This window comes from Tursiops truncatus, chromosome 20 (assembly GCF_011762595.2).
Source record: "Tursiops truncatus isolate mTurTru1 chromosome 20, mTurTru1.mat.Y, whole genome shotgun sequence".
NCBI lineage: Eukaryota > Metazoa > Chordata > Mammalia > Artiodactyla > Delphinidae > Tursiops > Tursiops truncatus.
The window spans coordinates 16,336,571-16,570,120 of NC_047053.1; the positions used below are offsets into that span (position 1 = coordinate 16,336,571).

General features: G+C 52.2%; 3 protein-coding genes and 1 long non-coding RNA gene across 19 annotated transcripts; 2 read left to right on the plus strand and 2 right to left on the minus strand.

Moving 5' to 3' along the window:
* Nucleotides 1-251: 251 nt before the first annotated feature.
* On the plus strand, nucleotides 252-54,486 carry NOS2 (nitric oxide synthase 2). Of its 6 annotated transcripts, none has more exons than XM_073798000.1 (27): nucleotides 252-508; nucleotides 1,634-1,806; nucleotides 9,295-9,379; nucleotides 10,163-10,282; nucleotides 11,315-11,463; nucleotides 14,872-15,034; nucleotides 15,776-15,867; nucleotides 16,806-16,947; nucleotides 17,039-17,178; nucleotides 18,502-18,676; nucleotides 18,770-18,871; nucleotides 21,966-22,160; nucleotides 23,232-23,314; nucleotides 23,833-23,977; nucleotides 24,846-24,950; nucleotides 25,900-25,949; nucleotides 26,275-26,449; nucleotides 27,193-27,325; nucleotides 28,205-28,283; nucleotides 29,072-29,253; nucleotides 31,401-31,564; nucleotides 32,534-32,741; nucleotides 34,350-34,437; nucleotides 35,120-35,241; nucleotides 35,558-35,706; nucleotides 36,672-36,866; nucleotides 37,467-38,039. In XM_073798000.1, exons 2-27 carry the CDS (start codon nucleotides 1,697-1,699, stop codon nucleotides 37,584-37,586), a joined length of 3,471 nt encoding a protein of 1,156 aa, XP_073654101.1. In that variant the 5' UTR covers nucleotides 252-508; nucleotides 1,634-1,696; the 3' UTR covers nucleotides 37,587-38,039. The 6 variants fall into 6 exon arrangements, 5 of the variants coding, with proteins under 5 accessions (XP_073654101.1, XP_073654100.1, XP_073654098.1 ...); XR_012328711.1 differs by lacking the exons at nucleotides 252-508; nucleotides 1,634-1,806; nucleotides 37,467-38,039 and adding exons at nucleotides 5,891-6,501; nucleotides 43,810-43,965; nucleotides 46,112-54,486 and having other exon boundaries at nucleotides 10,160-10,282; XM_073797999.1 differs by lacking the exons at nucleotides 252-508; nucleotides 1,634-1,806; nucleotides 37,467-38,039 and adding exons at nucleotides 5,891-6,501; nucleotides 43,810-54,486 and having other exon boundaries at nucleotides 10,160-10,282.
* LGALS9 (galectin 9) lies at nucleotides 39,378-57,308 on the minus strand. 8 transcript variants are annotated; one of them, XM_073798004.1, is made up of 11 exons: nucleotides 57,167-57,308; nucleotides 50,800-50,891; nucleotides 47,927-48,128; nucleotides 47,013-47,123; nucleotides 45,500-45,595; nucleotides 43,856-43,891; nucleotides 43,256-43,306; nucleotides 42,568-42,609; nucleotides 42,012-42,100; nucleotides 41,752-41,850; nucleotides 39,378-39,846 (listed from the first exon to the last, which is right to left on the minus strand). In XM_073798004.1, the coding sequence occupies exons 1-11, from the start codon at nucleotides 57,203-57,205 to the stop codon at nucleotides 39,768-39,770; spliced, it is 936 nt and encodes a 311-aa protein (XP_073654105.1). In that variant the 5' UTR covers nucleotides 57,206-57,308; the 3' UTR covers nucleotides 39,378-39,767. The 8 variants fall into 8 exon arrangements, with proteins under 8 accessions (XP_073654105.1, XP_073654104.1, XP_033703163.1 ...); XM_073798003.1 differs by having other exon boundaries at nucleotides 42,568-42,612; XM_033847272.2 differs by having other exon boundaries at nucleotides 41,752-41,914; nucleotides 57,167-57,307.
* Nucleotides 57,309-79,488: 22,180 nt separating this feature from the next.
* On the minus strand, nucleotides 79,489-230,652 carry KSR1 (kinase suppressor of ras 1). 2 transcript variants are annotated; one of them, XM_073798360.1, is made up of 20 exons: nucleotides 230,230-230,652; nucleotides 145,850-145,990; nucleotides 120,890-121,037; nucleotides 116,119-116,578; nucleotides 113,624-113,628; nucleotides 111,042-111,102; nucleotides 107,535-107,618; nucleotides 105,874-105,935; nucleotides 105,673-105,779; nucleotides 103,772-103,940; nucleotides 98,873-98,924; nucleotides 98,000-98,048; nucleotides 96,816-97,195; nucleotides 94,433-94,529; nucleotides 91,153-91,286; nucleotides 90,272-90,403; nucleotides 88,869-89,004; nucleotides 87,341-87,474; nucleotides 84,477-84,557; nucleotides 79,489-82,550 (listed from the first exon to the last, which is right to left on the minus strand). In XM_073798360.1, exons 1-20 carry the CDS (start codon nucleotides 230,458-230,460, stop codon nucleotides 82,472-82,474), a joined length of 2,742 nt encoding a protein of 913 aa, XP_073654461.1. In that variant the 5' UTR covers nucleotides 230,461-230,652; the 3' UTR covers nucleotides 79,489-82,471. The 2 variants fall into 2 exon arrangements, with proteins under 2 accessions (XP_073654461.1, XP_073654460.1); XM_073798359.1 differs by lacking the exons at nucleotides 84,477-84,557; nucleotides 113,624-113,628; nucleotides 116,119-116,578; ... (1 more) ...; nucleotides 145,850-145,990; nucleotides 230,230-230,652 and adding an exon at nucleotides 111,652-111,864.
* LOC117309358 (uncharacterized) lies at nucleotides 91,426-103,736 on the plus strand. Of its 3 annotated transcripts, none has more exons than XR_012328789.1 (4): nucleotides 91,426-93,195; nucleotides 95,796-96,403; nucleotides 101,109-102,721; nucleotides 102,936-103,736. It is a non-coding gene; the product is annotated as an uncharacterized lncRNA (long non-coding RNA). The 3 variants fall into 3 exon arrangements; XR_004523640.2 differs by having other exon boundaries at nucleotides 91,431-93,195; nucleotides 101,109-101,296; nucleotides 102,157-103,730; XR_012328788.1 differs by having other exon boundaries at nucleotides 91,433-93,195; nucleotides 101,109-103,736.
* Nucleotides 230,653-233,550: the final 2,898 nt, after the last annotated feature.

The following is a 233,550-nucleotide window of genomic DNA, read 5'->3' on the forward strand; positions in this document are numbered from 1 at the left end:
AAAGTGAGACAACATGGTTTAGCTAAATAAAACCTGGCTCCACGATGACTCCTTTATTGGACCCACCACCCTGCTGGTGAGCCGCTGCCTTGGACCCTGGACCAGGAAGAGGTGCATTTACTGAGGATGCACCACACGGAGTGATGTAACAGCAGCATGAAGTCACTCATAGGCCAGGATTCCCAGTCATAAATTAGCTAACTGTACACCCAGCTGGGGACACTCCCTTTGGAAACAAAAAAAAAAGAGACTTCTATGCAAAAACGGCTCCCTGGATGCCATGGGTTGGGTATAAATACTTCTTAGCTGCAGTATAATCATAACTTTGCAGCGAGTTGAAGACTGAGGCTCTCTGGCCCCAGGGAATTCAGCATTGCTGGTTTAAAACCTCTCAGCCACCCTTGGTAAGGGAACTGGGCAGTTACAGACGGTTCCGAAGTTCTCAAGGTGAAGGTCCCCCCAAGTTTGCTTGTCAGTACCCTGCAGAGGCAGCACAGCCAGCTGCAAGGTGAGTTGTCTTCATTTCTGGGGAAGCTGCTGTTTTGAGAGGGTTTTGCTTTTTCCTATTTGGGAAGGCTCAGAAAACTGGGGGACTTTTCTGCCTACAGAGATAAATTGGTAGAAAATCTAAGAAACGCCAACATGAGGTTTGGCCATTTGAACAGGGCATCTTGTCCAGATTTTTTTTTTCTGCAAAATTTGCTGTAGTTGCTACGTTTCAAGGCAAAACTTTTTGGAGAGTGGGGAGTAATCTACTGAGAATTCTTTTTTATATCGATGATACTGTCCAGTCCTTATAACATGCACCTTTTCCCTCCCAAATAAATTTTGTTAAGATAACTGTTATTAAGCCCCTTTTATGGAAGAAGAAATGCATCTTTTAAATAACTTGACCCAGGTCATGTAACTAGTAAAGCTAGGATTTGAACCCAGATTTGGGAGGCCCTAAGATTCTTACATGGGCCACATCATCACCACACTGCCCCCCAACACAAAGCCTTTTTCCATGGAGGAGGCATGCTGGGGACAAGCCCAGACCAGTCCTGGGCCTGCACTTATGTCTTCTTTTTTGGTCTTTTTTTTTTTTTTTTAAAGGAGATGATCTCAAATATTGAGAATTAAGTGCATTTTTCCCCATAAATAATTATGCCTCCCCCATAATAAAAAAGGAGCAGATGACAGCATTGACAACAACTGCAAAATCTGAAAAGATTTAAGGCAGCTATGACTTGAATGCTTTCCCCAGTGACAGGTGCTAGTTAGATCCTGCAGGGACAGGCAGAGGTGCCCATATTTCAATGACCAGCAGGCTCCTTCCCACCTTGCCTCGGGTCAGCAATGAAGTTTGCCCAGTCAGGTCCCATTCAGAAGGTTCACAGGGTTTGTACTTTGTCCTCATGAAGCTACGTGTTTTTCCTTTAGGGAGTTATGTGGCTCTGTAGAATTAAAGTCCATAGGATCCCCACATGCCACACCGAAATAGGAGCAGAGGTTTCAAAGCCCTGAGGAAGTGGCTGTTCAAGACTTACATTAGCCTCTGTACTGATTCTTCAGCAAACTAACCACACTGAGAAGGCCCAGTTCTGTAAACTCTTCCTCAACCTCCCACCTCGGTCTCCTTCTCCTTCCTCAGCCCACGGAGAAGAGCCTCTGAGTTTAAATCCAGAGAGGTGACGTGCTTTGCAAAACCGCAGAGATGGCCTGTCCCTGGCAGTTTCTGTTCAAGGCCAAATCCTATAAGTTTGATTTGACTGAGGAAATGGATATCAACAACAATGTAGACAAAGCCCGTCAGCCTCCCTCCAGGTAAGCTTTTCCCTGCCGCCACTTCCTGCTGGTCTCCTCTGGGTTTCCATTCCCCGCTCTGCCAACTCAGAATTCCTCTCTGCTCCTGGCTTCTCACCAGAGGTCTGTTCTCGCCGGATGCTTCTTGGACGTTCCTATTGGAATTGGATGCGGCCACCGTTTATTGGGCACCTCACTGCACCTGACACTATGTGAAGAAGGAAGGGCCATGGCACAGTCCTGTGGGGAGAATATAGGAAGGGGATATGGAATACCTGACTTGAGAATGGAAGGCAGTAGAGCCCAGTGGTTAGGACCAAGGTGGCATCCTGGCCAACGTCCCTTTTTTTTTTTTTAAATATATATGTTTTTGATGTGGACCAGTTTTTAAAAAAAGTCTTTATTGAATTTGCTTATTGCTTCTGTTTTACGTTTTGGTTTTTTGGCCGTGAGGCATGTGGGATCTTAACTCCCCGACCAGGGATCAAACCTACACATTGGATCATTAGAGAAGTCCCTCAGCGTCCCTTCTGATTCACCAGTGCACATGCCTCACTGGTGGTTAGATATTCTGAACATCAACCTGGTGAAGGGTGCCAGGAATTTAGATAAACTGTACCCAAACCCTGTGCTGGGCCTCGCTCATTGGCTCTGGGCTATCTCTCGCTGGCTCTGTGACCTAGGGCAGGGGAACCTCTCTGAGCCTCAGATGTTCTCATCTGCAGTCTGGGGAACCAATGTAACCCATCTTGTAGCATTTTGAGGATGAAATGAGAGTGGGCACATAGAGCAATTAGCAGTGTGCCCACACAGAGCAGGTGCTCAATAAACGCAAGGTTTATTGTAACCAAACACTCACTTTGGGCCAGGGCCATCTAGGGCACGTCACAGGTTTTGCTGCTCAACTGACCTTCACTGGGGCTCTGTGAAGTACAAGTTATTGTCTCATTTTACAGTTAAGGAAACAGAAGCTTTAAGTGAGAGTGGTGTGACTTCCCCCAAAGTTACCTGACTGGTAATTACAGAGTTAGAATTTCTTCCACCCCCTTGCACTTTGTAGGAGAAGCAAGCCTGCAGTAGAACCGAGAGAATTACTTGGCCAGCCTGCCAATCAGTGGACAGGCTTCCAGAGCTAGGAGAGTTCATGGCCTTGGTCTCGAGGTTGAGGCTTACTCCAGTGGAAAGACAAGTCCACCTGTGATAACACCACAAGAAGAATCAAACCAAAGCCCCAGGCCACACAGGGCCACCACACAGCCTCCCAGCCCCACGGCCCCAGAGGAGCCTTTCCCCTGGACTACAGTGGGCAGGCGCCCCTTGCAGGCGGGCAGCTGGGCAACCCAGAAGAGCAGCGCACGTAAGCGCATGGGCTCGGGGATAAGCAGGAGGCTTTACTACTTAATAGCCCTGGGAGTCGGCGCCCGATAAACGGTACTTGTTGCAGTCATCAGTGTTGTTATTGTTATTGGCAGTAGGACGAGGTTGAGCAATGCCAACATCAAACAGAGCGGCCTCTAGGAGCTTCACAGGAGTGAGCGGCTCCGTGTGGACTTGGAAGGGTGGGTAGAATGTGGGGAGGTGAAGAGAAGTAGCGAAGACGTTCCAGGAAGGGGGCAGGGTGGGCAAAGTCTCAGAGACAGAAGCAAGCATGACTGTGCTGGGGCCTGGGGTGGGGCTTGGGGGCTGGGATAGGAGAGGCCAGGCTGGAGCCCGGGGGGTTGAACGCAGAGCAGGGGATTTGGATTTTCTCTGCTTGGCCACGGGGAGCCATTGTAGATTCTTTAGCACGATTGTCGAGGTATAGCGTGTGGGTTGAACTAGAGGAGAGAACGTTTGAAACCAGGCGGTCTGGGCTGTGGTGGCCAAGGTGGCCAAGAGACCAACAGATGAGAACGCAGGGTTGGATGGCCTCTAGATGCCCTCCCGGCACTGCAGACTCAAATGCTGCAGACTGACAGCAGTTTCGTCGCTCCTCCTGGGGTCTCTGGAGGGCCTGAACCCCAGGAATCTGCTTTGACTCTTCTTGGTCATCCCTTCCTTCTCTTCACCTCATGACTGCAGCCCCGGCCGACTGGCCTCCCCCAACTGCAGCCCCCACACTGGTTCTGACCTCTCTCACCCCAACTTGACTTCTAGCAGGTCATGCTCCTGCTCTAGAGTCTGCAGTGGCTCTCCATTGCCCATCACTACACTGAGGCTTGACTGCAGGGTTCTGTACGATCACCCTTCCCAGACAGAAGGTCCATCCCACCTGCCCAGCCCAGCCTTCCTCTGTTTCCCAGTGCCTGTACACGGCCCATTCCTCCTTTGATTCATCCAGACCCAATCCATCCCCTATCTTTCAAGACCATCCTGAATCCCCCTCCTCCCCTAACCCTTACAGGGTGGCCTACAGCCTTCAGCTTTGAATTCCAGACCCTTTACTAGCACTGTCTTGTGCTTTGGGACCATTCAGGACACCTGAGCTGTAGGTTGACCTGAGGCAAACCAGCTGACTTACCCCAAATTTTTAAGCTGGGCTGGGCTGGCAGAAGTGCTCAAATCAGATATGAGAGGTGACTGAGAGAAAATATCACACGTCAATTTATTTAACAGTCCTCCCAGCAATCAGTGAGGAAGGAACTTTTGTTATCCTCCTACTGTAGCAATGAGGACCCTGAAGGCTAGAAAGTTTAAGTAATTTTTGAGATCTCAGTTAGCAAATGACAGAGCCAGGAGTCAAACCCGGGCAGCCTGACTGATGACCACTACACTGGCTGCCCTGCTTTTAGTCCTAGGCATGTTCCAGCCCATTAACAATGATTTGCTGAGTGTCACTCCTCTGGCACTGTGCTGGGGGTCATGGGGCTGTCGGTGAAGCCCTTCTATTATCAATTAAGTAAATAATAAATCGATCCACTTATTCATTGCATAAACAGCAGCTATAAAGAACAGATAATGTTTATAAAGTTCTTACTACTGTGTCAGTAATGAGGCAGGAACTGTTATTAGCTTTATTTTATAAGGTTGAGTGACTTACTCGAGGTCAACATCTGGAAAGTGGTAGAGCTGAGGTTTGAACCAAGTCTAAACTCATAACCTCTACACACTATGGACTCTCTCTGAGGGCCTGCTGTGTGCTGGGCTGAGAAAGGTACAGAGAAAAGAGATCCAGGTCCCCCTGTCAGGGAGGGAAATGATACCTTCCTCACTGGTTTGGGGAGGAATACACAAAAATTGGGAGTGAGGTTGGGGTGGTACAGAGAGGTAGACAGGAGTTTACAGGAGAATTTGGAGGCACTGGGATCTATTCTGGGGATGCTGCAGGGGGCCTGGCCTGGCTGTAGTGTGTGTAGGGGGGGAGCAGGGGTGGGGAGAGGGCTTTAGAGAGGAGGTAGGCCCAGCTGGACTGCACCCACAGTGGGATGGGGTTGGGGGGGGAGGATATTACTGGAAGAGGAAGCAGCAGCACAAAGGGGATTTTATCCTGAAAGCAGTGGGAGCCAATTAATATGTTTTGATCTTGAAAAGTAATTTAAAAATCCATTCAGGTGTAATAAGACCAAGAACTTTATATGGGAGTAATTGTTCCATATTTTGTGTAAACAAATGATTAGGGAGTGAACATGGGGCATGTGTCTGTGTTTTACAGACAAAGGGAAATGTTGGGAACAGCTAGGTGAAGGTAAATGGAATTTGGGACAAAGTCAAGCTGGGTTGCAGTTGGCTCAGAATAAATATGTACCCTCTTTCATTCCACGTTAATTTGGGTTTAGGATTAAATATGCTGGAGTATGTGCAGGAGGGCTCCTTGTACTCTGGGGTCAGGGCTGCTGCCCTGTGCCCGTCTGGACCCTAGGAGTTACCCTGCTCCCAGTGTAAGAAGCAACGTACAGATGGAGCAAGGTCAGTGGCCCTATGCCTTCCAAGTAATACGGACCAGGAGCCTGAAGGGACCTGAGGAGGCTCCTGGTCCAACTGCCCAGCCACCCGGTCTCCCACTGAAAGTCACCCCCCAGCTGCGACCTTTCTTGGGGCTTCTTTCCTGGAATTGCACTGAACATGCAGGAAAGAAATATCACTTCCTAGGGCATCCCTGTCAGGTGAGAGAGCTTGGGCTGTGGCCCTGGGGCTGCTGTGTGGTCTCAAGCAAGATCCTTGACTTCTCTGGACCTCTGTCTGGGTCCTTCTCGGTCAAGTGGGGATAACAATATCGAAGTGCCTTCTCGACTGGAGTTAGTAAGGGGTAGATGAAATGACAGGAGAGCTTGCTTCATAAACCATAAAGCACTGTACAGTAGGAGTTATTATTATGAACATTACTGTTTTTTCATGGGGAATAACAAACCCAAGGCCGGCCATACCTGCCCCGGGGTCTCAGCCCAGAGAAAGTCCAGTGGCATCCAGAAGACAGACTTCGCTGCGGACGCCAGCTGGAGCGGAGGCGCGGGACGCGGCGGCCGCCTGCGGAGCGGACACTCTGGCCGGGGTCCAGCCTCGGGGTGAAGCCGAGTTGGGCCGCTTCTCCGGCTCGCTCCGCCCCGGGGAGTGGGCTGCTTGGTCCGGCGGCGATAAAGGGGCCGCGCGGCAGGGCGCAGGGCGCTCTCCGAGCTGCGCCCACGCCGGGGCCATGCGCGAGGGGCTGGGCGCGGCGTGCGAGGCTGCCCGGCCCCGACTCTGCCGGCTCCTTCGCAGGATCCTCCGGCCGCAGCCAGCCTGCGGCCCCCGCCGAGCCAGGTACTGCGCCGGGCCGGGATCCGCCCTGGGAGGGAGGCGGGCGGCACCGCGCGGGGCCCCGGCTCGAACCCCGGCGCGCACTGCCCCTCTCTGAGCCTCGGGTTTCCGGGGGAAATATGAGGATTGGAATGTTCTCTCTGTAGGATTCCGATGAGGATTTACTTAAAGGGTTTTCCTGGTTTAGAACGCTTAAGGGGTTGCAACTCAGTAGCCACAAAGACCCAGAGAAGCCCCACATGCACCCCTCAGAGGCGTCTGTACGGGCTGGAGTAGGAACTGTGGATGTTTCAGCACTTGGGAGCTTTCTGGATTTTTCAGCCCTGGGGCTGCAACACCCTTTAGGATAGATAGGTTTAAGAGAGCAAAGAGGTTCTTGATTTACAGATAAGATCCATTTTCCAGAGCGCCTCCTTGCCCCCGAACCGCGGCGTATGGAGAGGTGGGAGCATGTGGCGGAGTGCGAACAGCAGGGGAATCAGTCCCCAAACGAGCCACGGACTGCAGCTCTGACCTCAGCGTCCTCTCCCTCAAGCGCTTGTGGACAGTGCTGGGTCTCAGCAAGAGCCACGCTCCAGCTCTCCTTTTGATGGCAGGTCCTTAAGGGTCCCTGTTGCCGTGAAGGACCAAGCAGGACCAAGCACAACTGTGGGTTTAGCCAAATTGCACGTGTCTGGATGGATGATGTCATAATTTGGCAATGCAATCATTTGGCCAGAACCTTAATATGCTCACTGGGCTTCTGGGCACCCTATCTTCCAGCAGCTAACCCAAAGAAATCAGTAGGGGAGAGAGGACTGTGTGCATAGCTTTGCGTTCATTTTTTCGAATTGAAAAAAATTTCCCAATTATGAAAGGAATTCATGGTCACTGAAAAAAAGTTGGAAAATGCAGACAAAGATAAAGAAAATTCAAATCATCTGTGATCTTATCAATTAATGCTAGTCACTGTTAATATCTGCTAGCATTTCCCCCAGGTGTTTTCCTATGCTTTTGAACACACACACACACACACACACACACACGCACGCACGCACGCACGGAGCCGGCATCAGACCATGTATACGGTTTGAGGCATTATTTATAATAGTGGAGAAACTGGACACAATCTAAATATCCAGCCCTAAGCGGTGGGGTCAGGCTCACTATGGCCCATCTGTAGAGTGGATTTTTAGGTAGCTTTTTAATATCTGGGAGCAATAGTTACGCTAAGTGAACAAAGACATTGTTTCTCAATCTAAAAGTTACTGTGGACTGGTAAGCTTCTCAGATTCTCCAGTTCTATGGCCAGAAGCAAATGAGAGGAAACATGAATAAGAATGGTGGGGCTTGGGGGTGAAGGGTGATGGTAAAAGATTGAGAAGGGCAGTAAAGCATTGCCTCCCTGAGGACCCCAGCCTCAAAGCATCTTCCCCCTTAGGCAGCCCCATGATGACTGCTCAGCCATGGCTTACCTGCTCTGAAGGTCCAGATGACCCTATGTTGGCTTTTCTCTGGTGGGGCACACCAGACCAGACCAGAGGGGTGACGACGGCCAGTCACATGGAGGGGGCTTCACAGGGCCGCTGAATCACTTGATTCAGATAGAAGCTGCTTTCTGATACATAGTTACTTTCTCTTAAAGAGACACTATCTCTTTATAGTTATATAATGCAACTATATAACGTATGTAGTTAATTATATAATACGAATATAAATGGTCATTACTTTTTCCAATAACAAAAGCAACACACGCTTATTTGTTATTTTCCGACATCACAGGTGTGTGTGAGGTGGAAAATGAGCGACCTTTGTAGGACTCTCTAACTGCCTTTCCCTTTGGATGTGTACATACCCCAGAAAACACTGCAAAGAACATGGGACCCAAGAAGCTTTCTTACTGAGATGCCCCAGGAGGAGGCATGTGTGGGGTGTGACTCTTGGATGGATGTTCACGTGTCTTCTGTTCTCTGTAGCATTTACTGGGAGAGCGAACCTGAAATCCCAAACCAGAACCAATGGTTTCTGAATGACTTCAGACTATTAGGGCTTCTTCTTCTTCAAAGGATAGGCTGGATTCTTTTAATCTGTTGTTGTCAAACAAATAGACCAATATGTTTTTAAAAAGCGTTCTTCTCTTCCAGAAATACTGAGATATTTAGACATGATGTGAGGTCTCAGACTTGCTTTAAAATGAGAGTGGGGGCTGGGAGAGTAACGTTGAAATAAAAGTGACCGTGGGTTGATAATTGTTCGATTGGGTTGAATCTGGGTGAAAGGCTCATGGGGGTTTATTACACCCTTGTCTCTAATTGTGTATGTTTAACATTTTCCATAATAAAAATTTAGAATAAATAGACAAACCAAGATAAATCAAGTGCTTTAAATAAAAAAGTGTTAAGTCCCAAAGAGGGAGTGGCTGGTGGACAGTACTGCTGGCCTGGGAGGACAGGGTTGAAGGAGCCATTCTCTGCCAGCTTAGCCCTATACCATGTTTGTGCTCGGCTTTGGAAGGGGGCATCTTCGCAGAGCTTCTGTGGGTCACCCTTTGGGCCGTTCACTTTGGTTCAGCTCCCCTCCTGACTCTTTGGCTTTGTAGGGGGCAGGCAAGGGAAGAAAAGGAGGAGGGAGGGTGGTGATGGTGCAGAGACTGGATGGGCCAGCTGCCTCCCTCACCACATTGACTGGAAACGCTGACGTTCACTCCCACCCTCTAGACCTCACCCCCCCGCCCCAATGAGGGGCTGGCAGAGGGAACTCTAAGATCCGTCTCTGCCTTCAGATACTCCATCTCATGATAGCTGTTTCCTTTTGCAGTCCAGTGACACAGGATGACCCCAAATGTCACAACCTTGGCAAGCACCGGAATGAGTCTCCCCAGCCCCTCACGGGGACAGCAAAGGTCAGTGAGTCACTCGGGTGTGGGAAGCCCCTTCCCCGCTCGCCCAGGCACAGCAGCCTGGTGGAAGCTGAGGTCTGGGGCAGTGAGTAGAGACCCGGGGACACAGGTGGGGACGAGGAAGAGCTTTGGGAGAGCGGGATGAACCATGGTGACCGGGAGTGGTGGCCCCCCAGGTGTGCAGGCACCTGGGTGACTTGCCTGTGTGGGTTGGCAGGCCTGGGAGAGGGCAGACCACTCATGGGGCCAGAGTGAGATGCTCAGAAATAATCCTGAACTCAGCAGCTGAGCCTCCAGCCCCAGCCCCAGCCCCCGCCCCTAGCCCACTGGTTCCACCTTCCCTAAGTGCTTTGGCCCTCAGTGTTCCAGAGAGGTGGGCAGAGAACTGGCTTTCATATTCCTAAATGCCTTCAGGGAAGGCAGTGATACATTCTCCCTGTCCTGATTTCTGTTCTCAGGAGCAGCGGCTGTGACAGTAAACTCTGTCACGTCTAACCTTAGTCCCTCCTGTTGCAGTGCCCCCGAGGGAGCATTTGGCAGGCTCTTGGATGAGGAGAGAAGCCTGGCCAGTGGCCCAGGCACCTGGAGCTCTTAGCAGTCGCTGGCCCAGGTGGCCAGGCTGCCGGAAAGGGAGGAGGGACGTGGACCGACACTGGGACCAGTGTACCCACCCACAGCTCCGCAGCCACCCAGAGCCCAAGCAGGGCCTAGGGCCTGGGAAAGACCCATGGAGTCCTGGGGTTGGAGGCATTTGGAAATCCCTGTTGTTTTGCTCCCTCTTAGCAGTCTCCAGAATCCCTGGTCAAGCCGGCTGCACCCCCATCGGCCCACCCACGGCACCTGAGGATCAAAAACTGGTGCAGCGGGATGACTTTCCAAGACACACTTCACCACAAGGCCAAAGGGGTGAGAAGTCTGGGGCTTCTGGGAGAACCACTTTTGTCCCAAGTCAACGAAGCCATCAAGGCCCTTAATGGATCAAACAGATGTCCCCTTGGGCAAACCAGACACGCATCAGCTTGGGCAAAGGGTACCGGGAACAGAGATGCTTGTTTCTCACAAATTACAGTGGGAAATATATGATGTTAACTCCCTGTTAACTCCCCGATGGGTGATGGATAATCCAGAAGGTGAGATAAGCAATTACAGGAAGAAATGATTTCTTTCTCAGAGAGACAGATTTCAGCATTGTATTAGGGAGAATTTTCTACCAGAACTGTCCAAAGCTGGACTGAACTATCCAGCCCAGTCCCGTAGTGTGCTCCCTATCGCTAGAAGGATTCAAGTGCTATTTGATAAGGAGGTGGGAAAGGGGTTCAAGCCTCCAGTGAGTAGTTGGACTATTTATTATCTCCTAAGTTTCTTATTCTAACTTTAGAATGTATTCTGTGATTGTAAAGTGGGAAAGAATTGAAAATTTCAAAGCCATGAAAGCAGGGTCATTTCCCACACCTTCCAGAAATGACCGCTGTTAACCTTTGGGTATATTTTCTTTCAGTAATTTTTCTGTGCCATCCCCTGGCTTTGGGATTTGCACCTTCTCAATTCATTTTGGGTGAACAGCAATAGTTTGTCCCCAGGAGTCATATCAGCCTCTTTAAATGAGAAGGTAGTCGAGATCTTCCCAGGGATCGAGCTGTTGACTTTGGGTCTGGGGCTGGCTTGGGGGCAGGGCCAGAGACTGAGCCCAGGGTGGTGGCAGCAGCCCAGCCCATAGCCACTGGGGTTCAGCCAGTAGAGGAGAGGAGATATGAGTCAGGGGAAAGCCTGGTAGACCCCAAGGAGGAGGTGCCACAGAGGTGGAGAGGGGTGGCAGGGAACTGGAGCAGCCAGAGTGGAAGGAGGTGGCCGGAACAGCTGGCCCTGGAGGAGGATGGCCATCAACGCCTGTGCTGAGGGGCCAGGCAGCCAGCCTCACCGTCACCTCTCTCTTTCCAGGATCTCGCTTGCAAGTCCAGGTCTTGCCTGGGAGCCATCATGAACCCCAAAAGTTTGACCATAGGACCCAGGGACAAGCCTACCCTCCCAGACGAGCTTCTACCTCAAGCTATTGAATTTGTCAACCAGTATTACGGCTCCTTCAAAGAGTAAGTCTCGCTTCCTGCAGCATCGCTGCCTCCCCCTCCCCTGAGCTCTCCTGTCTCCTGCCCTTTCCCTCGGACCCCAGACCCCTTTCCTTCCCAGGTTTGCAATGGACCGAGGGCTAAAACATAGTTTTTCAGGGGAAAGACCCTGGACACGTTCTCAAAACCATAAGACAAAGAGGCATGGCAGTAATGGTTGAAAGTGTGGGTTGGGTATCTAAACGGTTGAGTTTGAATCCTTCTCCACCAGTAACTGGTCCTGTATCCTTGGGAAATCTATTTACCCTCCATGTGCCTCAACTTCCTCACAGGTCAAAGCAGGGTCGTGATAAAACCTGTCTCATAAGATTGTTGCGAGGATTAAATAAGTTTGGAACAGCGTCCTGGCACAAAGTAATGAGTTGATATACAAAACCTTTTACTATGAAATGTTTGAGATAGAAAGGACCTCAGAGACCATCTAGCCAAGCCCTCCACCTGCAAGTGTGAGCCGGGAAGCCCAGCGACAGCTAGAGTTCAGTCCCAGCTAGAATTTAGGCCACCTGACTTGGAGAGAGCTCTTTGCACTGCACTCTGTGGGGATCTATATTGCTGAGTTTCATAAAATATATGGCTATTAATTTAGGTCCTTTTATATCTTTAAAATAAAAATGCACAAAGGGATTGTAAGGCAGAATGGCCAAGGGAATGGATTTGCTGTTTTATGGGCTGCGAGGGGAGTGTGGCTTTCATGGTGCAGCCCCACGTGGCACTTTACTGCACGAAGTGAGCCGCAGAAGTAACCTGGGACACCCCCTCCCCATGGCAGAAAGAGTGGCTCCTGGTGATGCCACGTCCCCTCTGCTCTGACCTGCAGTGTCTGAGCTGGAAGGGGCCTTGAGTCTATGAAAGAGACCCTTAACTTCTGGGGCTGTGATCCACTACCCTGGCTGCACAGTGGTCGCCGTTAAGGACTTTGCAAAATACTGGTGCCAGGGTCCCCTGGGCTGGGGGCATCAGCTTCTCGGGAAGTGTGGAGGGAGCGGATACCCATGTTCTTTAAAAGCTGCCAAGGCAATTCTAATGTACAGCAGGACCGAGAACCCCGTCAGGGGTTTGCTGCTCTGTGTGCTGTATAAATAGAACCTCTGCAGAAGTGCTTTGTCACTAGGAGGTCCAAGGTCCTTAAGCTTTCAACTCGGTTGTTGACTTATGAGCTTTTCAGGGTCAAGGAATTTTCTTAATGGGCTTCACTGGACCACTGTATTGAAGCTGACATTTACTGAGCGCTAGGTATGTTCTGGGCTCTGCCTTATGTAAGGCTCACCATGACTCTATGGGACTGGTACCATTATTATCCTCCCCACACTGTACAGATAAGGAAACCAAAGCCTGTGGAGGAGATGTAACTTGCTCAAAGTCACACGTTCTGAAGTTCCAGAGCTGGGATTTGAGCCCAAGCAGTTTGGGCCAGAGCCCCTGCTTTAAACCTCAATGTTCTAGCATCCAGCTCTTTGACTTTGAAGGTTCTGACTCCATGCTGGACCTGGGGGTTCCTGCTGCTGTATGGAAGGGAGTTGGGTGGGTGTTATAGCCCCAGGAAGCTACAGGGCTGCTCTTGCTGGCTGTTGAAAACCCATTTACTTTCCACAGAGGGAAAAAGTTCCACTTTTCACAATCACAAATCCATGGCTTGGACCCCCCAAGAGGTCCTGGGGGTGTGAGTGACAGGTGGCAGCCCATCCCTACAATTACACTAGCAGCCAAAGGCATGGACAGCTGGGCCGGTTCCGTCTTTCGTGAGTGAAGGATTGTATAGTTAGAAATTGTAACTTGCCGAATGTTCTGTCCAAAGTCAGTGCACTGATGCCAAAAGCCACTCCCTCTTTTCCGAACTAACAGGCATCATAGCATTTTAGTGCCTCCGAAATGTGACCATTGGAAAACAGTGGTAAAATGTAAAACGTTAAAGGAATTGGGTGAGAACATAAAATGATCTTTTCTTACATAGTCCCACGTTAACACTACCAAGTATGTTGGAAGCATCTGCGTTCTGGTGGTCGCTACTGTTTTCATGCTCAGATGCAGAGCAGGGAATGTTGCTAGAAGCTTTGTTTGGGGAAGGAGGGCTGCCGGTGGGGCAGCCTCAACCTCACCCAGCAGGTCTTTATGCCAGGAGCGTCCTTGAAGATAAATAGCACCGAGTGTTTTGTCTTTGAGCTTTTTTCTTTAATCAGGGAAGAGCTGTCAAGACACTCTTCATCCACAGAAAGGCCATTTTGTCTTGAGTTGTCCAATCTCCTTAATCAGGAGTTCATTCCTTAAATAGTTTTGTTTGTTGCAACTTGAAATGTCTTTGGTGCCCATTGGAAATCTCAAGGTTGCTCTCTCTGTGTGTGTGTGTGTGTGTGTGTGTGTGTGTGTGTGTGTGTGTGTGTTTCAAAACCTTCCTGGCTGCGGGATATTTTTGAAGCTGGGAGGGGAGGGGAGAAGCCAGTTTGGAAATCTCACAAGGGACAGCTGGCCGAGCGGCGCGGGGGTTGAGAAAGCTCGCTGTAGACAGCCTGTGACGCTGGACCACACTGTGGAGGGCTCCTCCTTGAGCGGCCCTGGGGCCCTGCAGGCTGAGTCCTGAGGGCAGGTCCCGGTCTGGGCCTGACCAGGGAAGCGTGGGCAGTCCCTGCACATCTCTGGGCTTGCAATCCCTCCCACCCAGTGTGGAAGGTAGAAGGTTAAGAGCCTGGACTTGGCATCAGGGCAACCTGAGTCTGAGTCCTGAGTTTCCACTTTACCACACTTCTGTTCCTGGGCCAGTACTTAAGCTTCCAGATACACCGACTATAAAAAGGACACAAAAATGCCTCCCTCACAGTCTCAGTGGGACCCTGACTGTGGGTGGCTTCGCCCAGTGCCTGGCTCACAATGAGTGCTCAGTACACAGGATCTGCTGTGGGAGGGACTGATTCATCTCTTAACCAGGGGAAGGTGGACGGGTGCTCCCCTGGCTGAGAGGCAAGATGGGGCTGCGGCTTGCTGGCTGCCGCTCCGGCTCTCGCAAGTGTCTTGAGAAGCGCTGCACTCCGTGCTGAGATGAATATGATTCGAGAAAACGCTCCTAGAAACAACAAGGGTGCTGGTGGGATCAGGACCAGCTGTGTAACGTGCAGGACCCAGTGTGGAAATAAAAACGTGGCTTCCTGTTCACAGATGATTAAGAATTCAAGACAGCAGAGCATTATACCCAGCATGGAGCCCTTCTGAGCTCAAGGCCCTGGTCACGTGCGCATGAAGCTGGCTCTGGAGGGGACGGTCTCCCTGAGAGACATCTTGCCCTCCTGGTGTCCTAGTTCAGTTCCTGCTTCTGTGGATTGAATCGGTCTCCATTTAAGGTCATCTCATTGTTGATCTTCCTGATGCCTTCCTGTCCCCCAGGGCAAAAATAGAGGAACATCTGGCCAGGGTGGAAGCGGTAACAAAGGAGATAGAAACAACAGGAACCTACCAGCTGACGGGAGATGAGCTCATCTTCGCCACCAAGCAGGCCTGGCGCAACGCCCCCCGCTGCATTGGGAGGATCCAGTGGTCTAACCTGCAGGTGGACTCCCTTAGCAGGAGAGGAAGCTGGGAGCCCGGCGGGCCCTGAGCAGGGGCTCCCAGCAGCCCGCCGAGCTGTCCCTGGGGCTCCCTGCGTTCTCTCTCCCCGGCCCTGGGGCTCACAGCCACCCACCCCCACCGCCCCAGAGTCTAGAATCCGATCTCAGCACCAGGATTTCTAGCCGATCTTTCTCTCTTGCGTTAAATTTCAGAGACTAAACGCCAACGTGAAACCAAACGACCTTGCTATTATAACTGCTGAGGCCCTGGTTGTTTACCTTGACTGAATTCTTGGCTTTTAGAAAACATTTCCTTTATCCTAGCCTCCTAAGCTGTCTTTACGTTTTATTGCTGGATAATAGTGAAAGTACTTGGACAGATAAAGAGATAAGAAATGCCAATGCAACCAGCTCTGGCTGTAATAAAATGTTCTGGAGGCCATGTGTAACATGTATAAAGCAACTAGGCTGTGGGAATCCTGACTCATGGTGCTTGAGAATCAGGTTTTCTTGGGGGTTGGGTTTTGATACGGTCTTCCAAGTGAGGGCTCCTGGGCTCCCCTAGGAGAGCAGAGGAAGGATGAAGGGGCAGAGAGGAGGATGCACTCCTCAGCGAGGCGTTCGGGTCGTGAGGTTTGGGGCCACTCCCTCAGTCCCCGTGGCTTAGCTTTTAAGATCAGCTCCAAGGCCTCTGTCCTCACGGTCCTTGACGGGCATGGTCTGGGTGGGCTGTGTGCACGCAGGTCTTCGACGCGCGGAGCTGTTCCACGGCCCAGGAGATGTTCGAGCACATCTGCAGACACCTGCGTTATGCCACCAACAACGGCAACATCAGGTGGGTGTGCTTTTCCCGAGGCTACGAGGCTATGCTGGGGCCCGCCCTGTCCCCAAGTCTTAGCCAAGAGATGCAGATGAGTTTAGGGGAGGCATCTGGGCTCCAGGAGAGACTAGGGAGAAAGAAAGGAGAAAGACTCGGCTTCTTCAGGGAGCCCTCGCAGTGAGCGGGCCTCCGTGAGCTTAGTGCCTCATCAGTGGCCCATTTCCTTGGTTTCTTTCTGACTTGTAGCCGTTTGGAGGTGATGGGGGGGATCCTTAAGAAGCAACTTCTCCACTCTTCGAGGTTAAGGCTCCCCACTTTAGAGGAGATGAGAAGTTGTTTTTGCGGCCAGTGTGGTGATTTTCTTAGAGGTGGCGGAGTGGCTGCCCATCAGAACCACTCCTGCCTTACCTTCCCCTTCCCCTAGCCAAGGAGGTCAAGGTCAACTCATTTGGTCCTTCATTCATTTTTCCTTTCAGCAAACACTCAGTGCCCACCTGATGAGGACCCAACACAGGGCTAGGCATGGGGGTGGGAAGTGACTAGGACCCTAAGACGAGGGTCCAGCTCACTATGAACCTATGCCTTGCACTAGACAAGCGTCCAACTAACTCAATTGCAAAGAGAACTATGGTGCAGCTAGGGAAAGGGTTGGGCAGCTAACCGTGCCCGAGGGGTGGGGAGGGTTCCCTGGAGGACGTGGTCCCCGGGCTGGTCTGGGAGGTAGGAGCTGCAGGAAGAAGAAGGAAGGAGAGGGTATGTCAGGAAGTGGACGGGTTACACAGAGGCCAGCGAGAGCTTGGCATGTCTCAGAGCTGCAGGGGTTTGGTTCAGTTAGCTCGGGTGCAGAGGGCTGGGGAGTGGGAAGATAGGAGGGGACAGGGGACCTGTTGGGGATGGCTGGAAGCGCACACTGAAGCTGGGTGGTAAACAGCACTGTCTTCACCTTGGGGAAGGTCGGCCATCACCGTGTTCCCCCAGCGGAGCGACGGGAAACATGACTTCCGGGTCTGGAACGCCCAGCTCATCCGGTATGCCGGCTACCAGATGCCTGATGGTACCATCAGAGGGGACCCTGCCAGCGTGGAGCTCACCCAGGTACTAGATCCGGCTCCGGTGGGTGACAGTGGAGCCCAGAGGGGTCAAGGGACTTGGATCTCCAGACTCACTTGGCCTGTCTTGTTTTCAGCTGTGCATCGACCTGGGCTGGAAGCCCAAGTACGGCCGCTTCGATGTGGTGCCTCTGGTCCTGCAGGCTGATGGCCGTGACCCTGAGCTCTTCGAAATCCCTCCCGACCTTGTGTTTGAGGTGCCCATGGAACATCCCAAGTAAGCAGGCTGTGGGTGCCGGGGGTGTGTGTTCACATGCATGCCCCCTCCTTTCCTAAGTGAAACCTCAGACCTCAGGATCCTCCCTGCACCTCCCCCAAAGCCCGGCCAGCAGCAGGTGATACCCAGAAGGGCCAACTTTCAAGGCCTGCCTTGTCGCCCTTGTACAGCAACTCTGCACTTGCATGTCGGGCCTCAGACTTATAATGAGATGCTGATGGTGACAGGAAAGCAATGGCTTAGACAGACCAGGCTCTAGCAGCTTGGGAAGAAGTGACCTCAGGAAAGGAATCCTTGAAAGGCTCTGAGATTCTCACACTGTGCAGCCCAGGCCTCTTTGACCTTCCTGCCAACTCTCTTAGCCATCCCTCTCCTGACTGATGACAGTACTTCAAGAGCTCATCTGGTTCAGCCCCTCCTCCAGGCAGCTCTAATAATTACAAAAATACCTGCATACATTGACACTCACTATGTAGCAGGCATTAGGCTGGGCTCTTCTTTTTGTCCCTTGAATATACTGAACTTACTCCTACCTCAGGGCCTTTGCACTTGCCCTTCCCTCTGCCTGACATGCCCTCTCTCCAGAATTTTGCAGACTTCATTTCTTCTTGTCAATGAGGTATTTCCCGAATGTTACCCATTCTGAGAAGCCTCTTCTGAACACCCAGTCTAGAGTAGGCACCCTCACCCTCCATCTGACACATCACCTTGTCTTTATTTTCCTATTTATTTATTTGTTTACCTACTTATAGTCTGTAAGGTCCTTGAGAATTAGGGATCTTGTCTTTCTTGTTCGGCAATATATCCCCAACACGTAGCAGGGCGCCTGGCTCATAGTAAGTGCTCAATTATAAATATTTCTGGAATGAATGAATATACAAATAAAGGATACTGTTATTTTCACAATAATCCCATGAGTTTGATGCTCTTATCTCTATTTTGTTGGTGGGGATGCTAGGGCTCAGAGAGGCTAAATAATATCCCAAGATTACACAGCTAGTAACCAGTAAGGCAGAACTTGAACCCAGGCTTTCTGCACTGGAATCCTTACGTGCTGTGTTATGTTGGGTTCTCAGCATTTAGCACAGGGCCTGTCATATACTTGATGCTTAATATGTTTGCGTGAATGAACTCGTGATTGAATGTATAATTAGCAAATGACACGTGGTGCGTCAATTCACCTCTCCAGGTGGGATGAACTTAGAGATCAGCACTTGGAAAGGAGTTTTCTTGGTGCACTCTTTCTCTGAAGCTTTTTTTGGGGGGGGATGAGTGTGGGCCAAAGTGAAGGCCCCATTGCCACCAGCTCTGCCTCCCTACCAGGTATGAGTGGTTCCGGGAGCTGGAGCTGAAGTGGTATGCCCTGCCGGCCGTAGCCAACATGCTGCTTGAGGTGGGTGGCCTTGAGTTCCCAGGGTGCCCCTTCAACGGCTGGTATATGGGCACAGAGATCGGAGTCCGGGACTTCTGTGACGTCCAGCGCTACAACATCCTGGAGGTAACGAAGACCGTCCAGCTGGGCCGGCTGGAGGTGCGGGCCTGCAGCTGGGATCCAAGAGACTGACTCACCCCCATTTCTCTGCCTTTGCAGGAAGTGGGCAGGAGAATGGGCCTGGAAACACACAAGGTGGCCTCACTCTGGAAGGACCGGGCTGTCATTGAGATCAATGTCGCTGTGCTCCACAGTTTCCAGGCATGTCTGGTGTTTGCGGGTCTGAAGGCTTTCTGGTTAGAAGGTCGTCTGGTCCAGCCGCCCATGTCATGCTTGATTTTCCCCTTACGGCACTGCTCATTTATTCACGCATCCAACAATGTTGAACACCCTGTTTGTGCCAGGCACAGTGCTAGGTGCTGGGGATAGAGAGACAAGCCCTCTCAAGTCTGCTAGTGTAAACTTGAATGCTTCTAGCAACAGGCAACTCCTTACCTCCCAAGGCTGGTCAATCCCTGCTCTTGAGCACTGAATCCTGTCCTCTCTCAATTTTCAAGGACTTTACTCCTGAAAATCCTCCCCACCCTCTGCCCCGTAACATTGATACCTTCTTATCCACTGGATCATTCCCATCAATGATCAGTAAGCTGTAATGATTCCCATCTCAAAGAGATAAATGGCTAGCTAACCAAATACTCCCCCTACCCAGCTACTACCTTGTTTCTCTGCCTCCCTTTTACGGCAAAACCATTGAAAGACCTCGTTACACGTCCTCATCCCCCAGCCGCTCCAGTCAGGCTTTTATCCTCCACACCTCTGCCAGTGGAATTCTGGCTGTTGTTCAAACTCACCAAGATGCTTCCCCACTAAGGGCCTTTGCACTTGCTTTTTCCTCTGCCTAGAACACTCTTACCATGAATCATCCCGTGACCGGCTCCTTCCCTTCATCCAGGTCTCAACTGTCCCCTCTTCAGAGTAGCCCTCCCTGACGACACCATAAACAAAGGCATCCTCACCCACTTCCATCCTATCTTTCTTATTCCTTTAACCTTTTCTTCCTTTTCCTTCATAATCCTGATTAGCTCCTGACATTATGGAGTCCATCTGCTTCTTTCTTTGTTTCCCCCATTAGAATGTAAGCTCCATGGGGCAGGGACCTTGTCTCTCTTGTTCACTGCTCTACCCCTGGAGCCTAGAAGAGTGTCTGGCACGTGGCAGATGCTAAAAAAATATATGTATTGGATGAATGAATGAGAGGCCACGTCCACCTGAGCAGTTGTTGCTCTTGCTTCCCTCTCTGAGCAATGACAGCCACCAAACACAGCAGGTTGGCTCCTGTGTGGGACTGAGCCCTCCAGTCCATCTGCTGCTCTCCTATAAACACTCCCCTTCCTTTGGGGAAGGAGCCACGGACGTGTGAAACTATTACTTTAGAAGCTGGGACCATGTCCACAAAGTTGGCAGATGCCCTGGAGGCCAGACCGCAGGGCAGAGGGTCATTCATTCATTCAGCAAAGTTTTATTGTGCATTTTCCATGTGTCAGGCCCTAGGCCAGGCCAAGAGTGTGAGCGGTGAACAAAATAGACAGAAACCCTGGCCTTGTGGGATGTAGTGGGAGCTGACATTAAACACCCAGTAAATACATATTATCACACACTGTTCCCCAGAGCTTGTCACGCTGTAGGCATGTCAAGCTTGTGCCTGATTTTGGGGAGTGGGGGGGGGAACGGGGCAGCTCCGAGACAGGACAGGAAGAGCCTCCTGGGGCTGACCCAGCTCGGGAAGGCCCCACTGGCTGTGGATCACACATCCTGACTCCTGCAGGCTCCCAGCATCAGCTCTGATATTGGCAGGATGCGGATATGTCCCAGGAAACTGCTGACCCTCAACTGTCTCCTGACCATTGCTGACCACGTCCCTCCACTGCTTGAGAGTCTCCAGGACTTCCTCATGACCCTCCTTCAGGGTCAGCTTCAAAAGACTTGGCCTCATTTCCTCATCTGTAAAATGGAGATAATAATGGTACCTCCCTCACTAGGTTACTGTAAGGATTAAATGAAAATGAATGCAAAATATTTAGCTGCATTGCCTGACCCATAGTGATCACTCAAAAAACATTAGTTTTGTTGTCATTATTATTTATTACTGTTACAACTATTCTCACAGCTCTCATCATTCATCAACTCCTGCGCCTAAAACCGGTCTGGCACCCAGTAGTTGCGGTGTGTGTATGTATAGAATTTTAGAAGGCATAGCTGATCCTACTGGAGCCCACTGGCTCCTCTCCTGCCTCCCGGCCTTGACTCATGCAGTGTCCTCCTCCGGGACTGCCCGTCTGCTGCCTAACTGGTACCCATCTCTCAAAACTCACTTCCTCTTAGAAACTGTCTCTAAAATCCCCGATCTCTCCTCTGAGCCCCTGTGTGAGCTAAGCCCTCCCTCGGCCCTCTGTCAGCACCTGCACTCACCTCCATCATAGCTTCTATCAGACCATGTGAAATGGCTGACGTCCTTCTGCCTCCCACAGTTAGAGTATGATCCAATGCAGAGAAGAGGCCACGTCTTTCACCTCTGTATGCAACACCTGGTAGATAGAAATAACAATAGCGGCTAACATTCATTGAGCACGTTTTATGCTTTACTTGTATTATTTGATTGCATTCTTTCAACAACGTCATGATGTAGGAACTATTACCATCCCCATTTTACAGATGAGGAAACTGAGGTTAAGGAACTAATAGCTCAAAGTAACATGGCTAATAAGAGGCCAAGGTTTGAACCACTCCATGAAACCAATGTCTCTTGACTACATGAGTTGCTCCAGACGATGTGGCTGCCCTTGTTGGATCATTCCAGGAAGGCTCAGACCCCTTGGCTTCTAATTTTAGGATGTGGGACATTGTGGTGATTTGCCTTCCAGGCACTGTGGTTCCCCCCAGTGCTTCAGTCCTCTTCCTCCTTGGCTGAGACAGCCACATCTTTGGGAAGGTGACTCCTGGAACTCTTTACCAACAAGTGAAAACAAGCCACTGTGCTTTGACTCATCAGCATCCAGAGAGCAATCTGTGGGAGTCCAGGGAGACCTGTGGGCCTGGGAAGCTGGACACTGCCCGCAGAGGGCCAAGCGGGAGCAGCGTGTGGCCTGTGGGCTGACCATGGCTATGGTGACTGCTTGGGCTCAGAGGCTCTGAAAATACTTTGCATTTGGGTATTTATTTTCAGCAGTGAGAAGGGGGCCAGAGGGGATTGTGGTCCCATTTTACAGATTGCCAGGCCCTTCCATAGTCCATCTGGGAGCCCTGCAGCCAACCGACCGCTCTCCTCAACTCGCCTTCTTGCCTCCTTCTGATTTAGAAGCATAATGTGACCATCATGGACCACCACTCAGCTGCAGAGTCCTTCATGAAGTACATGCAGAATGAGTACCGGTCCCGAGGGGGCTGCCCAGCTGACTGGATTTGGTTGGTCCCCCCAATTTCTGGAAGCATCACCCCCATGTTCCACCAGGAGATGTTAAATTATGTCCTGTCCCCTTTCTACTACTACCAGGTAAGAGAGGGGCCTTCCTCTCCTTTCTGTCTTGGGAGCTCAGGGGTGGAGAGAGTGTGTGTGTCTGCACGTGTGTGCATGTGTGTACACATGTGTGCGTGCGTGTGTGTTTGCATGTGCCTGTGCACACGTGTGCTCACTAATGCAGGATATACAAGGAAGGATCGGGGACACAGAGGCATATTTTTAATGCTTTTCAGGCTTCACTCAAGGATGCTTTTGTCCATTTCTACAGAAGTGAGACTGAAGGGAATACCTTTTATGGTACCTTTCGTAGCCTGTTGCTCTGATGGAGTTTAAGCTCCTGAGGGCGACCACCATTGTGCCCGCCTGCACGGGAGGGCTATAGACAGTCACATGACATAATGGTGAAGAGCTTGGCTCCCAGGTCAGATACATCTGGGGGTGATTCTCCCACTTCCTAGCTGTATGATCTTGGGTGGGTCATTTCACCCATCTAAGCCCTGGTTTTCTCATCTCTAAAAGGATGGTCATCAACTCCACGGTGGAGGAGGTTGTGTGGATCACATGAGCTGGTGTACGTAACAGCTCAGCCCAGTGTCCAACCCAGAGTGCACTCAGGAACCGTTACCCAGTGAAACGATCTCAGTTTTTGTCAAAAAGCTCTTTGGTTAGATTTGGGGAAGAGCTTCCTTACTCTAAAAGCGATAAGTAGTGTGACTGACTGCCTGGGATAGTTTGTGCCTGTGGTCATAGCACCTTCGTCTACTCTCAGAGGTATCCCAGGGCAGACTATGCAATATATACAATCTGTATAGCCTTCCTAGTGATCAGATACCAAAAGGAAAGAGATGTGCAGCCTCTCCCTTCCAGGGACACACTGATGAGTGACAGTCAACTGTTCGTGTGCAGGTTCTGTGCCGGACATGAGCTACAACTTGGAGGGAGACAGACAGATGCAGCCCTTCCCCGTGGGGCTTTCAGTGAAAGGGTGGGGACAGGGCCTGCTCAGCCCCGCAACTCACGAAGGGCATGAAGGGCCTTCTGTCTCTCCAAGCTCAAGCCAAGCCAGGGCCCACCTTGCCCACATATCTGCCCTCTTTTCTGAAGGTGGAGGCCTGGAAAACCCACGTCTGGCAGGATGAGAGGCGGAGACCCCGGAGAAGAGAGATTCGATTCAAAGTCTTGGTCAAGTAAGTGGGAGCAGCCAGTGTTGACATCTGAACCTCAGCCCTTCCTTCTAGACCTTGAAGGGCAGGGAACAATGAGAAAGGGTTTGGAGGGACTTCCCTGGTAGTCCAGTGGTTAGGACTCTGCGCTTCCACTGCAGGGGGCATGGGTTCGATCCCCCGTTGGGGAACTAAGATCCCGCATGCTGCACAGTGCGGCCAAATAAATAAATAAATTAATTAATTAAAAGGTATATTAAAACTATAAAAAAGAGAGAGAGAAAGGGTTTGGCTCCCAGAAATCCAGACACCAATTCCCAGGGTCACCTGCCACCTCTGTCCCAGCCTTCTCTCTCCTCCATTTTCCCAAAGGGGCTGAGTGGTGGGTTGAGTGGGGGAGAGGAGGAGAAGGGCGGTGAGCCAGGGTTGATAGCTGGTGAGAAACCTGGGTTCTTTTCCCTCGATCTGCTGCACTTTAAATGCTGGGGCCCCGTCTTCCTCTGGAGGCTGACTCAGCACACAGAGCATGTCTGTCCCCACAGAGCCGTGCTCTTTGCGTCAGTGCTGATGCGTGAGAAAATGGCTTCCCGGGTCAGAGCCACGATCCTCTTCGCAACAGAGACAGGAAGATCAGAAACACTGGCCCGGGACCTAGGGGCCTTGTTCAGCTGTGCCTTCAACCCTAAGGTAGCCAACTCAGCCTGTGCACGGAGAAGTCTGGGGCAAGTTACAATGATGGCTCTGCTCCTGCATGTCCCCAAGCGTTGGGCATGCTGATGTTTATTGAAAATCTGTGATAGAAGGAGAGAGGTGTGTCCAGGGATTCCCAAACTTACCTAGTAAATAAGCTTTTCATAGTGTTCCAGGGAACACAGTTTGAGAAACACCTTCTTAAGGTTGCTAAGTCTCGATATACATGAGGTGTTCTAGATGGATTTTATCCACATTTACAGAACACCTCCTATACAGGGTGCAGTGCTAAATGTGAAGGGAGCGGAGGACGAATAAGATGCAGAGAAATAAAACAAAACTCCCAAGGGTGACTCATTCCTTCCACCAGTGTTGGATTTGATCCTCCATCACTGAAGGCCTCCTGGGTCAGGTAGGCCTGGGTAGAACCACGAGGCCGTGACACATGTCACCTGAGATTAGCTTCAGGCAAAGCATTTGGGTCCCCGAGGTGCCAGAGGAGCTGTCAATTTTGTTACCTGCTCATCCCGTTTTTGTGGAAAATATGTCCACGCACTCAGAATTCAAGATAGCAATGGAAGCGGTGAGACGTGCTCTGATTTGGGACATGCAGTATTTTGGAGGCAAACCCTCCAGGGCTTGCTGATGTGTTCGCGTGGGAGAATCAAAGAATCGAGGATGCTGTGTTCACATAGGTTCAGTAGACAGGGATTTGTTAAGTCCTCACCTCCTCTGTGCCGGGCACCAGGGGACCGAGATGACAAAGGGGACTCCTGGCCTGAGTAGGATGAGGGGAGCGCTGGGTGTCTGGGGAGGGCGCCAGCCTGGGAAGCAAGGGCTGATGTCCACCCTGGGTGCCGTGCAGGTTCTCTGCATGGACGAATACAGGCTGAGCCATCTGGAGGAGGAACAGCTACTGCTGGTGGTGACCAGCACGTTTGGGAACGGAGACTCCCCTGGCAACGGAGAGGTGGGTGGCCTGAGTCCCAGGGGTCTGGGGTCTGGTAGAGCCCAAGAGGACCAAGGAAAGGATCTGGGGACTCAGCATGTTCTAAGGAGGGCACTCGGGAGTGAGAGCTCTTATCACTCTGGGTCGCCCGAAGGTCAGCCATTGGCTGCCTCCTTCGTAATTTCCTCTGTGTGCGTGAGCTGCCTTTCCTGTGACGTGCTTAATATATTTCAGTAAATTGACCTGCCTTTTTAAATTCAAAAATTCATGTTTAAAGGAAACTTTCTATCACTCTCACAAATGGAAAGCCAGCAGAAATTGGTCCCAGGTAAATCCAATGAAAGCCAAGCAGTTACTGAATTCTAGCTGGATACTGTTGCCTAACCATGGCTTGCTTTGGTTTTTAAAAAGAGTAATAAGCAAGTATGAGAGAAGTGTTAAGTCTCCATTAGCAGCAGTCTGAGATTTTCTCCCTAGTGTTCAGGACAAAAGAATGAAATAATTGAAAGAGGAATAACTAGAAAAAATTAAAGAAGAAAAGAATACTTTCTTACCATGTGATTTGACACTAGTTTCCACCTAAAGTTATCTTGAGTTCCTGGGAAATCAGGGTTATTTCAGAGAATACGGGACCAGTTGTCACTCTGACAAGAAGAGAGGCTCATGTCCTGTCAGGAGTCCCTCTGGAGATGCCCTGCTATAAGGCAGGCCCCCCTCTGCCAGGGCTGGATGGGCTGGGGGTTGGGCTGTCCTCGCCCCCCACCAAAGGTCAGGCCCACATGAGTTGCTAAGGCTGAACTTGTCCCTGAGTCCCAGCCAGGCGGCCCCACCTAAACCAACTTCCCTGCGAGCACCTTGAACTTTCTCCTGCCAGATATGTCCAGTTTTTAAATGAGCCACCAGAAGAAAGGGAAAAGTGGTGCTTTTATTAATCCTGTCCTGGGAACTCTGTGGTTCTCTCTCTTTCTAGAAACTGAAGAAGTCCCTCTTCATGCTGAAAGAACTCACCAACAAGTTCAGGTAAATCTCTTCCCCACTCCCAGAGTCTGGGTTCCAGGGACGGAGCTGGGTGTGTATAAGTGGGAACTTCCTGGGATGTCCAGGCCCAGAGACAGCCTGTTCTCAGAGGTGTTGTGGGTCAAAGCAGGGACACCAAGTCCCGTTCACAGTTCTGCAGGCCAGGCATGGGGTTGGTCGTGGGAGTTGGAGACGAGGCTCGGGAACCAGGGAGGACAGGAAGGGGGTGTGCACGGGCGGTCCTTGCCCAGCTGGGGCGCGAGGGCCGGAGGCTGGCCTGTGGACGGGGTCAGCTCACCCAGGCTCCGTGCGTGTCCTCCTCGGGCAGGTATGCCGTGTTTGGCCTCGGCTCCAGCATGTACCCTCAGTTCTGCGCCTTTGCTCATGACATCGACCAGAAGTTGTCCCAGCTGGGGGCTTCTCAGATCGCCCCAACAGGGGAAGGGGACGAGCTCAGCGGGCAGGAGGAGGCCTTCCGTGGCTGGGCCGTGCAAACCTTCAAGGTCAGTTCACAGCCGGAGCTGCCGCACAGCACCGGGAGGGAGGCTGCGGTGCACTCGTGCCCAGGACACCTGTGCTGGGCATCCTGCGTGGCATGACCCCTGCTGGGTCCTATAGGCGTGGTCCCGGGTGTGGGCCGGGATCGCAGGCCTGAGAGCTCAAGTCGCTGCTGCTTTCCCACAGCCCCCAGAAGAGCTCCACTTGACGCCTCCCTGCCCTCGGGAAGCTGTGGTTGAAGATCTTTCCCCCTCTGATTATCCAGGTCACCTCCTGACATCCTTGTCTTGTTCCAGTGTCCCAGCCACAGAGAACCTGGGGACAGGGATATCTCAGTAGGTCTTTATCACCTGTGGCTTGACCCCACTGACTGAGAGAACTCCCTGAAGCAAAGCGTTTCACCCAGCAGTGGGTCTTACGAGCACCACCTTGAGTGGGTCCGACATGGTTCCCAAGCCCACGTCTCCTCCACACGATTCCATGTCAGGAAAATGGGAGTAATCACACCTGTGTCATAGTGTGGGCATGCGGATACAACGAGATGCTGTCATTATTAATATTCATAATAATAGCCATAGCTACTATGTGCTAGGACCAGCCATGTTTTGGGTTCTCATAACAGCCCAACCAGATAAGTGTGTTAGTAATTACACAAAGCTCTTAGCTCAGTTGCAAGGACTTAAAAAATAGTAGCTGCTGCTGATGACAGGGGTGTTGATTAACACCAGTCGGCTCCACCTTTGTCCAGGCAGCCTGTGAGACGTTCGATGTCCGAGGCAAACACCACATCCAGATCCCCAAGCTCTACACTGCCAATGTGACCTGGGACCTGCACCACTACCGGCTCGTGCAAGACTCGCAGCCTTTGGACCTCAACAAAGGTACCTGCTTCCCTGCACCACACGGAGCTTGCTTGCCCTTCCTGCTGGGGTGGGTGTCTCTGAGTCCTGAGCCTAGGGTCAAGGAGGCCACTAAGACCCTCTGAACAGAGGCAGCTAGTCTGGGGCTACCAGGCATCTCTCTCTTGTTGGGTCCAAGAGCCTGCTGGGATGCAAGACTTGCAGGCGTGCTTCGTCTCTGAGAGAGGCGGTTTAGGAGGAGACCCTGGGAGGGCAGTGGAGAGAGAAGGACGCTCCTATGTGCCAGGCACTGTGCTGGACTCTTTGTGCACCTGCTCTAAGTGATCCCTGACACTCATCCTGTGAGAAAGGCACAGACAGAGAAACTGAAGTTCAGGGAGGTGCAGCAAGTTGCTAGCAGACGGCCCAGGTGGGATCTGGGCCCCAGCCTTCCCGCTCTAATGGCAGCCAGGTATTATGAAGAACATTTTTCAGAGGCAATTCCAGGCTACAGTCTGGGAACTCTGAACGGCCCGTCTGGATGCTGTGCTTCTGTGCTTCCTCTTTTCCTATACCAGGACTACAGAGGTCCTACACATTTCCTCACGCTTAGGATATCCCCAGCTTCAACTACGCTCTCCTGCGGATCCCAAGCCATGGGATGTCCTAGAAATTCCCATATCGGGGCATTTGCATTGCATTTCCCAATACCTAGCAGCAGCACAAGCATCCTCTTCAAACCAAGGGTCTTTATTTGTGATTCAGAAACACAGTGGGGAAAAAAAGAAGGGAAGGAAAACCCCAGCACCACCACAGTAAGACACCCCAGGGCAACGTCTGGGTGTAATTGACTCAGCACGTGGAGGCTGCCCCGCCAACTTAAGAGCCACGTTGCCACTTCACTGTCTCTCTGTCCCACAGCCCTCGGCAGTATGCACGCCAAGCACGTGTTCACCATGAGGCTGAAATCGCAGCGGAATCTGCAGAGTCCAAAATCCAGGTAGGGCAAAGGAGAGGGCTTCTTGGGTGACATTCCACAGATTTTATTTTCATCCGGGAAAGACCAGAGCAAGTCAGTCTTAGAAAGGAGAGGAGGGAAGTGTCCACCGGCATTCGCTAAGATGCCGCTGGGAGGGTCAGCTTGATTGCTAACCCCTGTGGCCACCAGCACCTTTACATTGGGTCTGCATTAACCATGGGCCAGTTTTCCAGCTTGGGAACGAGGCACCTGCTCCACTTCCTGTCCTTTGTGACTTAACTATTTCACCAAAAGGGGAGGGCAAGAAACACTCAAACTATTTGGCTTTCTTAAGAACTTTCAGGAAAAGTTTTGGCAGGGAAGGACCTTTCCCCGCCAGGTCAGCCAGCAGTGTGGATTCTCTGTAGGTTTTGTTTTTCTGTGCTGTCCTTACATTCATTAGCAAAAGTGGGCTGTGTTCTGATAAGAACCAGATTTGTGCTAGACACTAGGAAAGGTTTGTCTCGATGCCCACATACCTCCTAGTGCGATGCTTTCTTTAGGCGGAGTCTGTGGTCAAGCTCTTGAGGGCTTGGGAGGGCTGCATGGGAGGATTCCTGTTCACCCTCTCCCCACGGAGAAGCCGCAGGCCGGGTCAGCCCCGGGCCCCTCTTGAGCACCCCAGCCTCGGAATGCCGGCAACCCGTGTTCATGGAACCGGGCAGGAAAATGAAAATAGGGCACGTTTCCTGGGGAAACTGGCCCACCCATCAGGGAGTGCTGGAGGAAATCCTGGTGGCGTAACCAGAGGCTTCTTTTTCCTTCTGCAGCCGTACCACCCTCCTGGTGGAACTCTCCTGTGAGGGCAGCCAAGGTCCAAGCTACCTGCCGGGAGAGCACCTCGGAGTTTTCCCAGGCAACCAGCCAGCCCTGGTCCAAGGCATCCTGGAGCGAGTGGTGGATGGCCCTGCCCCCCACCAACCCATGCGCCTGGAGACCCTCTGCGAGAACGGTGAGCCCGCTGCACAAAAGCCTCAGCTGAGGCCGCCCCCAGCATCCTCCCACCAAGCCCCAGCCCCACTGACGGGCTGGGCCCGGACCTGCGCTGCAAACGGGCAGCTAACCCTGTCCTTCCTGCTGAGTGGTGGGCCTCTGAAGCCCGCGCCAGAGCAGCCTTGTACGTAGTCATCGACCGGCTGCCTGGCCAACAGGAAGGGCTGCTTCTTTGGGACTATCTGCCCAGCACCAGAGGCTGGGCTATCTTTCCCCTTCATTCTTTGCTTACCCGGCCACTTTTGTTGGTTGACCGATTCATTTTTCCATCAAAATTTTAACTACTCACATCTATATACCAGGCAGGCCCTGGGCTACAAAAATGAATGAGACTCCGTGTCTGCCCCCAGAAAGCTCACTACCTAGTACAGGATGCAGATATGCAAAAATAATAATTATTATTATTTTTGTCATAATTATTATAATAATAATAACAGTAGCAGCCACTTTTGGGGGGTAGTTCCTTGATGCCAGCATTTTACCAATACATGCATGGTCTCTTTAGTCCCACAACAGACACACATGTGCAACTTGCTTGGTGACACGATAGAGAAATGTGGAAACTATGAAAATGGTGAGCTTTGAAGATTCAGGTCCCTGATCCATCGCTTACTAGCAATGTGACCTTGGGCATAGGCGTTAACCTCCCGAGGCTTTGTTTCTTTGTCTCTAAAATAGAGATGATAGAGCCTTCCTCGCAGGGCTGTGGTGAAGAACAGATGAGTAGATACGTGTGTGTACAACCTTCACCACAATTCCTGGCACCAAACAAATGCAGGAATGGAGGAATCCATTTCCCAGGGGCTAATCGACATTTGTCCGGAAGGTCAGAGGAAGGTAGTTTAATACACCCTTTGGATCCCAAATTTTATGCTTTGGAATTTATATTGCATTTTCATGGCATTCTAATTTCATACTGCTTCCCCATCGAGGGTCTCATTTATGCCCACCTTCTGTGGGCAATGGGCAGGGCCAGACCATGGGTGACCAGGAGAGCTTGGCTCCTCCTGGCCATCCTAACTGGAGAGATGAGGCTGTCCGGGGGAGGGGTCAGAGTCCCCGTTGTGTGCTAAGGCGAGGCTCTCAGCCTATGTGGTGAGCACGGCACTGGGTGACAGGCACTAGGAGAGGAAAACGAATGAAATCAGCAATCACAGGCCTTCCAGCCCTTTGGACTAGCTCCCTGGCCTTAGCGTCCTCTGCAATCATGATACCTCCAAAAAATGTGTCCCCCTAAAGAGAGTGGCCAAAATAGGACAGCAGGAGCCTGAGAAGCAAAGTCTGGCATTGTTCCCCACTGTCCAGGAGTGTGTGAGAGAGCCTGCAACTCGGGGGTAAGAGGACAGAGACATCCTTGTGACTGTAGGGGGACAGATGTGACTCCTCAGGCCTGGGGTCTAGAGGAAACAATGTAATACTAATATTTTTACCTAATACGTGTACTGTTTCATTCAGTCCTCATGCAAACTCAGCAGGACAGGTTTTATTATCACGTCCATTTCACAGAGACAGAACCCAAGTTCAGAGGGTTCAGTCAGCCTACTAGTAAGTGGGGAGCCAGAGTTTGAACCCATGTGTACTGGCTCCAGTGTCCATGCTGTGACCGCCCTGCATACGGCCTTTTGGCACTCCTTGAGACTTGCCACCTCACTTTGGGCTGAGGGCTGCTCACCCAGTCACCCCTGGAGACTGCAGTTATGGGCTTTTCTCTAAATGAAGAACTGGCCTCTGGGGTGTACATCAGTCTTTGGTGAATTTAGTCGTGGTGAGTCTGTAGTTCAGCTGTGTGTGTCCTGCTGAAGTTCAGGTCTGGGCCAGAGAGCGACTGGACTCTGGTACATAGTTAGTTTTGCAGGATTGTGTCAACTTGGGTGCCCTTTGGAGGGCTGTTGACCAGCCTTTCCTGGCAGCCCTACTGCTGGGCACCATCTTCCTGCACTTGAGTTGGGCACATGAACCCTTTTGCTGTTCCTGGAACCAGAACTCCAGTGTCTTCTCTCTCCTGCAGCTGGAGGGTAGAGGGTGTCTATCCCAGATGCCTCATCACTCTTTGGGAAACCTAAATGGGGCCTTTTTCCCATCCTGACTCCTTTCTTCCCTATCCAGGCAGCTACTGGGTCAGGGACAAGCGACTGCCCACCTGCTCACTCAGCCAGGCTCTCACCTATTTCCTGGACATCACCACCCCGCCAACCCAGCTGCTGCTCCGAAAGCTTGCCCAGCTGGCCACGGACGAGGCTGAGAGGCAGAGGCTGGAGACCCTGTGCCAGGTGAAGGTCGGGGCTGGTGGGTGAGGCAGGAGCAGGGCCCCAGAGTCGGGGACATTCTGAGCCTAGAGCTGGTCTTTAACCTCCAAGGGGAATCCACCCCAGCTTCCCAAAGTGCGATTTGTCAAAGGCTGGGAGGAAGCCAGGCATCCTCTCCTGTCCCATCTCTAGGACGTAGTTGTGTCAAGTGAACTGAATTGTTTTGAATGTCTGCAGGATGCAACCAAAGTGCACTTCCTCAGAAATGAGCTAGAAAAGGAGAGCCGCTCTGTCTTTTATTCCCCACACCTGGAACAAGCCTGGAATTTAGGAAGTGATGGAGGATGGGTGGTGTGGATGAATGGATAATGGACATAGTAACAGATGGGTGGTTGAATTAATAAATGAATGAGAGAATGCATTAACTCACCTGCAACTTTCTAGACCCAAGTCTTTGCAAAAGGCACTGAATATCATTATTACCGTCACCATTATCGCTAATTATCTTCCTTCCAGCCACCTCCACTGCCCTTATCCTGTGGCTGCACTGCACTAACCTGGCACACATTTTCTCACTTAATTCTCACAACATCCCCATGAGGTAGGTGATGCTATCCTCATTCCACAAAGGTTAAGTAATGAGGACGAGATCCCACAGATAGTAAGGGCGTTCGGTCAAGATTTGAACCCAGGTCTGTATGATTCTGAAGCCCTTCCCCAAATTAGATTAGAATAAAGATTTGACTCCTGCCTGCAAGTTGCTGACAGTTCAGTTCTAAGCACACAAGTTAGAGAAATGCTACTCATTGGCCTGAGCTCCTCCAGGACAGGAACGTTTTCCTCTCTAGCTCGGCGTTCTCAGCACCGTGGACAGCACCTGGTTCTTTGAAGTGTGTGCGGTGGGAGTGGATGAATGAATACTGGATTGTGACAGCCTCTTCCCTCTGTGTGGGGCAGGCGCCCTGAGACACTCATATTGCCCTTGGCTTTCAGCCGTCTGATTACAACAAGTGGAAGTTCACCAACAGCCCCACCTTCCTGGAGGTGCTGGAGGAGTTCCCGTCCCTGCGGGTGTCCGCCAGCTTCCTGCTCTCCCAGCTGCCTGTCCTGAAGCCCCGGTATTACTCCATCAGCTCCTCCAGGGACCACGCACCCACGGAGATCCACCTCACCGTGGCCGTGCTCACGTACCGCACCCGAGGTAAGGCTGGGGCAGAGGCTGTGGAGCGGCCCACGTCTGCTCCTTACTGGGCAGCTGTTCCACATCTCTGAGCGTTGGTCTCATCATCATTAAACACCCACCTTCCAGAGCTGTTAACAGCGATAGGAGGAGTATGGGAGAGACTACCATGAACCAGGCACTGAGCTAACGTCTTTGTGTGTGTGTGATCGGTAACCACGTGAGACGAGAGCTGTGTGCATTTCACGGGTGAGGAAACTGAGGCACAGAGAGGTTAAGCCACAGGTTCAAAGTCACCCTGGTAGCAGGTGGAGAACGGAGATGCAAACCCAGGTAGTCTGACTGCTGAGTCCAAGTTCTTAACCACCATACTCCTCTCTACTGTCCAACTCCTGTTGGGACAATTTAATGAGATCAGATGTGGAAAGTACCCAGTACTTAGTGGGTGCCCAGCGATTCTTAGTCTTCCTGATAGTCCAGCCTAAATACAGGGGTGATTCTGCCTTGATGGTTCATTCATTCACTCACTCATTCAGCGATGAGTTATTTCATACCTCTTTATGCCTGGCACCACGGTGGGTGTGGAAATACAGCACACATAGACCCTGCCCTCATGGAGCTTCCCATCTAGAGGGAACCATGAAGAGAGACTCATAGAAACAGACAGCTGTCATTGTGTAGGTGCTAAGAAGGAAGGTGCAGGGTGCTGTGAGGGCAGAGGACGGGGGATGGGCTGACATACACTGGGAGGTCCCACACCTTGTCCCGCTGGATGAACCACGCCCCTGCCCTCTCCCCGTAACTGAGCATTGCCTGGGTTGGCAAAGCTGGGGAGCTTTGCCCTTTGTGCTCTGAGAAGCACAGTCACACAGTTCCTGAAAACTGGGCAGAGACTCTCTTTGCTCTGCTAGAGAATGTCTGCAGAGGCCAAGTCTCAACCCTCAGACCAGGAGAGGAGAGGCAGGCACATCCTGTGAGAGCAAGGTTCCACCCAGAGGAGAACCAGCGGGACTTCTCGAGTTGGTTGAAGGTCCCCTTAAATGCTGGGCCATTGGGAAGGGAACCTGGGGTTTCCACAAGCCCAGGAGGGGCCGCCGGGGGAGACAGAGATGGAAGAGCAGACCGGAAGGCGCAGCAGCTTGTCCATCACCCACCCAGGGTTCCTACCAGCAAGGGCTGTACTCCTGAAGACACTGCGAGGAAGTGACTGTGGTCACCCTGAGGGGCCACTTTGTGCTACTGTCATCGGAGCTGAGTGATGGGCTGGGAGGGTCCCTGAAGAAACTCTTGGAAGGAGCATCGGAGTAGGAGTTAGGGAAGCTGAGCTGTGACCTGACTCTACTGCTACCCGAGTGACCTTGTACAAGTCACCTTCCCTCTCTGAGACTCAGTTTCTGCAGTGGCACAAGGAGAGCCTTGCACACTCTCTGAGTCCCTTTCAGCTTTTGCCAGCTCTGGGCGAATAGAGGGTGGAACTCAGAACCAGGAGAAAAACATTCCTTTGATTAAAGCCTGCAGAGTGCCTGAGCGGGCAATTCAGGGAGGTGCGTCAGTGTGGGAGGAGCCACTGAGAAGGTTCACGCAGGGGTGGGAGGGACGATGCTCGTCAGGTGTGTGCTGTCCTTACAGACGGCCAGGGTCCCCTACACCACGGCGTCTGCAGCACATGGCTCAGCAACCTGAAGCCCCAAGACCCGGTGCCCTGCTTTGTGCGAAGGTAAGCACCCCCTCCACTGTGTCCATCACGGGACCACTGGCCCCGGGGAGTACTGGGTTGAAAGGGAGGAATCTGGGGTTTATTTCTTTTTTCTTTTTTTGCTGTACGTGGGCCTCTCACTGTTGTGGCCTCTCCCATTGTGGAGCACAGGCTCGGGACGCGCAGGCTCAGAGGCCATGGCTCATGGGCCCAGCCGCTCTGCGGCATGTGGGATCTTCCCGGACCAGGGCACGAACCCGTGTCCCCGGCATCGGCAGGTGGACTCTCAACCACTGCGCCACCAGGGAAGCCCAATCTGGGGTTTAGATGCCACTCTGGGCCCCTTGGCCCGTAAAGAAGGCACGAGGGTCCCACTGGGCCTCTCCATTCTAACCCCCAGTGGTAGAGCATGGCCAAGTCTCTAGCAGGGACAGACGTGGCAGCGATGTTGGGGCCCAGGGTACAATGAGGCTCAGCCTTTCTCAGAGGGACCCCAGGGCAAGGTGATGGTGCGCCTGGACAGGGGACGTGAAGCAGCCCGCAGGACTTGAGAAATCAACTTTTAGCTCGTTGTCTTTTCTATCCCGCAACACTACCACCCCCGGCCACCCCCCCCCCCCGCCAGCTCCCCAGCCCCTGTCCTGCGTGTGCATCCGACCCAGGGTGTCTGAGGACGGGGCCTCTTTCCTCCTGTCCCCTTCAGTGCCAGCGGCTTCCAGCTCCCCGAGGACCCCTCCCACCCTTGCATCCTCATCGGGCCTGGCACGGGCATCGCCCCCTTCCGCAGCTTCTGGCAGCAGCGGCTTCATGATGCCGAGCACAAAGGTACAGCTGGAGGGTTTTTGGGGGTGCGGAGGGGGTACCAGGTGGTGCCCAGCACCTGCCTGGGAGTAGAAATGAAGCTGTAGCCACCCCACAGATGTTTCCTGGCCCCTCTCCCAAGTTTGCCTCAGCCTGTATGGACAAAGGATGTGAATGCCCTGGGCCTCAGTTTCCTCATCTGTAAAGTGGGGACAGTGCTAGATAGAACGTGGGGATGAAATGGAATTCTAGTTGGGTGCGCAGCTCGGCAGGCCTTGAAGCATGGCCCACCCGCCCTCTGGTGGCCATCCTGGTAACTGCAGCCTACTGGGTCTTGCAGGTCTCCAGAGTGGCCGCATGACCCTGGTGTTTGGGTGCCGCCGCCCAGATGAGGACCACCTCTACCGGGAAGAGATGTTGGAGATGACCCGGAAGGGGGTGCTGCACGAGGTGCACACAGCCTATTCTCGCCTGCCTGACCAGCCCAAGGTAAATGCTGCAGCTGCCCGCGCAGGGGTGGAGCATTAAAAGCACAGACTATGGTGGGTGCCTGGCTCCCCGCAAGCCCCTCAATTCCCTGAGCCTTCACCTCCTCAGCTCTAAAATGGAGGCGATTATACAGTCACCGGAGTGGCGCTGTGAAGCGATTGTGTTCACTCTTCCAGGAGAAGAGACGGGCCCTGAGACGTTCAGGGCTAAGTCAGAGTCACATGTGAGCCAATCCCCAGTGCCCAGCCTGCTGAAGGTCCTCGGCCGGCATGTACAGCTGTCGGGGGCGGGGCGAGGTGGTCCAGGTCGGCTTCGCGCTCCAGCACAGCATGGCTGGGGGGCAGCCGCTGCTCCCAGCACGGCCCGCGGACCGGCTCTGCTGTGCCGGGTAGTACTTTGCCCCATGAGCCTGGGGGGTCGGAAAAGACTGTTGGCTCAGCCTTTGTGAACTGATCCCATTGGGCTTCTCCCAGACCTGGCACTCTGTGCCCAGTGCCAGGGTCACTGGGGATCTTGTGTAGAGAAAGAGGAGAGAGTCCCCCGTTGACTCCAGGACTTCTGTGTAACTGGGGAGAATTACACGGGGCATCTTGAGGACAGAGATTCCCTTTTGTGGGGTGCAGGCAGGTGGGCCTCAGAGCTCTGGACAGGGTAAGTGGCTTGATGATGCCTCTTTGAAGCTCGGTGAATTCAGAGCAGATCAGGGAGCCCCACTAGAGTCAGCTCCTCAAGGGCATGGCTGTGGCCAGTATTCACCTCTCCAGCCCCAGCCCAGGCCTGGGCCGGGCAGGGCACCCGTGCACCTCCTCATCTCGAGCCTGGTCCCCGTGCAAGGCCCTGGCCAGGAGGGTGCTCACCCCGCCACCCCTCCCACCTCCTATTCATCTCCCCGTGGCCGGCAGGCCTGACCGCAGCCTTCGCCCCCAGCACTGGGGGCCTGGACCCACCATCTCCTCTGGCTTCAGGTCTACGTTCAAGACATCCTGCGGCAACAGCTGGCGGACGAGGTGCTGCACGTGCTCCACGAGGACCAGGGCCACCTCTACGTCTGCGGGGACGTGCGCGCAGCCCGGGATGTGGCCCGCACCCTGAAGCAGCTGGTGGCCACCGCGCTGAGCCTAACTGAGGAGCAGGTGGAGGACTATTTCTTCCAGCTTAAGGTAGGGCCGCTGGCGTGTGGGCTCGGGATGCAGGCCAAGAACATGGGCCAGGGAGCCAGGGCCAGGGGGGTCAGGCTCACAACAATCTGGGCTCAAAGGAATCCTAGAGGTGGCGGGAGGTCAGAGCTGGTTGGGCTGTTAGAAGGCCTAACTGTACATCCTGGTCTGGCTGCTCACTTAAACAAAGGCAAACATGTTGATTTTTCTACAAGACTCTCAGAGCCCCTGACAGGCTGCTGTGTGTCGTGGCGCTTCAAGACTGGGAGAAAGTACACGGCATTTCCCAACCATATTTACCTCAGAGCCCACATTTCCTGGAGCCCCTTGTGAGACAAGCACTGGACGGGCTTTAGCGTCCATCAGAAAGCTTGGAGAGATGCTCTGGTGGTCCACGCCAGAGCAGGTGTTCATGAGGGTTACATCGTCTAAGTGAGATTCGAGTATAATCTAAGCATGACAGTTGGGAAGGCAAATGGCTCATGAGTGTAGGTGTGATGGGGAAGCAGGGGGACCCTTGGGGCTTGGCCCAGCTCGGACCTGATGAGTGAGAGATCGCTGCACCAGCAGAGCTGACACCTTGGTCTCTGTTTTCCCTTAAAGAGCCAGAAGCGCTATCATGAAGATATCTTTGGTGCTGTATTTCCCTATGAGGTGAAAAAGGATGGGGCAGCGGGGCTGCCCAGCAATACCAGAGCTCCAAGCGCCCACAGGAGAAGTTAAAGCTGCCACTGTAGAATTTAAGGATGGTGCCAACTCTCGATTTTCTGAGGTCACAGGACTGGGGATATTGGAGGGAGATTATATCCCCAAGCCTCACATCTTGTTTCCCCATATCCTTCCCTCTCAAATGCTTTACTTGACCTGCTACCCAGTAGCAGCCTGGACTGAGTGAGCCCCTTGCCGGGGTGATGGAGAGATGGGCCTCCCCGGTCCCTTGGAGACTAGATCTGCAGTGCCAGGCCTGGCCAGTGGGTGAGAAGGATGGAACTTCCTTGATCGCACCACTTGAGTGACCACCAGGAGGCGCTGTCACGTCACTCTGTATTTAGCGGCCTGTGTACAGTTATTTATGCCTCTGTATGTAAAAAAAACAAACCCCAGTCTGCCTCTTGAGCCTTCCTTGTATGACTCCTTGATGGAGATATTTATACGAAATGCATTTTATTTTAACCACATTGTATGTGCGTGTGGGTGTTTTGGAGGGAAAGCAGCCTTAAGCTGTATAGAGTTGAGACTGAGGGGTGCCACAGCCTGGACAAAACTCCCCCACAAAGGGACATATCAGCGTGGCCCCATTGCTCCTCTGAAATGCCCACCGGGTACGGGGACAGCACACGGAGTTCTGTGCACATCTGAAGACACGTGATGGGGGTAAGGAAGCGCAGCCCGGCCTGCGGGCATGAGCTGCACCTCAGGAGGCGTCTCACACGGGGTGTGGCAGGGGCGCGAGGCTGCCAGGTCTTTAGCGAAGGCCTAGACCACAGCCCGGTCTTACGCGGTCACCGCCTTTTGCTCTGGGGCTGCCTGTTTCGTGAAAGTTTGGCCAGTAACGATTTGGGCCCTGGGTGACAGCACAGGCGAGGCTGGGCTGCGTGTCAAGGACTTGGCAGTGAGGGAAGGACACACGTCTTTCACGGGGAAGGCTTCTCAAGGGACTGAGCCCGGTGAGAGCAAGGAAGGAACTCAGCCAGGGGCTAAGCGAGGGTTTGGCAAAATCTGGCTCCCGGCTTGGGCTGGGACTCTGTCTCACTGGCTCCCCGGCCCGCTTCTCCCCTCCACCACTCCTGCTCGGGTCCGGTAGCGGGGGAGAAAGGGGCATGCGACCTCAGCGTCCCAGCGACGCATCTGCACGACAGTCCCCTAGGCCAGTGCCTCTCCCACTCCAGCGTGCAGCAGACCACCTGGGATCTTGTCACGTCGCAGGCGTTGAGGAGGTCCGAGGCAGGGCCGGGGATTCACGGCCCCAGGTGCTGCTGGTACTGCTGGTCTGAGGATGCTCTGAGCCCCACCCTGGTTCCCGAGGACAGGATTCTTGGAGCTAGCAGGATGCGTTGGCATCGTGGGGACACAGAGCCATCCCCATGCCCTGGCTCAGTGACTGGCAGAACCCCGCACGCTGACTCTCTTTCTCCCACGCACACCCTGACCCCTGACACCGGGGGACCCACAGCAGAAGCACACAAACAGGCCTCTCTTCCGAGTCGGCTTCTTGGGAGCCCAGCCCAGCCCTTGGCCCATCTCAGAAGCATGGGGCCATTTCCTGGGTTCACCTCCATCACCAAGCTTCCTGCGTCAGCGATGCCTGTCCAAGAGGCCTGAGCTTTCGCCCACACCCTTGTGGGGTTTGTGGAGGACCCGCTGGGAGCAGGCCTGGAGGTCAGGAACCACCCGCTGATCCAAGTGAGCCCGTGCTCTCTTCCCCCTCTTCCCTCAGCCTGGACCTCCCCGATTCCAGAGACTCCAGAAGGTCTCCAAACTCAGTTACCAAACCATGGCCATCCCAGGCACACGTGCCGACAAGCATTGTTCTTTCTTTATTCGAAGGACACTGGGAAAGGGGAGAGCCCCCTGCTGAGAAGGCTCCTGTCCGTTGGTGGGGACCAGTGGGGTGTCATCAGGGTAGCTTTCCGGGAGGAGGAGAGGTTAAAGATTGGAGGAAGGGGAGGCGCCGAGGATACAGCCTCCTGCGTGAGTGACAGCTAGTGGCGTCGGACGAGGTGGACCTGGCCAGAAGCAGAGCCAGCCAAGGACGTGGTCTCTCCAGCAGAGCTCAGGATCCGGGGCGGGTGGGGGTGATGAGCAGAGCCAGACGGCAGCCCAGGGCAGGGCTGGCCTATGTCTGCACGTGGGTCAGCTGGATGTCGCCCCCCACCTCCAGGCTGTTGATGGTGGGCAGGTTCTTCAGGCGGTGGTAGTATTCACACAGGTGCTGGCCGTCCACGGCCAACTTGAGGCAGGCACCTTCACACATGATCCACACCTGGACGAGAGGCCCCGGCATCTGTACCCCGCCTGGACTGTCCTCAAAGCCAAAGGCAGCCTCACGTCTGCCTCCCTCCTTCCCACCTTCCCCAGACGTTAGTTAAGCAAGACCCACACCTCCATTCGAGCCACGCCGAAGGATTCGCTCTTCCCCGAACACGCCTCGTGCTCTCCTTCCCTGTGCTTCTACATATCCTCTTCCTCCCCCCAGAACACCCGTCCCCTGGGCTCCCCGCTCTGCACACCTCGTCCACGTGGATCACTGCTACTCCCCCTCCAGGACTCGCCCTCCTGCAGCCAGCCTTCCCGGCCTTTCCCCAACTCCTGAGCCCCTCCTAGCTGAGTCAGGCGCCGCCCTCAGGCTGTGTCCCGCACCCCTATCCTTACCCTCTGGCTGGACCCTGAGCCTCTAGGGACACAAATGCTGGCCTGTGTCATCCATGCCCCTAGGACCCGGCACACAGGGGTGCTGGGCGTCTGCACTCCTGCTGCGGCAGCCTCCTAACTTGTCTCTTCCACCCCGACATTCTCCCAGAGGCGGTGGCAGCACAGCTGTTAGAATACCATCGTCCCCATCACATAGCTAACAGCAGCGGCAGAGTCACTGCGCACCGGGCACTGTCCTAAGCGTGTCACAGACTCGATTTCATTTCCTTCTTCCATCTCTGTGAGATCAATGTTACTAGCAGTCCCATATTTTAGATAAGGGAACGGAGGCACAGAGCTGTTACGACACTTGCTCAAGGTCACACAGCTATCAAAGTATATTGCTCTCTGGCTTGAAACACATCAACACCCTGGGCTAAAATTCAGAATCCATGACCCACAAGGCCCTACATCGGTCATTGTCAACCCTGGGTGAGGAGCATTAGGGCATATTTTCAACCCTGGGTGAGGAGCATTAGGGCATATTTAAAAATACGGGTGTCCAGGCTCACCCTCTCGTGGGCCTGGGGTGGGACCAGGCATTGCTTTTTCTTTTTCAAGCTCTCAGGTGATTTGAGTACGTAGTCAGGGCCGAGAACCCAGTTCTGTGTCGTCCGGGCCGCCAGCAGTGCCACCCGCCACCTCCCCATCCTCGCTCTCCCAGAAGCCCCGGGGCCTCCTGCTTCCTAGACAGGCCACGACCATGACCCTCTGCCTCGGCGCTAATATCAGCTCCCTCTGCTGCCCCTTAGATTTTTTGCAAGATGGGCTCCTCCTACCACTGAGGTCCCGCCTGCGCTGGGGCCTCCTCCAAGGTCTGCCCCCACCTGAGGAAGCATGGCCCCTGCCCAGAGCTCACTTATTTCTTATTCTACTTTGCCCTCCACGTAGTACCCGTTGCTATTCTGCAGCGATCTGTCCGTACATTTGTTTCCTTGTTCCTCCCCGACCTTGATTGTAAACTCCATGGGGGCAGGACCTGGACTGTTTCCTCATTGCCCCCCAGTACCTGGGGTACTTGCTGCTCAAAGTGGGCCTGGATGAAATAGCTGATAAATGACTGTTGAATGAATGAATGAGTGAGTGAGTGAGTGAATGGATGACACCTCATTCATGAATGAGTGAGTGAGTGAATGGATGACACCTCATTCATGAATGAGTGAGTGAGTGAATGGATGACACCTCATTCTTGAGTTCGATTTGGCACTGATTGGCTGTGTGACCTTAGCAAGTAACCTGCACGTGTCAGTTAGTCTCATCTGTAACAGCAGGTGGTACCTGCCACCTGCCTTATGTGGGACAGTGACAGTAAAATGATAGTAGCAGTAATTTGGGGAACACTTTCCCCTCTTCTGGGCCCCATCCTCACCCCAGAGGCATCAGCTCCTGTCTCGATCAAGGTGCCCCCAGATGGCCTCCACCCGCTACTCCACTGCCCCTCGAGAGCCCCTCCCAGCTCGGGGCTGCAGCATCTCACCGAGAAGCTCTGGCCTCGGAAGAAGGGCATCTGTCGGGGCAGGCTTCGCTCCTCAGACCCCCAGCAGCTGTTGATTTGCGTGTTGCGGACCACGGCATTCTCGTCGAAGCGGGGGTTCAGGTGGAAGGCGATGTCTCTCCCGGAACACAGGTTGATGTAGAACCTGGGGATGGGCCGCTCCCATGGACTCTCTGCCCCGAGCCGGGGGAATGGCCCGAAAGACCTTGGGGTGTCTCTTCTCCCCAGGAACCCTGGCTTACCTCTGAGCACTGGGCAGGACGGTACCCGACACCATGATGCTCTTGGAGGGGTACAGCCCACCGGGGATAGAGGTGAAGAAAGGTATCGGCTGTGGGGAGGAGGGGGCAGGTCAGATGGCAGCGGCCAGAGCAGCCGCCGCTGCAAGAGAAACTTCATGACAACTTCTGTGCGTTTGGACTGTCAGTCGACAACTTAACTGTGCCTGTATCTTCAAGAAAGAACTCCATGGTATCTTTACTTGGCTCAGTAAATGACAAAGGAAAACTTTCCAGCATTCCTCAAATTAACGGGCATTTACTATCATGAAAAGAGCTTTGGTTGGACACAAAGGATGCTTGGGCTGAGAAGGGAAGACCGTGTAATATGCTCATGGTGAAGGGACGATTTTCAAGGTGAAAGCCCCTTTCCTAAGTCTTCTAAGTTACCTGGACGTTTCCAGAACTTCAGTTTACTAAGGGACTGCTTTTCATTTTGTAAGCTGCCCTCCCCTCTTCCCCTACCCCAACCCTGCACAACACAAACCAGAACTCCACCCCTCCCAGAGAAACCACTTACATAGGTTGGGTTGGGATATGCCATGGGTGGGATCATGGGATTCTGCTGAAAAGAGAGCGGGAAATTCAGTACGGGAGTGTGCGCACACGCGCACGCGCACGCACACACACACACGCCCTGGCACGTTCTAGAGGCGATGCTCCAATGGGAGACTGAGGTCGTGAGGCTTCAGGCGTTGGATTCTCCCAGTCACCTTCCTCCCCATGTCAGCCTTGGCGGGACTCCTGCTGTGTTCCTGGATCCCATCATGGTCACCTGCCCCTCAACCCCTCCAAGGGCAGCCCCCTGACTCCAGGCCCCCGTGTGCTCTGCACTGGCACAGGAGGAGGAGAAGCAGCCTAAACCTGTGATCAGCAGTGACATCCTGGGGGCTTGTCCTCAGGATGGAGGGTCTCGTATCCAGATACGGGGACCACTGCACTCCCCTCTCAGGGGCAGAAGGACCCGTTTTCCTGTTGGTCCCTAGGGTCCTATTTCTTGGGTCGTTGGGTAAATCCAGCCTGATCCAGAATCTCTACTGTCCCAAGGAGAGTTTTACGTGCGTTTCTCCTAAGCAGAGGGCCCAGCCCCAATTGTCCCCATCTTCCTTGCTAAACTGCTTTCTTCCTGATTCTGGGCCTAGAGAATTCACTCCTTGGGAAAGGGGCACGCGGTGGGGCTGTGAGCTGACCAGAGCGTTCAGACTTACAGGGAACATCTGTCCAGGGGTGCTCTGCACGGTGTGGATGACGGTCTGAGTCTGGAAGAAAGAAGCCCCATTATAACCGGCTCTCACCGGTGTGAAGACTGCCACCTGCCACCAGAGGGCACCACCTAACACACTCCTCTTAGGTGAGGTCATCTTGAGCTTGTAACCAGCCCCATCAGCCTGACCAGACGCCCCAAAATTGGCAGGTAGAGGTGTTTCTTCTCTGGAGAAGAAACATGGCCTGCATTTGTGGCCTGTGGCCTGCATTTTTCTCAGGGCAATCTCTCTAGCACAGCCTCGCTTTGCAGAAGGAAGAAGTGAACGTGGGGCCTTGGTGTCCTGTGGCTGCCCACAGAGTGGCAGGGCCTTGAGCAAACCAGCGGCCACTGGGGCTCCTTCCCGATTCATCAGGGCCAGCCACCCCTCCCCGCACCCGAACTCCCTCCCACCATCACCCCAGCCGGGCAGATGGCCCAAGGGTCTGGCCTTGGCGGCCCTTCCCTCCAATGGGAGAGGCTCCACGCTTGACTCCGCCTCCTCCTTTTAACCCACAGGAAAAGCCGAAGTGAAGAGATTCCGTAGACAGAGCAAGACACTTACAATGGGAGCCGAGCCGGCCGTCCAGATCCTTGGAGGCTGAAGGGGATGAGAAACCACAGTGGTGGTTAACGCTGGTGCCACACGAGAGTAACACGGCGGCAGAAGCTGTGGTAAGAAATGCCTCCCCACACGCGGCCTCCCTCCTGAGCCTTCTGGGCGCCCAGATTCTCACCCAGCGTCCCGGGTACACTGTGGTTATGCAGGGTGGGTGGGGAGGGGGAACATTCCCATTGGCTCCTTCAGAAGGAGAGGAGGGTGTGTCTGATGCAGACCATTTAGCTCCCGGAGGCCAAGCCGTTACTCCCGCTGCCACGTTTCACCCATAAGGTGAAAACTTACATTGGCTGAAGGCCTGCCGTGTGCCAGGCTCTGGCTTCAAGACTTTACAACGAGGGAGGCATCCTTGCCTCCTATTTCGCCGGTGAGGCAACTAGTCTCAGAAAGCTTAGGCAACTTGCCCGAGCGCACCCAGGTAACAAGAGAGAAAATCCAGATGGTACCCAGTTCTGCTGATTGTATCCACCACACCCTGTCTTCCCCAGGCCAGGGCCAAAGTCGGGCTGCCCTGCGAAGGCTGCCTGCGGCCCCACCAGTCCTGCGTCCGCATGGCAGAAGGCAGGTGCCCCAGCTGCGCCGTGCTGGGCCCAGGGAGGCTGGGTAGAGAGACGGCCTTCCTCCCAGTCCCCGCTGCTCAAGTGGCCAAAGAAAGGGCCAGGCCTGCTCCCCTTCCTGTCCGGGCCCCAGCCTTCACCCGGCAGACTGTTCCTCTCGCAAACCTATTCCACGTTCACTAACCGAGTCCCTACTGCATGCCGGGCACTGTGCAAAATGCTAGGGATACACAAGTGAACCAGCTACAATCCCAGCCCACAAAGGGCCTGGTGGGTGTAGGGAAGGAGGGAGGAGAGTGGTGAGGAGACACACATAGACACAATGAGAGCAGGACGTGGCGACTGGAATAGCACAGAGATATCCAAAGTCTGTGGTGACTCAGGAGGGCATCCAGAGATCTGCTCCGGGGACGGTGCTCCAGAGGAGTGACACTTAAGGAGAGCTGTGAAGGGCCATTTGGGAGAGGCTGGATGTGGGTGGCAAAGGGTGCTTTCAGCACTGGGACAGCATGTGCAGAAAGCACGGTGGCCTGAGAGAGCCCCAAGTGAGCAGTGGAGGCTGCGTGAGCTTCCTGGGTGAGGGATGAAGCCGGGAGGGAGGCTGGGGCAAGATTGGGGAGGATTCTGCAGGTCCTGCTATCTGGACTTTATCTAGAGGGACTTGGGGCCTTTAGGACTTTAAAGCAAGGGGAGGACGTGATCAGATTTGTGCATAGGAAGGTCACTGTGGTGGGTGAGTGGGGCGTGGGGAACCAGGCCGTGGTCAGAGTGTTGAGGGGGCAGATGGCCTGGACCAAGGCAGTGGCTTTGGGAAGAGAGGTACTGGTGCCCTGGAGAGATAAGGAGAGACAGGAAGAGCCAAGGACAGCTCCCAGGTCCCCAGCTCTGGGCCCGGGGCTGTGGATGGAGGCAGGGAACCTTTGGGCATGACAGGCCCTGGAGACCCTGGCTGGCGTGCTGGCTGGACCAGCGTCTCGAGCGCTCTGTCCTTCCTGCTGACAGCTCAGCCTCCCCAGGCCTCCACTGAACTCACTTTCGGTTTGCGCCCCTTGGGCTTGTGTGGGAAACAGGCAGCCTGGGAGAACTGCACCGTGGAGAAGGCGGGCGGGATGAGAGCTGCGCCGGTGTTCTGTTAAAACATAAAGGTGCCATGGGCTGAAGAGAAGCCCTAACGGAAGAGGGGAAAAGCAGGGGCCACAGGCAAGAGGGAGACAGACAGGCAAGCAGGCGGAGTGGGGGTGTCCAGGACGGGCAGAGGGAAGGTTACGCTCCAGGGAGTGACGGCAGGCTGGCTGTCTCTCTCTCCACCTCCGTCTCTCTCTCCTCTCTCCCCAACCCCACAGGGGGAGTTAGGGCGGGAAGGAATATGAGAGATGAGGACCAAAGAGAAAGGGCCTCAGATCTGTCAGGGGCCTGCTGTGTGCCTTCCCATCGCAGGGAACACACTCAAATACCAAAGCGGTGCTGACAGCTCCCAACCAGCGGCCTGGGGCCCTGCAGAATGTGGGCCCAGCATTCCCCAATCGTTCCAGTTTTCACAAAAAACCAGAAATCCAGATGACCATGTGCTATCGCCTGACCTTTTTTTTTTTTTCTAAACTGCGGTGAAATGCACATCAAATTGACCATCTGAACTATTTTTCAGTGACATTAAGTCGACTCCTATAGCTGGGCAACCATCACCGCCATCCAGCTCCAGAACTTTTTCACCTTGCAAAACTTCTGCTGAGAGACCTCGCTGGTGGTGCAGTGGTTGAGAATCCGCCTGCCAATGCAGGGGACAGGGGTTCGAGCCCTGGTCCGGGAAGATCCCACATGCCGCGGAGCAACCAAGCCCATGCGCCACAACTACTGAAGCCCACGTTCCACAACTACTGAAGCCCGCGCGCCTAGAGCCCCGCTCAATGCAATTAGAGAAGGCCCACGTGCAGCAACAAAGACCCAACGCAGCCATAAATAAGTAAATAAATTAATTAATTAAAACAAAACAAAACAAAACGCTTCTGCTGACCTTTTAGATGCTGGTAACACATTCAAAAATTTTAAAGGACAGAGAGGGTCAAATAGACCCAAGTGTGGCCCACGCAGGCTGTTCTGTGACCTCTGATGTGTATCGCCTCATTGAACTCACACAAGGACCTATGGGGTGGCAGAGACCCTGCTCCTTCCACAGGTGAGGAAACTGAGGCTGGGAGAGGTGAAGTCACTTGTCTAAGATCCCCCAGCCCATGAGAATGGCAGAGCTGGAGATCTGAGCTGGATTCAGTTTGATTCCCAAGCCTCGGGTCTTTCTAGAACCACACAGCCTCCTAACCAGGGTGGGAATGACAGAGATGAGTGGCCTAGGAGCCCGGGAGACTGAAGCAGGTGTCCCAGACAGAAACAGCGACACAAGAGGGACAGGACGGGGGAGCCACAGGTGTGTCCCAGAGCCACCTGGAAAGGAGACTGGCTGGCACTTTGGGGCCCACGCAGCAGGGCCTGGGCACAGTGGACCGGGCCCTGCACCCAGCCCCTGGGGGCGGATGCCGGGTGGACAGTCTGACCTGAAAGCTGATGTAGGACAGCTGCACGGCGCCCGTGACGCAGATGGTGTTGACGCGGTGGAAGGGCACGCGGTGTGCGTACTGCATGAAGAGGTTCTTGTTCACCATCACCTGCCGAGATGAGTGCATGTTCCAGGAGGGGGTCCCTGGCCAGGTGGGAACTCACCCAAGCTTCTGGGACCCCTGCTTCTAGAAGTTTAGACCTGTGTCTAGTTTTCACATCCATCCCCTGTAGGTCGGGGGCATCAGCCTTCAGAGCTGTGCCAGTTACAGGAACATGCTTGTGACCCAAACACAATCCCTACGTGGCTCTGGTTGTTGGCTTTTTAGTTCTTATGGTTGTTTGTTTATTGCAGTAGGTTTGTCTTTCTAATCTTAGGTCACCTGGGGTGTTACTGAAATATGCATACAAATGTTCCTGGGGAGCAGAGGTGACGTCAGGTTGCATGTTGAGGGGTTGGGAACATTCATGTTCACACAGAGAGGCATAGACACAGATGTACTCACCCCTTCTCCCGTCTCCCCAAGCCCAGAGACACTGCGCTGCTTGCAAAAGCAGTTTGCAATGCCCTGCAAAACTAAGCCATTAATAACACCTGGATAAAGGCTGCAACAATGTAACAAAAACAAATGTTACCAGGGACCTGGAGTGGAAGAAGGGCAGAGGAACGGAAATAATTTGGACTTTAAAGACCCAGGAGGCCAAAAAGCACCGTGGTGACTTATCTAGTGCTTATTTCCATAGTAAAAGAAGCAACAGGTGCATATGTAGCTGCAGGTGAAGGTGCCTAAGGAGACTGCATCCTTACAAGCAACAAAGGTGTTTCTCACGTGACTATTTAAACGCTATTCACTGCGCATGATAAGGCTGGGGGACAGGCAGCTGAAGGGAAGAGAGGAGAGTTCCTGCTCACCTTGAACTCCGAGCTCTGTACGAGGAAGCAGAGCTCAAAGGGACACCCCCTCTGGAAGGGCATTTGCATCTTCCTTTCCTCAGCCCCCCAGCTTCCTTTCTGCTTCGTGTTGCAGACCACATATCCGCCTTCTTCAAACCGAGGGTTGAAGTGCAAGGCAATGTCATTGTCATTGTGGCCGGTCTGAAAGTTCACAGCAAACCTAGGCCAAGGGAAATTAGACAGTGCTCTTGGTATCCTGGTTTACTGCCAAGGGTGGGAACAGGAGGGTCTCACGCCTTTGACTGACATCTATCTGGGATCCTGCCTACGACCTGCGTGGCTGGTTTGTACCCATCCTTAGTCGTTGCCATCTTTTTTGCTCACCTGATTTGCACTTAGTATGTTTTTGTGCAGTTACCACATTTTGCCCTTACAGTGTGATTTTCTAAAAATAAGTAGAAAATGGGTAAAGAAATTTATCCAAGTTGGAAGTCGAGAAATGTGCCTAGGAGTGAGAACCTTTTGCACCAAGCGGTCGCTCATTGGAGGCCAGCCCACGTTTGCTCAGTTGAGAGAGAAGAGGACAGATGGGAAGAGCACGTGCCATTGATGGGACGCCTACAGAGACGGTGCCTAAAGGGGAGGCATAGAATAAACACTAGCTCTCCGGGCGTGGGGACCTCAGTGTGCGCGTCTGTCCCCCTGTAGATGTTAGCGTGTGTCCACCTGACCTGAGTGAGGTCAGCAGGCCCGGACCCAGACCCCAGCTCTTCACTGTTTGTCATTTGCAATGAACCTGTACCTCGCTACCCTCAAGCTGCCGCACCCTGGAAAGGGGGTGACTGCCTTCTTTCGAGGATGATTAACAAGGCGGCCAGGGGAAATCCCCAAGCAAGCAACTCTTTGTTCCCATCTCTCCTCGGAGGAAGCCCCTCACCATGCCAGCTTCCTTTGGGTACAGCCTTGACTCTAAGGTGAGGACTGAAACAAAAGAATCTTCCGAGGGACCTGGCTCACAAAGTGGGCGCGATAAATGTTTGTTCTGCCTCTTCCCAGACGGAGCTCACTCGTGTCCCCAAACCAAGCTCCAGTCTGAGGTTCTGAGGGTCTCCAGCGAGGAGCCTGTCTCTAACCACCTTCCCTGAACTCAGCCCCAGTGTGGTTCGCAGCCTGCCTCTCGGGGTCACTTTGGTCTCCCCAACAGACACACAGCAGTCAGAGAGCACGCCTCGCTGCCATGTCATGCCCCACAGAGCCAGGCGCTGCCCTGCACCCAAGGGTGGCCCTCGATGGACAGAGCCCCTACCTGCATAGCCCCTCCACTTTTTTTTTTTGGCCGCACAGCTTGCAGCATCTTAGTTCCCCAACCAGGGATCAAGCCTGTGCCCCCTGCAGTGGAAGCATGGAGTTCTGACCACTGGACCGCCAGGGAAGTCCCCAGAGCCCGTTCTCTTTCTCGGTTACGGGGGTTGTGTCCTGGATGCCGTCCTCAACACCGGAGCACTCTGTGAGCCCTCAGCCAGCGGGGCCTGCGGGAAACTGGCCTGGCCCTGAGCCCAACCGCCCTCCCTCTGGGGAATACCAAAGGGAAGGGAAACTCCAAGTGACTCTGGAATGAGAAAATCTAAGTCCCTATTCCTCTTAAAGTGGAGAATAGTGTTTCTGAAATATCTCTGGGTGTAGTTTTCTCTTTGTGGTCCTCCAGCTTCATTCCTGTGTTCCTTTGAAAATTCCTGCCCCAGGGAAGGGAGAGAGCAAAAGCTCCCATCAGAAGGGGGACCCTCGGAGGTAGGGAGAGATTCTATTAGACAGGGTGGGAGTAGAAAGCCCTCCTGCGTTGGGAGAAAGGGTAGGCAGAGGAAGGGGGAGAGAGAAAGCAATGGAAGTTCAGAGTCGAGGTCTGGGACTCCCATGCTGGCAGAGTTTTGGGGGATCTGGGTGCCTCACTTCCCTCCGAGTCCCCTGGGGGCACTCAGGGCTCTCAAAGTCCCATGGTCAGTGTGACCATGTCCACCTGGAGGGGAAACAATGACAGAGGAAGTCATCTAGAATCTAGATGCAGGGGTAGGGCTGGGCCTGGGAGGGGCCCGAAAGGATCCAGGAGGTCCCCAGTCCCCACACAAAGTGATGAGAGGAAAAGTAGGGGCAGAAGCCAGCTGGGATTGGGACAGAGAGGCTTCTGAGAGAGGGCCACGTGTCCAGAGGGGCCTCCGTGGGCACTGTGGACCTCAGGGTGCAGCCCACGTGGACCCCACCGAAACTGGGCACGGGTGCCAGGCCCCCGAGCCACCCGGACCTCAGCAGAGGTCAGCCAGGGCTGCGTGAGCATCCGAGGACCCTCCTGCCTCTGAGAATACGTGCAAGCTCTTCGCTTGGGAAGCCCCCTTGGGAGCTAGGAGGAGCGCTGGAAACAGTGCTAAGATATTTATTTTTTGAATTGACTTAGCATTTTCCAGAAAAGAGCTTGAAACTGAAAGAGACCAAATTACAACTTTGATGGCAAGTTTAACTATTTCCACGTCAGACCAAGTGAGGGTTCCGAAGTAGATGAGGGCAGCTATAGGAAATGAAGGAAGGTGATGTTTTTGCAACTCTGAGTCATAGCATACAATGCTTAGTCCTAGAACTTCTGCCTCTGGGCTGGGCTGCTTCCCTCCTTAGACTGGGAGCTCTCATTGGCCCCTCCCCCATCTTTGGGGAGTCTGGTTAATGGTGCCCTGGGCGCTACTGGCAGATGGCAGGAGTGCCGTGCATTGTTGGCAGGGGCTGGGCCCCGCTCATCCCCTGAGCCAGGTGCGGGCAGCTCGGAGGATGCTGGGTGGACCAACCTGAGCTGAGAGCGCCCTGGTTCACTCAGGGGCAAGGCTGCAAGAAACAACAATTCCAGGTACCTGTTTCCGTTGGAATATATAACGGTCCCATTGATGGTGATCTGAAGTCCGTCCTGGAGACCCCCTTGGATTACCCCAGTGAAGGGGACGACCTGCGGGAGGAGACGGTGGTCAGCGGGCCGGCCTGCTTCTCTCCATCCCCTTCAGCACTTGCTGGGGGCTGGCCTGGGTGTCGGGCCCTGGGCTAGGGGCCAGGTGCAGCTGTGAGCAGGACAGATTGAGGCTCTGGTCCACGGACCTTCCAGGCTTGCAGCGAGGAAGTTACACAGACGTTCTGAGGTTGTGAGAAGGAGATCCCTCCGGCTCTGGGAGGATGTGACAGGGACAGCGTGACAGCTGCTAAGAGGAAGAAGTGGCACGTGCACAGCCCTGAGATGGGAGGGAACCAGGGGAGTGAGGAGGGGGCTGCTGGACCCCAGGCCAGGTTCCTAGCAAAGTCCCCTGACTGGGGACTCAGGGGGCCCAAGGGACCAAAGAGACCCACCAACCTGTTCTCGAGGATAGACCTTCTGCTCACCTGAACAGGCCAAGAAGAAGGCATCCTCCCCTCTCCTGCCCATCCCACCCTGAGAACAGTGGTGACCGTGACCTTTGCCCTCCACCGCCTCAGAAAGTGCCTCTTCCCGGGTGCTCTCTGCAACCACGGGGCAGCCCCCTCTTCTATTCCTGCTCCTGGGCTCCCATTCCTTCCCGCAGGCCCTTGGCATCCTCCAAAATCCTAATGTGACATCTCCACCCCTCCTGGGCCCCATGACTTTGTTACGTTCTCTTTCCTGAGCCTCTATAAAGGATCCACGGTTACTGTGAGGGCTGCCTCATTTTAGAACCAGGCATACTCCAGATTTAAACCCTAATTTAGCTCCTTGTTAACTTAGCGGCCTTGGGAAGTTTATTTAACTTCTCTTTGCCTCAATTTCCTCATCTGTGAAATAGAGGTAAATCCCACCTTCTGAGTGAGATTGATGATTGAGTGACAAAAAGTCTGTGGAAGAGACTGGTACATAGTAGGTTATCTCTCTACTGCCCCTCTGCTTCCTTCCACCTTGGTCTCTCTAATCAAAATTCCTAAATTGCTTATGTCTCAACTTTCAAAGCTTCCTTCCTGAATGCCTTTATCTAATGTGGTTCTACAAACTGCCTTAAACACAGTTCTATCTCCTAGTCAATTTTCACATTTTTCAAGTTGTTCAAGTCTTTTCTACCTTCTCCTTCAAGTGAATTCCTTACAAAAATTAAATGTGTGGGAAGAGATATGGGGTCATATGTATAACTGATTCACTTTGTTATAAAGCAGAAACTAACACACCATTGTAAGGTAATTATACTCCAATAAAGATGTTAAAAAAAATTAAATGTGTACAGGAGCCAGGCAGGTGATGTGTATAGGTGAGCTGGCCAGGTAGGGTACAATAGGGAGTGGTAGGGACTGAGGCAAAGTAGACATCATCTTCCTTATCTAAAGAGGCAGTGTCCACTCAGCTGTAACCAGTGATTACCATCCAGGTCCAGTGTTGGCAGAGCTTCCAAGTCTTTAGGAGAAGACCCAAATCTGGAATTTTTTTCTGTAAAACTTTCTAATTTCTGGGGGGAAAATCCTTTAAAAAGGATTGTAGAAGAGTTCCTTTGTTATAGAGACATAGAATGACATATTTGCAATGAAATGATATATCTAGATTTGCTTCAAAATAATCCAGAAGTGGAAAGGGAAGTAGGGTTGGGTAGAGATGAAGCAAGATAGGTCATGAGTTGAAACTGAATGACGGGTATGTGTTGTTTATGATACTATTCTCTCTAAATTTGCTTTAGCAACGAGTTAAACTAAACACTGTGCAGGCAAACAAAAAACACCCACCAGCCCAGTTCAGTCCTAGCCTATGTCCTTGAGTTGTACAACCACTCAGGATCCAGAGAAACCCCTCCTAACTCATGTGCACAGCTCGCCCTGGGAGATAACCTGTAACACCAGGATCCCATTCAGACAGACTCTGCTCTCCATGGACCTTTGGGAAAGGTGTCTCTTGTGGCACCTCAGGTTAGATCTGAACTCTGCCATTAAATACTTTGGTGACCTTAAGCAAATCATGGCTTCTCTACATCTCTGAGTTCTTTCTGTTGTCTCTGTCCATGCCAGTGATTTTGAAGAAGTAGAATCAGCCTGACACAGTTACAGACCAGCATGCTGTACTTCCTGGAAAAAGCATCCCCTCATTTGTTTGTTGAAGCCTGAAGTTCTCTTAAGAGCCTTTCACACCATCGTGACAGACAGGGCTTAAAATGCATACTCCTAGCAAGTATGGGCCCTTCCCTTAAGCATATTCACACTAAGGTATAAAGAACTGAAAGCAGAGTGTGTTGGGATGGGGTCATCAGAGCACAGAAGGAAGCAGAAGGGAGGAAGCCATGTGTGGATAATGGGGGCGGGCAGTACAGGTTAATCTTAAGGAAGGATTTCCCCCAAGAAAAGCTTTGTGAGATTTTATTGTCTTAAATGGTGACCTCAAATTCTGAAACACAAGATTGCTTCAAACCGAGTATAATCCTAAAGGCAAGATTATTCACTGCCACGTTATAATTGCACAACATCGGAGAGTCCAAAAGTCCACCAAGAAGAAAATGGTGAAATTAATTACGGTATTTCCATACAGTGGCTTCTGTGGAGGCCGAACACGAAGAAAAGAGGAAGAAGGGGACTCTTTGAGAACTGATACAGAACGATGCCACGTGTACTATTTAAAAAATGGGTTGGGGAGGCTATATACATATATTTACTTACCATGAATAAAACATTTCTGGAAGGATTCAAAGAAACTGCTAACATTGGTTGACTCCAAGGAGGGTATGGTAGACTAAATGATTACTGCCCTCCCCTCTGTCCCACCAAAAATGTCTACATTCTAATCCCTGGAAGTTGTGAATATGTTGCTCTACACGGCAAAAGGGATTTTGCATATGTAATTAGGTTGAGGATCTTGAGATGTAAAGGTTATCCTGGATTATCCAGGTGGGCCCAGTGTAGTCACAGGGTCCTCAAAGAGGGAGGCAGAAGAGGAGAATTGGTAGTAGGAGATGTGACAACAGAAGCAAGAAGCTGCTGGCTTTAAAGGAGGAGGAAGGGGCCACAAGCCAACGCAAGCAGGCAGCCTCTGGAAGCTGGAAAAGGCAAGGAAACATTCTCGGACTTCCGTGGTGGCACAGTGGCTAAGAATCCGCCTGCCAATGCAGGGGACACGGGTTCGAGCCCTGGTCCGGGAAGATCCCACATGCTGCGGAGCAACTAAGCCCGTGCGCCGCAACTACTGAGCCCACATGCCACAACTACTAAAGCCTGCGTGCTCTAGGGCCTGTGCTCCACAACAAGAGAAACCACCGCAGAGAGAAGCCCGTGCGCCGAGAAGCCTACGCACCGCAACGAAAAGTAGCCCCTGGCTCACAGCAACTAGAGAAAGCCCACGCGCAGCAACAAAGACCCAATGCAGCCAAAAAAATTAAAAATTAAAAATAAAATGGAACAACCACTTAAAAAGAAAAAAAAGAGATGAAAACATTTGAGATTCAACAGTTGCAGAAAAAAAAATAAAAAGGAAACATTCTCCCCTGAAGCCTCCAAAAGGAAATAGCCTTGCTGACACTTGGATTTTAGAGTTCTGACCTCCAGAACCGTAAGAGAATAAATTTGTATTGTTTTAAGCCTGGCTGGCCAAGGACTCCTCCGTGCGTGTATGTGTGTGTGTGTGCGTGTATGTGTGTGTGTATGCGTGTGTGCGCGTGTATGTGTGCGTGCGTGTATGTGCGTGTATGCGTGTGTGTGTGTGCGTGTGACCTCAGCAGGAAACAGCAGCACATGCTTTTGCTTTGTATGACTTAGGAGGATGGATTTTTATGCTGGATTTATGGTCCCACAGCTTGGGCTCACCTTCCAGCTCCCTGTGCTGGCAGCTCTGATGTTGAACAAATCACTTGACCTGCCTGCACCCCAATTCCCTCTCCGGAACAGTGAGACAATAGCATTGCCAGCCTGGCAGTGTGCTTCAGAGGATTAGGTGAAAGGCTGAGTGGAAAGCCCTTGGCTGGAAGGCCTTGACGATAGCAGCTGTCTGCATGAGGATGACTTAATCTTTCTGCTGGGTCAGAACTTGCTCTCAGCTCTGGGCTGTGCCTGGAGGCTGAGGATTTTTTCCTCCTCTTCCTATCCGGTCCGGAAAGCAGAGTCAGGCCCTACAGGCCAGAGGGTGGGCAGCCCCCTTCTGGAGGCCCAGTGTCACAGAGGCCACCCAACCACAGCTGGCACAGGGGGCTCACCCAGAGGGGGCAGCTTTTAACCAAAGGGACTGCCGCCCTTCTGGTGGCCAGCCTTCCCCGTCTGTGTTATCTTGTTATCCTCACAGCCCCGGTCATTATTAGTGCCACGTTTACAGACGAGGAGACAGGCACAGGAAGGTTGCATAACTCGCCCAAAGCCACACATGCTTTTAACCCACGCTTCTAACCACCACACGGTCTGCTTCTCACGATGAAGCCCAGAACATCCTCGCTCCTGGCTCACCGAGTGTTCCCCTGGACCAAACAGCTGAGTCCTGTCCTGACTGTGACACCAGCTGCCCTCCTGGCCCTCTGGGGGCTGGGCCAGATGAGGCCGGCAGGGCGTGGGCGAGGAATGGGGGGGCTCCAGAGGCAGGTCCTGGAGGCGTGCCCTCCTCAGCAGACAGGCAAGGCAGAGGACCTTCCCACTGCATTTTGGAGGAAGTGAGGTCCCAGGTACTCAGGTCAATGGCTGGCCTGGGAGAGGGTGGCTACGTGGGCTGGACGGTGCTCCGGGTGCCTGTGAGGCCTGCGCCCAGCCACTTTCTGGCCTGGACTTCCAAGGCCTTGTTTTGACTCTGCTGCCATAGAAGGAGTTTCCTTCTGATTTGAAATCTTTGGCTTTTGAATCCAAGGGTTAGAAAGTAAAAACACGTCACCTGAATAATAAAACGCCAGGGCCTGGAAGGGACTGCGGGTCGCCCGTCTGATGGAGCAAGAGGCCCAGGTGACACGTTCTGACCCCGAGGCCATGGTGGAAGCACCCACCGGGTGGCCCAGCTTCCTCCAGCCCCACCCTGGGAGCCCTCACGAGATGGACGGAGTGGCACTTGGACACTGCCCAGAGCAAACAGGCCACGCCGGGGCCCCTGCAGAGGCGGGCTTGGCCTGTTTGCCCCCCAGCAGCTCCCCAGCACCTATTTCCGCCCACCCCCGCTCCCCACGAAGGGCTCCGTCAGCCCACCTGCCGGCCTCTTGGGAAGCAGAGGCCGGGAGAGGCTCCTACTGCAGGGTCCGGCCCAGGACACAGTGACCACAGAATCCTCCTGGGCCTGGGCTGCCTCCTGCGGGCCCACGTCCTCCCGCAGTGCTCCCTCTGGGGCACCTCCTTCCTCTGGGGCGGGGGGCGGGGGGGAATCAAGACACCTCCCTCCTCGGCCACTTACCATCTGGGGACATTTGACAAATGGCCGCCACCTCTCTGAGCCTCAGTTTTCCATGGATGACATGGGGATGATGAGGGTTTACAAAGGCCGCCTGCTACAGGGGCTCCCCAGAGAAAGCAAAAAGGCAGAGAAGGCAGCCCTTTGCACCCCACAGTGCTGGGGCAGCCCCGCTCCCCCCGCTAACTCCAGAGATGGTTCTTCTCAGACACCCTTGACCTGCCCTGCCTTGTTCACTCACCCCTCAGGGAGCAGACACCTCCTTGGGAGGGCTTCCCTGCTGCCCCCAGACTCGTAACAATTCTAAACACTTCCAGAGCACCCACAGTGGGCCAGACACCGTTCAAGCTCTCTCGACGTGCTGCCTCACTTAATCCTTACCTCAGCCCTGGGCAGTGACTTAAGGATTATCCCCATTATACAGATGCAGAAACGGAGGCTCAGAGAGGTAAAGTAACTTGCTTGAGGTCACCCAGCTAGTAAATGGCTGACCCCAGAGAGGCCATCTTCAAAGTAAATGCCCTTCACTGCCGTGCTGGGTTGTTAATCTCCCCAGAAGCCCTGTTTACTTCTCCCTTCATGCAAAAAAAGCCATCACTTTTCCAGTTGTTACTTAGGCCCTTCTTTCCCCCACTGAGCACCTAGAAGAGGAGAGGCACCCGGAGAGAGCTCAGTAAGCGTTTGTCAGACGCACAAATCCCAGTGATGCTCACCCCCTCCAGCCCTGAACGGCACCAGGGAGACGGGTGCAGAGCAGAAGTTGTGTCAGGGTTGCCCCAGCTGGCATTTCCGCCCTTGTGATGTTCTCTTTGGGATGCCACCCACTTCCACCTGCATGAGCTGCTTCCTCAGAGCCCCACAGCTGTTTCCCCCTGGCTGAGGCTACCCACAGCCCCGGAACTCACTGGGCTCAGGTAGGGAGGCTGGGCGCCGCCGAAGGCCATCTCTCCACCGTCTCCGTGGCCGCTGCCACTTTACGCACTGACAGGGCAGTCCTCTGCACTGGGAAGGACTTAACAAAGAAATAGAAACTAAAGCAATTTGGCGGTTATTCAATGGGGAGGAGCCAGGAGCAAGAGGAAGTGAGTTTAGAGAAAGGGAGAAAGGTAGGTTGCCAAGGGAGGAGAGTGGAGGATGATACTTGGGAGAGGGAAGTGGGTGATCCTCATCCCGTGCCCTTTCCCTCCACTCTCCTCCTGCGCTCCACCCGTGACCGAATAGTTCACAGGGGTTCGTGTAGGCTCAGAGATCCTGACCACATTCACACTGCAGCGAGCTACCAGACGACACTATCCGTGAGCGTGTGGCTGTGTCATGTGTCCAGACGACAACGGTGCTGCCTGTGCACGGGTTGGTGGTGGAGCTGGGAAAGCCTGGTTATACCCATTTTCCAGACAGAGAAACTGAGGCTCAGAGAGTCTTAAGGGTCATGCCCAAGGTCACACAGCTCACTAGTGGTATCCTGAGCCATATGAGGCTACTTAGGTTCTCAAAAAGGTATTCTTCCCCTTTAAGATACTATTCCTCATATAAAAACATAATCACGTAGGGACTTCCCTGGTGGTCCAGTGGTTAGGACTCTGCTCTTCCACTGCAGGGGGCATGGGTTCGATCCCTGGTCAGGGAACTAGATCCTGCATGCATGCCACAACTAAGAGTTTGCATGCTGCAACTAAAAGATCCTGTGTACCGCAACTAAGAAACAGTGCAGCAAATAAATAAATCTTTAAAAAATAATCATAATCATGTAGAAAGAAATGTTTTGCAAATAGAAAACCTCGTAACGGGGTTACCTTATCCTTGTGTATAATGATGCCCTTGGGAGCTTCTGATCCCTCCTCTCTATGAAGTTCTCCCTTCTCTTCTCTCCCTTGATTCTGAGCTTTAGAATGGGGAGTGGAGAAGTCTTGGACATAACAGAACATTCCAAGTGACATGGAGGTGGGGGCAATATATTGAATAAACTGTCTTTAATTGGCTCCAGCACCTTATTAAAGGAAATGATTGACTGAAACAGAGATTCAGGAACAGCTGGGTCGGGGGGCGGGGCAAGGAGGAAAGACATAGTGACAATATACTTAGCTGAAGTCAAGCAGGTTCTCACCATGTGCTGGAGACAGGGCCCCGCAGTCAAGCCTGGATGATCAGCTAAGGGTCCTACAGGCACCGTGTGGGTAGCAGGTGCCCCGGGGCCGTGCACGTGTCTGCACCTCTCTCCCTTCTTGTGCTTGCCTGAGTGCCCCAGAATTTGCAAAGACTGACTTCTTTGAGATGTTCCCATAGACTGAGGCCACATGCCTCCTCCGTCTACCCTCCATCCCCACTAGATGCCTGAAATTTGACCGGATTTAAGGGACAGATGGCACAGTTAGAGCAGAAAGGAGGAAAAGAAGGGGAAATTCTTTGCAATCCTCTTTGACACCAGGGACATGGGGACCGTTTCCTCATTAACTGGGATAGGGAGCAACTGGAACTCTCATTCATTGCAGGTGGGAGTGTAAACTACTACAGCGTTGGAAACAGTGGATCGTACATAGTAAAGTCAAACGTCTATCCCTCCCGTGTCCCAGCTTTTCTGCTCCTAGATATTTACCCAAGAGATGTGAGAATATGTGCACGTGTGCACAGCAGCTTTACCCATCATAACCCCGCACTGGAAAAAACACAAATGTTCACCAGCAGGAGAAAGGCAAAACGAATGGTGATATGCCTACAATGGACCAGACCTCGGCGATACAAAGGGACCACAGATACAGGCAAGGTCATCAGTGAACCTCACATCTGAGCAGAGCCAGACACAAGTGAGCACAGGCTGGGAGCATTCTGATTACATAAAATCCAATGACAGGGGCTTCCCTGGTGGCGCAGTGGTTGGGAGTCCGTCTGCCGATGCAGTGGACACGGATTCGTGCCCCGGTCCGGGAAGATCCCACATGCCGCAGAGCGGCTGGGCCCGCGAGCCATGGCCGCTGAGCCTGCGCGTCCGGAGCCCGTGCTCCGCGACAGGAGAGGCCACAGCAGTGAGAGGCCCGCGTACCGCAAAAAAAAAAAAAAAAAAAAAAAAAAGAAGCAGAAGGGCGTGTGCAGCCACAGCATTGGCTCCAGCTGGGGAAAGGCCTGTGGGGCTCCCATGAAAGGTAAAGGCCCACATGGGTGCCCACAGGTGTTCCCAAACAGCATCGCTACGCCGGCTGAGACGACACCGCAAAACAGCATGGAGGTTCCTTCAAAAACTAAACATAGAATTACCGTATGATCCAGCAATTCCACTTCTGGGTATATATCCTAAAGAACTGAAAGCAGGGACTTGAAGAGATATTTGTACACCCGTGGTCATGGTATTATTTACAATAGCCAAGAGATAGAAGCAACCCAAGTGTCCATCGACACATGACTAGTGGTCATAGACAGTATGTGGTTTCTACACACAATGCAATATTATTGAGCCTTAAGGAGGAAAGGAATTCTGACACAGGTTACAACATGGATGTTGAGGAAGGAAGAAATTTTCCTCTACCCTTCTAGGTTCTTCTGGCTGGTCTAAGAATTCAATTGCCATGAGACAGACTAACAGGAGAAAAATCTAACAAGAGTTTAACAACACGTGTACATGGGAGAGACCCAGGAGAGCTAACTCACCATAATGGTCAAAGCCCTCACCTTAAATACCACCTTCAGCTAAAGACAGAAGAGGGTGTTGAGGGTAATTGTTTGGCAAATGAATGCTTGCTGGACATAGAGTGGACTCTGATCTCTAGGCCCTGCCGGGTGTCCCTCACCACACCTAGTCCATGTTCTCCTGCAAATATCACCAGTCACGGCTCTTTTCCTGGAACAGGCCCTTTTTCTACAAACTTTGCGGCAGCTGAGGGGTGGTAACAAAAACTTCGCATCTTATGTTTCTTAAAAAGAATCAGCCTAAATGAATCCTCATGCCAAAGTGAAACATTTGGGGCGGCAAATGTTGTTCCTCAGCGCTCTCTAAGCTTCAGTGTTTCCTCACCTGTGAGAGGCGGCTGATAAGAGAACTTATTTTACGTGGTTGTTGTGAGCATTGAATGAGCTAAGCCTTGTAAGCCACTTAGCCCATGCCTGGCACACAATGAGCGCTCCACAGACTCCATCTGTGTCCTCGCGTATCTGGCCTGTATGTGGTGAGGCCCTGAGAGAAGTCAGAGAGGAGGTGGCCCTTGTGCGGGGGTGTGAAGGGTCGGTGGTATCCCTTCCATGGGTGGCAGGGGTAAGGAATAGAAGAACTTGCAGCCCCATGGAAGGCAGCGCACTCAACGTCACCGTTTGGTCACACTCCGTCCTTGGGGAAGCCACGTGAGCAAACATTTAGCACCAGACGTGCAAAGGATCAGTGTCGTATCAGCGGATTAACCAAACACACAGCTGCTTTTGCCTTCAGTGTTTGTGTGACTAGCCTGGGACCGGCCTTACTTCCCGATTTCCTTTAAACAAATTATATGCATTTATTTAAAAAGCAAACTTTAACTTATGATCATAAATGAAAACCATTACCACTTCCATAAATAAAAACTACTGGTGGCCGAAATGGGTGACGGTGGTCATGTGAATTTGGTGGGGGACACCATATTCAAAACGTAGCAGTTGACAAATACCCCAAACATCACCAAATCCAGGAAAATAATATTTTTATTAATTAATATCCTGGCACCATAATACTTTCTGACTTTTGGGCCGCATACTCTCATACTCTTTGCTTCTTCATGCGATGAAGATTTGACATGTTTTCTACAGCAAATGTAGAAAGATCATTCTGTCTTTCCAATGACCTGCTCTCCTCCACTTTGGGTCCCAGGCAACGCGGGACAAATTCCTTTGTGACAGACCTCAGGCCCTGCCTCTTTGTACTGGACCCAGGTGAGTGGGCACAATGGGAAAGAGTGTTCCAGAAGCCACTTCTAAGCTGGGACAGCTGGGAAAAACTGGATTATTCATGGAATAATTTTATTTGCACTTTTGTAGACATTAGATTCTAGTGCTGTTAACTGTCTTTGAGGTTTTGTCATATACCTGTAAACTGGACTGGGTCCTGAATTCTTCTAATTTCTTCAAACATCTGGCTATGACTCAACAAATTAACATTCCCAGTGGTCTTCCACCATCTGATTTGGAATCACTAAGAGCAAAGACTGCCCTTAAATCTCCTAGGAAGGGACTGTACCAGGTCCTCCCAACTATGCTGATAGCAGTCAAGCCCCAGGGACTCGAACCTTGGATACGCCTCTCACAACAGAAGAAGACCCACCTAACACCTGGTCCTGTACAAGGGCTGGAGACCTCCAAATCAAACTGATGAGGAAGAGAAGTCTCTGACATTCAGGAAGACAGCTTCTGCCCGAGATGATCGATCAAGACTTCATACTTAACTAAACATGAAACCCTTTCTCCTTCTTTTCCTCTCCTTTCCTCTGGCATTGACCTGGAAAGATAATGCCCTCATCTGTATCCCCCAAGCCACTGCTAAGGAAGGTAATCTTGCAACTGAATTTATCACCAAAGTTTCCAATCCATCTATAACTATCTAGATCGGATTTGCCTTCACTAAGAGCTTGTCTACGTGCAGTAAAGCCCATCTACTGACACCGGGTTGTGGTGAAAGAAAGTGTTTGCTGCAGGCCACCAAGCAAGGAGACCAGGCAGCTGGTGCTTAGAAAACCCGAACTCCCCAGTGGCTTTCAGGGAAAGGATTTTAAAGACAGGATAAGGGAGAGGGTTGCAGGGCGTGTGATCAGCTCACGGACATCTTCTGATTGGCTGGTGGCGAGGTAATCGGGAGTCAACACCATCAACCTTCTGATTCCAACCAGTCTGGCGTCTACGTGCTTGTGGGCAGCATGCAGTGAACTTCTTCCACCTCGTGCAGGTTTCAATATCTGCAAAACAGCTCAAAGGATGTGGCTCAGAATATTATCTATAGCCCTTGAGGAGGAATTAAAGGTCCTTGACTGTGTTTAATGGCTAAACTATTATTATTTTGTCTTGCTTGACTGTTTTCCTTTGTTTCTGCCTTTTCTCATTTCTCTGATTAAATTTATTCCTTGGAACTTGGGGAAGGCCTAGGAGGCTAAAGTTTTGCTACAGACATGGGGTGGTTGCAGCTGTCCCCAGAAGCCCCCATAGGGTCCTCTTCAGTTACGAATGTCGTGAGAATTAAGCAAAAATGTCACGACCTCTGGATACCACACCAACGGTCAACAAAGCTGTGGGGACTATAGATCGGAAGCCGAGAGTGACGATAATGTCTTAAATTCTGATTTCATCTCTTGGTTAGGCTGAGTTTGCTCAAAAGTGGTGAATAGTTAAAGAGAAAACTACAGGCTCAAAATGGCATCACTTTTGCCAAAGCCCATGATACCAAACCTAGATGTAATACCTGACCTACCTGTAATTTTGACCTTCCCCAGGAACGTAGTCTTAATCAGCCAGTCTGGAATCTTCTGGTCAGTACCCAGGAGGTAATCTGTCTCCTGGGGCCTCTCCATCCCGGGAGGAGGAAGCAGTCCGCATGAGTGACCCTTGCCCTGCTCCCAAAAGAAGGTGACTGGGCGTGAAACAGTCTTTTCTTAGCTTTTGTTACTAGCTCCCTTGCCCTACACTCCTTCTGCCTATAAAAACCTTCCTTTTATTTATTTATTTATTTTAACAACCCATCGGTTTCTTTCTATTTACAACAGAGGAGGCTGCCTGATTCATGAATCATTGAATAAAGCCAATTAGATCTTCAATTGTACTCAGTGGAATTTCGGTTTTCTGACAGCTGTCATTTTCAACTTGGCAGCTCACAGTTCCTTGTCTCCCTTCTTCTCCATAAACCAGCCTGTAGCACCTGCCAGCACTTGCTAGGATACCCCAGGGAAGTCCTCTCTCTGGTGTCCAACTCTGGAACCATCTACTCCTGCAGAGGCCATGCACCTGCTTGAATGGAGTAGCATTTAAAGACGCGGTATCAGGGCACAGAGATAAATAGGAGATTTCAGATATGAAACAGTGGGCTGAAGACACAGCCATTGTTTGCCAAATGCTCCTTCCCCCTCCTGCTTTCGAGTCAGCGTGGAAGCTTCGATGAGCGATGAGCAGGAGGACAGAGGGACTCCCACCAGGATCTCAGGTTGCCCTGGTTAATCTTCCACTCCCCCCGCCCCTTCACTCAGGCCCTGAGTAAACAGATTTCCATTGCCTCTGGTTAGCACTTCCTCAAAAGATAAAAATGGCCTATCAAGAAAGGAAAAAAGTCCTGCAGCCAGATGTCATATCAAAAATCATTAGGGAGGGCTTCCCTGGTGGCACAGTGGTTGAGAGTCCACCCGCCGATGCAGGGGACACGGGTTCGTGCCCTGGTCCGGGAAGATCCCACATGCTGCGGAGCGGCTGGGCCCGTGAGCCATGGCCGCTGAACCTGCACGTCTGGAGCCTGTGCTCCACAATGAGAGAGGCCACAACAGTGAGAGGCCTGCGTACCACCAAAAAAAAAAAAAAAAAAAATCATTAGGGAAAATATCCTGAATGTCACAGTTATAAACAAGCCTCCCCACCCCATGTCCCCATAACTGGGGAACCTGGAGGTCACAAAACCACGGACACAGAAGCAGAAAGCACAGACTACAGTGAAAAGGTAATGATTCACCTTAGTTCATCCTACTGCAGCTTAAGGGAAAACGTACAAATCTTGGCAAACGCTACGTCTGTCCACAGTAACCCCTAGACATTTTAAGTCCCACAAAATGGTTAGATTCAGCAATACTTTCTTCTCATCTGAGTTCAATTTGCCAAATCCAGCCTTCATGCGCGTGGAGGAATGTGTCCTGTGAGAATGGAATCAAAGCGCGATTTGCATGTCCAGTGTTGATGATTACATTTCCTAGTTCCCACCCCTGTTCATTCATTTCTAGAGCAAACACACCGTGAAGGTGTGCAGCCAGGCAATGCTTACCAACTCACTAGCCTCTGCCACGCAGATGATCCTGGCACGGGGGCACAGACCGCCACTGACCCTCACAGCTGAACAATACAGCTCCGTCTGGGGTGGGGACATGCCCCTCTTCCTCATGTTTGCGCCCTCTGGCCAGTTTCTTCTCCACCTGCCTGGGTGGTGATGACCGCTTCCCTGGCCTGAGTTTCACCTCCTACCTGGAAGTGAGAAATGCAGCAGACACGCCCAGATAAGCCACTCCTTCCCTGTGAGATATTCTAAATCTTGCAGGTGGAAACCTTTAACAAATTTGAAAGGTAAATTGATGACAAGCCTTTTGCATCGTTGACCGGTGGAAACTCTGGAAACCTGCCATTCCGGCTCTACCTGGGGGCAGTGTCACCTGAGCTGGCTACACCTCCCGCTGAAACTGTTCAGGACTCTGTGGGGCCCTCCTGGGTACAAAAGCCCCTCTGTGACTCCTGTTTCTTTCTTTCTTTTTTTTTTTTTAAATTTTTTTATTTTCTAAACAACCACTTGATTTTATTTACATCATAAAAACTGATCCCATTTCTTGTTGATAAAAAAAGACTTTAGTCTCCTAGGCTTTCCCTTGGTTCCAAAGAGCAGACTCAACAGTTACTAAGTAGGGAAGTGAAGGAATGCAGAAACAAAGGAAAAGCAATCAAAAAACAATAGTTCATGGAATTCCCTGGCAACCCAAGGTTAGGACTCTGCACTTCCACTGCAGGGGCAGGGGTTTGATCCCTAGTCTGGGAACTAAGAGCCTGCAAGCTGCGTGGCACAGACAAAAGAAACAAGAGTTCTGTGAGGGGAGCCACTGACTGAAACCACCCACCCTGGTGAGGCACCACAGTAACCATCTGCATGAGTTATCTTGAGACAGGAAGTCCTGATAAAGAATGCAGAACTAACAAGCCACCACCAACGGGAAGAATTCGGGCAATGGCGAAAGGAGAGACCAGACGCCAGTCCATATACCCTACCGACCTCCCAGAATCCTCCTCGCTGGAATCCATCTTGGCTGAGCAATGCACTCGCCACCAGGAAGGACCCTGAGTCAGAAGGATTGGCCAGAGACAACCCGGAACCGAATCCCGTCACCGTAAAACCCGGAACTGCGAACCACGTGGCAGAGCAATCCTCCTGGCTTCCCTGACCCTGCTGCTCTCTGCCAGGGCTCCCCTTTCCAGTAAAGTCTCTTGCTTTGTCAGCACACGTGTCTCCTCGGAAAATTCATTTCCAAGTGTTAGACAAGAGCCCACTCTTAGGCCCTGGAAGGGGTCCCCCTTCCTGCAACAGTTCAGCAATAATACAGCATTCTAGCTCCTCCTCGAGGGATATACATAACAATCTGATACCATCTTTGAGTTGTTCTGCAGGAATTAAGACCCCTACCCGGGAGGGGGATGGTAACATGCTCAGACCCCAGACTGCTTGGAACCAGAAGGTTGATGAATGAGATTCCTGGAACACTACCATTACCTCACCACCAACCAATCAGGAGAAAGGCATGCCCCCTGCAGCCCTCACCCCCAATGTTGCCTTTAAAAACTCTTCCTTAAAAGCCACCCGGGAGGTTGGGGGTTTTGAGCACAAGCCCCCTGTTCTCCTTGCTTGGTCCTGCAATAAACATTTTTCTGTTCCAAACGCTGATGTTTCTGTTTGTTCAGCCTCACGGAGCATCGTTGGGCACATGGAGGCTGACCACGGCATCCTCTCTCTGCTTAAGGTGGGCAGTCCTCACCGGGCTGGGGGTGGGGGTGGGGAAGCAGGGGACCAGGACTTAGACCCTGTCCTTTGTCTTTGCCCTTTACCCCGTAGCATCTGTCTCCCCACCCAACCCAGCCTCACTCACCCTCTCTCCTCTGTCCTTCCTCCCAGTCCCTCTGCCTCTCACAAGTCTCTCCCTGTTCCCCCACACAGCCCTCCACTACTGCCAGGAGAGCAAGTGTGTCTCTCCCCTCCCACACTGGCTGTGCTCTTGGTAATCATGGTAACCATGGTAACCACTGGATTACCTTCCCCTTCCCCCTTTGTGCTCATGGCTCTGCATAAGAGAGTCAGGGTCTCAACACCTCCCAGCTCTACCCCAAAACAGGCCTTAAGTAGCATTTTGGATAAAATAACTCAGAAATTTACTTGAAAAGAAGACGGTATCCAGGAATTCCCTGGCAGCCCAGTGTTTGGGACTCCACGCTTTCACTACCGAGGGCCCGGGTTCAATCCCTGGTTGGGGAAGTGGGATCCCACAAGCAGCATGGCGTGGCCGAAAAAAAAAAAAAAAGAAAAAAAGAAGAAGACAGTATCCAAGGACCCAGGCTGAGCATGACCCAGCAGGTTCAAGGCTGTCATGGGGGCCATGGCATCTGGCTGGCCCTCCTGCCCCAGTCCTGGCCTGACCTGGCTTATTTGTGTCCAACTCTGCGTTCCCCCCCCACCAAGCTGCTAGAGGTACTGACGGGGTTCGGGGCAGGCAGCCACTTTGGCATATGGATTATTTTGAGCTGAAGATAATCAAGACCTAAAAAGACTCAGGAAGAGCTTTTCACCTCCTGCTTAACTGCCTAAAAGAATTTAGACAGAGAGCCTGGTCCACGAAGAGAGCCCTCAACAGAGAGAACTGCAGAGGATGGGCTGGGTGTGGGAAGCTGGGGAACTGGGTGGGATCCCACTGTCTCTGTGCGGCATGGTAAACGTTCTTCCCATCTTCCAGTGAATTAATTCCCTTTGACGCCCCAGACCCCTACCCACTTCTCCCACCTCAGGATGCACATAAGCCCCAACTGACCTACTGTCTTGGAGCCTCTTGTGTCTAAGTGAGGCTCCCATACGTACGAGATTCAACTTTTCTCCTGTTAATTTGTCTTACGTTGATTTAATTATTAGACCAGCCAAAAGAACCTAGAAGGGTAAAGATATTCCTCCCCTACACCAAAGTCTGTCCCCTGCCCTGCTGCCATTTTAGCATCTGTGTCCCTGGGAGTATAAAAGAACAAAGAGAAGGTGGAGGTGTCTCTCCAGCCTGACTTAACAGAAGTTTATATTAAAATGAACAAAGCAAAACAAAATCAACCAAAACCCCTCTCTTGCACTCAGACCAGGATCAGGGTCACAAACGCTTAAAATGCATCGCTGAGGGGGCTTCCCTGGTGGCGCAGTGGTTGAGAGTCCGCCTGCCGATGCAGGGAACACGGGTTCGTGCCCCGGTCCGGGAAGATCCCACATGCCGCGGAGCGGCTGGGCCCGTGAGCCATGGCCGCTGAGCCTGAGCGTCCGGAGCCTGTGCTCCGCAACGGGAGAGGCCACAACAGTGAGAGGCCCGCGTACCGCAAAAAAAAACCAAACAAACCAAAAACACCCGCATCGCTGGGCTCCACCCCCGAAATAGCTGGTTGAGTGCAGAGAATTTCTCTTTCAAACAAGTTCCCAAGGGATGCTATGCTGCTGGTCCTGAGACCCCACCTGGAGGACCACTGGCCTTCAGAAAAGGGCTGATATTCTGCCAGTTCGCACCTGGGGACTTCCTGGTCCTTTTCGACCAGCGTCGCCTCTGACTGGTGGGTGTCTACATTTTTTTTTTGCGGTACGCGGGCCTCTCACTGCTGTGGCCTCTCCCGTTGCGGAGCACAGGCTCCGGACGCGCAGGCTCAGCGGCCATGGCTCACGGGGCCCAGCCGCTCCGCGGCATGTGGGATCTTCCCGGACCGGGGCACGAACCCATTTCCCCTGCATCGGCAGGCGGACTCTCAACCACTGCGCCACCAGGGAAGCCCCGAGTCTACATATTTTGAATATCTCATTTGCCTACAGGGACCAGGGAAGTAATGGGTATACCTGGGCTGGATGAAATGCCTGGGCCCCTCAGTCTAGCATGTCACCTTCTCACTTTTGATGGGTATAGGAAACATGTCCCTGTCCTCTTTGCTCTAGGCAATGAAACACAGGCCCCAGCAATCGGCAGGGGCAGGGACTCAGCAGGACAGAGGCTGTCCAGCCCCGTGGGGGCAGCTGTGCTCAGCCGCAGCTGATGCTGCCTCTGGGAAGACCAGCCCAGTATTGCCCAAAGAAGCCAGAACTTCAGATTTTTCTGTGAATGTTTCCTGTTTTTAAATGCTAGCAACTGAGGACTTCCGGGAAGATGGCAGAAGAGTAAGACGCGGAGATCACCTTCCTCTCCACAGATACACCAGAAATACATCTACGCGTGGAACAACTCCTACAAAACACCTACTGAACGCTGGCAGAAGACCTCAGACCTCCCAAAAGGCAAGGAACCCCCCACGTACCTGGTTAGGGCAAAAGAAAAAACTAAACAGAGACAAAAGGATAGGGACGGGTCCTGCACCAGCGGGAGAGAGCTGTGAAGGAGGAAAAGTGTCCACACACTAGGAAGCCCCTTCGCGGGTGGAGACTTCGGGAGGCGGAGTGGGGGAGCTTGGGAGCCGCGGAGGAGAGCACAGCAACAGGGGTGCGGAGGGCAAAGCGGACAGATTCCAGCGCAGAGGATCGGGCCGACCGGCACTCACCAGCCGAGAGGCTTGTCTGCTCGCCCGCCGGGGCGGGCGGGACTGGGAGCTGAGGCTCCGGCTTTTGTCGGAGCGCCGGGAGAGGACTGAGGTTGGCGGCGTGAACACAGCCTGCAGGGCGTTGGTGCGCCGCGGCTGGCCGGGAGAGAGTCCGGGGAGGGGTCTGGACCTGCCGAAGAGGCAAGAGACTTTTACGTCCCTCTTTGTTTCCTGGTGCACGAGGAGAGGGGATTAAGAACGCTGCTTGAGAGAGCTCCAGGGACGGGCGCGAGCCGCGGCTAAGAGTGCGGAGCCCAGAGACGGACATGGGACGCTAGGGCCGCTGTTGCCGCCGCCAGGAGGCCTGTGTGCGAACACAGGTCACTAGCCACACGCCCTTCCGGGGAGCCTGTGCAGCCCGCCACTGCCAGGGTCCCGGGATCCAGGGACGGCTCCCCGGGAGAGTGCACGGCGCGCCTCAGGCTGCAGCGTCACGCCGGCCTCTGTCGCTGCAGGCCCCGCCCCGCACTCCGTGACCCTCCCTACCCCCCGGCCTGGGTGAGCCAGAGCCTCCCAGCGGCTCCTTTAACCTCGTCCTGTCTGAGCAAATAACAGACGCCCTCCGGCGACCTACACGCACAGGCGGGGCCAAATCCAAAGCTGAGCCCCTGGGAACTGTCAGAACAAAGAAGAGAAAGGGAAATCTCTCCCAGCAGCCTCAGAAGCAGCGGATTAAAGCTCCACAATCAACTTGATATACCCTGCATCTGTGGAATACCTGAATAGACAACGAATCATCCCAAATTAAGGAGCCCTGTGGATGAAAGGCTCTTGGTGCTGCAGCCAGGACTCAGTGCTGTGCCTCTGAGGTGGGAGAGCCAACTTCAGGACACTGGTCCACAAGAGGCCTCCCAGCTGCACATAATATCAAACAGCAAAAATCTCCGAGAGATCTCCATCTCAACGCCAGCACCCAGCTTCACTCAACGACCAGCAAGCTACAGTGCTGGACATCCTATGCCAAACAACTAGCAAGACAGGAACACAACCCCACCCATTAGCAGAGAGGCTGCCCAAAATCACAGTAAGTCTACAGACACCCCAAAACACACCACCAGACGTGGACCTGCCCACCAGAAAGACAAGATCCAGCCTCATACACCAGAACACAGGCACTAGTACCCTCCACCAGGAAGCCTACACAACCCACTGAACCAACCTTAGCCACTGGGGACAGACACAAAAAACAACAGGAACCACGAACCTTCAGCCTGCAAAAAAGGAGACCCCAAACACAGTAAGATAAGCAAAATGAAAAGACAGAAAAACACACAGCAGATGAAGGAGCAAGATAAAAACCCACCAGACCTAACAAATGAAGAGGAAATAGGCAGTCTACCTGAAAAAGAATTCAGAATAATGATAGTAAGGTTGATCCGAAATCTTGGAGATAGAATGGACAATAGAATGGACAAATTGCAAGAATCAGTTAACAAGGACCTAGAAGAACTAAAGATGAAGCAAGCAACGATGAACAACACAATAAATGAAATTAAAAGTACTCTAGATGGGATCAATAGCAGAATAACTGAGGCAGAAGAACGGATAAGTGACCTGGAAGATAAAATAGTGGAAATAACTACTGCAGAGCAGAATAAAGAAAAAAGAATGAAAAGAACTGAGGACAGTCTCAGAGACCTCTGGGACAACATTAAACGCACCAACATTCGAATTATAGGGGTTCCAGAAGAAGAAGAGAAAAAGAAAGGGACTGAGAAAATATTTGAAGAGATTATAGTTGAAAACTTCCCTAATATGGGAAAAGAAATCGTTAATCAAGTCCAGGAAGCACAGAGAGTCCCATACAGGATAAATCCAAGGAGAAATACGCCAAGACACATATTAATCAAACTGTCAAAAATTAAATACAAAGAAAACATATTAAAAGCAGCAAGGGAAAAACAACAAATAACACACAAGGGAATCCCCATAAGGTTAACAGCTGATCTTTCAGCAGAAACTCTGCAAGCCAGAAGGGAGTGGCAAGACATATTGAAAGTGTTGAAGGAGAAAAACCTGCAACCAAGATTACTCTACCCAGCAAGGATCTCATTCAGATTTGATGGAGAAATTAAAACCTTTACAGACAAGCAAAAGCTGAGAGAGTTCAGCACCACCAAACCAGCTCTACAACAACTGCTAAAGGAACTTCTCTAGGCAAGAAACACAAAAGAAGGAAAGGACCTACAATAACGAACCCAAAACAATTAAGAAAATGGGAATAGGAACATACATATCGATAATTACCTTAAATGTAAATGGACTAAATGCTCCCACCAAAAGACACAGATTGGCTGAATGGATACAAAAACAAGACCCATATATTTGCTGTCTACAAGAGACCCACTTCAGACCTAGAGACACATACAGACTGAAAGTAAGGGGATGGAAAAAGGTATTTCATGCAAATGGAAACCAAAAGAAAGCTGGAGTAGCAATTCTCATATCAGACAAAATAGACTTTAAAACAAAGACTATTAGAAGAGACAAAGAAGGACACTACATAATGATCAAGGGATCGATCCAAGAGGAAGATATAACAATTGTAAATATTTATGCACCCAACATAGGTGCACCTCAATACATAAGGCAAATACTGACAACCATAAAAAGGGAAATCGACAGTAACACATTCATAGTAGGGGACTTTAACACCCCACTTTCACCAATGGACAGATCATCCAAAATGAAAATAAATAAGGAAACACAAGCTTTAAATGATACATTAAACGAGATGGAGTTAATTGATATTTATAGGACATTCCATCCAAAAACAACAGAATACACATTTTTCTCAAGTGCTCATGGAACATTCTCCAGGATAGATCATATCTTGGGTCACAAATCAAGCCTTGGTAAATTTAAGAAAATTGAAATTGTATCAAGTATCTTTTCAGACCACAACGCCATGAGACTAGATATCAATTACAGGAAAAGATCTGTAAAAAATACAAACACATGGAGGCTAAACAATACACTACTTAATAATGAAGTGATCACTGAAGAAATCAAAGAGGAAATCAAAAAATACCTAGAAACAAATGACAATGGAGACACAACGACCCAAAACCTGTGGGATGCAGCAAAAGCAGTTCTAAGGGGGAAGTTTATAGCAATACAAGCCCACCTTAAGAAGCAGGAAACATCTCGAATAAACAACCTAACCTTGCACCTCAAGCAATTAGAGAAAGAAGAACAAAAAAACCCCAAAGCTAGCAGAAGGAAAGAAATCATAAAGATCAGATCAGAAATAAATGAAAAAGAAATGAAGGAAACAATAGCAAAGATCAATAAAACTAAAAGCTGGTTCTTTGAGAAGATAAACAAAATAGATAAACCACTAGCCAGACTCATTAAGAAAAAAAGGGAGAAGACTCAAATCAATAGAATTAGAAATGAAAAAGGAGAGGTAACAACTGACACTGCAGAAATAAAAGAGATCATGAGAGATTACTACAAGCAACTCTATGCCAATAAAATGGACAATCTGGAAGAAATGGACAAATTCTTAGAAATGCACAACCTGCCAAGACTGAATCAGGAAGAAATAGAAAATATGAACAGACCAGTCACAAGCACTGAAATTGAAACTGTGATTAAAAATCTTCCAACAAAGAAAAGCCCAGGACCAGATGGCTTCACAGGCGAATTCTATCAAACATTTAGAGAAGAGCTAACACCTATCCTTCTCAAACTCTTCCAAAATATAGCAGAGGGAGGAACACTCCCAAACTCCTTCTACGAGGCCACCATCACCTTGATACCAAAACCAGACAAGGATGTCACAAAGAAAGAAAACTACAGGCCAATATCACTGATGAACATAGATGCAAAAATCCTCAACAAAATACTAGCAAATAGAATCCAACAGCACATTAAAAGGATCATACACCATGATCAAGTGGGGTTTATTCCAGGAATGCAAGGATTCTTCAATATACGCAAATCTATCAATGTGATAAACCATATTAACAAACTGAAGGAGAAAAACCATATGATCATCTCAATAGATGCAGAGAAAGCTTTTGACAAAATTCAACACCCATTTATGATAAAAACCCTGCAGAAAGTAGGCATAGAGGGAACTTTCCTCAACATAATAAAGGCCATATATGACAAGCCCACAGCAAACATCATCCTCAATGGTGAAAAACTGAAAGCATTTCCACTAAGATCAGGAACAAGACAAGGTTGCCCACTCTCACCACTCTTATTCAACATAGTTTTGGAAGTTTTAGCCACAGCAATCAGAGAAGAAAAGGAAATAAAAGGAATCCAAATCGGAAAAGAAGAAGTAAAGCTGTCACTGTTTGCAGATGACATGATCCTATACATAGAGAACCCTAAAGATGCTACCAGAAAACTACTAGAGCTAATCAATGAATTTGGTAAAGTGGCAGGATACAAAATTAATGCACAGAAATCTCTGGCATTCCTATATACTAATGATGAAAAATCTGAAAGTGAAATCAAGAAAACACTCCCATTTACCATTGCAACAAAAAGAATAAAATATCTAGGAATAAACCTACCTAAGGAGACAAAAGATCTGTATGCAGAAAATTATAAGACACTGATGAAAGAAATTAAAGATGATACAAATAGATGGAGAGATATACCATGTTCTTGGATTGGAAGAATCAACATTGTGAAAATGACTCTACTACCGAAAGCAATCTATAGATTCAATGCAATCCCTATCAAACTACCACTGGCATTTTTCACAGAACTAGAACAAAAAATTTTGCAATTTGTATGGAAACACAAAAGACCCCGAATAGCCAAAGCAATCTTGAGAACGAAAGAAGGAACTGGAGGAATCAGGCTCCCAGACTTCAGACTATACTACAAAGCTACAGTTATCAAAACGGTATGGTACTGGCACAAAAACAGAAAGATAGATCAATGGAACAGGATAGAAAGCCCAGAGATAAACCCACGCACATATGGTCACCTTGTCTTTGACAAAGGAGGCAGAAATGTACCGTGGAGAAAGGACAGCCTATTCAATAAGTGGTGCTGGGAAAACTGGACAGCTACATGTAAAAGTATGAAGTTAGATCACTCCCTAACACCATACACAAAAATAAGCTCAAAATGGATTAAAGACCTAAATGTAAGGCCAGAAACTATCAAACTCTTAGAGGAAAACATAGGCAGAACACTCTATGACATAAATCACAGCAAGATTCTTTCTGACCCACCTCCTAGAGTAATGGAAATAAAAACAAGAGTAAACAAATGGGACCTAATGAAACTTAAAAGCTTTTGCGCAGCAAAGGAAACCATAAAGAAGACCAAAAGACAACCCTCAGAATGGGAGAAAATATTTGCAAATGAAGCAACTGACAAAGGATTGATCTCCAAAATTTATAAGCAGCTCATGCAGCTTAATAACAAAAAAACAAACAACCCAATCCAAAAATGGGCAGAAGACCTAAATAGACATTTCTCCAAAGAAGATATACAGAGTGCCAACAAACACATGAAAGAATGCTCAACATCACTAATCATGAGAGAAATGCAAATCAAAACTACAATGAGATATCATCTCACACCAGTCAGAATGGCCATCATCAAAAAATCTAGAAACAATAAATGCTGGAGAGGGTGTGGAGAAAAGGGAACCCTCTTACACTGTTGGTGGGAATGTAAATTGATACAGCCACTGTGGAGAACAGTATGGAGGTTCCTTAAAAAGCTACAAATAGAACTACCATATGACCCAGCAATCCCACTACTGGGCATATACCCTGAGAAAACCATAATTCAAAAAGAGTCATGTACCAAAATGTTCATTGCAGCTCTATTTACAATAGCCCAGAGATGGAAACAACCTAAGTGTCCATCATCGGATGAATGGATAAAGAAGATGTGGCACATATACACAATGGAATATTACTCAGCCATAAAAAGAGACGAAATTGAGCTATTTGTAATGAGGTGGATAGATCTAGAGTCTGTCATACAGAGTGAAGTAAGTCAGAAAGAGAGAGACAAATACCGTATGCTAACACATATATATGGAATTTAAAAAAAAAAAAAATGTCATGAAAAACCTAGGGGTGAAACAGGAATAAAGACTCAGACTTACTAGAGAATGGACTTGAGGCTATGGGGAGGGGGAAGTGTAAACGGTGACAAAGCGATAAAGAGGCATGGACATATATACACTACCAAACGTAAGGTAGATAGCTAGTGGGAAGCAGCCGCATAGCACAGGGAGATCAGCTCGGTGCTTTGTGACCGCCTGGAGGGGTGGGATAGGGAGGGTGGGAGGGAGGGAAACGCAAGCGGGAAGAGATATGGGAATATATGTATATATATAACTGATTCATTTTGTTGTGAAGCTGAAACTAACATACCATTGTAAAGCAATTATACTCCAATAAAGATGTTAAAAAAAAAAAAAAAAAAAAAAAAAAAAAAAAAAAAAAAAATGCTAGCAACTGATTTAGAACCATATTTCTTAAGCTCTGCAGGTCAAACAAAATACACCTTCAGGTGGAGTCCTCTGAGTTGTGAGAAGTGAAGGCTGAAATGTCCTAACACCTTCCAAGTTCAGTCCTCTCATCTGGAAACAGAGAGGACAATTCTCAAGCCATGGGGCTCTTGAATGGATAGGATGAGATAGTGTGCATCAAAGTGCCACGTAAATTGAAAAGAGCCGTGTAAATGCTGGTTGACACTGTCCCCGTTGCCATGTTTCCCAGAGACTTCGGGCAGGTTGCAGAGCAGGGGAGGGAGAGGGTGTGGGTGGAGGGAGCTTTACTAGGTAGGGGGGAAGGGAAGGCCTCCGGGAGCACTGCCACCCCCCATATCCTCTGTGCCTCAGGGCTTCTGCCCCCCATGGGTCTCCTGTCCCTCACCCCTCCTACCTCCTGAGATGACTCCTTGGAACCCAGGCAAGGTTTGGGTCTCTTGAGAATGTCCATGAAATAGTTAAAATTTGTGAAGCCACTGTACCTAGAGTATGCTCGGGCTCCAGAAACTTTATGACGAAACCTCATGAAGCCAGAGGGCAGCGTCTAACGAGGTGGGGCAGCCAGCATGGAACCTCCAACTGCCCGCCCTCAGCCTTCCTGGGCCTGGGTATATTGGCGATATGTGTACCAAAGAGAGAGAAGGTGGGCTGGAGGCACGGGGAGGACACCAGGTTAATGGGAACCGCAGTTAAGTAGATGATCTCAATGAAAAGTGGTTCTCAGAGGGGACTAGTTACATAAACCATGGACTGTGTGTACTGTGGGCTATCATGCAGCTATTAAAAGACTAAGTTAGATCCACATGCGTGAACTGGGAGGGCGGCCCCTGATCTATTCACAAATAAGTTTCAGGGAAAAATATATTTATGTGACAGTGTATATCACATGAGACTTATGTATTGGGTTGGCCAAAGAGTTCGTTCAGTTTCTTCCATAAGATGGCTCTAGTAGCGCTGAGTTGTCCTTAACTTCATTCAAAACAATTTTGTTAGATTGTATGTGACAGCTGGTGAATTTTTGTGCAGCCATTTTAACATTGAAGATGGAAGAAAAAAAGCAACATTTTTGGCATATACGCTTTATTTCAAGAAAGGTAAAAACGCAACTGAAACACACAAAAAAGATTTGTGCAGTGTATGGAGAAGGTGCTGTGACCGATCGAACGTGTCAAAAGTGGTTTGCGAAGTTTCGTGCTGGAGATTTCTCGCTGGACGGTGCTCCACAGTTGGGTAGACCAGTTGAAGTTGATAGCGATCAAACTGAGACATTAATTGAGAACAATCAACGTGATACCATTTGGGAGACAGCCGACATACTCAGAATATCCAAATCGAGGGTTGAAAATCATTTGCACCAGCTTGGTTATGTTCATCGCTTTGATGTTTGGGTTCCAAGTAAGTTAAGCGAAAAAAAAACCTTCTTGACCGTATTTCCGCATGCGATTCTCTACTTAAACGTAATGAAAACGTTCTGTTTTTAAAACAAATTGTGATGGGCGATGAAAAGTGGATACTGTACAATAATGTGGAATGGAAGAGATCGTGGGGCGAGTGAAATGAAATACCACCAACCACACCAAAGCCTGGGCTTTATCCAAAGAAGGTGATGTTGTGTATATGGTGGGATTGGAAGGGAGTCCTGTATTATGAGCTCCTTCTGGAAAACCAAACGATTAATTCCAACAAGTACTGCTCCCAGTTAGACCAGCTGAAAGCGGCACTCGTCGAAAAGTGTCCGGAATTAGTCAACAGAAAACACAAAATCTTCCATCAAGATAACGCGAGACCACATGTTTCTTTGATGACCAGGCAAAAACTGTTACAGCTTGGTTGGGAAGTTCTGATTCATCCGTCGTATTCACCAGACACGGCACCTTCGGATTTCCATTTATTTAGGTCTTTACAAAATTCCCTTAATAGAAAAAAATCTCAATTCTCTGGAAGACTGTAAAAGGCACCTGGAATAGTTCTTTGCTCAAAAAGATAAAAAGTTTTGGGAAGATGGAATTATGAGGTGGCCTGAAAAACGGCAGAAGGTAGTAGAACAAAAGGGTGAATATGTTGTTCAATAAAGTTCTTGGTGAAAATGAAAAATGTGTCGTTTATTTTTACTTAAAAACCAAAGGAACTTTTTGGCCAACCCAATATATCTATGTCATATATATCATGTATGTGATGTCATTGTTCAATAAAACCACCACAAACCCCAAACCATGTTTATATGCAGCAGAGAGGAAGAAAAGTCTCCAAGTTTAACACTGCTCATCTCAGGACAGGGATTAGAACGCGGTGTTGGGGGGTGGCGGGAGGTGGTAGGGAATGAAGGTTTAACATTTTTCCTGTCATTTCAGTAATGTTTGACATTGCAATGGGTCTGAGTGACTTTTCTAATATAAAGACATCTAACAAATACACTTTTTTTTTTTTAAGATTCCAGGTATTAATCAGGTAAGTCTGGGTTTGAATCCTGCCTCTGCCACTTACTAACTTGGGCATGCGATATAACCTCTATGGGCCTGTCTCTTCAACTGTAAAATGGGTTAATAAGAGTACCTACCTCCTAGAATTATTACGAGGATTAAATCAGATACACGTCATATGATAAGCACAATGTCCAGAATTGTCTCAGTACTTGCTTGCAATTACTTTTACCAAAGAATATAATTTTCGTGTAACCCACCTACAACAGACCCCAAAATGTACTGTGGCTCAACCCCAGTCGTCTTCTTCTTGTTCACATTCCAGTCCCGGGCAGGTATGGCAGGTGGCAGGTGGCCTCTTCCATAGTCATGCGAACACCCAGACTGCTGGGATGCTGCCATCCACTAACACGTGGCTTCCCAAGTTGCCCTGGGAGGTCTCCGCTCTCCTTTGCTCAAAGTAAAATGGTCCCCTCCTGCTTGTATGCACCAGGCATGTTACCCTTCAAGTCAGCTCCAAGGTCACCTCCTCCATGAAGCCTGCCAGGCAGACTGAGGGACTCCTTCCTTGAGCCACTCACTGGCTGAAGGCAAGGTCTCTCCTTTTTATCTGTCCCCCAGCACTTTGCACCATCTTTTGAACACAGTAGGTGCTCAATAAATGTCTGGCCAATAAGTTCCCCAACTTCTTATGAGAAGGAAGTTCTGGAGTCAAGCCATGACCCAAGTCCTGGACTAGCATCCCACCAGTTGTGTCAACTTGGGTAAATATCTTAACTTTTCTGTGCCTCACCCTCCTCAGCTGAAACATCACAACAGTCCCTACCCCATGGTGCTGCTGTGAGGACAGGATTAAGGTCAGATGATGTGTAGAAAGCACCTCTCTGGCTCAGAGGATGTTGGTCCCCCTTTATCTCCATCTGTTGCTTACCCTGACCTCCTGCTTACCTGTCTCTCTTTATAACTGGCAAGGAGAGGCTCCTAAAAATAAGATGTAGATAAATGACCACTCCCCACCCCCCAAGGCTTGCACAGTGCAAAGGCCCTTCGAGTAGAGGAGACAGTGACTGGTCTGAGTGTGCTCGTGGGCTGTCACTGTTGGGGGCTGGATGACCTTCCTCCGTGCGACATAGGCTTTGATGCTCTTCTGTCTCCATTCCTCCATCTGTTTACAAGTATCTGCCTTTGAGGTGCAGGCAAAACTTCTCTCCTTGGAAGAAGCTCCCAGAGGGGGTCAAACACCCTGCGCCCTCCCCTCCTGCTTTCCCATGCCATCCACCCGAGCGGTTCCCCCCACACACACCCCGCCCCACACAGTCATCTGGAACCGACCCAAGCAGACACAAGCCCCAGATACCTTGGTACCAGTATTATTTTTTAATTAATTAATTTATTTATTTTTGGCCGTGTTGGGTCTTTGTCGTTGCGCGCGGGCTTTTCTCTGGTTGCGGCGAGCAGGGGCTACTCTTCGTTGCGGTGCGCGGGCTTTTCATCACGGTGTCTTCTCTTGTTGCGGAGCACGGGCTCTAGGTGCGTGGGCTTCAGTAGTTGTGGCTCGTGGGCTCTAGGCGTGCAGGCTCAGTAGTTGTGGCGCACGGGCTTAGTTGCTCCGCAGCATGTAGGATCTTCCTGGACCAGGGCTCGAACCCGTATCTCCTAGATGGGCAGGCGGATCCTTAACCACTGCGCCACGAGGGAAGCCCCACCTTGGTACAGTTTTATTTGCAGACTCCAGACACCCAGGCTGGGCCTGGCACAGCGTTCTTGCCAGTGGCAAAAAAACTGATAGCGCACGTCTGTTAATACTAACCGTTTTAATTTAAATTAATAGCATTTCTGGAAGACAAATGCAGTTGATAGAAAATATAAAAACTTTTACTGTACAAATTTTACATCACATTCAAAAAAGCAAGTATGTGCCTCGTGGCCACAGAAGATGCTGGGTTTGCACACATGGATGAAATCCTGGCTGACCAGGCAGCGTCGCACAAGCTCTCAAACCAGCTTCACATTTATGTCTCCACCTGGCACCCAGATCAACAAAGGCCACCACCACCAGGGGCTTACAGGGCATGCCACGCCCCTCGGCGATCACAGAAAGCAATGCCATGAGAGGGCAGAGGGATTCCAGGCCCTGCACACATCTTCAATTTGGTGACATGGAGCGGTCAGCTGCACGCCACTCACAACTGGTGGGGAACTCGGGGTTCAGGACCTCGAGTTGCATGGAGACGCAGGGGTCGTGGCTCTCGTGTTTAAAGGCAGCAGGGACAGATCCCAGGGTTTTGGAGGTGAGGTTGGGAAGTGGCGGGTGGGGGAGCTGAAGGGTTGAAGCTTGGGCTCCACTCTCAGTCCCCGTGGGGACCTCCACAGCCCCCGAGCTCTTGCCCAGGAGGCCTCCCGGCTTTCTCCATCCCTTTCACAGTTGGCTGTGAGGGCTGAATTCACAGTATCTGCTGTCCTTCATGTGTTTCCAAGGCAGACGGGCATGGGGGGCAGCACACGGAAGGGCGGCATGTCTTCCTAACCTCAATTCACAGTCAATTAAGTAGAGACAGGGAGAGGGGGGCCACCCGGGGGGTTCCTCAGGTGCTTCTCTTAACTGACAGGCAGTGCAGAGGCTCAGGCCGAGCGTGGGAAGGCATCCCGGGGCCCTGGGGAGGAAGGGGGCGGCCCCAGTCCTACCCTCAGGGTTCCTGGCAGATCTTGAGTCCCCTGAGGGCAGGCACTGTGACTGCTCCCATCCCTGGCCCCCTGCACTTGCACACAGTGGGTGCTCCAGGAAAGCGTTCTAAACTGACCCAAGAGTGTGAGAGCCCCGAGGAAGAAAAACAAAACCCAGACTGCCTTTCTGTGGGCCGTGAGGGGAGCCTGACTTGCTTAGCTGCTGTCCCACCCCCTCGGCCCAACTGCACCGTCCAAGGGTTCAGAGGGGAAAGGTGAGAGGCATGAACTGTGACCTCCGGGAAGGCGCCAATGTCGGGGTGTGGGGAGGGGCCTGACAACCAGAGGCGGAGTCACATCTCACGTGGCTTTGGGTGGGGAGATCATAGGAGCGGCTGACCCAGAGGCCAGAGGAATGATGGGGAGACGCGAAGAGTCCCACAGAGGAGAAAAGACCCACAGAGCTGAGACCAGTCGGTTTACAGCCCCTTCGTCTTCCTTCCCACACCCCGAGCGGGAAGGGTTGAGGTGCTGATGGCTGTGGAGGCCTGGGTACCCTGTACGGCTGCCTGGCCCAGAGCCAAGAAGGCAGCCCCGCAGCCTCCAGGCAAAGCGGCCCATCTTGTATGATGTTTCACCAGACTCCAGGGTGGGAGCCTGGCTCGATGGGTCTGCGTAAACGGGGTAGGAGGGCCATGTGCCTCCCCGTCTCGGCGGCTCTAGGCGTGGACGCGGGTTCTGGGCCTGAAGACAACCTCCTCTCCACTTTCGTCGCCCTTGATCATTTCTGCCTTTGGAGCTTGATACGATGACGTAACCTTCACTGAAGGGCTTCTTTGCCATTTGGAACTTAGCTCTTTAGGTGTCAGCTTCTAACGAGGACAGGCAGGAAACTGTCATATCCTGGACTTTCCCAACCCGGCCCCTCCTCTCGTCCAAAGGGACACAAGTACGAGGCCTGACGTGGTGCTTGGGAAGACTCTGAAGGTCGGGAGCTTGCTAGCTGGGTCCAAGTGCAAGCGGGGAGGGGCACGCGGCTCCCACCGCGGCTAAGAGCTCTGAACACGGGCAGTGGAGGAGTCCGCCGTGGGCTAAGGGGTTTCGACAGGACTGAGGGCTGGAAGAGGTGGGCAGTTCCGGAACCTTGGCAAGACTGGTGATGGGCCAGGGCACCCTGTGGCTAGGAGGGTGGGCTCAGGGACCCTCTGCTTGCCACTTCTCCCTCCCCCTACTTGCCCTGTTCTCACGGGTCAAGCCTTCATGGTGTACGCAGCTGCTGGGCTAGGCCTGAGCTCTGGGTCAAATGTCAGTCAGGGACTGGGATGTATCTGAACAGCCAAAGCCCTCAGTCCCATCTTCTTGGTGCCTCCCCTGCGGGCTTCACGGAAGAAACATCTTCCAGGCACTGGAAACCCTGGCTGGGAACCACTGGATCAGTCCAGATGTTATCTGGATTTTATGTCTCTGTTTTTTCCAGCAGGTATGGACTGGATTACAAGGGTCAAAGGTGAAGCCAAGCTCTCTGTGAACTCCCGACCCTCATAACCAGCTCGGCTCCTGGTCAGGGTGTCCTCTGCAAGAGGAAGGGACAGCAGCCCTTTGGCAGGACGAGGGGAGACGGGATTTAGGGCCAACGCAGAGGCTGGGTCAAACCTTGTGGTGCCCCCAGCATCCTGCTTGGGGAACAGCCACGAACACGATGCTTTTCTTCCTCTGCACCAGCGTGGGTGCCTCACTCCCACAGGGTCCTCCAGAGGGGACGGCCACTTCTGCCCTCGGTGCCAGTGACCTCTGCACAGACGGTTTTTATTATCACCTATTGTACAACGGGTCCAACTCTGCAGAAACATACATGTAAACATCTGCCGTCTGTCGGGACAGGTCTGCTTGTTGGTGATGTCATTTTAAAAAACAGCAGGCACGGCTCCATCTCCGGGACCCCAGTGTCTTTACGGACGCACAGTCTAAACCGAGGCCTCGTGCTCCTGACCCGCAGCCCTTAGGAGGATGGTTGGCGTTTTGAAGAGCGTTGTTCTTTCATTGTGGCGGTTGTTGGGATGTTTTAGAAACCCATTTAACAGAGAAATACAATGTCAGAAAAACGGCAGAGCTGCCTACATCTTCGGATTACTGGACTCCAGGACGCCCAAGCCAAACCTTTCAAACCGGGGTACAACTTTGCTGCTGTTAATACTGCAAAGAGGAACAAAAACAAGGGTTATAGCCCCGCCGGTCTTGATCAGAATTGGGGCAGCACTAGCTAATGAGTGGGCCAGTTCCAGAAGCTCAGCAGAGGACCCAGCCCCACCAAGAAGTGGGAATGATCATACAGGCCAACGGCCTTGGCAGAGCTGTTCCTGGTTCCACCCGGCCGGGGGCTGAGCCTCGGCTGCACTCCCTCCTGGAGGGCAGGGGCCTGTTCGTCTTGGAGGCCCCAGCACCCCGCACGCCCAGTAACCGCCATGGGCTCGTTCTCACTGGCAGCCGGGAAAGCTCTCGCTCCGAGTGGAACTGGGACGGAAGAGAAACCCAGCCGCCAGTGCTAAGAGTGGCATCGCGTGCTCCTTCCTAGAAACAGTCCCCAAATGCTGGGGTGCGTCAGGGCCGTCTGGGAAGCAGGCTGAGATGCGGGTTCTCAGCACCTGCCTCCAGACACCCGGATTCGGGTCTCGGGGAGGCCCAGGAATCTGCGTTTGGTAAGCAGTGGAGGACCTGTGGGTGACCTGTCAGCCACACTCTTGCTGAGCGCTGGCTCGGGGTCTGGTACCTTCCGTCTGCACTGGGCAGACGGAAGGGGAGTGATGCTGCAGGGGGGAGAGGGCAGAAACGTTTTCACTAGTGAAACCATTTGGAGACAGGTCCCACCCCCTTGCTTCAGGACAGTTTTCCCCAGTGTGTGGCCGAGGACACAGCTCTTCCGAGCTGGTGTCTTTCATGGCAACAGAACCCGTGGTGTCACAACCCTAGCCCTCCAGAGGGGACCACCCGGCAGCTCTGAAATCATTCCACTCCGTGTTGGACAAGATCCCTGCGGGTTAAAAGCCAAGCAAAACCCCGACCCCTGTCCTGCGGACACACCCCACGGGGGGCCGGTGTGCTGGGGGACCAGGGAGACGGGGGATCTCTCTCACTGAGCTGTTAGTAGGGAGACAGGGCCACCCCACAGAAGCAGCGCTAGAGAGAGATGAAGTTGTGTCCAGGAAGGCAGTTCTGGGGGTGCTGTTAGGGGGACCCTCCATGGAGAGCAGTTACTCAGGCACACGCAGGCCGCGGAGCGGGGCGAGGGCCAGTTTTAACAAACAAAGCAAGAGAAGAAGTCTCAGCAGAGAAGGCCGGAGTGGCGGCGATCGCATCCCCTGGGTTAGTGCCCGCATCGCTGTTTGAGCTCGAGTAGAAGTCACGGTGCCGAGCGTGGATTAGGAGGAAGAAAGCCCCGGTACATGCAAGGCAGCCAGGCCTACAACCTACAGAAGGAAAGAGAAGAGGGGAGAGCAGCGTCAGAACCCAAGCCCTCGGGGAGCGGGCAGGGGAGCGGCCGAGGCCCGGCCAGGGCACGGGGCAGGGACCCCTCTTTCCCTGCAGACAAAGAAAGGGACATCCCCACTCCATTCCAGGCTTTGGCAGCAGAGCAAGCTTGGAAGGGAGCCTGGCACAAAGAGCCTCCCCCAAGCTCACCCCTGGGACATGGCCACAGAATTCTGTACAGAGGTCGACCAGCAGGCCCACTGTCCCTCAGCCTCTGACCATCAAAATCGACGTCTTGGAGTTTTTACTATTTCTGCTCCCTGCATTCTCTTCTTTAGAGTCTGGCCAGAGGGGATCCTGGGGACTCAGACCAGTGATCTGAGTTCTCTCCCCACCACGGATAAGCCATCGTCTGCCAGTGTGTGGACAGAGGCCCTGCCACATGCCATGGGTCTGCTCTCAGCCCAGCGAGAGAAACACGAGCTTGCAGGGCCCTTGCCGGTGGCCATGTGAGCTGCCAGAGTGTCACTTTCGTTTATGGGAATACAACATGCCAAGAAGGGGAAGCTGGAAGCAGAGACAGAACAGGAGGCAGGATGTGCAAAGGGTTAACTGCAAACAGGCAGAGAATCAAGGAAATAGCAGAAGACACACTATTCCTCCAGGACTGGACAGTTGTTCTTAAAGTCAGGGTGACCGTAACGTCCTTTCCCGTAGTAGCGGCTCCGCCAGCGCCTGGGAGCACCCGCAACCATTTTGCCAGGCGTGGGAGGAGCGTGGTCCAGCAGGTGATGGAGATGGGCACCCAGTGTGGACGGGTGGAGGAAGGGCCACAGGAATCAGGGTGGCGGGAGAGCGGGAGATGACAGGCCAGGCCAGCGGATCCGCCACCGCCCCCCCGAAAATAAAAAAAGAAAAGCAACAAGACCGATGGAAAAGAAAAGAGAAAATGAGAATTAGAGGCTTGAGTGTGTAGAAGTAAAAGTCACGAACAGGAAGCTTTGATACAGACTCACTGAGGTATGCTGGCGTTCCTTCCTAGAAGGGGCTAAAACTGATCACTTTGGGCAGGAAACAACCCCCATTTGTGACTCAGTGTCCCACATGTGGAATGGGAAGGTGGGGCTCTGTGGCCTTTCGGGAATCCGCAATCACCTTCTCCTGAATACCGCACCACTCCTCAGCCCCTACGCCACGCCCCGTCCCCGGCGCAGCCTTCGCTTTTGTGCAGGAGAAAACCAGGGCCCGGTGAGCTAAACGAGTTGCCCAAGGTCTGACAAACCAGATCCTTGTACTTCTCGAGAGTCCAGGAGACGCCCAGGCTCCCACCCAAAACCCAGCTCCCGTGACCCCTCTCTTCTGGACACCCTTCCTCAAGCTCCCCGGTGGGCAGTGTGCCCACAGAAGCTGAGTTTCTGCCCGGCACTCAGCACATTGTCGTCATACCCGTCACCCGTCAAATATTCATTGAGCAACTACTACATCCTGGGAGGGTGCTTAGAGCTGAGAATACAGAGGTGATAAGGCAGCGTCCTGCTCCGAGGGCTTACGGTGTAGTCTGCTTGTCTTTATCCTAATTAAACCGTCAGCTCCGTGCGGGTGGAGGCCCGGCCCTGGCCTGTCGCCTCAGTGTGGCACAGCTGTCAGCAACGGTTGGGTAAAACCCACACCTCTGATGGCAACACCTGTTACCCCCTATTTGTATTAGACTCTGACCCATCTTAAGTGCAAAATACTGAATCTAATTTCACATTCTAAGGTACAGCATTCCCTCACCCCAAATCGTCATTCCTCAGACTCTCCCTCCAACTGGCCTAAGTTGCCAACTTTGCTGTATTTCTTCAAGTTCTCCTCCCTGCACCCTCTGCTGGGCTGACCCAGCCTGGGCCTCCCCTCACCTGCAGCTCAAAGCCTGGTTTGGTTTACTTTCAAAACGAGCTGGCAAACTAGGTGTAGGTCAAATCTGGCTACAAAAAAGTTGTGACCATTTTAGAGCTGTCAAAAAAAATAAAAAACCAAAACAAAGAACGTGTGACAGAGACCATATGACTTGCAAGCCTAAAATACTTACTATCTGGCTCTTTCTAGAACAAGAGGAGTGCCACTGCCACCACACACTCGGGCAGGTGTGAGATCCGGGGATAGCTTCTCCGGGGGCTACGCTGGGTGTAGGGGTTAGACAGGCTCTCGCCCCCTGCCACCGCCCGACTCCCACCAAGAGAAGCCCCACTTTATCTGTTCTATGTCCTGGGCCTGTGGGAGATGACACTTCTAGAAAGTGCCTTACCCCTTAAAGGTCAAAGCCATGCATCTTGTCCAGGAGGCCAGCCACGTGTGACCTGCCTCTCGTTTCTGTACAATCCACAAACTAGGAATGTTTTTTACCTTTCTAAATGATCGGGGGGTGGGGGGTGGGAATCAAAAGAAGACTATTTCATGACCTGTGAAAATTACATGAAATGCAAGTTTCAGCATCCGTAAGTAATGTTTTACTAGAACCAGCCAGCCCGCAAGTTTGTGGGTCTGTGGCCGTCCCTGAACCAAATAGCAGAGCTGGGTCATTGTGACAGAGACTGTACGTGGTGGTGTCGTCGCTTTGCACGCCGCTGGGCACCCTGCAAATCCCAGTGGCAAGGAGCCGTCACTCGAGGTTCCCTCTCGGCCTGCCAAGCTAAACTATTTCCCACGTGGCCCTTGACAATTTTGCCTACCCTCCCGCTCCTACAAAGCTGTGGAAGCTGGGGCTGGGAACAAGGAAGGACTTGCCCAGATTCCCGCAGAGGCAGGGCAGAGGTCTGTTTTTGAATGTTCTGGAAGACAGAGCCAGAGGGACAAAGAAAAAAGGGAATGAGGCAGAAGACAGGAGTGGAGACCACCCCAGCACGGAGGGCTGCAAAGGATTACGTGATTACACAGAAAGGAGACGGGCTCCCAGTGTCCAAGCGGCACATAGACCCGGGTGGTGCGGTCCCTGTGACAGGTGGCTAATCTGGGGGCTAGAAAGCTCTGTGCCATCTTAAGCAACAGGTGCTCGGCTGGTTTCGGTAAAGCTCTGTCTGGCCCCCTCCCAGGCAGAACCTTCTTTTTTTTAACCTTTTAACCCAGAAATTTTATTTCTTTTTTTTTTAAATTAATTTTTATTGGAGTATAGTTGCTTTACAATGTTGTGTTCGTTTCTACTGTACAGCAACATGAATCAGCTGTTGTGAACCCAGGCTAACGCTGGGCTGGAGAGCAGGTAGAACCTTCCTGTCAGGGCCCAGCCTGGGCCCAGCGTCAGCACTGGGCTGGTAACAGGGATGTGGAGGTTTCCACAGAGGAGAGCGGGAGACGCTGGCCTATGAAAGGGTCTCCTAAATAAATGCGATGAGCGGAATCCCGACATCCCTTGGGCGAGGGGACTAGTCACCTCTGGCTAACCAGCTCTGGGGGTTCCCTAGATCCAAGTCTCGGGCAGACAGAGCAGACAGCGCCCTCCAAGACGCCTGGCTGCAGGTCTGGCTCCGAGGGGTACTTACTCGGCAGACTTCCAGAAGTGCCCGGGGTGCGAGAGCCTCCGGTTCAGCTTGGGCAGCTTCTCCAGCATGTCCATCAGCAGCGGGAAGCTGGGCCTCTCCTGCAGGTCGAAGGCCCAGCAGGCGGACAGGATCTCCTGCAAAGCGAGCCAGCATTGGAGGACGTGAGAGCTGGCCGGGAGCGAGGGGGGCGCGGCCGGGGCACTCTGCCGAGGGTCCCTTCCGTGTTCCCGAGCGCCCCCCGGCTGGTGGTCGCCTCACTCTCCTGCCAACACCGAGGTGACTGGCCATGGCTGAAGTAGGGCCGCGAAATAACTGAATTTGAGAAGAGCTCTCACACTTCCAGTGAAAATGAAGGGCATGGGCCTCCCTCCCCTCCTTCCTTCCTTGACCTCCCTGGAATAACAGTTACAAAGACGAATGAAAGGTCACAGGAAAGAGATCAGAAATGGGGTCACGGACGTTCGGAATGGAAAGCGGAAGGCAGCGTGTTGACAGGTGAAACGCAAGACGCTCGGAAGGTGTGCAGGGCTGGCCAGGCTGCAATGGCGGAGGAGCCTGGGGGCGTTGCAGGAATGGAGGCTGGCAGGGACCAGAGGACTGAGTACAGGGCGGCAGTGAGCGTCGACAGAACAGCTGTCCTGACAGTCCCGAGTCGGGGCAAAGCCCTTCTCGCTTTGGCCTTCTGCCGCCTACTCTCCGGATCCACGTGTGCACACAGCACAGCCCTCGGCCTTTCGATTCAGAAGAAGTCCCTGGGAGAAGACAGGCCGGCACGCACAGCCAGGCAGAAGGTGCTCGTGCAACAGGGCAGATGGTGACCCTGCCGGGAAACTCACAGCCTACTTATGGGTGCCGGGTGGTCCCCCCAGACGTTTCCAATGCTATGCTGCCCAGGTACCTACTGGGGCTACTTATCAACATCCTGGCTGGCATCTGTCTGCTCCGGGCCTATCTGACTCATGAGCGTGTGGTAAACACTGACGGCGCTGAGAACACCGCCCCGCCGGGCTCGCTCACGTGTCACTGTGCCAGGCGGGGGAGCTTACAAACTGCAATGCAGAGACGCCATTAATGATACTCAGTCACGCGAGGGCAGCGACCGTATTGTGATTTGGCATCTTGAAAACAGATTTGCTGTGGAAACCTTGATTTGTTCTCGAACGGTCGGGACCAACATTGAGAAAAGATCTGACATGACAACAACCCCACTGCTTGTGCTTTATGCAGTGAAATTTGTTATTATCTTCTTTCTAGTAAGTAACATACAGGCTTTATTATCTCATCTCATAGTTCAGTCAAAACCATTATCTTTATTTCCTTCCTGTCCTTTTTCTTTAAGGATAATTTTTCTTTTTAAAGGTTAGCAGTGGGGTGGTGAAGGACACAGACCTCCTAGCCGGCAGCAAAGAGGCCTGCCCGCCACCCGTCCGCCTCTGGGTCCCACGTCTCAGCTGAGTGAAGGGCAGCCAGCCACCTGCCCTCTACCCCACCTTCCTCTCCCAGTGCAGGGGCTTGGGGGGCTACTTACGGTGACTTCCTTCCCCAGGCTGACGGAGGCCAGGACTCTCTTCATTCCCTCTCCGCTTCCAACCTGCCAGATCAGGGCCTCCACAGCTTGGTTCTTCAAGGGCCAGTCTCTGGCTTGCAGCTCATACCAAACGGTCCTGTGGAGACCAGCCACCCACGTGGCCTGAGCTCCCTGGCGGCACGGGCTCGGCTCAGCTCAGCTCACACCCCGGAGGTGCCTGCTGCCCTGATGCCAGGAGCCTGGCTGGAGTGACCCAGCATCCCCCTCCTACCTTCCTCACCCGCCAGGCTTCCGGGAACACCTTGATTCCCTCCCGGGGGGCCCTGTGCTCCCACTCTGGCAGGAAGACTCAGACAGCACGGGCTCTGGCCAGAGATCCCGGTACAACCGTTCAACCTCCGTGGGGTGGCTGCCCATGGCCAAGGTTGTCTGAGGCGTGACAAGAATGCCCAGCCCTGGGCCTGGCACACGCAGGTGCTCAGGAAATGATAGTTAAAGGTCAGGCCAGGAAGAGACCACCCGCGACGGACGGATCCCCCGAGAGGTTACGGGATGAGGCCGTCACTCAGACCCTCCAAGTCCCCTTGCCCTTCTCAACTTATCTGGATGGGACCTTCTCCATTAGACCCACCCTGTCCAACCTGGGGGCCACGTGGGGCTACTGAGTAACTGAAATGTGGGGAGGGGAACTGAGGTGTAAAACACACACCAGCTTTTGAAAACGTTGCGTGGTAGAATTTTAATTTCTTATTTTGATTACACGCTGAAATGATAATATTTTGGCTATATTGAGTTAAATATCTATTGAAACGGATTTCACCGGTTTCTTTTTTTTTTTGGCCGTGCCACACTGCATGCAGAATCTTAGTTCCCCGACCAGGGATCTAACCACGCCCCCTGCAGTGGAAGCGCGGAGTCCTAACCACTGGACTGCCAGAGAATTCCCTCTTTTTCTTTTTTAATGTGGCGAAGAGAAAACTCTACACATCTGGCTCATATTATGTTTCTATATTTCTATGTTGCTATCGGTCAGCACCCCAGCTCTTTGTGGGGCACAGCTGGCAGGACTCCCTGTTATTCCAGAGGGACAGTCCTTGATGAGCTCTGGTGAGCGTCCTCATGGGGCAACAGGTGGGAATGACACCCAGAGTTAAGCATTCTATACGATCAGCTAATTTAGTCCTCATTTAACAGCTCTACCGGGGAGGTACTTTATTCTTCCCATTTTACAGGTGGGGAAACAGAAGGTCAAGGACGTGGTCACTGGCCCAAACAAGTGGCTGATTCAGACTCAAAGCACACCTCCTCCTGCCCCCCCCCACCCCCGTGGCCAGTAGGACCCTCTCTCTGAGCCACACTTGGCCTCAGAGCCTCAGGCGGAGGGGTGCCAGGGGCCTCCTCACCCAAATGCATAGACGTCAGCCGCTTTGGAGAAGGGCAGCTGGTCCTCGTCCTTCCCGGGGGTCATCTCCCTCACGATCTCGGGGGCCAGGTAGCACAGCCAGTCATGTGACAGCTTCAGCTGGTTCTCACGCCTGGAGGCCAAGAGGCCAGGGCAAGGACATGGCCTTCAGTCAGCAGCAAAGAGGCCCGCAGGGCAAACACCTGCCCCGGGGCTGGCGCACCGCCCACCATGGCCCAGAAAAGCAGCACACCCATCATGCACTCGCCAGGGCACCTGCGCTCTGGGGGAACGTTACCGAGGAGTGATAACCAGGCTTTTCTAGAAAGCAGGCCGAGAACAGGCATCGGCAGGAAGTGGCACTTGAGGGTGCCGATTCTCTATCCTGGGAGTGTGAAGGGCATCTCCAAGCAGGAGATCAGATCTGCCTGTGGGCCTTACAACCCGGCCTGGGTCTGGCTCTCCAGCCCGGCTGCCGCCCTCCCTCCTGGGGTCCAGATGCTTGGGAAGGAGCCTTTCTCCCCATCCCCACGCCCCCTTCAAGATTTGCGGAACTAGAACCCGACGTTCTTCCTCATAATGGGGACGTGAACCCCGGTCCCCTGCCCAAGTCGGTGAGCATACAGGGAACATGTGAGTGAGGGGACCCAACCACCACGGGGGCCAGCCTGAGAATGACGCACTACGAGTGACCTAAGTGTCACCCGAACCTGATTCTGGACCAGAAACACAAGAGCAGGACCAGAGCAGACCTGGCCTTTCCTACAGGGAGGGCTGCCCCTCAGTGACAGACGGCGAGTGCCCAGACCTCGGCTGGACCTCAGGCCCACCAGCACCGCCCAGGTCCTCCCTAGTCTGTCCAGACGCCCAAGGCCAACTGACCGTCCCTCTCGGACCACGCCTGAGATCCCGAACAGCCCGAAGTCTGTGATGACCACTTTGCCGTTGTCGTAGAAGACGTTCTTGGACTTGAGATCTTTGTGCACGATGCCCTTGGCGTGGAGATAGCCCATTCCCTGGAAGACAGCGAGCCTCACGTCAGGAGCGGAGGGAAGGTGAATGACGAATGACTCAGCTCCTACCCTGGGCCGGGCCCTGAGCGGGACGGGACGCCCTACCCCACCCCCTCATTTAATCTTCACCACCCTGTGCAGTGTAACTGTCTCCTTTTTACAGAGGAGGAAAGCCAGCCTCAGAGATGGGAAGTCACCTGCCCCAGGCCACACTGCAGTTCAGCGGCATTGCTGAGATCTGGCGCCAGGCCAGTCTGCGCTCCTGCTGCGTCAGCGCGCTGCCCAACACCCACCTTCTACTCAGATGAGGCGTGGAAAGGGGGAGGGGTGAGGGGCTGGGGGTCAGGAAGTATATAGAGGTTCCCTGTGATGCTACTCTCTGTGTCAAGTTATAAAAGACCCGAGTGATGTGGGGTCTCTCTCAGGCTTTGCTGGCCTCTCCCCTCAGGCTGGGCAAGGGCTAGGGTTGGGGAACAGAGAGGAATTCCCATAGAGGGAGCCCCTGAGCTCAGGTGGTCCCACTGCCTGTGCTGTGGTGGAAGTCCTGGACTAAAGCTGAAATCCAGCCCAGATTCTAACTCACTGTGGGGCCTTGGACTTGACTTCTAAGCCTCAGTTTCCTCAACCTGCCAAGTGACAGGTCAGGGTTGGGTGATTTCTAACCAACGCTCTATTTGGACTGAACACTGCCAGGTGCATGGGATGTGGGAGACCTGACGCAGGCATGATCTCATCCAAGGCCAAAGCCAGGATTCCCAGGTCCCCTGCTGCTCTGATGCTCTTGGGAACGGGGAGCGGGGAGGGAGAAGGGGGGTACAGTACGAGACGCATGACTGAAATGGGCATCCCTGCCGGCTCAGAAAGAGGCACATGTAAGCCCGTCTCCCAATCTCCCACATCGAGGGTGCTTCACGCGTGAGAACTCCGCCTGGCTTTAAAGGTACCTTGGGGTGAGACGGGGAGGGGTAAAACCAGCGAAAGCCACATTTAGGAAGCAGAAGAATGAGCTGTGAGGCGGAAGCAGACAGAACTCAGCCGAGCGCAGAGCTCAGACCGAGCGGGGCGGGAGCGCGTCAGAGAAGAATGTACACGAGGCAGATGCTCTTCTGCAAGAGATGGGAGGGCTCGGGGTGCACCGTGGCCACTTCCCTCAGGCCTGCTGAGAGCTGTCATCCTGCCACGGAAGCCGGGAGTTCCAGGAAAGAGTAACTTGCTCTTTCCCAAAACACCATCCTGAACGTAAAACGATCCTTCTTAAAATTTCTGCCCATTTCCCAAACCAAACCAAGGCACAAGCCTTCTCCAGTGACCAAAGAGAGCCAAGACCCCCATCTTGGGTTGAACAGGGACCAGCTGTGTGACTGAGGATAAGTGCCTGTACCTCTCTGAGCCTTGTTTATAAAATAGGTGTCACAGCCTCAAACGGCCAGAGAGTAGACAGGAAGTGCCCAGGTCTGGAACACAAACCCTCCTTCCTTCCCATACTTTCACAATGCCTCTAGAGTGGCCCCCAAGCCCTCGAACCAAAGGTCAAGCCCCCGTCATTATATTTTGAGCCACAAAATATCAGCGATGAGTACAAAAGGAAGTGGCTTAGAAGTTCTCAGAAGAAGGGGGATGGGGAAAATAAATAAGCCAGCAGAGACGAAGCTTCCGGCTCTGCAGCTCTAAAACCTTTGCACAACTTTTCTCTTCTGCCCTGGAATCTTCCAGATGGCTCACTGAACCTAACTCAGCAACCAGACTCCCACAGTGTCCTGACGATAAGGAGAGAGAACAGTTTGGGGGAGGAGGGCCGAGTTGGGCAGAGTGTGGAGCAGGGCCCAGCAGGTTTGGGGCCATCACAGAGTAGGTGTGACGCTCTGCAGCTCCCTCCAACTTCTCTGCAATGAGACAGACTACAAAGGAAGGCGTAAGTGTGATATTTGGGTTTTGGGGGCTGCAAAAGTTTAATGCCTTAGTGTAGCCACGTGGAAATGTCACGTGGAAATCTTGGTGTTCCTAAATGTCACTGAGATTTTTATCTTTTCCTTTCCAACGACGCACACACACACACACACACAATGGATGCAAGGAGGGAGGGAGAAAAAAGAACAGAAGGCAAGACTAACTAACGACAGGAAAGGGACAAAAACTTGGTGGGAGCTGGTAAGACAAAGCTTTCCCACAAAAACGAGAACCTGGAAAGAGGAAGTCCTATCCAGCACTAATCTAGTTTTTCTCTGGGCTTGTCTGTCGCTAAATAAAGCAACAAATAAGCTTTTCTTTCATTTTTGTTTAATTACTTTTAAAAGATGAAAGGAGGGGCTTCCCTGGTGGCACAGTGGTTGAGAGTCCACCTGCCAGTGCAGGGGACACAGGTTCAAGCCCTGGTCTGGGAAGATCCCACATGCCGCGGAGCAACTAAGCCTGTGCACCACAACTACTGAGCCTGCACTCTAGAGCCCGTGAGCCACAACTACTGAGCCTGCATGCCACAACTACTGAAGCCCACAGTCCTAGAGCCCGTGCTCCGCAACAAGAGAAGCCACCGCACTGAGAAGCCCGTGCACTGCAACAAAGAGTAGCCCCCGCTCGCCGCAACTAGAGAAAGCCCGTGCGCAGCAATGAAGCCCCAACGTAGCCCAAAATTAATTACTTAATTATTTTTAAAAAAAGGCTGCCTGAGTTGAGCCTGAAGCCCTGTCCTCATGAAACTTGGATGTGGAAACTTTAAGGCAGAACCTCTGTCCCAAACCTTAATCGATTCTAACAGACTCTCACCAAGCGCTGGCCCTGGACCCAACGCTCTCTCCATGGATTATCCCAGTTTACCTTTGCACCAATCCAATGAGGGAGGCGACACTGGCATCTCCATTTCACAGGGGAGGAAGCCAAGGCTCAGAGAGGCTAATCGACCTGCCCAAAGTCACACAGCTGGTGTGACCAAGATTCAAACTCAAGCTATCTGTCTTTAAAACCCACTGAGTTTCTCCAGGGTGTCCAGCTCCCAGCAGACAAGACAGGGACAGAGGGAAGGAGATGGGGGTCCCACCCCTGAGGTGCCCCACCTAAAGGGAACAACAGAGCAGCCACCACCACTACCCTGACACGGTCAGACAGACCGGGGGACAGCCAGGAACTCTGGAACCAGCTGGATGCCCCTTCACCTTAATGATCTCCTGGGCGATCTGCCTGGTCTTGTTGATGTCCACAGATGTCTTGGGGTCCCTCACAAACGAGTGCAACGTCCGTCCCTTGCAGAAGCTGTGAGGAGTGGTGGGTCAGGCAGAGATCTGGGGCCTGTGCAGCCCAACCCAAGCCCCTCTGGAGCCGGGGAGAAGCAGGGGCAGAGCTGTGCCCACCGGCCTCGGGAGGGCTCTCTCTGTCCCCTAGACCCTGGGTGCCTGAATCCTCGTTCTTGACCAGCCTGACGCCCATTCTTGTTGGCGCCTGGCCTGAGTGGGCAAGAACACCGGTTCCCCGAGGCCTAGGGCCTGCCCACCATAGAACAGGAAACTCAGTTCACCGAGCCTCCTGGCAATTCAGAGCAGCCCACCTTTGCGGAAGCTCGAGGCAGGAACACGCCCAGGCAAACTCAGCAGCCAGGGAAGAACCTTTGGCCTTCTCGAGCTATAACCAGGCAGCATCAGGGCTCTGGGCTCACCATAACGATGTTCATGATCGTGTTATTTTCTGATCACAGGGATTTTATTACAATGTGGAGTGTGCAGGAGGGGAGGGGTGGCTGTCAGGCATGTCAGAGTGATTATTAGATAAGGGGCTTGCATGCTGTGGTCCCCACCTGTACCGACTCCTAAAACCCGGAGCGAGGAAGGACCCAGCTAGAATGTGTAGCTTCAGTCCCCTGCTCCAGGGAGAAGCTGACTTAAGCCATCTGGGGAAGGGGCTAGTTTTTAGGAATCATCTCCAAGGAGATAAGATTCTTGGACCCTCAAGGTCTGGAATATCGGCTGACGGTTGCTTTTCTGTGTTCCAGTCCCCTCAGCAGATTCTAAAACACGTTAAATTTTTTGTTAATATTCTTTTATTCTTTTGCTGTATGTATTCCCTTTTTTGGAGACTCAGATCTCTCATGGGACTGGGTGGATGAGAGAGAGATGGGAGGATGAATGATGGACGGCACTGAGGCTGGGATCCGGGGGAGCTGAGCTGGTGTAACCACATGCTCCCTGAAGCATCATGGTGTCATGCTTGGGCTGGAATTTTGTCCCCACCCCACCAGGTCCACGTGGTGGCCTGATGATCTCACACTCCTTGGGAGTTCTAGTGGGTAGTTATCTTGGATATGCAAGCAAGATGGAAATCATTTTTTACTTAGTAAACAAATACAGTTTGTTTGAGGAGAAGGTGTTTTTTCAAAGCACAGGGTCCAACTATAGAGAATGTCATCAGACTATTAATGAGTATTCTTTTGGCTGATGGGATTAAAGTGGTTTTTAGTTTTTTTCTTGACACCACGTGTATTCCAAAGCTTCGTCACTAACCTCATATTGTTTTTCCTGATTTTAGAAGTAAAGACCCAATAACAACTTTTTCAACGCCATGGGCAAAAATGTTTCAGTTTCACACCCCTCTGGTGCTCAGGGGGGGTAATGGTCACTCATCCACTGATGGTGAGAGGGGAAACTGGTGGACACTTTCTGGAGTAGAAACGGACAACGTCCATCAAAACGTGACATACGTGCACTCTGACCCAGCCCCGCACACGTACTGCCAGAAGTTCACCGAGATACGGAAACAGAGATGCTCATGACGACATAGTGTCCAGCAAAAGAGGGCTGGTTAAATAAATTAGGGGAGGACCAGCGATCGGGTTCCAGAGAGAACCCAGAGCCCAGCTGTGGGACTCGACCCAATTCCACTCCACTTTCAGTGACACCATATTGGTAACTTGAAATCGACTGCAGTGAGAGTGTTTACACCACAGGAATTGACAGATGCCACGTATCAATACTAGAGCTTCTCTCACCACCACCCAAGAGCTGGTTGTTAAACATTTACCAGCACACCGCTGGAGGTTCTGCCACGTGACGTGACGGGAACGCTATGCAGGTATTCAGATTAGACCTCAGACCTGCCCTCCAGCCAACAAGGCAAAGTAACCAGCAGGCTCTTTGGTATGTACTTTTACAAACACATAAATAGTTACAAACCAAATAGATAAATAGTTTAAAAACATGAGCGTATACAAATTTTTTTTTATTTTAATGTAAGGCGTGATAAGGAACTGTTTACAGTATCCACCTTTGGGGAGAAGCACCCGGTTCGGGTGGGAAGAGACTGGTTTTCACTTTATACTTTTCTGGAACATTTGAATTTTCTCTATCCTTAGGTATTGTTTTACTGATTTATTTATTTAATGTCAATGGGGTTATATGATGGAGAAATTACACCTCATTTTTGGTTTTCTTCTCTGTACCTCTCTAAATGGAAACTTCCATGCCCTCTGGGGTGTCCACACAAATAACAGGGCCCCCAGGGAAAGGGGAAGAGGAGGCGGCCACCCCAGGGAGAGCGGGACCGGGTTACCTGGTGATGATGGCCAGGTGCGGCGGGTTCATGCAGGCCCCCATGAAGAGCACCACGTTCTCGTGCCGCGTCTGCCGGTAGTTCATCACCTCCTTTTTGAACAGCTTCAGGTGGTCCTGGTTGTGGCCGTCCATCTCCAGCAGGCGGATGGCCACCTCGCCGTGCCAGCGGCCGCGGTGCACCCGGCCCCAGCGGCCCTGCCCGATGGGCTCGCCCAGCTCCACCTGCTCGAAGGGGATGTCCCACTCCTGCAGGTACACGCTGGTCTGGCTGGCCTTGCGAGAAATGGGGCCTCGCCAGGGCCGGCGGGAGCTCGGCAGGTCATCCAACTCGTCCTCGTCGTCTTCGACCTCTGACCTGCCGGCCTCGGGCTCCTCAGCCTGGAAGGAGAGGAGGAGGGGATAGAGGGGGCAGGGGACCTGGGGGCAGGCGGGGAGCAGAGGGGCCTGGGTTCAGGAAGCCTGGGCTCTAGTCGCAGCTCTGCGGGGCTTGCTGTGGACAGTAGGCAGGTCACTTCGCACCACACAGCCTCAATGTCCCAATCCACAGGCTACGGCACTTGGCCCTTTTTTCCGCTAATGTTCCAAGACCCACCTATGAGTGACGTCTAATCGCTGGGGAAGAGCATTAACATCCCCTGGCATGAAGAACTGGACCACATTCACCCTTTCTGGCTATGCTTTTGTTTAAACACACAGTTTCTGACTCTCCACTGTGTAAGGATAAATCAGTCTGCTATCTGCTCAAGATCTTTAAGCCACTGCACTGCTCGGTTGACACTGGTTCAGGGGTCAAGGTAGCAATTCTTGGCCCCAGCTACAGTCAGAATCACCTGGGGATCTTTGGTAAGTCCACACACCCGGCCCCACCCCGGACAGACCCAAGGAGAGTCTTCCGGGCTGGGGCCCAGGCCTTCTGGCTGGGGGTGAAAACCATGGGAATGAAGAGTTTACTTCAGCCTCAAAAAAACAGCAAAGCAGAAGGAAGCTTGCTTCGTGGCACCCCTCGTTGCTCTCCCTGCCATGTGCACCGCTCGAGTCTGCTGCGGCGGGTGGCAGGTGGGCACCTGAGACGGCCCTCAACAGGGCCCGGTGCCCACATGCTCCCCAGACCCCTGCACGTGCTGAGCCGGGGACAGAGGAGAGAGATGCCCCGTCGACGGCTGGCGTGTCGCCATCACTCACCTCCACTTCGCGATCCTCGGACACATCTGCTTTGGGCGGGTTCTCAAGCCTAAGAGTAAAACAGCATTTGTCCAAGAGACCCCGAGGCCGGGCCATTCTGCTCCCAGCTGGGCAGGGGACCCCCCACGTGAGGTCTGAGAAAGGGGCACCAGGCCTGGATCCCTACTTTGACCCACTTGGCCGTGGGAAAGGCAGTCAGGATGCTGTGGAAACACACAGGAGGCCGAGGACCAGACCCCGTTTCCCTTCTCTGGCCTTGGCCTTCTCCAGACTTAATCTGAGGGTGGTAGGGGCCGACGGGTGGGCAGTGACCATCAAGGCCCTTTCGAATCTGACAACCGGTACGGGGCTCTGAGCACACGCACAGGACTTGGAATTCTGCTTGAGAACTGGCTCTGTTGCTCCCTAAGCTGTGTGACTGGATGCAATTTCTTAACCTCTCTGAGCTGGCTTCCTCATCTGTATGTTGAGGATGACACCTACTTTACACCTGGCTGAGAAATATACAAAAAAATGGGAGACAAGTACTCAGCATGGCCTGACACAGAAAGGGCTCCATAAACAGGGGCCACATAATTAGGCTTCTCTAACGCTGAGTGCCCTTTGCCGGGCCTTCCTGGGTCAGACTGCTCCTGCCTCACAGACCGCCCCACCCAATGCTGACTGCACCAACAGGACCAACTAAAGCCCTATGGCTGAGTTCACTGGATCACAGGGTGAATTAGCCCAAGCGTGTCCCATCTGGCTGCCCAGGTACATGGCAAGGTCTGGAATGGGAGGGTCAGAGATTTAAAGGTGGAGGTGGGAGGCGGTCAGGGATGTGCGTCCAGCTTTAACAAGTCCCCAAGGAGGAGAGAGCGCAGGGCTGCCTACCGGGAACTGTCCGCCTCGGCGAATGGGGCTGCCTGAGGAAATGCCGAAATGTCTGGAGGAAACAGAAAACAAACATGAGGCATGAGACCCCCTTCCACTCCCCCAGAATACACGGTGTTTGCGAAGCCAGCACCCGCAGGGCCGAGCGTGCTCCGCCAGCAGCCCCTCGCTGGGCTGCACACGTGCTCCGGGGCCACTTCCCCTGGGCTTTTCCTAAAACAGAACACGGACGCAGCCTCCACGGCCCTCGGTTTTGCCCACACAGCTCTGCCCTGGGAAGGGACTCCCGTGGGGGAGGAGGCTGAGACTTCTCAGTCACCACCATCGCCCCGTGGCCAAACCGCCCCAGACAAGCAAGTGGTGAAAGCGACAGGGCTGCTCTTTACCGGGTGTGTGGGCCAGACCCTCCTCCACAGCTCCGAGGCTCCCTTTGAGAGTGGGGAGACTCTCGGGCCAGCAGAGGCCAAAGGCCGGACTCGCAGGTGGCTCACTAGTGTCACGTGGTGCCTGGCACAGCCGCCGGGGACTGCTGGTGGGAACCAGCGGCCCCATCCCCTCAGCTTCAGGGTTTGGGTGGCTGGTGGGGCAGCCTCTGGGCAGAGAGCAATGCACGGTCCACACGCCGGGGGCCCCAGGATTGGGCAGCTGGCACTGACCCCTGAGCCTGGGGCCTTCCCAGCTTCAGCACTGAAAGCCCCACATCCAGGGGACACAGGACAGATGGTCACCGCAGTGTGGGGCCAACATGTTACAGGCCAAATGCCCCACGGCTGCTTCTGCCGCTGGCTTCTTTCTGTCCTCTCTGGTCCCTTCTAATTGCACTCGGGAAGGCTGGCAGCCCCAGGCCTGGGTGGGCCCCTTGCTCCTCTTTTCAGCAAAAGAAGAGACTGGAGGTGGCAGTGGCTTGAGCTAATCAGGGCCTCTCCCTGTTCTCTAGGACAAACAGCGCCCCCACCAGCCAGCAAACCTCCCTCTGGGCTTTCTCCAAGGCTACCCCTGTAGCTTTCTCAACATCTCTGTCATACTTGGAGAGTCTGATAGAGGTCGTGGACCTTCTTCTTAGGGAAATGCACACATGTACCCAACATCCTGTGTACAATTTCTGGGGAATCCTAGACCCGGAAGCCTCTTCTAAGGCTCTTCCAGACACCGCTACACTGTGTCTGCAGACTGTCAAGGGCGGCCTGGTGTTTCCACCCAGCCAACGCTGCTCACATGTTTCCACAGAAGATAAACACATGCACGGGGACGGGGGAACATGGGGAGGTGGGGGTCTGGGGAGAAACCGCACCCCAAGTTGGGGGTGAGGCAAAATGTCTCTGAAGCTTCATACGTTTCCTTAAACATTAAGAGTGCATTTTGCATTCTGCTCCAGATATGTCCACATTTGTTTTAATAGAACTATATTTCCCTTCTCTCCCCCCTGACATATCTTCAGAGCAAGATGGACCCTTCTGGAAGAAGAACCGCACGTTTTCCCCATGCTTTCAGGGGTGCTCCCCTGTACGTCACCCTAGAGCAGTAACCAGGGAGGCTCTTGGAGGGGAACCACGGAAAAAATGGGTGTGAAGCCACAGAGCAGCGCAGGGAGCCTGGCCCTGAGCCCAGCCAGCCTGCACAGCCTGCAAAACCGCTGGGGTGGGCCTGTAAGAACTAACAGGGGCTCCCGGTCACTCCCCTCATGGAGCTGGGCTGGGGAACAGAAAAGCCTGGAATAACCAAAATACCAGGACTTCAAGACAGACCTGTTTCATCCAGGGAAAAAAAAATTAGCTACAGTCTTTGTCTAAAACACACAGAACCTTCATATGGTCGAGTTCAGAATTAAAGTTGCAGATTACGTGTACTATTGCTTGTCACCTCCAGCCAGAGAAATAAGTACTAATTGTATAAACTCCTTAGGGGCAGGAATATGGTCAAATGCAAAGGCTGGCACACAGAAGGTGTACAAAACAATTTCTGTGGAAGGGAATCAACGAGAATGTCTTCCTGAAAGTTTTCTTCTTTATAAACTTTCTGCCCTGGAGGCATTTCCAACAACTGCCAGCAGATGGCGCTGTGTGACAAGGCTCTGGAAGGTGAGGCCCGCCGAGTAAGCCGAAGGCTGCTGACCTTCCCAGACTGGCATCCCCTTCTTTAAGATGGGGTAGTAGTTTCCCCGCCATTATATAGAGGAAGATATCTTGTCAGATGCTCATAAGACATCAGCAAGAGATCCTCTCCCCTTATTCTGCAGACTGGGTTTCTGCCACCTCCTAGCTGTGTGACCCTGGACAAGTTGCCTGAAGTGTCTGTGCAAGACGAAGGACTGGATGGATGCCAAGGGTCCTCCCAGGAAGGCACTGCTCCTGTGAAGGGCCAGCCTCAAGGCTACTCCCTCTGCCCCCTTGCCCAGCCTCAACAGACAGTCAGCTCTCAAAATAGGTGGGTGTGAGACTCAGGTACCTCCAAGGCGCCCAGGGAGAGGGCTGGACGGAGGCGGGTCACGTCAAGGGGCAGTTGGTGGAACCATGCAAAGGACTCACCTGGGAAGATAAACTGCTGTCTAGGATGCATATAGTAGGCAGCTTTAAACAGAAGAGCAGGTAAGTCACACACACAACAGCAAATGCAGCAGCAGGAGAGGGGACGGAGGCACGGGCTCGGGGGAGAGGGGCTGGTTATAGGGCTGGGGCAGCCCTGCCCCACCTGCCCTGCCCCAGCTTCCACGGAGGAAGGAGGAGAAGAGCTGGGAGGAAGCGGTTATTAGCAGGAGCCCCCAGGAGTAAAGGCACTTGTACCGGAGGGCTGGGGTTTGGAGACCCAGTCCCAGGGAACACCCTGCTGTAGAGCCCTGGCCAATTCCATTCACCTCCCAGGCCCCCTTCTCCTCTGTGAACTGCGCATGAGCCCAGGAGGGCAAAATACAACGGGAGATTCTGAAAACACTGAACAGTGCTGGGTGCAGAAGGGAAAAATCCCCCGGCCCGCATTCACACCTGCAAGTCCTGAGGCTTCGGTCACTAGGAGTCACCATCCAAAACAATAACCTCGCCCCAGGGTTAGCCACGGAGATACACCGAAATGCTCCCCACAATAGAGTGGGTGGACGGTAGGAGGAGGTCCCTTCCCACCTTAACAGCCGGACCAGCCCAGCCCGTGACCAGAGAGAGAGCAGATCCTGGAGAGAGAGGGCTCTGTGCAGGGGACAATGTGAGGCCAGCCTGGGGACATCAGGGAAAGCTGAGAAGCTCTGGCAGACATCACACAAAGGACTTTTTCACTGGCTGTTGTTTTTCAAACAGGCCCTTCCTTTCAGAAAAACCCAAACTAGGACGTTCAGCAGAAGGCCCGGTTTCAGAGCATAACAATGACAGAGCAGAACACGAGAGGAGGGCGATCACGCGGGGCCGTCGCTGGGTCTCTGGGGAGGGAGAGGTGGGCTCGGGACGACACACTCATGTCGGGAGATGTCCAGCCACATGCGTGTTAAGGTGAAGGGGCAGGCAAAAAAGAAGAAGGATTCTTAAAAGTCTCACCATCCCCCAAAAGAAATCCCTGGGACCCTGGGGAGATGGGCCCAGAGAGGCTGCCTGGCCTCCTGCCAGCTGCCCCAGCCAGGGCTCCCCTGGCACAGGGAGAGCTGTGCCTCTGTCCTCCCCAGCCTGGAGCCCCAGGGGCCAGTGACAGGTGGGGCCTGGCCTGGCACTCCACGGGCTGAAGCTGGCAGTGGGCCTGGCTGGGTCCGGAGCAAACTAGAATATCCCAGCCGCCCTCCTCCCCTGAGCTGCCACCTGAAACACACCGAGGGCCAAGACCAACTGCAAGGGGCCTCCTGGGAGGCCAGGGCCGGAGTTCAATCCCGGACGGGTGAGTGGGCTTTGCTCTGCTCCTGGGGGAGGTGGGACACCCCAGGCCTGGCCGAGCGGCGGGGTCCCTGTCCCTCTAGAGCCGGGGCAGCCGGGGCCATGGTCAGAGGTCAGCTCTGCCCTGGCACGCACTCCCCGGTGGACTCCGTGGCCTCATCCATGCAAGGGGGATAGCCTAAGCCCAGCCTCACACGGTCTCTTGTTTTATGGAAAAGGGAACCAAAGCACCCCTTTAAGCAGCTTGTCCAGACCACAGAGCAGGTAAGCCACAGAGCCCCGGATTCCCTCGCCCCAGCCTTCTGGGCCTGCCCCAGCCCCCCGTGCTGCCTGTCCTGCTTCCTGGGAGCTCAGAAGCCCCGAGTGAGCGAACAACGCCCAGGAGAAGCCACCCCATGCATGGGAGGGCAGCGTTGGGATCAGGTCAAGGACCCAGGCTTGGGGCTTCCCTGGTGGCGCAGTGGTTAAGAATCCGCCTGCCAGTGCAGGGGTCACGGGTTCGATCCCTGGTCCGGGAAGATCCCACATGCCGCGGAGCAGCTAAGCCCGTGCGTCACAACTACTGAGCCTGCGCTCTAGAGCCCACGAGCCACAACTACTGAACTGGCGCGCCTGGAGCCCGTGCTCTGCACCAAGAGAAGCCACCGCAATGAGAAGCCGGCGCACCGCAACAAAGAGTAGCGCCGCAACTAGAGAAAGCCTGCGCGCAGCAACGAAGACCCAACGCAGCCAAAAATAAATAGATTAAATAAATTAAAAAAAGGAAAAAACCCAGGCTTTACATCAGACTTGGCTTTGATCCCACCTCTGCAGCTTACATGCTGTGCAGCTCAGGGCAAGCCACTTGCTCCCTCTGAACCTGCGTCCCCATCTGTAAAATGGGTGCAATCACAGCAAGTTTAAATACGGGGATGCTCTTGAGCTCGGCACAGAGCCTGGCTCCCAGCAAGTGCTCTTAGTGGCGGCAGTGTTTGACCTTGAGCCTGCCGGGGTGTGCAGAGAAGGGACATGCAACCCCACCCCTGAGGCCCGAGAAAGCCCCAAGGTGTGGTACCTGGGAAGTTGAACCTGCCGTCCCTCTGGCCGGGCGAGGGGTTGGGGGGCGTGGTGGCACTGGGTGGGTTGGACGACGTCGGGAAGGGCGCTGGCGAGGAGGGCGTGGAAGACGTGGTGGAGGACGGGTTGCTGCTGGAGTCCAGGTGGTTCATGGCCAGAGGATGCTCCTGCGGGACCAGAGACACAGGCAGTGGCAGGGACCGCCCAGCCCCGCCTGCCCCCCACCCCTCTCCGCCTAAAACGGAGGAGGTCAGCCAGGGCATCCTGGCGTTTTATGGGTCTAATATTTGAGGGGAGAACGGGACAGGGAGACGCGCACCTCAACGTCCATCCCCTGGAGGGCTCCTCTCATCTTTCTTATTCCAGCTCAAGCGTCCTTTCCTCCCCGAAGTCCTTCCCCAGTCCTGGCCGAGGCGTGCTCCTCCCCTTTATCCCCCCATGGCTCCCAGCACATTCCATCAGGGCACTTGAACTACGGTTTGTCAGCTGCAGGCGTCTTGGGTGGTTTTCTGAAGACTCTCTCTCCACCACGCTGTGTGTGTCCCCCGAGAGCAAGGACCACACCTGCTTGTCATACACCCAGGGCCTGGCTCTGCTCTGGCTACAGAGGAGGCTCTTCTAACGAGTTAAATTCAGCCTCTGACAAGCCTCTGTTTGGTGGGTGGTAACAGTGGGTGCCTAATAAATGCTCCCTCCACTCAGCAGGGGGACCTGCCGGCTAGGACATTCAGTGGCGTGGGCCCTAGCAAGGCCAGAGGGCCACCTGAGGGAGGGCTACTGGGGGGACTGAGTCTACATCAGGGGGGGACCCTGGGCCTGACCAGTGTTTCCCAGACCACACACCAATTCCTCAGGGGGTTGGGGAGGGATTCCTGGTCAAAAAAGTTGGGGCCAAGCTGGGTTAAATGCTACGTTCAACCGGTTTCTCCTCTGCAGGCCCTCAAGGCTCTGGGATGCACGGTAGACTCTGGAATCCACCAAAGCCATGCAGTGGGCTTCGCTGTCCAGCGACCACCCACACTGCCTATTGCCAAGCTAAAGCGGGGAGGGGGCTGCAACCACTGGCCCTCACTCTGTCCGCTCACATGTCAAGGCCAGACCCTCCATCCCAGTCAGGCCAGGCCAGCCAGGGCAGGGGGCTAGCTCGAGGCAGGTTGAATCCCAGCCCCGACTCAGCAGCTGTGTGACCTTGGATGAATCAACCCACCCTTCTGAGCCACACGGTGCACTGTCTACACAGCAGGGGCATCAGCTGCTGCCTCACGGGGTTGTTTATTCGCTCAGCATTCAATACAAACGTTTCCTCGCTGCCTGCTGTGTGCCAACCGCCAAGGCAGGCGTCAGGGGCCCGACGGGAGCACAACCCCACGGGCCTGCCCCCCACAGCACCCATGCACCCTGGGCCGGCCTCTCATTCACGGGGGACCTCGTGCTCAATTTCCTCATCTGTAAAATGGAGGTGATATCAAATTCCCTGGCGGTCCGGTGGTTAGGGCTCTGCGCTTTCACCGTCGAGGGCGCAGGTTCGATCCCTGGTCGGGGAACTAAGATCCCGTCAGCCGTGTGGCGCGGCCGAAGAAAGAAAAATAATGGAGGTGACATCAGCATGTGACTTTCAGAACTACTGTGGGGATCAAATGAGGTATCAATGGAAAAAGTTCCCGACTCAGTGTAAGTACTCAGGAAATGGTGGCTCAAAATAGGGGAGGGGGGGTATGGGCACACAACTAAGATTTGGACACAAATGGGAAATCTACGAAACGGCTAAATATGGGATCCCTAAAGGCCTCCCTCTGGCCACACACCCCGGGTTGCAGTATCCTGCTCCCCTGCTGGACCTCCCCATTGGGGGTGCTTCACAGAAAGGAACCCTGGGTGAGGGTTCGCCTCACATTATACCTTTTTGGTCAGTGCTTTGGGGAGGGTTCCGAAATGGGGTTCAGCTGCTCTGTCCACCGGATTGTTGATGTCCGAGGGGACAGATTCTGTCCTCCGAAGCCTGGGTACTGTTTAAAAAGAGGGGCGTGGTAACCATCAGCAGGAAACAGGTTCAAGAAAGATGCACCCCAAATCCAGAAGGGGGAAGCGCAGGACACTCACGCGGAAGGAAGGATATTCTACAGGCGGGGGCTTCTTTTGTACACTTGTTGTGACACTTCAACCTGGTAACGAAGGCAGGGTCAGTGCATGAAAGCCACACGGGACCCCGGGACACACGCAGGGGCTCGGAAGCACTGCCTGGAAGTTTTGTGCAACACTCAACCATGACTGCCTCAGCTCCCACAAATGTCTCAACAAACATGAGCTTAAGCGTGTAGAACATCTGATGTTAATAGTACTAGCAGCTACTATCTGTTGCGTACGACCGTGTTCCTGCTATCACCTGCCCAATCTTCACGTCAAAGCACGTTTGATTACACCCATTTTAACTTGCTGTGGGTCACACAGCGATTTCTCTTTTCTAAACAAAAGGAGACCCTCTACCCGTGTTCAGAAAGCTTGAGACAAGTCTGAACTTAAAAGAGATGAATTAGAAGGAAAATGTTTCCATTACCAAAGGGTCCCAGGGAAGCAAGGGGCAGCCCCTCCTGCTACATTCCTACACAGGCCACGTGGTCTGAGGACCAGAGTGGCAGAAGTGGAAAGAGCTGGATTCTTGGTTTGGTTCTGCCGGCTGAACCGCCTCTTGGGGTTCTCGTTGATCAAATGGGCCGATGGCTGGGGCTCTACCAACTTCACTGCAATTGCAGGAGAGCCTGGGGCTCAGAGGTTATCCTGTACTCTCTGCATGAAAGGTATTACTTGAAAGGGTGCTGGAGGTCCCCAATTTAAAGCCAAATGGCCAGGAGCCACAAAAGACCTAGACTGGTGAGAAAGGTCTGGCATCTCCTTTGCGTTTTCCTGATGACTCTCCTAACCACAATTTAGCCAATTGACACACATGAGACCCATCACCTACAGTCTGGCAGGAGCCCAAACGCTTTAACTATACACACTAGCTCAGATCCTTGGAGCAATCCTGATGGATAGAGAGACCTGGAATCATCTTCCCAGATGTATACCTGACAAAAATGAGGCCCAGAAAGGGCAAGCACCTTGCCCCAGGTCACACAGCAACACAGGGGCGAAGTAGACTGGGAGCAGACTCCAGGTCCATCCTCTATAAGGTGAGGGCAGCCAGACAGCAGGGGACAGACTCTGCTCACCCTACATTGTTCACTATCCTTGCCTTTCTTTCCTACCAGAGACCACAACAGTAGGAAAAAATGTTGAATTTGTATAGAATCTACATTCTCCCCTCACTCTCTTCTGGAAGTACCATGAGCCACTTCTCTGTTTCTACCATTCCCTGTCCCCATTTCCCCATTCCTTGTGTGCTAACACGTAAGGCTGACTTCAGAACTCCTTACAGTTTCCAGAACAGTCCTGCCGTTCCTCTCTGCCTTTGTACAAGATGCTCTCTTGGCCTGGAATTCTCTTTCCTCCTTAGTCTACCTGGGAAACTTCTATTCATCCTTCAGAGCCCACCTCAAATATTCCCTTCTTCTAAGAGTGCTGTGTCTGATGCTCCCTTAATCTTCCTAGAGAGGGCTGATCACTCCCTGGTGTGCTGAGATTATGAATAGGTTTAGGAACTCTCAAAGGAGTTCCTTTGAACTCCGACTTGACCTAAGGCCAAGAATCAGGTAGCAAGACTATTACTAAACTAAAAGTACGGAGTCTGCTCCCCTCTGCCACCCCTGCCACGCCCCGCCCATCACCTGCAATGCTTGCACTTCACTCCGAACATCATGCTCTTCTGGCACACGTGGCAGACCTGCGACAGCCAGGACTTGGTGGAGAACCTGCAGGGGGTGGACACACAGAAATGCTCAGAGGGGCCAGGATGGAGAAGGGTCCACAAAGCCGCAGAGAGACCAGGAGACTTGGTTCCATCCCAGAGCCCCGGGCACCCTCTCGCAGGCAGGGCAGGGACACCCAGGGGCCACTGCTTCCCCCAGGCATTCAGATTTCTTAGTCACAAAGTCTTCATTGCCAAAGTCCCAAAGCTGGTGTGGTCACCGACGCCAGCTCTCTGGCAGGCAATTCGGCAAAAGCAATCAAAATCCTAAGTGCGCACACAGAGCGATTCCAGCGCCAGGAATTCATCCAACAGATGCTCCCACGGGTGTCAAACGACGCACTGAAAAGGTTACTCACTGTAGCATGTTTGTGGCAGAAAAGACGAGAAACAAGCTGTGTCGTTTAGGCGTACAGGTGACTGACTGCATAAAGTATGATCCGTGCACACAACCGAATACCACGCAGCCGGAAAGTAAAATAAGGAAGCTCTTTTTGCACAAATAGGCAGTGATCATTAAATTATGCTGTCAGTGAAAAAAGTAAGGTACAATGCAACACAACTCCACTTATGTGAAGTTCAAGTACAGGAAAAACTAACCTATGATGACAGAAGTGAAAAGTACCCCTGGGTGGTAGCACTGCGGACTGAGAAGAGCCAAAGAAAACGTTCTGGGATGTGGAGGCTCTGAATCTTCCTCTGGGTGGCATACGTGGGTGTATACATATGTAAGAATTTATTTGTGTACTTAGCTCTATATAAATTATGCCTCGATTTTAACAAGAAAAAAAGCAAAGGATAGAACAGTGTGTATAATATATGCAATATTTGTGTGAAAACAAAAAAGGAGGCGGAAGAATATACATATGTCTTTGCTTATATAAAAATATCTCCAGAAGGACACACAAGAAAGAGCCAAGATCTGCCTACAGGGGGAACTGGGGCCTGGTGACAGCAGCAGCGGGACTTTTGTCATATATATACCCTTTCAGACCTCTTGAGCTTTGAATTATAAATGTATTTCAATCCAAACTAAATAAAGTTTTAAAAAAAACACAAAAGATATATTGGAAAGGACGATGGGGAGAGAGTGGGTGGTATCCTCCAGAGAAAAGGTCCAAGGTCCATTCATAGGGTGGGGAGGCCTGAGGGCAGAAAGAACTCACATTTTTGGAGGACTAGATGTTTTAAAGCGTTGTATATCATAGTAACAACAGAACAAACAGCAACAGTGTTTGGGGAACAGTTTGTGATGCGTCCATGAACATTAGCTTACTCCTGGGAGTGACCACCCCTGGGAGTTAGGCAGGTCTGCGATTCTTAGTCCACAAGCAAGGAAACCAGCTCAGAGAGGTTAGGTGACTTTCCCGAGGTCACACAGTCCCTGTGTGACCCGGGGCCCCAGGTCTCTGAACCAGAGCACGGCTCTATAAGAGACCCCTGGGCCAGAAAATAAGGGGAAAGGCGTGGGCATTGGGGCCCGACCACACTGGCTTTGAATCCTGCCAACTACTGGCTGTGGGATGGGTCAAAGCCTTTGCAGATGAGGCCAGCACTCTCCCCTCACAGGGATCTGGGGGGGTCGCTCGCGTGCTGTATGAACGTGCAGAGCCTGGACTGTGGGCCTGAACGTCACTGCTTCTACTCAGTCAAGATGGGAGCTTGTGGGGCAAAAGGACAAAGACGCCCACCCCCTTGGAACGCTTTTGAAGGAGCCCGGATCTGGCCACCTGGGAACCACACCCTCCTTCTCTCTGGTCTTTAATCTCCTCTCATGTCAACATGGGGGGAAGGGGAGCAGCTCAGTGGTATGTGAGATGATCTCCACCAGGAAGTCCTGAAAGCAGGTGGAAATGAGAGTCGGGGCTCGGCCGGAGAAGGGGCAGGTGCCAGGGAGGTGGAAGGGGCGGGGTGAGCGTCATGGGACGGTTTTCTCCCCTCACGATGGGACCAAAAACCTTCAGAGCTTCTTGTCGAGAGAGGCCTGGATCATGAATTTAGAAAAACCAAGAGGGTATGACGGTGATGTCGCATACCCACGCCCGGAACCCAGGCAGGCAGGGCAGCCTGGCCATGCCAGACAAGAGGGGTACTGCTGCCCGGGTGGAGGGAGCGGCAGCATGGGAAGCACTCGGGGTCCAGCTGGCAAATCCTCTGTGCGACCAGGGGCAGCCGGGGCAAAAATGAAACAGAACTGATCCCGGTGTCCCTTGGCTAAGTCGGCCTCTCTCCGGCTAGAGGCAGAGGTTAAATACCCAGCGCTCCCCAGGGCTGGACGCGTGAGCCCCACATGCACTTCACTCCATTTTACCCTCACGACAGGACTGAGAGCAAGTCCCAGCCGTAGAGGGGGAAACTGAGGCTGGGAGGGATTCCTGCCGATGGGCGATGGGGGGGTCCCCACCGGAGAGGGAACAGGAGAGGTCCTGCCCTCTCACGGCTGGGAAGATCGCACTGGACACCGGGTGGGACAGAGGGAGGCTCTCAGACCTTCACTCAGACAGCCTCCCCTGGTGCCGGAGGCTCTCCTCCCCGAGGCTCCGGGGTACAGGCGTCCCGGCCCTGCCAAGGCTCTCAACAGAGGTGCCTGGGCACCAGCCACGGGGCTCAAGCAGCGTCTCGGTGGCCACGTGACCTCGGGCAAATGACTCAAGCCCCGCGAGCCGAGTCTGCACCGCTGGGTGAGGATCCGAGGCTGGCCTCCCGCACAGGCTGGAGTGCAGCTCACGCTCCGGGGGGAAATGAGTGGGCCCTGCTGTGTTCACAGCATCCTTTAATGGGGCGGCCAGAGCACCACGCATCCCAAGGGACCATCCTGCTGGCCATCGGCGCGGGGCGGAACGAGACGCCGCCCGGAGCTGCTGTTGGCAGCACACGCCAGCCTCACGAGCGCTGAGGCCGAGGCCTCTGGGCTGTCCACGTTATGGGCCCACATCAGTCACGCCAGCTGCGTGAGTGCCAGAGTCACCGGAAGTTGCTGGAATCCAGACTGGCAACCCGAGAACCTTAGGGATGGGGTCTGGAGTTTCAGCACGTTCCACGGGGCTCTGACGTGTGGCCAGTTATGTCCACGTAACTGATGCCGTGCTGGACCCAGAGGACGCTCTCGGCCCCTCCCTGGGCCTTTGACCCTGTTTCTCCTGGGACCTGTTTTTCCCCAGCAGACTGAGGAAGAGACCCAAGGAGGGGCAGGAAAGGGCCCAGCAAGTCCCAAAGGCTGCTGGTGACAGGCAGGGGCTCCAGGTGGGTGCCGGGTCGTGTCCACAGAGGCATGGACAGACAGACCGGAGGCAAAGAGCCCTGAGAGACGGGAGTCAGGACAGCCCCTCCCCACGCACTGAAGAGCGACCCCCTGGTGGGGGCTCAGCTTATATGGGCCCCAGCCCAGCTCTGTGCCCCCTCCCCGCCCCAGCCCAGCTGGGCCTACCTGTGTGTCACCGAGAGCCCGATGTCCCTTCGTACCATCTGTGGGGATCCGTGCAGGAGATCTGCGGGGAAAAGGGCCAGGTCAGGCAGGCCGAGGGGGCCCTGCTGGGGACGGCGTGTGCCTGTGACCTTCTGTCTCAGACATCACAGGCTAGGGCGGTACGGAGGGACCGCCATATGGCAGAGGGACAGTTCCCTGAACCTGCAGCTAATCAAGACAGAGACGGCCAGGCGAGACCAGAGGGGGCCAGTGTGGTCAGCCTCACACTTGGGCCCCCCCGCAAACAAATGGTACCACTTAGCCTCCGCAGACAGTTCAGAAATGGTCCCCGTGAGGTTTCTAGCATTGGCGGGAGGCAAAGCCAAGGTGAGGACAGCAGCTCCGCTCCCCCCCGTCTCTTGCACTTCCTTGCGGATGCACCCACAGGCCACCAATCCTGGCTGCTTCTTGGGAAGCGAGCAGAAGCTGCCTGACCCTTGGCGGAGGGCTTGAGGCTGGTCGGCCTTGTGGCATACCTAGCTTTCCAGTCACAAGCACCTTGAGGATTCTGCTCTGAGAGCCACCAATGCCAGAGCCCGGCAGGCAGAGGGAAGACGAGGCGAAGCTTTACCTGCTCCCACGTAGTCCAGCCCCAGCCGGGCACTCAGTCTGAGCCTTTGGGGAAGTCTCAGGCCACGAGCTTTGCCTGCCTTCCTAGAGGGCACCCTGGCCTCTCTCTCCAATCCTGGCTTCCTCATAAGAACAGGCATCCCTGGTGTTCGTGGTATAATAGGGCAAGCAGTAGGGGAGCAGCTGAAAGCAATCTGTCCATCCACCAGCAGCCCACATGTCTAACCCCATCTCCCCTCCTCCACCAGGGCACCCCCCTCCCCCCTCTCCCTTCTGCCCATACTCAACACTGCCTATCTCCTCCTAGAGCAGGGGTTCTTAACTGAGCCCATGGATGGGAACCCTCAGGGGCTCTGGGAACCCTCTGGACTGGTAAGCGGAATGATGTGTGCTTTCCCCTAGAAAGAGAGTCTACACTTTTATCCAATTATCAAATAGATCTGTGCCCCAGAAAGGTCAGGAACACAGTGCTCCAGTGATCTGTGGCCATCTCATACCCTCTGAGTCAGGCTTCCACCCCATGCTGGCCTGGCACACAGCTGGCGCTCAATAAGTGATGGTTCACTCAAGGCCAAGTACCACACACCCAGCCACAGGAGAAGGGAGTGATGGAGGTACTGACTTTTCCTCCTACACCAAGGGGGGAGTCTGATCGGAACGAAAAGTCCTCTGCCACCCCCTGATAGGTGAACCCACAATCTCGCCAGCACGTCTGCCATGGGGCTGCCTCTTCCCAACTCCGTCCTGGGGGCGGGGGCCACCCTACCCCAGTCAGTAGCCAAAGCCATCAAAGTACATGGGTCAAAAAGGGGTTAGGTTGCCAGTCTAGGAGAAACAGACTATGGGAAAATGAGATTTTAACCATCTATCTCTGAATGCAACCTACGATTGATTTGTAATGTCTGCCACAGGCCTGGGATAGGTAGGAGGGAGGTGAGATGAGGCTGTCCCTGATGGAGATGAAATACTGGTCCTGAAGGCCTCGTCCTGCCTTCCTGGAAAACTGGGGAAGCAGCCTCACTGCTATGGTCCCTGACTTACTATAGCAGCTGGGAATGGCAGGGCCAGGCTGTCCTAGGGATGCAAGTGCTGGATTCTCCTCCAAGCCTCTGGGAAGGGCCCTGGGAGTTTCTGCCTGTGCCCTGGGGACAGGGACGTGCGCCCTCCCTCCTCTCTCACCCCGGTGGTCCTGCAGTCAGATCCATTCTGGCAGAGTCACTGCCCCTCCGCATGTCTAAGACCCTGCTGACAGCCTCATCACTCTGCTTAGCCAGCTCAGGACAGTACAAAAATAAGCTGTTTTGCTCAGGCAAAAGCCAGACGTCTCTGCATTTCCACTGAGACCATCAAAAGCAGACCCCAGAGGTCACTTCCCTCTACTTTGACAGCACAGCCACGTGCAAGAACCAGCTCTCAACCCAGAGGCAGACAAGGGACTCAGAGGTTGCCTAGGCATCCTCGTCCCCTCCCAAGAGGATATTCGCACCCTCCGATCTCTCAGGGCCTCATTCAGAGCCGACCACGTTCCTGCCTCCAGGGAAGTTCCTCTCCTGAACAGAGGGGTCCCGAGACGTCAGCTAGGCTCTGCTTATGGCTACCGTCCACCTACACCGGACAGACAGTGCCTCTCTCCCGGGAGCGAGGCGTCACCATGGCAGCCCAGCTGGTAAACACTCCCTGTCAGAGGTCACCTGGCGGGGGAGCAGCAAGGTGCAAGTGGAACCCCCCCATAGGGCTGTCCGCGGACTGTGACGCTCTCAAGGTCTCAGCTTCTCAGAGCGGCTGCTGGCTGGGCCACCTCGTCACCTGAAGGTTCCCTGTCCTAGAGCTATTTTCCTGCCCAGCATCTCTGCTTCTGGACCATGGAAAGGCCAGCAGACTAAGAGAGGGTCGAAGAAATCCACCCTTGATGGGGACAGCGACACAAACAGGACTCCTGGGTGGCAGAGGGGATGAAAATGAATCACTCTTACCGAACCTGCAGGAGACAAAAAAGACAGAAAGTAGGATTATGTCACCGCACTGGCCTGGTGTTTCCCAGAACATCAGCCCTTGGGTGGGAGCAGGCAGGGTACTCGGACGAGGACTTTGAGCGCCTGGGGCATGGGGCCAGGCTGGCTAAGTGACCGGGGAACGTTTCCTCAATGAGAAGGGCCAGAGGTAGCTCCCCCGGTCCCCCACCAGTGGACAATGGAGCTATACCCTGCACTTTAATACATTAGCTTTTCTAAGCCTCGCCAGCCACCTGCATGGTAATTAGAGTTCACTCCATTTCACAGCTGAGGAAACAGGCTCACAGTCTCCCAAGGTCATGTGCCTGTAGGTGTGGGAGCCCTGCCCAGAGCCCTGGAAGGAGGGGTGCTCGGCCCAGGCAGGAGGGGGGCTCAGGCAGCCAGGGAGGAAGTGGCTGGGGCAGGAGGTGAGGAGGACAGTTGTAAGAGCAGAGAGGCAGCCCCCAAGCAGGGCCAGGCCAGGACGTGCCCTGAGCGATGCCTCCCGGGGGTGCCGCTGTCCCAGGGACGAAGAGAGCTAGGAACCCAGGCCACTCAGTCCACCCTCAGGGCTCATTGAGGGCAGCAGGGTGGCCTGAGCACCCATGTCAGTGCCAGTTTTGGTGGCTTTGTGGGGACCTGACTCAGAATCTCAGGGCCCAAGGCCCAGCTCACCAACGTTGGGATCTGAGGAAGTAGTGTCATCTGCCCGAGGCTCTGTTCTCTACCCAGAGCTGGGGGTGAGACCAGAGCCCTCCTAACACTCTTTTAAGGGAAAAAAATGAGGAAAGAGATGCACTGGGGTTTGCCCACTGAGATGCCCTCTGATGGACCCGTGTCCATGTTTCCACATGGTCATTATCACTGTGCTTCCTGAGAGAAGATCCAGAGGGGGAGGAAGGCTCAGCCCTTTCGGGGGTGGGGGGAGGAGGGAGGATCCAGGCCCCAGCAGGACAGCCTGATCGAGAGTGGCAGGTAGGTCACAGGTAGATTTCTCTCCTTGGGTGACACACACTCAAAACCATCAGAGATGTCCAGGGTCTATCCCATAAGGGACCCAAGATAGCCTGCACTGGGATGGGGGAACAAGCCCACGCGAGACCAAAAAAGACCATGTCAGGAGAGGGGCCAGGTCTCCAACCCTCAGAAGTACAAGAAGGTAAGAGGCACTCAAAGAAAACTCCCTCCTCCCCTTCTGCCCTGTCCACAAGGGTATATTGACAAGGGCGATTTTTGTAATAGCAAAAGAACCTAAATGTCCATCAAGAGGGGAGGAATTAGTTAAACTATACACTGGAAAGAGGTAAAAAAAAAAAAGTTAAAAAGATGAGGTAGGGCTTCCCTGGTGGCGCAGTGGTTGAGAGTCCGCCTGCCAATGCAGGGGACGTGGGTTCGTGCCCCGGTCCGGGAAGATCCCGCATGCCGTGGAGCGGCTGGGCCCGTGAGCCATGGCCGCTGAACCTGCGCGTCCGGAGCCTGTGCTCCGCAACGGGAGAGGCCACAACAGTGAGAGGCCCGTGTACTGCAAAAAAAAAAAAAAAAAAAAAAAAAAAAGATGAGGTCGTTTGAATAATTATAGATATATACAAAACTGATAACCTGGTTGGCTCCTGAAAGGAAAAGGAAAAATGGTAGGGAGTGACTTTATACTCTACAAAGCTCTACACAAGCTACAAAGCTTTTGGATACTGGACTATGTGACTGTTACTACCTATAAAATAAACAGATTAAAATTTTTTTATAAATAAATAAGAGAGTGAGGTGTTTCAAGAGGTACTGACATGAAGTGCTCAGAAATAAAGGTAAGTTGAAAAAAATAGGGTATAGAACAGAGTACATAGTAATTGATAATCATTAGTGGTTTCAACATGATATTCTAATTCCCCCTTCCGCACACATGGGAGGATGACATTCCTTGGTTCCATTGTTTGGGTAGGGCCGTAAATGGTGAGTGGCACTTTCAGGAAAAAGCATTTAATTACTCGGTTGTAACATCTAAAGTTCTTTTTTCCTCTGCCACAGTGGGATGTTCTAGACAATGTCCCAGCCTGGAATCTGAAATGAGGCTGACCGTGACGGACAGGTAGCATGACCAAGAAATAAATCTTTGTTATTTTAAGACCCAAAGATCTGGGGGTATTTGTTATTGCAGCATAACCCAATCTAACCTGGCTGACACATGGTATCATTTTGTGTGTGCGTGCATGTGTGTGTGTGTGTGTGTGTGTGTGTGTGTTTGTGTGTGTGTGTGTGTGTGTGTTCAGAAAGAAATCTAGTAGGATTCGGCCCAAACTGATAAGGTAGTCTGGGGAACGGACTGAGAGATGGCAGCATCTTTCACTTTTCACGTTGCAGCTTCTATGTTGGCTGATTTGGTCCGTTTTCAATCGAGCCTGTGTTACCTTTACAATGAGAAAACTGCAGACAGAACTTTCAGTAGACGGCAAACTCAGCACCTGCCTGGCAGGAACACTTACCTCATCGGGGAGACCTCGTCGATGCGGTTCCCCAGCTGAGACTCGTGGGACTTGCTGCGGGTGAGCGTGGGGAAGCTGGGCAGCAGCTGGAAGACCTTGCGGCTGGGCGGGGGCGGCGTTCTGGGCGGCTTCAGCTTGGTGTGCCGGCGGAGCTGGGGCGTGGTCGGCGGGGTGATGAAGCTGGGCAGCGCGCGGGGCGTCAGTCGGCCGCTGGTGTGCAGGGAGATACAGGCGTCCGCGAGGCCCTCGCCAGGGCCGGGGTTTGGGGAGTCCGAGGTGGGCAGAGCGGACACGGAGACGGAGCGTGGGCCCTGGGCACCGCTGCCCACTCTGCCCAGCTGGGAGCTTCCTGGGGGCCAGGGCAGGCTGGCTGGCGAGAGGCTGTCCGCGGGAGGCCCAGAGCCACTTTCCCGTCGGGCATCCGACGGACTCCAGCCCGAGTCCTCTTTGTGGTCTCCGCCTGCGGGCCAAGAAGTCGAGTCACAGATGCTTGGGGCTGGAGGGATTCACAGGTGAGGTGGCCAGGACCCAGGAGCACAGTTCCTTAGCGGAGGCTCCAACTGCCAGCCTTCACCTGTTTAAGGCCACTGGTGCACACACACTAAATTCCACACTATCTGGCTGGCTGCGGGGGCACCAGCATAGATATCACCGTCCCCAATTTACAGAGAGGAAAATGAGGACCAGAGAGGGAATGCGCAGGGCTCCTGCTGGCAGGTCTGTGGGGAGCGGGCGAGGAAACCCATCCCCAGAGTGGGAGACCTCAGAGAGGGAAGTGGTGACTAACCTAAGAGTTAGGGAAGGGAAGCTGGGCTGTGCGAAGGGATAACTCCCCTCCAAGAAAACTCAATCATCGGGAAAAGAGGCTGCGCCGACCTTCCGACAGCAAATTGCCCTGGGAATTTACTAGAAAAGAGATCCAGCTAGAAAGAGATCAACAGCCACTTCCTTTGGAGAGGAGCCTCTGAGTGACTTTTGGCTGTCCTCGTGGTGACTCTCTGCCTGAGGCCTTGAGGCTCCAGGGGTTCCAACTCAATGACACGGCCTGTCCATTCATTCGAGTATATGCCGGGTGTCAAGGCATAAAAAAAAGACACATCCGTGGTGTCTGAGGAGTCCAGTCAGAGGGACGGACACTTAACACGGCGTGCTGACGCAGAGACGCATGGGGACTGAGAGGGTACAGCGGAGGAGGACCCTAAATAGCTTGGGGGTCAGGGGGCTTCCCAGCGGAGGTGGCAACAGGGCTGGGCCAGCTGGGGAAGACGTGGAGAAGGTGTACCAGGCAGAGAGAACAGTGCATGCAAAGGCAGGGAGCACACAGCACTTTCGGGCAATGACTCCGCGTCCCACAAGACTTGAGAGGTCAGGACAAACCAGGGAGAGGCAAGAGATGAAGTTGGAGGGTCAGCCCACCTGGGGCCAGCTCCGGAGGGGCCTTGGATGTCTTGCCAAGGGCTTGAGGTTTGACCTTACAGGAAATGGGGAGATAGTGAAGGGGTAGGGGCAGGAAGAAAGGACCCACGTCCACAGAGACTCTGTTGTGGGGAAGAAGACACCTCCCTCGTATTTATCAATGACTGGAAAGTACAGGAGGGCAGATTTTGACTCAAGGCAAAATGAACTTTCACCCTGTAATCCTTCTACTTTGCGAGTTGTACCCTGTCTTCCTAAATCCGCCCAGCATGGTGAGGTTGCTGAGATTCAGAGAGGCTGTGTACACTGCCAAGGTCACACAGCTAAGTAAGCAGTGGGATGGGAACTGAGCTCTCGATCTCAACCACAGCACTGGGCCTCCTCCCCCAAGGCTACCGATGCTGAACAACCTATAACGGCACAGCCTTCGGAGGTAATGAGCTCTCTGCCATCAGAGGTGGTCAAGCCTAGGTCACAGAGCCATCTATTAGAGACGGTGGAGAGGGATCATCCTTCGCAGTTCTTAGGGTTTGTCCATTCCATCCCCTCCTCAAATGCCCTTCCTGCTACCTCACTGCATGGTGACTTTCTATTCACGGATCAACTTGGAGAATGAGTTATTCGTCTGTGCATTCCTTTAGGCTTGCTCCTTTAGAACTGTGGCCAAGACCTACACTTTAATTTATAAACTGGCCTATAGGAGGCACTGGACACACTCTTGTTGAGGGGATGAAAGAATGAGTGCCATGGGTTCACGGGCAAGTCTGCCACCAAAGGAAACAAGCCCTCGATTCTTCAAACTGTCTATTTAATCACCACTGCTTTGAGCCAGCTCATGGATGGCAAATGGCTCTTGTGCATGTCAACACCAGTCAACTGGCAGTGTGGCTGCTTGAGAATGACTCTGGAGTCACTAAGTAGGAAGAGCTCAGGGATTGATTAGTGATGTCTGCCATGGATGAAGGACAGGGAGTATCAGCAAGCATGATCTTCTCCTGTTCACCAGCCACTGGCATAAAGAAACATCCTTCATTACGTTTCTTAAGACCAGAGACATCCACATTTTCCATGACCTCACAGGCCTAATACTGAAAAGAGCATCTAATATGCACCAGGCTCTAGACTAAGTACTTATCCTTAACTCATTTAATCCTCGCAGCAATTCTATGTGAGGAAGTGTTGTTGTTATGTCCATTTTACTCATAAGGAAGATGCGGCACAGTGAGGTTAAATAACGGGCCAGGGTCCCGTGGGTTCTAAGTGGCTGAGCAGAGTGCTAGGCCCAGGCAGTCTAATTCCACAGTCTATCTTTACTGCAGCCTGACTGCTCTCACCTGGCCCTGTCGGGTGCCATGAAGACTCTGATTGCATGACCTGAGAGACAGGGCGATCACAGTTACCCACCCAGCCCCCAGCAGGTACACTCGAAGTGCAGCCACTACTGGGCAGACCCATCTGCCTGCCCGTGTCCTGGACTGGGGTGCGGTGGGTCCCTCTTGGGGATGTAGGGGTATCACAAGCCGAGATGGAATGAGAAAGAAGCACCTGGAATAGACTCTCTGCCCAGGACCTCCTCGGGGACATAGTGGAAAAAGCACCCTCTGAGGAAGAAAACTGGGTGCAAAGCCCAGCTCTGCCACGTGTCAGGTGTGGGACCCCAGACAACTCATCCAGGGCCTCCAGTGCTCGGATGCTTTAGCAACAAAAGGAGCTCACCACCACCTCTTAAGAGGACGTTGCCGGGCTTCCCTGGTGGCGCAGTGGTTGGGAGTCTGCCTGCCGATGCAGGGGACATGGGTTCGTGCCCCGGTCCGGGAAGATCCCACGTGCCGCAGAGCGGCTGGGCCCGTGAGCCATGGCCGCTGAGCCTGCGCGTCCGGAGCCTGTGCTCCGCAACGGGAGAGGCCACAACAGTGAGAGGCCCACGTACCACAAAAAAAAAAAAAAAAAAAAAGGCTGTTGCCACATGTGTGTCAAGTGCCTGGCACGTAAGAAGTGCTTCGTAAATTAGTGATCTTCCTATCTTGGCACCCAGGATGGACAGACAGCAGCCTTAACACACGGGGGTCACCACCACCCAATGGCTGGCTCCTCTACAACTGTTTCTAATGCAGGCATAGAGCGGGAGGGCTGAGACAAGGTCCCCCAGATTCCCAGCTTGGGTGGCAAGTACTTTTCTTTCTTTTTTTTTTCTGACTGTTGTCTGAAGGTGACTGACAGCAATGGCTAAATTAATCCATCAGAAATATCTTTTCTCTTGACATAAAGAAAAAAGACAGTGAAACGTGCACAGGTGGCAAAGGCTGAGGCTCAAGTCACAGTTCTGCCACCCACTGCTGTGTGTCCTTGGTTACCCTCTCTGGGCTCAGTCTCCTGCTCTGTAAAACGTGGGGACAAGACTGCTAACCATGTCCCTGTCCTGTTTACTCCACGGTACTTGCCAGAGGCCAGATGTGTTGAGGTTTTCCGAACTAAGTGAAGCTCTGGGCTCTGTGTTCAGAGGAAGACTTGGTACAATGGGGCCAGGGAAGAAATTAAGCACAGTCCTCTCTGGGAAAAAAAAAATCGAGTAGAATATAAACCTCAGAGCCTTCCTTAAGCTTCAGGCAGACAGAGATAAGACAAGTGGCTCAGCGAGTTAAAAAATGGAGCAAATTCCATTCATCAGGCGCATTTTAAAGGCTTATCTGGGTGGTCATGGGAGCGTTAAGTCAGGGCATTTGAAGCTGTTTCCAGGGCAAGATTTAGAAAGCCTGCAAATAATTCCCGAGGAACATTATTCATAATGCCAGGATTATACACTTCGCCTGAGGCGGCCATGTCCACACTCACAGCTCAAACGAGGTACAGTTTCTCTCCTCAGGCTTGCTTCAGGCTGAGCCCACACCAGCGCGGGCCCTTCTGAGCACACAGCCCAGCCGGCTGGCCGATGGGGATGGAGAGGGGAGGGGGAGGGGAGGGAGAGGGCAGGGAGAGGGGAGGGAGGGGGCTGGGTTGCAGGAAACTACAGAAGAGTCACAGAGCCCCACAGAGGTGCTCCACGGGGAGCAGCTGCCCAGCAGACCAGCCCGGGGCTCCTAACGATGGCTCAAGCTTCATCCAGCCCAGTTGGGATCCGGGAGCCTTCTGTCTCAGGGAGAGCCCTCTGCCTCGGGTCAGGTCCATCACACGCTTTCTGAGGGTGGACCCTGGCCGTTCCAAGCTGGCCCAGAGACCCTGATCACACCGGCCCCACCCCGTCATCCATCCCAGCAAAAGCCCTGGCGCCCAGGGAACCAGGCCAAGCCTGGGAGAGAAGTCCAGTGTTCAGGCCAAGGGAGAGGGAGAGGGAAACGATGGGGCTGGTCCTACCTACCCAGGCCTGTCACCTTCCGCAGGCAGGTGAGGGCGTACTGCAGGCGGCCACACTCCTCGGCACTGGCCCCGCAGCGCCGCAGCGTCTCCTTCACCTTAGCCTCGTTCATGTCCAGCAGGGCATCCAGCGTGAGCTCGCAGAGGATCTCCTGAGGAGGCACAGGACAGGCGGAGCGCCGGCTGAGCAGTCACCCTCCTCCCAGCCGGGCCAGCCTCCCGCTGAGTGGCAGGGGCCAGCTGCTGGCGGGCTGGCCTCTGACCCAGAGCCTCCACTTGTCCGAGGACACCAGCAGTCAGCCCTGGCCCCCGCCCCCAGCGCTCTGAGACAGCAGCTGAAGCAGAGATGCCAAAACTTGGGGTTGGGGGGAAAGGAAGGAAAATACCAGAAAAGTTCTGATAAGAGTGTGTTCCCTTCTCGTCTCTTTTTATTTATTCTTCTACACAGGAGAATGATGAAACACCACGACTTTTTAGAACGACAAGTACTTCAGATAAAGATAGCCCTTTACAATTTTGCTGTCTCTGAATCAGACAAAATAGGTTTCAAATAAAATTGACTGACGGAGAGAAGGATGACAAAGAATTAACCCTCGCCAAGCACAGTGTAGGTCCTTTATCTGATTCTCAGTCGCACCCTTCCAAGGTTTCAAGGTAGCGGACATAAGTGAGATGCCCGAAGGATGGAAAGACTGGTGCAGACTCTGAGGAGGGAGGGGCCACACAGAAGGAACGGGGTGGCCTCGAGGAGACAGAGTGGCCCCTGGCGGACCAGCAAGAAGGGAACCTCAGGCCTGAGGCCACAAGGAAGTGGATTCTGCCAAAGACCTGAACGCACTTGGATGTGAGTTCTTCCCAAAGCTTCCAGGTAAGAGCCGGCCTGGCTGACACCCCGACTTTGGCCGGGCAGGTTGCTAAGCAGGGAAGCTGGACGAGCCCGTGGGGACCTCTCCATCCAGTCTTCTTCCTGCAGGACTGGGAGCTAACATATGAGGGATGGTTTAAGCAGCTAAGTTCATGGTAATTTGTTACACAGCAAAGAAAATGAGTACAGAGAGCGAATATTTGAATCAAGGCCTAACTCCAAAGCTTATGCTCTTTCCTCTCATCAAGGACTGGGGAAACCCCTCCGGCTCTGATTACTTTGAGCCACATGGGATACGGAGCCTGGAGCTCAGAACAATGGGACACGTCCCTGGCCTCAAGTGGCTTGTGGAGTGACTGATGTGAAAATAAGTTATTGCAATGCAATAAGATATGGCCCAGCAGAGGGAAAGCTCAAAGAGCTATGGGACCAGTGGTGAGCTTGCGGGGCTGCGGGGGGTGCGGGTGTTGTCCCCTTTCTGGAGTTTCCAGATTTTCTATAACAGGGAAGGCCAAATATCCCACATCAAATGATTCGTATAAGCTTGCAGTTTTTGTTTTTGTTTTTTTTTTGTGTGTGTGGGCCTCTCACTGCTGTGGCCTCTCCCATTGCAGAGCACAGGCTCCGGACATGCAGGCTCAGCGGCCATGGCTCACGGGCCCAGCCGCTCCGCGGCATGTGGGATCCTCCCAGACCGGGGCACGAACCCACGTCCCCTGCATCGGCAGGCGGACTCTCAACCACTGCGCCACCAGGGAAGCCCTAAGCTTGCAGTTTTTGATCTAAGCTGATTTTCATTGATTTTATTAGCCAGCTGTGCCTAATTTTACGAGAGCCATGTTATGGTCGGTCAATCCGTGGTGCTATAAACCTTAAACTCAAGTGTCAAAACTGAACCTGATGAAGATACCGGCTCTGAGTCATTAGGGCAATGGTCTGGGGGCTCTGTGATGCCTGGGGGGTGGGGCCACATCTGAGGCCTGGCATGTGGCCCCTGGTGTCTGGCCGTGTCCCCTCTCCCCACCTTTGTGTCTTGTATGTATATTCTTCAGTCTCCAGGGTTGTGGGAAAGAATCTCATGGCTGTTTAGAATGACTCACACCAAAAATGAGAAATAAACAGATACCCCAAAGCACCCAGAAGCTCATCATTGGTTTGGACAAACCCCTGGTTGTCAGAAATCCTTCCAGACGATAAAAAGGGAACGGGAAACCGTGGATAAGAACAGCACACAGAGCAGGCTGATTAGATAATGGTCCCAGGGCAGAAGCTTTTGTTCAATCAATGTGTCTTCCTCTATTGTCTTCAATAACACTCTTCACTGAAATGCAATTTTGACATCTTTTGCCCTCATTTCACTATGAAAAGCTATTTGGCAATATTGTCAGGGGAGAGCAAATGGAAGTGATGTTGACCTGCACAAAACAACCCTCCACCTTTCCCTAGGGTGCCCTCAGTGCTCACCCGCACATGCGCGGTTCCCCAAGGCTGTGATGACTCAGCAGTTCTACGGACCGTGGAGATTCCAGTATCTGCTTGATTTGGGGATGGAGGTGGACTGATGACGACAAAGACAAGCCTAGGAACCCAATCCCCAATCTAACTACAATGCAAATTCAGATTTTTTTTTTTCTTTTCTATTCCTTTCCTCCCTGCCCACACCAGGTTTCAGCTTCTCAAGCATAATAACTACATTTATTATTACAAACTATCTGCTAGTGCTTTACAATACGTTCAGGGCTTTGTGTCCTGTCTCCACTCAAAACAATGCAGCAAGGAGATGCTGTGAAGCCCATGTTATTGAGGCTCAGGGACCTCACGCGGTGCAAGTTAATAAATGGCGAGGCCACAACTGAAACCCCAGTGTGCTGGGTCCCGAAGCTCCTTCAGCTGTTCCCCACTGTCACTCGTGAACTTGGGCAAAGCCTTGGGACGCAGCAGCTATCTTGGGGAAAATGATTTTTTTCAAAGTAAAGGAATTAATTTCTACCTGCTTTCTGGAAAAAAAAATATACATATACATATCCTGTAACTTGGAAGTCCTTTGTCTTTTTTTTTTTTTTTTTTTGCGGTACGCGGGCCTCTCACTGTTGTGGCCTCTCCTGTTGCGGAGCAACAGGCTCCGGGCATGCAGGCTCAGCGGCCATGGAAGTCCTTTGTCTTTAGCGAGCAAGAGAGAGAATATGTTCAAATCCATTCCCTTTTTTAAAAAAGGGGAAAAAAAGGTATTTCCTTACAGCTTCGAATGAGCTGGAAAGTTTCTCTCACTCCCCCGAGACTTCAGGGCTCAGTCCACCCCGTGGGAATAAGGCAGCAGGGGCCGCTTTCCCTCCCCTCCTGTGTACGCCACCAAGCCTCACACGTGGATGCGATTCTCCCCCTCACAGCCACAGGCACAGCCAAGTCGCAGTTAGGAAGTTATTTCAGACCAGAGTAATTCAGGTACAATTGTTCTGGATAATCTCTAAACCGAAAGCAAGTTAGGGAGACTTCCCTGGTGGTCCAGTGGTAAAGAATCCACCTTCCAATGCAGGGTACGCGGGTTCGATCCCTGGTCAGGAACTAAGATCCCACATGCCTCGGGGCAACTAAGCCCACGCGCCACAACTACTGAGCCCGAGCGCCTCAACGAGAGAGCCCAGGTGCTGCAAACTACAGAGCCCACGCGCCCTGGAGCCCACGGGCCACAACTAGAGAAGAGAAAACCTGCACGCCACTAGAGAGAAGCCCATGTACCCCAACGAGTGCTGCAATAAAGATCCCACGTGCCGCAAGGAAGATCCGACGCGGCCAAATAAATAGATTTTTTTTTTTTTTGAAAAGAAAGCAAATTAGGGAATGAGCCTCACCTCCTGCTGACGGTGAACACACGGGCCTGTCGACAACCCAGCAGGCGAAGGCGCCCTGAAATGCTCTCAGGTCTGAGAGGCCCCAAGGCTGTGGAGGGCCTCCACCTGCCTGGAGTCACACGAAGATGCCAAGTTGTCTCAAAGCCAGGCGTCCAGACCCTGGCATTCTGGAGAAGGGACCAAGGCTGAGTGTCCACACTGCTTCAAGGAGAATTACTGCCCACCCCACCACAGCTTCTGTCTAAAGAAGAAAACGTGAACTGGAAACCAGGAAGGGAAGACATGGCTGCCCAGCCTGCTACGGGAGACGTTCTGGGTCCACCCAGCCTCGGGGCAGCATGTGAGCGCAGGGGTGGGCAGAGGGGCCACAGGACAGGGCACACTGGCTCCCCGCCTCTGCCCGTTCCCTCGAGCCACGACTTATGTCTCCGGCAGGTGACGTTATGTTACTCTTTCTGATAATAATTAGAGGGCAGGACCACTGGAGCATGGAGATGACTCCTAATCTGTGATCACGAAACGGCTGCTTCTGTTCTCTGCAGCAGAAGGTGGGGACGGGCCGGGCCAAACACGCTGCGCCCTTCCCCACCCATCCCAGCTGCTGACGGCAACTGGTGTCACGGGCCAGGCTGGGTATCAAATGGTGTCCCAGGACTTACCAGCAGCCACGGGGCTGCCTGGAGTCTATACTTAGCAACCTGTGCCGGCTGACACTGAAGGCCGCCCCCCTAGCCGTGGCCGGTCAGGCGGGCCGTGGAAATGCCATGGGCTTCACAGCCTGTGTGTGGACCGCGTGCCGCAAGAACCTGTGGCAGCTCAGGACGGAACTCGGGTGAAGGCCTGGGCTGAAGGAAGACAGAGACGCAAGCCCATGCTTGGTGTCTCCGTCTAGCGTTCTGTCTAGTCCTAGAGCACGGCATGGTTCAGTCACGGCAGTAACTGTCTCAATCAGTGCGGCAGGCGCGCAAGGTCCACAGGCCGAACCTGGATTTCTGGTGCACGAGCAGAGGGGTGTCCACCAGCTTCCCCGGCTGGGGCTTAATTCAAGGGCCAGGATCCTTCCCCACAGATGCTTGCCTGGGAACTGGTCCCAACAGAGAGACCAGAGGTGGCCCCCAGAACCGTGTGGATGGTGACGTGGGACCCTGGCACCCCTCTGTGGCCAGGGCTCAGTGGGAGGGCTAGGACAGAAGAGGCAGAGGAGCTAGGGGTGCCTACGGCAGCCCAGGCCGGGAGCCCCCATGCCTCCAGCTGGCAAAGGAGAACCTGACGGAGGTTCCTTCCTGCCTTCTCACCACCGCTGGCGCTGAAGGAGAGGGGGTGAAACTTGGATAATAATAGTTGGATATTCTGGGAGGCACAGGAGGGGCTAAGGCAGTAGGGGCCTGGGTCAGGCGCCTCCTGGGGTTTCCATGGAGATCAGCAGACAGCTTGGGGATACTGGCTTTGTCTATGGACCAGTCCTGGACCTAGTCACTATCCCAGCCCTAGAAAATGAGAAAAAGCCCCTCCTGGGAGAAGTCAGCCCCTTCCGGGAGGGCTTCTCTCCACCACCTCCCAGCTAGCTGACCAGTACAGCAAAAGAAGGATCAGATTGGGTCCTTGGAACCCTCTTGAACTTGGGCCAGTTCCTGCCCCTTCACTGGGCTTCAGTTTCATCATTTATAAAATGAGTGGGTTTGGCTAGATCAGATCAGTGGCTCTTGACCCTGGGGGCACCCTGGAATTACCTGGGAGGCTTTAAAAAATGATCCTGGGGCTTCCCTGGTGGCGCAGTGGTTGAGTGTCCGCCTGCCAATGCAGGGGACACGGGTTCGTGACCCAGTCTGGGAAGATCCCACATGCTGCGGAGCGGCTAGGCCCGTGAGCCATGGCCGCTGAGCCTGCGCGTACGGAGCCTGTGCTCCGCAATGGGAGAGGCCACAACAGTGAGAGGCCCGCATACCGCAAAAAAACAAAAAAGATTCTGATGCCCAGGCCCTGCCTCAGACCAATCAAATCAAAATTTCTGGGGGTGAGGACCAGGCAGGCAAAAAGGCTGCAGGGCCTTAAGTCTGGCCCAGGGCAGAAAGGGTCTGAGAAGGCAGATCTGTCCTCTCATGAGCCCACACTCCTTCAAGCCAACCCTAGCCTAGCCCAAGCTCATAGATGTCCCAGGAGATACGCTCTCCTGTACACTGCTGCCTCCCTCCCTCCTAGGCAGGGTAGGGGCTCACAGAGCGGGAAGCCTGGTGGACCCTTCAAGGAGTGGCTGTCTCTGGCCTACGCATTAGTATGTCTGGGCTTAAAAGCCTTAGGAAGGGGTGTGGAGGTGGAGGGATGCAGGAGAAGGGGATCAAGAAAGGGTGAGTGATGAGCCTTTATTACTCATCTCCTGGGTGCCAGGCACTCTGTTAGATGAACTATAGACGCCAGCACATGCAGTCCTCATAACAGCCTGAGACGGACGATAAGGCTCAGAGAGGGTGGGTGACTTGCTCAAGGCCACACAGCCTGATAGATGAGGCTGAGGCACGGGCCACCTCTGCCTCTTCACAGCCAGCTGGCTCTGCCTGTACTGGTGCCCACTTCTTTGCTCTATAAAGTGAGATCTTTTTCCCAGGCCAGAGTCTACCTGGCATCACAGGTCACATCTGGTTTTCCAGACTCCACGCTGTGCCCTACTCCTATGCCCAGCTGGGAGGTGCGCTCCAGCTGCGGGGTTAAAAGCAGCTGCAGGAGGCCTCCCAGTGGGTCTTCTCTCCACATTCCTTTTCAATCCCCTCAGCGGGCCTGCCAGGCCCCCTCAGCCCCCCTCCTGCCCTCTGGAGGAGGCGGGTGCTCTCCAACTCTGCCTGGGACCAGGTCTCCAGCTTCTGGCGGCATCTGCTCTCACCACAGCCACCACCATCACCCCAGGGGGCTGGGCCCACCCTCCGGGAAAGCCTGTCTTGTGGCTGCCTCCCAGGTCCCATTCTTCCTCCCATAAATCCCGAGGTACCTAGTGCAGGAATTGGCACACTTTTTCTGAACAAGGCCAGAGAGTGAGTATTTTCAGCTTTGCAGGCCATATGGTCTCTGTCACAACTACTCAATTCTGCCATCAGGGCACCAAAACAACCACAGCCAACATGGAAGCAAATGGTTGTGGCTCTGTGCCAATAAAACCTTACGTACGCACGCAGAACCTGGAATTTCATATGATTTTCACATGTCACGAAACAGCCTTGTTTTGCTGTTTTGTTTTTCCTACCAGTTGAAAATGTGAAAACCATTTTTTAGTTCGAAAGGCTGTGTAAAAACCAGTGGTGGGCTGGCTTTGGCCCAGAGGCTGTAATTTAGCAACCCCTGACCTCGTGGGTCATTCAGCCACTCAACAAACACACGTTAACTATGTTGGGCTCCATCCCCTGGTGGCCCTGGGTCTCACTGCTCCTTCCTGCCTGCCTCTCCCTGTGCTGACGTGTCTTCTCCCCATCCGATCCCAGCACACAATCAGCAGAAGGGGAACACGACGGAGAGGCAAGGCAGGCCCACATCTGCCATCTAGGCAGCCTACATTTTGTCACCTTTCTCTGTGTCATCAACACACATTTCCAAAACTGCTCCTCCTGGATGCTGTTTGAAAATGGCCAGATGACCAGGATTAGAGAAACAGAGACACACCAGACACCCCCCCACCCAGGTTTGGGGCTGTGTGCTTCCCCCAATACACGCTACTCCCAAAATGGACAGAGGAGATGGGTGGGCTTCTGTAGCAGGGGGTTCTCTACCCCCAGGATGCTTGCTCTCTGTGGGAAAGAACCCACTAGACTCTCCACTAGACTCCACAGTCAAACTCAAACCAAAAATGGAATACTCGAAAACCAACAAACAAGAGAACATTCAAACGGAAGACTGGGGTCTAGGTAGGAAGGGGGAGGGTTTGACGGCAGCCAAAGAGCTACACTAGCCCTTGGGTGACACTTGGCTTCTAGGGAACAGGCAGGTGGGGAGTCCCTCCCTGTACGAGCAGGGCAGTGTGGAGGGGCCAGAGCTGGGGAAGCTGGAGGGGTCAGGGGCCTGTCACCACGTCAGCCCTGCTCCAGGGCAGCAGCTTCCCCAGACCTGCAGGCCCTCGTGGCGTCCCTTGTTGATACAGCAGATGGACGAGCAGGGTGGCAGTGGGCCGGCAGCTGGGTGAAGAGGAGGGCCTCCGGAGGGGGATGGTGAGCGTGCAATGGACCATCCCAACGGGGACACTTTTGAGACGGAAAGCGGGAGAGCTGTGAGGAACTGCCCAGGACGGACAGCCCTGGCGAACTGGGATATGCCCAGTGATCCTCCGCAGAGGGTGCAGGGAGCAGGGCCTGGTTTGAAACGCACCTCCCCAGCTCTCCTGGGGGTAAAGGCACCGACAGAAATAAACAGGGGCTCTCAGGTGTGACCATGTCTGCGGCCGGCTTTGTCACTGTCTCCCGCTTCCAGTTCTCCCCTGGACAAACATAGCAGTCAAGTGAGGATTCCCAGAAAGTCTACTCTGTCTCCTCGACATCCGCAGCATGAGGGCTCTGAGTGCAGCCAGCCAGCCCCCCGCCCGGCCCCACGGCAGGGCACCCGGACTGGCAAAAGGGCCTCAGGGCGCGGCGACTCCACTCGGGGCCCTGGCACACGCCTGGCCCCAGCGCTGGTCTGGTGGGCCCTCCCGCAGGGCCAGGAGACAAATCACAGACCCCTCGACCAGAGCGGCACGTCCCAGTGTTCAGCGCACTGTCTGTCCTTTGGGGCTGTTTATCAGTCTGTCTGTCCAGGGCAGGGAGGGGGGTGAGCCAGGCTGCGGGACATGAGCCCAGAGCTGGAGACCTGAGAGGCAGAGGCTACTTGGCCGAGGACAGGGGCCCATTGTTTCAAAGCTGTCCCACAATGGCCAAGCGGGAGACTGAGATCTCTCGGGAGACCCTGGAGGGAGGCAGCCCCTCTCTGTAGTTTTCCAGAAACCCTGTAAACAACTCCTGCCCCATAGCAGCCACGGAGCCAGGACTCAAGCCAAGGAGGCGATCGCCAGAGCCACCAGGGGCTGAGGGCATGAAGGGGGCCAATGGGTATTCATGAGGCTGGTGAAGAAAGGAGAAAAATTCTTTCTCTGCCAAGGTCAATGGCAGAATGCAAAGGACCCTTAGAGACAGTCTAGTCCAACACTCATTTTACAAAGGAGGAAACCGAGGCCCAGAGAGGGGAGGGGACCTGCCTGGGTCACCCAGAACAACAGCACCAGGACCAAGGCCCTGGCGACCTTGACCAACACCGGGGACCAAAACCAGGATGTACCGACCCCTGGGAGAGCTCACCATTTTCCACGGTGGGCATTCCTTACCCAGATGTAAAGGTGTCATTCCTTTAGAGGTTTTCTGAGCTGCTCTAAGAGGTGAGCCAAAGGGAAGACTTCCCTGAGGTCTGCCCTGAGGATCTTTTCCAAAGGTGCTGGCCTGAGGGACACCATGCCATGTGTTCACCTCATGGGTCCAGAGCCCTCTGGAATCTGGGAGCAGTGGGGTTCTGGGCTCATGGCCTCACCTGGAGCCTGGCAAGTCCCTAATGTCTTGGTGACTCAAAAGGTGATGGGTGGGCAGAAATCCTCGGCTCCATGCCCACCCCCACCCATGCCCACTTCAGTGACACATCTTTTTTATTTTTGTAAAGAAGAAGCAAATCGCACATCAGCAGCTACACCCAAACACCCAGGCTCTGAGCTGAGCGCTAAGACCCACCCGGGGCTGTGGCACATTGATTCTCACTCAGCTTCTTCACATGCTTCCTCTTTTCACAACCAATCTAATCATAAATTAACAACTCCTGGTACTACAGCCATTTGTGAAGTGGCCTGGGCACAACTGCTTAATTGCTAAGGGAAGTGAGATTCAGAGAGATTAGGTTACTCACCTAAGACACAGCAAGTGAGCGATGGAGCCTAGATTGGACCCTGGTCCATGTACCTCCAAAGCTAGCACTCACAGCCTCTATAGGGCTTGGCCCCCCTTATCTGGTTGACCAGAAGCACTGAGACAGGGCTGGGCCTGCCCATACAACGCTGGTTTCTTAAGCTCCTGGCAGAAGAAGTAGGCTCACAACAAGTGTGTGCCCTGTTCAAACCAAAAGCACGAACGGGCCCCAAACCGTTCACTAGAAGGGGAAGATCTATTTCAGTAAGATTCCGACGGGTCCCCACCAGCCACCTAACTGCCAAAAAGAAAGGGAATGAAATAATGAAGTGGAAGGCATATGCTACCCCAATATGCTGATTTCTCCAGATGTGTTCTATAGAGAGCAAAGCAAGGACCCGGAGCCCAGCCAAACACACTCCTTCCAGGCTCTCATGCAAAGGCCACCTGATCCCAGCCCCCAGTGCCTACCTCGCAGCCCTCCAGCCTGCGCTGGTCCAGGCTTTGTGCTTCACGCAGCACCACGGGCGGTGGGGTCCCCGTGCTCCTTGTAGCCTTGGCCATCACCCAGCTCCACAGGCAATGCATGACGAGGGGCCCGAGCCCAGGGTCCCTGGCTGCCCCGGTCCCTGGTGTGGTGTCCCAGGGAAGGAGGCAGGGAGAGGAGTTTCTGTTTTCATGACTGTAGTGAACAGTCACTGCAGCCAAAAATAGTCTGTGCCGGGGAGCTGGGGAGTCAGCACATACCTCCCGGAGCAGGTGCTGGGGGTAAGACACAGAGGCTCCAGCGGGGTTCGCTGCAGGGGGCCGGGTGTGGGGCAGGGGGCCAGGCACCCAGGGTATCTGGGGTACTAGGCTGAAGAAAGAGAGGTGTTCCCTGCCTCACTGCCCCCCTCCAAAGAGTCTGACCTGAGTCAACAAGGAGCACGATCATCTCCCTCCTCCCGGTGAATCATCTGGGGAAACCCCACCCCCGCATGAACTCCAATTGCTTCCAATGCCCCTGCTGCTCTCACAGATTTGGGGCTGGGTGGTTTAGACACCCAAAGGAAGAGCCGTACAAACTACCAGCTATCAAAACACATAGAAGGGACTTCACTGGCCGCACAGTGGTTGGGAATCTGTCTGCCACCGCAGGGGACACGGGTTCGGGCCCTGGTCCGGGAAGATCTCACATGCCGCGGAGCAGCTAAGCCCGTGTGCCACAACTACTGAGCCTGCGCTCTAGAGCCCGCGAGCCACAACTACTGAGCCCGCGAGCCACAACTGCTGAAGTCCGCGAGCCACAACTACTGAGCCCACGTGCCTAGAGCCCATGCTCCGCAACAAGAGAAGCCACCGCAATGAGAGGCCCGCGTGCCGCAACGAAGAGTAGCCCCCGCTCTCCGCGACTAGAGAAAGCCCGCACGCAGCAATGAAGACCCAACGCAGCCAAAAATAAAATAAATTAATTTTAAAATATATACTTAAAAATCAAAAACTCATAGAACTGTACACCAAAAACAGTGATCTTGACTATGTGTAGTTGGAAAAAAGAAATGTACAAAGTGATATGGCTGGCTAGCAGTGGCTGGTGGGGTTGTGTGTGGGGGGGGTATTTTCTTTTTTGAGTTTTATATTTTCAAATTTTCCTACAATGAACACTTGTAATTAGCTTTAGAAAATGTGACTTTCAGTGAAATTTTTAAAAAGATGCTCAGGCATCACAGAGGGAATATACAACACGGTCCCATTCATGAGAACTTAAAGTGTGTATGTTGTGACCCCAACTTTGGAGCCAGACTTCCTGGGTATGAATCCTGGCTCCCCCACTTACCATCTAGGTGACCTGGGGTAAGTGACAACGTCAGTTTCTCTATCTCTGTCCTATACTGGGGATAAAAGCATTGCCTCCTGCTACAGACTAAACACTTGTGTTCTCCCCAGAATTTGTACATTGAAACCTAATCCTAATGTGATGATATTAGTGGGGTCTTTGGGATGTCATGAGTGTGGAGCCCTTAGGATGGGATTAGTGCCCTGATCATAAAAGAGACACCAGAGGGCTGCCCGGTCCCTTCCGCCACGTGAAGAGACAGCAGGAAGACGGTCGTCTATGAACCAGGAAGTGGATCTTCACCAGACACTGAATCTGCTGGCACCTTGACCTTGCACTTCTTTCTCAGTTGCCAGAACGGTGAGAAATAAATTTCTGTTGTTTTTAAGCTACCTAGCCCATTCTACGGTATTTCTGTTACAGCAGCCATAATGGACTGGAGTAAGACATCTCCCCAGAAGGTTATCAGGAGGACTGAACGACATGCTCCATGTAAAGCTCACAGCTCAGTCCCAGGCACACTGGGAACACTCACTAAAGAATCACAGCATAAATTCATGAATAAATGACATTTAGAAAAGAAACAAAAGAAAAGAAAAATCAACCAACAAAGGCCAACGGGAACAAAATGCACCACAATGTTTCCATCATTTCCTCTTAGTAGTAAGATTATGAGGTAAACCATCAATAAACAGCAGTATTGTTTTCTTTAATTTCTATACTTTTCACATTTTGAAAAGGAACATACATATAAATGACTGGATATTAAGAAAAAAAAAAAACACCCTGAAAAGACAAGAAGCAATCATTATCTCTGTGCAGGATTACAGATGACCTATTTTCTTTGCTTTTCTATACTTTCTAAAATAAATATTTATTACTATCATAGTGAAGAAAATGAGAAGTGTTATTAAAAACAAAAACTGAAGAATAGACTCACCTATTATATCACAGAAACATGATCTCTGCAGAAACCCTGCCAGGGTCTGGGCCTTTGACGAACCACCTCTGAGCCTGAGGCCCTTTGCCTCCTATACAGACGGAGGAGTTCTGCTCACTGTTGGGAAAGGCGGGCACAACGGTCACCGCAAGGTCCCCCCCAGGGGAAAGCCAGGTGACCCATCCCCATGGAGAGCCCCTGGTGAGGGTGGGGGATGGGGAGCTATAGTAGCAACAGTTGTTATCTAAGGGGGTGAGAGTGTGTGTCTGTGTATCGTTCTTCTGTCAGCGGGGGCTCCCTTTCCTCCAAGACCCAATTCCCAAGTGTAGGTGGCCCTGACCCTTCAGGCTCGCCACCTTTCTGCCAAAGGGCTGAACCTATGACCTAGTTTGGGCCAACTGGAGTTCTCTGTCTTGTTAGCTCTGTGATTGGTTCTGATACGAGCACATGACCAAAGTCAAGCCAATCAGAGCCTTCCCTGGGATTTTTCAGCTACAGTTCTAGGGTAAGAAGCTCTCAATAAGAAACACCACTACTGTGCTGAAAGAAAGTGAAGCTTAGCTGCTTGTGCCCTTCATGACTGCCACGTGGAGTGGGCCTGTCCAAGAAGTGAGCTCTAATAGCATCATCTGAGCCCCTGCATCCAGACTTCCCTGGACTTTTATTACCTAAGCTGATAAAAGCCTGTTTTCTTTAAGCCGGTTTATATTGGAACTTGCTACAGAAGAGTTCTAACTAGAAGTAGGAGAACGTAATAGCTTTTACTTAGTAAGTGCTTACTAAGTGCCCTGGTACCATGTCATCTTCCACCTATTTATTCACCCATCCATCCATCCATCCATCCAATCAATAGATAGCTACTGAATAGCAAGGGTGGGCCAGGTACCTTACTCAGCACAAGGGGTACAGCAGCGAACAAAAAATACAGTCTCTTTCCTTAGGGAGCTTATATCCTATTAGGAAACAATAAAAAGCAAATTCAAAAGTAACTAAAATACGTAATTGAGATTTGTGAATAAGTGCTAAAAGGAAACAGCATACTGAGACAAAGTGGTGGGCATGGCTGGGTGGCGGCGGGGCGGGGCATCTAATTTTAGACAGGATGGCTTCTCTGAAGAGCTGACTGTTAAGCTCCTGTCAGAGGACGAGAAGGTGCTAGCCATGAGAGTATAGAAATTTCCAGGCAGAGGAAGCAGAACACACAAAGGCCCTGGGCTATGACAGGAAACAACCTGACCTGTCCTAACATGAGGGGAAGAGTGAGGAGGGGCAGGAGGCCACACAGAAGGAGGCAGATACCAAATATTCCAGAGCCTTGAAGGGAATGGTGAGGAGTCTGGATTGTACGCTGAGCGCAACAAGACACCAGCGAAGGACTGTAGTCAGGAAAGTGAGGTGGTTGGATTGGGGTTTTGAGAAGAATCACTCTTGGCTCATGAATAATGAAACAGAGGGAAGGGCAAGAGTGATACAAAGAGTGATGTAGGTTCTACTGCACAAGTCCATGCAGTAGCTAGGACTAGGGAGGTGGCAGCGGTGAAAAAGAAACATAGATGGATGGGGGATATATATTTGGAAATAGAGCTGGTGGGATTTGCTAGTCAATTGAATGTCGAGGTGGAGGAAGCAGAAGGAATCAGAAATGACTCCTCAGTTTCTAGCTAGAGCAGCTGACAGATGAGTTAACAGGCTCAGAGAGGTAAGGGACTTATCCAAGGTCACACCACTGGCAAGTGGCAGAGTTAAGCTTATGTCTGCCTCCCAACAGCAGGGTCTGGGCTGTCTAATTCCAGAGGTCACGCTCTTAAGCGATCTTTCTTTCTAATCTTGCTGCCTGCCCAAAGGCATATAGCTGGAAGCAAGGACCACTGAAATTTATATGCTGATTTTTTTTAAAAAAAGAAGAAGAATGAGAGAAGAGACTTTTTGCTTTAAGGTGATTAAAACTGTGTGTATTGACACAAGAATTTCCCAATATCTAGCTGGGCAGATCTGTTCTAGAGCAATTTTGCCTTTGAGGCAGTCCCTGGAGAAGGTGGACAGCTGACAGCCCAGGAGCTAGTGGCCCCAGAGGAGGCTACAGGCACACAGTCTTGCTCAAGTCCAACCCGTTGCCAGTGGAAAGCAGAGGCAGCTCAGGAACCCCAGGCCACAGCAGGCCATCGGCAGCCCCTAAAGTCCTCCCCAGAGACCCTTGCAATTCAACCTTCACTAGCTCAGATGAGAGAGTTCCTGAGACCTAAGAGACCAAAACTCTTTGGATAATCTTATTTAGATTAAGTCATTCAACAAGAACACCTATTACACGCCAGGCACTGGCGGTAGAGCAGTGAACAAGACAGCCAGGTCCCTGCCCACATGGGACTTTCGGTCTCGTCAGTTTTCGCTGGGCTTGGCAGCCCAGAAATCTAAAGGATTGAGGAGATGGGCTCAACATTCAAAAATGCCAACCGGTACGGGCTAAGCAGAGCAGTCATCTCACGATTTTTCAGATTTCTAGGAATCAGGCGCACCTCCTCACTCAGAGCTTAAAAGAGGGCACTTTGGTTCATGATCAGAAAAATAAATCACTTCATCAATGGGAAAGAGTGACGTCTGCAAGTCCTGTAAGGACAGGAACTCACAGGCAATGCCTAGAGCAGTACCTGGCACACAACAGGAGGTAAGTGCACGTTCACTGGGCGAACGCATGATCGGACAAATAGGAGAAAACGTGAGCACGCCCTCAGCTCTGTGTCACCCCCATGTTTCATCCTGTCTTCCCTGGGGACCCGTCAGTCTGCTTTGTCCCGTGGTTATTTGGAGACGTGTACATCCCACCACCCTGTAAGCCCTCCAGGGAAGACTGCACTCTGCTCATCAACGAATCCCCTGTGGTAATTAATCTGGGTACCTGGCACAAGGTAAGTGATCATTGGGTGTAGAATAAATGGATGGAAAGGAAAGAAAGAAGGAGGGGATTGAGGAAAGGAGGAAGGATAGAGGGAGGGAGGAAGAGAAAGGAAAAATGGGGGAGGGGAGAAAGGCAGGAGAAAAGAAAAGAAAGAAAGAGATTGAGAGAGAGGGAGGGGGAGGGGAGAGGGAGGAAGATTGAAAGAAATAAAGCTCAATTCAATTACACAACTACATACAATAGCCCCAGGCTGAGCTATTCTGGGTAAGACGTCAGAGGACAAAATCTGTCAGGGGAAGGAAGCCTGGATCTGGAGTCACAAGAACGTGAGTTTGAATCCTGACCTGCCTGTCGGCTCGCTGTGTGACGCTACCATGTCGCTCAACATCTCTGAGCCTTGGTTTGCTCAGCTATAAAGTGGGGATCACAGTGTTTCTCCCGCGGCCCCCACCCCCCACCCAAGGTATCAGGATTAAAGAGGATGGTATCTATAAAATGCTGCCTTGTAGTTTGCCCTCTGCCTCCCATATCCCAACTTTAGGTCTTCCCCCGACTGGTTGGGTGATGTCCACATGCCAGTCCACCACGCAGGCCTCCACCTCCCAGCCGCTCTGGGCTGGTACTGAGGTCAGCGCCCAAGATGTCAATTCCTCAGCATGGCGGCAGCCCCAGGCCGGTGGGGCTGATCGTTGGCCTGGATCCCTGCATGTGGCTGGGCGAGGGTGTGTGCTGCATTCCGAGGAGGCTCCCAGATGCCAAAGAGCAAGGCTGTCAGGATGGCGGGGCCTCTGGCTCCCAAAGGGAGAGGGTGGGGATGGGAAGAGGGATGTGAGGAGACGCTAGGAGCGAGGGTGGCAGGATTCACGTCTTTTAAAGCTGAACCCGGGAGCCAAATACCTGTTCACTCTTCTGGTCTAATCTTACACAGCCTCCCGCTACATCCCGGGGCCCACAGAGCTAGAGCCACTCCCAGCTAATGGGAAACCAAGATGGTGGCAGAGGTCAGGCAGCTTTCTTGCCCATCCCCAGGAGAAGGCCTGACTTTACACATGGGAATGCACGGACAGAGGAAAGGGGAAAGAGAAACCTGCCTAGTCGGGGCCACCACAAAAACCCCTTACCGGACCCACCTGCATCTTCAGTTCAAAACACGCCACCAGGGCTTCCCTGGTGGCGCAGTGGTTGAGAGTCCACCTGCCGATGCGGGGGACGCGGGTTCGTGCCCCGGTCTGGGAAGATCCCACATGCCGCGGAGCGGCTGGGCCCGTGAGCCATGGCCGCTGAGCCTGCGCGTCCGGAGCCTGTGCTCCGCAACGGAGAGGCCACAACAGTGAGAGGCCCATGTACCGAAAAAAAAAAAAAAAAACAAAAAAACACCACCAGCGAGACCTTATTCAGGGAGCCTGTGGTCCATGGAATCCAGCCTCCACATCACCCACGCTCCCGGCTAGCACTGATCCCAGCCAGCGCTTGCCACTTCCTTTAACAACTACCAACAGGGAAACTGCTGAAGAAAAAAAAGTGGCCCCATGCCAGCGGGCTCTGAAATCATTTCCCCAGCTGCAGCCAGAACATGAAGCTGCGACTTTTAGTTTTGAACCTATAGATCGGGAAGGGGGTGGAAACAGTCACAGCGTGTGACTCTAGATGCCCGGGGAAGGGGCCCTGCCTCTAAACTCAGTCTCCTGCTCACTCCCTCGTCCTGAAGGCCCCCCAACCCTCCAGACCTGCTCCCCACTCCTCACCAGCCAGGGGCACTGGCTCACCTTCCACCCCTGCCCACCTGCCCCGCCAGCCCTGATGAACCCAGCCTTCTCACTAGGAGGAGTTCTAGTTTCCTTCAAACAATCCTAATGTTTTCTGTCTTCCTCTCTCATGCACACACTCTTCCATGATCTCCCAGATAAAACCCCAATCCCTACGCTCCACTCATGGAGAGATCCACGAACCAGCCCTGTTTCCTCACCGACCTCCTCCCGGACCAGCCCTTTGCAAACACTTCCTGTGAGGACGGCACCAGCGTTCTGAGACCCAGACCCCGGGGTCTTCGCAGTTACTGTTCCCTCCCTCCGTCCAGTGTGTCCTTCCCCTTCCCGCCAGGCTAGCCCCCGGCCAGCACCCACGGTGAGTGTGCCCGCTGGCTTCCACAGACCCCAGGCTGGCTTCCGTCCGGGCACTCGGTGCCAGCTGTCGATCGTGCATCTCCCCCAAGCCTGAGGGCTCCTGGCACTGGGGACAGCGTGTTTAGCATCCCGGCTCTCAGCACACGGCCCCACCGGCACGGGCTCCAGACCTGTGCTGCCCCATCACGGCAGCCGCCAAACGGCTATTTAAATTAAAATTCAGGATGACAGAGACAAATGTTAATTTCACTTTCTCCGTCGCACTACACATATTTCAAGTGTCCCCGGCTGGGCCACATGTGGCTGGTGGCTACCACCCTGCAAAGGGCAGGATAGAATGTTTCTAGCATCACAGAAAGTTCTATTGGACAGTGTCACTCTAGACAAAGGACTGATGGGTGGGTGAAGACAGGAAGGCATCTCCAGAGCTGCCCGTCTCCAGCATCCACAGAGGAGGGAGAAGAGGAGTCAGTGGGCACACAGGTCAGAGTGCCTGCAGCAGGCTCTGGAGCCGCAGAGGGCTGAGATGTGTCCCCGGTGGCAAAAGGAGGAAGAGTGCAGAGTCCCTTCGTCCACACCAGAAACCCAGAAGAGCCACACCGCCCTGCGGCCACTTCCACGTCCGTCCCCTCTCTTCATCCAGCAGGAGGGCATTCTTTCCAGGAGACTGTATGGCCACAAACTGGTGACCACAGTCTAAGGACAAAGCTGAAATACTATTTAGATAACCCCAGAGGCCCAGATCCTGGGAAGGTGCTTTTGAAAAGGAAGGAGGAGGTTATACATGGATACACGGCTACACACACGTATGATGCAGGTATTTTCCTGGGGGAAGAATCAGAGCCCCAGTCACGAAGCCATGAGGCTTAAGATCAGCAGAGAACTCAAAGAGGCTGAAGAGGGCTTCCCTGGTGGCGCAGTGGTTGAGAATCTGCCTGCCAATGCAGGGGATACGGCTTCGAGCCCTGGTCTGGGAAGATCCCACCTGCTGCAGAGCAACTGGGCCCGTGAGCCACAACTACTGAGCCTGCGCGTCCGGAGCCTGTGCTCTGCAACAAGAGAGGCCGTGACAGTAAGAGGCCCGCGCACCGCGATGAAGAGTGGCCCCCGCCTGCCACAAATAGAGAAAGCCCTCGCACAGAAACGAAGACCCAACACAGCCAAAAATAAATAATTAAAAAAAAAAAAAAAGAGGCTGAAGAGACAAGTCCCATCACACAAAGACCATCCCCAGAGGCCTCGGGGGGCAGCCCTGGGGCAAATCATCTTGGGGGTACTGACTGCACCAATGCACCCCCATAGCTCAGCACAAGGAAATTGCCAGGCCTCATGGATTTGAATCCCTCCCCCAAAAAGCCAGACAGAAAAAGGACAGGTAGAGACCCCATTTTCAAGTCTGGCACCCCCAGCCTCCATCCCACTGTGACCTTCGCTCATTCCTCCGTCACTTTTCACCAGCAAGTATCGGCCAGGGCTTCCCATATGCCAGGTGCCATGCTGCTGGGCACCTGGCTTCTTCTGGGCATGAACTGATGCCTTCTGTGTGCGCCTCTATGTGCACACGTGGGCACCCCTCCAACACAGCGATTCCTAAGATATCACAGAGAAATCCAACCTCTTCCTATTCTATGGCTAAAGAAGAATGAGGTGGGTTTGCGTGGACTCACACAGAGATGAGATTCAGACTAAAAACCCACAGGATGATATACATTCTACGATCCCATTTTAGCATCTAAAACAAAAAAGAAAAGGAAATTTGGATGTGAATAAAAACAATGTGGTACCCTGGATTGGAACCTAGAACAGGAAGAGGACAGTAATGGAAAAACTGATGAAATCCAAATAGAGTCTGGAGTTTAATGAGTAGTCATGTACCAGTGCCATGTTCTGAGTTTCCACGAATGTACCCTGGTAACGTATGATGTTAATGATGGGGGAAGCTGGGAACGGGAACTCTGCATTCTCTCTGCACCTTTTCTGTAAATCTAAAACTATTCCAAAATAAAACATTTATTTAAGAAAATAAACAATGATTTCAATGACATTCAGAAGTCAAAGGATTCTGTCTGTGGGGTCAACTTTGGAAAGGCATGGGGCTTTCATGCTGTTTGGAAATTTGGTTTCTGAAATTTGCACCTATTCTAGAATCAATTCTGGCTGAAAGCACACAGGATGCATCGAGGCCTAGCAGGGTGGAGTGAGTGCCGGTCAGAGTCCACACAACTGGGCTTCCCTGGTGGTGCAGTGGTTGAGAGTCCGCCTGCCAATGCAGGGGACACGGGTTCGTGCCCCGGTCCGGGAGGATCCCACATGCCGCGGAGCAGCTAGGCCCGTGAGCCATGGCCGCTGAGCCTGCGCATCCGGAGCCTGTGCTCCGCAGCGGGAGAGGCCACAACAGTGAGAGGCCCGCGTACCGCAAAAAAAAACAAAAACAAAAACAGAGTCCACACAACTGCCGGGGTTAAGAAACAGAACAAGACAGGCCAACGCCCCAGGGCTGGCCTTGAAGCCAGGTGCGGAGCTACTCTAACTCTGCCCCCGCCCCCCCATGGCAAGGAGAAACTCTAAGGAACACAGCGAGTGAAGGCAGACCTCCCCGGTCAGAAGGAGCTGGGATTTCTAAAGGAAACAGCCTTCTTTCCAACATTCAGGAAACAGCCTTCTTTCCAACACTCTGGCCTGAACTGACATGAGATCTGGGGGGAAGAAAAAGACTAATCTTGAGAAGAAGGGTCTGGGGAGTCTGGGGGAAGATGGAGTGACACCCGGCCAGTGGTTCCTTGTGGTTCTTAAAACCCAGGCAGCCTAGCCTGCCCTCCTCCTGTTCCCCAGCCACTCTGGCCTCATTTCCTCCAGCCCACCGGTGATGGTGAGGATGCCAATGGTGGTAAGGATGACCATGTGTGGCCCTTGGGACCAGCAGCAGGTGGGAGGCGGACACTGGGCCTGCCTCCAGTTGGTCCCATGTGCTGCCTTCTGTCTTAAGCCCTCGGCCAACTCCCACTGCCTCTTGATTCAGAAAACCGCCCCCCAGCCAGCCCCTGTCTCCATCCATTCCCCTGATGGCCATTTACAGCTGCCTGCTGCACAAGCCTCCAACAGTCTCTGTTGGGTCTGACTCTCACTCAGGAATAATGGCAGCTGAGGATGAGGTGAGGAAACTGCCTTAATTTTCCCTCTTCCACCCCAGCAAACACCACAGGGCCTAGAAGTGCTCGACCCTCACAACTGCCTCAGCGAACACATGGCACATGCATTACTCCCCCATTTTACAGAGAAGGAAACTGAGGCTTAGGGAGGTTAAGGGTTTGGCCAGGTTCCCAGAGCCAGGCCAAGAACCCAGGCATTTCTAAGAGGCAGGAGAGAGACGTGGCAGAGAGCGAGGACTCAGTGCCTACACAGCACTTGGACTACACGCCAGGTGTGCTCTCTATATGTCAGCTTTGAGGCAAAATGAGACCCTGAGGGGTCCCAGGAGTCCCTTAGTCATGGTGCAGACTCATAATCAGACACAGAGGCCTCCCAGCACAACCGCTTAATAAATGAAAGGTGGTCAGAAGGGCTCCCTGGGGCTCCGGCCTTCCTGGAGAAGGCCCCCTCCCCTGGGAGCGCCAACTCTCCCAGGGGTCTTTCCAGAGGCTGACTCATGGGCAGCCGGGCATGACTGGGAACATGGACCTTTGGGGCTATAGTCCCAACGGTGGCCCATCTTATAGGCTTGAAAAGCCAGACCCTGGAATAACCTGTGTCACCACCCACTCAGGACCGAACCCTTGACTCAGGGGACATCCGCCATGTCATGATGAGATCCACCCTCCCTCCCTCTTCTCAAACAGTCATCACATCAGGCCCAATACTCAAAGGGGATTCTGTGACCAACAACCAGCACAGGCAGGTCCCCGTCTCCTGGAGCTTGTACTCCAGCGGGAGAGAGGAGACAGACCACGAGCAACAAATAAGTTACGTAAACTCCAGAAAGTGACTGGTGCCCTTGAGAAAATCAGCCAAGGTGCATTGGTAGAAAATGAAAGACAGGAGTGACCTTTAGGTCACATCATCAGGGAAGACTGCCTGGAGGAAGTGACAATAGACCTGCCACTAGAATGATGTCCACGGGATCAGCCTAGGAAAGAGCACTTCAGAGAGCGGGAGAGTGGGTGCGAAGGTCAAACCGGAGGGAGCGAAGGGGAGAGTGAACGAGATGAGGCCAGAGAGAGGCGGGCAGAGGTCCAAGTGTGTGCGGCATCTGGTGTTTATTCGGAAAGAAGTGGGAAGCAATGGAAAGTGACGTGATCCAATTTACGTTTCTTCGTGGGCACTCTGGCTGCTGTGTGGAAAATGCAGTGAAGCAGGTGAATGATAAAGCAGGGAGACAGTTCCACAGCTGCTGCAGGAGTTTGGGCGAGAGAGGATGGGGGCCTGGACCGTGGTGGTGGGGGAAGGGAGACATGGAGGGAGGTGGGCGGGTCTGCAGTACGTCTTGGGGCAAGAGTCACTGAGCAACTGGAGACACTCGTGTCGTCTCATCCTGAGCCCGCCGTCCCCACACAGCTCTCTGCTCAGACTCTGCCCCACTGCTCCACGCCAGGTAGCATCCTGGCTCCCAAATACACCTGGCTCTTGGGCTCTCCTGCCTGTCTGACCACTGAGCACAAAGGAGCTTGCCCCTCATTTACCACCCAGCTCTGACTATCACGCATGACTTTGTGATTCAAACATCACCTGACTCAGAATCTGCTTTACCTCTGGGCCCGGCTGGGAGACCCCTGTACCGGCTGCCACCAGAGTGCTCCCCAGAGGCCAAAGAAGCCTCTGTAGCCAGCCTTCGTGGTACTGGTACGTGGTACTGCCCTGGGCACAGCTGGCTCCTGTCTCAAAGACTGACATGGGTGGGGCTGGGTCTCCTGCACACTTTGCATCTCTGGAGATCTGAGGGAAACCCCTTGAGGAGCAAAGCCATCTGCCAGCGATGTCTCAGGCCCGAGACAGGAAGTTAGAAGGCACAGTTTGGAGTCCAGCAGGCCCAGGTCTGAACCTCAAGTCTGTCCCTGTCACTAGCTCTGGGACCCTCATAGAGCCCCTCGGCCACTCTGGACCCTCACAGCCAAGTAGGGATGACATTGGTGAGACGCTGGGCAAGTCACTGCCCTCGTGGGGCTCCAGTGTCTCCAACTTAAGCTACAGACATGAGTGTGAGGGGAAACGGCTTCATCCTGAGATTTTAGGGAGGGGTGGGGAGCCCCTAGAGAAATTTTAGGGGTTGGCCTGGGGAGCTGGAGGGACCCTTCAGTTCTTCCTAGTCTCCAAGCCCATGATTTAAAATCTGTCACCATGGATTAACCATTATATGTTTGGATCTCCTTCCTGTATGGCAGAAAACTGTGAGGCAGGTGGGGGTGGGTGGGAGACAGATGGAGAGATGTAGAGAGGTGAAGTTCATTATACGTCTTATGTGTTATTATACGTATACATTATACATATTACGTGTTACACGTACGTGGAACTGTTAATAACGCCCAAGGTACCTCCAGCTCACAAAACAGTTTCCCTCAACCTTCACATGGACCAACTCTTTTCTGCCAGTATCTTTCTTTCTTTTTTTAATTAATTAATTTATTTATTTTTGGCTGCGTTGGTCTTCGTTGCCACGAGTGGGCTTTCTCTAGTTGCGGCGAGCAGGGGCTACCCTTCCTTGTGGTGCATGGGCTCCTCACTGCAGTGGCTTCTCTTGTTGCGGAGCACAGGCTCTAGGTGCATAGGCTTCAGTAGTTGCGGCACGTGGGCTCAGTAGTTGTGGCTCGCGGGCTTTAGAGCGCAGGCTCAGTAGTTGTGGCACACGGGCTTAGTTGCTCCGCGGCATGTGGGATCTTCCCGGACCAGGGCTTGAACCTGTGTCTCCTGCATTGGCAGGCGGATTCTTAACCACTGTACCACCAGGGAAGTCCCTCTGCCAGTTTCTTAAAAGCTGGCATATGCCACAAATATGAGGGCCACTGGGGCCGGGGCCAGGGCCGGGAGCATGTAAGGTGCTGAGAGCGCCCCTGTGGGTCCCCCCCATTCATTCCCATCTTCTTCCACCCCCTTCCCCAAACCTTTTATGCTCATGTCACCGCCTGTCCTGGAATCTCTCCTAGGGAAAATTCTTAAATACACAAATAGCTTCCTAAATAATATTAACCACCATGTTATATATAATAGTCAACAACCGGAATTAACCTCTGCCTAGTAAACTACAGTACATACACTTCAACATTATGCATCCACTTAAAAAAAGGCTGGGGGTTACCAAGTGTGAAAATACGGGGAAAGCAGGCTGGTTAGCAGGTCAAATGATAAGCGCAAAATATAAAATTGTTTATTCAGGATGGTTTAAACCAGTGTTGCCCTAGAGAAATATAATGCAAGCCACACACTTAAATTTTAATTTTTGAGCAGCCACATTTTAAAAAGTAAATATCTATGAAGTTAATTTTAATCACATTTTATTTAGCTTAATATATCTAAAAGTGTCATCTCACCAGATTAAAATTTTAAAGTTGTTAATATTTGTTTTCCTTTTTTCTGTATCAAGTCTTCATTCAGCACATCTTTGAATTTACATCTTTGAAATCATAACACATCTCAGTGTGGACTTGCCACATTCCAAGTCACAATATTAGCTACCTTACTAGACAGCACAGGTCTAACCCACTAGAGATTTTTTAAAGATTTAACTATTAGGGTAAAAAAAAAAAAGACTAGAAGGAAAAATCAGAATCTTAATGATCACAGATTTTTCTCTGAGTAGTGGGAATACGTATGTGATTTTCCCCCTCCCTTTTCTGTTTTCCAAAGTGTAAATGAATTCATATTACTTTTAAAACAATAGCAAGAGTCCATCTTTTTGATTTTAGAAGAGAAATAAAGGATTTAAAAGACCTGGCTGGGTGAATCACACCTGCCAAACATTGATTTATTGATGCCCCGTGAGAGCTGTCCTGGACCCCTGACCCTCTCCATGCAAACTGGTTGATTAGTTAGTGGGTAGGTGGGTGGGTAGGTTGGATGGATGGCAAGAGAGAACAAAGGAAAGAAAATAATATATTACTGCAGTTACAGGAGAAAACTGAACTCAGACCCTCGCTTCCAAATTCCAAAGCTATCATTTACTAGCTGTATGCTTTTAAACAAGTTATTTGACCCTTCTGTGCTTTAATTTTCTCAAGTATAAAATGGCAATAATGATAGTAACTCCTTCACAGGGTTTTGTGAGAACGAAGTGAGATTCTCTGCACAGAGTGTTTAACACAGTGTCTGTTGCACAGCCGACGTTTCCAGAAATGTCGGCTGCTGTCCTCACGGCGAACCTATGAGTGGTGTGGTCAGGCTGTCTGGTTCATAAAGCGATGGCGCCCAGGACACATACTAGAGCCACATGTACCCTGAGTCCCTCCTGTTGCTGCCATCCCCCCACATCCCTTTCCTGAGTAGAGGGCACTAGCCACAGTGGAGCTGGTCCTCGGGTTTGTGCGTGGTCCCTTTGCTTGACTACCCCCCATGCCCCACCCCCAGACCCCAATCCCCACAGCCCGGCCCACGTACCTGTACCACCTCCGGCCTCACGTTAAAGGTGTACAGCCAGTCGCTGAAGCGAGGGTAGCTGTTGAGCTCCGGGGTCCTCTCGCTGGGAGCCACGCTCAGCTTGCACTGCCGCTGCTTGCAGATGTACCGGACCAGCTTTGCCTGTGGGAAGTCCAGGAAAGAAAAGTGGGTTCATTCTGGGCACGTGGACATGGCAGCCCCGAGCATGACATGGGGAGCTCTGGCAAACACGGGCCGTGTGATAAGGACAGGGGCCTGCCAGGTGCCCCCTCTGCTGCCATTCAAACGGGGTGAAGCAGGAAATCCTAGAGAACCACCCATCACCCGTCACCCCACCCAAGGCTGGCTGGCACGGCCTCCCCCTTGGGACCACGCTCTTCGGAGAGTAACTGTCGAGACTGGGCGGAAGACAGAACCGGGTTAAATGGAAGAAGGGCTTCCTGCTTGCGGGAAGGGGAAGAGGGGCGCGTCAGTGATCGACGATGCGGAAGACACGGGGGTTTGGGGAAGATGAGTAACCTTCCACTTAGGCTGCTTCCAGCCTAGAATCAGATTGTCTGGGCTGGGATCCGAAGACTCAGACACACCCTAGCCCTGTGACCTTGGACAAGCTACTGAACACCCCGCCCCCAGGAAAGTCTCAGTTTCCTTCTCCAGAAAATGGGGGTAATAATAAAACCTCCCTCTCTGGGGGGCAGAGAAGAAATGAAGCACTCAGTGTGTGCCTGGCACATAGCACACACACCGTGAGTGCTGGCCAGGCCTGTGGGCTGTGGTGTGGCTGGCAAAGGTCCCTGACTTGGGTCCACCAAGACCCAGCCCTGAAATGTATGCAAATTTCAGACATGTGAATCTGTGCATTTTCCAGGGAAGCGTGTCCACAGCTTTCAAAAGACTCTCAAAAGGCTAAAACTTCAAAAAACTAAGGGTAAATTAAAGTCAGACTAGCATTCTCTTTGACAAACGCTGGGCCCCCGACCAACCGGGTGCTGACGGATGCAGAGGGGCGAGACCAGCAGCGCGGGCGCAGCGGGGGCTGATTGAGACGGTGGAGTGGACTTGAACAGATGGAAATGAGCGCACAACACAAAGAGGACCAGGCTCGGCTGACACCCAGCGACCCAGGCACCCGTTGAGAGCTTCCCCCAAAGACAGGCACCACCTTCAAAGTCTTGGACAAAGGAACCCTGCCACTGGAACCACTTCCCAAGACCTGCTGCCCCCTTCAGGGTTTTTGCCCTTGTTCATTCATTCCTTTTCCTTTCATCTGTAAATATCTCGGTATATTTTCTCTAAAGAGTAAGGATTCTTTTTTGTGAGCACAGCTGCAATGCTAAAAAATAATTACTGACATTTAATAATTTCAAATTTCAAATACTTAGAAAGCCTCCCAATTTCCAAACAGGAGCTCTCGACCATTTTTGGACCATGGAGCCCTTTGGCAGTCTGGGGAGGTCCCTGATCCCTTTCTAAGAATAATGCTTTTAAATCCATAAAACAGAACATTAGGTTTACAAATGAAATCAATTATATTTAAATATACTTATCAAAGTATTACTTTAAATTGTTATAGAGTACTATAATCTTCTCTATTAAAGCAACATCTCTATCAAACAATATCTAGCAACGGGTCTCATACCTTTGAAGTTGTGACAAGTACAAACTGCTTCTTCAGATAGCCCCACAACTGTCACGTGGTATGAAAACAGCTGTGATTTCTACTGGTGACCGAGCCGCACATATTTGCTAAGATGGCTGTGCCTTGTTGCCTCCATCCAAACTGAACAACATACTACATTTCAGATGAGGTTAATGAAAAAAAAAGAAGGTACAATTCTTTTCCCCTCCAAATTCACGGACCCCCTGAATTCTATCCACAGACCCCAGTTAAAGAACGCTTATGGCTAGAGGGATATGAGGTGTGAAGTGAGACCCATCATGACAACAAAACCATTGTTTCTGCATCAGTCTTTCTGAAGTTTCCCCCAGAAATGTATCTGGTCCCAGGCTCACAATCTGCTAGACTCAGGGGCACGGGCCCTCTCCTGCAGCCCTGAGCTCTGCTAAGTCCTGCTATCTAGAGAGCTCAGCGGCAAGTGGGGACAATGGCTAGAGAGGAAACACTGAGTCAGAACAAAAATAATTCCACTCATTGTACAGTTTTGATGTTTAGTGAAACCTAGACAAAGGCAAACCCAGTGGCATTCCTGCAGCACATGCCCTTCAGGTACCCAGAGCAGACACGGCTAATGGAACGCTCTCTGCTGAGGCTGGCAACTCCGGTTGCCACACAAGAAGTGTACTATGTGCTGTCCTATTATGGAACCTAGGCCCCTGGGAGCATCTTCAGAGCATAAAGTTAACGAATGTGAAGACACAAGTGCTGCTTTCATTCTACGGGGCTAAGTAGAGGCACTCGTGTCCCACTCTGACCCATCTCTCCCAATTGTGACCAGAGGCCAATTCCAAGTTCAGGGCTTCAACTTTCTTTTCCAGGCTCATCTCCTCTCCACCCAACCTGGGTGCTACAGGGATTCCACAAATACCTTCTGTACTTCCCTACTCCCAGGCCTCTGCTCAAACTGTTTTGGCAGGAAATCGTTCCCTCCTCCAGCCACAATGTCCTTGGCCTGGGCAAGACCTCCCGGGCTAATCAGAATCCCTCATCTCCCCTTCCGAGTGCACTGTCTACACCTCTCTGGTAGCGCCTATCACAGAGGGGTTCATGTTCGAGCTTCTGACTGGGTCTCCCCCCAGTAGATGTGAGCTCCCGGGGCAGTGGACACAGCACAGGCTTCAGAGTTGAACAGAATCTGGGTTCGAATCTAGCTTCTGCCATTTAACAGCTGTGTGACCTCGGGGAAGTGCATTAACATCTCTGAGTCTTGGTTCTGTCATCGGTACAACAGCAAGGATGATACCAGCTTGTAGTTGGTTGGGAGGATTGAATTATAGTATGGAAACCACCCCCAAAGACTAGGTTAGTCCCCCATTATTTTACATCAGGGCAGGGACCGTGCCCACCTCATTTGACTGTCCCCACACGCCTATTACTGCATCTGGCACGTAATATGCGCTCAAAGATGCCTGAGGAAGGAAGGAGGGAAGAAAACACAGGGGCCTTATCCCCACATTGAAAGGTTTCTCACAGCCAGGGCTTCCTTCCACTCCAAACTGCTCTCAAACCACAGTGCCAGATTACTGACCAAAGACAAGGCAATAAATAAGTCAATTAACTGTGCAAAGTCGAAACCATTCTTTTCTGCGTGAACCAAAGAGCTCAGGCTGCTGGCGCTAATAGCAGCAGCAAAGAGGGCGGACCGTCACCAGCCCGAGTGTTTCAAGGGCTGCACCCCTAGGAGCCAATTAATAACCCATCCATTCTGCTAAGACTTTGGCCATCACAGGTCAACATCGAGATCAGCCGACCTGGCCTTGACAACGAGCCAGTATCTGGGGGCTTTATCTCAGCCCCGCCAACGTGTCCCGCCCTTTTCAGCCTCAAGGCCCGCAGCCCTTGGCACTCTACCAGGAAGGCTCATCCCAATGACCTCTCAGCCTCCACAACTCAGCTTAGATATCCATTCCTCCAGGAAGACTTCACCAAGCCCTTCAGCCCTGTTCCTCACAGCCCCAGCCCTTCTCCTCCATCAGATCACTCAGCGCGGTTCTAATATCTTACTTGTCTGCTTCCTTCTTTAGACAGGAAACTCCCTGAAGCCAGGGGCCTGGTCTGTGTTCTTAATCACCTGATCACCACTAGATCCCCAGGGGCCAGCACAGCGCCTGGCGCGTGGTCTGCTACTGTAAAACCTTAGCTGAATGAATGGGCAAATGAACACACAATACATTCTGGGGCCCCGACAGGCACACATGTTATTAAAATGCCAGTGGAAAACAAATGCCATCAGGCAAGTAATGGCTCAGGAGCTCGAGAGTCTCAAAATCCGGGGGGCGTTCCCCCAAAGCGGAGCGAGCGGTTTCTTTTTTTAAAGGCTGTTAGAGATCCCCACTCGGCAGCCCAGAGGGGGCCCATAGGTAGGACCATGCAGAATTTAAAGGGATTCCTCACTGCACGCAGTTGACAACCCATAAGCCTGGCCACCTGTGCGGGGACCAGGAAAGGGGATGAGTCGGGGTGCACTGTGACCCCGACACGGGACCGGTGTACTGGAGATCGTAAAGAAGAAACGACACCTGCGGATTTGGGTTCTGCTTAAGGAGGTGCCCGGCATGCAGCAGCTCCCACCTGAGCAAAAATAAAGCTGCTCTCACTTTTTAGAAAGTTGGTTGCAGTCGCAGAAACACCCAGGGGCTACTTTCCCAGACAAGCCGTAGCAGGGCCTGCCGGCCCAGCACCAGGGGCCTCCGTGAGGGTTTTTCATGGGTAGCGTCATTTTCTCTTAACCACAAAACCGCAAGATATAAATTCTTCAGAAAGAAGAGCACCTGGGGGTTTCAGCGATGGGACCAGCAGCAAGTGGGAAAGAGTCATCAGCACCCTGGCCCCAGGCGAGGACCTGGGGTAGAACAAAAGTCTTCCTCCACCCCTGATACCCTTTTGCTTCATGGGTGTGCATCCCGTCCCCGCCCTGACACTCAGCCTGATTTAAAGAAGGAGCAGAAGAGCATCATGTCAGCCTGCAAATAGTCGGTGGGTATCACCGAGACACGGTACACAGCAGGCGCTCACTGAGTGTCCAAGGCGGAAAGATCTAGGCTCTGGTCCCAGCTCTGACATTTATGGTAAAGGCTCTTGGGGAAATCCCCCCTTAGCTCAGCTTCAATCTCACTAGAAAAAGGGTTAACATTTTATGGAAGTTGGGGTCCAAATATATATGAAAGTGCTTGGAACAACACTGACAAAAATACAGGCCCAGAACATTACCCTTGGTTACACCAAGCACGTCCAAGACTCAGTGTAGCTCTGAGGAAAAACTCCAGCTCTCGGGACAGAGGGACCTGGTCTCAAAGTCCCCCGCCCCCAACTCCCTCAGCAGGTGAACACAGATTTAACCTGTCAGCCTCAGTTTCCCCACCTCTAGAATGGGGATGATCCCCTACCAAGGGCTATTGTGAAGACCTACATGAGAAAACATGGATGTAAAATGTTCAGCAAATGCCCAGCACAAGGAAGCACGTGCTCAGTGGAAGCCTGGGTGGGTGGTGTCCTCACCCAGCTAAGTCTTCAGGTTCTTTTCCAACCTCCTTGGGTGACAGGGAGAACGCAGATGAGGTCGTGCCCATTTCAGAGATGGGGCTAAAGAAGACCCAGATGCTGGCGATGGCCTTCAGGACAATGCTGGTGATATTCACAGAGCCGGGATGTTTATTTTCAGGTCTAAGGGCCAAGACCCCGCTCCCAGGTTGCCTCCAAGAAACCCGAGCACCCCTTCTCCTTGGAGCGCTCACACCTCCACCATTAGCACCAGATGACGTGGCTGGAGTGGAGCTGCGTCGACTCTGGGGATGCTGCCTGCCCAGACAAGCACCTGCACCCCAGCCTGGCACCCGGATCAACTTCAAATATCCTTTGCCAGCCCAGGCTGCGCTGGCGTGACTCCCAAACAGGCCTCCCAAACGGAGGCTGCCCTGAGCATCCCTTCCATGGAGATGAGGCCAGTCAGACACCCCTGAAGAGCAGACACCAGTCAGATCTCCCGAGGTACATGCCACTGAAAGAGGAAAACTTCCCCGGGAAAAGGAAGAAGCTCCCAGAGCTGTAAGGGCGTCGGAACACGAGAGGCCTTAGGCGACGGCTGTGTGCACGGATGATTTCTCACCCAGGGTTTTGCACCTTTGCAGAAAACACGTCTTTCCAGACAACTGGTTTTGCAAACAAAGTCAGCTGTACCCTAAAACACAGGGCCTGGGAGGGGGAGGTCTCTTCTATGGGTGATCTGTGATCCAGGCTATAGGAGTGACCAGATGCCAAGACGGTTGTCACCCTAACCCCGCTGGCTGCTGCAGGACCCTGAGCAGATCACTGCCTTCTCAGGGTTCCAGGACTTCCCATCTCAAGCAGGGCAGGCAGGCGGGTCAGAGGTGACAGATGGTGAAATACAAATGGGCAATGAATCCCAGGCACAGGCGGAGACGGACACCAGGCTCCCAGGTACAGCAGCGGGCTCTCTCAATTATGGAAATCGCATCAACACTTCATTATCAACCCTGGTAGTGATGATAATCTCTTCTATTTAGGTAATACCTTATCCCCTTCTCTCCCTGGATTCTCAATGAAAGTTCCAGGAGGTAAGCACTGCGGTACAAGAGTGGTGTCCCAACCTTCACACAGCCCCAAAGCTCCTAAGCATATCATTTTTCCCACAAAATAGTTCTGTATAACCAAAAAAGTCACAGACCTTTCCAGACTCTTGATGGGAGAAAAGAACCATGTCGAGATGCGGGTGCTGGGCAACCGGCCTGGCTCACTCACGGGCCACCCGCCCACCCAGCCTACAAACAGCGGCAGGCAATTCTGAGTCCAGCCTCAGCACGATAACAAGTGCAGCTGTCACTCAGGGTCACTCACCAATAGTCAAACCACACGTGCTAATGAACCCGTGAGACTTAAAGGTGCCTTTTATTATTCTCATCTTACAGGTGAGGGAACCGAGGCTCTGAGAACTCTGCAACTGTTCTGAATCATGAAGGGACTCAGACCTCAACCCAACGCCCTGTTTCTATATTCCACACCATCTCCCCAAATAACGACTCCCTGGCCCCGTTGCTCATCTAAGCTGTCCTGACCGGCACGAGCAGGATGGCAGTGGGCAGGGTCCGCCTCTCCTGTGGCCCCAAGCCCCAGATCCAGCCACGTCCCGACTGTTCCAGGCAATGAGTCCTCTGAATAAAAGTCACAGACTGTCCTACACTCTCCAAAGGTATTCAGCCATCATGGGCCACCACCTCTGGTCCTGTTGTGCAAGTATCCACCCTTTGGGCTACAGCCAATCCCTGGCTCCAAACCAGCTCTGAATTCATTAAAACTAACCACCACCCTGACCGCTATCAGGGGCTGCCCCTTTCGAGGAGACCCCGGCATGCTTTGCAGAATGAGGAGACGCACCTGGATGGGCCTCCACACGTCCACCCTCTTCCCCTCGGCTCACTCAGCCCTCCAGGCAGCAGGCACAGTTTCTGGGCCAGCTTCCAGCTCACCTACACCTATGGGACCCTGATCCCTTTTCCAGGTGGGCCACACTATATATTCTTTTTTTTTTTTTTTTTTTTCTTTGCGATACGCGGGCCTCTCACTGTTGTGGCCTCTCCCGTTGCGGAGCACAGGCTCCGGACGCGCAGGCTCAGCGGCCATGGCTCACGGGCCCAGCCGCTCCGTGGCATGTGGGATCTTCCCGGACCGGGGCATGAACCCACGTCCCCTGCATCGGCAGGCGGACTCTCAACCACTGCGCCAACAGGGAAGCCCCGCACTATATATTCTTAAGAGGACGTCCACAGCAGTCCTTGCTAGGGCCAGGTCCCTGTCTAACCCATCCCAAACTTCAGGAAGTCGCCAAAGCTCTTGGGACTTACTCCAGCCTTCCCTGTACGGTCCCTGAAGCTGCTGCTCCTTCCCCGGCACCGGCCAGCTCTGCCCAGGCCTCGGGCTGTTCCCCTTACTTCTCTTACCTCCTCCTCAAAGCTGCAGTGAGCTTCTGGGGACCTCCTGCCAAGCCAGCCAGCTAAGCAGTCTGGTCTGGCTGCCACGGCCAACGTGTTGCAAAATGATTTGTGAGGCTGTAAGGAGGCCTCTGGAGGTCATGACGCAGCTCATGGCTCTCCGCACAGGCCAGGCCAGGCGCTCAGCTCCAAGAGTGTCAGCGGCAGCCCTCGGCCCTGGCACCGCCGAGCCTCGCAGAGGTCTCGAGGGTACCCAGTGGGGCTGCCATTAGTGGGCAAGGGGCAGAGCGAGCGAGCATGCCAGGGGAAGTGGGGCGAGCAGAGGAGAAAGTGACCTCAATTCCCAAGCCGGGTATTTCGCAACCAGCCATCCTTCACGCCCTCTGTCCCGCACCCACTCCCTCCCAGGGAAGCCGCCACACGCGTGCATCTGTGCAGAGACGATCTCCCCGCCCAGCAACCCTGCCGTGACGTTAAAATTCAGAGTCGGGGGACTTCAAACACAAACAAACAAGTCCGCCCCAGACCACAAGTGGAGCCACTCCCACGGAGGCCGGGGCGAGACGGCCACAGCTGGGAACTCGGGGCCTCCTGCCCGCTTCGTCGGCTCCACTGGGGCTACAGACTCTGGAGCCTGACAACCAGCTGCAGATGCGAGCTTCAAACCCAGGCTGAGACAAAACAGGACCAGACGTTGGCCTCACTGGTGGGTGTCAGTACCAGGGGCCGGCACAGCAGTGCGTGCGGGAGACCCTGCCCAGAGGCACTGACGAGTCTGTTGATTTCCTCTGTGCAGTTAGCATCCCCATTAGATAGCATCCCCCGTTCTAATTGCTCTGGGGCTAACTATGGGTAGGCAGGAAAGGAGGGACTGATGTGGCCTAGAAACACTCAGCAGGCTTCTGGGGAAACATGGAGCTTGAGCCCGGCCAGGGTGGACAGCCAAGGACCCGAGTTTCCTCAGCAACACCTGCCATCCCGTCTCATGCTCCACTGAGGTCTTGAGACTCAGCGGGAAAAGTTTTCAAGAGGAAGGCATTCCCCTGACCTAAATATCCTAAGACAGCTCCCACCTGAGAAGCCAAGGGTGGGCCAAACGAATGTGCTCTTCAGAAAGCAACCTTGGCTTTCAAAAGTCAGTAAAGGAACCGTCTCAGGGCTGCCTTTGCAGGTTTGCTTCCTGCCTCAGTTCAACCCTATGAGCCCCCAGTACCCACACGGGTTTTTTAGAACTAGCGGTCCTTAGGGGCTGTGGGGACAAACTGGACTAAATCACTAGAAAGCCAGACACCCGCTCTAAACCCTTAACCGCCCTGGGCCTGAAGCGATGGCACGAGGGAAGGAAGGAGAGCCTCAGTGCGTCATCCACTCATTCAACAAGTCCTTGGGAAAGCTGTTCCCGTCGCCTGGCAACGAGAGGCGCTGTGACGTGGCCATAAGCAACCTAGTGCATAAGCTTGAGGAACTCACACGAGTGGGGGTGACAGATGTGTCCACAGAGAGATCTGACCGGACCGAGGGAGGTAACGAAGGGGAGCAAGCATGCCCACCCTCTGAGCATCCCTGATGGTCCCAACGCTCGGTGTGTCTGCTGGGAAACCGGGGGGAGAGCAGGTGTCAGGAGCCACAGGGGTGGTGTCCCCACAAACTAGACCCTTAATCGACACAGCCTTTGTCCCAGTTCAAACACTCCACGTGCCTGTCTGAAGTTGAGCAGCCCACAGAGCATGGCTTCGCTCTCAACCCCTCAATTATAAGACGTAAGCCCGGAGGATTCCTGACACCGCACACCGTAGGGGGCCTGGGTGTGAATTATCAAGCAGAGGCCTGGAGAAAAGGCAGGGGCTGCACCTAAAGACAAAGGTAGGTTTCTGCCATGGGCCTACTCCCTTACCTACCCTGAAGACCTGGCGCCTGGAAGCCACTAGGAGGGAGGGATGGGGGAAGGCGAGACACTTCAAACTCTGATCTGAAAGCACCTGCGATGAGTAGGAGGTCGTGCCATATACTGGGCAGATAGGCCTTCTTTTCCAGGAACATGACTGTTTGCCTAGCAACTGAGACCATCACGGAAAAGGATAGAGGACTACGCAGGGGGTAAGGGGCAAGGACAGGTGAGCTCCTCGAATACCAGGGGTGGACTAAGGTGATGGCGAACTCCCCTGGCATGATGGGTGCTGCGTTAGGTGCTGCTCGTTACCTAGCTGATATCCATGCCCACTCTGTTTGGGGTAGCACTGTGCCCGGTGATGAACTGGTCTGAGTCAGCGGTTCTCAACCCTCACTTTACGTCCATGTAATCGACCTAGGATGGGGTCCCAGCACGGCTCTTGGGATGATCTGGGCCCCGCTTCCAGCTTCCTTTGAAATTAGCTATGTGTGACAGTTCTGGTCAATGAGACACGAGGGCGTGTCTGCTGGAAATGCTGGGGAAGTGTTTGCTTTCCTCACAAGTGGGACGGTCTCCGGGGCTTCCCAGAGCCCCGCTTCCTGCTTTGAAGATTAGAATTGCCAAGAGTTATCCAGAGAACCACACAGACACCACTGTTCAGCTGATAAACACATGAGCCACCTTACTCCAAACTTCTCATAGTAGGAGAGACATAAGGGCCTGTTTGTGGAAGTCACATCTTCTGTTACTTGCCACCGAAAGCAGTCCTTCCTGCTAACGTTTATTAAGGCTGCACTGTCTCAAACCTCCTTCTAAACCTTCTAAGGCTTCCTGTCTGCTTCCAGAAAATCTACAAAAAGAAAAAGAAGGTATCTCGCCATTCTTCTTGGGACCATGTGCCATCCAAAAGCATTCCTTCTAAAGTCTTTCCAGTGCTTCCCTGGTGGTGCAGTGGTTAAGAATCCGCTTGCCAATGCAGGGGACACGGGTTCGAGCCCTGCTCCGGGAAGATCCCACATGCCGTGGAGCAACTAAGCCCGTGCGCCACAACTACTGAGCCTGCGCTCTAGAGCCCGCAAGCCACAACTACTGAAGCCCGCGCACCTAGAGCCCGTGCTCTGCAACAAGAGAAGCCACCCAGTGAGAAGCCCACACACCGCAAAGAAGAGCAGCCCCCACTCGCCGCAACTAGAGAAAAGCCCGCACGCAGCAACAAAGACCTAACGCAGCCAAAAATAAAAATAAATTAATAAATTTATAAAATTACAAAAAAAAAGTCTTTCCAAATTTTAAAGAGCAGCTACATTTTTATGAAGTCCAATTTATCAATTTTTTTTCTTTTTTGGTTTGTACTTTTTACTTCCTAGCTAAAAAATCCTTGCCAAGCCCACTTTCACAAAGATGTTCTTCTATGTTCTAGAAGTTTTATCCCTTTTTTTTTGTTTTATTTTGTTTTGTTTAGGCCTATGAACGACTTTGAGGTAATTTTTGTATTCCAGGACCATTTTCACCACAACTGTTTACCGGTGTTTTTAATTGGATATTCCTATGTGCGAGGCACTGTGCCATGCACCTCATGGGTCCTGTCTCATATAATAGCCACTTTAATCCTCTGTTACTATTAACCTCATTTTACAAATGAGAAAACGGAGGCTTAGACAGTTACATTGAAAAAGGAACCTAGTGTACTATACCCCCAGATGTGATACCTTATAGTACCTTCACATCCATTACACAGGACCTGAAGTAACAATGGACAGTTAACCTGATGGGAGAGGCAGAGAGATGAGGAATCCTTGTTCTAGTCACCTGCCTGATGTAGTGGATGCTGAGTGCCTGGGAATACATCCCCCAGCTGCACCCCCCGCCCCTAGAAGATACAGGACGATCCAGATTCCAGGGGTGCACACAGTGGGGGTGGGGTGAAGCAGGATGTGCAGCGCCTTGCATTTGTAGAGAAAAAGAATGGCTGGAGGAGCCCTGCTCCTGGCAGGGCGTGGTGAGAGCTGTTCCTCCCCGTTTGACAGGCACAGGATCACTTGAGGCCAGGAGGCAAGTGCAGACCACCACAGTGGATTAAAGATGGCCAAGAAGTTCCTGCTCCTCCCCTCTAAGATCTGCGTCCCCTCCCCTTGAATCTGGGCAGGACTGTGGTGCTTTGATGGACAGAATAGAGGACGGGTCTCCTGCAGCCCTGACCACTCTGATGGAGAGACCCTGTGGAGAGGCTGGAGAGGCCCCCAGCCCGCATGGAGAGGGAGGGTGTGCCGACCGAGCCCAGCCAACCTCACCAAGGTCCGGGTGTGCGGGCGGGGCTTCCTCGGGCCCTCCAGACCCGGACAGCCACTGGGTGCTGCCACAGAAGTTTGTGGGATCCCAAGGGGACTGGGTCTGTGGGGCGGGGCAGCATCAAAGAGGAAATAATCCTCGAGATGTGTTCAACAGGTCAGGGTGAGCATGGGGTGTGGCACACGGACAGAGGGTAAGGGGCAGGAATGGCACCCAGGTGGGGGACACAGCATGAGCAAGGGCCAGAGTCACAAGAGAACCTTGTAAAGAAACGGATCTGGGCTTCCCTGGTGGCGCAGTGGTTGAGAGTCCGTCTGCCGATGCAGGGGATGCGTGTTCGTGACCCGGTCCGGGAGGATCCCACATGACGTGGAGCGGCTGGGCCCATGAGCCATGGCCGCTGAGCCTGCGCGTCCGGACCCTGTGTTCCGCAACGGGAGAGGCCACAACAGTGAGAGGCCCGCGTACCGCCAAAAAAAACAAAAAAACAAAAACGGATCTATATAGCAAGTAGCTAGAGACTGGAGGGGATGGGGAAGGATGGGAGGGCAAAGTCAACCAGGGGGCAGGGCCAGCTCATGCAGGTCCCAGAAGATTCTGGAAGGTCCTGGAAGGCCACACTAAGGCATCTGCAATCAATCTTGCAGGCGTGGGGAGGAATGCAAAGGAAGAAATGTAGTCAGATTTGGATTTTTGAATGATCATTCTGGAAACCATGTAGAGGACAGATTGAAGTGGGTGTGGAGAAACCAGAGACAGGAAAGTCAATTAAGGAGCCAATGCAATTCAGCAAATGAGAACAAAAGGTAATTTAGTCAGTGGCAGTGTGGGTGGAAAGGAAGGAGCAGATTCTAGAGATGTTTTATTAGCATTTTTACTATAAAGACAAGACTTCCCTGCTGGCTTGTCTGGGGAATTTCTGGCATACCAGCACCCTGGAATGCAGGAAGCCAGAGAGCTGAGTTTCACCAGCAAATGAGTCAACGTGTGTTTGACTTAGTAGAACTCGGTGCTTCATGGGGGAGGGGCCAGCTACCAGAAGCCTTCGGGCCGAAGGTCCGACTTGGAAAAGGCACCTCAGCCCAGGTGTCTCCCGGCTTGAGCTCTGCCCCTTCCCCACCTCCCAGGCAGAGGGGTGCCCTGCACCTGTCAGGAGCAAAAGTCACTGCCCCAGCTGCTCCAGCTCCAGCTCCTCCCAAAGCCCCCAGAAGGGGGTCAGATAGAAAGAGGCAGCGCTTGCCAGAGCGGCCAGGCCCTGGAGGAGCTTGTCCAGCCAGCCCCCTCCGGCCCGCATGCAGAGCAGGAAGCTGCCACCCCTTAAAGAGAGCAGGCCCAGATGTTCCTGCAAGAGAAAGAGCGAGTTCTCCCCTATCTTCCTGGGAAAGATCATGGGGATGGAGAGTCAGATAGACTGAAGTTCAAATCTCACCCCCACCTGCTACCAGCTAAGGGACTGTGGGCCACTGACAATATCTCTGAGCCTTTATTTCCTCTATTGTAAATGAGGGGGAAGATCGGCCTCCAAAGATCACTGTCAAGACAAAACGATAAGACATACTCAGCAGCTGGCCTGCCGCAGGCACCCAGCCAATATCTGTTCCCATCTCCTTTCTCTGGGGCCTTAATCATGGGTAAGGCCGTGGCTTTGACGGCTGACAGGGAGCCCGGGACAGGGGGTTGGGGGAGACCTCAAAAAGCGAGTGTCCGAAGGCAGGGGTCGATTACTGATCTGCTGACGTGTCTGCAGGCTTCCCACGGAACAGGGCTAAGAACCGACTGTAGAAACCAACAGCTCTGAACAAGAGGGAAGGTCAGCACTACCCCCGCTTTTACAATCCATTCTGTACTATCAAGGCCTGAGCAACACCTCTGACACTGAACTACCAAGCTGAGCTTCAGGTGAGACCAGGATGCCCCGCCAGTGACACGACTGCCCGTTCTAGCTTGAAGAGCACCAAGGAGATGACCTGGTAGCTTATGGGTACTTGTGTGGATGCCTCGCACCTGGTCACGACACGTCACAGTTTACAGACATCATCCCATCCGACCCTCCCCACAGACCCATGAGGACCATCCTCATCTCCATTTACAGAGATGAGAAACCAAGGCTCAGAGGTGAAGTGACATGCCTCAGGCCACAGGATGTTTACTGTGTTAAGGGACCAGCTTCACACCCAGGCTTTTCCAGTCCAATTGTCAGTGCTCTCACCCCTCCCCCAGCCCCCCAGAGGGGACAAAATTGTTTTAAATTAATAGATTAAAACCAAGCACTCCTGAAACACTGTGTCCCACTGGGGCCACTCCTAGCTGGGACCCCGCAGATGCCTCTCAGGAAAGGAAGGCTGGGAGGCGCTTGGCGAGGGCATTCACGCCTCTTTGCACCAGGGACCTGCCAAGGCCACTCGACTACCCACAGCCTTCTCTGTTATAAAATCTTCCCAGCACTCTTAAGAGACCATTTTATCTGGGCAGAGGAAGATAAGGAAATGTGGGGCTTAGATGACATAAGAAAGAAATCAGACCTGGAACCCGGGAATGGAATTGCAGTGGGGTTGAGGTGACGGCAGCTCTGGGACTACCCTCTCCAGCACACAAAGGCCCAAAGATACAGGATCTCTGCCCCTAAGCCCAGTGCAGTCCTCTCAGCTGTAACTGGGCTGACATCACCCACACTGTCATTGGTGGAGAGTGAGAAAGGGCTCAGATAGCAGAACGTCACTGTTGAGCTATCCCAGGAATGCCGGCCAGAGGCGGTAGGGAGAGGGATGGTCAGACCTGGGTTCAAATCCCAGGTCTATTGCTGTCCAGCTGCCTTAAGTTACTCAGCCATTCTACGCTTTAGTTTCCTTATCTGTAAAATGGGGGAATAACAGTACTACCTTCATGGGTGGGAGATGTGAAGTGCTTAGCACGAGGCCTGGTAGATTGTTAATACTCGTGGTCAGCCATTTTTATCACAAAATGTATCTTGTTATCTTTGAAAGTAGTTAAATTCTGACTTGTTGATTCCTTTAAGATTCTTGCTCCTGTTTCCGAGTGAGTCCATTTACATGGCAAATCCCAAGCTACACTCATGTGTTCCCCAAAAAGGGGCAAATGCAGACAAGGTCAGGTGAGGCTGGAACACGCTCACCCCAGAGGCTGAGCAGGTAACACACAAGCGGGCCCGTGTGACAGGAACCCCAGTGAGCAGACTAAGCAGCAGAGTGAAGCAAACCAGGACAACGATTAAGATGCAACCTGCGGAAGCAAGCCCGGGAGGACCTGGAAGGGGCAGCATGGCAGCCACCAGGCTTGGCACACGGGCTGTCACGGGAGCTGTCCTCCAGGCCAGGGGTGACACAGATCAAAGACACACACACATGCATACCTGCCACCCTGGACAAGCTATGGCTGAACAAAGAGGGGCCCCGTTTCAAAATAAACAGAGCAGGTGGGCTGCCAACCGCCCAAGAAATCAACTGACCACAACTTATTGAAGAAATCAGATAATAATAGCTAACACTGACGAAGTGTTTGTCACGTGCCAGGTATTGCTTTAAGGGCTTTATACATACATTAAGCCACTTAATCCTCATAAAAAAATTGGTGAGATATAGGATGGATGAACAACAAGGTCCTACTGTAGAGCACAGGGAACTATATTCAATATCCTGTGATAAACCAGAATGGAAAAGAGTATGAAAAAGAGTATATACATGTACGTAACTGAATCAGTTTGCTGTACGGCAGACGTTAACACAACACTGTAAATCAACTATACTTCAATACATTAACAACAACAAATAACTGATGAGAGAGGCCCTAACACTGTCCCCATCTTACAGGCAGGTAAACTGAGGACAAGGAGAAGTCCCAGGTCACACAGTTAGGAAGTGGCAGAGCGAGGATTTGAACCCAGGTACTTCAACTGCTGAGTCCACACTCTGCCCCCTGGCTACGTTACCTCCACGAGTGACTGAGGTGTTCGGGGCACCTACTGCAAGCCAGGCCAATGCTGGCCATCCTGGTAGGAGGATTCTCATTTACACAAGGACCCAGATGCTCAGGGAGCCAACCCAAAGTCACTGAGCTGGTCATGCCAGAGCCAACTTAAACCCAGGAGCGGGGACCGATGCCCCACGCTGGGCTTGACTTTACAGTAGAACACCCCAGCCCAAACCCACAGTTCAGACAAGGACCCTTCCCACTGCGCAGAGAGACACGTCACTGACACAGCGCACACAAACCCAGGCGAGGCTCTGCCACCTGGCCAGCGGGCCTGGGGAACCAGCAGAACCCAGGAGAGAATCCCACAGCCTCAACCCCCTTCCTCAGCACACAGTTCCCTCCTCAGGGGCCCGACCCACCACATCCTATTCCTTCCTACCTGTCCACAGAAAGAACCAGAGCAAGAGACTACTGCTGGGTCCCTGATCGCAGGAGCTCTTTGTATCTGGCCTTCTGATGTAACCACTCAAGGCAGAGAGATACACACAGACTTGCATAAGGCTCGATTTTGTTCACACACAGAGCTGGGGGGCAAGGGGTGAGCCCTGAGGGCCAGGGTGTGCTGGAGCCCGACAGAGCAGAGGCAGCGGCAGCCACAACGCCAGGTAGGACAGCACACAGCTCACGTTCCCGAGGAGGCTGGTTCTCCCATGGCCCGTTTCCAGGTGACCCAGATATTCTCATTCCCCGTCCAGATGGAGCAGAGCTCACCTGCACAGAGAAAAATCTGGGAAAATCCTAAAGGGCTCTGGGTCTCCTGCCCACCAGTCTTTGTGGCCAGCCCCGGCTGAGAAGCAAGCAGGAGGGGCTCCTGGCAGGACCGGACCCTTCTTGAGATACTGCAAATCCTTTTAAACCACAAAATCCAAGAATGTTCCGCGATGAGGAGGGCCCTTCAAGATCACCTCACACACACAGATGGATACCTGACCAAAAAAATGAGGTCTAGGTAGGGGCAGTGACTTGGTGAAAGTCACAGAGAAGGTTAGAAGGCAGCGCCAGGACAGAGCCCAGGCCCCCGGGCTCCCGTCCAGGGCTCCTTCCCGCCTACTGGACAATAGAAGGCCTGGGTTCAACCTGCTGTATGAGCAAGCTTGGCTGGGCCTCCAGTTCTCTATCTTTATTTAGCAAATCAGGGACTATTTAAAGAAATTTATACATGCTAACTCATCTCGTGGGAGGAGGGAGATGTTATTACTATCCCCACGTGGGGATGAAAGTAATACACAGAGATAAAGTAACTTTGTCAGGGGCAGAATGTGAACCCGGGCAGTGTTACTCCCTGGACCGTTGGCCCATGCTCCCTTTGTGACTGCGGCCCCTTGCGGGGACAGTTGGCTTTAGGACAGTTGCTCTTCAGAGGAGCAGGGCCCCACAGATGACTCCAAGACTGTTCCCATCCCGGCAGCCCCCCGGACTGGCCCAGGGAATGCAGGGTGCAGCAGGATGCAAGTCTGGGACCAGCCCGAGAACGGACCCAGTCGTTTACTATAAACTCCTAGGGGGCCTGGAGAGCGGGGACCAGAACTTAACAGTCAGGGAGAGCAGCTTGGCCAGGTCTGAGGCCAGTGGCTCCTCGAAAGGTTCAGCATCCCCTCCCCTGCACCCTCTGCAACCCCAGGCCTAGGAGGAGAGGAAGGGCTGCCGTGCAGCGCCCAGGCCCTGACCCCCACTGGGCATGACTCGGCACTCTCATGTGGTCTCCCCGAGGCTCCAGCACTTGAGTTTTCTTCCTGAAAAAGGAAGCCATTTCTCAATTAGGTTGCTACACACGGATACTGAGAAACAAACCAAGAGGCCAACGGGGCACTAGCCCCAAAGGGAGGAGACTAAGGGGGAGGGGCTGATATAGGGCAGCGAGCCTGGGGGCGCCCTAAAGAAACACGAGGAGACACTGTGGCTGATCTTGTCGAGCCCTGTTCACAAGAGTGACACGAGGGGAACAACCCAAAGACCTAACAACAGAAGCATGGCTGAGTAGGTTATGGTAAAACCACTTAAAGTATTACAAAACCATCAAACAAGTTTACAAGAAACACGGGAAGTTTTTTGTGCTATTCTGTTGAGTGACAAAGGCAGCACAAAAAGAAATGCATGATAGATGTAGGGGGAAAAAATACAAACAAAACATTTTTGCCTAGAAAACGCATCTAAAAGAAACGTCAACCACCAAATGAGTTGAGTGTGAGTGGGGAGGTTGCAGGGAATCATTTTCTCCTACTTTTCTGTTTTCCAAATGTTCTTTATAATGACCAGGTACCGATTTTATAAGGCGATTGATAATAATAATACATTTTAAATTGTCAAAAGAGGAAAATGGAGGGGGTGGGTGGTGATTCTCTTCCAGCGAAAGGAAAAGGTCTGGGTAGGTAGCCAACGTTGATGCCCTACCTGAAACAGAACCCTGCTCAGGGCTGCCACACCCAGCCTTCCCACAAAGGCTGGCATGGCTGGTTCCTCCACCTGCCCTGATGGGTCTCAGATGGAGCAAAACCTCACTGATTCCAAAGGGAAAGGGGAGGAAGGGAAGAAAACGATTTGATGAGATGGCATTAAATTCATTTCACCGAAATTTTTAATTTAATTTTTAAGAACAGTGTGTGCAGGACGTGGAGGCAACCGAAATGTCCATCAACAGAGGAATGGATAAAGATGATGTGTACATATATACAATGGAATATTACTCAGCCATAAAAAAGAACAAAATAATGCCATTTGCAGCAACATGGATGGACCTAGAGATTGTCATACTGAGTGAAGTAAGTCAGACACAGACATATATCATATAATATCACTTATATGTAGAATCTAAAAAAAAAAGGGTACAAATGAACTTATTTACAAAACAGAAATAGAGTCGCAAACGTACAAAACAAACTTATGGTCACCAGGGCATGGCAGGGGGAGGGATAAACTGGGAGATTGGGATTGACATATACACACTACTCTATATAAAATAGATAACTAATAAGAACCTGCTGTATAGCACGGGGAACTCTACTCAATACTCTGTAATGGGCTATATGGGAAAAGAATCTAAAAAAAAAGAGTGGATATATGTATATGTACAGTATAACTGATTCACTTTGCTGTACACCTGAAACTAACACAACATTGTAAATCAACTATACTCCAATAAGAATTAAAAAAAAAACAAACAGTGTGTGTCCATCCACCCATTTAAGAATACTGAGTACCCACTGGTTATCCAGCACTACGCCAGCAAGCCCTACAGGTAATGCAGAAATGAGTAAGACCCATTTCCCACCCTAAAGACTAGATTCTAATAGGGGCCAAAGATACCAAGTTACAACGCAAAGGCGTATTTGACAAGTTGTTCTAAGATACGAGCTGCTGTGAGAATTTGAGGGTGAGAAAATAAAAATAATTCCGAGCTTCAGAGAAATGACAGGTAGCAGGCAAGGGGCTCATGGCCAAAGTGGGCTTTGAATTGGATATTGGAGAATGAGTGGGAGTCCAGAAAAGGGTCAGGAAGATAAGCCAAGGGAATATCTCAAAAGCAAGTTACAGATGCAGGCACTCATAACAAACCTCTCCACCTTAATAATAAGCAAGGAAGTACAAAATGAAAACAAACGGGGTTTTGGCGATGCCGGCAGAGTGACTCCAAAAGGTCCCTGGCTGGGCTGCAGTGGGAGCTCTGAGCGGTACAGCCTTCCTGGAGGGCAGTGGAGAAATACGACACTGTACAGCAGCTTTGTAAACAGGCATACATGCTTGGAGCCAGCAAGGCCACTTCTAGGAATTTACCCTAAAGAAACAATTAAGCGTGAGCAGAAGGCTATTCAGGGAAGTGTAACTTAAAAGAGCCAACCATGGGGAAGTGGGTAACTAAATTCTGATATGTTTATATAGCAAAAATACTATGCAACTAAAAAAAAAAAATCCCATTTTCAAAGAACATTTAATGACATGGGCAACGTCCATGATATAGCAAGTTGACAACTCAAGAAAACCTATTTTCAGTATCATACCCCAACTTATCTTTTTTTAATTTTAAAGCATTATTTACCTTTTTTCAGCTTTACTGTTTTTCTTTTTTTGTGGGTCGGGGGGGCTGGCTGTAACCCCGCGGCACGTGGGACTTCCCCAACAGGGATCAAACCCGTGCCCCCTACCTTGGAAGCACAGAGTCCTAACCACTGGACCACCAAGGAAGTCGCTTTTTCAGCTTTACTGAGGTCAGTTTATATTTTGTAGCAAAATAAGTATATCAAAACTTTAACACTGGAAACACAGGCTCTTACTCTGATGTTTTTACTTTTTTGTATTTGCTACAGAGAACATGTGACATTTTTATAATGTTATTCCAAATGAAAGAATAACATTATATGTTAGGTGGGATTTCAGTGGGAGGAGAAGGGGGCATCACAGACTTAGAAAATAGCAGAAGTCAAAAGTAAAGAAATACAGGTCTGTCTGTGGAGGGAAAATAGCTGAACTTTAGAGATAGAGCTCGGTTTAAATCCTGGATCCATTATTTTCTAGTTGTGTGATTTTCAACAAAGTTCTGAACCCCCTCTGAGCTTCGGTCTCCTTCAAAGACGAACTGAGTTAACTGTTTTTGTTGTTGTTTGTTTGTTTTTCTTTTGGGCCATGCTGTGCGGCATGCAGAATCTTCGTTCCCCAACCAGGGATTGAACCTGGTACCCCCTGCATTAGGAGCATGGAGTCTTAACCACTGGACATCCAGGGAAGTCCCAAGATGAACTGAGTTAATTTATACAAAGCACCTACTTAATACCCTGGCCAGGGGCCCCCATCAACTCTCTCTCAGAAGTTTATAAATTTACAACCCTTTCTACCAACTAGGAAACAAAATCCATTCTGTATGCACACAGGTGAGATAGGAATGCTCATTTATAAGATACGCCATCTATGTAATAAAAGCATTTGGGGAATACAAACAAGTGTTATATTAAAACCAGTGTATAATGCATCCCAACTTCAGAAACAGTAAACTATGAAAAAATATCTGTCCTAAAATCAAGAAAATATGAAAATTTCTCCCTTCTAAAGATGGTGATGACCAGGATGAAGACTTTGGTCATAGCTAAAGCATTAATGTTGTTCTCATGCTGCTTAAATGGTCTGATTTGTGTCCAAAATGAGGAAATGGACAAGAAAGTCAGATTCTAGTTCCAAAGCAGACCTGCGTGCAGCAGGTGTAAGGACCCCACCTTCCACAGAAACAGTTCTGGATTGGAGAGCACCGCTCTCATTCTCTCTGGAACCCGTCTATATTTCTCCAGTTCAACAATGAAGGAGAGAATTTAGGCAAAATTCTCTTGTCAGCCTACTTGGGGTATCCCTGGCCCCGAATACCCCAAATTCTTTCAGATGAAGAAGGCACCGGAATGCCAAGGTCAGCTGCCTGGAAAAGCTTAAGATTTGGAAAGAATCCTTTGGAAAGAAATGTAAGCTCAGTGACCAAACTATAAACAGTCCAGAGCCCCAACCCCTCCCAAACGCCAGGCTTTGGCAAACTCAACAAGATACGCCTTCAGAGGAAGAAACCCAGGAGGCTCAGCTCACTTCCCGATCGGGTATAACCACAGCAGCTAATCCTTACACAGTGGTTGCCATGTGCCAGACACAGTTCCGAGCACCTTACATACAGTAACTCATTTATCCTCACGACGGAAGAAGAGACACGCATACAGAGGTTAAGTAACTCGCCCAAGGTCAGGGCCAGAACTAGCCCATATAGGGCCTTTGTGCAAGTCGGAAGAGGGTGCCCCATCCTCTGGAGAGATACAGCACAGCCCTGCACCGGGTACATGCCCGGCAGATGGAGACAGTCTGGATTTCAGCATCCTCTCATCTTCTTGTGCAGTGCACAGCCTGCGGGACTCTATGTTGCCTCATCAAAAGTCATGCAGCCAGTGAGAGGCAGAGCTGAGATTTGAACCCAGCTCCCCTGGCTCCCAAGTTACAAGTGGGTATTGTTGGATATGAAATAAAGGGCCTGCCAATCAATGCAAAACGAGATATTCAGAAGCACAGATCTGGGTGACTGAGAGCACCCAGTTCTGTGTGTCTTGGATGATCAGCTCGTCAGCAATGGTGGGAAACTGCTACATGTACAACTTTACGGGCCAAGGCTTTTTAGCGTTTTCACCTTTGCTAATGGGAATATTCCTACAGTGTGTCCCATGCTTCTCCGCTGTTTAGGATGGAGTGCCCCAAATATAATTTAACCTCAAGTGAACTCCACACTATCACCCCTACGCCCTGCCCAGGGACCCTCCAGCCTCCTGCCTTTTCCTGAGACCCAGGCTTTTCCTCCCTATCCTGGGAAATTCATCTTCCTCTGCTTCTATAGCTACTACTGAAGAAAACTGAATGTGCAAGGGAGTTGAGGCCGTTCAAAGTTTGGTTTTTTTTTTTTTTTTTTTTTTGCGGTACGCGGGCCTCTCACTGTTGTGGCCTCTCCCGTTGCGGTGCACAGGCTCCGGACGCGCAGGCTCAGCGGCCATGGCTCACGGGCCCAGCCGCTCCGCGGCATGTGGGATCTTCCCGGACCGGTGCACGAACCCGTGTCCCCTGCATCGGCAGGCGGACTCTCAACCACTGCACCACCAGGGAAGCCCTCTAGAGTTCGGGGTTTTAACCTCCTTCCTATGGCTTAGAATTCCTGTTCTTGTACCTGCCTAATTGCTTGCTCTTTGGGTCTCACTTGTTTCATGTGCTACAAGCCGCTACGCAGAGACAGTGGAGGGCCCCGGCCTGAACTCCCTCAACCTGCTTCTCCTCCCCCTTGGAACTCATCACCTCCCATGGTCACCTCCTTCTCCCTGAAGAAGGCAGCTGTGGGTTTGGGGATGGGGGTCTTGTTGTCCTTCAGCCCCCAAGCTTCATTCAAGTCTTTCTGGTCTTAAGAAAACACTTCCCTTCAGGCCCAAAGGCCTTGAAACGTTCTCTCACCCCTCCATCTGGCTCGGTGTCCCCACTGCACTGAAACTGCTCTTGCAGAAGCCCTCAGACTCAGCTTCTTACTTTCATGCTTACCCTGCTCGACCTCACGAGGGCATCTGGCACAGGGAGGCCTTCCTTTTCCCAGACACCTGCCTCTGGCTTCCCAGGTGTCCTTCTACCTCTGATGGCTCAACAGCCTCCTTCCCAGGACTCCCACCGCGACCTACATACTGATGCCTCCCGAACCAGAAACTCTGAACCCTGCCTCTCTCATAAGCCCCAGACCCATCTATCCAACTCCCAAATGGACAGCCTGACTGCATGGCCCATAGGCACCTCAAACTCAGCAGGTCTGAGCCAACCTCATTCCCTCTTGCCTTTCATCATCTAGTTGCCTCTCACTTCCCATTCTCCATTCTTCCTAACAGAATGCTGAGGTTTAGTTGGCCCTTTTGCACCCTCCTTCACAGCTAGGCGTAGGTGTATGACTAATGTCTGGCCAATGACATGTAAATGAAAGAGTCATGTGGTAATTTCAAAAAGAATATTTAAAGAACACATCCTTCCTCCAGCCCTTCAATCCAACCTACTGTCTGGAAAGTTGACATGACAGCTGGAGTTCCAGCAGCTATCTTGGAACAGGAGGACAAGGGGTGGCAGAGGGGTAGGCTGGAAGGAGTCTGACTTCCTTACGACTTTATGGACCCACAACACCAACCCTGGGCTACCTACCTCCAGACTTCTTTTGTGTATAAGAAAAACTTGCTTGTGTCATGATTATTTTACTTTGCTGACGTTGTTGTGAATGAAGCTGAACTTAATTTTAACTAATATTCCCTCCAAAGCAGTCTCGGTCAATAATGTCAACATTCATATTTGCTTATTTGTCAATTTTCCCCACTAGATCATAAGCAACTAAATGACAGGAACGTGTCTCTCACTTTTTAAATAAAGTATTTCAAACACCCAAAAAACTAGAGTGCAACATAATATACATTCACTACCAGATTTAACAAATGTTAACATTTTACCACATTTGCTTCAGACGTTTTTAGTCAGAAACGAAACATTATAAATGAGGTTAAAATTCCCCTTACACTCCCTCCTAGAGCCTTTTAACTTCCTCTCCTGCCCTTACAGGCAGCCACTATGGTGAAGCTGGTGGGTATTCTTCCTGTTTAGGATTTTATAGTTTTGGTACATCGTTTTGATTGTTTTTAACTTACAGAAATGGTTATGATGACTACACATATTCTGTAACTTGACTTTCCACCAATCGTTCTCTTAAATGTGACCAGGCTGACTCGTGTTAGATTTAACCTCTGAATTGCTATACATTATGTAAATACACCATCATTTGTTGATATATTTCCCTCCTGATAGACCTTGAAGAGGCTCCCAGCTCTTCATAATAAAAAATGCTGAAGTATACATCCCTATCTTTTTCTTCTTGAGCACCTGTGTGATCGTTTGTCTAATACAGACACTAGAAGTAAAGTTTCTGGTTGTAGGACATGGGCATCCTTAACTTTACCACATAGTCAACTTTCTTTTGAGAGTAGCTGTACCAATTCATGCTCCCCCTGGCCCTGTGTGAGAGTGGGGTCTTTCCCCCCAGCCATGCCATATTTATTCCTGAACCACTGATTCCTACCTTACAGGACCGTGGCAGGAAACACTTTCATTCCCATTCTCATCCATAACGATCCCCCCAGCCCACCCCCTCGCCCTCGCCTGCCTGCGTCCTAATACTCTCAGCGAGTTACAGCAGAAACACGGGAAGACCCTCAGCCTGAGCTCCTCCTCCCAAAAGGCTTCCTGGCTGCTATGTGAGGATGGGTCACCCTGCAGAAAGGATCTAGCTGGGCGGCCAACGTTCAGAGTGGGTGCGTCCATTACTCTCCCTGTACCACATCTCCCTGCAAGATGAAATCAGACGCTTCCCTCCTGCAGCATTTGGGGTAGGGGGAGTCCTCCACAACCACCTCCCCGCTAAAACCATTTCATATCAAGCCCACTCGCTCAAGCCTTCCCCAAATACTAACATGAAGACAGAAGAGGACAATTTAGAGGTGCCTGGCCCACTCTGAGCCCTCCCTCTTTCCCCAGAGTTCTCCAGCTGCTGGAAGGAAACCTCTCATCTCTGGGGTGGTGGCTTGTATCTCCTGATAAAGGAAAGTTCCAGGCAGAGAGAGGGGCCAACTTATTTATTTCCAAACACAAGCCAGATTCCAGTGTGACAAACACACTGGATCTGCCCACTGAGAAAGGGACCTGGGCGGGAGGGCCGGTGGGGAGGGAGAACTGGGGCTGCACAGGATGAGCCATGGCTGTTTATTTTTAGGTAAGTCAGGATCAAGTACACAGCCCCTGCCCCTTCCCAGTCTTGTTTTTCCCAACTCTGCCTGGCCGTGCATTTTTTATCTGGACTTGCCTCAAACACAGAAGGCAGTTGCCTCGACTCACTTAACCCAGGGGCTCACGAAGGGCGACAGAAGGCTCCTAGGTGGGAATCCACCCTCCCGCTCCACAAATGCCTACTGGGCACCTGTTCTGTCCATTCACTGGTTTAGAATGATGGCTATCACGCAGAGCCTGCCCCAGGAAGCTCACAGCCCAGCAAATAAATAATTGTGATCTTATGTGAAAAGATGGCGATAGTAAATACAGTCGTCTCTCGGTACCTGTGGAGGACTGGTTCCAGGACACCCTCCACCGCCAGATACCAAAATCCGAGGATGCTCAAGTCCCTTAAATAAAATGATGTGGTTCAGTCGGATGCTGAACCCGTGGACGCGGAGGGCTGACTGCAGCGTGTGAGATAAAGGAAGTGCGGAGAAGGGGAAGATAAAACGCAAGCTGGGAAACTCTGGCAAGCCCTCCTGGAAGGGGTGACGTTAAGCTTGGTCTCCCAACCAGCTTGGGTGATGAGCAGATATTTTATTATCAGTTATCATAATCCCAACCACTGCCTTCCTTTCCCATAACCATGAACATGAGGAGTAACCACAGAGTAGTCAGTGTTTGAGGAAAGCCCTGAGTTCCACAACAGAAGACCTGGTTCTAACCCAATCTGCCTCAACCGGAGCTGTCTTTGCCAACTCGTCATCCTTCTTGTGGGTGATGAGTGACTTGGAACAGTCGGCTCATTTCTCATGTTCTGAGCCGAAGCTCTCAACCCTCTCTGGGGGTTCCCTCACCAGAATGGAAAATAGGAATAGATGCCCGGACCCACCCCAGAGACATTAAGTCAACTGGTCTGGGGTCGCGCCCCCAACATCCATAAGTTTTAAAAGCATCCTAGGTGATTCAAATGTGCAGACAGGATTAAGAACCACTGTGGTCAACGCTGTTCTGGTGGTGGTGCTTGGGGGCTGGGTACCCCATTTCACAGTATGACCCAGAACTTGCCCAAATCAGGGAGCAGACAGAGGCCACATAGCCCCTAAGTGCCTGTTGTCTTCTCACAGGGATGTAATGATTTGAGGCAGAATTCTCTAAGAGTCCAGTTAGGAAGACAGGCAAATGGGGAATCCGCTATCTCCAAAGCTCTCCCTCTCTCTACCTGCTCTCAGCCAGCTAAGGATGCCCCCTCCCGGGGGCGGGTTAGGAGAAACAGGTCGCCTTCACAGGGCGCGGGCGGCATCCCCTCCCGTCCACTGAACAGGGGGTCACCTCCCCCTCAGGGAGCCCCTGGTGGAAAAGAGGAGGAGCTGGAGACAGCCCAGAGCCTGGGAAACTTGGGCCAGCACAGCACAGCCTCCTGCCTGTGAGCCAGCCACAGAGAGGCTGCTTTCAGACAAAGGGGCAAAAGGACAAAGCTTCACTGTGCTCGTTCTGAAGGAAAAGCCAGCCGAGACAGGGAGACTTTGGGGCCCACGGAGGTGGCATTAGCATTTTACTTATTTATTTATTTACCTTAATTTTATCTAACAAACACTTAGTATGTGCCAGGCACAGCCCAAAGCCCTTCCAAATATTAACCTATTTAGTTTCTGATCACACTGTTGGCCACAGATTCAGAGGTCCAAGCTTTCCAAATGCAATGTGCAGGGGAGGGGGAAAAGTCTAATTCTCCCTCCTCCACAGGTACACGAACCTTCCAAGGATAATAGTTACCTCCTGCATTCTGCCACTGCCTGGCCTGTGACGAGATACAGATACCACTTGGATCCAGGACTGTGCCCCAGGGTGGGACCTAAATTCCTCTGCCACCATGATGCAGGGCCATCTTCCATAGGAATGGAAATGGTGTCGTGGCAAGGTGGAAAGGACTGGGGAGTCAAACTCCACTTGCTGTGTGAACTCGGGTAAGTATCGTAACTTCTCGGAACCTCGCTTCCGTGTCTGTACGGTGGGAACAGTGCCGCCGACCTCAGAGGAGGTGTGAGGGTGAAACGGATTAACTGCATACGACAAGCCCGGCAAAGGGCCTTACATCAGCTGAGGGTTCTTCCCTTCTCCCACCTGCAAAGCACCATCGCCATCCTCACTGGACCTCACGGCAGTCCTGTGAAGCTGAGTTACTATCCCCATTTCCAGGTAGGGAAACTGAGGCTGCCCTGGAGAAAGAACTTCTCCCGAGGCAGTGGAGCCCAGATTCAAAGCCTGTATCCTGTGGCCCTTGCGCTGAGTCCCTCCCCTCTGTCCTCATCCCCCACCCAGGCCGAGGGTTTAAACCATCCTAAAGTTCAGTAGCACTCCTGCTTTTTTGTTCAGTTTGGTTTGGTTTAAACCATGTCAAAAATTCCCCCACAACCTGGCTGCTCCCACTGCGGGACCCACAGGGCGGGAACCTCAGTCCCTGCCTGGGTCAGGTGTCCAAAGCAGGGCTGTGTGGAGAAGGGAGCTCTCACTCTGGGGACAGCTGGAGTCTTGTGACTTTCCGTGTGGCCCGGACTATCACCATCCCAGTTACTCATTCTTGGCATCACACCTGCCTGGGCCAGGAAGTCAGAGAGGAAATCGTGCTGACACCACAGAGGCGCCGAACGCTTGGGGTTAAAAGAGCCTCAGTTTCCTCGGCTGTGAGATGGGCGTGGGGAGGACGGGGGCTAAACGAAACCACCTTGAAGGGATTTCCTGTCTTCCTGCTTCTGGGAGCCCTAAGGGAGTGGTTGATTCAACCCGAGCGTTGCCTCACATTTGAGCCACAAGCCAGGCCTGGACCCGCGTTTGGAGAGTGGGAAACCAGGGCACAGAGGAGGGCCGAGGCTCCGGATTCCCACGACTGAAGGGTGGGGGGATACTGGGGATTGTTAAGGGGTGGGGGTCTGTCCAGGTAAGTTATGATTTTGATTAAACAAAAACCTCATGTCCAAGTCATCAGGACTGACCTCTGCAGCGGAACCCCGGCCGGTTTCCACTTGCTGACCATCACAGGCTACTATTGCGGGGGGGAGGCCTCTAGTCGGCCATTACTCTCATCACCCCCATCCTCACCCCCGGCAGCAGCTTGCAGGCCCCAGAAGCGAGATCTGCAGCCCAAGGCTTGACGGTCAAGTAAGCCTGGGGGAAATGCCAGTCCCGCCACTTCTAGGCAACGTGACCCTGAACAAACCAGCCACAGCTGAGCCCTGACGTCCCGGCTCTAAAATGCTATGCAGGGTGAACGATACATGTGTCCCACCACAGTCCCCAGCCAGGGCTGGTTCCACGGAACGGCAGCTCCCTCAAAGGGCTGCACAGCTGAGGGATGTGGAAACGCCCCGGCACTGCTAAGACTATGCTTTTTTGGGGGAAAGGAGGTCCCAATACACTTTTTCTCCCCCTTGAGCATCACAACTTTAAGCTTGCCCCACTCCTGATGACAGAATTCTCGCCCCACCTCCACTCTCCCGCAGAACTTAGCCCCGAACGTCAACTATTCACCTAGACATCCACCTCTCTCCACACACCGTTGGGGCCCAACAAGGGCAGGCTCTGGGTGCCCAGCACAAGGCCTAGTAGAGACCAGGCGCTTGGGGGATGGATGGATGGGTGCGCAGTTGGACTGCAAACACCAGAATTACTAGACACGGCTTCTCTGATGCTCTGGGGGAACATCGATGCTTCTCAGAGAAAGTACACAAAGAAAACCTTCAGGCGCTTTCAAAATAAGTACCTTCGGCCTTTTCTTTTCACTTTAAGAGTATTAAAGTTCACGCCAAGTTTCACAAGTGGAACTTCCCCACCCAGCATTAAATGGCTTCAGAAAGGACAAGGTGTAGCTACTGCTTCATCTTGCTGCTGACGTAATCCAGCCAAGCCGTTTCACACCACCAGGGCCGGGCTCCCCAGGCTCCCTCACCTGGAATGCCCCTCCCCCTACATAGCCTCTGTGGCCCCATCTCCAGCGCACCTTCCCACCCCTAAGCGAGACTGACCTCCTCCCCTCCCCATCCTTGAGAGCACCCCTGACAACTGATTTTCTAAGTCTTCCCCCAGAGGCTAGTCTGACTCTGAGACTGGAAGTTCCTCGCGGGCCCCAGGCCCTGTCTTGTTTACTTCTTTTCTTTTTAATAAATTTATTTATTTATTTTTGGCTGTGTTGGGTTTTCGTTGCTGCGCGCGGGCTTTCTCTAGTTGTGGCGAGTGGGGGCTACTCTTCGTTGCGGTGCACAGGTTTCTCGCTGCAGTGGCTTCTCTCGTTGCAAAGCACGGGCTCTAGGCGTGTGCGGGCTCAGCAGTTGCGGCTTGCGGGCTCTAGAGCGCAGGCTCAGTAGTTGTGGCGCACGGGCTTAGTTGCCGTGCGGCATGTGGGATCTTCCCGGACCAGGGCTTGAACCCGTGGTCCCCTGCAGTGGCAGGCGGATTCTTAACCACTGCACCACCATGGAAGCCCCCCACCTTTTAAAAATGTCCCTCTCTCTCTGTCTACACACACACATGGGCACACCCACACATAAATGTGTAAGAGTGATTTAAAATTTTTCTTTTATGTTTCTCAAATTTTCCACGATGAACACATAGTAGTTTTATAATCAGATATAAAAAATAATTATTGGAAGGAAGGAAGGAAAAAAAAGAAAGAAACTCCACTCTGCACTGTCGTGGAAAGGGAACAACAGAAAGACACATCAAGATGTCTGTTCTTGGTTCCCTGTGTTGTCCAAACAATAGAATTATCTCTGTCATCAGGTAAATATGGCTCAGACTGGTGTCCTTCCAAACACTTTCCCAGGTGGCCCAACCCCATACTGAACATAACCCAGCTATGATGATAATGACAATATTAACAATACTACTTTTTATCGAGCATTTACTGTGTGTTAGGCACTAGTCCATTTTTTCACTCATTCTAATTGACTCGTACAATGACTCCAAGGCAGTTATTATTATCCTCCTTTTACAGATGAGGAAATAGACACAGAGAAGTTAGGTAACTTACCCAAAGTCACACAGCCACCTTTCCTTGATTTTCTCCTTTGGTTTCTGCCTGGATGGGACAGGTCTCTTAGTTAGATAAAACCAGGTTTTATAGATGTTGTGCTTGTAAAATGGGGCTTTACATTCCCAGGGACAGGTGAGGCAAGGAGGGAGTTACTCTGAGTAGTGATGGGAAAATTAGCATTAAGTCAGCCACATAAAACCAACTGTCCAATATCACCTTGATTGGAGGATATGATTGGAAACGCTTCTTTCTTGTTGTTGTTTTTTTAAGTATAAGAATTAATTCTCAGGACTTCCCTGGTGGTCCAATGGTAAAGAACCTGCCTTCCAATGCAGAGGACTTGGGTTCGAGCTCCAGTCGGAGAACTAAGATCCCACATGCTGCAGGACAACTAAGCCCATGCGCCACAACTACTGAGCTTGCACGCCTCAACTAGAGCCCGCGTGCTGCAAACTACAGAGCCCACGTACCCTGGAGCCCGCGCGCCACAACTAGAGAGAAGCCCGAGTGTCACAACGAAGAGCCCGCGCCGCAATGAAAGATCCCGCATGCCTCATTGAGGACCCCGCGTGCTTCAACTACGACCCGACGCAGCCAAAAAAAAAGTAAAAAAGAAAATAAATAAATAAATAAAAATTAATGATCTTATCTGGTAGGCCAGAAGAGATCAAATGCCTCTAAGCTGATAAAATAGACTCCATAGCCTACCTAACCTAGAGTCCTTCATGCTCTCACCCAGAGCTGCCTCCCTCCATCCCTGGGTACTTCTATCATGTTTGGTTACCTGGTGTAACCAGGTGTGTATTCATAGAATATAGAAAGCAGAAAATGTAAAGGTGAGAACCATGGTATCTAGAGGCAAATGCACAGAGACCACAAGACATGACAGCAATAACAGAAGAAATGGAAAAAGTCTACAAGGCAGACCCAAGATTTCAAAAGCATAATTTTCTGGGACCATTATGTGAGGGGCAAAGCAGCCTGTCAGACCACACCTCAACAGAGGTGCTTAGCCTCCCAGCCACACGGGGAAAAAACGTCATTAGACTGTTTTGAAGAAAGTGTGTGTGCCTTCTTGAACCATTTAAAATGATGAAAACACACTTTGGTGCTCACAGGAATAAGTTTGTAACCAAGGAAAGTTTTACTTTATGTGACACTTGTTTCCTACAGCATCTATGAAATTGTGGTACCTGCTGTTAGCTGCCTTCCCATGTCCGTTCTCCCCGTTCTTCCTGAACTGTGGGGATCCCTGATTTTGTTCAGAGTAACAGTGTGCTCTGCTCCCAGACACCCTTGCAACCCACGGTTGCAACGAGACCCAGTTCTAGCCAATGAAATGTAAGGGGAAGCCTATTGCTTGGTACTTCCAGGAAGGTAGTTTCCCCCATTAAAATGGGTAAGAGTCAGCTTCCCTCTCCCTTTCTTCCTGCCTGGAATGCAGATGTGACGCCTAGAGATACAACAGCCATTTTGAGACCATGAGGGAAAATGTCATGTGCTGAGGATGATAGAGCAAAAAGATGTAAGGAGTCAACATGGAGCCCTAGGACTGCCTGCCTCTGGATTTCTTGTGTCATGAGAAAAATAATTCCCTTCCCTGTTCAACCCAGTGTTATTTAGATTTTCTAAACATGGAGCCAAGTGAACCCTAAGTGACACATTAATATCAGATTATAATCCCAGGTTGATAATATGACTCCTAATACTTTACTGTGTTCCTCCAAGAAGCCCAAAAAGTGTTTTTGTGTCATTGGGGCGCCCAGTAAAACACAGGCTGGCCGACCATTACTTACTAGGAGCTTGCCTGGCTGCTCCAAGTGGCAAATGGCCATTAATTGGTATTGTGTCTTTGCTAAGCTGACTTGCTTTTGCAACTTGGAATTTTGTTAGGAAACAAAAAGCGCTTTATGGCAAAGGGGTTAGGGCCACAATGGGACCTTTCTGCTTTGATTATGAAAAAACATTCAGAGCTTAGCTGCACTGCAAGCAGCAGCCAGGAGACTCGGCTGAGGCCTCAGCCTCCCTGACCGTCCTCCACTCAATACGCTGGAAGGGCGCCCAAGCCACTCAGGAGGAAGCGTGGCCTGCAGACACCAAAGCTTACAGGGCTGGGTATTCAGGTCCACCTGGAGGACTGTGATGGACAGGCTGTGCCCACAACGCTGCCTGCATGCCTCCTGACCAGGCTGCTACACGCCACTCACACAGGCCACCTGCGGAGTTACCCACGTGCAGCCTACATGAGCTTTAGTGCCCTGATCCTACGACGCCTGGAAAGGTGATGTGGCCCCAGTAGAAGCCCAGAGGCAATCCAAGGGGTACAGAGGCAGGACCGTGAACAAAGCTTCCCATACTGCTGAGCTCAGCCAGCCCTCCCCGTACACCGGCAAGGCCGATGTGCGGACAGAACGAGACGCTGTGATTCCACCACCAGAAAGCATGTAGGCGCGCACACACAGGCTTACCAAGAGACGCGTCCAACAGTGACCACAGAAGCATTTGTGGGTGACATTCCCAAACGGTAAACAAGCCAAATGTGCCTCCATAAAATGGATACAAAAATTGTGCAAATCATTCAATGGAGTGATACATAGCAATGGCCTGAATAAATGACAGCTACATGCAAAAATGCATGGATTTCACAAACATACAGTGCTGTGCCAAAGAAGCCAGGTACCAACGACTGCAAAACGATTCTCCTCATTGAAAGTTCAAAGAACAGGCAGAGTGCCCTGATACCCCTAAATCAGATACCCCTAAATCACAGTGCTTAGGGGTATGTTTTAGTGCTGAGGTCATTATGTGAAGAAGCAAGAAAGGGACTACTATAAAAGTCAGGCCCCACAGGCACACGAAAAGATGCTCAACATCGCTAATCATTAGAGAAACGCAAATCAAAACTACAATGAGGTACTGCTCACACCAGTCAGAATGGCCATCATCTGAAAGTCTACAAATAACAAATGGTGGAGAGGGTGTGGAGAAAAGGGAACCCCCCCTACACTGTTGGTGGGAGTGTAAACTGATGCAGCCACTATGGAAAACAGTACGGAGGTTCCTTAAAAAACTAAAAATAGAGCTACCATATGATCCAGCAATCCCACTCCTGGGCATATATCCAGAAAAGACGAAAACTCTAATTCGAAAATATACACGCAGGGGACTTCCCTGGTGGTCCAGTGGTTAAGAATCTGCCTTCCAATGTAGGGGACGCGGGTTCTATCCCTAGTCGGGGAAGTAAGATCCCACATGACACAGGGCAACTAAGTCCACGCACCACAACTACTGAGCCCGGACTCTGGAGCCTGCGCACCACAACTAGAAAGAAGCCCGTGGGCCACAACGAAGAGCCCGCATGCCGCAAAGAAGATCCTGCGTGCTGAAACTAAGACCCAACACAGCCAAATAAATAAATTTTTAACAACAAAAAAAGAAAATGTACATGCAGCCCTATGTTCATAGCAGCACTATTTACAATAGGCAAGACACAGAAGCAGCCTAAATGTCCACAGACAGATGAATGGATAAAGAAGATGTGGCGTATATATACAATGGAATATTAGTCATAAAAAAGAATGAAATAATGCCATTTGCAGCGACATGGATGGACCTAGAGATTATCATACTAAGTGAACTAAATCAGAGAAAGACCAATATCATATGATCGCACTTACATGTGGAATCTAAAATATGATACAAATTGTTATTTACAAAACAGAAAAAGATTCACAGACATAGAAAACAAACTTACGGTTACCAACAGGGAAGGGGGGGGATGAATTAGGAGTCTGGGATTAACAGTTACACACTACTATATATAAAATAGATTAACAACAAGGACCTACTGTATAGCACAGGGAACTCTACCCAATATCTTGTAATAATCTATAATGGAAAAGAAACTGAAAAAGAATATATATGTATAACTGGATCACTTTGCTGTACAGTAAAAATTAATGCAACATTGTAAATCAACTATACTTCAATAAAATGTTGTTTGTTTTGAAAAAAAGAAAAGTCAGGCCAGTGTGACAGTTGGTAGTAAAGGAAGGGGTCAGGGTCAGGAGACTTCTGGGACACTGGCAGGGTTTCCTTTCATGATTTGGACAGTGGTTACAAGGGTGTTCACCTCGTGATAATTCATCGAGCTGGGCACTTATGTTTTGTGTACTTTTCTGAATCTGTGTTATACTGTGCAATAGAAACAGTTTAAAAAGTGAAAAGGGGGCTTCCCTGGTGGCGCAGTGGTTGAGAGTCCGCCTGCCGACGCAGGCGACATGGGTTCGTGCCCCGGTCCGGGAAGGTCCCACATGCCGCGGAGCGGCTGGACCCGTGAACCATGGCCACTGAGCCTGCGCGTCCGGAGCCTGTGCTCCGCAACGGGAGAGGCCACAACAGTGAGAGGCCCGCGTACCGCAAAAAAAAAAAAAAAAAAAAAATGAAAAGGAATGATGTCTAGATAACAAACCCAGTCTTCTCTTCAGAGACGGAGGGGTGCCCACATCAGTGCTGTGACAAAGATTCAGCATTTCATCCTTCCCTGGATGTCTCCAGCATATTCATCTCTATCTCCCCAAACCAGAACTGTAAGCTCCTTGGAGGAAGGAAACAGTTAGGGACACATATTTACTCCACAGATTAGCGATGGCTATCTAAACAAGGAAGTACTAGAAAAGTCACTATGGGAGGAGGAGATAGACATTTGGCTGGGTCATCAGAGCAAACGCTAGAGCCCAGTGCATGGTCGGCACCTCAACAAGGAGACTGGGGTCCAGGGTCTGGCTCACTCCCAGCCCTGAGAGGGGGCCCAAGCTAACTGAATACACACAAGATTGTTATACCCTGCATAGAGCCACTTTATTGTTTTATAGTGAGAAATTGCCACGCCGGGTTCTACTATCCTAGAAAGTCTGCATAAATCAGTGTATTCTCCCCTTGGGTGAGCAGGCTTACACACTTAAGCAAATGTCTCCTAGGCGAATTGTCCCTACCTAGCACCTAGCTTGGGAACTGCCATATTTAGTGGCATCGAGGGGAAAAAAAGGGTGGTGGGGGGGGTGAAGGATGCTTGCAGCTAAGCAGCACAGCGATGAAATGCACAGAAGTCTAAAGGCCGGGGTGCCCTCTCCCCTGGGCAACTTTGCTGGGCACTGCCAAGGTTGACTCAGGACCCCTCCCCTTTCTTAAGCTTCCATGGGTGACCAAGCCATCTTTAAATCACACATTCTCTCTACTGAGATACCTCAACCAAGCCACAGGCAAGCCCTGCTGGCCCAGGGACTACTCCCCACCCCGCTGTGGGGTCCTGCTGGAAACTTTGCCCAGCTCTCCACAGGCCCCTGATGAGTGGACTCTGAGAGCTCCAGGGGGCAGGCTGTTGACTTTCCTTCCTGAGTTCTAGTCTCCAAGTGCGTCCTGACACCTCCACCCATTGATGGGCGTTAAGCTTCTTCCCAGTAGAGTACAGGCAGCCTGCAGTCCCCCGCACACCCTCCACTGCCCCCCACTCCGCACCCCACCCCCTTCCTGCAGCAAAGCCACTCCCACATGCTTACCTGCCAGCACCCCAGAGTCCTCAAAGCACTCAGACTGGGAGGGAAATAAAAGCAGAGACCCTACCTGGGGCTGAGTCGTCATGATGGTGCGTACCCTCAACAGTACCTACCCTAAAGTATCTGCCCTAAAGGTGGTCTATTGATGACAAGTTTCCAGCCCCAGCCAGCCGTCCCCGCACCATGCTTCTTGTCCACCTCGTCACAGCCAACCATTCTGCACTGGCAAGATGTACTAAAATCTCTACCCCTCCTTTCTCACGTGCCTCTCACTGTTGTGGCCTCTCCCGCTGCGGAGCACAGGCTCCGGATGCGCAGGCTCAGCGGCCATGGCTCACGGGCCCAGCCACTCCGCGGCATGTGGGATCTTCCCGGACCGGGACATGAACCCGCGTCCCCTGCATCGGCAGGCGGACTCTCAACCACTGCGTCACCAGGGAAGCCCCAAGGTTTTTGGTTTCTTTTAAGAGCTTCTAGATTGTTCTTCCAAGGGCTGTGTGTACACAGGTATGATCACCCCCACCTTCTGAGACCCTGTCTTCTAAGATGGGACAACGGCAGTCCTGCCCACTGTCAGGACAGCTGTGAAGATCAGGGACGTGAAGATGCCATGTTGTTACTGGGACAGAACAGCTGTCAATACAGAGGTAACACTGGTCCAGGAGTGTGCCGGGGAGGCACTGCGGGATGCTCAAAGGATTAAAACTCATCTGCTGCAAAGAAATGAGCCGGGCAGAAAACAGTATTTGTACACTTTAAAAAGAAGCTAAGGGGCTTCCCTGGTGGCGCAGTGGTTGAGAATCTGCCTGCCAGTGCAGGGGACACGGGTTCGAGCCCTGGTCTGGGGGGATCCCACATGCCGTGGAGCAACTGGGTCCGTGTGCCACAACTACTGAGCCTGCGCGTCTGGAGCCTGTGCTCCGCCACAAGAGAGGCCGCGACAGTGAGGGGCCCGCGCACCGCGATGAAGAGTGGTCCCCGCTCGCCGCAACTAGAGAAAGCCCTCGCACAGAAACGAAGACCCAACACAGCCAAAAATAAATAGATAAATAAATAAATAAATAAAAAGAAGCTAAGCAAGCGTTCTCTCGACAGCCTTCAGCTAAGCAGAGCACAGCACTGCTCAGGCATCTGGGAAAGAGGAGAGGCTACAGGGCGCCCACCGCGCACACGCCAGGCACAGAGTCACGTTCAAACCCTCTTCAACAACCCCATCTTACAGACCAGAACACTGAGGCCTGAGGGGAGGTCACGCTAAGCTAAGGCCACTCAGCTATTTGGTGTTAGGGCTCAGATTTACTCTAGGCTCCCATGTTCTTTCTTTCCAATTCCATTTTGTCTGGCAGATGTCCATGCAACTATACAAAATGACCCCTCACATGGCTCTTGCCTTCTTCACCATGCCCTCTTACACGTTCTCACTTAATCCTTACAACTCTCTGGGGTGTGTTTCATCACCACCAACGTTCCCATTTTACAGATGAGGAAAGTGAGGCTCAGGGAGGTGAAGTGACTTGTACAAGGTCACTGAGATCAAGGTGGGCAGCCTCTGCCACCTTCACAGGGCACTCAGGGGTGGTCCTCCCAGACCTTTGGTTCTGCCACGACTCACGGCCCTCAGACAGAAGGACAGTAAGCCCATGGGAAGAGGAAAAACCACAAAGCTTATCTCTGGTCAGGGTGGAGCAGGCAGTGAGGAAGTGGCCCAGGTGGACTTTTGTGGAGACAGACTGCCCAATTCCCTGGCTGCCAGGAGGAAGACGGGGGAGGTGCTGGCCTCCTCAGGCCCCCAAGCTCAGATTACATGATGACCCCTACCCCCGGCCCCTGGACCAGGGGGTGGAGGCCAAGGCTGGGGTTTGCCCCTTCTCCCCAACACACACCTAACAGAGGGCTCTGGCCTCTTAAACCAATATTTTTTCAGTGTTTAAAAGGTACTTAACTAGGAAGCAGGGCTGTACTCAAGGGCCTGGAACACAGAAACCTGGGCCTTCCCCCTTCGCTCTGCAGAAGATGTGTTGGGGCCCCAGGTCTGGCTGCCCAGCCTCTGGGAACCTGGGTTGTCTGATGGGTCTGTTCAAAGTTCAGGCCCAAACTCAGTTAACACAGGAAAGAAGGGCCCAGTGGACACAAGCACACATGTCCTCTCCCAGGATGGGCACCCTGAATTGAAAGTCTACCCCTGCCCTTCCTGCACCTCCTGTGAGGAAGCGTCTGCCCCTTTGTCTTCGTCATGAAACTGAGGGTCAGAGGAAACAGAGGGACCGAGTCCAGAGAGCAGTGGTGTGGGGCAAAGAGCAAGACACTGAGTCAGATGGGGGTTTCACTGTAAGCTCCGGCACTTAGCAAACAGCAGGACTCTGGACCAGGGTTACTACTTAGGTCCTCAGTGATCCTCATCTGCAAAATGGACACCATGGCAGCTCCCAGCAGGTGGGAGGATTCAGTGGGATGGTAGAGTGCCCAGCACAGGGCTTGGCACATCACAGGTAACCTGTCAATGGTAGCCATTATTCTAACTGCCCAGAACCAGGATTCCAACCAGGGCTCATGAAGTCATGTCCAGTATGACACCCTGGAGCCCATGTCCACACCTCCTAAGGTCCACCCTAAGCCAGCCACTCAGCCCCACTGAGAAGTTCCCTCAGTGACCTGACTTCCTGTGCCCAAGACCCCAGAGGTGTTAGCAGGGTGGCTGCCACGGTAGACTCTCTGCCCCAGGACACTTGCTCCTTCTCACCCACCTGGCAGGTCCAGGAACAGGAGGCACTGGGTACACGGGGGACTAGGTGGGTGCCCAGGTGGGTTTCACTTCTGCCCTCTCTAAGCCAAGTCAGCCTTTCGTCGGGCAGGACGGCAGCTGCCAGTCTACGCTCTAGAACAGTACGGTCCAACCGAAGTACAACACGAGTTCCTACGGAATTTTGTACTTTCTAGCAGCCACATGAAAAAAGCGAAAGATGGCATCAATTTTAACGATACAGTATTTTATTTAACCAAACATACCCAACACATCACTTCAACACATAAAATATAAACACACACAAAATCAATATTAAAAATGAATGAGCTGCTGTCAGTTCTTTTGTTGGTGCTGTCTTCTAAGTCTGCCACGTATTTTTAGTTAGAACACACGCCAATTTGGACTAAGCCCCATTTTTAGGGCTCAACAGTCATGTGTGGCTAACGGCTGCCATATTGGAAGCAGCAGAATGAACGTTTCCATTATCGCAGAAAGTTCTACTGGACAGTGCAGCTGTCCTCCTTCATTATATCCTGGGAGTTGCAGGCCCTCAGGGCTGGGGAGTGGCCTGGGTGGGGCTCATTTTTCTGAATTACAGAGGGGGCTGATTTCTCGGACAGCTGGGGGCTGACAGGAAATACCTGTTTGTCCGCCTATGAAAAAGTTTTCCCCTCCTTCTTCCTCGAGCTTGGGGGTTTCCATGACACCTGCAGAACCCAAAACACCATCCCCCAGGGAGCTGAACCAACACCCAGACCCACAGAAGAGAAAGATCCAGCCTAGAGGTTGGGGGGCGTGGAGGGAAGACAGCAGATAAAAGCTGACCCTCAGCAGGGCTCTGGGCCGTGTCTTAGCTGAACAAACACCAAGTTAACGGGCTTCCCTGGTGGCGCAGTGGTTGAGGGTCCGCCTGCCGATGCAGGGGACACGGGTTCGTGCCCCGGTCCGGGAAGATCCCACATGCCGCGGAGCGGCTGGGCCCGTGAGCCATGGCCGCTGAGCCTGCGCGTCCGGAGCCTGTGCTCCGCAACGGGAGAGGCCACAGCAGTGAGAGGCCCGCGTACAGCAAAAAAACAAACAAACAAACAAACAAAACACCAAGTTACCGACTACAAAGGGGGAGGTCTGACTCCAGGGGCTCCCAGCTGCCAGCCCCCAACACTGCTGCCTCCAGAGGGGACAAATTCGGCTCTAACTGGACAACCAAACGTCAGGCAGCCATTAAAACTCTAAACATGCACAGCTCTTCTAACAAAAAGGATGGCTTGTTAAACCACCACACAAAGCTAGAACTTTCACCTATACTGCTTCTTTCTGTGACTGTGGCAAAGTCCATTGGGTTAGGGTTACTCCCCTGCTACAGGCGCCCCAGAGTCAAATTAACTTGCCCGAGATGGCCCAGTCAGCAAGGGCCAAGGCCACACTAGCCAAAGCCCACCAGACCCCAGGCCCCAGGCCCCAAATGTATTACTATTCTACTGCCTCCCGGAGTGTTTTATTTTGGGGGGTGCGGGGTGTAACATCATCAAAAAGTGTCTTTGCTCTTTAAGTCCATTCACTATTACTAGATGCATATCTGCTACAGACAAGGACAGGAGGAGAACTGGAGATACGCAAACAGTTCAAATTAGGTCAGGGGCAGTAAGGCAATTATCTGTTTTAACATTATTACGCTGTTTGTGCAATGCATCATTTTTTCTTTTAAAGGCAGCTATCTTCTGGGAAAGAGGAAAAAAAATGAGAGAAGTACCAAGAAAACCATGCAGGTAGCTGTCCTCGTCACCCCCAGCTCTGGAGTCCCACACCCCGGCGGTAGGTGGGGCTGAGGCTTGAACCACATTTGCATGGTGCTTCCAGTAAGAGTGCAAACACAATGGTTTACATCAAAGAACTGGGTGGAGGCATGGTTGATGGCAACCCTTTGGTGACACCAGTACCTGGCACAAAAATATTAACAGCTAGCACGTTTATGGTGTCCTGGTCCTGTTGGGAGCACTTGGCACATATACTGAATAGAGTTGCTCATCCGAAACCCGCAACAACCCAGCTGAGCTAGGTGCAGTGCTCACCCAGTTATACTGATAAGGCAGCTGAGTGTCAGGGAGATTAATCACTTGCTCGGGACCGCACAGCTAGGGAGTGGCGAGGCTGGGATTCAAGCCCAGGCAGTCTGGCTCCAAGCAGGACTCTCAGCCTCTATGCTGTACTGACTCTCTTCTAACAATAATAATAACCCCCTGGCTGCCTGAATCTGCGTGAATCACACAGCTGAGGTGGAGACTGCTGGCACCTTCGCAGATGAAGATCCAGTCCCTCCTGGATTACTGAGGGCAGTGGAAGAGGGAGGGGACAGACGTACAGGAAACACACCCGTGCGCCTGCAGGTACTGTAAGAAAGGCAGTCTTGCCAGGCAAGGGGGCTGCACTGTGGAAGCCACACGAGTTAGGATCGACCTGTGAGGCCGGGAACACCCAGAGCGGAGAGGCTAGGTCTGCCGCCAGACCCCTCCGGCCAGCACCCAGAGCAACCACAAATGGACACTCCCACCGACAAGTGTCAGCGCAGCCCGCAGGGGCTGTCAGAGCTGTCCCAAGGCTCCTGTCCCATCCCCCTCCAGGCTCGAGTGCCTGGAAGATCTGAATTGAGTGGCAAGAGGCTAATCTGTCATTCCCCCCTTTCTCACTGTGAGGGCATTTTACCGGCTTGACAGGGCAGAACCCTCCAATGTGACAACCTCCGCAAAAGGCAGAGCGGGTGAGCTCTCGCGACGATGCCCCTTTTGTGGACGGGAACGCTGAGGTGCCTGGAAGCGGGAGTCAAGCTGACTTTGTTTTGCGCTGCTGGGAAGGGCTCTGGCTCTGCGCCAGGGTAAGCCAGCTCCTGGCACTAAATGATCATTCCCCAAGCCTCTGAGGGAGACGAGCACAACTCCTGAGCCTTCAGAGCAATTCCTGGAGGTGACACCCCCTCCCCGGGCACGTGCTGCGCAGGTAAGGCGATAGCTGCCCAGGCAATGCCGGGGAGACCAGAAGCCTTCTCCGGGACCAGCTAAAGGAGGACACCCCACCCTAAAGTATTCCTACTTCATGGTGACCCCAGGATTGGGGTGCTTCCTGCATATCTGAAACCCAAAATGAGAAACGCCCAGCTCTTCCCTCCTCTCTACTCAGGCCCCATCCTACTTGGTACCCGCCCCAGAAAGCAGGCTCTGTGTCCCTGCCGGCTACGTCAGGTCACCTCTTCCCCCAGAGCTCTCAGAGCCCTCCAAGTTGGGCCCCATCATGGCACCGCTCACGTCCTGCCCTATCCACCCCCCACCCCCACCCAACCCAACTCACTCAAAAACATCACTGTGCCAGGTGCTTCACGAGGCCCTAGGCGAGTACAGATGGATTTTGTCCTCCAAGCATTCAGAGACGAGTAACTGATTGAAAACCACTCACTGAGTTGGGTGAGCACAGCTTCACACAGCCGCAGTCTGGGTAGGGTTTCCTGATTCCAGTAGGAGACTCAGATGATTGGGTAAGTCACTTAACCTCTTTAGACATCAAAGAGGTCTAGATGGGCCACACAGATCTTCTAAACTCCCTTCCATTCCTTCTATGAAGCAATCAATCTGCCAGCATCTCTAAATCTCCCACAGGGCTGAACACAGTATCTTCACTGGAGTGAGCAATCCATAAACACCTGATGCTTGAGTCGCCAGCATCAGTATCCAGATAGAAACAAAAACACACACCACCTGCCTGACTCAAATCCTAACTTCTCCTTACTTTGGTTCTATTTAGAATACATCAGTCAGGATCAGATAGGCTATGCCATGGTAATAAAACAACCCCCAAATCTCAGTGGTTTAAATAACAAAGATCATTTCTCGTTCATCCTGCACGTCCATGTGAGTCGACCAGGAGCTCTCCCCTGGGCCTCCTGACTCCAGCAAACAGGCTGATGGAGCCTCTACAAGCCGGGAGCATTGATGGTTGCCATCGTAAGGGGAAAGAAATGTGGCGAACCGCACCTGAGCTCTTGAAGGTTTCAACATCAAAGTACCATCGTATTTCCTGCTGACAGTTCTTTGGCCAACGCAAGTCACATCTCCACCTAAGAGATGGTAGGAAAGCGCAACCCTCCCACGTGATCAGTGGGAGAACCAGAAAGAGGCGGGGAACTGCACCAATGACCACAGGCAGGGTTGGGGGCTTGAGCAGGAGTTCATGATCACAAACTGGCTGAAACAATGAATACTGTTTCTTATTCTCTTTTTTCTTTTTATTTTTGGCCGCGCCACATGGCACGTGGGATCTTAGTTCCCCAACCAGGGATGGAACCCGCACCTCCTGCAGTGGAAGCGTGGAGTCTTAACCACTAGACCGCCAGGGAAATCCCTCTCATTCTCTTTAGATCCGAATTTCTTAACCTCCTACTAATGACACTGGAGATGAATAATTCTCTGTTGTGGGAGGCTGTCCTGTGCATTATAGAATGCTTAGCGGCGTCCCTGGCCTCTACCCATGAGATGCCAATACCAAACCCTTTCCCAAACTGACAACCAAAAATGTCTCCAGATATCGCCAAATGTCCCCTAGAAGGCAGATGGCCCCCAGTTGAAAACCTCTGCTTCAGACTTACAAGAAGCATCCTCTCTCTTCAAGAGAAAATGCCATCCTCTTCCCATAAGATACACGACTCGGAACTAACTTAAGAGACAGGTTTCTTGATTGCTAGGAATAATCATTGTACTCACCTCAAAGGGTCACTGTGAGGATTAAACCAGCAAGTGCTCGTAAAGCCCTCGGCACGGGGCCTGGCACATGGGAAGGGTAAGCCGGCAGCAATGTTGCCTATGCGTAGAAGAGACTCGCTGTATTACCATCACCACCAAGCGCTGCTGCTAGCGTCACCGCCCAAGAGAAGACATGGGAAGAGTCAGGCATAGATTTCTTCCCGAGAAAGCAGAGAGTCACTCGGCCCAAGGTCATTCCTGCCTCCCCGGTGGCAGGAGTCCAAGACTAGGCTGGGAGGCTGCTGCAGAATTCCTGCCATTTGCACTCCAGCCCCCGATGCCTGAAGTCAAACAACATCTGTGTCATGATTATGCCAGACGGTGTAGGTAGAATGTGCTGACGCTCGAGGGTGGGCAAGCACTGAGAGGTGATAAATGAGGGTCTTCCTGGAGAAGGGCTACGGCCAGCGACGCGGTCACCTGTGGGCCACAGTGACCAACTGTGAGGCTGCACACAGCTCGAGCCACCCCCCACCTACCACCCCCCCACCGGCATCCCCAGCCCGGCCCCCACGAGAGTCAGGTAGCCTTTTCACCCCGGGCTGGAGGGTGGGGGAGGGGGGAGGGGAGGAGAGGATGGAGTTGATTTTAAGCAAAAGGAAAAGAAGGGAACATGGAGGAGAAATGGCAGATTTGAAGACGTTACGCTTACACGAATGCCTTACTTGGATCACAGCCTCTCAGAATTGGCAGAGGGGCCCTTCGTAGTCACTGAGGCCACCATCCTCCATCCTGACAGATGGCCACCTGTTGTCTCTCTTGGGATCACTTCCAAGGACCAGCCCAAGGATGGTCCCATCCACCTGGAAGTCTCTGATGAGCACGAGGTTCTCTCTCCTCGGCACTGGTTAGGAGCATGAGCTCCAGAATCAGCAGACCCGGCTTGAGATTCCAGCTCTGCCATTTCCTCCTATGTGGCTTTAACCACCTCCTCAGCCTTGGTCATCCTCAGGGCCCTTGCCTACAGCTGTGCAGTCTGAGCCCTGCGCTGAAGGCACCAGACCAGGAGGCAGGCTGGTGGGAGGAAACCAGCCCACATATCCTCACCAAACCAGGCGCCCTGGCTTGGTCCACCTGAGGGACACCTTTTAGTAATCTGCATGAAATTAGCATGGATATGCCATAGGGGCCAACCTGATACTCAGTTCCTCCACTTCGAGATGGGGATAATAATCCCCTAATCGCCACAGAGTTGTTATGCGGATTAATGACAATGATGCAAAGTGTTTTGCAGTGCCCGGCATATAGAAAGGGCTCAGTGATCATTGCATGAAAATTACAATACTCCCAATGATGATGGTGATGTACTTTACAGCCTTGGTCAATGCCCTGCCTCCGAAGCAACCAGAACAAACCTAAATGCTGCCTTGTGGGGCTGCGATGAGGATTAAATGAGATAATGTCCAAGAGTTGCTTAGCATAATAGGAATGGCTCTGCAAACAACAGCAATGATGATTACAGACTTGCACAGCCTTTGGTCTGAATTCTGCAGCTTGGAGCTCACACAAGTTGTAATCTTAGCACAATGCCTGGCACATAGGAAGGACTCAAAGAAATGCCAGCGACTATTATTACATAACATGTATACCCTCTGGTTTGCATTCTGCATCCTGGAGGTTCATTAAGTGTGATCTCTCAGTAAGGTTGTGTCAGGGATTCAGAGTTAAGCCACGTGAAGAGGCTGGTGCCAAGACCTGGCAGGGTCAGAACCATGACCCAGCAGCCCCCTTTCCCCTCCTCCTTGCAGAAGGACAATCTAGGCCTTTTCTTCCCGTTTCTCAGACCTCCAACACCCTAATCATCCGGTCTGTCAACATCCTTCCAAAATGTAGCCCCCAATTTTTCCTAACTTTTCAGTTGTTACAATGTTACTACTAGAACTTTACAGTATTCTTTTAAAAACAATTTCTAACTTGGAACCAAATAAATTAAAGTGTGGTACCCAAAACAGAACACGAATGTCAGATGAGGCCTGGCTGGTCCAGGTGGATGGAGCTTCGATGATGTTTGAACATCAAACCTTGATTGGCGTGGCCCAAGCCCCCACCTTTGCTTTGCTGGCCGGCAGGCACTCCTCGCCTCTGGAGCACAACGGCAACTGAAATCCGTCTTGTTCACCCAGTCAAACCTAGACTGTTCCCTGTGCACTTGCACAGCCGTCACTTACTGGCTGGGTGGCCTTGGGAATGTCACTTAACCTCTCCAGCCTCAACTTTCATCACCTCCAAGATCACCAGGGCCACTTCTGACTCATGTTAAAGGGCGGGCTTCAAGGGTGACATTTCTAGGAGCCTCCTGACACAGTGCAAAGCTTCACACCCACAGCACTACGGGAAACCTCCTTCAGGCAGGTCAGCCTACCGACCCTATACAGTCGTCCCTCAGCGTCCACGGGGGATTGGCTCCAGAGCCCACTGTGGGTACCAAAACCCATGGATGCTTGAGTCCCAGACTCAGCCTTCCGAATCCCTAGGCTCCCCATCCATGGATTCAACCAACCGGGGATGGAAAACACAGTACACCATCTGTGGCTGGTTGAATCCATCGACATGGAACCCACAGCTACGGAAGGCCCACTGTGCTCCTTATAAGCTGGGATGGTCACCCATGCTGGCTCATTGCTCCCCGCCTTGGGCCTTTAGGAATCATGCCTTTATCCAAGCGCTGCAAAGACGCAGGATGTGCCTTCCTCCAGACTGACCCAGATCCACCAGCAAGACGAGGGCAGAGGTGGTACAGACACAACAGATGACTTCAGCCCCTTCCATCTCCACCAACCCTCCCAGACTACCCTCAAATGACAGGTAACTTAAATGAACCGGATGCTTGTCACACTCTCAAATCCCCCTTGCCCCCCCTTCCAAGGAGAAAGCCTCACAGACCCCTTCTACGTCGAATTTCAGGGGCCCCCTCTGCTTTGAGGGGCGGCTGATGAATTGACTCTGAAGCCATGCATACAGCTGTATCCCCTCCAGTTCCTATTTCCGCATCTCTCCACGAGGATTTTCACTGATGCGTTAGACTCCGGCAGCCCACGAAGAAGACATCACCAGTGCTTGGCCAAATGCTTTGTCGAGAGGCCTCAGGCGCTCCCCGACCTGGCAGCCAGCTACCTACCAGAACAGGAAAGGCCAGCCTGGCATGCCTTGTTCTGAAAAAAAAAAAAAAAGGTGGCCATCACCTTGACCCAGACTGGGCTCCAAACCTGCTCACAAAACAGCTGCTTAGTCATGCTTTTGGGAAGTTTCTTGGAAATGGAGCCCAAGCTCACCTGACTACGGTTTCTAGAATTCACTCTTTCCTAACTTCTTAAAAGCAGGGACAATCTCCCCAACTCCCAGCCCAGTCTTCAGGAGCCTGGCTCTCCCTTTAAAGTGCCTTAAATTGACCAACAATGATGGATGACCAGGTTCCCAAGTGCCCAGGATGAGACGGGGTAGCCTCATTGAAAGCAGCCGGGAAAAAAAAAAGAGGGGTGTCTCCCCTGGCTGTCCAGCGGCTAGGACTCTGGGCTTCCACTGCAGGGGGCACGGGTTCACAGTTCGATCCCTGGTCCAGGAATTAAGATCCCTCAGGCCGCAAGGTGTGGCCAAAAGAAAAGAAAAAGAAAGCAGCCGGTGCTCTCTGGCCGTGTCCACTCCATTCTCTGCCTCAGTTCTCTTACTCCGGGTTGGGTCACCCTTGCTGCCCAGGGACCTAACAGAACAGAGAGGCCACGTGAGCCGCCGCCCTGCTCCCCTCCACCCCCGGGGCTCTGGCCGAGCTGCAGCTTACCGTGCCCTTGCTCTTCTCGCTCTGAACAAATTCTCAAGAGCCCTTTCGATGCCTTTCCCATTTGTTGAAGCTGTTAGCCCCCCTGACCCGGTTCTAACAGGTTGATGTGCGCTCCCTCTCACCCTGGGTTACTGGCCTCCTATCTCCATTTTTTCGCAGAAGTCCTCCAAACCCTGAACTCAGACTTGTGGGTTTTCTCTGCAGACACACTAATTTCTGTAAAGGCCTCACGCAGCCCTTTACTTCCTCATCATGAGCATTCCCAGGTGTGGTTAAAAAGTGGCCCCCCGGACTTCCCCGGTGGTGCAGTAGTTAAGAATCTGCCTGCCAATGCAGGGGACACGGGTTCGAGCCCTGGTCCAGGAAGATCCCACATGCCGCGGAGCAACTAAGCCCGTGAGCCACAACTACTGAAGCCCACGCACCACAGCTACTGAAGCCCACGCGCCTAGAGCCCGTGCTCCGCAGTAAGAGAAGCCACTGCAGTGAGAAGCCCGCGCACCGCAATGAAGACCCAACGCAGCCAAAAATAAATAAATTAATTATAAAAAACAACAAAAAAGTTGCCCCCAAAGTCTCTACTGAGGCCAGTGGGCCTCTACCGGTCCACACAGCAGAAGCACCTGGGAAGCATTTTAAAAATCCTAATGCCAGGCCCCAGCCCCACAGATTCTGGTTGGGCTTCTCTGGGGTGGGGTCTAGGCCTCAAATATTCAAGAGCTCTCCAGGTGACTCTCACGGGCAGCCAGAGCTGGGACCCGCAGCCTGTGACCGGACCACGAGCTCAGACACTGGTGTGTATCGGGATTACCTGGGGCACACAGAGGCCCCGCTGGGTGGGTAGGGCAGGTCCGGAGGCTTTGTCTCCCACCAAGGTCCCCAAGTGACACTGGTAATGACTAAAATTTGAGAACCATCAGACTGTCTGGAAAACTGGACATCAGACACAGTTTAAAAATGGAGTTTGGCCAACTGGGCTTTTTCCTTGGAAACTCCCGGGCTGCTTCCCTGTGGTTAAAAATCACCCAGACAGAACTGTCACACCAAGCTGCGTGTAAGTAGAGCCTGCTGGTCAGGAGGCATCTTTGAGGGCAAAGTAATGCTGCTGCTGAAGGAAAAAACAGCACAAACACATATGCACACACACTCCCCTTTTCTTGCAGCAAAACTTGTACAAACTTGTCTGCCCATCCCTGAGAGAAACTGCCAACCTGACAGTCTTGTGTGTATGCATGCGTTGACTGTGCCTGACTTTCCAGAAAGGTGCACTTCCCTCTCGGTCACTGAGTTTCCTCCTGGCATAAATGCTGCTACAGTCAAGCAGGTTTTCTCAAATGTTGTTCACTACTGGCATATGCCACCAGTGCTATTATTTATTTGATTTTCTTTTATTAAATCTATTCACTTTTTAAAAAATTATTATCATTGCCATTAAGGGACACCATTATCTGTGCCAGACAGAGAAGATTTCCACAAAAAAAGTCTCATTGAAACAAAACAATATTCTTAAATCTAGCAGACCCTGTTGCCTCCAGAAGCCTGGGATCCAGAGGCCCGTTTCCTCATGATCTGGCCCTTTGCTTTTTAAAAACGGAGATGGCATTCGGACCCTCGCCTGGAGGCCACTGAAAGCCGGGAAGGGGGGTCTAAGGAGACAGTTGCTTTGTTATGGGATTTAAGGTAGTTAAAGCCACATCTGGGCATCCCCTGAAATCGTCTGGGGTGCCCACCCTGCACTTTGTCCTTAGCTGAGTTTTCTAGAAAGGACAGCCATACCGAGACTTGAAAGGCACTGGGACTGCTGGCCCTGTAATGACAAAAGGACAAATCCCATCCACACGCCAGAGCTGCCCACTGCCCAACCCTACACTGGTTACTCAACCTCTCCCTGCTTCAGTGTTTTGCAGGGGGCTGCTGGTCCTTCGCCTCCATGGAGATATTAAGGGATGGAATGGAATTATCAGGAACGCACCCAGCAAGTCCCGGATGAATGTCTGCTGTCCTCATATAAAACAAAGGTGCGGGGAATTCCCTGGCGGTCTAGTGGTTAGGACTCCACGCTTCCACTGCAGGGGGTACGGGGTTCAATCCTTGGCTGGGAAACTAGGATCCCGCACACCGCACGGCACGGCCAAAACAAAACAAAGGTGTGACTAAAAGAGCTGAAGACCAAATATCTGCTCATCCCCTTTTCCCAATGGGAGGGAAGAAAGGACCACTTACTACTGCCACCCTAGAAAATACCAGATCAGTCAGCATCTGATGCTTCCCGTTTACAGAAAAATGAAAACACACATGGGCTTTTAAAACTTTCTAAACGGGGCTTCCCTGGTGGCACAGTGGTTGAGAGTCCGCCTGCCGATGCAGGGGACACAGGTTCGTGCCCCGGTCCGGGAAGACCCCCACATGCCGCAGAGCAGCTGGGCCCGTGAGCCATGGCCGCTGGGCCTGTGCATCTGGAGCCTGTGCTCCACAACGGGAGAGGCCACAACAATGAGAGGCCCACGTACTGCAAAAAAAAAAAAAAACTTTCTAATCAGAAGCTGAAATTCAGGGCAGGCCTGGGTGGCCGCGTCCAGCGTTCTCAGCCTTTAGAAGATGACCCCGCGTGCCTGTGGCCACCAGCACACTCACCTGCCCCATTGACAGCCACGCTCCCGACCTCCACCCTGCTAGCCCCTCAGTATTCCTCTAAGACATTTTTCATCTTCACTCAGTGGGAAAGGCTATCAAGGTAAAAGGTACACAAGTTTGGCTGGGGGTTGGGAATGCTGAGGGCCACTGACTCATCTGAAATAGCATGAAGGGCTTAATCATTAATCTCAGGTCCCCCAAGCCTCGCGTGCTGGTTACCACGGCACCCACAAGGTCTCAACCTGAATTCTTGCTCTCGGGCCCTGTCAGACAGAGGCCCAGCTGGGCAGCACCCAAACCATGCCGGGGCCCTCCCCTCCGTCCAGGGGGACAAGGAAGGAGGACCAGGAAATCTGGCTGTGACGGATTTAAATCCAGCAGAATCAGCCACAAGCCTCGACAAAACAGAGAAAGAAGGCATCAGGTTTTCTTATTTTGGGAAAAATTGGGGTTTCATTAACCAGAAGTATCTTTTATATGTATCCTTCTCCCCCCACATCTTATTAAACAGAATTGGAGACAAACAGAAGCATCATGGCTGTCTCTTTCCAGTCATATCTGGTTGGTTAGAGATGAGGCATCCCCTCGGACAAACCTAAAACACCACCCTTGCACCTCAGTCTGTTGCTCAGAATAAGACTTGTTCATGCTGCAGTTCCTAAAGGAGAGACAGGCCCATCCTGAGAGCAAAATGCAAAGCCTGACCACTGGCCCATGAGGTCCCAATAAGCCAGAGCCTGGGGCTCCTCACAGGACAGCGGGCAGAGCCCAGAAGGTTCCAGAAACATTTACTATCTGCCCACGTAAGACCCAGCCATAAATTAGCCTTACAGGCAACGGTATCCCATTCCAAAAAGGACACATTTTTCCAAACCCTTCCCTCTGGGCTTCCAGGGGCAACACAGGGAAACAAAATTTCACCAACCATAATGGGCAAATATAAGCCCACCTGAAAAAATAAGATGATTCTAGGGACTTCCCTGGCGGTCCAGTGGTTAAGACTCCACGTTTCCAATGCAAGGGGCGCCGATTCAATCCCTGGTAGGGAAACTAAGATCCCACATGCCATGCGGTGCGGCCAAAAAAAGTATAATAAATAAATAAGATGCTTCTAGGCTTTGAAGAGAATGTCTGTGCCTGATAAGTGTCAGACAGCTCCAAGGAAACCGAACCAACTGTAGCCCCGCCATCAACTCAGTTTCCACGGGGACTGCATGATCGACGAAGCAATGAACCCTCTGTGAGAACCGGCCCTGTGATTCTGAAGTCACACTGATTAAAATACCCACTTGGCAGTCACGTGTTACCTGGTGGAGGCAGTCTTACTAGACAGCATTGTTCATAGGATTTCAGAGCTGGAAGAGTCGTTAGAAATAATCACCAAGGGGCTTCCCTGGTGGCGCAGTGGTTAAGAATCCACCTGCCAATGCAGGGGACACGGGTTCGAGCCCTGGTCCCGAAAGATCCCACATGCCGCAGAGCAACTAAGCCCGTGCGCCACAACTAGTAAGCCTACGCTCTAGAGCCCGCGAGCCACAACTACTGAAGCCCACGCACCTAGAGCAGGTGCTCCGTAACAAGAGAAGCCACCACAATGAGAAGCCCGCGCACCACAACGAAGAGTAGCTCCCACCCTCCGCAACTAGAGAAGGCCCGTGCGCAGCAACGAAGACCCAACGCAGCCAAACATTAAATAAATTTATTAATAAAAAAACAAAACAGAAAGAATCACCAAGCCGCCCTCTCACTGCCCATCTCTACCCTTGAGGGCAGAGAAGGGGGCTGTGTCCCAGGGAGACCAAGGAACCAGGCCTAAGTCATCATCCGGCTAGACACGAAGCCCCACGTCCTCAAACTCCTGGTCCAGGCTGACCGCTGCACCTCACCCACCCTGTGTGAGGGGCTCCCTGGCCTCCTGAGTCAGATACACAGACACACATACACTGTTTTTCTACCAACGAGACACTGGATAAGGCCAGGGGAGTAAGAGACCTGGGCGGGGGCGGGTCGGCGGGGGTAAGTAAGAGGATCGGCCCCTGATTACACCCCATCCCCTCCGCCTCTAAGCTGCGCATTCTTTTCAAAAGGCCAGAAGCTTCTGCTCTGCTGAGACCAAGCTCCCAGCACACACCCTCTCCAAAACCAAGCTCCGCTTTTCCAACTTCTTTCCCTGCCCCACAGATAAAGGAAACAACCAGGCCTCCCCCACTTGGAGACAACTCACAACTGCGCCGCCCACTCCCCGCCGGCCACCCGCTTACCCGCGGCGCCCTCCTCGGTCCACTCTGCCCGGAGCTCCTTCCCTCTGTCCTTCCTGCTGCCGTGTCTGGGCAGGATCACCTGGGGCACCTGCTCATGGGCTGGGCCCAGGGACACTGCCAGGGCCGCCTCCCGGGAGCAGGGAGCCACCCAGCAGGCCACACTGAGTCAGCAGTCAGAGTCCAAAATTGGCTTCCTGGACAACCTGGAAGGGACACCGCCCACTGGTGCTCACAGAGCAGTCTCCATAACGAGGCCATCCACCCCGAGAGGGAAGAGCTCCATCAGGATTTGTCATCCATTCAGCTTTTAAACAGCACGCAAACGCCAGAAATCTCCTTCCCGCTCTTGACTGCTTTTAAATGTAAATCAAAAGCACTCTGGAATCTAATCTATTGACCCCTGAACAGGTCCCTAAGAGAACATGAACCCTGTAGAGTCGAGGCCGGCTGGACACGTGGCAATCCCAGGTCTAGTTAAGGCTGCTGGCCAGGCACAGCGACCCCAGGCAAGTGAAACCCATCCCTTTCGCTCATTTTTTTACCACCTGGGATAGATGCATTCTGTTAACCGCACTCAGAGGCGGGCGTCCAAATTACTGCCACCTGCCTGTGCCTTCCCTTCCTCCCTTCCCACAGGCCCACGTACCTGGACAGCCAGGCAAACGTGCTTCCTAAATCCCTCAGCCCCACCAGCCCACCTTCCCAGGAATGATTCTCTATACTCCCCACATAACCCCCGTGGCAATTTCACTCTCAAAATTTAGGTCTTTGTTTGGGGGGCCTTAAAAAAAAATCCCTACTTGTTCGGGGTAGCTCTTTGTACCCCAGCACACAGACAGAGGAGGGGGAGAAGGAGTGTGGCTTCCACTCCACAGAGACCCATGAGCGCTTCCGGGCCGCTGCTCCAAACCCTGGCAGACATCAGAGGTTGAGACTGATGGCAGCCACCTCGAACGGTGGGGACAAAACCAAACCTCCCCAAGAACCCCAAGTCTCGCCTCGGCCAGGCAGCGGAAGAGGCGATGTGAGCCCCCGTCCATGGTACCCAGAATGGGACCCTCAGGTGCCCCAAATTAAAGGGCGAAAATCCAACAGGCAACAACCTTAGCTGAAGCAGGGGCTGTTTTGCTTTTTAACTGTCCCAGCAGCTACTGAATATACCCAGTGCAACTTACAGTACTCTGGAGATCCCATGATTTCCTATTCAGTGCCCCTCCCTCACCACTGTACCCCATAATTACAGACAGTTGAGGGTTGCGATTTTTTTTTTTTTTTTTTTTGCGGTACGCGGGCCTCTCACCGCTGTGGCCTCTCCCGTTGCGGAGCACAGGCTCCGGACGCGCAGGCTCAGCGGCCATGGCTCACGGGCCCAGCCGCTCCGCGGCATGTGGGATCTTCCCGGACCGGGGCACGAACCCGTGTCCCCTGCATCGGCAGGCGGACTCTCAACCACTGCGCCACCAGGAAAGCCCGAGGGTTGGGATTTTTTATGATGCTGCTTTTTAAGTGCATGACAACACAGAAGGAAGGGTTATTTAAATCTGAGTTCGAGGGGGGAAAAGGTCAGCACTGAGAACAGGGCAAATTAAGAACACATTTCTCTGGGGTTTAGGGAATTCAAGGTCACTTGCAAATAAACAAAACTGACAAAACTGAATCATCTGGCCCATGTGGGACACGGGATCCACCACCTCAGGGTCTGACAAGCCAGGAGCACTGTACGGGGCTGATCGTTAATGTCTGTGATTAGAAAATCTACCACCTTGAGGGATTCAAGGGCATGACTTCCCGTCTGACAGTCCAAGAGCTTTTTCTTGATCCCCTAATGCACGCCCTGCTCTGAAAAGCACACATAATGGTTAGGGACGAGGACTCTAAGATCTGAACGATGTGGCTGCATTCCCAGCCTCCCCATTTTACTGACTGTGTGACCTTGGGTGCATCAGTTAACTTCCCAGAGCGTCGATTTGTTTATTTATAAAATGGGGATAATCTTCCCTATGACTTCATAGGGTTTCACGAAGATTAAAGGCGATCAGAGTCGTCACGTGCATTGCACACAGCAGATGCCCAGTGCGAGCCATAATCAGAGTGATGGAGGAACCCACACTGCTTTGGGAAAGGTTCGTGAGGCCAATGCTTTCTATGAAGTGGCATCTATAAAGCAAGACAATGCCCACCCCCACTCCCCACGGAATATATTTTCCAGCTAAGAGAAAAAGCAGGGCTGAGAATGCCAAGTGCTAAGTGTATAATACCATTTAGTGAGCACCCACCACGTGCCAGGAATTTAACCGTATTTTCACACATCCTTATCATCCTGCAAGGCAAGTACTGTTAGTTCTATTTTTCAGGTGGGGAACTCAGGCTCCAAACGTGTCCCACCTCCTCCCGATCCCAGGCCAGTCTCTGCAGATGTGGCCGCTCAGGATCCGCCTGGCGGATCCACGGAAGCACGGCGCCTCAACTGCAGGTCCAGGTGCCTCAACTGCAGGGCCTTTTGTCCAGCTCGTGACACTCTCCCTGCAAATGACATGTACAGCACATAACTCGCTGAATGTTCTAGAGCTATGAGAGATCACAGGAGTGTTAGGAATTCAGCCCAAGGGAGAAGTGGCTTGTCCAAGGTTACATGATGGGTCAGAGGAAGGGCCAGTGTTCGGCTTCAGGTCCAGTGACTTTGGAGAAGGAGCTGGCCAATGGATGCCAGATGGTTCCTAGGGGAGTACGCCGGCACCGGGAACAAGCAGGCGTAGCTCTGAACAGATCTCAGAGCAATGCAAAGGTGAGCTAAACTGACCCCTCCCTCCTCAGACTGACAGGAAAGCAAAGCGTGCCTGCCGTGTGCTGGGCCGGCTGTCTTCAGCTTGGTTCACCTCTGAACCACGGCCTCAAGATGATCAGCGTTTAAAATGACCTTCCTAGATGCTTCATGAAATTCTCTTTTGAGGCCACGCCCTCCTTGCTATTGCACGCAAGGAGCCTCTCCTCTCCTCCCAACTACCACGCGTCTGCTTGTCTGTACCATCTGTCTCCAGCAAAGGAGTTTCATCAGGTGGCTGACCCCTGTGAATAATTGAAGGTGATCCCCTAGCCTGGGCGAGGCCTACGGAGAGAAGGGTGGCTTGTTAAATTAGGCATGGTGGGGAGGCACTGCCAGCAGCTTCACAACTGCTTCCTCAACAGATGGCAAGCAGAGTGTATCGGGAACGCAGCCCACAGAGCCCACCTGCCGAGGGGAAAAACAAGGCAGGAGCCAGGGGCCCCCGTTCAGCAGGCCAGCTTTCCTAGCATCAGCCCGCACCTGCAGCCCAGCTCCTCCTTCAAAGACCTGTGCGATGCTGGGCAAACCCACCACCTAGCATGGAGCTGTTTTCTTACCTCCAAGGTGACCTCTTTTTAATTCTGAGGAAGACACCAACTACAAAGCAAACTTACTCAAAGTACTAGTCTTCTGGGGGACCGGGAAGAGCTCCATAAAGTAAGAAATACCAGCCTCCCCTTCATCCCCTGAATGTCAAGTTCACAGTTAGGTGGGTACCCTTCCCAGCTGGTTCCTATACCAGTGAATGATGGGGTTCTCGTGCACCTGTGTGTATCTACAGCTAGAGGTATAAATACATACACATATCTTTTTAAAAAAGAGGAATACACCAGATATATCGTTCTGCATCTGACGTTTTTTACACTTAATATGTCATGAAACTCTTTCCGAGACGGTCTACTTTACAGTTATATAGGATTTCATAATTGATTCACTCTTTCCCTTACTACTAGACATAGGTGTCTCTAAACCTTTACTTGTAATCACAGTGCTACTTTGAACAGCCTTGTGCATATACCTGTATGTGTACAGGCCATGGTTTCTATAGGTGTCAGATTCCCAGGACTTGGATTGCTGAATCCTGAGGAATTTTCAGTTTTAATAATTACTGTCAAAGTACCATCCAAAAAGGTAGCACCAATTTGCACAACTTGATTATGTCCAAGAGTTGCAAGCCGCTCCCTGGATCACAGGAAAGAGGCTCAGGGACCCAGAAGAAAGACCCCGGGGCCTCTGCTGCCCACCTTCCACCACCCCCATCCCACCCGTTCAACCACTCCGTTCCATTCTCTTTATAAATTGGCTTTCCACAGAAGATGTCACCAGGGAAAGAAAGGAGGATTGCTTTGCCTGAAACGTTTGAAAACCACCTAAAAGATACTCATAATTGCTAACACTGATGCAGCATTTACTATGTGCTGAATGCTTTACAAGGAAAATCTCATTTAATGCTTCAACAGCCCCATTTTATGGATGCGGAAACTGAGGCGTAGAAAAGATTTTTATAAGGTCCCTCCAGTGTGCTGACAAGAGGTGGAGCCTGGACAGACCTAGGTGACCGGATTCTGGAATCCACACACCTGATCAGCACTTTTACTACCTTCCAGAGAGGGGACTGAACACACAGATGCACACGGACCCACAAATACAAATGTGCTTCCAGAACGTGGCCTATTGGCCTCTTTGAACCAACTTTATTTGAGAAGCTTCTGGGTCGTCACCTTTCTGCCCAGGCTGGTGAACCCAGGGAACGGTGTCACTGAGAAGGTGCCTGCACCGCCTCTTCTCCCTGAGGACACTGCCGCCTCCCAGCCCCTCGCCCTCAAACCCAAAGGCCATCATCATCCGTATTCCTGACTCTTTGGGGCCTCCTCCCGGGCAGGTCAGCCCTCCCCGTTTCATGGCCGCACACCCTGAAGGAGGGGGAAGTAAAGAGACCAGGGGCAGAAGATCCACTCAACGGGAGAGATGAGCAGCAGAAAGGCGCCAAGGCCCGCTACCCCCCATTCAGTGACCTCTGACCTTAGCATCTACTACCCCTCAATTTCTACGCTGTGGCCCGTCCACATTCAGAACTGGGAGAGAAAGGAAAGAAGAGCCCGAAAGTTTGCACGTGTGGATGGCAGCACGAGCTCGCTTACCAGGAATTTTGGTCCAAAGGGAGAGGTGTGGGGGTGCAGAAAAGAGGAAAAAGAGCAAAAAGGGAGAGAGGAATGGGAAAGAAGAAATGAGGAAGCGGCAGATGGAGTGGGAAAGCGAAAGGGAAAAGGATCGCCTCAAAAACACAAGTGGCCTGGCCTTGAACCCCCAAACCAGCTCCCCTGCTTCATTCCCATCTGCAGAAGATGGAGAAAAGGAACTTTTCTGCTTGGAAAGAAAAGGAACTTTTCTGCTTGGAGAGAAAGCCTGCAGATGAGTTCTCAGCAGCACACGTCTCCAGCGCCCGTGGCAGCCGCCAGCGGGGGATACCGTGCTCTCCCAGAGACCCGGCCCCGAGGGGCTTCCGGGAGAGCGTGGCAGCGGACAGGCAACGCTGGCTCCTGGAAGGCGCAGGGAGAGGGGCACAGGCCATCCAGGTGTGAGGGGACCAGAGCCATCCACGCAGGGCTTCCCTGCTTTGAGTATTTCCATGTTGTTTTGTAAACGAGTGACAGGTCAGGGAGGCTGATGCAACTGGACCTCTTACAGCATATTTTGATTAATGTCAGTTCCTGGAAGCCGGAAGAATTATTGCAGCATTGTTGGTAATGGCAAAAGATTGGAAACACCCTGAATGTCCATCAGGAGGGATTGTTAAACAAATAAAATAAATACTGGCACATCCAGAAAGAATGTTATACAGCTATTAAAAAGAAGATAGGGACTTCCCTGGTGGTCCAGCAATACCCCAGATGAAATAAGTGAAAAAAAAAAAAAGGTACAGAAGAAAATAAAGAGCACGCTCATTTGAGTAAATGGGATGAGGAACACAGTAGATGGGATGATTCCCACCTAAGGCACTGGGAAGGCTCTATTTCTCAACCTGAGTGGTGGGTACACAGGTGTGTATTCTTGAGACCGTACATACACTGTGTACATGTTTTCGGATGTATGCTGTTTCAAAACTAAAAATTTTAAAGGTGGGAACATGTGTGTACATTTATGGGTGCATACGCACAGAAAATCTCTAAAAACTTCGAAATGAATGCCTCTGAGAAGGGAAACTGGGGGTGAGGGAGCCCGTGGGGTAGGGCACAAGGGAGGTTTACTTTGACTCTCTATCCTTTTATAACTTTTCAGTATCTTTTACCACATGCATGAATTGCCTATCAAAAAAAAAACAAAAACAAAAACCCATACCAGTCACTGGCAATTCTCCAGGGTGTTTCAGCATCACAGATCAGGAAAGTACCCAAGGGGCCAGTTTCCCCATTTTACAGCTGAAGAAGCTGCAACTCAGAAGCTCAGAGCTCCGGTCCATGGTCACACAGCATGGGAGTGGCAGACTCAGGAAGCCAAGCCAGGTCTCCAGGTGTAGGTCAGTGTTCTCCACCCCTGTTCTCTCAGCCAGGAGCTCCCAGGCTGCTCCAACCCAAGGACCACCTGCCTGGCCTGGTCACACCCTCCCGCAGCCCCTTCCCCACCTCAGTCACATCCAGGGCAGGGAGAATCAGGGGAGGGGCCCGGGATGGGCGTGATGGACACAGTCAAGGTTGGAGCCTCCAGCTCTGGAGCCTCCCGACCCTGTGTCCCCTAGGCCGCTGCCTGCAGCCTGTGGGCACACGGACGGGCAGGCTTCAAGGCTCCCATCTCCCGTCCTGACACTCCAGGCACTGTCAGCTGCATGGCCTCTCCTGTGTCCTCAGCAGTTAACCTCCTAGAAAACCAGCCCCCAGCAAACCCGCTGGGGGAGTTCCACATTCTGGCCACTTTGCAGTCATAAACACATCTAGGGGGAAAAAGCACTTACCCTGATGTCTTCACGCCAGCAACCAGGCACCAGACCGACCAGCTCAACAGCCTTAGATCCCAGACCCAAGCCAGCGGTGGACACCAGGAGCCAAACCAGATGCCGGTTGTAAAAATACCACCCTTGTCAGTGTGTTTACATTGAAGGAAATCTTAAGGGCAGTGCAGAAGAATCATAAAACCTCAGAGCCAGGGGGAGTTAGGAAAACTGGATCCTAAAATCCACCGTGCCTGCTTCACTTACTGAAGGCCAGAAACAACTCCAACCAAATTTTAATACTTCCTTATTTAACAAACGCTAAGAAACCTGAGTTCACATATTCTGTTCTACAAATAGCACCCCACTGCGAGCCAGGGACGCTGGGGGCACGGAAGGTGATTAGAACAGCCAACAACCCGAGAACGTTTACTGTATAGCTTAATGTACATACCCGGCAGGCTGCTAACTCTCTGCACGCAGGACCTCATTTAGCCCTCGTACAGGTTCTGTGGGAGAGTCTGTTGTTAGCCCGTTTTACTGAGGAGGAACTCAAGGCTTTGTGGGGAGTGACTTGTCCAAGGTCTCAGAGCTAGCAAACGGCAAACTGAAGTCTGGAGGCTCCAAAGCCCATTCACCACGCACTGAGTGAGACACAGCCCTGTCCACAGGAGCGACCCCTAGAGCAGGTGGGGGTGGGGTAGGGATGGGGGTATCTGGGCTTTTCCTCTAAATCTCCTCTTCCTGTAAGGGGGCGATCAGGCCTGTTACTTCCTGCTCCCTCCCCACCTCAGAAGGGGGAGAATCTCCCCAGGAGCTTCAAATAAATCAAGGGTCCAGGATCCACCCAAGAAATTTCCTCTCTGCTTCAGTTCCAGACCAAGGGCCCCGGTGACCCACAGGCTGACACCAAGCCAGGGTGACAGCCTGGGCCAGGAGGATTCACGTAAGAAGGGACTCGGCACACTCACCCCCACTGATGGAGGGCCAGCTCCTCAAGGGCCCAGAGGAGCAGTGGACCCTCTCCCCACTCACCTTGCTGTGGAGGCCAAGCCAGCCCTTCCAGCAGGCAGGGGCGGTGCTCTGGGGCTAGGAAAGTGGGCTGGCCGTGGAAAGCAGATTCTAATCTAGGCTCTGCCACGAGCCCTCTTTGGGAAATTCTCTATCCTCACTGGGATGTCTCCACATCTGTCAAAGTGGGGTAAACCCCTAAATCCCACAGGGAGGGGAGTATTATTAAAGGGACTTTGTCACATACACTTCTTGAAAAATCTCGAGAACACGAGACATAGTTTACACATGCGAGGAACCACTCCCAGTAGAGCAGGAGAAACAACTACGCCGCCTGGCATACATTAGGTGCTCAATAAATGTTTACCAAGTAAATGAGAAGTATCAGTATTGTTATTATCACCCTCTGGAATCTGTGAACAGGATAGAACCCTCAGGGGCGGGGAAGGGGCGGTGGCTCCCCACAAAGGCCTCCAACACTGGGACTGACCAGGACAATCAGAAGATCCAAACCTCCCTGCACTGTGTGCTTCCCATACCCAAAGACTACCTTCTCTCCGTGAAGTAGAGTCCGCCCCATCTGTACCAGGCACTGAGGATGCAGGGGAGACACAATCCCTCACCCTCCCTCCGCCAACCAAGGAATTCTCAATCTAGAATTCCAGGCCAGAGGCCCCCAGAGGGGGCTGCATGGAGGAAATAGAACCTTCTGTATCTCATCCTTTCAACTGTCTATTTTTGTAGATGTATTATTGTAAGAGACATGCTGTCATAGCACAGAGTACGTGTATATACTTTGTACGTGAAAATATCTATGTTGGGAGCCCATGATCAATATTTCTTTCCTGGTCCGTATGCCAGGGCAAGTCTGGAGACCAGAGATCCAGCCAGGAAATGGGCCATGCCAATACAGCAAGGAAAGGGCAGGAGAGAAGTTTCCAGCGTACCTAGGGCAGGGGGGCCACGAAGCAACAAAGACAGGGCAAGTCTCGAAAAGGAGTTGCTCACGGCCCAGCACATTCCCTGTTGGGGAAGATAGGACAGGAAAGAGGAAACAGATGAGAGGGGCTGTCAGAGACAAGGGGAATTCCGGGCATTCCAGGGAGAAGAGGCTGAAAGGCATGAAACAGTGAGGCACTCAGGGAGATCCCAGGTCCATATGCACTACGATTCCTGGGGGGGGCACAGGGAGCACACAGGAGGCTCAAGAGGCCATGCTGAAGAGGTGGAACTGAGTCCTGCAGGAAGGAGGCGTGACCCCCAACCAAATGCTAAGGAAGCAACAGTCCTCCTTTTGTCTGTCTGCTTATCCAGAGAAGGCCACTGGATTTGGTAACGTTTTTGAGATCTATGCAGCAGTAAAGGTTGGTGCTTGGACAGCCCCAGGCAAGGAGCTGCCAAAGATTCTGGCCTCAGCAGAAGCACAGATGTGCTCTGGGCACAGGTGGACGCCCTTCAGGTCCAGACCCACAAGCCCTTGGAGGGGGAGCTAGGCAGCCTGTCCCAGCCTCTGGGAGCAGCCACTGTCAACAGGCCCAGGAGGTAGATGTCAGGGGAGGCGCACAGGGAGAGGTGAGCAGATTCCCTGGCCCCCACCCATGTCTGCAGCCTTCAGTTTTCACTGGGGACCCCGAGAATCTAAGCCACTTGCTCTAAACGAGGCAAGAGGGCAAGGAGGTACCAGTCCTGAGAGGCAATGCCGGCCAGGAGTGCCTGGGAGGGGCACCCTACTTCCTTCTCCACGACCTATTCACTGTGATGAAATCGGGGCTCTGAGGTAGGGTTTCTCGAGAAGCAGACTCTGAAATGGAGGTGTGCCTGCAGGAAAGCGGGCCGGGGCAGTTGGGCTCTGTATGACTCGGCTGCAACAGAGGCCCCAGCCAGACCCGTGGGGAACTCGGGAACTCTGGAGCTGAACCGTTGGAATTGTCCCAGATGGAGGCAAGGGGCCAGCCTCTGTAGCCCATCTTTGGATGGGCAGCAGTACCTTCAGAGAGGAAGCTCCCTTCGGCTGAAGGCAATTCCTGGGGAGGAACTGGACTATACGCCATCAGTAGCCATCACTCATGACCACTGGGATGCGGGAGTGAGCTCTGCGGGGGGTTTGGGCAACACAGCCTTTCGGATGCATCTCAACCTTCGAAAATGGTTCCCTTAAGAAGAATTTCGCCTAAACCAGATCATTCCAATGATTTCAGAATGAAATGACACGTAAACTCACAGGGGAAAAGCACTTGTCTGTTATTTTTATGTCACTCATAACTGAGCTGATAGGGTCTAACGTTCTCTTTCCTGGTTTTGGATTATTTTTAAGAACCCGTCATTTCACTTCAAAGAACCCGTCAACGAGCTGCTCTGTGAACTTTTCCATTTATCCCTCATCATTCTCAAGCTCCTAGTTCACACATTTGAAAACAAAATCTATTTCTTGATCTGTAGGTTCGAGCCACATCATCTGAGCAGATATTTGTATTAAGTTAGGGACAAGGTCCGGGTAACCAAATGGTTAAACCTTTACAGTGGGCGTAAAAAATAAAACGTGAGAAATCTTTGTCACGTTTAAAAGTACATGAAAATCCAACTAAAATATTTCTATATTTGTAACATGACTTCCCCTCCCGCATACATGAGAAATGCATGTTTACTGGGGAAAAAAAATGGGAAAGAAAAGAAAAGCACCAGGAAGAAATTAGGTTAATTATGATTCCACTATTCAGAGGGAAGCCACCCACCATTAACAAGCATTTGCACAGCCTTCCCTTCACGTATTTCATTCTTAATAATTAATTTGAGTCATATTGTTTAGTAATCTGGTTTTTTTTCTGTTAATGGTATACTGTGACTGCTTTTTCAAGCAGTAATTCCTCACAGCAAGTTTTCGGTGTCATTAAAGGCCAACAGATCTAACTAAATGTACTCTGGTTTCACTTACACAATAGCCCGAGGTTGTATGTTTAAGATGATGGACGTTTAAGTTATTTGCAATTCTTCATCAGTATATATAATGTCGCAATTAACATCCTTGGGGCCAAATTCTTTTAAAGTCCTCATTGGTCCTTAACCCCAAATCCCTGTGCCTACGCTCACAGAACTTTATTGAACTTGCATCTGAGGAACCTAAATAACAGGTTCCTTGTGCCTGTAGCCTAGAGCAACCAGCCCAGAAGGAAGTGTCCGGCCCCCTCTCGTCCTCAGCAACCCAGAGAGACAGATGGGCCTTCTCTTTGCTGGTGTATGGCAGCAGGACCTGCTCCTGCAAACCCAGGAGGGGCTGAGGGGCCACACCATCCCGGGCCAGTGTCTCCCCACCTGCTACCCACATGTACCCTGAGGCACCTGCGTACACAAATGAATCCTGGCTTTCCCCAGGTTTCTTTGGCATCCCATCTGACTTTTGACCTGCTTTATAGCCAAGTAGCATTAACGCAGTTCTGACTCAAAAAAATTAGTTTTGTAGATTACAGATTTCCCAAGCTTCTGTTATCTTTTCAGCCTTTGGAGATAATCTTTACCCCCACATCGGAGTAGTTCTTCTTTATCATCACCAGCATCAGTAATATTTACACTTTCAACTACGCGGTTGACCTGTATTGTCACATTGAACCCTCAAAACCATTCTGAGAGAATTTACTGATCCCATTTGACAGATGAGAAAACTGAGGTTCAACATAAGGAATTCAATCAATGCACACAGGTAGCACTCAGGATCCAAACCAAATCAGCTTTGGCGATAAAATCTACGGCTTGGCTGAAACAGGAGGCTGAAGGTAAACGCTCACATGGGTGAGTTAGGGTGGGACGGGATACACCAGCCTTGCAAATGCTCATGGCCTCGGTACATCATGCTGCCGGTTACCAGGGAGCCAGGCAGGAGGATGGTGGCTCCACAGGCCCCAACCACGTGGACAGCAAAGCATGAGGCTGATCCAAGATTGAGGGGCCCCAGGACGTAAGTAGTATCATGTACACCAAGTGCAGCGTGCTTTCATTGGCTAACATAAGCTGCATATTGTGCTATGAACTTACACTATGATCTCTATTAGTTTGGTTCATGAGACATAGCATTAGAGTTGAGAGGGATCTCAGAGGCAATCAGCCAGACCAAGTCCCTCGGTCACACACATGAAGAAACTGAGTCTCAAGGATGCTAGATCACAAAGCCAGTAATGGCAGACCCAGGTCTCCAGCCTCCCAGCTCAGTGGTCCAAGAAGTAACTCACAGCAGCACATTGAACACAAAATGTGTGAGAATTCCATTAAAGACCTCAAAAGAAAATATCTAGTTTAAGAAAAAACCTACTTGGATTTTAAACAAAACTGAGTGTCTACTCTACAGGACTTTGGTCAAGGATGCAGTCCAATATCTCTGGTATATTTGACCAAAATAAAACAAAACAAAAAAGCCAAGAGATATAATGTCTGCAACAATAGCTAAAGAAGTGATGAAAACTGTTTCAAAGCTTGTTTTGTTAAAAAAAAAAAAAAAGCTTGTTTTGTTTTGTAAATCAACATCAGAGGATTAATACAAATGTAATCACAGAAGCCTGGGGCACACCCAGCATTAACCTGGAAGACACAAAAGAAGAACACATACACACTAAGAGATGATTCGAGTCCTTGACTGGTGGTACGACGACTCCAATTTTCCAAAACTGGAAAATTACTCAAGGGATCCTACTGGGCTGTGACGGCCAGACTGCAGTAGGCCTTGGCAGTTTTCTTTATAACTTAGTTTGTTCTTTCTTTCATTCATTTGAATACTATGATTCCAGGCTACTTTATTTAGGTATTAGGATACATCAGTGAATAGAGCAGATAAAAATCCCTACTCTTCTGGAACTTTTGTTCTAGACAGGGGATATGGCAATCAACAGGTAATACCACACAGTGTGTGCGGATGGAGAAAATGAAATTGGGCAGGGGACAGACAGATGGGAGGGTGGTCAGAGAAGACCTCACCCGGTGGGGTGGGGTGCGGGGAGAAGCAAAGGCTGCAGGGCAACGCTGGATGTGCCTGGCGTGTTCAAGGAACACAAAGGAGGCCAATAGGGCTGGGGCAGAGAGAGCGACGGGAAGAAGGATAGAAACCAGGACCTCGACTTTGGCTTTTACACCAAGTAGAATGAGACAGTCTCTGGAGGGTTCTCAGCAGAGGGCTGACAAGAGCTGACTTAAACATCTTTTAAAGGAATCTTTTATCATTAAATCTTTCCCTGAACTTCCAACCAAGGTCTTATTTATGTTGAGACCTACCCACACACAGGTGCACACGTGTGCACGCACGCGCGCGCGCACACACACACACACACACACACACACACACACACACAGCCCAAGGAAGGCAAAGAGGCTCCCAGCCTCTGCATGCCTCTCCACAACACCCTCCAAGCCTGCCTGCACGGCCAGGGTCCTATAGAGAAGTCGCCGGACCCTGATGCTCCCAGCGGCACAGCTCACCCCAAACGCCGGCAGTTACCCCACACATCGGGCGGCTGGCTGCGCCGTGCGGCTGCCCCTCCATCAGGCAGTGACCCTCACACCCCGACTGTGCGGGGCTCTCACCGCGCCTGTGCTTGCAGAGGCCTCGGAAACCAGGGTTGCCATTCTCTCCTGGGCTTGCAGCTCACATCCCCCTGAAGTCCTTCCTCCTTCGGAGCGGAACCCAGCAGGAGAAGCCCCAGCAGAGGCCTGGGGCGACCCCCTTTGAAGGGAAGCCTGAGGACAGCGTGTTTGTGAGGGAAAGGAGGGGGTCTGAACAGGGAAAGCCGGGTGAGGACCAGAGCGGCTCAGAGCAGCCATCTCTGTCACCTGCACTCAGAGACACCTGTTCCGACCTCGCCACACCTGCCTCAGGAGGGGCGGAGACAGAGCAGAGAGAGGTGGGTGGAGGTCGGCTCCGCTCCGGGCAGAGAGAAACCAGCCATCCACTCATCCTGTCCCCACTGATCCAGGCTCTGGGGAACTCAGGCCAGTGTGAGAGGGGCCCTTGCCCTGCAGGATGGGGAAGGGACGTCTGCTGAGCGCCTGCGGTGCCCCGCGTCTTACGGCATTGATCTCACCCTCCTTGTCACCCTGGGAATGACTCCATTACGTTCTCATCTCCCACGTTAGGAAATGGCTCCCTGAAGGCGCGGGGACCCGTCCAGGGTCACAGAGTGACAACACAGCCGGGACTTGGGTCTGGGTCTCCCAAGATTCTCCTGCCCCCCCATGCACCTAATCTCCCTGGAGAGACAACCCCCATTCACGCTACCAGCAGAGCCCCACGACGGGGCGGAAAAGGGCGGGGAGGTTGGTGGCCTTCAGTCTGGACCCTGAAGCCACAGAGAAGGGTAAGAACCCAGCTGGGGGGCTCTCCTTACTCTCATGCATGACAATAACATAAGAGCAGGCAACAACGACAGCTCGCTTTTATCAAGTGCTTACTGTGGGCAAAGCTCCGTCCCATGCACTTTACGTGACGATCCATTTAATCCTCGCAGCAGCCCTCACAGGTCTTGTCCCCACGGAACGGGTGGGGACACTGACACCCAGAAAAGCAAAATAACTTGCCCACAGTTAGAAACAGTCCATGGCACAGGCATGATTCAAACCCAGGGCCTGGGGCCTCTGACCCCAGAGGCCATATTCCCATCTCCTGCACTAGACGGCCTTTTCCATTGATTCACATTATTTCTCTAGGAATGTTGTGACGTTAATTTAGCGCCGATCACAATACACCCTCATTAGTTCCTCAGCACTTACGCTGTGCCAAGCACTGTATGAGGCCCCGAAGCTTCTGGAAAAAGAGGTCACGCAGTCTTTGTCCTTAAAGAGACAGGAAATCCTTCCTTTAAAGCAAAAGCGCGCTAGTCACCCTTCTTGCAGAACCGGAGGCTGTCCCAGAGCATTTGGGGTGGTAAACAGAGGGGCTGCCTAGCAGAGAGGCGAGGGCTTTCCAGGAGGGATGGGCGGGGAGGGGGAGGGGGAGGCAGAGGGGTGTCTTTTTATATATAAATTTATTTATTTATTTATTTATCTTTGGCTGTGTTGGGTCTTCATTGCTGCACGTGGGCTTTCTCTGGTTGCGGCAAGCGCAGGCTACTCTTCGCTGCGGTGCACGGGCTTCTCATTGCGGTGGCTTCTCTTGTTGCGGAGCACGGGCTCTAGGCACACGGGCTTCAGTAGTTGTGGTGCACAGGCTTAGCTGATCCGCGGTATGTGGGATCTTCCCGGACCGGGGACTGAACCCGTGTCCTCTGCACTGGCAGGAGGATTCTTAACCACTGCGCTGGTGGCATTTTTCACTGCGTAGTCAGATTTCGCACTTCTCCCCGGATGAGTGTGCGGTGACACAGAAAACACCAGGGCCTGGGCTCTGTAACCAGCTAGACCTCTGAACCCATGGGTGTGACCTCAGGAGGCTCACCCACCTCTACCCACCTCTCTGAGCCTCAGTTCCCCCCCATGCAGCGGAGGTGAGACCTACACCAACCCTGGGGGCTCTGCAAGGACTGGTGGATACGGCATCCTCGGTGCTGTCTGAGAGCCCAGAACAGACAGCACTCAGTAAATGCTTGCTCCGGTCACAAACGTCCTCCTCACCACCACCGTGATCCTCCAGACACCCAGAGGACTTTTCTCAGCGTGCGGGCAGTGAGGTCGTCAGTGGTTGTCAGCACTGCCACCCGGGTCTCTCTGAGCCAACCACCGGCTTCCTGGGCAGCATCACGTGCCGTGTTTGCGCTGTGAGTGTGTGGCACCCGGAAGATAAAGCCCACAGCAGGGGTTCTCCTTTCTGGGATGGCCCCTCACCCAGAGGGGCTCGCAGCCAGGACTGGGTGCTCCCTCGAAGGCTGGATCTCGACTTGGGATCAAGTCAGGCAGCCAAGATGTGGGGAGTCCTCCGGGTACCAGGCAGGCTCTGCTCCCACAAGGTCTGCTTACTAGAAATAGCACTTCCCTCAGGAGGCACGGCAGCTCTGGAAACTTCTCTACTTCTCAGCCAGCACAAAGGCCCTGGGGGAGAAGCTGCAGGACCGAGTCTCATTTTTATTCCAGAAGGTGTGAGTTTTGCATCACAGCACGTGGCTAGCTTTTGATCCTGACCACTGAGAAGGGAGGGGGCCGAGCCATCAGACTGTGACCTCGGGGACAGGGGTCTCTGGTCAAGTCCACCAGTATCTGAGCACCAGCTCAGTGCCTCCAGTGTGGCCGGCACTCGTGGTTGAGAATCTGCCTGCCAATGCAGGGGACATGGGTTCGAGCCCTGGTCCGGGAAGATCCCACATGCCGCGGAGCAACTAAGCCCGTGAGCCACAACTACTGAGCCTGCGCTCTAGAGCCTGCGAGCCACAACTACTGAAGCCCGCGTGCCACAACTACTGAAGCCTGCGCGCCTAGAGCCCGTGCTCCGCAATGAGAAGCCACCGCAATGAGAAGCCCACGCACAGCAACGAAGACCCAATGTGGCCAAAAATAAAATAAAATAAAATAAATAAATATTTAAAAAAAGAAAGAAAGAATATATTAATGATCATAATGGAATTTTTCCAAAAACAGTTCCACACACACACAACTCTTTTCTAGTTTTTTCCATCTGCAGACACAGTTTTACATATTTATATAACTACAAAGGCTGCATTTGTAGTTCTGCACTCTTTATGTTTTCACTTAACATAATATAAATATGGTCATGTTTCTACCCAGTCTTCATAATTAACGGCTGTGTGTATAACAACCCATCGTGTGCTGCACATCACGGTGTGTTTAACCATCCCCTTGCCACCGGACATCTACCTTATTTTCATTTTTTTCTGTATTACAGATAACGCAAATACACCTTGTTTTCTTTTCTTTTTTTTTCTGTATTACAGATGATGCAAATACCCTCATAAATGTTGCTGTTCTCTTCTACTGAATGATTGCCTTAAGAAAGCTCCCTTGAAGGATGGACTGACTCCAGGAGTAGCTGTCGTCCTGGGGTTACAAATGAGCAAGGTGATACCAGGACGTACGGACGTGATCCACCACCGCGGCTACTCAGCAAATGCTGTGAGATGAATGAAAGCAGCTCGCCTGCGTGATGTCCTTAATGGGTGGCAGGGCCCCAGGGGGCCCCAGCCAGGGCCCCGCCACCCACCCATGTGGTCAGAAGCACCTTCAGTAAGTCGGCGACAGGGCTTTTGGTAGCAGGTGAGTGAGTAGCAACCCCCGAATGCCATTTTTTAATAAGAAATGAGGGTTGAGTTCCAAAATCCCTTTGGATTCTACTGGACAGAGGCTGGGCCCGGTGAGGAGCCCACATGTAGCCCTGGTACCTTTCACAACCTTCTGTTCTCATCACCCTTTCCCCGTTGCTCCTAGATGCCTGGCTCAAGGTCACCTGAGGGCTGCACCGCTTAGGTGTTTCACCCGGGGCACCTCTTGGCCTCACCTGGCCCCAGCACCGCAGGCAACTCCCTCCACCTCTGCACTTTTTGGACCTCAGTTTCCAAAACCCTTCCCCAAATGCATCCCCAGGGAGTCCCTCTCACCCTGCTGAGATCTTTACTCAAACATTACCTTTTCTGCAAAGCCATCCTGACCCCTCATTTAAAATTAAACCACTCCTCGCCTCGGTCCTCTTCCTGCTTTCATTTTTTTCCATAGCACATTCACCATTTAACAAACAATATATTTCACTCATTGACTTATTGTCTGAACGTCTCCTCCTAACACCAAAACCCAAGTTCCACAGAGCTGACATTTTTGTCAATTTCGTTCAGTTACTTCCCCGTTTAGAAGAGTGGCCACCCCACAGTGGGTGTCCAACTCAGAGTGGATGCTAATTAAATACCTGTTGAAAGAAAAAACCAGTAATATAATATATAAAAAGATTTTTACTCTGTGCCAGACATTGTGCTCTACATGGCTCATCTCACTTACTATGAAACAATTCTATTATAATCTCCATTTCACAGATGAGAAAACTGTTGCTCAGACGGGTTAAGCAATTTGCCCAAAGACACACAAGCTTAGCCAGGGAGGGAGCAGTGTTTGAACCCAGGTCATCAAGCACCAGAACCTGTCCCCTTACCTACTACTACCTGGCCTTTCCTCCAAATAGAAGCAGCCCATGAACCAGCAGAGCTTTCCAGAATAAGGCCAAGCATGCATCCTGTGATCAAAATGGGGAAGAGAAGACAGGAGCGGCGAGCCCAGACAGTGCACCCCAGTGGGCCGCTTTGGCTCCACTTCCCCAGGGCAACAGCGTGTCTGACTGCCTCCTCTGGCAGCCACAGGATGGCAGGGGTCGGTCTGCTGTGACGAGTGGGATGGGAACTTTGACGAGACAGGTGCTAAGAAAACAAATCCTGCCAGGCCAGGAAACTGCTTAAACCAAACGGGGCCAGAGGGGAAGTTTAGTTTTAGCTGTTAGATGCCCAAGACAAGGTCTGGTCATTTGAGGCCACCTAAGTCTTTTTCTGAGAACAGTCAGAAGCCCCCTCCAGCTCAGGGGCCACAAAAGGTGGGGGAGGGTACAAATGAACTGGTGCCAATGGGCCGGTTTCCATTAATCACACGGCAACTCACAGCCCACATGGCAGTCTGCACACGGGTATTGCAAGTAACGATGTCTTTAGCTTTTGGTTTCTTTTCTTTTCTTTTTTCTTTTTTAGAACTACTTCCTAAAACTCTCAAAATGGTCAAAGATGCAGCTGCAAGAGTGGCCCAGCGCTCTGTCGCAAATGCTCACCTCTCCTCATAAACCACCAGGCCAACCACAACAGAAAAGGTTTCCAGTCCCCTAAAAAGACAAGTTTCCATTCACTGATGGATTCGTCCTTGCTCTGTTCAGTCCCCTTGGCCAGGATGAGTCACGGCAACCTTGGGGGATCTCCCCGGGGACTCGTCACCTTCTTTCTCCTAAGATTCGCCAACATTTAAAAGACAACCGTGCCTGCATGTCCTGTCCCTCAGGCCCCAGTGCTGCCCAGTGCTAACAACTACGTTATCCTTTCTAACCAGAGCGCTTCAAGACAGAAGCCAAGTTCTCTGAGATGGAATCGGGGAAGAGCCTTCGCTCTGAACCTGCCCCCCCCCCTCCTCCCCACCCAGGATGCTTTTCTCTCCATCTTCCTCCTCAACCAGGAGCGTCCACCTCTGCAAACGGTCACCTGCTAATCTGGACTCTGATGCTGTGGTCATCTCGCCCTCTTTACAACTTTGAGGTAATCCCGTCCAAATGGCATGCAAATGGAGAGATTTTCAGACCCTTTTCCACATAGCGTTATTTATTCCAAAATGCTGAGCGTTACCAAAGCTGACCTCTCTCTGCTCCAGACAAGACCCAAGGTCAAGCGGGTTTCTGAGGGGATGCAATGAAATGAACGCAAGTGTCAAATCAGACGAGTCTGGATCTGAACCCCAGCTCCACAGATCACTGTGACCTTGGGCCTTACTTCCCCAGCCGGAGTGGGCGAATAAGGTTGCCGTTACCAAGCAGCCAACCGAGAAATCTCCCATAAACATTGGGCGAGTCTATCTCAGATTCGCCGTGACTGGGAGAGGAGGGCGTGGGGAGCCCGAGTTATTATATTCCTAGGATCCAGCCTTCCCTCCCCATCTGGCCACAAGTTCACATGAAAGGAGCCCAAGGAGCAGGTTGAGCCTGGTTAAAGTTGGCCCCAATTCAATGGCATCAGAGGACCTGTCCTCATGAGTCACCTCCAAACAAAATGGCAGCCAACGTCTTCTACCAGGTCCATTTCCTGGAACTGCCACATGGTCACAGCTCACTAGGTGTATAGGCTGTCCCAAAGTTTGGGAACCCCTTCTCTTTGCCCCACCCTAAGAGAAGAAAATGATGACAAGCACAAAGTCCCCAAGTCTACATTTCCAACGAGAGTCACAAATCAGAGTCCCCCTTCAGGGAAGATTGGGGCAGGGCAGCACGGTAAACAGGGGCTTTCCCACGTCTACTTCGCAGGCTCGTTTCCCATAAGGGGTGCCTAGATACTCATACCTGATATCGGCAGCCCCACTTCTGAGCTGGCAACCTCAGTTCTTGGGGCCCCCTCCCTGGCAGGCTGAGACTGCCAGACCTAACAGCAGACAACTGAGTTTCAGTTGCCACAGTGAAGGCTGGCAGCGCAGAGCACAGCTTGGTTCAAATCAAGAAATATTTCCCGAGTCCCCGCACATCTCAGGATGCAGAGACGAGCCGGCCGGGCGGCACGGTGGGCCTCCATTCACACCTCACCGGCGCCTTCCATGAGTTCACTCATCTACAAACGCCCCCGCTGAGCTGACTTTCTCATTCACTCTCATATCCCACAACAGTGCCTGGCACATAACTGGGGGGTGCAACAACTATTTGTTGAATTAGTGCATTAATTCTTGAGGCCCAACTTGAGGGACGTAGCCCCAGGCAACCTCCCTGAGGCCATGGAGGACCACAGCCCTCATGGACCACCACTTCCCACTGTGTTCCAGGCATACTGGCCTCCTTTCAACAAGTTCATTTCTGCCTCAGGGCTCTTGTACATGCTGGTCCCTCTGCCTGAAATACTCTTCATCCGGGTTTTCACAAGGCTACTACTGCCCTCTCATCTTTTAAGACTCAGCTCAAACCTTCTCTCGGAAGAAAGCTTTCCTGACGACCCAATCTAAAGCAGTGGCCTTCTCCCCACCCCAGCACTAACCCACTTGCAGTGTTCTTTTGCTCAGCCCACTTTTCTCTATCTATTGGTTGCTTTTTAATTTTTCTCTTTCCATTAAAGGAATCGCTTGGTCTTCTTCACCGCTCTTTTCCCAGTACTTAAAACCAGGCACACAGTACATGCTCAATAAACAGTCAATAAATGAATGGGCAGAAAATAGAAATAAATAGCATATTCAAGATGGAGAATGATTTGCACACTTTAAATGTCTTACAATTTTCTTTGGCAATTATAACTCAATAAAGATGTTTTTTAAAAAAAGGAAGATGGGAAAGGATTTAACAAGGCCCCCCAAAAATGGCCAGGTGGGAGAGGAAAGGCACAGAGACCAAAAAGGATTACAAAGAAAAAAATGAGCTAGTCAACCAGGAGTACAAATTTTAAGAGATCATTCAAAAAACAGAAAATGGGGCTTCCCTGCTGGCGCAGTGGCTGAGAATCTGCCTGCCAATGCAGGGGACACAGGTTCAAGCCCTAGTCTGGGAGGATCCCACATGCCGCGGAGCAACTAGGCCCGTGAGCCACAACTACTGAGCCTGCGCGTCTGGAGCCCGTGCTCCGCAACAAGAGAGGCCGCGATAGTGAGAGGTCCGCGCACCGCGATGAAGAGTGGCCCCCGCTTGCCACAACTAGAGAAAGCCCTCGCACAGAAACAAAGATGCAACACAGCAAAAATAAATACATTAATTAATAAACTCCTACCCACAACATCTTCAAAAACAAAAAACAGAAAATGGAGGACAGTTTTGCAACTCCCATCACAAAAAATACCCATGCTCTTTGACCCGGTAATTCCATTCCTGGGAATTATCCCAAGGAAATGAATTCAGAATAGGAACAAAAATAAAGAGGTGCCTGTACAAAGATGACTCCAGTCACATTGTTTATAACAGCAGAAATCTGGAAACAACCAAAATGTCCAATAACAGGGGAAATGTTTTGGCAAATTACAGCATACCCACTGGATGAGATATCATGCAGCGATTAAAAGGGCCAAAAGGAAGATAACAGAGAAACAAGGACAAGTGTTCTAGAATAATACTAAGTGAGAGGAGGTTAAAAAAAATACTGAATCCCTTCTAAGTACCATGCAGCACACTTTCCGTATCTCAGTAACTCCTACAAGAGTCTAAAATAAACCTATTCTTATCCCCTTTAAACGAACAGGAAAACTGAGGTTCAGAGAGCTACGGAACTTGCCCCAGGTCACAGAGCTAGCAAGGAGGGGGGTGACTGTGACCTTCTCCCCCCGCCCCCCAAGCCCAGGCACACCCTGAAGTCCTGATGCAGCCCTCAATGTCCTACTAAGTGCCCAAGACCATCCCTTCCCATAATGACATCATGACTGTGTTTGAGAGGCCGAATTCAAAGATCTGAAGCAGCTGGCCAAAAGCAACACGCTGAGAAACACTTGGGAGAATACAGCCCAAACAAAACAAAATGAAACAAACAGAAAGCAACAAAGAAAACCACGTCTGCTGGGGGCAAGAGACCACAGAAGAAAGAAATGTTAAGAGTGGAGGGCAAGACCAGGCTTCAGGAGGACTGAACAGAACCATGAAAAGAACCATGAAGGGCAAGGAAGCCCCTTCGTGGGTACTGGACCTCATTTTTAGGCCAGAATCGCAGAGATGAGGGTTTGCCAGGAGCTCCTTGGAGAGAGGGTCTGCCTGTGCTCGCCGACTCTCCTCCCAGGGCGCACACACCGTGGCGCTCAGTAAATGTTAGCTGAAATACACTCATCTCATGACGTGTGGATAAAGCAACAAGGAAAAGTAGAAGAGGAGGCGCTTCCCTGGTGGTGCAGTGGTTAAGAATCTGCCTGCCAATGCAGGGGACACGGGTGCAAGCCCTGGTCCAGGAAAATCCCACATGCCGTGGAGCAACTAGGCCAGTGAGCCACAACTACTGAGCCTGCGCTCTAGAGCCCATGAGCCACAACTACTGAGCCTGCATGCCACAACTACTGAAGCCCACGCACCTAGAGCCCGTGCTCCGCAGCAAAGAGTAGCTCCCGCTCGCCACAACTAGAGAAGGCCCGCTCGCAGCAACGAAGACCCAACGCAGCCAAAAATAAACAAATATTATAAATAAATTTATATTTAAAAAAAAGAAAGAAAAGTAGAAGAGGAGATACTAGAATATGGAGAAGAGTGGCCTGGAAGTCGGGCCTGTCGCAATGTGACTCTGTAGGGTCGGTCTCAGGCGGGGCTGTGGGAATAAGCAAGGCCGTGGACATTCCCTGACTCTGCCACGTGAGAACAGCTTTCGGTGCAGCAGGAGTGTCAGCTTACAGAACCAGATGACCTTCCCGTAATGTGTGGGCTGCCAGACGCCACAGTAAGCTTCAGGGGAAATTTAATTCTTTTTAGTTTTTAATTTTTTTAATTTATTTTTATTTATTTTTGGCTGCGTTGGGTCTTCGTTGCTGCGCAGGGGCTTTCTCTCTAGTTGTGGCGAGCGGGGGCTACTCTTCGTTGCAGTGCACGGGCTTCTAACTGCGGTGGCTTCTCTTGTTGCGGAGCACGGGCTCTAGGTGCACGGGCTTCAGTAGCTGTGGCTCGTGGCAGGCTTAGTAGTTGTGGCTCAACAATGTACATGTTTGAACGTTTCCATAATAAAGTTTTTTTTAAAGATGAAAACTCAGACGCAGGCATTTCACCTAAGAATCACCAAGGGTCTGATGCAGGCTTTGGGACTTGCCCTCTGGAGCCAGACAAAAGCCCCGGGTCTTTAAAAAAAATTATTCTGTGCAAACAGATTTTCTAGGTGGATGAGGAGTTTGTAAATGCAAGTCAGGCTGTGCCAGTGGGTAATTAAAACGGTCTGGGTTCAAGTCACGGCTTAGTCTTTCCTTGGCTGTATGACTCTGGGCAAGTCACTCAACCTCTCTGCACCCTCAGTTTCTTCATCTGTAAAATGGGAATAACAGTAGAACCTTCCTCACGAGGTCGTTGCAAGGAGTAAATGTCACATAAGACTCCTAAGAAGGGGGCCAGGCATGGAGTAAGCTCTCGGGAAATGTCAGGTATTGCGACACATCTATTGAATAACATGTATAAATATTCATTTTGAAAACCACACATCCATTTGATCAGCTACCTGGGGAAAATGAAAAGGGGTGGACCCAGCCCCTATTTCTGAGCCCTCGGGCAGCAGTGTGGGAGCCGTGTGTCTGTCTAGTGTACCCGGAGTGGTCCCAGCCAGCCCAGGCCTCCACTGGCCAAGGAGCTAGAGAGAGCTCCTCCTTGTAAAAGCCGGCACCAGCAACAGGAAGTTGCTTCCTTTCCTTTCCATTCTGAGCCAGTATTTCCTTTTTTGTTTCAAAAAGCATTCCTCGCCTGCAGCCCAGCCCTTCCCCTGCCCTCCACAGCCCCAGGCTCAAACACACCCACAGACATTTGCATTTCTCCTGGACTGTTTGCTGCCACCATTGGGGTCAGGAGGTTCCTGGCAGACCCTGAGCGAGTGTGCCCTTGGCACCGGGCTAACTGGCCAGTGGGGCCAGGAAGAGGTAGGACTCGAGGACTCCAGACATATAAACCTCTCTGGGTACGTCTTCCTCATCTTGTTGGGAGGATTAAGTGAAATCTGTCTCTGAGTGGGTAGTGTGGTACCCAGGACACAATCTGTCTCCCTTTGGAAAATAGCTCCCTTGACAAAAGGCAACTTTGCACAGCTAGATAAGTGTATGGGGTCACTAGCCTCTCCTCAACCTACCCAATTTTAACTGGAACCTCAAATGGAACCTCAGTATCATAAAAAAAACAGTAGTTGAAACTACACCTACCATTTCTTGTCTCTTCCCTGTTCATGTTTTCCCAACTGTGTTCAGGGGAGAGAAGATGCCCTGGACAAGTAAGTTTGGGAATCCTTGCTGCAGGACTTCTCAGAGCCTTTAAAACACTAATCTTCATCTTCAGGAATCACCAGGAGGAAAATAGCTGACGCAGCTACTTGAAGCTTTCTTTCACAAGAGCATCTTGCAGAATACAGTATAAGAAAGGCTGCAAGTCCTTTCAAGGGTCCCAGACTGGGAGGAAGGGATCGTGCCCCATGCATGAGAACACTCAGGTCACTTTTTAAATACGACCTGTAACTTTCTTTTTCTGGCCAGCAAAACTCTGCATACCATGAATGAAGCCGGTTCTGCTAATCCATAACAAAACCCAACCCAAATGAATTGGCTCAACTGGGACTCAATACCTCCAGGTGCCTTGTCAAAGAAAAGCTCCACCACTCTCTAAGCAGCTTATCTCACCAGCTTTGCAGAAAGCAAAACCCTCATGATCAATATATTGCAGATTCATGTCCACAGTTTATGCTGTATGAAAAGTTATTTTTCCTAACCATGGCTGGTCTATTCCACATAATGCATTATGCTTTCTCCCTTGGCCGTGTTTTAAATTTTAAGCACAACCCTTAATTCATTCTTGCAATTATTCTGAAGGTGGAAAAATGAAAGGGGGGGAGAAAAACGGCAAGCAAACAGGATGACTTCAGCTCCGTTATTTTCAAAGGCAATCCGCCCAGTTAAAGCACACAGTTGCCCACCAAGGCCAGGATGACAGAGAAATATAGATATATATAAATATATAGGTTTTGTATGTGGCGGCAGTTTGAATTAAAACTTCTTCAATGCAGATGAGAAACAATCGTTAACTGGGAATAAATGACAAAGCATTTTTGATCCCAACATCTGTCCCCAGGGTATGGCTCTGCATCCCCACCTGGGGTCTGGAACAGGGGAGAATGTCATATGGGCACAAAGACATTGGATTAAAAGGCTGTATATTCTGGAAGCAAATGGTAAACACTGTATAATATCATGGTATCAAATGTAAAATCGGCACAAATTTAGGACATAAACCCAACCCTTATAGGAGAAAATGTTCACCCACCCAAGTCCCAGAGGATCTTTCACTGGAAGGATGAGAAGCCCTTGTAGGTACAGTCAGGTCAGGTTCAAAGACTCGGACAGGCCACCTGGGCTGAGCCAGCCCACTGGGCAAGCTGGCTTTCAAAAAAGGCCCCACCCACTGGACACCCCAGACTGCTCCCCAAGAATCTCTCCAGTCCCCAGGGTCCCTAAGACACTGAGATGGGGCTGGGAAAACAAACCCATTTGCTTCCTCCTGCAGGAAGCGTCTTGAGGCTGAGGACCCCCTCCCCCTGCCCCCAAAATAGGAGAGTGGGATAGCAGCCTGCCGTTTTGCCGTTGGTCAAGGTGGTATAATGTCTCACTCCAGGGCGTGACTCCCCACTCAGGGCTCCTTTATAAGCACCTGTCTCTCCTCCACTCTTTGTTTTGTTCAGGTTCATAACCTAATATGTGTTCCTGGCAAGTCACTTCCCCTTTGGGCGCTGTTTCCTCACCTGCGGATGAGAGGGCTGGACCAGATGAGAATTCCAAGACCTTAGTAGCCCACTTACCTTAGGAACCCATGACTCTGTTAAATCAACCCCAAAGCCAAGGTACCCCAAATAGCGCTCTGATCAATATTTTGTGGTCGGTGATGAATCCGAGCTTACAGTTCACTGAGATGCCTTTCATGAGCCTCAGGTGATGAAAACTTCACCATATGGCTGTGCACTGCCCAGAAGTGACCAGTCCCTGGACACAGAGCCCTGACATCCAGCCCCCGCTTTGCTGCATGGGAGTAAGGAAAGACCCCTTTTCTAAATGGTCAGTCCAGGCCCCCCCGCCCCTTGCCACGGGTAACCACAAAACTAGAATCCATAATCCTTGACCAAGAACCCAGAACCGCAGCCACGGGGCCCACGTCCTGTCTCCTGTTCACACACCTCGCCCTCAAGGTGGACACAGATCCAGTGGCAAAGGGCTAAACGCATGAAGGCTGCCATTTTGAAAATCCTGGCACTCCTGCTGGGGAGCGGGGTGGGGGAGACATATCAGGCCCTAAAGATTTCAAAGAATAGGGCTGCTGTTAAATGTGTTAATACAATTTGACCCAGCAAATTCCACTTCCAGGAATGCATTCATGCACTCACTGCAGCAAGGTTTATAACAGCGAGACATGGAAACACCCTGAAAGGCTGACAAGTGGGGACAGGTTCAATGAATTTATGATATGACCACACGATGCAGCCACCACCAGTGATGGTGTATATCTGTGGGTACTGGTGCAGACAGAAGACGTTTACAAGGCAGTGAGCACGGTGAGCTCCACGAATACATTCACGTACTTTTTTTTTTTTTTTAATTTGGCCGTGCCGCGTCTTAGCTGCAGCGTGCATGTGGGATCTAGTTCCCTGATCAGGGATGGAACCTGGTTCCCCTGCATTGGGAGCATGGAGTCTTATCCACTAGACCGCCAGGGAAGTCCCCATCCATCTACATTTGTATGCAAATGCAGAGGATAAAAACACTAGAAGAATTTATATAGCCAAATGTTAACAAGAATTAACTCTGAGAGGTGGCATTATGGGGGGTTTTTATTTTTATTCAACTGAATTTTCTTTTTAATAGTGAGCACATATCATTACGTGTCTTTTAAGATATTTTAATACAACTGGAAAGTTAAAGAATGTAGTGCTTACCAGAGGAATTACACATAGACGATAAGGCAGGTATCCATTAAAACAATTATGAGTAAGATGATCTCTAGACAGCTTCTCATTTCTCAGAATGAGACCAACACAGAGCGATTGCATCACAGTTCGCCGACAGGGACCCATCTTTGAGGATGTGCTGGCCTGCACTTTAGGGAAGCGGCCCCCAGCCCGAGCTCAGAGGCTGCACAGCCTGGCGTGGCCACCAGAAGGCCCGGTCATCTGGAACTAACCCACCAAGTGGCCCTGGGCCAGCCCTTTTTGTTACCGGCCACTTCCTTGGGCTCAGCCGTCACAACCCTGACCAGAAACCGTCCCCTCCACTATGGTTTCTAGAAGCTGTTGCGAAGTTCAGAACATGAGTACCGAAGACCAGTCAACGCAGGTTGCACCATCTACTAACTCAGTCTCTCAATCCCTCTGAGCCGCAATGTCCTTAACCGCAGAATGGGGAGAAAACCTCACAGGGTCCATGTGAGGGTTAAATGGGGAACATATGCCAAAAGCCTAGCACAGAACAGGCGACCGAGAGGGTTCCTCGTTCCACGTCTGCCCTCGCTATGCTCGAAGGGCCTTCCCGTGACCCCGAATGCACCTCTACTCAGCTTTCCCTTTGAACTGAATGTAGAAAAAGATTCCAATCAGCCTATTCTGAAAGGATGTCCTTTTTAAAAAGCATAGCCGAGAGAGACTTGGCCACAGGTATTGTTACTTCCCACCACCAGCACAACCACTGCAGACACTGCCACCAAGGATCAGGGCCTTCGCCGTCCCTCTCGGGATCACACTGGCCAGGCAGGTCCAGAATACTTGTGGTGGGGAATGCGGCTTTCCTGGATCTTGAGCTAACCTGGCGTGGAAGGAGGCATTCCCATCACTGTCCCCAGGCAGCAAACCAGAGGCCTCCTGGCGCTCAGGCTAACCTGGGCTGCAGATCTGATAAGGCCTCCCTCCAGCGCCCCGCAGGCCTCCCCAGTCTTGGGAACTACAGGTCCCTCTCCAGACTGCCTCCGAGGATCGCCGGTGGCAAGTTTCACCAGGAAAAAAATTGCCAAGGCGAAAGCAGACACCAAGGGAAACAGTGCCCCAGCTCTGGCTCCCTCCGGGGACAGCTGGAGTGAAAGCCTTCAGCAGGAGGTTAAAACTACGGGGTAGAGCAAAAGCAGAGACAAGCCCCACTCCGAGGCAGGGGCTGGGTGGGGAGAGGGAACCCAGGCTTCACTCTCATTTCTGCCAGGGGCGTGTGATGTGGGACAAGTCGCCAGCAAGACTCTGGGAGTATTTCCCAGAAAAGCAGGAGTTGGACTGGACAACCGTCCGGTCATATTCCCAATTCCAAACCGCTCTCAGCAGGCCGTGGTACTGGAGTCACTACTGTTCGCCTGTCTGCCTCCCGCATTGGACTGAAAGCATCCCCAAACACCGGGAAAGCATCCTACCTACCTCAGAGTCCTTGCCAGGGTGGTGGCCGTGAGCAGCTCATCAGGCAAATCAGTAATAACTGCAGGTTTGTTGAGTGAATGCACGTCCACGCATGCCCCGAGTACTTGCTCTGTGAGGACCCATGGCACCCCTCTCCTTTCCCAGCACTTCCACCATCCAGGTGCTCCGAGGGGCAGGGGAGAGCACCACAGGGAGAGCTCAGGCCCTCCACACCACAGGGCTCTGACCTCTGCCACAGCAGAGCTGAGCAAAGGTCGAGGCCCTTTGGGGACCCCTTTCTCTAGGCCAGCTTGCTTAGGAGGGACTTTTCTCCATAAGAGCACCAGACGGGAAGACTCGGTGTGGCAAGGCCTGTCTCTGGAAAGTACCAGGAGGCTGGCAGGATAAGGCAAAGTTACAGGGCCCACAAAACGTGCATCTTCGTGAGGCACCACTATCTCCCCACTGCCCGGCACAGACTCGGCCCCAAGAGGATGCGCAAATGAGGGAATGAACTGGCGTGGGGCTCCAGGCCCAGCTGTGAGGCCAGCCGGGTACCCCTGTGTGAGCACATCTGGGGAACGAGAACATTCCACCTTGCCTCGGTGGAGTTCTCAGGGCCTGATGGACATAGGGCAGCAGGTTGTGCTGGGATGCAGTGGCCTCCCAACCTCTGTTTACAGATTCAGACCCTGGGCTCAGATTTTATCCCCCTCCGCTTCTCATGTCGAGAGAAAAAAATACACGTGTGATGAAGGTTGATGGATTTCCAGGAAATCTTCGGAGACTGAGAAGGGTCCAGCACACTGACCGGCAGGTGGGAGGCAGACATTACACCCTGGCTCCTCCCACTCTTTTGGATCCAAGCTGGACCACTGCGTGGAGGAGGGAGGGGCAGCCGGACACGCTGACCCCCAGACATCACCGGACCTACAATCAGGCACCAGCAGTGGGGCCGGAGGTCTGGGGCTTCCCGAGGCACCTCACTGAGCGCTTACTCAGTGAGGACCAGGGTGGGCTGGGGCTCCTCAGATTCTGTAAGTCTGGCGGGCTTGCGTAAGCCAAGCCCTCCGGTCAGCCCCTTCTTCAAAAGCCAGGAATCGAATGTTGCAAGTCCTGTCTCTGGGGGCCCTGGCCTGGAATGTGAGAGGAGCCTGCAGAACAGGAAAGAAAGCCAGAATGGACACCACCACGACCCTGCCTGGCCTCAGCACAGGCTGCTGGGATTGGTTCCTGGCTTGTCTCACCCACCTCTAGGAAATAAGAGCAAGGTGTCAAAGTGCCTTCCCCTAAATGTGGCCTGTGGCGTGAATGCATTGGACCCTCAGGAGGAAAGTTCACGGGCAGAATCTCTTGGTAGAAAGCATGCGGACTTACAGACTCACGACAAGGTTGCGGGTTTAAGTAGACTCATGCCCATTTTACAGACGGGAAAGCCTGAGATTCAGAAGTCATGGGACTTGACCAAGGTCAGACAGATAGAACCAGGACCAGATTTCCAAGCCATGGGCTTTCCGCCTGCCACACTGCCCCAAAGGTCAGGATTCTTTGAGTAATAAACTTTCCCCTATTTTATCAGTCTGGTAAATCTGGATTTTTAGAACAATTCTTAATCATGGATATTCTTACACAGTGGCGTGCATAACAAACATCTGATTCAACCCAACTGAGGCCCCTTCACTAAACCACAGAATTTAGAGCCGCGAGAGCCCGCAGAGACCCACTCCAATCCCCCTGTTCAAGTAAGGAGGCTGAGGCCTAGGGAACTAGATCCTGGGGTATAACGTCCCATTCCCCCAAACAGCCCACGTCCTGCCTTTTCAGGGAGTAGGGTGGACCTGAACCTACAGCAGAGTGGAGAGCACAGGGAGCTGGGTACTCGTTCCCGTTCCCACTGCAAATCCCCTTTGGACCTTTGGATGGGTTTCTGGCGGCCAGAGCCGACCATCCAGTAAACACTCAGAAGGGCGGCTACCAGATAAACCAGGTCAGAGACCTAAATAAGGCGATGCTCTGGAGTGTCCTGATGCCACACCTTGGTAAAAATGAGAGACTTTGGAAGGCAGGGTACAGAGAAGGCAAGGCGCCATTTCCAGAGAAAGAGCCGCACTTTTTCTCCCGGGTCCAATCTGCAAACCAAGAGCACTTCAGAGCAACGCGGGGAGAATCCGAGAGAGGCCAACAGAGAACGTCCTCTCATCCCAACAACATAGCGTCCAACAAGACACATGCTGCCGGACAACGACCCCTCCTCCCAGAACGAAGCCACACAGGCCCCCTATTGTGTCAGTTTAAAAACTGAACTTAGCTGGGCAAACACACCCGGCTACGTTCAAGAAACCAGTTTCTCTCGCCACTTGGAAAACAGCACCATGCATGCAGGAGGGACTGGGGCGGTGGGGGGGGGGGGAGGACAGGGGGTTGCTGGTTGGTTTGTTTTTTAAGTAAAACCCTGGTCGAAACGGCTATAGCGACTGTAACAAAAATAATAACAGCCAGCGCTGATTAGATGCTTCCCGTGTCCCTGGTTTTGTAGCTTTTAAGAAAATAAAACTGAAGGACAGAAGTCACTCCCAAGGGGACTTCCCTGATGGCGCAGTGGCTAAGAATCCACCTGCCAATGCATGGGACATCGGTTCCAGACCTGGTCCAGGAAGATCCCACATCCTGCAGAGTAACTAAGCCCGTATGTCAGAACTACTGAGCCTGCGCTCTAGAGCCCACAAGTCACAACTACTGAAGCCCGTGCGCCTAGAGCCCGTGCTCCCCAACAAGAGAAGCTACTGCAATGCGAAGCCCAAAGGGTAGCCCCCGCTCGCCACAACTAGAGAAAGCCCGCGCGCAGCAATGAGGACCCAACACAGCCAAAAATAAATTAATTCATAAAAAAGAAGTCACTCTCGAGCATTTTGGATCAAACAGGGATTCAGGCTTGTGGTGTGCACAGAGGACTGGGTCTTGTAATGACTGCCACAAATCACCCGCTGGCCCTATGACTGCTAGCAGAGGCAATCAGCAGTAAGAGGGTGTGGAGGGTGTAGGACGAGGAGTTAAGGTTCTAATAAAACAAAACATCTCCAGATGTGCAGCAGGCCAGATGTGTCAGTGCAAGGTGGAAAGAGGCAGAGTAGCTACTAAGTGGTGCCTGGAATCTCACAGTCTTCCCAGCCTCTGGACGAAAGCAAGTTGGGAATGCACTAGTTTCCCTCTATTATGTATGGGGGAGGGGGAGACTCCCCCTTCTGAGAACCCAACAACCCTTTTGGTTGATCCTTTCAAATCCTTTTAATACGGCACTTCGCAGCTATAATTTGAGACAGTAGGGCCTGCATCTTATTTCTTCTTTACACTGGAGGCTGTCTCCACCAGAAAACCCCTTAAATAGTGTCATCTTCCCATCAAAGCCTTTGGTCCTCAGCATAATTGTTCCTAAACCAAAGTCCAATAGCGGGGGGGGGGGGGGGGGGGGGGGGGTGTCGGTGGGTAGAGCAGTGAAATGCTGTGGCAGTGCGAAAGAGAAGCACCCAACGTCTGAAAGGCAAAAATGCAGTTTCATCAAACACTGATAAGCGGCAGACAAGAACCTGGAGAAGAGCAAAGGAAGAGACAAGACAAAGTCTGGGGCGTGAGGGGAAGGCAGAGAACGACGGGCCTGCGCTCACACTTCAGGGGGACCTCCTCCCGCCCAGTCACCCCGGCCCACAGCTGCTGGGCTCAGTCACCCAGGGAAAAGTCCAGCACGTGTCTCAGTGGGAGAATGAGTCCTGCGGCCGAGCGAGCTAGAAATGGGGTGGGGGCGGAGGGGGAGCGGCAGGGGATGTCCGTGCACCGCCCATCCCGCCCGCGGGCTCCTCCAGCCTCCCTCCCAGGTCCCACTACGCCCCTCCCCCCAAATCCCGCCCAAGGTGAGGGGCTGGTCCCGGGTCCTCCGGCCGACGCAAAGGAGGTGACCGGGCTCAAGGATGCAACTGAGGAAGGAGTGACCTGGAGCAGCGAGGGAGGCGCTGGGGCGCTTCCCGGGCTGCCGACTCCTGCCTCCTCAGACCCAGCGCGGGCCCCCGTTTCTCCGGCGCCGCGGCCCCTTACCTCCAGGGTCCGTATCTCCTGCTGGGTGAGGTCGTTGGACACGGCGCACTTCGTGCGCAGCCCGCGCAGGCTACCGATGGAGATGTCGATGAGCTTCTGGAGCTGCCCGCACTGCTGCAGCGCCCGGCTGGCCGCGGCCCCGGCGCCCCCATCTGGGGCCGCCGCGTCCCCCCCGCCGCCGCCCTCCTTCTTCTCTCCCATCGCCGCCGCGCGCAGCGCCGCTCTATCCATGCCTCGGCATCGGGGCCGCGGGGTGGCCGAGGCGGGGAGCCCGGGGGCGCGGGCGCCTCGGAAGGGAATCCCTGAGCCGGGAGGGCTGGCCGAGGAGCGCCCCTCGACGCTGCCGGAGCCAGGACGCAAGCCCGCCGGCCGCCGAGCCCGCCTCTCCCTCCCGCCCAGCCGCGGCGGCAAAGCGAAAGCCGCGGCGACCCGACGGCTGAGGCTCCCGGAGCCTTTAAGTGGCAGCGGGGGCTGGGTCAGAGCAGCTGGGCATGCTGGGACTTGTAGTCCGCGCCGCGCACCTGCCGCCGCCCGCGCCCTCGGGGTCCCCGCCGGCTCCAGCGCCCCTAGGTCCCGGCCTTCCCTTCCGCTGTGGGTACAGGCTGTGCGGGAGCGCCCCGCCTCTGCGCCCCGGCAGTGGCTGCTCCGCGCCAGCTCCTCCCCCGGCGCCCGAAGCCTGGGGAGCCGCATCTCCCCGCCCACCCCCGCCTCCTCCCCATCCCTCCTCCGGGCTGGGGACTTCCCGCGACCCCCCGGATGGGGCGAGGTAGGAGCCGGCGGCCCTTTGGACGGGAGGGAGGTTCGCCTCCTGCAATTCCTCGACCGCAGCGGAACACTGGAAGACGGAGACAGTGGAGGTTTCAGAATTACTGTGTGGGTTTAGGGGCCGCCATCTAGTGGGAAGGGGCCTAAGGTACTTGTCCTGTAGGTGGTTCGCAAATTACTGGACTCCCGAGTGTCTACGCCAGAGGAAAGGCACAGGCTTGGAAAGACGTAGGGCTTTCTTCTAGATGCTATTTACCCACCAATATAAGGGTCCCATCCCTCCGCCACCTCAACCTAGCAGGCCAGCCCAGACGCTTGGGGTGACCCCTTGATTTGTCGTGCGTTTGGGAGCGCTCTGGAGCAAACCGACGGGTTCAGACAGTCTCTACCACTGCCTAGCTGTGACTTTAGGCAAAGTTGGCTCACCTCTGAGTGTCTGAGTTTCCCCATCAGTCAAAATGGAGTGATAATAGTAGCTATCTGATAGGGTTCACGGGAAGAATGAGTTAATGTGTGTACAGCACCTAGATTGATTACTGCCACGTGTAGGCACTAGGTAAAATGTTAGCAATTGTTACTATTCAACCTCAGACCTCCTAAGCATGTCTCCACACCTGAGCAGTGGGCATGGGTGAAATACTGATCCTGGACTGGTAGTTGTCTGTGCCTTTTTGTGCCTCCTAACTCAGCATTCCATCCCCACCCCATCCCTCACCCTCCCCTCCCACCTCCTGCCACTTCCCCTGAGCTCTATTATCTGCCTAAACTGAATAGACAAGACTCTGATCAAAGGTCCCACACATCCATACTTCCAACATCTGCCAACCAGAAGAAATCTCTCTCCTAAGCTCCTTGGCTGCAGAAGCGGCTGGCTAATTTATCTTGGTATCCTCTTCACAGAGCCAAATACAGAGCATGGCACACAGCAGGGGCTCCATAAAGCTGTGCAATCCAATTCATGAGTTCTTAGGACAGGTCCTATGCCCTGAAAGAGAAACTGTGTAACAGTGGCTCTCAGGCTTGAGAGTGGATCAAAACGTCCTGGAGGGCTTGTTCATCCACGGAATGATGAACCCCACTCACAGAGGGTCCCACTCAGTAGGTTGAGGATGAGGCTGGAGAATTTGCATTCTGACAGGTTCTCAGGTGATGCTGATGCTGCTGGTCTGGGGGCTGAACTTTGAGAATCTTTGGCACAGAGAGAGGTCACAGAACAGGAGAACTATCTCGAGGGACCATCCATAACGAGGCTGCAGCCTGGTTGGTTCAGAACCTCTGTTTGTTCAGCAGCCAGAGCCGCCAGGCTTGAGTGACCGTCTCACTCTAGTCAATTCACAAGAGATTTCCTGATAGACGCCTACTCTGCAGTTACGGCAAGCTTGTAACTGGGGCCTGGTCAACACATTTTTCTGCAGGGCCACTTTACGTGGAAGCCATATCCTGCGAAGGGCCACTGCCAGCCTGTGGCATCCACACCTACCCATGCCATTACGGCAGTGGTGTCAGGGCTGGAGACTGGACAAGCCCCAGATCCCTGGCTACACTCCCGCCAGGGCATGCAGCCGGTCCCTCTTCTGTGGACAGAATCTTCCTTCTGGTTGGTGGAGAGCATTCAGTGAGCCGCAGCTTGCCTTCCCACTTCATCTCAGATGCACTCCATCCTTCTCAACTGGGTTTGGGTGGGCCACCCGTTCACAGAACTGCCTCTTAGAGATACAGAAAGTGAGGATTTTAAAATAATCCCTTCGTTCATCCTTTTAACATTCCGTAAGTATTCATTAAGTGTCTACGTAAGTGGCAGGCCCCGTTTTGAGCTCTGGGAAACAGTAGTGAACAAAACAAAGACCCTTACCCTCCAGGAATTTATATTCTGGTGTGAGAAGACAGAAAATAAATAAAGAGAGTGCACAGTGGGTTAGGGGGTAACAGGTGCTGTGCACAGCATAGAGCCTGGAAGGGGACCGGGAGGGTGACGTTTCAGAGCTGTTTTAGAGACTGGGGTTCTCAGAGTGGTCTCTGAATGACTGTATGACCTTGGGCAAGTCTGCTGACTCATAGCCCTGGTCCTCACTTGCAAGATGGAGATCATATGTTGTGAGGATGAACAGAGATAGTTATGCAAATGATGGTCACAAAGTAAGCGTTCCACATACTTATTTTTATTTATTCAGTAAATAAATTCATCATAAATTCCTTCCCCACCTTCCAGAGTGAGTCTCCTCTAGTGAGATGAATTCATCTATCAGGTGATGATTCTTAGGTTTGGCTTCAGCTCTTGAGACTTTTTCTGCGACACCCTCAGTACAGAAAGTTCGCCTCTTCCTTCCTCCCTCCCCTCTGCTTCAGGCACCTCTGTTAGCATCACTGTAAGTTTCTCCAGCTTGGACTCCCCTACCTGCATCTCAACACCCCAGCAGCCACACGAGCACATTCATGAATAGACCCACAAACGTGAAAAACCAAGTTTTTATTCGCGTGAAACAAATGTAAGAATGAAGACAGGTAACTAACAAGTGAACAGGGAACTAACAATACAAATATATTGCCAAAATAAAT

Excerpts from the sequence above, each read along its gene's own strand:
- NOS2 (XM_073797997.1), top strand. The coding sequence starts at position 6,077 with ATGAACATTACTGTTTTTTCATGGGGAATAACAAACCCAAGGCCGGCC. Across the intron at positions 22,161-23,231 it reads CCCCTTTCTACTACTACCAG|GTGGAGGCCTGGAAAACCCA; the intron begins GTAAGAGAGGGG and ends TCTTTTCTGAAG. Across the intron at positions 32,742-34,349 it reads GCTCACGTACCGCACCCGAG|ACGGCCAGGGTCCCCTACAC; the intron begins GTAAGGCTGGGG and ends CTGTCCTTACAG.
- LGALS9 (XM_033847270.2), bottom strand. The coding sequence starts at position 57,205 with ATGGCCTTCGGCGGCGCCCAGCCTCCCTACCTGAGCCCA. Across the intron at positions 47,124-47,926 it reads TACAGAGCTCGGAGTTCAAG|GTGATGGTGAACAAGAACCT; the intron begins GTGAGCAGGAAC and ends TCATCTCGGCAG. Across the intron at positions 45,596-47,012 it reads TGTCCTACATCAGCTTTCAG|AACACCGGCGCAGCTCTCAT; the intron begins GTCAGACTGTCC and ends ATGTTTTAACAG.
- KSR1 (XM_073798360.1), bottom strand. The coding sequence starts at position 230,460 with ATGGATAGAGCGGCGCTGCGCGCGGCGGCGATGGGAGAGAAGAAGGAG. Across the intron at positions 98,925-103,771 it reads CGGCAGGTTCAACTTCCCAG|ACATTTCGGCATTTCCTCAG; the intron begins GTACCACACCTT and ends TGTTTCCTCCAG. Across the intron at positions 97,196-97,999 it reads CCGAGGATCGCGAAGTGGAG|GCTGAGGAGCCCGAGGCCGG; the intron begins GTGAGTGATGGC and ends CTCTCCTTCCAG.